The sequence below is a fragment of the Triturus cristatus genome, chromosome 12, assembly GCF_964204655.1.
Source record: "Triturus cristatus chromosome 12, aTriCri1.1, whole genome shotgun sequence".
Classification (NCBI taxonomy): domain Eukaryota; kingdom Metazoa; phylum Chordata; class Amphibia; order Caudata; family Salamandridae; genus Triturus; species Triturus cristatus.
In genome coordinates, this window is record NC_140595.1 from 213,092,823 (window position 1) to 213,381,180 (window position 288,358).

General features: G+C 45.0%; 2 protein-coding genes and 1 long non-coding RNA gene across 4 annotated transcripts; 2 read left to right on the forward strand and 1 right to left on the reverse strand.

The window, feature by feature from the left end:
- The first annotated feature begins 7,352 nt into the window (after positions 1-7,352).
- On the forward strand, positions 7,353-42,053 carry LOC146773100 (chymotrypsinogen 2-like). The gene is made up of 7 exons (XM_085637361.1): positions 7,353-7,458; positions 17,696-17,799; positions 20,942-21,021; positions 30,422-30,500; positions 31,451-31,631; positions 34,696-34,829; positions 41,796-42,053. Exons 1-7 carry the CDS (start codon positions 7,407-7,409, stop codon positions 41,955-41,957), a joined length of 792 nt encoding a protein of 263 aa, XP_085493487.1. The 5' UTR covers positions 7,353-7,406; the 3' UTR covers positions 41,958-42,053.
- A 53,629-nt stretch (positions 42,054-95,682) lies between these two features.
- Positions 95,683-227,100, reverse strand: LOC146773101 (uncharacterized). The gene is made up of 3 exons (XR_014972250.1): positions 227,006-227,100; positions 205,511-205,609; positions 95,683-95,833 (listed from the first exon to the last, which is right to left on the reverse strand). It is a non-coding gene; the product is annotated as an uncharacterized LOC146773101 (long non-coding RNA).
- On the forward strand, positions 121,738-194,511 carry AGRP (agouti related neuropeptide). Of its 2 annotated transcripts, none has more exons than XM_085636785.1 (5): positions 121,738-121,779; positions 133,629-133,748; positions 159,260-159,464; positions 189,181-189,266; positions 191,893-194,511. In XM_085636785.1, exons 3-5 carry the CDS (start codon positions 159,296-159,298, stop codon positions 192,079-192,081), a joined length of 444 nt encoding a protein of 147 aa, XP_085492911.1. In that variant the 5' UTR covers positions 121,738-121,779; positions 133,629-133,748; positions 159,260-159,295; the 3' UTR covers positions 192,082-194,511. The 2 variants fall into 2 exon arrangements, with proteins under 2 accessions (XP_085492911.1, XP_085492912.1); XM_085636786.1 differs by lacking the exon at positions 121,738-121,779 and adding an exon at positions 121,848-121,916.
- Positions 227,101-288,358: the final 61,258 nt, after the last annotated feature.

A 288,358-nucleotide genomic window follows, 5' to 3' on the forward strand; every position in this document is an offset into this window, starting at 1 on the left:
AGCAGAATTGATTATTTTATAGTAGCTTTGCTTACTTGGTTTGATCTTAAGGACATGAGAGTGGTAGATAGATCCAGTAGCGATCACAATGCCCTCCATTACTCCTTAACGATGGGAGGAGAATAAAGTGGCCCAAAGTAGTATTACAACAAGAACACAGGGACCACATAATTACAGAGTTGATGAAGTCTATTCAGGTCCTCAAAAATTGCTGTCCAGCACCTATGGCCTAAAGGCTGTTGCTGAGGCACACCATACACTTTTTGAAATATTGGGTGAGTGTTTTGTGTCAAGACCCAGTACAAGAGCGAATTCCCTTAAATCATCTTGCACCTGGTATAATAAAGAGTGGGGCAGGGTCAATGAAGAGCTCAGGAAGGCCTTGAAAAAAGGTGATATTCAATCTATTAGAGATTTTAGGAATTCCTATAAATCCCCTATGGAAAAGGCATAGAGGGAGTGGGAATATAGTTTTGGGAAGGATTTTTATGAGGCCTCGGAGAAGAGGGATTGTAAGAGGTTCTGGAAACTAAAAGCAAATTGTTTTCATCAAAGTGGAAACATGGCATACCCACTTTGTAGATCTGTATGACTGCCCTATAGCTGGAAATAAAATCGAGAGTAATGCGTTAAATTTGGTCAATCCACATAACCTTGGCAGATCCTAGGAGGACAATTAAATTAATAGCCCCTGGGTAAACAGCAGGCCCGGATGGGGTACCTGGCGGCGTGTTCCTTTCGGATATTGAAAGTGTGACCAAGTATATGAACATCTTAGCAAATGCAATAGTAGATGGAATGGATATCTGGAAAAGCTGCAAAGGAGCTGAAATAGTCCTGGTATAAAAGAAGGGCCAAAAGGTCATACCATCTAACTATAGACCAATGAGTTTGATAGACGAATCCCAAAAAGGTTTTAGCAGACAAATTTTATTCAAATTGGAGGAGTGGGTAGAGCGCAATTTGATGCTACCTAATCTTCAGGCAGGCTTCAGACAGCAAACTAGCACTATCAACCAGGTTTTTAGGCTGAAAGCGGTTTATTGGAAAACAGTGGTATTGGGAAAGGCCCACCTATACCTGGCCTTTATTGATCTGAAAACTGCTTTTCATCTGTACTCTGTCCTAAAATGTGTGATGTGTTGTGAGATATGGGTTTACCCTTTGATCTTTTAGAAGTTATTATCTGCCTCCATTATGAAACTTGTGCACAAGTTCGATGGGGTCCAAAGGGAGAACTCACAGAAAAACATGATATTCCATGTGTGAGATGGCCCCCATCTTGTTATTGTTGTACCTGAATGCAGTTGCATTATATCTTAAAGGTTGTGTTACTGATGCATCTAAATTGGCGGACAGGAGTATTTCTGTTCGCCGATGATACACGCCGAATTTCTAAGATGTCTCAAGAGCTGCAGACGATGGTGGATAGATTTGCTGAGTCCTGCAAACAAAGAGGCCTAATGATCAATCTTGAGAAATCTAAGTTCATGACGATCAACCCGTCCAGATCATTTACTGGATCTGTTTAATTAGAAGGTGTACCCTTAGAAACAGTCTCCGATTTTAATTATTTCGGTATTCTGCTGACGAAAAACATGTTTTGGGTGAACCAGCTCGGAAAGAGTACTCTTAGCTTTTCTCACCATGCAGCAGCCATTCTTAGACCCTTAAAATCCTCCAGAACTAAATGGATCTCACCGGTCCTAAAGGTCTATAGGGCTAAGCTGAGGCTAACGCCTTCTATGGGTCAGAGATCTGTGGCTCCTCAAAAATAACAGATCTTATTAGAGCTGAAAATAATTTTTGAGTTCTCCGATCAGTCTTCCAAATAGCACCCCCCTTATACCACTGACCTATGATATGGGGATGCAACTAGTGGATAAAAAGGCAAAACTACACCCTAATTGGATACTTCCACTATATAGGCTGTTGGGGTGCAGACAGTATAGTGTGTCTCTTAGGCTGTTGAGCACTGGAACCAATTAAGCTATAGTGTGTGCAGTGGCCAAATATTTGAGATGGAGGTGGGCTAAACAGGCAAAAGCTACATGCCACTCATGGGTATAATATGATGAGCAAGGGTGAGCGAGGCCAAATTATAGCGGACTTTAAGGTTTTCTTGCCCAATAACATTGGAGATGTATGAAATAGTGTGCAATACAGGTGAGGTTTTTGGCAACCATTTCAGAAAGATGAAGTTATGTGCGATAGTGATGATGGGTTACATGACAAATTGCTAAGGACCAGTTAGTTGTGGCAACACCGTGTAGGAGTCTTACTGTCTTGGTTTTATACTATATATTTTACTTAGGCTGGAAATAATGATGCTCTGATACATTTTAAATTGTTTAAAAAATATATATATTTTTTACTTATTTAAAGATGTATGTGTACTTTTAAAGTCATTTTATATGTACCTAATAAAGGAAGTGAAATGTATTTGTGATGTTTTCTCCTTTGAAATTTTGAGTCGTCACCACCATTCTTTCGCCTCTTATTCTCCCTGTGTGTGTGCCCATATACAAATGAGAATAATTTCACCAAACTCCGGTGCGTATATGGGAATTGCAACTACAAATTACTTTGATTGTGGCATCAAGGTCACACACTGCCTCGTACAAGTATGCTGACAAGGGTTTCTCTGTCAGGATGCACCTCTCCATTGCAGTCCCACTAAATACCAACACATTACAGTTGCTCTGTCTCACCTCCTCTGAGCATCTGAGTCCCACCTACAATGTGAACACTAGCTCTCTTCAATACTGTTCTACAGCACATTTGCTCCAGTCAATCATGGCCCTTCTACATTAGCTCCTATAGTCTCCCCAAACCTCAATGTATCCCCTCTGTGCCTTATTCCTCTTGCAAGGTATAACTCACCTCACCAGAAACCATGATCCCATTCAGGGTCTTGAGGGGACTTTGGCTGCACCACAGGAATACAATGTAGTAAAGATAGTAGCAGAGGACGGAAGCTTCCCAGGAGACCAAATAATTTTCTTAGACAAGTACTCCCAAGTGAACACCACAGCTCTCACTTCAAAACAAGGATGTTGTGTGCAGTGGCGGCCGGCATGACTTGCGGGTGGCGAGTCATGCCAGCCACACCTCTAGGGTTGGCAATCTGGACTGTACAAAGATGGATACTGCCGTGTGGAAAAGTCCCAAAAGTGGTGGATTCTGGGTTGAAGGGGCTGAACTGCACAGAGAGGAGTATAGGGGGCTCAGAAAAACACCTATCTCGCTGAGCTGGTATGCAATGCTGGAGGAATATGCTGTGATAGATATATTCTCCTGTTAGGGTGTACCGTTGTTGTGGTTTGAGGGGCTGGACCACTATTGTGTGCCGCCGGGGCTCCTTACATTATCCATGGGTAGTCACACTGGATGATTCACAAGACGGCGCAATGTACCTTAGTCAGATGTGGGACCGGAATGCGCACGAGTCCAACTGTGGACATGTGTAAATGCTACTGTCGATACTTGTGCCGGACATGCGGGGAGGGGAGGGCAGGGTGGGTACAGTTTTTTCTTTTTGTTTTTAGTTGGGTTGTTGGCAATGTATTGTGCACTGATAGATTTGAGTACTCAGGGTAGGCTGTAATTGGACTCCAGATGAGGGACCAAAAGCTGGAAGCATCCGCACTGGTTTGCAATAGGAAATTCAATTGCAAAGGTTAAATCACTACACAATGTCTAGCGAGGAATCACATAATGCTTCGACACTGTAACTGTGTATTCTACTGTGCTGTTTGAGACTGTATGTCATTATGCCATGTACAACTATGATATTGTACCACGTTTTGTTGCCTACTTGGATGGTTGTGTAAAATTAATAAAAAACAGATTTAAACAAAAAAAAAAGTGGTGGATTCTGGGTAGAAAAGTGTCTGACACCCACCAGATATAGTCACTTCAGGAGTGGATTAGCCACAGGACTTGTAGCCCATTGGCACACAGCCCTCACATCCCTAAACACCCCTAAATCCCGGATTTAAGGGGCACCCCTGACACCAGGACTCCAGATCTGGTCTGTAGAAGAAAAGGACAAAGAAGAGACCAGTGTCAGCACAAGGCAGGACTCCACAAACAAGAGGCACGGAGTACTGCACCCGATGCAGACCCCTGCACCTGCTAGACTATGACTTGTCCTGGACCAGAGACCGGTTCCCAAAGGAAGGCGAACCCCTCTGTGACCCAAAGACTTCAACAGGACTCCGTAGGAGAAGCGGTAAAGTCGCCTGCAGTCGGCAGACACAAACCGCACTTCCAAGACCCAAAGAAAGACAGTCTACCGAGCTCTGTCGAGAACCAGCGCAAAAATAACTGGCCCGGTGCCTCCTGGGAAACGCCGTCTTGAACCTCAGTGAGTCACAGTCTCCTTCTGTGTCGCAGTTGCCAATTACTTGCATTCCAAACCTCTCTGCGTTGGCATGCCTGGTAAAGTTAACTCCTGCAGTCCCGTTCAGCACCCGAGATGCTCGAGCTAGACCGAGCTACTCAGCCTGGTGACATCTGGTCCAGGGGCCCCTCCAAGCTTCACCTCCAAGAGGCTCTCGTGAATTCGGCCTGCAAGTACTGTTTTTTCTAAGCACTCCTTTTTCAGCAACTGCGGCTCCCATTCAGCACCAAGGACAGCCAAATAACTTCTTCACCCAGACTCCCTGGGCAAGGTAAAATAGTTCTGACTGTCGAAGCTTGGTCTGGGACCCGCAAGACCTTAACTCCAAGTGGGTTCCATGGAACTCATCCCACAAGTGACCAAGTGTCATCTAATGTTTATCCCATTGACTGTAATAATAAAGTTTGACAGCTCTGCAAAGTATTGATTTTATTATCACTGTAAATTCCATAACTCTGGTTATACGAACTGTACATACTTCATTCTGGTGTCTAAAAGTATATAAAAATAATCTCTAATTTTATAAATTGGTGTCGGATTTCCTTTGTCGTGTCAATTACTTATCGCCAATATTGGTACTGTAACATTCTTTACATGTGCTTCTCTAAGTAAGCCTGTCTGCTCTTTGCCACTCTATCAGGAGTGAGAGAAGGATTACTAGTGTAAATCCGAGGTCCACTTTTGAGTATTGTGTTAATATTACATGGTAAGGCCCCCCAGTCATATCACATAAGATTGCCACTTTGCTACTAAGAGCAACACAAAACCTTGATAAATCCGGACCTCTGTTTCGTGTCACACTTGGGTTACCTTCCGTGGCGCAAGGGTGAAGGAAAACTTTGATAAATATGCCCCTACATTCAGAAGTATAACTGGGAAAATAATTCCTGTTGTTTGGTAACACCCAGGTGTTTCCAGCATTTGGAATGGCAGCTACCGTGTTTCTTTAAACCAAATTACAATTTTGCCAGGTGGGCAACATGCAGATTGTGTGCTTTTTATACAACATTTCTGAAATGTCGTAAGATGTATAAAAATGGCAAATTTACCATTTTGTTAGCAGCGCCAAATCACTGTAAGGTGGAGGGTCCAATTTATAGATCAACCTGTGCTGAAGCTTTAAGTTATGCCTCTTTGGCTGCCTGTTTGGTCACTCTCTGACCACCAGTGTCTTTTAACTTCTCAGTCACAAGGTGGGCTTTTTCATTCTCATGACAGATGCATCATATTTATTCACATAAAGCCACGGCCAGAGTGCAGTTATGGTTACCAAACAAAACCTAACATCCATTGACATTTCCAAGACATTGTTAGCTTTGTAGTCCATAACTAGCCCAGCAGCCATCCGAACCATAGCTTGAACACCCTGTACAGTTATGGCTCCTTCATTTTTATATTTAGGAAGTGGGGACCAAGCCCTGTGTCATTAATGGCAGCTACAACAGATTTTTCTCTGTTGCAGCCAGACAATCAGAGGCTTTGGGCCGGTGAACTCAGTTTTATCAGTGGCGTAACAATAGCACCGGTGGTGCGGGGGGGGCCTCCGGCACTGTGCACGGTCGGTGAGGCCACTGGCTTGAAAGCTCCCGAGTGGGTCCAGAGTGTGGGAGGCCCCCGTCGTGAACTTTGCAGGGAGTCCCCCTCAAGTTTTGTTATGCCACTGAGTTTTATATTAGTGGATCTGATATTAACGACAGACCAAAAAGCACCTGTGTCCAATCAAATCCAATTATCTTTTGAATTTGAGTCTGCAAATGGTCTGGATAGCTCTAACTTTATAATACTTTGGGGCATATGTACAATGAAATGATGGAGCACAGCGCTGCACCAAATTTGGTAGTGCTGCGCTCCATCATTTCCAAAATGCAGGGGTGCGCCTTATTTACAACAATATGGCGCACCCCTGTGTTTTCCCTTGCGTTGTCGCTAAAATTAGCTGCCTAGCGCCAACGTAGGCACCCTTGCACCATAGATCAAGGGTGCCTGCATTGCAAAGAATGATTGTTTGTTTATGTGCAGGAAGTTGTCCCTTCCTGCACATAAACAACCAATAATGGCAATTTGTTACTTATATGTGTGCTGCAGAATGCAACAAAGATAGAAAAGCAAAAACGAGGAAAAATAAAAGGATTTCTGCCTCAGATTTACACATCCTCGTAAATTTGGGGTAGTGCCAAAAAGTAATGGGTGTTGTAGTGTAACGCCCACAGAAACACCCATTGCACGTCCCTTTCACGCAGATATCTGCATTAAAGGGTTCCATATTTACAAAGTTTAACACCACTTTGTAAATATGGGGCAGGGCATTGCCCCACAGGAACGTTGTTAAAAGTGATGTAACTGTTGCGCAATGCCCTTGTAAATATGCCGCTTTAAGCCCACCTCATGCATTTTTGTAATGCTAATTTCTGAAAAACTACTAAATGGATTTAGACCAAACCAAGCAAAGGCATTTTCGTGAGTACAGTTATTGACAAATTTGGTGTAATTCCAGTCAGTCAATTGAATGTAGCGACATTTCCTATGGGAGAACAATGAGAAAGTGCGTCTTATGACGTCCTTCCCCTTTTCATCTCCACCCCTCCCACTTGACGGAAGTGCACGAAACTTGCATGCTGAACCCAAATTGGATTAACTTTTTAAAAGAAAGTTTCATGCAGATTTGTTGAATGGCACCAAAGTTATTAAGAAAACATAAACTGGTTTTCAATGGAGTCTCTGACCTAACCGTAGCTACATACTAGCATCGTCTGTGTAACGAATCTTTACTAACATTGCTGTTAAACATTTTTCTGGAAATGCGCGTTCTTTAAACAAGCTCTTGTTATCTGCCCAAGGTTTCCCGATAAGAGCCTGCAGGCCCCCTTCCCACACCTTTTTCACAACCTTTATCTGTTAAGATAGCTAAAAATGGAGCTCGTCTTTGATTGGTCAATTGAAGGTATAAAAGGAACTGAGGATTCCTTCATCAATGCCCAATTGAAACTGACCCCAAAGAAACATGGCATTCCTGTGGCTCCTGTCCTGTGTCGCCCTCTTTGGGGCTGCATATGGTAAGTTCCAATGGCTTTCCTTTAAAGGGAAAGCTCCACCTAGAAGATATGGGTATTCTTCTAGTGGCTGGGCTTTCACAAGCAGGGCCTGCCAGGACAGAGAGTGCATTGCTTGTACCATTCTGATCAGACAGTGCTTGTTAGCATGTAGCACCATCGGTGAGATGTTCTTCACCATCAGGCTAGTAGGAGGTGTCTGAAGGAGGGATAAGGGTTCCGCTCATAGACAGACATGCTGCTTTCAGCCCTTGTAGAGGTTCTTCTCTGACACTAGCGTGGTCTGGCTTGTGAGATCATCCAATCCATGTACTGCTTCCTGCTCATATATTCCATCAAGCGCTAGCTGTGGATTGAATACCGTGCCTTTTGTGACTCGACGTATATTGATGATGGGAGCCCTCGAAGATCCATGAAGGCAAATGATATTGCGTGAGGTAGGAGCATTAAAACTAGACTTCAGTCATTCCCTTCATGGTTGCATGGTTATTAACGGAGTGTGAAATTTGCGTCATTTCTTTTTGTGTAATTCCACTAAATTTCTGACAAAGGATGCAACATTATGCAAAATGGCATTTTTGTCCTTTTTTTTTTTAAACAAGAAGTGCATCCTCCTATCCAAAACTGACGTGAGGACCACTTTGCGCTACAAACAACCACTTTGCGCTACAAACAAATTTAAAAAACAAAAGTGTAGTGAACATGAGTCACGAACATGAGCCGTGAGGTTCTGTCAATTTGTGTGGTTCACGAGATCCCACAATAGGATATTTTTAATCCAAGCAAACCTCAATTATGCCATGTTGTATAATGGCAGAATTTCATGCAAAAAGTGTGACGTGGAATGGTGGAAATTACATACATAATGGTAGCGTAATGGAAATATCGCCCAGGCCTGTAGTTATCTTGTCAAGTGGTGTCGCGAATGGTGACTATGTAGACATACTGGGGCATAGTTATCAAAACTTCACGCAAAGCAGTGCAGCGTCACACCTTTATGCGCTGCATTGCTTGACAGGGAGAGGGCAGGAATTTGCCATATTTAATGTTAATTTTAAGGCTACTTTTAAAGCACACGATTACGAGGTTTCTTGGCGCTGGCTCTGCTGAACAGGATAGGAAAAATTCCTGATTGCAGAAAAACCAGGGTCCTCATTTATGAGAAGTGAAGCATCGCGGCATGAAAGCAGAGATGCGTCACTTTTCAGTGCACCCTCCTTGCGACACCAATGATGCATCATATTTATAATGTGAAGCATCAAGTCGCAAGGAAGGACAGATACGTCAGTATAACTGACGGATCTGTCGGCACAAACAGTGGCGCATTGCTGGAGTTGTGTCGGAAGCCTGACGCAACTCCAGCAATGTTCCTTTCACATGGGGCAAGCCCCATGTGAAAGGGCCTGCGTCACCTTTACGCCTGCCATGAGGCAGGCGTAAGGTTTTGACTCATTGGCGTCCTAGTAGTGGCACAGCGAAATCTCATAGATTTCGCTGCACCACTCCTACGACTCTTTCTTGCGGGGGTACGCCCACCCTGCATACATTATACCTGGCGCAGGTGTAATGTAGCGCAGGGGTTTACGAAGTGACGCATATAGCTAGATGCGTCACTTCGTAAATATGGCGCAACATGGCGCATGTTTTCCGCCACTGGTGCGTCACAAAAAGTGATGCCCCGGTGGCGCAAAAGTGACGCAGGGGCTCATAAATGAGCCCCCAGGTTTGTAACGCTTTCCTGAAAGATAACAGGCTGGGCAGGGATTTAATGTGAATGGACAGGAGGTTCCAAGCATTCGATGTACATGTGGCAAAGCTTCTTCTGCCCCAAGTACACGTTTGAACCTTGGGACTGTAGGATTCTTACTCCCCCATGAGTGCACATTCCTTTTTGGCTCATACCATTTGCAACTATGTTTAAAAAAATCCAGGCCAGAATCGTGCCGTGCTTTATAAGCAGTGCACAGGGCCTTAAACCTGATCCGCTGTCTGATTGGGAGCCAGTGTAATTTATGAATGACTCGAGAAGTAGATAGAAATGTGGGGATCCCTGACAACAGATGTGTGGCTTCATTTTGCATGGTTTGAAGTTTGTTCAGATGTTGTTGCTGCATGTTTACATAAAGACCATTGCAATAATCTATTTTTGAATGCACTACAGATGTTACAACAATTTTATGCGCACCTGGAGGTATGAAAGGGAGGAATTTGTTTTTTAAACCTGAAGGTGTAAAAGGCGGACGTGATAACAGCATTAACTTGATCACCAAAAGTGAGCTAGTTATCCATTAGAACTCCTACATTTCTTGCCTTCCTAGCTGGGGTAGGGACTAGGGAGAGTTTCTAACTCCTCCGACTACCAGGATAAGGACCAAAAAGAAGCCTGGTTGCTGAAGAGGATGACTCTTTCTACCCGGAATTTAATTTCAGGCAGCGAAAACACATAAACGTTAATCAGCATTGGGCTTCGCAAAACCCCTAAGGAACGCCGTATGGCTGTGAAAAGGGTTCAGAAACAAAGAGGGAAATTTAGCAAGATTTTACACCCGGTTTGTGCCGATTTGCGTCACTTTTGTGTTGCAAAGTCTTTTTTTCCTATTTACTTTCCATTGCTAAACTTTTTTAGTGCTGGAATTAATGTGAAAGTAACGCAAAACAGCGCCATGGGGGCGTACCATGGGTGAAGCATAGGCATTCCCGTGCAATCAGCCAAGGTTTCTGAAGCTAAACCCAATTTACTAAATAAAGTAGACAGGGTTTAGCCTCAGAAAACTGTGCCCTTTTAAAGTAGGGCAAAGAAGAAATGCTTTATTTCTCCTTCTTTTCCGACTTTGAACGTGTGCTGCATGGAAAATGGTTTGTCAGTCTATGCATAATATTTTGTACAGGAAGGGTATCCTTCCCGTACAAAACCTAAGCTAGACTCACAGAGACACCCTTGCACCATGGCGCAAAGCTGTCTCCATGGCGCACTGCAGCGGATTTCAGCGTTAGGTAAAGGGGAGGAGAGTGCCATATTTTAGTAAATTTGGTGCTCTCCTCCTCTCTCCTTTTCACCCAGCGCAGCGCAGCACAGAATTTGGGGCTGCTGCACTGCGCTGCGTGAAAAAGTGGTAGATCTGCCTCAAATTCTTTTAATGCCACCATCTGCTCTCTCCCAGAAAGAAAAGACCTCAATAGGGTCCGTGCAGCCCCCTTGATCCCCTTGTAATGGAGACTGTCAATCAACAAGTTGTGATGGACCGTATCGAACACTGCCAATAAATTGAGTAAAACAAGGGCTGCCCTCCCTCCTTGATCAAGAGCAGCCCTTATCTCCTCTGTTGCCTTGATTCGGGCATTTTCGGTACTGTGGCCACTTCTGAATTCGACCTGTGTGGGATCCAGAAGATTATAATCCTGGATAAAGTATGCCAATTGTTTAATCATGGCCTTCTCCACAATCTTCGCTGCTAACGGAAGATTGGACGGTAGCTATTCGGATCTATCGGGTTCAGACTAGGTTTTCTTATTAGTGGAGGTACAGAGACTACTTTCCATTGTTTAGGAAAATAGCCTGTCTTGAACATTTTGTTGAAGATATTTGTTAGGTTAGTGGCAATGATCTCAGGTCCTTGTTTGGCCACTGCAGATGGAGCACGGGTCAAGTGGAGAGCAGGATTTGGCAGATTTAATTTGCATCATTACCTGTTAAATTGTAATGGCAGAAAATTCAGTGAAGGTAGTCTTTCCAGATCCAGAAGGGTAAGGCTTATTCCCAACTGGGATAGATCCCTTATTTAAAGTGAACTTGTTATAGATTTGTTCCACTTTGTCTAAAAAAACTGCAAGGGTGTTGCAAAAATACAGGCTGCTACCTGCCAGATTATTACAGGGGAGAGCGTTTAATTTCATCAGTGACTGAAACAATTCTTTAGTAGAATTTTTGGAAGATTCAGTTTTTTGTGCGAAGTAAGCAGATTTTTCCTTTTTCAATAAAGACTTATACTCCCCATACATTGTTTAGATTTTTCTTTTTCTTCCCTACTATAATCCCTTCTCCACTTAGCTCTGCATTCTAAGATTATCCATATACCACAGAGCAGACGGTTTGTTTCTACGATGATGAGATATCTTAACGGGAGCTAAGGTGGTTATGGCATAATTTAAACAGTTGGACTAGTTTAGAGTGTCTTGATCTATAACCTCTGATTGTTCAGGCTGAGTATGGGCCAAAACCTGGTTAACTTTATCAGTTTGAATTTTATTCCAAGCACGTGACCTTTTAGGGCTAAGAGATTTTGTTGGAGAGCGCTCTATGAGATAGGATTATGTCAAACTTCACTGTGTGATGATATGACCACGTCAGGGGTCCCGAGCTTATTTCATTTAATAGGGCGTTGTTTGTAAAGATCCCATCCAGGGTGTGGCCAGCAAGATGTGAAGTACACATGGTATGGGGCACCTTCCTGCACAAAAACAATCCTTTGAGGCGTTTCCCCGCTTTCTGTGTGTGCTGCTGAATCAGCACACATAGAAAGAACTTGGAGAAATAAAGACGTTTCTCCATGTTATGCCTCCCCACGATAGGAATAGCATTTTGACGCATTCCCAGGACTACCAGTAATGGTAAATCTGTAAACGTCCTAAAGTCCATGGGTGGATGCATGGAAACACTCATGCTCCACTCATGGAACGCCTCCCTGGGGCATAGTAATGTAACGCAGCGGTTTGTGCTGCGAGCGTTACGCTAGCTTTATGAAGCATTTTCCGGGCCACATAAGTTGGCCTTGCATGGCTTGATAAACTTAGGAGTTGTGTCGCTCTTGTGTCCCATTGCATGATCCAAGGATGACGCAACTCTTTGACAAATATGGCTGTTAGTCTTTTGATATTCGAAGCTAGGTTCTAACTCAAAGGACAAGTGACGAGATGAAGTTAGAGTTTAGCACATTCCACACGGTGTAAGACTGACATGCAAGGAGCAAAAGGGAAGTCTTGGGGACAAAAATTGATAGTGATTACCTACTGTGAGTCAATTGTCACAGCAATGCAAGTGCTTAATAGTGACAATTGGCACCTCAGTACCAGTGACACAGGCTGCCTTGCAGAGGCGTAGCAAGAATGTTTTGTGCCCTAATGCAAGCAAGGAGTTTGGGCCGCTCGACCCTTGGTTTTGCAGTAAACTGGTAATGAGGAGAGCCCCTAACACCCAGGGACTCTCGTGCAACCAAACCTGTTGCCATATTGAGAGCTACGGCTCTTTCCCTTAATACCAGTGGGTAGGCTGGTCTAGTGCAAATAAATACATTCGTCTCAGTACTAGGGGTATGGACTGTCCCATTTGACAGGGCTGATTTAATGTTCCTGAGCAAGGCTATCCTGATAACAATGGGGAGTATAGATAGATAGATCTTTATTGCATGATTAATTAAAAACATTACAATCAAAGTCAACGGAACAGGGGGAGGGATGCACAGATTGAATAAGACATTATAAAATATCAAAGCTATGATAAAAGGCATGCAAATAAGAGCAACTGGATAAAATCAACATCTTAAAAAAGATTATAAATAATGAGGGGCCCATTCCTCCACAGTCTAAAAGGCTCTCCTTTCCCCCCCTTCTGTCGCTGATCGCAATCCAGATGAGGGCAGGATTGGGTGACAAGCTTTTCCAACCCTGACAGATCAAACGCTATAAAAGTGTGCGATTCAGCATGGAGAAGGATCGAAGGCCTGGGGGCAGTAAACAAAGCGGCTACAGGTTTAATAAATTTCACAAAACAGGCTGTTAGCTGAGCTGAATCCCCTCTCAAACAGACTTCTACGACACCTCGACAGGACCTAACACTTAAAATGTGCCATATGAGTTGAAGGCAAAACTTCCTTAGCAGGTGCAACTTATCACAGATACAAAGTATGTGTCAACGATTCCTCTCCCGTTGCACAGAGGCACAATGTCTGTCAAAGTTATCTAGATTCCTTTTTCCGTACCAATAGGATTTTAAAGGGATGAGTCCAAATTGCAAGCCAGTGAGCTGAGGTTTCATGCTCAAGCTAAGTGGCAGAGAGAGGTAGGATGGGAGGATCCCAGGCTCATTGAGAGTAGAGGCCTACTCTCCAGGTACCAATTTCTTCATGGCTAGTGAGTCATGTTCGGTTGATAATAGCCTCGCTTGTTTGATCAGCAGTTTGGCAGTCAGGGACACCGCCCCGTGTCACATGACTCAGTGCCTCTATGGCATGATTTAGGTACTTCTGCCAGTTTGTTGTCGGTTTGCTTATCACTTCCTGGATTATGTTTTTTAACGTGTTATTCTTCGCCTGCTTGGCTTTAAGGCTGTAGGCGACAAACTTTGCTTTTAGTATCCAGTGCTACGAGGCTAACCCAAACTATTGTCGAATTTGGGAGTGTGATGTACAATTTGAAAGCGAGAAAACTCTTCGACAGCATGAGGACTGTGCCCTGTCCAGTTGGACATTTTGTCTCTGAATGTCATTGCCCCGAAGGCGATGGTAGGGAGGATTTTGCATCCCATTAACTTCAAGAGAGGGGAAAGATCCGGGTTCTTCAGTGATTTTTGAAGCTTGCAAAATGCCCATTCTAGGGAGTTTTCTGCCCCCTGTTGGGCGTAGATGTGTAGTGTTAAATGACCTCTGACCTCTGTGCTCCAACCATACCCCCAGATACTTATGAGAATCAACCACTTCAATGGCCTTCCCTAAATAAATCGTGTCCCCCTTTTTTCAGTGTGTGGGAGATTATCATTACCTTCGTTTTCGTTATGTGTATGTTCAGGTTATTGATCCTGCAGTATCTGGTGAGCAAATTAAAGAGCCTCTGGAGGCCAATCGGCGTTAGGTCCTAGAGGATCGTGTCGTCTGCATACTGAAGTGATTGAACTTTGAGGCCATCCACTTTTGGTGGGAATGCCCTCACCATCGCCAGGTGACCTGACAGGTCAGCCAGGTACAGGTTGAATAATAGTGTTGCCACTATGCACCCTTGCTTCAGGCCTTGATTTGTCCAGATTATGTCTGAGGTGGGCCATCCGGTGCTAACTCTTATCTTTACCCAGGTGTCAGAATATAATGCAATTATGGCATTTAATACATTTTGAGGAATGCTCCAGATGTTCAGTTTAACCAGAGTTTTGATCTTGATATGCTGTCAAATTCTGTTTGAAAATCATTAAACCCTGCGTAGAGGGTCCTGTCTTTTGCAGCCACAGTAGATTCACTCAAGTGGGAGATGTAGATAAGGTTATCTTTGATGTGACAACCCTTTTGAAAACCGGTTTGTGTCAGGGGAATCCACTCCTTTTCCTCCTTCCAGGCTTGGAGCTCCCAGTTTAAAATGCTAGTGAAGCACTTCCCTTCTGTGTCGAGAAGTGCGACCAGCTGGTTATTTCCAGGGCATAATTGAGGGCCTTTCTTGTGGGCAGGGGCCAAGAGAGAGCCTCTTCATGACTCCGGGATCATTGCCCCCCGTAGGTATTCCTGGAATAAGAGAACCATACTGCAGCCCATCGGGTAGAGGCCCATTTATATACCACAGCTGTGATGCTACTTGGTCCTTGGGCACCCCTACTCGCATCAACTTGATGGCTGACACTACTTGGGCCGGGCTTGGTGATGCCTTTTGTCTATTGGATCCCTTTTCAGAAGCCTTATGAGTGCAGCAGTCGGCCGGGTGGTCTACATATAGGCCTTTGAAATAAGAATTTCCCAATTCCGCGGGGGCAGTGTTGGCAACAGACACCAGGCAATTGGAGTTGGAGCATTTATTAATCCATAGCCAGAATTTCTTCTGATCCTTTCATTATCTTGTACAATTTTGGCCATCCTTTGCCCTCCTCTTCTCTCCTTTGAGCGTAGATAGCTTTCCTGTATACTAGTAGTATTGCCACCACCTGAGTTTGCAGCCATTTATTCTCCCCTCTGTCACAGCGAAGCTTTTTCAAGAATTTATTCAAGCTTCGTTTTATGGCTGCTATTTGTTTTTCACTATTTGCTGCCGTTCTGGTGTCCCCATTAATCTTGCCTTTTTCAAGCTACCCAAGTTTCCAAGGTGTTTCCGTAGGCGGTCATCCAGGAGACCGAGAGGTTTGGATTGGTGATTTTGCAGCTTTTGTTCCCTAAATTATCTTAAAAGGGCAACACTACATTAAGAAGCATTCCATAAGGGTGATATCAGAAATGTGTCAGCTGTCCGAGTCTTCAGTAGAAAGCACTCCAACCATGGGTCAAGCAGCATAAAGCCACACAAGCAGAGGAATAGGTCTGCTAACTGTAAAATCCTGAAATGACTCCCGTTTCCCTCACTACGTTCAGCATAAAATATCAGTTGCAGTCAGAGTAGACAATCCAACATGATCTTTGCTGGGGAATTTCCATAGCTCTGGTACAACTGGATACTTTCACCACCTTTCCCACAACGATAAGTTGCAACTTCGCTCATCCTTGGTCATTCCTCTCCCATAAGAACTTGCTACAATGCTTGTAACTGCTCTTCTCCTTGCCAACTTCTTTTTCTCACACCTCGCTAGCAATACAACAGTGTGTGCCTTGAGTGGTATTATTCAGGTAAGAGCTTGCGTACCAGCGAAGTGTTTATTTTGCCAAGTCACACTTTACTTCTGCATGATTGCTTTTCATAATGAGCATTTTTTTTTCTTTAGGGGGTTTCTGCTGCAACATATGGCGTGCTTTTCTAGTGTGCGCAAGTTTATTTTTGCTCAAAAGTGGTGCTACTGTGGTGATGCAGTGACATATATGTGGTTTGTTTCGTAAAATTCTTCATGGTTGGTCAGGATGAACTTCAAGATTTTTACAGGAGAAACTATTTCTTGGTGGTTTAGCTATATTTGTATGGCTGCATGTTCTCTTTTACGCTTGGTTGTGAAACTGACATCTTACATGACCTTCTATGGTACGCTGCTACATTGGACCATACATATCCCTTACTCTTGGGATTGTGTTATGGGCCGGGGAGTGGCCCATTTTCTTTGGTTACTCTAGGTACCCTTACATGAGGGTGGTCTTAATGTTTAAGTGGGTGGTGGTCACCCATCTCTAGGTTTGTAGTTATACACCTTTCCTGGAGGGATTGTGATATGGGTGGAATTGGCCTGTATTTGAATCGCACGTTACATTCCCTTACATGAGGGACGGGAATGGGTTTTAGTCCTATTTTTATGGGCCACATGACATACCCTTACATGAGGGATGTCAATATGGGTTGAAGTCCATTTCTATTATTTTCTGACCTTTAGAAGAGGGGTGACCAAATCGGTTTCAGTCCCATTTACACAAGTGACATTAAACACCCTTACACGAGGGATGTCTTTATGGGTTACTGTCCCATTTCTGCAATGAATTGACCCTTACATGAAGGGTGTCAAGATGGGTTTTGGTCCCATTTTTACTGTTACCTTGGCTCCTAGCTGCTCAGCCAGTGTGAGTGTTCTGAGTGGAATGTTGGTGTGATGGACATGAGTGGAATGCTTGGGTGCCTGTGTGGATGAGTGGTGACAGTTGAAGATGGGCTGAGCAGCAGGCAGGCTGCTCCTGTAGGGGCTGATGTACATGATTACCATCCTGTACCTAAGACCAATAAAGAAAATACAAAGACACTCTTCGGCAACTAGTCATTATTCACAACAAAATATTAGCGTCATAAGAAGCTGACCGACTTGTATTAGATTTGATAAATAGGAAACGTGATGAAGCAAAATCTTGTTGTCCTACTAAAGGCTGTTTGGCAGGGCTCGTCTAGTAGGGTCTCCTACTGCTAGCCAGTAGGCAAGTCCTAGCACCAGGAAGTAGGGTTGATTCATGCGGCAGATTAGCATCACACAAGCTTTTCCAGCACAGGTGGTTAGAGGAGACCCTGTAGGAGTGAGTCTCGAGGGGTGAGTCGGGCAGCACCTCTGCCAGTTGGACTGGTTGGCCTCTTCCCAGTGGGCATGTCTGCATCAGCACCATTCCTGAGGGGTGCTCCAGGAGGCATGATAGGGGTGTTTAGCATCATTGAACAAGGCTGCCCCAGGGCAAAATGCACGTTTGTCCAGTGTCACTGGGCAGACCTTTCAGTACAGTAAGCAGTGTCCATTAAACGCATTGTGGAGTTCGGGCAGCCACTGCATCCCGTTTGGGCCCACAGATGGTTTCTTTCCTACTGCATGTACCGCTGCAAGTGTTTGTCATGCATGAATGCTGCAGCGGATGTCACAGATGTCTTGCCTTGCTTTTCTCAGGCTGCGGTGTTCCCGCCATCAAGCCTGTGCTCTCCGGCTATGCCAGGATTGTGAACGGTGAGGAGGCCGTGCCCGGATCCTGGCCCTGGCAGGTGTCACTGCAGGTGAGAAGCCACATTTTTGTCCAATTCAGTGATGCACTAAAATTCTGTGATGGCCCCCTAGTAACCAGGGGATAGCTTGGTCAAAAAGAGCTTCAGATTTTAGAACAATCATATAATGTGAAGATAAATTATACGACAAGCAGGGCGCATGAGAGGGGCTGAACGGGAAGTGGAAAGGAAGAGAAATGCAGATTGGGAGTGAGTCCAAAGTAATGGAAACCACAATATTTTGTAAAATAAACATTTTTTAAGGCTTTCAAAACAGAGAGAGGGAGAGCGTGTGTGCATTTTTCCCTGTTTATATTCCTGATGAAATCCAACAGACATCTCACCATACCCGACTGAAAGCACCCATACCCGAATATTTACCAGAAAATACATTTTATTAGGGGGTGCAACATCCCAACCCCAACCCCTTCCCCCCAAGCTATGCCCCTGCTTGGATCAGCCATCTGATAGGTATACATAGGCATTAGTCAAATTGTGCCACCTGAGGGTGTGAAATATACCTTCTGAGAGGAGCGCGAGAAAAACTCATTCAGTGTGCTTCAACTGATGAAAGCAAACGGACATTTGGCTAATTATTATTACCTTGTTCACACATGTTGCTAGCAGAGGGGCTGCCTTGCAGGGAACCAGTTGTTAGTAAACTTGGGGCAAATGTATCATAGTGTTGTACTGCCCTAGCGCCACACAACGGGGTGCAAGGGCCACGCAACTACTTAGTAAGATTTATCAAACCATGCAAGGCCACCTTGCATGGCCCTGAGTGGCTTGATAATTTTAGAGTAATGCAACGTAGCGCAAATCAGTGTGTTACTCTTCCCCAGGAGGCTTTCCATGGGTGGAGCGTGGGGCTTCCTACACATCCGCTCATGGATTTTGGAGCATTCTCAGATTTACCATTAATGCTAGACCTGGGAAAGTGCCAAAAAGCTGTGCCTCCCCAAGTGAGGTGTAATAAGGAGAAATATCTTTATTTCTCCTCTTTGTTTTCTGTGTTGGCACAAGTCAGCACATTGTGCACCAGCACAAGAAAAGGACAGAAATGCATAGTATAATGTTAAATACGGCGCATTCCTGCCCTTTAACACATCACAGCAAGGTGACTTGCTGCGCTGTGTGAAATATTGATAAATGTGCCCTTAAGTGTCATGTACGAGAAATCAGAGTAAACTTGATGAAATAGTCTAAGACAGATGAGACAAAAAGAAAGTCTTTAATTGTCCCCCATGAAAAAACTCCCAGATGGATAATTATTTCAGGTTTTGCGTCACCCTGAGCCACTCAGGGTGTGGAAAAACCTACAATGTGATTAAACCATGCAAGGCCACCCTGCATGGCTTGGTAAATCAAGTGTAACGCAAGGCAGCGCAAGTCACAGCCTTGCGTTAAACTGCGTGGTGGGAGAATTACATGGGTGGAGCGTGGATGTTCCCAAGCATCCACCAATGTAATCTGGCGAATTCCCAGATTTACTAAGAGTGGTAGGCCTGGGAATGCGTCAGAACTGTAGACCTTACCCCAAGAGACACAACTGGGATAAATATCCTTATTTCTCTTTGTTGTTTCCTCTTCGTATTCTGCAGCACATTTAGAAAGAGGAAAATGCCTCTGAGGATTATTTTTGTTCAGGAAGGGGCACCTTCCTGCACAAAAGCAATCATGCCTACACCGGAGGTACCCTTGCACCATGGTGCAAGGGTGCCTGTGTTGGCGCTAGGCAGCACATTGTGTGAGCTAGCGCAGTGAAAAGTATTGAATGTTCCATACAATGTTAAGTACAGCACATTTCTGCTCTTTCCCTATCATGAAGTGCAGCAAGGTGAGTTGCTGCGTTGCGTGATTTGTTAAGAAATATGACCCCGAGTGTGTGGATGATATTAGACATGTTATTCCCAAAGATGAAACCCTGCTTTGACGTCTGTCTTTAGAAGTAATATAAGAGCAGACCGCAGAACTCACAACTCAGTTTTCCCTGAAAACCTTTTAATGAGGTAACACTGCTCCGGTCCTAGTGGTGATAGAGCGATGTGGCAGAGGTGTATCTTCGGACACTCGGCAGATTCACCAAAATCTCACACAACGCAGCACAGCAGGTTAAAAAGTTGTGCTGGGTTGCGCGGGAAGAAGAGAGCAGGAGAGTACCATATGTACAGAAATATGGCACCCTCCTACCCTCTCCCTAGCGCCGGTGCAGAAATTAGCTGCTGTGCACCACGCACACACCTTTGCACCATAGTGCAAGTGTGTCTGCGTGAGTCTAGCACAGGTTTTGTACCTGAAGGATAGCCTTCCAGTACGAAATACTGTGCCCAGACTAACTTTAAACTATTCCCCACTTTGTATGTGTGCTTTACAGTGCAGCACACATGCGAAGTCGCAAAGGAAAGGAGAAATTAAAGCATTGCTCCTTCATAGTGCCTCCTTGAAATAGGTGCTATTTTTTTATGCTAAACACTGTCCGCTTTTTTAAGAAAATAGGGCTTAGCGTCGTAAAGCTTGAGTGGTTGCATGGGAACGCCCATGCACCACCCGTGGAATGCCCCCTTGGTGCTAAGTAATGCAAAGCAGCGCAAAGTTCAGCTTTGCGTAACTTTCAAGTGATTTTCCAGCAATAAACAAGTTTATGAGTGGAAAGTAAATAGGTTAAAAAAATGTTTCTCTAATTTGTGTCCTTTTTGTGATGCAAACATTGCTTAAAATCTTATCAAACAGACCCCTCAGACTCTAAGAATGCTGAACCACCTTTCACTCAATGAGGCCTTATGTGCACACAGAAAATAGAGAAGTGTTGAGAGTAGATACAGAGCTTAACATGGGAGAGTGAAGAGTACAGAAAACTGGAAACTTCTGGTTTCTCTCTTCTCCATAACTAACAAAGTCCCACTAACACTCAGATTTATAAGAGGGCAGTTTGCCTGTTGTAGGTGAGTCTGTCCCAATATTCTGCTATGACCCTCAGAAGGTGTAATATTCAGTGTAGAAATGTGGGGGTTTGCACTGATATACAAAAAATGCACGCACTCTGCAAGTTCTCCAAGACACCCTAGACTGTGGCAACAACACCACTGAGTTGAGGTGAGCAAAAGGCATTGTCAGTCATTGACATCTGTAGCTAACAGTCCCTTCTATGTTTCAGGACAGCACTGGATTCCACTTCTGCGGTGGCTCACTCGTTAGCGAGAATTGGGTGGTGACTGCAGCCCACTGCAACGTCAGGTATTGTATCATGTGATTTTAAGGTTTCACCAAAATGGCACTTGTGCCAATCTTCGTGGCACCTACTGCATTCTATACTTACTTTAAGGGGCTTCGGTCAGCCACCTTCAACCATTGGGTATTTTTTGCCTTGAGACCTTAGACACTTGCTATGCAACATAGTCAATCACATCTTGGCTCAGCCACCAAAGTATATTGGTGTGGTCATTTTAATATTGGCTGGTCCGTCCTTCAGCTGCACTGGAAATTATGAGAGAATATTCTACAGTCTGTTAGCGGCCCAGTAGTATGGGGTAGTAAAAGGTGATAAGAGTCTGAAAATAGATGCTACAGAAAAGCAGCATGGCAATGCCAATGGGTCTGGCTTAAGAATGGAAGTGCTTTTTGTGTCACTGACAGGTTTAAGCGCTCAATAAGTCATCATAGATAGATTATGTCAGTCACCTTTTCACTCATGCTCATTAATGAATTCAACCTCTGAAGCAATCATTATAAAGCACATACAAACTTAAAATTAAAAGATAATCATGCTGTCATTAAAAAATGTGGGCATATGCTTGGAATACCTCTGAATGTGGTGGCCATGCTGGCACTTTAAAACAAACATGTTGGCCATCTTGGAATGGTAAAGCAATGATACCCTGCGGACAGCAGTATTCCATAATGGCTGCCTGGTTTAGAGGAAGTAGCAACATGGATGAAATGAATGACAAACAAACAGGTCATTAACACTGCCCAGGGAGCTGTAGCATCCACTTAAGAAAATGTTAAATGAAAAGAGAGATGAAAAGAAATTTGAGGGGAACTATAAAAGGAAAAAAAATAATAATAAATGACTGGCCAACCAGCCCTCGCACTGAAACAGATAGATTTTCATGAAAATTTGCACATGTGATCCGAAAATGCCATCATTCACAGGGTAAGAAAGCAAACGACTAATATGGACTGAAACATTAGCACATGCGTGTTAGAAATGGCCCTTTCTGCAGGGTCACCCCCAAACTTTTTACCTCCCTCCTCCACCTTTTGCTGAATTTGCTTTTGCTGGACTTAAGACTCTGAGCACTTTACACTGCTAACTAGAGCTAATATGCATGTGCTCTCTCTCTTAAACGTAGTAATTTTGGCTTATACCCAATTGACATATTTAATTTACATATAAGTGCATAGTAAAGGGGCAATACATGTGCCAGGGGCCTGTAATGCTAATAGTGAGACTGTGACACTGATTGTGGCACCCACTTAAGTAGCCCTTTAAACATGCATCAGACCTGCCATTGCAGAGCCTGTGTGTGCAGTTTAAATTGCCATTTTGACCTGCCAAAATAAACCTTTTGCCAGGTCAAAACGTTCCTTTTTAATACAAACAAGTCACCCCTCGGGTAGGCCTGAACAGGATGCAATGTATTTAAAAAGCAGGACATGTACTTTTAAGTTGTACATGTCCTGGTAGTGAAAAACTCTTGAATTCATTTTTCATTATTGCAAGACCTCTCTCTATCACAAGATAACATTGGGATTACCTTATTATATTTTAAAAGTGTGATTCCCAATTGGAAAGAGATGCACCCTTCCAGTCTGGTGTCTTTGGAATCACAATTTAAAATCCAAACTAATGTTGATTCAGATTTTAAATTGCAATTCTGGAAATGCCACATTTAGAAGGTTTTATAAAAGAAAGGGGTTGGGCCCTTAATGTCAACTAGATTAGGCCTCTTAACAATATAATGTAAGCAAAAGATCTAGCTCCCTGATTCTTGTACTGACTCAACAAAAAAGGACCAATAACTTAATTTTCATTAGCCCTTCTGATTTATTCACATATTCTTCATAATTCACTCAAGTTAATTGTAATATTTTTTTAGACAAGTCATCTGAAGGGCAAACTTTTTTTGAATTTAATAACTTGCACACAAATTCTGTTAGACAAATTTCATAAACAGAACATGCTTTTGTTTTTTCTGTTCATGAAATTTGAACATGAAACTTTCGTTCTGCATTTGATACAGTACAGCGAAACATCTTGTGGTCTAAGTTGCAAAGCTGGGGAATTTCTCCTCTCCTCCTAAGAGCTATTCAGTTGTTGTACACTGATACATGGACATGGGTGAGGTTGGGAAAAGGTACATCGCTTTAAAAAGAAATAAAAACTAGAAATGGCCTTAAGCGAGGATGTGTACTGGCACGGTCTCTCTTCAACTTGTATTTAGCAGAGCTGAAAACAGCTTTAAACAGTGTCAATTCTCATTCCCCCAGGGTGGCTGGATTTAGTACTTCACATATGCTACATGCCAACAACATTGTCCTGATTAGTAACACTAAGGTCGGCCTACAGCAACTAATCAATGTTACCGCCCAGTATGCTGCAAAGCATGGATGTTAGTAACAACAAGAAGATCATCGCCACCCACAATCCAATTAGATGAATCAGCTTTGGAAACCATGTTGTAATATAAATATCAGGGTGCCATTTTTGATTCAAGAGGTGCTTTTACGGAACAGTGCAGTGCGATACAAAGGAGGAATACCATGACAACTGCTGCTTTCTGTTCATTACAAAACTATCTAAAAGGCCTGTCTTTCCAGCCACCCCTGCAAGTTATGGCTGCCAAACACGTTCCCTCTCTTGTGTATGGAGCTGAGGCTTTGAGAGGAAGATTCAATAAAATAATTGATAATGTTATAGTAGGGACATACCTATGTGTGTTTAATCTTCCTCGCGTTGCCTCTCCTGCTCAAATTCGTCTTATGTTTGGACTTAGGAAGCAGAGCATAAGCAGCTTGGGTGCTTATTTGAAATTTTGCTATAAGCTAAAAATTGATCCAAGTTCTAGCCTAAGTTCTACTGTGTGGAATGCCGTACATGACCTAAGAAACACTGTTGGATATGATTATCTAAAGCTGGCTTTAACTACCTTTAATTATTATAAAGGAACAGTGGTCCCATTCAATTCGAGTAAATTAAAGTGCCACAATTAGTTCAATGAAAAATTGGGTTTTATGTTTAAAGACAATGCAAAAATAACTAAAAAATTACTGTAAATAGTGAGAAAATTAATAAAACAGTGAGTGAGTTGGTGGCAGGGTAATAGGAAATCAGCCGATTTCCGGTACCCAGGCAAGTGATTTTAAAAGGTGACTTTTTGGTGCTCAAAGGTAATTGTTATCAAAAAGTCAATAAAACATTTCATACTCCGACATTTCAATTTTGTAATACACTGGAGTTTAGAAATGATTGTCGACGACGTTTCGATCCCTTAACACGTAGTGGGATCTCTTCAGGACAAGAAAATGATAAATAATTGCCTGGGAGAAAGCAGTGAGAGGATGACCCAATCAAATAGTAACTGTTGCGCAGCCGCGCCAGCCAAAACTAGACGATCCTAGTGTTGTAGTCCGGAATGAGGTATAGGCAAGAAATAGAGCCAGCGATAAAAAGCGGGAAACAATTAGGATGAAGCGCCCCGTCAAAAACCGTCACAATCTGGGCTCGACGGATGTCAAAATTCCGTGTGGGCTGATAGGTGAGCCAGGGGAGCGGCGAAAAATAGGGAGGGTTGGTCCAAAAGGGCGAGTCAGGTCTGTGTTGTACACGATAGGAATTCCGAGGCAGCCCGGTCGGGCTTGTCGATGGGTTCGAAAACCTACATTCGTGGGGCGGTAGTCCGGGAAATAAGCGAAGGAATTGGTTAAATAGTTACGATGCAAGCCGCATAACCCACGAGGACCTGGGGAGCTCGCGAGGATCAAGCTAAGCGTCAGGGTGCGGGCTGTGTGAATGGAGCCATTCACACAGCCCGCACCCTGACGCTTAGCTTGATCCTAAGATTGTGACGGTTTTTGACGGGGCGCTTCATCCTAATTGTTTCCCGCTTTTTATCGCTGGCTCTATTTCTTGCCTATACCTCATTCCGGACTACAACACTAGGATCGTCTAGTTTTGGCTGGCGCGGCTGCGCAACAGTTACTATTTGATTGGGTCATCCTCTCACTGCTTTCTCCCAGGCAATTATTTATCATTTTCTTGTCCTGAAGAGATCCCACTACGTGTTAAGGGATCGAAACGTCGTCGACAATCATTTCTAAACTCCAGTGTATTACAAAATTGAAATGTCGGAGTATGAAATGTTTTATTGACTTTTTGATAACAATTACCTTTGAGCACCAAAAAGTCACCTTTTAAAATCACTTGCCTGGGTACCGGAAATCGGCTGATTTCCTATACCCTGCCACCAACTCACTCACTGTTTTATTAATTTTCTCACTATTTACAGTAATTTTTTAGTTATTTTTGCATTGTCTTTAAACATAAAACCCAATTTTTCATTGAACTAATTGTGGCACTTTAATTTACTCGAATTGAATGGGACCACTGTTCCTTTATAATAATATTTACACCCTTGGTCCCTTCTGACTCCTAGGGTCTCCTTGTTCCTTATAAACATTTAACTACCTTTAAGGCAGGGGATCTTTGGGTCTAACCCTTATACAACCAGCTTTCAACAGATTCTAAATTTCAACCGGGAAAAATATCTCATCCCTCATGGACAAAGCTGTGCTGTCCAAGAGATGTCACGCATGGATGGTAGTAGGTTCATACAGCCTCCTCAAATCTCAATTATACTTAGGGGCCCTGTTTGCCCTAAAGTCCAAGCTTAAGTTGTTAAATCTTTGGCTAGGCGATTTTCAAATTTGCTTTAAAGCCCCTGTTTGGAGGATATTGTCTACTGGGATCTCATGTCGGCTTATCCCAAGGAAGACATTTGCCATATTTTCTGTACCTGCCCAGCTCTAATGATGGAACAAGAAAGGTCTGTTGAAACAGTTCTTCATAAGGAACAGTATACGCCCTTGCCGGCAAGTGATTATCACCTGCCTTCAAGGAGAGGCGATGTTCTGTGAGAAATTCCTCAAGTTTATGTGCATTGCAGATTCAAAATTAGCAAAGACAGAGTTAAAAAGGAGTACGCTGCATTAAGTTCCTGGTTGCTTTGTCTTTTTACAAATAGATATCTTCTTTTTTGGTCCCCATGATGGAGGACCCAAAGTCAAAACACTAAGAACTTTCTGCCAGAAGTATTACATAAGGACAGCCATTACGCTTTAGTCTTAGCAGGTTTTATCTTTAGTGTTTTTAGTATGAGGCCTTGCTAACCAATGTATGCCCTAAGCACCTTTCCTTCAGCATTGGCATATCCATACTACAACCATATGCAACCCATAAACATCGGTTGAGACGTGCAATATGGGTGATCTCTGGCCTGCTTCGTCCTGAAGAGGCCACAATGTTGAGGCCGAAACGCGTCGACCCTTACAATCAAGGACCAGAACCATTCATTACTTAATTAGTTGTGGGAGAAAGACAGTTACCCAGACTGGGCGAAGACCACATAATCTTTGTTGCAACGAATTATCTTTAGAAATGCACTAGACGGTCTTACAAGAAATAGATGCTGATACCTAAAGACGGTGTTTTCTTTTGTGCCCTCAAATAAGTACTACCTGTCCGTCTTTTGTGGACACCTTTTTCACCTTGTACAGTCTATGTTTTGTCAATAGTTTGTGTGTATATATTTTTTATTGATTGTGAGCCACAATGTTGCATGTTTTTGGAGTTCATATGAAATTAATACATTTTGAAGAAGAGTGTTAGTCTAAATTCTGTACATCCCTGGATTTGGCTCAGCAATTCTTGTTAGTGCCTAATTCAAATTAGATTCCCCTTTTCATTTTTGCTGAAAGAAATTAAACATTTACAGTAGGCGAGTTACCACGCCATCAGCCACAAAGATAAAGTGGGCTGAGATAATTACTGTATATATCTGTACCGCTAGAACCACCCCCTCTCTTTTTATTTTTTTCACAGTATGTAGGTCAGGGCTACTGACTTTCTCATAATGATTCCCAATAATATGGTCAAATCAATAGAATCTGGCATATCTTTTCACAGTGAATCTATAAAGCCTGCAGCCTTTACCATTGGCATGACACCATAACCAACAGAGGCCTATCCAAGTGCACATAAACTGGCAACCATTGTGCGTACAGTTATCAAATTACAAATATGTCGAAAAATACAGTTTTCCATGCAAAATACATCCCCTTTCAATAGGGCCTAGCAAGAATCATGACAGTGAAAAACCTCAAGGTTCATCCGAATGGGTGGTCAACACAAAAAACCCTTGACTATTGCGGTAATCTGGGATATTACAATTAACAATACAAGCACTCTTTTCAGCGGAAGCACACAATTTCGAGCCAATCAAATCCTGTACTCATAGTAGCCAAAATATGGGGGAAGCCTAAGCCCTTCTCTCAGTTCATCTCAAAGATATTTTTTGTTGATAACATGAGGTACCCGTCAGATGTGCTGTCAAGCCAGACCTAAAAATGTTGCTTTCTTTCCTGCTGCCATTTTGCAGGTGTTTTTTGCCATCGCTTGCTCCCAAGCGTTACAGTATGTCACCGATGGTTGTAGAAATTGTGCCCATCTTTCAACAGAATACCACATACTCATCGATATATTGTTACAAAATGGCCACCATAAGTATGACCAGTCAGCAAGCAGCCCAGCAACCCAGACGAAGTGAGCACTGACAAAAAGCATCTGAAAATGCATGCAACGGAAACAAAAGAAATCCTTTTTACTGTAGCATCAATTCTTTAGACGCTGTTATGTGCGCGCACTCCCCAGTACACAAACTAACATTGGCTGGGGTACTAGCAGGGTGTACAAACGTCAAACCTAATGATGCTGCTAAGGCTTTGTGGTATGTGAATGCTGTTTACTCAAGCACTGGTCATTCATTTACCCCAGCTGACCAGCTTCAGCCGCTGATCGGGTTCACGAGCACCCATCTCCGTAGGGTGCCTTGCGAGGGTCTCCCAACACCCAGGACGGGCCAGACGCCTCCCAGGGAGCTTCAGTCTCCTGATGATTGTTGAACGTCTTCTGGGTGTCTTAATAGGACTGTGGCTAAGAGTGTATTCAAAATCACCCAGATCAGCTACAATGAATGTTCATAACAATGCAGCCCACTTCAAAGCCAACAAGCCACGGGCACAGTGCAGCAAGTGCAGTGGCACCGTGACCCAAGAGCATGAGAGACCCACTTCGTTTTTATTTCTTTTACTATACAGTCGGGCAACAGCCTTGCAAAAGGGCCCAGAGCCTACTTGCTACACACTCCAATGCCCTCCCGTGTGATCCTCTGTCATTACACGGCAGAGGTGCGTGTTGCATCTTTGGCATGGTCCAGGATTGTATCGACGGAGCGCCCGCACATTGTGTGTATCCTTTTAAAGTGAGATACATTCCAACCAGAAACAGCGGTATGCTGCAGGACCCAGCCAACCATACCACACCAGACATTTGGCTAAATGGTCTCTTCCGAATGTCTGTGACGCTCCCTTAGGGGCAGGACCACGGCATGTATACGATCCTGCGGCAGGTTCCGCATAATGAAAGGATTTGCACCACTTAATCCATCACCAACTGCATAATTTACAGAATGTAATGAAAAATTGTAGTTTTGTTTCCAGCTCAAACGGATCCAAACTTAGTAAAAAAAAAAAAACGCTACCACATGTGTTGCTGAGCGTGGGAAGGCCTTCTGTCGCACAGACGCTGATTGTTGTATTTAGGTGTTAACCTAATTATAATACCGTACTAATGAGTAAAAATAATAAAGTAGTGAACGCTGCTTCAAAACTATGCAGGCACTACACTGCATGATTCGCACTTTCTTGCCACATAATTTAGTCATACCTGCTGCATAATTTGGGCCTCCCCACTCCATAACTCCTGTAGCCCCGCATGAAGGTCTTTGATTGCATTGCTTCAACTCAACGTGCATAGTCCACTATTCTGTATAAGAACGAGGGGCATATTTACAACAAAACGGCGGTGAGGGGGTTAGCTCCGAAATAGCTGATGGCGCGCATCGTCACTTTAGAAACGCAGGGATGCATCGTATGTACAATAATATGGTGCACCCCAGCGTTTCACCCTGCGCTGGTGCTATCAGCTGCCTAGCACAGGCACCCTTGTACCATAGTGCAAGGGTCCCTGCATTGAGGGAATAATTGTTTATGTGCAGGAAGGTGCCCCATATTGTACATAGACAATCCTGAATGGTGATTTGAAACTCCTATGTGCAAATGGTAATTTTTTTTAATGATTGTTTATGTGCAGGAAGAGACACCTTCCTGCACATAAACATGAATTCATGGAGATTTGCTGTTTCTTTGTGTGCTGCACAATGCAGCACACATAGAAACAGCAAAAACAAAGACAAATAATGCATTTCTCCTCGTATTGCCAGGTTAAGATCAGGTTTTCCCTGTTCTTAATTTTAGCGCTGCCTCCTATTTACGCCACTCTTGTAATTAGGGGGCAGCGTCAAAATCAATGGGTGTTGCGGCGGAACGCCCACCGCAACACCCATTACCCACCTCTTTCACACAAAGTATAGAGTGAAAGAGTGCCTTATTTACAAGGCAGAGTTAAGCCACGTTAAGGCGCTTAACGCTCCCTTGAAAGTAAGGCGAAGCCCCTACGTCACTACAACGCCCTGAAAAGTGATGTTATGGTGGCGATAGGGGCTTGTAAATATGCCCCTGGATGATTTGGACCTACACAGCTCAGATCACTGACAGAATATTGTGTTCAAAATATCGAAGACCAAAATATGGAGAAGGTGAGTGCAAATAGGTAAGAATAGATTTGCTATTCTGAACTCCACATCTACGTACTTTGAAGATATATATATATCATCAAGGTACATGTATGGGGAGTTATGTATAGTAACGCTTTGCTTACCTATAGAAACGTATCTTCACAATAGTTTTATCCTCAATATTCTTGATACAGTATTTTGTCCACTCAATATTTTTTCTCCGATAATTTGTCTAAACCCCCTCAGCTGTCCAGTGAAGCCCCTTCCCTCTTTCTGATAGTGATGACTATTGCATTCTTAAGTGGTGCATCGTCTCAGGTGGTATCAGGTCTCTTTGACACAACTGACTCCATGTTGGTGACAGGCAGCGTTAAAAAGACTACTACTACTTATGCCATAAGATGTCCTGAGCCCCCTCACCCGATGCACCGCGGCGTGGCTGAATTCACGCAAGAAGCCCAACTCAATACTCGGTCGACTGGGGTCACTGATTTTACAACCATCCTTTTGCTCCTAAACCACCGCTTCAGCTTCATGGCTGTGTGTTAAAGAAAAGCAGAGGAGTGGCCAGGACCCCAGGAGTAGGGACAGTAGAGCACCTAGGAGCAGGGTAACAATTTACCATACACGAGGTGTTGCCACTGAAGTAAAGAACATGTCTAGCTGCTGCCACTGACCTGTGGCTTGTCTCTAACTCACCTCATCCTCTGTTAATCTTGCAGAACCAGCCATCGAGTGATCTTGGGAGAATTCGACCACGCCTCTCCGAGCGAGGACATCCAGGTCATGACTATTGCCAAGGTAAGGTGTGTGCTGATCGTCCTCGACAGGCCTTCCAGCCTCTCGCTGAACTCCTCTCACCGCCCCTGAGGCAGGTAGAGGCAGGCCTTTAAGTGGGATGGAAAACTGGGGGTTCTCTAAAAAAGGTGTGGTCGATGTAATTGAGGGCGTGGCTTAAAAACACCTAAGGAAAAATATGTGCTTAGCACATGCGACTGGTATTTTGCTGCTTCTGTCATTCCATCCAGATAGATGATACAACAAGTAACATTACACTTACAACAAGCCAGGACTACTGTCTTTTTCAATGGTTATTTGTTGCATAAAGTATGGCTTCTGTATATAACATTAAAAATGCTTCCATTCTGAAATGACGAGACTGTGAAAGAACACTAAGGTGTCTCTGTAGTTAAATCAAAGACAGAGAAGGGCGGTACTGCTGCAGAGTTAACATTTGTTTCTCACCCTGAAGGTGAGCACAAAAACGGAGGGCCCGATAGGAACACGTCTCAGCACCTGTTTTTAGGTCTCGCCTGACCCAGCGCATGCGCTGGTCTGGCGAGACTTATTGAGAGGGCTCCGAAAAGTGCTACCAGGCCAGCCTAGAGCTACAGTGCATGTGTGCGGGCGCGCGCGCCGCGCTTTACCGCGATTACTTTCACTTTCGCGGCCGCAGGGCCGCTTGGCATAGCCAATAGGTCTCGCTTTTGGGACCTTATAAGTATTTAGTTATGCAACTGTTGCATAGCTAAACACTTATAAGGTCCCAAAGGGGAGACCTATTGGCTATGCCATCGCTTGTTTAGAACTGCCAGTGATCAGCACCGGCAAGACCCGGCCCACTTAAAGCCCTGGGTAAAAGAGCTGGTCACTGCTCCTTGAACCCCAGGTGCGATCCTCTATGTCCTCCTCTCTGTACTTTGTATGTTTGATATATTTGTTTCCTCTCACTCTCTCTTCCTCTGTTTTAGGTCTTCAAGCACCCCCAGTTCAGCATGTTCACCATCAAGAATGACATCACTCTCTTGAAGCTGGCATCTCCCGCCCAGCTGAGTGCCCGAGTGTCCCCGGTTTGCCTGGCAGACACAACTGACAGCTTCAGCGGTGGCTTGAGGTGTGTCACCACCGGATGGGGCCTGACGGATTCCAGCGGTACGGTGGAGTATTGTCTCTGTGGACCTGGAGAGGGGGCAGGCCTTAATGCGGTGACATATAGTGCGCTCACAGGTGCAACCCGCCGCCCCCCACTGAAACAGCTCCCAATGAGAGAGCCAATTGCAAGTAATGGGGTGTAACCCAGGGCATAGCCTTTTATTCACATAGTCACATTGCATCAGTTCGGATTGATAACCATAGGTAAACATACATCATTGTTATGAGAATACAGTAAGATCGGCCATACATTGTCATGAGGATACAGGACATAAGCTTTAGCAAAACAGATCAACGATCGTACAGGCATTATAACAGTTGTCTCCACCCATTACAGCGCTACACTTCAGAATGCACTTGTAAAATCAGTTCTAGGCATTATTGTTCTGAGAAAACAGTACATAAGATCAGCAAAACATCTCAAGGATTGTGCAAGCAATAAAACTATTGGCAACACTCTGAAATGCAAAAAGTGCCAGCAGGCCCCTTTTCCATATCCATTGCCCACACCCTCAACCCAGGGCATCCAGGACATAACTTTGCAGCAACTTCCCCTCCATCACTCAGAGGGATGGGCAATACCCGCAGTTCCACATACCTGGGAACCGCATAGCGCTTCGTCCCTGCCGGGGTACCTGTCACCAGGCCAAACCCCCAAAAGTTCCACCCTGGCCATCCCGGGGTAGGGCAGAAAGGTCCAGGACCACCACCAGGTCAGTCCTCCCTACTGCCTGCCCGGTGCCCGCACAAAACCACCCCTCCAAGGGATAAATTCAGTATATCAGTCCAGATTTTGGGTAGCCTCCCTTTTTCTGCTGCAATTCCGCCAATTCCTCCTCCCTCCAGGGGTGGGTGGGTATTTGATGCAGACTTCAGGCTAGTGCGCGGTGGAGAGAAAAAGAGGCCTGTCTCCCCTCTTGCGATGCCTTATAAGCCTCCAGACGCCCCCCGATGACGTCAGCAGCCTGCGACCCTCTTCTCATCCTGAAAATCGACGAGGGACTCCTGCTTTTTAGGCTCCTACACTTGGAGCGACTAAGGGCGCCCCACCGCTATTCACGGGGGGCACCTGGTCAATGTGTGAAGGGATGGTTTCTAGTCTCAAGGGGTAGACGCAGCCTTTAGCAGCCCCTTCACTTCTTTCTTTCCTCCTTCACGCATCAGGGGTAATTTGTACATAGATTGAACGTAGACGTTTTGAAATTGCAAGATACAAGTCTTGGATGCCACGTCCATCTTTGTCGAAAGAAAGCCGAAATCTTTTCCCCATTCCAGGTTATTTACTTACATTTTGGGCCCCACTGTAGAATACCCGCAGGCCTGTCAGGATTATCTGCCCTGTCCTCACCAAAAAGCAACCAGTCACCTGCGGATCCACCTTTAATCAGGCAATAGTTGACAAATGTCCCCCAGTCCCGGGAGGACCTGAGCCTCAGTGTGAGGTTAGTTAAAAGGTGGTTTTCCCTGGAGAGTTCGATTGGGGCACCAGGGCATTTTCAGATCCACTTCCCAGCATGCTCCACAGCCAACGGTTTTACAATGACGTCATGCAGTGCAGCAACAGCTGGAGAAGGGAACATCACCGCTCGGCACTTAGTGTGGCAGGAATGTTGGGCCTTTATTATTTATTTGTTTCCACATGTTCTCTGCATGCCCTATACTGTAAATTCCGCATATAAAATTCCCATTATGAGACTTCTGCATCAGAATTCACAATTGCATCCTGGGCTGTTCTAGGCCCGGCCGATATTTACATCACACTGGCATAATCTCATGCAATTTTGGTCAATTCGTTTACGCTTGTTACAGGAAATACCCGAAAATATGATATTACGAATGTGGCGTAAAGGGGAACACTTTGGCATAGGAGCATGGGCAAAACACATAATACGAGTGGCTGTTGTTTACAGCGCTTGTGTTTTTGCTATTTTTTTATAAAATGTAACGCTGTACGCCAATTTGCACAATTTCTCCGAATTTTGTGGAATTACGGAAAAACAAATTCTACAAATTTCAAACATCCCTAGTTTATTGTTGCTGCTTGACACTTACCTGTGAGTGGACAGATTTGTGATATGTCAAAATATCAAGCTCATGAATGTATACCTACATATACATCCTGTCCACAGTATTGACTATGAACATCGTCAAGGTAATCAAAGATGCAGAATTATAAATGTAATCTTGTAACTCCACATCTCCTGAACTCGATGATGTTAGAAGATGATATTGTAGAATCGATGGGGCTTATTTATAAAAACACACACATTTCTGTGTGAAAACAACGATGCGACAGTTTTCACTGCGCCCACCTTGCGAAACGATGGATGCACCATATTTACTGTATGGTGCTCCATGTCGCAAGGAGTGACAGGTGTGTCAGGAACCTGACGTGTCTGTCTGACCAAAAGTTAGGCATTGCTGGAGTTGTGTCGCAAGCAAGATGCAACTCCAGCAATGCATGAGGCAGGCCCACACGCATAGCACTGCGTCACCCTTACGCCTGCTATGAGGCAGGCGTAAGGTTTTGATGCAGTGGCGTCCTAGAAGTGGTGCAGATAAATCTGATAGATTTCACTACGCCACTCTTACAAGGCTTTTTTGCGTGGGAGCGCCCACCCTGCGTACATTATACCTGTCTAGGGTATAATATGGTGCAGGGCTTTATAAGGTGACACATTGCTTACATGCGCCACCTTGTAAATATGGCGCAATGTGGTGCATTGTTTACACCGTCGCTGCGTCACAAAAAGGGACGCAACAGCGGTGCAAAAGTGCGGCAAGGGGGTCATAAATAAGCCTGATATAGGTGTAGATCGATATAAAAATGTCGGCTATGGTAGGACTCCGACAGAGGCATTGTGGTTAATTGAAGAAAGAGTTCTCTTGGCTTCTTTGATGGGCAACCTCAAGAGACCTGTATTCGTTTAACATGCCTAACAAGCCCGCCTTCATTTAGCGGCCGTCTCATGTTTCTTTGGAGTGTTGGGCACTTTAAAACTGCTGGGGGTTGTTGGATGTATTTATAGATCAATTGCAGCTGTAATTGTCATTTATTTTGCAGCAAGCAAAACCCCCGAGAAGCTGCAGCAAGTAGCCCTGCCACTCCTGACCAACCCTGAATGCAAGCAGTACTGGGGCAACAAGATCGCCGACGTCATGATCTGCGCTGGAGCTGATGGGGCTTCCTCCTGCATGGTAACACATCTAGCACTTTCACTAGCTGTCTATGTACCCAGCCTCCTCTTGTGGCCTGTCCATCAACCCCTGCTTTGTGCACTGTATCTGTTCAGCATCTCTGTCTGTCGTTTTCACCTCTTGGAATTACCGTTCAAACTCTCAGAGGCCCTTAACATCACTATTTTGACGTTCATGTGGCGCAATGTGCCACTGGGATATTTACAAGTGTTAGGTGACTTTTCATGGCCTTATAAATATGTGCCCTTTTCATGCGTGAAAGTGGCCTTCCATGGGTGTTGCTGGGGGCGTTCCCAGCAACATACATTGCTTTTTGACACTTCCCCAGATTTACGAGAATCGTAAGTCTGAGGCAGCACCAAAAACATAAGCCTCCCCAAGGGAGGTGTAAGAGACACATTCTGCAGCACACAGAAAGAGGAAAAAGCCACTTGTGATTGTTTTTGTGCAGGAAGGTTTCACTTCCTGCATAAAAATAATCATCACCGCAACACAAACACCCTTGCACCATGGTGCAAAGGTGGCTGCGTTGGCGCATGGCAGCCCATTGTGCGCCAGCGTAGGGGAAAAGGACAGGAATGCGCCGTATCCAATAGATATGGCACATTCCTGCCTATTTCTTTTGCCGTAGGGCAGCGCAGAAGCAAGGCCTGCTGCACTGCCCTACGGCACAAAATCTATAAATGAGCCCCTCAGTATTTACTTACATGTCAAAGTAAGTGATCCCTCAATCAAAAGACCCATCCATGTCATTCAGAAATGTGCCGATTGCCCAACTCGCAATGCCCCATTCACTCCTATATCCTCTCATTTAATCATCTAACCCTTTGCTCAGTAAGATTTCATAGGACTACCTACACCCCCTGCCTCATGCCCATCCACGTGCCTGCCAGCCAGTATAACCAACTGCATACCTCTATCTGGAATACAGTGTCTTATATCAAATCTCAGTTCCATATACCCGTGGCATCCCTTTTCTCGCTTATTTAGGACTTGGCAGAGAAAAGCTGTGGCCTCCCTCTGGTAAGGTCCTATCACGTGCCACCAAAGGCAGCGTTTAGAGGCAGGGTTCACATGAATTAGGCGGTGTGATCAAAGGCTAATCAGGGGCCTGACAAACTCGCGCCATTTGAAATGTGGACGATGTACTCACCAACCAATTCTCGCATGGCCAGATTGCAAGAGAAAATGGTGGTGGAATGTAATAGAGGTGCTAAGTTAGAGATAGAATGAGAGGCCATTAACACCCTAGGTCTGCCCTGAGTACCAGGAGAGCAACATCAGGTGCTGTCACCCTAACACTCTGGGTCAGCACCCTGTGTTCCTCTCCTTGTGGTCAGGGAGGGGCTTATTTATGAGAGTCCTGCATCACTTTTGCACCATGTAAACTGGTATATGCATGACGCAAGGCTCTCATAAAGATTTATGAAGCCACAGAAAGCCACAGTGCGTGGCTTTGAGTGGCCTCATAAATCATGAGTAAGGTGATGCAGTGCAAATCACTGCCTCGTCTTATTCTTCGCCCGGGAGGCATCCCATGGTCGTTGAGGTGGGTTTTCCCCTGCAATACCCATGGAATTTGACACTTACAAAGTGATGTAAACCAGGCGAAGCTCAACATCCGTATGCCTCCCGCGGAGAGGCGTAAGGAGTTTTCCTGGTTTTTTTCCTCTTTCCATGTGTGCTGCATTCTGCAGCACACATACAGAGAGGAAAACACCTTGTAGCATTGATTTTTGACCGGATGGAGCCCCTTTCTGCACAAAAACAATCCTGCCTGCAATGGAGGCACCCTTACGCCATGGTGCAAGGGTGCCTACTTTGGCGCTAGGCTGCCAAAATGGCACCAGCACAGAGGGAATGGACAGGAATGCACTGTATTACTTAAATACAGTGCATTCCTTCCCTTTCACGTTGGCCTAGATCAATGCAACAAGGTGCCTTGTTGCACTGCTTCACTGCAAAATGCCATAAATGAGGCCTGGAGTGTATTTTTCCTTGCAGGTAGTGTGCAAGTAACCTAGGTAAAATGAGAATTCCGGGGAGTCCCTCACATGAAACATGCATGGATGTGGTACTGCCATGGGATCTACGGAATTCCCCTTAAGATGGAGGGTGCATGCATGCCCCAAAAACAGTCCAAAGGACAAAAATGCCCAGACATTCTGAGTAGTCTCAGGGATTCCCCACCACATCATGTTTTTGCAAAAGGAAACTTGGGGACTCCCTCATGTTCAGGGGTGCAACGGTCCTTATACGGTGTGTTTTGTCTGTGGGTTCTTTGAGGCAGGGCCAGACTGGAAACTGAAACCGGCCCTGGCAAACTGCTCGGGTGGCCCCCGGGGGCGGTAGGCGGTGCGGCTGAGCTGTTTTCAGGGGCAGGTTTCAGCTGATTTTGTTACACGGGTGGCCGATATTGCAGGCCCCTGGTAACAAAAACGGGCTCCAGGGGCCCAAAACCAGCCCCAACCCTGACGGCCCACCGGGGAAACGCCCGGTGCCCGTTACACCCAGTCCGGCCTTGCTTTGAGGCATTCCTACAGTGCTGCTAGATTGAACAGGGACATCAGCAGGGCACATGTAGCATCTTGGCGGATTTCCACCCTGATTTGCTGATATTTCATGTTACCAAGATCATTGCATGATAGGATGAGAGCAAGACTGCAATACATGTACTAAGATAGATGCTGCTACTCTCTCTCCAAGCGCTGGGACACATACAGGCTGGTTAGGGCCATGCACACACCTTTGCACCATAGTCCAAAGGTGTGTTTGTGAGTCTTTCATATGTTTTGTACAGAAAGTTATCCTTCCAGTAGAAAATACTATGCCTAGATAACGTTAAAAAATTCCCACTCTTTATATGTGCTGTACACAGCACATGTGCAAAGTCTGAAAAGTTTCAAGGAGTAATAGCATTCATCCAAGAAGTCATGCTTAGTGCAAAACCCCATATCCCATTGTTAGGGTGTTGTGCCAATAACCAAGGGTGGCAGAGTGGGAATGCCCATGCACTACCCTTGGTACGGCCTTTGATGAAAAGTAATGCAAAAAGTTTTTCACTGGATAGTAAGTTCAAAATCAACAATTTGCACCAGTTTGTATCACTTTCGTTGACTTTGCACCAATGCAAAGTGTTGAAAAGTCTGGCCCCTAAATATGTCAGACAAGGAAGTGACCAGAATTCCATTACTGCTTTGAGAATGCTTTATCCTCATACCCTAGGTTGGGTGTAGAATACTCTAGGGTTTGGCCAAATGCCACCTTTGTTAATATGTATCTGTGGTCAGAGGAACTGTGCCCTGCAAGTCTTCCACCCTAAAAGAGGTCAAACACATTATTCACATAGGTATTAATGCTACATTAATACGTTTGCATGAAATTCAATAAAAGAACAAGGAGAATTTGAATGTCCCATGTCATGGTTTAATGGCATCACAGCCTGCAGGTAGCTTGGAAATCATTGACTATATATTAGAGGAGATGATAGTGCCCTGGGTCTTTTCATACATGTATCCCCAGCAGAGAATTGATACAAGCAGGATTTGTATCAATTGGGTATCCTAGCTGTGATTATGCACAACAGTGCATGGTTGCCAACCCCACTGATTTCGGAGGTAGGCTACCACTTGTTTGGCTGTGAGGACCCTCCATGGAACCTAGAGCTGAACATACCACAAAGCTGGTTCAGCCATTATGCAACCCTTTATCTGAACACAGGTGTAAAACTCCTATTAATAACCAATGGTCAAGTCACACCAAATCAGGATCACCTGAAGGTCAATATCCCTTTCAAATTTATCAAAGAAATTGAAAAACATTTTCAGAAATTTTGATTCAAAGGCAAGCAGGAGTGTATATATGAGCGTGAACTGGGAACTTGTACATCAAAATACAGACCACTTAAGACCCATGGTTAATTAGCCACATTTCTGCGTTCTGTCAGATGATCCATCAGGCGCTCCTTTATATTACTTAAACCAGAGGCAAATCAATGAATTCACTGAATAAGAAGTTGTTCAAGCGATTCCAGCCCAAAAACTGCGTAATACAGCTGGCCCAGAAAAATGCCTAACAGATGTTTTCTGGAACCACTTAAACTTATGGTCAACTGCTCCGACTAGGTCATTTAAAACACTTGGCTTCATGAAGAGATTACATCTTCTTGGAACAAAAATCTATAAATGTCCCATTATATCACAAGGGGCCAAGAGACCAACTGGAAAACTATTGGGCAATCTCACTGCTCGATGGAGTGGGAACAATCTTTGGAAAATTGTTGCTATCCTGCATAGACCAGTGGTTGGGTGAAAAAGATCTACTACCTCCATATCAAGCGGGTTCCAGGATGTGCCAGAGCACAGTGGACCAAGTAATATAATTAAATCTTATTTGCTCAAAATCCATTTCCCATTTAAAATCTTCCTTCTACTTGGTATTTATTGATCTTCAAATGGCATTTGACAGCGTTACCCATTCCATTCTATGGCAAATTCTAAAGCGACAGGCTGTCCCCTATAAGTCACTAAACCTGCTAGTTACAATACATTCTTATACTACCTCTTGGGTGAAATAAAGCACAAGGGGTGAGGGCATCAAGCAAGGTGCTGGGTAGCACCAACTTTATTTAACTGCTATATAAATGATGTTGTGAAAGTGTTGAGGAACCTTGATCTAGACATAACAAAAATAAACAAAGACTGGATACCAAGACTGCTCTTTGCGTACGACGCGGTGCTACTAACCCAAACAGAACTATCGAAGCATCATCTTCTGGCAGATTTTGAGTCATTTTGTGCCTATAGAAGTCACACTAACAATGTCGGAAAAATTAAGGGTCAGCATGACAGGGAAGGGGCAGAAATATGCTGTATTTAAGTAAATTCCTGCCTTTTCCTCTGCGCTGGCGCCCTTTTGCCTGCCTAGCGCCAGAGCAGTCACTCTTGCATCATGGTGCAGAACATTACATTCTCCTGATGACATCAGGTCAGAAGTCCCGTGGCATTTTTCTTTGATGTGGGTCACTCAACACATAATGCTGAATCCTGTGATGTCATCATCTTGCCAAAGGTCATGAGACGTAATTTCCAGTGTCGTCATCATTATACTTATTAATGGTTTTAAAAATTAAAAACGCAACCTCTTTTTCCTCAAAGAATGTTTATAAGTATGCTACTGCCATAATAAAAGCACTGAAGGCACAAAGTGAAATGACGTCACTCTGCCTGCTTGAGAGCTCGTCTTCTGCCTCTTTGGTCCTTCTAGATATATGTCCCTTTCCCTCCCACTGCCCATAAGGGCCAACTGTCCACTGCAGAATAGCGTGTCCACCAACCCCCTTTTATCTATAGGTGATCGACTCCTGCCCGTGGGCGCGTCGCCAATGCCAGGTGCTGGATGCCCTTAGGAAGTTTAAATGTATAGCTCAGTAGCGCCGCAGGTGGAGCTTTTTTGCTAGGGTACTCACATTCGAGTTGATGAGATCCATGTCACACAGACTTCCTATGTTTCATGATTTTGTTTTGATGTGTACATTACATCTATAGGTAAAAGAGCGGCACGACCTAGGACTTCCACTCTGTTACAGTAATGAGTTAAAATGAGAAAGCGTGACAGATTCAAGGTACCATCACAGCACTCCCATCCGCAATCCTTCATTCATTACAGTGCTGCACATGGGCCCTAGCCTTGCCACTCTCTTACCTATAGATGTCCACTGATTGCCCCAATCTCTTCTTTATAAGTCCCCATCAAAACAAAATCATGAAACATAGGAAGTCTGTGTGACATGCATCTCAGTAACTCGAAGGTGGGTGCAGTGGCAAGCAAGCATTGGTAAAGGCATTAGGTTTTGCCTATGTGACTAATAGGCTATTTTTTTTTGTAAGTTGTAGCTTGCTGAGTAGTTGTACAATATAGGTTTCAGAACGTCTATTAAAGTGCTATTCTTGTTTATGTACAAAAAGGCAATATACTGTGCTGTTACTGGTGGTATAGTGCGAGTAAGTAATGGCAACATTTTGAAAAATTAATTGAAATATGGAAATAATAGAATTAATTTATGAATTTATGTAATGGCAATATTATGTGTTTAGAGGAGTTCTGATAACTTTTGGATCCACTGCACCTGACGCACCATTTAAATCATGCCCCTAGTACCTGCAAGATAACTGCATTTGTGACTGCCTGTTTAGTAGTAAAATATAGCAATGTTAGGTGTTTAGTGGGGTGACTGGAACATTTGGTCCTGGTGCTACTGCACCAGCTGCACCATTCAAATCATGACCCTAGTGCCTGAAAGATAACTGCACTTGTGACTGCCTGCAGAGTTGTAAAATATAGTAATATTTGATGTTTAGTTAGATTGCACGTTGTAAGCAAAAAGTACCAAGCAACCATTAAGTCTGAAAGCCCAGCTCTATCACAGAATCCAGTGCAGGCATTTGTGAGGGGAGGTGGCCGATATCTAATAAGGATATGAACACCAAATATAAACTGTTAAGGTTCAAAATGGAGCCGGCCAAGGTGAACATAGCAAATAATGATTTTCAGGCAAGAAGGATAGGCCCAGTTGTGAGAAGTTTACCATAGATGATTGTGAGCCGAATGAAAGCCGACAGTGAGCAGCTGTAAGAGACAGGCTCCAGTAGCAGGAACGTTATATGGCATAGATAGCCCGCTCCATTGGGAAGAAGCTAGAGTCCACTGTTATCATGAGGGTTTGAGCAGGATGACAAGTTTGGGATGAACCTCACACCATTCCTGATGGGGAACCTTCATTGTCTAAGGAAGAAGGCACAAGTGATGCCTCCGGGTGTGCCATCCCTGGCAGGAATAGTTGTTGAGATGGACAGAACATGGACCAAGGGGAGGCGGAAGGTTTCTGGTTTTACAAATGAGTCGCTAGGCTTTGTCAGCATGGAGAGCATAACTTGATAACTCAGTCGTGTTTCTTTCCTCATTCAGGGAGACTCTGGCGGCCCTCTTGTGTGCCAGGAGAACGGTGCATGGACCCTGGTGGGCATCGTCTCTTGGGGCAGCAATAAATGCTCCCCATCCTCTCCTGGCGTCTACGCCCGCGTCACCGAGCTCAGGGCCTGGGCAGACCAGATCATCGCTGCCAACTGAGTCCTGAAACCAAGAACATCAGAAAGAACCTTGAGGGAAGTGACTGTCAATTTCAAGGAAATATGGCAAATTGTTTAATAAAAAGCTTGCCACTGACTGGTGATGTTGTTTACATTCATTGATAACCAAATATAGCAATTTGTATCAGTTCATTGTGACAGAATGAGATGGCGGCTTTACAGAATGAAGCCGGATTGTCCAACGAGGTGTGAAGGCGGGTGGGTGGCGGGGGGTGTAGCAAGACAACAGTTGGAAAGCAACCGTTAAGCATTTGTCATAAAGTGTATAGCAAAGAGACAATTCGACCAGAGAAACTAACCATTTGCAATCATAATTCATAGAAAGTTTTCGTCCAAAATCTTTTATGACTCCTGCATGAAAGTTGTAGTGTGTAACCGTGAAAAGACGATGGATCCAATTGTACACGTTCCATACTAAAGATGTATATTTCCAGGCCGACCCTGTTAGTGAAGTGAATTTGCTGCACAGAATGGAAGAGAACAGAACAGCACCACACCTACTTGGAGATGGTGCTCTTCTGATGTCTCCTGGCCCTGGGACACCTTTGGCTGCCGAGTACCAACGCAGACACCCTTGCACCATAATGTAAAAGCGTCTGCGTTATTGCAAATATAGTTTTTGTTCAGAAAGCTGTTCCTTCCAGTGCAAATTCTATATTTACAATCATTTCCCTCTTCGTATGTGTGCTGTAGAATGCAGAACCCATGCACAGAAGGAATAAGCATTGGCAATGGCAATTAGTCTGGCTTTCAAATAAAAGTGCCTCTTGTGTCACTGATAGGTTTAGGCACTCAGTAGGTCCTCATACACATACTTTGGCACTTATCTTTGAGTCAGTGGATGAATGCATGGATACATGAGTGCAATCAGTCGACATATGCTTGCAATAATGAAACTAAATATAGCAACGGGTGTCTGTCTTGCAGTTATTGTAAAAAGTCTATAATTGTTTTAAAGTTTCAGCTTTGCTGCCACTTTTAGACCTAACGTGTTGGTCATCTCGGAATGATAAAGCAATGATACACTGTGGACAACAGCATTCTATCATGGTGTCCTGATTTAGAAGAAGTGGCCATGTGGGATGCGGCGCACTGCAGATTAAATGAGCGGCAAGCTAATGCCCCATTAGCAATGCCTAGAGAGCTGTTGTATTGAATTAACTAATATTAAAATAAAATGAAAATAAGCAAAGAAACAAAAGATAAACAATTGAAGGAGAAAATTGAAAACCAAAGGACTGGCCCAGCAGCTCTGGCAATGAAGTGTACTCATTTTCAGGTGGGTGCATTCGTCATCATAAAATGGCATCATTCACCATGCAAAAGAACCAATGACTGATGGGGACTGAACCATTATCCCATGCAGTACGCTGTCATGGGTGGAAGCAGAGTGTAAATTACACTCAGACAGACCATTGGCAGAACAGAATTGGTCCAAAGGCCCTCTATACACCCATGTGGATATATAGTCATATATATGGATGTATGTTTTATTTCATGATTTTTTTGTGTGACATAATTCGGGTAGGCAGCTAAGAAGAGATTCTAGCAAGAGTTATTATAGAGTCAAACTTCAACCAACATCAAAACCCTTCCCAATAAGGGTAATTTGTGACATTTCATTTAACAAAATACCTATCAATGGATTTTAATACAGAGAAATGACAATCAACATTTAAATACCAATTGGCTGTAAGTTATGCATTTTGCAATCAATATGTGAGGCCTATGGACTTTATCATGGCATTTCACAATCTAGATCAGATCTACCGCATATGAAATATGTTTTCCTTGTGAACTAAAGAGGACTCTAGCTGTTATCATTGGCTTGCTACTATAGTCATCTCAAGCCTGCTATGTTGGCTGTGAGCTTTCCCACAAGGCAACCACCAGCAATACCATAATATAATTACAAATATGTACAAATTGTCAAAAATATATAAAATCCCTACTAATAGAGCCCAACAAGGATTACCATAGTTCAAATTGTCTATCCCTATGGCTTGTTCGGGTGGGTCACCAACATTAGAACCGTTGCCTACTAAGCTGTCAGAATCACTTTCAAAGGGCCAGGGGCACACAAGTGCTACTGGGCCCAACCGTGGGGGTTGATACCTTTTACTTTTGAAGACCCGGGGCTTGACCTACTATGGATTCTGGGTAACTGGACCAAGTACTCCTTCTGCACTTGACTCTCAGGATATCGTGGTCCGAGCAGTTCAAGATTCCCTTGGAGGGGACGATGTGGATACAAAATAGTGAATACGGGCTCACAACCCAAAATGCCTGCAGAAGCAGCAATAAATCATTGTCCAGTCAAATGCTCACTTTTATGAAAAAAGAGACGTTTTTATTTGTACCGCTAACTACACAAAGGAAAAATACAACATTCACAGACAATTACTCAAAGCCCCTTGAGATTGGAACTCTAGTGTTTCACTGGTGTTTCCCTGTCCCACTCCCTTCTCGCATTAACAATAGTGGTTATACCTCATTCATTATTGGTAACATCCAGGGTATGCCCTACTAGTAGTCTGAGTCTCAAAAGGCCACTTTGACTCTTAGTCAAAGTCAACAGTGTTCTAGCGCCGCAGCACTACTAGCAGCAAGTCTCCCAGGGATGACAGGCTTGGAGCCAGTCTTACCCGCACCAGCAGGTGCAAAGCAGTCAGTGTTTCTCAGTGTGGCTTGTCCCTGGGCGCTCACAGTGGCTGCCGCCTCGTGTAAGTCGGCCGCATGCGTACCAGGTGGCTGCAATTAGCGGTTCAGAATTTCTCACTCACGGTTGTGCTCCTGATGTGACTGGAGGCTTCCTGTGGCACCTCCTGCAAGGCAAGTGTTCTTAAGGTCCTGAAAGGTGTTGGCTAAGACATTCCTGTCTTGGGTCCCTTGCCTGGGTGATGCTCCCTGTGTAGTCCTCTGCCATACAGGGTCACCTCAAATCACATTCCACGAGCTCCGGCCCAATCAGCACGGTGATACTCTCTATGGCGGCCCCTCCTGGCATTCAGAGTCGCAATTTTACTACCACTCAGGGTTATGGCCCCTATCTGCAGGTCAGTCATCCTCTGGCAGCCCTTCTAGCATTCATGGTCGCCGCTCTGCTACAGCACAGGGGTGTGGCCCCTTTTAGTATGGTAAACTTTCTCAGGCAGCCTCTCCTGGCATATGTGGTCCCGGCCTCGCTACCATGCACAGGCTCAGGTCCGATCCTCACAGCATGACACATGGCTAAGTTCACAGCTTCTCTCTGCTGACATATGGGGTTTCCAGCACTGTCCTGCACATGTGCAATGACTCAATTGGGACACTCGACAGGGCTCCACACTGGACCTTGCTCCATCCAACGCTCTCCTCTTCCTCACAGGACACACGGGCCTTGGCAAGCAGGTAGGTGTTGTTACTCCAGGACAGGTGGTTTTGGATTTCCTGGGTGATGCCCTGTCACAAAGCAGGAGGACTAGCAGGCCTTGGCTCCCACTCCTGGCCATAGGAAGAAGTCTTGCAGAGCTTCCCCTCCTTACACAACCTGTTTGGCTGCTTGGGAGAAGACAATTTTTGGTGTGTCAGTCTCCCCTTCTTATCGTCCAAATGTGATTTAGGGTCTGAATCTTTGATGTTTTATGTTGGGGTTCTGCTTCTTTTGAAGTGACCACTCCTCTTCTCCCTCTTCCTCTTGAAAAGCATTCTGCCACAGCAGTTTTCTATTCTGTTTCCGTGAATCAATGATACGATTCACTTTGTACTCTTCCTGATCGTTAACTAACAAGGGAGGTGGAGGAATCAAGGGATGAGTAGAAGGAACAAAGGGTTTGAGAAGGGAGGTGTGAAACACAGGATGGATTAGATATTCATCAGGTAGCTCTAGTTTCATAGCCACTGGATTGATAACTTGAACTATTTTAAATGGTCCAATAAAACGGGGTTGCAATTTCTTTGGACCCTCCAAACGGGATTCTTTTGATGCTAACCAAACCTTATCTCCAGGGGCATAGCAAGGAGTAGGACAATGATGTTTGTATGCTCATACCTTCATCGTTTCTTTAGTTAGGCGTAATTGTGTTTGGGCCTCTTTCCATAACTCTCTCAGATTCATGCAGAGGGAATCCACTACTGGAACCCTGAAAGTGGGTTGTAGGGGGACTGCTCTGGGGTGAAAACCAGTAGCACAAAAGAAAGGCGACATGCCTAAAGCAGAGTGTAAGCGGTTATTGTATGCGAACTCAGCCACAGGTAAGGCTTTAACCCAACTACTTGTTAGAGTGGCTAACAAACAACAAAGGTACTGTTCCATGGTTTGATTAACTCGCTCTGTTTGTCTGTCCATCTGAGGATGATAAGCGGATGATAGTCGTAGATCCATTTTCAGAGCGGAACATACTTCGTGCCAAAATTTGGAAACAAATTGAGGACCCATGTCTGAAACAAGCACTGGGGGAACTCCATGCAAATGTATGACGTGTTGAATGAAGACTGACACCAATTCATTGGCTGTAGGGATCTTAGGAAGAGGCACAAAAGGTGCTACCTTAGAAAAGGAGTATACTACCACAAAAATGGTGGTTAGTCCCTCCTCCTTAGGGAGATCTGTGATAAAATCCATACTCACAGTGTGCCACGGATAAGGGGGTACAGGAAGAGGTTGCAATAACCCAGCAGGCTTTGTATGGGGTACTTTCTGTGTTGCACATATTGGACATGAGGTGACATAGTTTATTACATCAGCTGCCATGGTGTCCCACCAAAACCATCTATTACAGATGTCTTTGGTCTTTTGAACACCTGGGTGACTCACCAAAGAAGAGGAATGGACCCATTGTAATACTTGATCTCTGTGTTTGCTCGGAACGTACAACTGCTCCCCATGATAAAGTAAGCCATTCTTCAAGTGATAATTTCGCATTCAATTCTTTATTTCGGTTATAATAACCATAAAAGAGTTCCGTACAATATAAAAGCAATCATTATGACAAAATGCAGCATTTCTAATGGGTACAAATAATCCATACATAATACAATATACAATATAAAAAGTTTTAAAAAATTAATTTATACACAATATTGGTTTATCAACCATTTAAAATAAGAGTAAAAATTTAAGAACCAGGGATGATGATAATACCATTACATTTTTTGACCATTCCTTTTCCTAATTATCGCAACATTGAATAAAAAACGACTCAGGCTAAATACTATACTCTGTGATGTGTCGCCCTTAAATATTCTTTCCCCATCCTGGACACGCCGAAGACCCAAGTTTAAACAGATAGGTTTGATCCATTTTATCCTTGCCCGCATATATGCAGGGCATATAAATAGGACATGGGTCTCATCCTCCTTTGCCTCCATATTGCACAATTTACACAGGTCAGATTTATTATTGTTATTGTTGGGCGCCCACTTAGATGTTCTAAAATTAAGTTGCAAAATGCCATAGCGATACTTTAAATACAGTGATTTAGCCAAGGGGGGTTCAATTTCATCCATAAAATGTTCAAATTTGCTTCCACATTTAAAATTCAAAAATTTAAGGGTCAATGATCCAAGTTTGGGGTTATGTAATACAGAGTTATAAATATAGTCCCAATATGTGTCCTTCAGCAATTTTTTGGAAGAATTGGTAAGGGAATCAGGATCTGTCCAAAAGTTGCGTAGGCCCAACTTTGTGAACCAGTTTTCAATATACGCTAACCAAACCAGCCGAGTAGCATTCTTTATTTGAATTATTTCCTTCAATGCATCTCTGTAGTCTGCAAGCTCGTCGGTTGACCACAGGCGCACCCAATACAGTAATGGGCGTAAATGGGCTTGGTCGTCCAAACGACGTATATTCAAATCCCAAAATAACGGGACATGAGGGGTGCAGCCCGGGATCTCTAAAAGTTGCCTAAAAAAACTCTTTTCTTGGGCTGAGAAAGAATCTCGTGGTACATGGCCCCATAATTCTGCCCCGTATAGGGTAGCTGATTGAACTTTATATTTAAAAAGTTCAATAGCAGGTGATATTGCTTTAGTAGGGCTACTTTTAAACTTCCTGATTATAGGTACTTTATTTTGTATTAATGTTAACCTCGATTTTTCTATTTGTGGTTTCCAATTCATTTTAGTATCAAGGGTAATACCCAGATATTTAAAATTATTCACTTGTTCAATCTTTTCCTTATTTACATTGAAGACTTTATTAAACCCTCTGTGGGGGTTAATCGTCATAACTTTCGTTTTGGAAGCATTAATTTCAAGGTTTTTATCCAAACAGTAGGCCCGAAATTTATTCAGGAGATTTTGTAGTCCATTAGGCGTCTGGGAGATTAAAATCGTGTCATCCGCAAATAATAAGGCCGGAACGGCTTGACCACACAACTTGGGAGAGTCATGCTCGCAGCCCAAGAGGGTGTCAGGGATGTCATTTACATAAAGAGAGAAAAGGGTTGGTGCCAAAACGCAACCTTGTCGGACACCTCTCTTTATATTTATTCTCTCCGATAGCTCTCCATTAGGGCCCCACCTTACTCTTGCATAATTACCCTCGTGTAGCCTAATCAATTGTTGGCAGATGTCCCCAGGGGCGCCCATATCCCTCAACCTTTTCCATAGCTGCCCCCTGGGAACCAAATCGAAGGCCGCTTTAAGGTCCACGAAGGCTACGTATAGATGGGATTTCCTTATATTAATATATTTCCATGTTAAACATAAAAATCTAAAAACCTGGTCTACTGTACTAATTTTGGCTCTAAAACCTGCCTGGTATTTGGTAAAAATAGAGTGATCCTCAATCCACATGTTCAATTTATTAAGAAGTTGGCGAGCATAAATTTTTTGCAAGACATCTATCAAACTGATAGGTCTGTAGTTTGATGGGTTGGATCTATCCCCCTTCTTAAAAATGGTCACAATTTCTGCACCCTGCCAGGTTTCTGGAATTGGGGCACCTCTTGCAATATCATTGCTAAGTAAATTAATATAGGGGGCCCACAGATTGTTCTCGTGTTTCCAGAGGTCCCCAGGGATTTTGTCTGGTCCTGGGGCTTTACCTTGTTTAACTGAATTAATGGCTAGTATGGTATCTGCCAGGCTAAAAGTTAACGTTGCATCACAAGTGTTTTGCCCTAGGTATTCATTTGTTATTCCTTCCTCCTCCCCTTCACATGAATACAATGTGGAGAAGTGTTTGACCCAGACTTTTTCTTCTAGAAACCTATCTCTGGATTGCACACCTTCTTTGGTGCCCTTTGCTATAAGGTTCCAGAACAACGTTTGGTCTTTTGATTTACAAGCTTGGAGTAAGTCTGCCCAGACTTGTTCATCCCATGATCTTTTTGCGAATAAAATAGTATTTTTATAAAATGTTCTTTTTTCTCTCAGGATATTTATTTGCTTCCCTTTTATAGCCTTTATTAGTTCTAATTTAGCCTGCCGGCAGGCTTTGTTATACCAAAGACCCTCCTTGGGCCGGTTAATCCGACAGGCTTGGCCTTTGTTGATCTCTTTTGAGAGAATTTTTCTAAGTTGCTGCATCAAATTCCTATGTACTAATGATACAGAGTGTTCCTCAGTATTGATGTTAACTAAGGACGACATACGTTTTACATAAAGTACATAGATTTCTCTAATTATACCAACATTACCCATTACAGCAGGCCATTTTAGAGACCTGCAATTATTGGACTCCAAGGGCTCATGAATGGAATTGTAATCACTAGGTGTCAATACCTTAGGGAACATAAACAATGAGCCAGTGATAGTCAAGGAAAGAGGGAAGTGGTCACTTTCAATACGGTTATCCACATTCAGATCTATGAGCATTGGCCATAGATTCAAGGAGACCAATATGTAATCAAGATGGCTAGTAGAACAACCTCTTTCAAAGGTCGGTTTGCTTGGGCAATCAGAAGGGAGTCGACCATTACAAGAGCGTAGGCCATGTTCCATAGTCAATCTTAGCATCTGCAATGAACCATTTGTACAAGGTATTATATAATTTGCGTCAATGCTAGGGATGTTATGGGCCTTGTCTTCTTCTCCATGGATATCATCTAACCCCGTAATGGGTTCAAAACTCCTATTAAGGTCTCCTCCTATAATCAACATAGTTTTATGATCCAAACTACGAATGAAACCGTCTAGTTGGGCTATTGTGTCTGATTCTTTGTTTGACGGATGGGGTCTGTTGTAAATATTAATAATACAGATTGCCCGTCCTTTAGTGTCATTAAATTTTATAGCCAAAATATCAGGGCTATTAGAATCCACTTGTGTAAAGTCAATGCCCAGCGTAATTCTTGCCCAAATTATCAGACCACCACCAGATGGTCTACCTTTGTTTAAATGTGATGCTGCTATATGAAAAGACCTGTAACCTACTTTAAAAAAGTGTTCTACTCCCCATGTTTCTTGGAACAAGATGAGATCCGCATTGCTGATGTAATTATGCCATGCAGGATCAGACATGTTTTTCTTTATACCAGCAATATTCCAAGAAATTAATTTAACCACAACTTCCTTGGTGCTGTCAAGTTGGCTCAAGTCTATATTTGTAACTTCACCAGTTCTTGTTATTGGTGAATTATTATTCCCCACTTCTATTTGCAGGATTGGGTTGTTATCCTGTTTGGCTATGTCCCTAGTAATACATCCATCCATAGTTGCCTTAATGGGTTTGACAATTATATCATCCTCTTTATCATAACTTTCTTCAAGTCAGTTTATTTCGTCCAACCCATATAACTCTGAAAAGCGATTATTTGTGGGTATCTGAAAATAGTTGTCAGGCCCCCACGGCATAGCTTCATATGCCGTGTTTGCCCGGCGTTTGTATGTACGGGTAGCCTTCTCACTATAAAAGTAATTGAGATTTTTAATTCTAATAGAGCCCTTGTCGTTATAATATTCATCATTACAAACTAGTGCCACTACGTTTCTATCCCTGAAATTAACTATAATCGTGTCTCCTTGTATGTCTTTTACCTTGCTACCTATCCAGCCAACCCTTCTGACAAACAGTATCTCTCCATTTAAATGTCTAGGGATCGGCCTGTTCGTGTTCAACCAGAATAACACTTTATTCTTTAACTCTTGGTAGGATTCTGATTTCCCATTCTTCAGTTCAGGAACGCCAATGAGTGCAATTGTATAGGGTAGTGAATCTGGTGGTAGGTCAATTGTTACCAAGGGGGTTTTTATACTTCCTTCGTGCTTATGTGTTATTTTTTCTGTGCTTTGTGGCATGACAGCTCTTTCCTTCATGAGCTTCCCTGCACTAGATGTTGGACTTTTAGCACGTTTTTCTAACTTTTGTTTATTGCAATTCAGACCTTTACAATTTGGTACCTTTGTTGGTTGTACTATCGATACCGCACTTACAGCACTTATGGTGCTTGCAGAATCAGCATTAGATGGTGGTAAGTTCTCTGGTCTCCCTCTGACTTCTACCTTTATCAGGTTTTTTAGGGAAATAAAATTATCCAGAGTTAACTGTTCCAATTTCTCCAGCTTTTCATCTACCAATTTGATCCTTTCAAGGACTGGCAAAATCATTGACCTAACAATGTGCTCTATATGTGCCAGTGACCCATAGACACCCTCAATAGAAGCAGGAGTTATGGTTCCAGTAGGGCTGCCTGTAATGATTTGGGTAGATCGCCCTTGGTTATCATTAGGCCTTACAGGTATCCTTTTTATGGGAGGTCTTTGCTTAGGGATTTCCAAATCTTGGGTTTTAAATAATTTTGGTTCCCTCCCTTTTTGTACCGCTTCTATTATTTTCCTCTTTGAAGCCCCACCAGTTCTTACTCGATTAGCAATACGTCTATTGGTCGTTTTGGGCAGTGGGGTTTTGGTCGTTAAGGGTGACTCTCTATATGGCCTCATGTCATTGTGATTTGGGTGACTGGTTTTCCCATTTACTAGCAAGGGTGGGGACCTATCTAAAGCAGTAAGGCTCCCACTCTTGTTCAATGGCATACAGAGGGAGAGGGCCAGGTCCTCCGTGGCCGCTGATTCAGTTGATAAACCATATGTCTCTACAGATGTATCCTGGTGCTGTGCAATTGATATATGTGGCGCACTAGTTACACTGGTTGCAGAAAGAGACATTACGGGAGAAAGATTTTTTGAGAATGGGATATTGTGGCTTCCCTCAACTCCTGGAAGCCCTACATAAGAGTCCAGAAATGTGGATCCAGGTGAAACTATTGGCTGTTCATTGGAGGAAGGATTTAGCGGAGCAAGGCGCATGTTGGGGGGAAGTGATAAACGTCTCTCTGTACTCTCTATGGCAGTTACGACAAGACCTATGGTTTTCTGCAACATCCTATCGATCGCAGTCAGGCTCGGCAAGGGGACCTTAGTATTTTTGGTGTGTAGTTCCGTAGATCGTTTCTTCGTGATGACTTTTTTCCCCATAATTCAAGTGCCGGGTCAGCCTCCTAGACGGTACAACAGTAATACCTTGCCAATAGGATCCTGGGTGAGCAGGGATGCGCCTCGATAGACTTTAGGGAGTGGGCCCCAGCCCAGCCTCCTCCGGCCCCGGACGGCCACAGGCGGTCCCGCCCTTGTCCCGGGCTTCTCCCGGCGCTACCCGCGCGCGATCCCGCGACGCGGGAGCAGCACCGTGATTTTAAGCGCCTCCTGGCGCGCAACGCTCGGTCACGTGATTCGTGACCGCTAGGGCACCTGGGTCTTGTGGTCCGGTCTCCCCACTGCGGCCGCGCGAGATGGAAATGCGGCGGCGGGAGACCGGAGCGGCAACAGGCAGCAGGGAAGCAATGGCAGACAGCGGGATCCACGGATTTTCCTCAGGCCAGATTCCGGTTTGCCAAGTAGGTGGAGACAGAACAGGGCTAGGATCGTTGGGCTGTGGAGGTTTTGAAAGTGATAATTGACTTGTTCTAACCAAGGGGACATATCTAATTTGGATAATGTATTTTCCAAGTCGGTGTAGAACTGATCGAATGAAATGCACCCAAGTATTTTGTCAGAGGGTATCAGTGACACAAGGTCTAAATTGATTCTTTTATGTGGGAGCGACACACATATTCAGGACAGGGCGTCTGCTTTGACCTGTTGTGGGGCCGGTCGATAGTTGATCACAAAATCGAACTCACTAAAGAAGGACTCACATCGCAATTGTCTGGGTGTCAAAGCTCTTGCTGTGCAAAAGTAGTCCAGATTCTTATGATCAAAATATTTTGTTATGGCGTGCCTAGCTCCCTAGAGATAATGCCTCCACTCCTGAAAAGCTTTCTTGATGGCCAGCAATTCCCTTCCAGCGATTGTGCAGTTTTGTTCCGCTGGTAATAGCTTCATTGAAAAGAATGCAATAGGGTGCATCTGTCCGCTTATGTCTCTTGGGCACAAACCCCCCCCAGGGGCGTATTGGGATGCGTCTGCTTCTACAAAAAAGGTAATGGCTGGGTCAGGATGTATTAATACGGGGGCAGAGGTAAATTTTGCTTTTAACATGTCAAATGCATGTTGTGCTTTCATTGACCAAACAAAAGGTACCCCTTTTCTTACAAGCCTTGTTATGGGCGTCACCACATCCAAAAAATGTATGATAAAATGGCGGTAAAAATTTGCAAAACCCAACATAGACTGTATGTCCTTCACACAAGTGGGTACTGGCCAAGATAGGATGGCCTCCACTTTCTTCTTGTCCATCTGTATCCCAGGAGCTGAAATTACAAACCCAAGAACTCAAATGTGGAACCATGGAAGGTACATTTCTCAAGTTTGGCAAATAGGTTATGTTCTCTTAGTCTTTGTAGTACTTGTTTCACATGACCCACGTGTTCACTGGGATTTCTAGAAAATACCAGAATATCATCTATGTAGACGATTAAGAAGCGATCAAGAAAAATCATGAAATATTTCATTAATGAAAAACTGAAACGCCGCAGGGGCATTGCAAAGGCCGAATGGCATTACACATTATTCAAATAAACTGAACTTTGTTCGGAACGCCATTTTCCACTCATCACTTTTACGTACTCTGATAAGATGATATGCCCCGTGTAAGTCCAACTTGGAAAACATGGTGGCGTTCTTTATTTGATCCAACAATACCAGGATGAGTGGTAAAGGGTATTTGTTTTTTATTTTTACTTTATGAAGAGACCTATAGTCTATGTACGCCTGAAGGCCCCCCTCTTTCTTTGGTATGAAGAAAAGAGGAGATTGGAGAGGAGGAGTGTCTAATGAACCCACAAGCTAACATCTCATCCCGATATTCTTTTAGATGAGCCATTTCCGGTTCTGATAGAGCGTAGATTCTGCGGCATGGAAGCACCCCCCAGGCTCTAGATCTATATGGCAATTGAAACTGCGTTGAGGAGGCAGTGCAGTCGCTTATGTTTTCCCACTATTGCCTCTTGATAACAGTGTTGGACACAGTGACTAGAGTCCAAGGTCACAGTCCGACGCATCCAATCTATCTTGGGGTTATGCAGTTGTAACCATGGTACCCCGAGAATTACTCCAAAAGCAGGAGTGTCTATAAGGTCAAAAGAGATCTCCTCTGAATGACCGTTATCACACACCAAAGTCAGAGGTGATGTATACATCGTTATGATTTGTTTTTGCTGTAAATCTTTTTATTGTATTTCCAACACAAATAGAGGCAGCATAGCTACCTTACATAGCATCTTAAAACAGACAAAAATACCATCCAAAACAAACAACATGTGGTCGATCAATACACAGATTCATTATAGCACATATCAAGTCAGATACTACAGCTAATGCTACAGGGATAACTTGAGGTCAAGCAGTGTGTCCATCATCCGCGTCCGACGGGCCAGCTAGGGCTTGCTGGTGAAGAAATTGACGCAGTGGTTCCCAGAGGACGTTGGAAGCCCCTCTGCGTATAGTTCCAGTCTTTCCTTACAGTATACCAATTCTTTGGACCAGTGTGTAACCTTCGGTGCACAATTGCCCTCCCACGTGACCGCCACCCGACGTTTGGCCATTAGTAATGCAATGCATATAAATTTACCCACAGTTCCCTTCACATGCAGAACATAATACAGTAAACACACCAACGGCGTACACTGCAACTCTATCCCGAACATTGTGTGTATACACTGTACTACTTGCTCCCAGATTCTGGCCACCAGCCTGCACTCCCACGCAAGGTGCCAAAAATCAGCATCCACTTGGTTACATCTTTTACATTTGCTGGACTCATGCAAACCGTATTTGTATAATCTGAGGGGCGTGTGATATATCTGATAGATATATTTAAAATTAATGATACGTAAATTGCCGTTTGGTGTAAGTATACTAGTGAGATTGCAAATATGTTCCCACTCTGAGAGCGACAGGGGGGGAGATAGTTTTCCGTTCCAACGGGCAAGACTCTTATCCGGCTCACTGTTTTTTTCGGCACGGATTGCCCTGTAGAATTTAGTGACTAGTTTTCTCTGTGTAGGAGTTGTTAGTACTAACTGCAAGGATTGTAGCATAGGTGGCTCATCTGGATACATAGTGTAATGTGATTCAACAGCATTTTGTAGTCTATGGATAGTAAACTGGAATAACGGCGTGGGATTAGTGATATACTGAAGATCAATGAAGGTGATGAACTTGCCGCCTGGGTATAGATCATGCATAGTGACTAAGTCTACCTCTCTTCATGCTCTTATCGGGCCATCTTCTTGAGTCACCGATAAAGCAGCATGATGTGCCAGAGGTAGCGTGGGGGCATATAGGGGAAGTTTAGAGGAGAGTTTGCCTATGGATTGCCATGCTGCAATCATTGTGTCCAGTGTGTTGATTACGGTTTTTGGGGTATCTCGCCGCGCATAGGTGATAATACCTGGCAGGGGGGTCGGATGGGCGTCACCGTCTTCCACTGCCACGTGTGGAGTATAGGCATGTGGATGAAAACCAATAGTATGCATATTGTGCTTGGGCACTTCGGTAATAATTATATGGGTCTGGTGCGCTAAATCCCCCCTTGGCATAGTCAAGTGTGAGAATCTCCCAGCTCACGCAAGCTTGTTTGCCTGCCCAGACTAGCCAGAGTAATGCCGTACGCATATTGGTAAAAACATGTTGCGTCAATTTTATCAGGATATTGGAGAAGAGATACAAAATTCTCGGCAATATAGCCATTATGATAATGTCAATGCGATCGGCCAGAGAAAGTGGAAAGCACACCATTTGTCAATTTGTTGATTAAGTGTGACACATGCTCGTCCATAATTTTCTTGCATGACAATTTCTGGATCTCGGTGGATCCAGATCCCTAGGTATTTAACAGGATCTGAGGTCCATACTAGAGGGTATTCCAGAGATGGCGGGGGGTGATAACTGTCAGTGGTATGATCACTGATTTGTCCCAATTAATAGTTAGGCCAGAGAACAATCCAAATCTAATATATTCTCGCAGCACCTGTGTCAGGTGGCGATACGGCTCCCTGACAAACAGAACCATATCGTCGGCATATAAAGATATGCCCACCGGCCGATGTAGAAAATTAAGTGCCGTCTCTCTGTGCCTCTGCCGGATCACAGATGCCAAGGGCTCAATCGCCAAGGCAAACAACAGGGGCGACAAGGAGCAGCCCTGCCTGGTACCTCTCCCAATCGGAAATGGCTCTGGCGTCAAACCTCCTACTCGCACTCTGGCCAAGGGCTGATTATACAGCAGACGCATCCAACCCAAACTAATTGTGGAAACCCCATCCTCTGGAGGATTTTGAACATGTAGTCCCACTCTATAGAGTCGAACGCTTTAGCCGCGTCCAACATTATGGCTGCGGCACGATGGTTCGGATCTAGCACATGCATCATTGCAAAAATGGTTCTAAGATTGTGGGAGGTTGATCTCTCCAGGATAAAGCCTCTAAGATTGTGGGAGGTTGATCTCTCCAGGATAAAGCCAGATTGGTCCGGTAGGACCAAAGAGAACATCAGGGGTTGGAGTTTAGTAGCTAGAATTTTTGTGAGTATTTTGGCGTCTAAATTGATCAGGGATAAGGTCCTATATAATTCACATTTATCAGGTGGTTTATCCTTTTTTAGAAGGGTAAAATGTGGTGTGATTAAGTCAGAGAATTCTTAATAGAATTCGGCCGTGATGCCGTCCGGGCCTGGCGCTTTTTTATTAGGTAGGTCACGGATTGCCGCTTTTATCTTTGTGTCATATATTGGTTGGCTCAGATAGTCACGGTGGCCATCAGCCAGCCACGCACAGGCAATGTCCGCCTGATATTCTGCTTTGTCTAAATCAGGCGCAGTCATTTGTGATTTGTGCATCTCAGCATAGTAGTCACAAAATTGTTCCACTAGTTCAAGAGGTGAGTAGTGTTCCACCCCCCGAGGGTCAGGTATTTTGTCTATGTGATGACATTCGGAGCGAGCTTTGAGTTTTGCAGCTAGATTTCGGCTCGGTCTTCCACCCTCCCCATATGCCCTGGCCACATGTCTGCGTGATAAATAGCGGATTTCGGACTCTGCTAGTGTGTCGTATTCAAGATTCAGGTCATGAATACTAGAGAGTGTCACTTGGCTCGGTTGAACTGTATAGTCCCTCTCCAGGTCTGATAGCGTGGTTTCTATCTTAGTGAGTTGACCTCTGATATCTCGTAATATTCCAGCTGTGGTACTAATGCAAACCCCTCTAATTGTCACCTTAAAGGCCTCCCATTGGGTGGCGGCACTGTCAACTGTGCCAACATTTATCTCGAAATATTGTACTATAGCTTTTCGAACGGTGTCGGCATAAATGAGATCAAGTAAAGCCTCTGACCTAAAGCGCCACGTGAATGATTGGTGCACTGTATTTGGAATGCTGAAAACCATTCGTACCGGATTGTGGTCTGAAAGGGTGCGTGGAAGTGTGGTGATATCCGTAACCCATTTAGTTGCCCCCTCACTCATAAGCCAGTAGTCTAATCTAGACCAGCTGTTACGCTATGGCGTGGCGTGTGTGATTTCTCTCACTGCCCCATTGCGGAGTCTCCAGACATCGACCAGCCTAAATTCCAACATCGCATTATTAACACACTGAGCGACTTTAGTTGTACAAATACCCTGCGGGTTTGATTTATCTAGATTTGGATCAAGGTATGTATTGAGATCACCCCCCCCATACAAATGTTGTTTCCGGCCAATCTCTCAACACCCCATACATTCTCTGAAATACCTCAGGTTCATCTGCTATGGGCCCGTATATGTTTATGAACTTACGCAAGGAGTTACCGAGCTTACCCTGAACCATGGCGCAGCGTCCCCCATCATCTATATAGATGTTGATTGGTGTAAATGGGATACCTATCTTGATCAGAATGAGAACCCCCTGGCGTAAGAGGAGTGTGATGATGCTAGGTTAAACCCAGCCCACTTAAATGCAATGCAAGTTTCAGATTCCTTAGTCAAATGTGACTATTGTAGAAGGGCCACTTGAATGATGTAGTGATCTAAATATGCAAAGACCTGGCAGATTTTTCTGGGAGAATTCAAGCCACGGAAATTCCATGTTAGACACCTGTAACCTTCACTCATTAACTTTTGCATACAATTTCACCAACATATAATTGGTCAACTGACAGTCACTGCCCGTTACATAGGAAAGATAGTCTCCTGTCCATGTATTAACACAACCACATTTAACAAGTCCCCTAAGAACCACATTAGAACCCCCCACCCCCACCCACTTTAGCAACCCCAATCTGCCAAAGCCATACCCATTACTTACAAAACAACCCAACAAATAAAGAACTACAAATAGAGCAAAGCGGGGCACACCCATTTGAGGGGACATCGCGGCACGTCCAACTCCCTGGTGGACATGGGAGGTGGCATCCGATTAGCGAGAGTGTACTCCCTGAGCTTGGAGCTGCATAGCTAATGCATTAAACAGCGCTCATCTCGTCACCCCCTATATATATTGAATATTTACGTTTACCAACAGCAAAGTTAGGTGAGAGCGTCTAGAGCGCATTGTGCAATTTGTTGCTTGTCATCCTGCGTACTACTGGTCTTTTAAAAAACGCCCGTTTTGTATTTTGGTTAAAAGTTGCTTTGTACTATCTCCTGTTTTTAATTGTGAGCCCTTCTATTTGCCCTCTTACCCGCACGATAAAAACGCTTACTTCACCGCTGTTGGGCGGATCCCTTCCCCGGATAAGTTGGAGCCTGTCGGCCACATTGGGTGTACTTTGGGACGCCTGGTGGCGCCATCTTGGACATCTGACGTTCTAGTCGTTGCAAGGACGCTAGACGTCTTCATGAGGGGGGTAAATTAGGCGAACAGCCTTGCTAGGTGAGAGCGTCTAGAGCGCATTGTGCAATTTGTTGCTTGTCATCCTGCGTACTACTGGTCTTTTAAAAAACGCCCGTTTTGTATTTTGGTTAAAAGTTGCTTTGTACTATCCCCTGTTTTTAATTGTGAGCCCTTCTATTTGCCCTCTTACCCGCACGATAAAAACGCTTACTTCACCGCTGTTGGGCGGATCCCTTCCCCGGATAAGTTGGAGCCTGTCGGCCACATTGGGTGTACTTTGGGACGCCTGGCGGCGCCATCTTGGACATCTGACGTTCTAGTCGTCGCAAGGACGCTAGACGTCTTCATAAGCGGGGTAAATTAGGCGGACAGCCTTGCTAGGTGAGAGCGTTTAGAGCGCATTGTGCAATTTGTTGCTTGTCATCCTGCGTACTACTGGTCTTTTAAAAAACGCCCGTTTTGTATTTTGGTTAAAAGTTGCTTTGTACTATCCCCTGTTTTTAATTGTGAGCCCTTCTATTTGCCCTCTTACCCGCACGATAAAAACGCTTACTTCACCGCTGTTGGGCGGATCCCTTCCCCGGATAAGTTGGAGCCTGTCGGCCACATTGGGTGTACTTTGGGACGCCTGGCGGCGCCATCTTGGACATCTGACGTTCTAGTCGTCGCAAGGACGCTAGACGTCGACATAAGGGGGTCATGCTGACGCGCAGCGGACTCGCGCAGCGGGGTCGCCGGATTTCCGCCGGAGTTACGCCTGAGTTCAGCCCGTCTGCGCCCATCTGCGCCCGTCCGCGCTGAGGACGTGCTGCGGGACGGGCTGGCCATTGAGGATGGATATTTGTTGCCTCAGGTACTATGTTCATATTCCTTTCAGGAGCGGACTGCTTTAAAGCCTTCTCCATCAGTATTTCATCATAGGTTTTCGCCTGAGGGCCTCCTACGCTCCGTAGTCTGTCATACATGTAATGGCACTTTATTGCCCGCTCGTCTTATTAATGGGGCGATTCATGCTTCTATCAGCCAAGGGAATGATATTCAACTCAGAAATGGCTTTCTAGTTAATGCCAGGTCTCTTATTAAAAACAATGTGGCTTTTCATGAGTTTGTGACCGCGAGGAAACATTCATGGGTGTTTGTTACTGAAACCTGGGAGTCGGACTCTGCTGGTCACGATTTACGGTTGGCTATCCCTGAAGGCTATGCTTTGCAGAGACTTGATAGAACAAGATGTAGGGGAGGTGGGCTGGCTATTTTCTATGAAACCTCCCTTGCTTGTAGTATTAAAGCCTTGTCCGAGTCTTCGGACTCTTTTGAGGCTTTGTACTTCTGTATCTCTTGCTCCCCCTCGGTATCTTTTACAGGTATTCTCATTTACAGGCCACCTGGACCTAGATCTAATTTTAGCTGTGAACTTTTTAGAATTTTGGAACCCTATTTTGGTAAGCCCCATCTGACCATTCTTGGAGATCTAAATTTTCATTTAGATTGTTTGGGTTCCAATGATACACTCTCCCTGGTTGATTCGCTGGACGCGTGTGGCTTTAGCCAATTGATAAGCAGTCCAACCCATCGAGCGGGACATATTTTGGATGGGGTGTTTTCCAAGGATCCGAGGTTGTCAGTTGGTCCCCCCTTACGTCTGATTTGGTCCGACCATCTGGCAGTGCCCTTAGAACTAGCAGTTCCCCTCGTAGTAGCGTCTACATCGAGCTCCATCAATAGAGTACCTAAAAGGTGCTACAAGAATATTACCAACCAATCTCTTCTCCCTTTCAGAGGGGCTATTTCGCATTCCTCTACCAAGGAAGTAGGTGAGGCTGCACAAGAGCTCGCTAATTCCATCTCTAGAGCGGTTGATGCGTTAGCCCCCACTTCCTTTCGGTATGCAGCAAGACGTAAACCGTCTGCTCCGTGGTTCTCTGAGCCTTTAAGGCTTTTGAGGCAGGGCGTTAGGAGACAGGAAAGAAAATGGCGGAAATTCTGGGACCCTAGGGAAAGAGAGACATATAAACATCTGCTGCGAGATTATAAGGCCAGGGTGATAAAGGAAAAGCAGGAGTTTTTCTCTAATCTTACGTCATCCCTTTCGTCATCTAAGGAACTTTTTAAGATCGTGGACTCCCTCTGTTCTCTTCAAGTGCCCGATCCTGTGGTCGGGTCGCAAGAGCTTTGCAATAAAATCTCGGAGTTCTTCCACAATAAAATCAAGGACATCTACCTTGCCCTGGAATCACAGAGGAGTACTTTGGGAACTCACCCTTCCTCGGCTTTGGAAAAAATGGAGTTGTGGAATAGAGATCCTTCTAAGACCTTTACTCATTTTCCTCCGCTGTCCCTTGAGGAGCTTGAGCTTCTGCTGAACAAGATAAAATCAGCCTCTCCTCTGGACCCTTGTCCCCTGAAAGTGTTGAAATCATGTCAGGATACGCTATTACGTCCTTTGTTGGAGGTGATGAATGATGCCATGGCACAGGGGATCTTTCCAGTAGCCTGGAAAAAAGCGATAGTGAGGCCTTTGCTTAAGAAGCCCACCTTGGACCCAGAAATACTGAAAAATTTCCGTCCGATATCTTTGCTGCCTGCTCCAGCCAAAATGCTCGAATCCCACCTGAATTTTCATCTGACTGCCTTTCTGGACTCCTCTGGTTATCTGGATAATTCCCAGCATGGTTTCAGAAAATTCCATAGTACGGAGTCGGCACTCACTATGGTGGTGAACAACATTCGACTGAAGGTGGACCAAGGTCAGACCACTCTTTTGGTCCTATTGGATCTTACGGCAGCTTTTGATACCCTGTCTCCCTCAACTCTAACATCTCGTTTGAGGGAGTTAGGAGTAGCGGGCCCGGCCCTGAGCCTTCTGTCCTCTTTTCTAGAGCTAAGAGAGCAGAGGGTCAAGCTTGGAGCGTTCCTCTCCCCTGCCAAATCCCTGCTATGGTGGGTTCCACAGGGGTCGGCCTTGAGTCCGACCCTGTTCAACATCTATGTGGCCCCACTTGCTAGGCTTGTGAAATCTCAGGGGATGGAGGTTGTGTCATATGCCGATGACACCCAAATTATGGTGTCCTTAGCTCATTCGGCCTGCACCTCCTCGCTCAACTTCAGGAACTGCATGCAAGCAGTCACAGAAAGGATGATTCAAAATTCCCTGAAGTTGAACGGCGATAAAACAGAGGTGCTGGTTTTCGGTGATAATCAGGACATCTGGTCCAATGAGTGGTGGCCCCCATCTTGGGAACCTGTCCTATGCCATCTTGTTCGGCCAGGAATCTCGGCGTTATATTTGACACCTCACTGAATACGACTCTACAGATAAATAGAACGGTGGCCACCTGTTGGGGGGTTATCAAGATTCTGAGGAGAATTGTTCACTATCTCTCGCCTCAGGCTCGTAAGCAGACGGTAGTTGCTCTAGTGGGTTCAAGATTGGACTACTGTAATGCTTTGTATGCTGATATCAACAAGGGTCTCATCTCTCGTCTCCAGGTGGTACAGAATGCTGCAGCAAGATTTGTTATCGCTGCACCCATTTGGTCCTCGGCTACTTTAGCCAGAAAAAGCCTGCACTGGCTTCCAATCCAGCAGAGGATTTCTTTTAAACTCCTGTGCTTAGTGTTTGGAGCCCTATCTTCCGGATCCTCTAACGCATTAGGCTCTTTGCTAACCCATTATACTCCTAGCAGGAGCCTTCGTTCCTCTGAGAAGAATCTTTCGGTAGTCCCCCGGGTAAAGAAAGTCAGATGGGGCAGTAGAGCTTTCTCCAATGTGGTCCCCCGTTTATGGAATGCCCTTCCTGCAGAAATTAAGGCCCAACCGTCACTAGACCAGTTAAAAAAAGCGCTCAAAACATGGTGTTTTATTAAGGCCTACCAGTAAGCAAGTTTATTTTATCCATCTAGCTTTCGGTTAGGCGCCTTGATGCCCAGTGGGCTGAGTTGCGCTTTATAAATTTGTTTTCATTCATTCAACATTACTCTGAAAAGGATATTAGGGTCACGGCCCTTATTAGTTCAGTGCTGCAGGTCACTGACACATATAGAGAATGTAGTGTTGTATTGTCTCTGAGTTCAAACTTGCAGCATTGTACTGCCATCACAGTCACTATCGGTTCTTTCATAGGAGAGGATCTCGCTTGTAGACTGCTATAGTCCGTCATCCCGCGGCGTCCGAGGCATCAGGAGATGTCTTTTTTTCAGACAAAGAGATTTAGCAAAGTCCATGGTCTGCTTGGGTTTGGTAAAAATCGTAGTTTTATCATTGGAGCCAATTTGCAAACGAGCTGGATAGAGCAATGCATATGGTATGTTTTCGGCAATTAATATCTTTTTTGCTGGTTGGAATTCCTTCCGAGCTGCTTGTACTATTGCGGTAAAGATGCCGGTAACTACCGACAGTCACGCCCTAGCGTGCCGCTTCGTGTGTATGCCGTTCAGTAGACCAGCTCCTTCACCGTAAGCACCTTGTGCAGGGCAGTTAGTGTTATCCAGCTCTTGTTGTAACTGGCGCTACTATTTCTGTGCAATGTGAGGAAGTGCAGGGCGTCAACACCAGACTGGACCTATTCAAGACCCACGTTACCAGTACCAGTGGTATCAGTGTGCATGCGGAGACAAGCAGCCTGAAAATTTAGCAGATCAATATTCCCTTAGCGCATCTGGGTATGGTCTTAGCTCAAAAGCAATTCAGGAACTTTTGCTGTTGTACATGGCACCACTTCTAGCAGCTGTCCGCAGCGCAGAGTCCAGCAGCGCAGTAGTCTCACCTCACAGCCCTCACGTACTGCGCAGTGATTAGGCTCCCGTGTTCCTAGCAGTAATGTACGCACTTGTGGCCGGTCCTGTTCAGTGCAATGCTGGGAGCACAGCAGGCGACGCTCAGCGGCCCACACCTCTGTCTCTGGTTGGGCCGCCGCGCCACATCACAATCGTCAGCACTGCAGCAAGATCGCTCACCCCTTCTTGGTGTCAGGCTGGTCAGCGACCCCGCAATCGTCTTTCAGACTGGGCGCTATCGATGTAGTTCAGTGCGCGGGTATGTTGGTTCCACTCACCGCATCGGCTGCCATCATGATGGTGGGCACCATGTAGCAGCCACCGCTCCTCATGCCAGTCACTGCTCAGTCCTGTGACTTATGCCTCCATGTAGGCAGGGAACTCTGCGGAGCAGCCTCTCCAAAGCGTTGCTTTCGAGGCCGACAGGGCACAGAGATTCCGGGCCAGCGAAGCAGGCAGGGCCCCTCTGTACAGCGTGCCCTGCAATCGCAGGTCTCCCAGGTAATCAATCCAGCCGGATCGCTGCGGGTCCACAAGGAGATCAGGTACGCTATTTTTGGGAATGCCGAGCAGGGTGGGACCAAGGTGTAGTAGATGTGTTGCGGGCCCTTGGATCTCGGCTCGCCTCCCCATAACTTCATGCCGTCGCCATTTTGTCTCGGACGCTGTTCATTCAGGATCACCTCTCTCCCCCTTCTGGGCCAGCAATACGTCTGCGACCGGATCCGGGCTGTAGCGCTGTGCTTAAATGAGGGGCACCATCGTTTTAGCACGAGGGCCCAGTGAGAGCAAGATTGATGCAGGATTATATCGGCGGCCGGCAGATCCACGTTAGGATGCCGCCGTCTTGCCGCACGCCAAGCCACGCCCCCATACATCGTTATGAGTTCTGATGATAATTCAGTCCCATCCACTGCTCTGACAGGTTCAAGCTCTTTCTTTTTCACACATGCAATGCCCAGGGAGTGAGCCAGTTTGTTATCTAGCAAATTGCTAGTAACTCCCGAATCTAATAGCACTGATAGTGTCACACGATTACTATTGGACAAGACCAAAGTCACATTAATGGTAAAGTGCCGAGGTACCCATGCCACGGAGGTACTATGGAGAAGATGATTATTATGTTGGGCGTAAGCAACACTCTTTCTGGGCACAAAAGATTTGGGTTGAACAGGACACTCTTGTGCAAAATGACCCCCTTTCCCACAATAGAGACCTAAGTTAAGAGTACGTCTCTTCTCTTTTTCTTCTCGAGTCAAAAAACCTCTGACCCCTCCAATTTGCATGGGTTCGGCAGGGAGTATTCTATTATCATCCCTCTTATCGCTCTTATACACAAGGACATGAGGGGTTTCGTTTCTTCCTTTCTCACCGCGCCTTTCACGAAGCCTGTGGTCCATCTTAATCACTAGATCGATGAACTCAGAACATTCCTCAGGAGGATCAATGATTTGGGACAAAACATCCTTTAATTCGTCGGTGAGCCTCCGATTGAATAAGGATGTTCTTTTGTCCAGGAGGCCAACGGGTCTCTGCCATTAACCTATTAGATCGGTTATGTAAGAGAGCAAAGGGTTGCTACCCTGTCTAAGGTTTAGCAATTCAGTGTCGCTGGCCTGCATAAACGTAAGTTTGTCAAACAGTCTCTTCATCTGTTCTTTAAAGGCTGGAAAATCGTACAAGAGAGGGTTGTCTGTTTCCACAAATGGTATCGACCAATTGGCAGTGGTACCCATAAGGTAAGATATTATAAATGCTACCTTGGCCAAGTCGTCAGAAAATGTAGATCTACACATGAACTGTAGATTGCATTGGTTCATAAAACTACGATATTTACCGCTTTCCCCACTAAACGTCTCTGGAGCAGCTAATAGGACAGGAACTGGAGTAACTACTGTGATACTAGTAGGTGGAACCCCGCTACCAGGTTGGGGTTTGTCAAATAGGAAGGTGGCAGGTTGTACTATAGGACAGGAAGATTTGGGAATAGTCCCAGGCTGATGACCCCATTACGTTCCTACCTGCCTGCTATGCAACTCGTTTTTCAAAGACTGGATTTCTGGTCTTAGGTTTTGAACCTCTGTTTGCATGACCGTCAAAGCTGCTGCCAACTCCTGTACTGAGGAAACAGGATTAGTGTCAGCAGGGAACAGGGTCTCACCATTCTCCGCTAGATCCATCTCTGTTTGGGCGGTAACATTTTTGTGGGCTTGGCTTCTTGTCACAATTCCACTCAACTGAAAATCAGGAACCGCAGAAACGGAGAAAGGCCCCCCTCTCACCTCCAGACCAACCCTCCACTTTGTCTATAGCAGGATGGGCGAATGATTCCAAGGGGAAAGGGAAGCAAATAAACCCAAGAAGCCGTGGGAGAAGAGGTCAATGCCAGAGGGTGACTGAGATTCCTGTTAGGGATGGATGGGGAGAAAAGACGGGGCCTGCCTCATCTGATTCTTGGGTTCACAGGGGAGGTTCACGGTCTGGAAGACACAAGAGAATCAGATTAGGTAAAGAAAAAAGGGGAATATGTACAACAGTTGGAGAGAACCTGACACTAATGTTTTAGAAGACATATAATGCATTCACTCATAACAGAACAAGCGTTAAGGTTCCCAGGTAGAATCATCTTTAGAAAGTAAATTTTTATGGGAGTAAGAGTAGTCCTAAATGTCCATTAGGACAATGCACTGATCCAGAATAAGAGAATTCTTCCTTCCGTGAGAGGGTAATCCTCAGACTGCCACGAATTGCCCGTGGAGAACACCAAAGGAAAAACAAACAAAATAGATGTAGATTCCACACAGCGTGTCAGGAAAAAAACCGGGTTGGGAGGAAATTTTCGTAAGGGAAGTGTCAAGGAACCTTTCCTGTGGTCCTTAAATTGATGTCGCGGTGCAGGACAGCTGTGACTGTACTATAATGTAACAATAACAAAGAAGAACCGCTCCTGCGGTCCTCGTGCCACCTTGATGGAGTTTGTAAAGTAGAGGCTTTACACAAAAGTACACCAATGAAAAGAATAACAAACCGCTCCTGCGGTCTTTGGACAGTGTGTTGCGGTGCCTTTGGGACCTTGGGAACCCACCTCCTGTGTTGCTGAAATCTTAGGAGTCCTCAGGAGCTTGGGAGAAGCAAACTGGTCAGATGCATTTAGGTGCCTGCTTCTGCAGGGAAGTAACTACTTTACTTCAAGTGTTACCACTTTTCCCCTCTCTAACCCTGTTCCAATCATCAGGTGGTATGGGGGTTGGCTATTTAGGAGCCTCCCATGCCTGACAGGTGTTTAGCTTTAAAGTGTTAAAAGATTCCTGCCCCAAGAGGATGCAGGAGCATGCCTCTCTATTATTCTGACTACCAGACTCATCTCGTGTGAGAGCGTTGGAGCGTGCCTCCCTTCCTTTCCTACCTCCCACCTTTAAGCGGCAGAAACCGCGAATCCATTTTCAAAAGCGGCATGAGCCGCGAGTGGTTGTCCCAAAGCGGCAGGAGTCGCTGATATTTCTTCAATGCGGCAGAAGCCGCAAATTAAATTCCTGAAGCGGCAGGAGCAGCTAACATTTCTTCACGCGGCAGAAGCAGCTAATCACTTTCATCAGCGGCAGGAGCCGTAAAGCCCTTCCTTACGCGGTAAAGCCGTGAATCAATTTCCAAAAGCGGCAGGAGCCGCAAAGCATTTTCTTACGTGGTATAGCCACGAGTCAATGTTCAGAAGCGGCAGGAGCCGCAAAGCATTTTTCTAACCCGGCTGAAGCCCCGAAAGCATTTTCCTTGCAGCAGCAAATGCCGCAGGTACTTTGCCAGACACTGACCGCAAGTGCGGTCGTTTGACCTTTTATTTTACTTTAAAGTGCAGAGACGGCAGCCTCTGTTTGTGTCAAACACTCCGCACATCCATTTTATAAGTATTGGTGTTCTCCAAAAGGCGCACGGCAGGAGCCGGCAGCACCGACTCCAACATGAGGGTGATTTTGTTTTATTTTTGATTTGTGTTTCGTGTTTTACTCCAGAACGAGCGCCAACAGGAGAGGAGTTGCCAGCACTTTTGTTCCACACTGTCTTTAACACATCCCCTGAGGTGGAGCGTTTCTTTGGACCACCAGTGTAGGGTGAGAACAGCACACTTCCCTTCGTCTTTGTTTCCACCACGGTGCAAGAGCCTATTGCACTTCCTTGTATGGAGTTCTTTTCCTTTCCTCCCTCCACAACCATCCCTTCTACACAAGATCATGGAGAACAACTAGGCCCTCTGGACCAACACATCTTTACGTAACTGGATTGTTCTACTACGTTACCACACTGTAACCCCATGGTGAGTGTGTTTTCCTTTTCTTCTATAACCTTCCAGGACAACAATATTGACTAGAGTATATGTGCCACCCTTGTTTATTCTTACTGGTAAAGTCCTTCTATCACTTCTGTCTTGCAGATCTAGGTTATTCCTACCTTCTCTACAGCTGTCCTACTGCTATCCTCCGGACGTTGTCTGTATATCCCTTCAGCTTGTTCACGCCACGACTCGACTACACATTTCGTACCTTCCCTTCATTCCCCAGAACACCAAGGGTGGTGTAATAATTAGTTCCTTTCCCCTTGGGACCAATCGCCCATACTGTGGTATCGGTGTGGAGGATTGGTCCAGAAGTGGCTCTCTTCGTTCCTGCGATACCTGGTATTCAGATGAGTTGGGGTTGTAACACCAAGGGAGATTCTTCCTTCGTCCAGCGTCATGCAGGCAGTCGAAGTACTTGGTTTCTTCTTAGCAGAATCTTGTCCAGTTAAAATCTAAAGTCCTGTAGCCAGGTAACCCACTTTATACCAATGGGAAGGGGTTGGAAAAATTATGTGGACCCTCCTAGGGATGGGGCAGGACAGAGGGGTGGCTACACCTATGTCCTTTATCCTGTTTCGTGCCAGAGCAGAAGCCAATGGCTCCCAGAACTGGTTTGAGCTGGACTATGCACAGGGACACCAAATGTGCTCCCTGTACAGACTTTCTGGCACTCTCAGAGTGCACCCACCCAGCCCCAATAAACTAAACCCTGTCTGGGAGGTGGTCACATCTCCCTGTGACAGGATGCCTATTGTCATGCATTCCTCTGCTCGAGCTTGGCTCAGCAGCAGGAGAGCAGAATCGTGTCTGTGGCTGGCAGCGTCCATTTTGTCCAGCCCGGGTCGAGAAAGCTGGTACCGGGTAGACCGGTGACCCACACATGTCCCTTTGGAAGGGTGGAATCATACCTCCCACACCAGTTACTGGTGTGGAGGTATGATTCCAAGGTGTTTGACACCAAACACAATATGTTTCTAAGCAGCTGTTTTAAAGTTGGCATTTACCGCAAGGTTATAATGCACTTAAACATATATGTCTGGCTGCATCGCAGACAACCCCGGAGAATGGTCTCCGAAGGCTGCAGAGGGGCTCTGCTCATGCAGAGGCACCCTCACCTACCCTACCTTCAGGATTGATAAGGTCTGCCATAGGGGTGACTGATAGGTTTTTAAGTGTAGTAATTTAGATAGATATAGTGATCCTATATCTAAGTAAGTGGTGCAAGCACCAGCTTACACAGGTTGCTGTAGCAGACCTGTGGTGTCATCTTGAATGGCCTCTCACGGGTGGCATAATACATGCTTCAGCCCATTGGAGGCCTCTGGGGTACTTATGCCCTGGGTACATGGTGTACCATATACTAGGGACTGATAAGGGTACCCCAGTATCCAATCTGGAGTGTACCTAGAGTACATACATAGAAATTTAAGGGAGAAAGCAGATAGACTGGGGTCCTGGATAGCAAGATCCCAGTCAGACTAGTCAAAAACCAGCAAAACACCAGGAAAAAATGTTGCCACCTTAAAAAAGTCTATTTAGTCTTTGTTTTTCATCAATTTATTATAGGCCTTCCTGTTAAGATACATTTACTAGGGAATTTTCCCCCAAGGGCAACAAAAGCTCCAGGACTGCCCCTGTATAATTCAGTAATAATGCATTCAGGTTACTAGGGTTGCCATCTGGCCCAGTTTTTTACGGCCTGGTCAGCATTTTTATGTAAAAAAATTGGGAACAGCAGTCTAACTGTTATTTTTGTACCTTTTGAAATCTAAACCTAGAAGAGCAAACCAAACGAATACATCGCTCGAGAACTCAGCTGTCTATATAATATCTAAATGATTAATAAAACAGATAGGGTTAGTTGTCATGGCACAAAAGATTCCTGTGACTTCTATTTTAAAAAAATCAGCTATCCACACTTGGGGGCAGGTTTACAAGAAAGTGACGCATCTGTAGCGATGTGTCACTTTCCCTGCGCCACCCTGGAAAACCCTTGTGCGTCCATGGATGCGCTGTATTTACAATACTGCGCACCATGGCGCAAGGATTGACAGATGCATCAGAAATTCTGGCGCATCTGTTGAGGCAAAAGACACGCATTGCTGGAGTCGTGTTGCAAACATGACGCAAAACCAGCAATGCATTTTGAGGCCTATTCCCACTACACTGCGTCACTCCTTACGTCTGCTTGAAGCAGACGTAAGGTTTTGGGGCAGTGGCGTCCTAGAAGTGACGCAGTGAAATCTTGTAGATTTCACTGCGAGGCTTTCCTGCGTGTGGACAGCCTGCATACAGGCGCAGGTATAATGTGACGCAGGGTTTTACAATGTGATGCATCTCCCTAGATGCGTCACGTTGTAAATTTGCCGCATTTTTTATGCCGCCGCTGCGGTCACAAAAGAGCAAAGGTGGTGCAAGGGGCTTGTAAATCTTCCGGTATAGCAAAATGTAAAGAAATGGCTGTCATGTTTTTTTTCTGAAAAAACTGGCCATCCATGGATGCAAACGTAAAATTAACTAATGTTCTTGGGGAACAGAATCCACCGCTCCAATTCCACCTGCTCGGGAGATGGAGCCTCGCGCAGAGTGGTGACTGAGGTTAAGAACTTCGGGGCATATTATCAAGGTCCGGCGTTAAAATTATCGCCGCTTTATCGGCAGAAAACTGCCGCTAAAGCGGCGATAATGGGCTTGATAATATGCCCCTTCGACCGGTGGGGGGCGAGGGGGGTCAGGGAGGGGGTGGTGGAGTTGTCCTGAGAACCGTCGCTACTCTACCGCTCCCGTAGCTTGTTTACCTCACAGTGGTTCTTGTAAAAGGATTTCATATATTAGGTTTAAGTGGAAATCAGTGCATCATCCCTGTTTACACGAGTTAAGCACAAATAAACTAATAAAGAGCATATAAATAAAGCCGCTGTTTTAAATAGTTCTCGGGCAGGTATCTTTACTCGCGGGACGTAAACAGGCTCGTTGGGAGAGTCTACGGAGCGGCTCCCTTCCGCCCTCACGGCGGACGCAAAGTGCTGCGTGGCCATGACGACACAAAGACCGCGGAGCTTCCTGGCTCCACGTGGGCATTAATCAGGCCGGGTTTGTTCTGTGCTCTCTTCTTCAGAGAAATGTGAATGGCGACATGATAAGGTTAATGGAAAGGAAATGCAGGAATGAGTTGGTGACACAATTAGAGATCATTCAGCGCTTGTTATTTTCCGAGTATGTTTTATTGGGGTGTCCGGGACAGGTTACAAAATGCAGGACGCGAGCCACGTTCACAAACATTTAAGCGACTTGTTATTGCACAGCAGTTGTTGTTTGCGAGCTGCGTCAATGCTGGCTCTTGGCCGCGGCACGTGACCAAGCCATGCAGGCCAAACAAACATACGTCAACACCTGAGAACAAAATGGCAAAACACCCGTGCATAATATATAAAGTGCCATACATACATACAGAAAGGATCAACAGAGTGGAGTAATATTAGAAGCAGAATCTAAGATAAGATGTATTACTAGGCACCCAAGAACTAAGGACAGCGCTAGGAAACGTATTCAAATTAAAACTTAGCAATATTTGAAAAAATAGCTTTACTGGTAGATAGAATCGCCTTTAGTGGGTAGGATCTCCTTTAGCCGGTGGAATCTCCTTTAGCAGGTAGGATCTCTTTTAGAGTGTGGGATCTCCTTTAGCTGGTGGGATCTCCTTTAGCAGGTGGAATCTCCTTTTAGCCGGTAGGATCTCCTTTAGCGGGTGGGATCTCCTTTAGAGTGTGGGATCTCCTTTAGCGGGTGTGATCTATTTTAGAGTGTGGGATCTCTTTTGGCGGGTAGGATCTCCTTTAGCGGGTGGGATCTCCTTGTAGCAGGTAGGATCTCCTTTAGCGGGTAGGATCTATTTTAGAGTGGGATCTCTTTTGGCGGGTAGGATCTCCTTTAGCGGGTGGGATCTCCTTTAGAGTGTGGGATCTCCTTTAGCGGGTGGGATCTCATTTAGCGGGTGGTTGCTACTGTCTGCAATAGTTGTGGCTAGGTGGTGGGTAGGGTGGCCTTGTAGTCTAGAATGAAAATACATCACTTCATACCCAGTTGTGGAGGGATGAAGCACCTAGCAGTGTAATAGAGAAGAAGATGTGAGAGATGGGCACACTGAAAACAATTGTCATTAGCGGGAGGTTATAATTTCTAAGCAGGACCTCCTGTGTTAGGTTCATGGTTTCTATTGTGCTACCTGCTGGGGAGAGAGGGCGAGACTTACCCGAGTAGAGTTTGTTATAGGTAGCCCAGACTGACAGCAGCGTGCTGTGCGCATGTCCACCCAGAAAAGGCTCATAATTAGAGAAGACACATTCATCCATATGAACGTGCACAAGGTGCTGCCAATGAGCACAATAATGCCTAATGGGCAATAGTAGCAGTTGCTTATGTGCAGAGGTGAACAAGTCAGTAAATTTATTGGGAGAGCTGAGCCAGTTGTGAGCCAAGGGCTAGGCAGGCTCTAAGATCACAGGTCTAACCTGAGGTGGCATGGTGTGCAAAATAATGAGGGACTGGGATGAGGCCTGAGAAATTACCAGTGGCTAAGATTAACACTAGCATTCCTTCCATCACTTTTTGGCTACTTCTTTAAGATCACAAGCACATTTCTGGCCACTTAAACGTTGTTTCACGATCAGCATGCCGATCATCTTGTAAAAATGACAACTTAAAAAAAAACGCAAAGTTAATTTCTGTAGCGTGAGGTGGCGTTTCCCTCTAGTACAATAGTTTATGTCACTACTTTGACTGGTATCCATTCAACACAATTGTGAACAGATATAGAAATCATGTTTAGAAATGAATATTCCTATTCTTTTAAGTAAAAACGTCTTTACTGTGCTCAAGTTCTACCTGATAATGCATGCTTGCCATGCCCCACTAGCCAACTTTAAGTGGAAAACTCTAACCCTCTCATGTGCGAAGGGGGGCCTCAGGGTCCTGGATTTTGAAAGGTCTTATCTGGTGGCACAGGTACAGTTTATCAGGCAATGGATTCACCCACTACCTGGTATTTCACCCGAGTTAATACTGGGACACGAATAGCTGTGAATGGGTGAACTGTGCACACAAGTCCCAAAATGGTTGTCGAGACCACATGAAGATGTTGCTACAGTTACAATGACATGCTGGGCATGGCAGAGTGTTGGGATGGAAAAGTTCATCGCGTGACCGACTTGTACCCCAGCCCTGAGTGCCCCAGCTAAGTTGATATCTGGAGCCTTGGTAATGAGTTTTGGTCATATGTAAATACGGATCATGCGTGTGCGCTATGACTTTGGGATGTCTCATAGACTGCGGTCTGCTTAGACTAGGAGGAGTGCCCAAAGTGTTACCCTCAGGAACTGTAAGTCTACTGCTTTCACCTGGGGCTGAGTAGCGCAAGCGCAGTCGTGGCAGCACACCGTGTTTTTAGTAATCAGTAGAGTGAACGGCTCCTACTTACCTGTGTGACTTCAGTGGTGCCTCCTGGCCCACCCTAGCAAAGTTCCGCTTCTGTGTGCTTAGTTTGACCCTAGGCCTACATTGAGTTGTGTGTGCAGCCTGAGGATGTTTGTGTGCCTGAGAGATGGTACAGTGCAGGAGATATAGTGTGAACAGTTGCCTGTGCATGTGAGGCTGTATGTGTGCCTGGGAGAAGGTATGTTGCAGGAGAAACAGTGTAAGGAGCACCATGTGTGCGTTAAGATGTGCCTGTGGAAAGGGACGGCACATAGGAGATGGTGTGTGATGTGGCATGAGTGGACTACAATGTATGCGTGCCTGGGAATAGGTAAAATAACATACAGCACCTTGGCTACGTGGAAATCTCCCTGCTACTTGTCAACTCTGTGGGACTAACAAGGAAGATTTGCTGCATTTAGTTTGTTCCTGCAACACTGTACAGACAGAAAGAAAACCACAACTAATGAGGGCCTTTAACCAAAGGGGAATTCGAACAAGAAGGCAGGCAATTCTAGCCTGTTTTGATCCAGGTGACCCTCAGCTAAATTGCTGTTTTGTCAAATTTTTGTTAAAGATAGAGCAAAGATCACAGATAATGTCATTTGTTTAGTGCAGCTGACATAAATAGCTACTTAACTGTCATATCATCTTTAAGGAACAATATATGAATATTAAGGCATTACAAGGGCAGACCAGTTGACTCTCAAACTAAATCCCCTCAAAGAAAATCAATGAGGTGTAATATGTCTGAGATTAAACTACAATCAGTTTTCCTTTTAAGTGACATTATCCCACTTGAAAAACAACTGTCCTGTATAATAGTACCTCCAGGTTTTAAAGCAGCGATTTTTACTCTACTTTTACCACTTACATTTTTTTTAAAATTGGATTGTAAAGATTTTACCTCAGAATTATTAATTTTACTTATACCATGTAATAGTGTATTTATATCATATAATTCCTATTCCAATGGTTTTAAGTAACTTCGCAATTGTTTAAATAAACTTGAAACTTGGGAATAGGTAGAGTACATTGGAGTCTGTGTGCGCCTGAATGGGTGTGCAAGTAAGGGTATGTGTGCGCTTGTGAAGAGCACGATACAGGGAAAACACTGGGTTCCATTTTGGGAGACCCAGGACATGCTGGAGGAGCCAGGAGAGGTGGAGATTTCCCCAGACAGATGTGTGGATTGCTGCTTTCATAACAGCTGGCTGGGACGCATTGAAGGGAGGAAGAGCCAGGTTCTACAGTGCACTTTAATAGGAGGTCTTTAATTCTGAAAGGAGGTCACTGGTCAAAGGGGCATGGGTACATCTGGATCAAGAGCTGGGACTGATAAGAGAGTCATAAAGAGTGGAGTTGCGGCCTTTCACTGAGACAGACATCCAGGTGTGAACTTCTAGTCACTCCCTTTGCCTATTTTTTAGACTATCAAGATTGGAGACTGTCCTGTGGTGATAGACTGCTCTCTGCGGAAAGAGCAGAACAAAAGAGTTGGCATTAAAAGTGAGCAGACCTCAGAACACAAACTTCAAATGCAGAGACAGAGACAGTAAGGGCCTAATTACAAGTCTGGTGGTCCGAAGCCCACCAGACTTGTGTTGGCAAGGTGGTGGCAGTCTTGTGACCGTCCCCATTATGACCCTAGTGGTCATGCCGGCATGGGACCGCTGACTACTCCAGGGAACTGCCATTCCCTGGCAGTTGTGCAGCAGTCAAGAGGCATCTATATGCTTGGCGGGACCACCGGGGTCCCACCAAGCATATTATGGCTTTCATCTCTGCCACTGACTTCATGTAGGTCTTTCCTATATAAAAACAAAGATGGAGATGAAAGAAAGGGGGCCCTGCAAGGCCTTCTTGTACCTCACACTTTGTGGATGCACATAGGGGGCATTGCCAGAAGTTCCAGTACAGCATGGACTTTCGAGTCCATGCCGTGCAGGAACTTCCTTTGATGTTCCCATTGTGGTGCTTATTTTATAGGCACCGCTGTTGGAACCACCAAGGAATCGCCCGCCAATGACAAATAAAAGTAATTAATTGGCGGACAGTTCTCATGCAGCTTTGAGGGTGCGGGGGCAGTCACGCTGCCGCACTGTTAAACTCGTAATCGGGCCAATAGTCACAAGAATGTCTGGAAATGGTTTATAAAAAGGGGAGCTTGAACCTCCCACATTGTCACACTGACATAGTACATCAGCGTGAAGAAGCTCAGCACGAGTTCTACCTGGCGTGACCAGGACCAGAGACTAAGGGTCTGCCTGTCTTCTTTACTAGGGGAGGGGACATCACACAGGAAGATCAAGAACTCTCACCTGGAGCCTGTAGCACATTACCTGACCCAAGATCAGCCCACCCTGTGAGTTGAAGGAGATCGTTTGGAGGAAGAGAGGTCCAGTGAGGATCCAGTCCCATGGATCCTGGGAGCAGAGTGTGAAATTCTGGTCAGTCAGGACTGCCACACTAGTCTGGATGCCAGCTGTGTGCCAAAGTCTGCGACCTCCTTGCCAGATGGGTGCTGCCCTTTGAGAGACATAGGGTCATTTCCTGATACAGAGCGCCATGACCCGAAGAGCGCATCCTCCTTGTTTGTGCCACCCGCAAACCCTGTATAACTGGTGGGAGCGCGGAGAAGAGAATGGGGCCATCATCCTGTATGTGCTGCTGCAACCCTACCTGTGTGCGGGGAGGAAGGAGCCGTGAAGGAGGAAGAGGGCTGTCACCCTGACCCCACATGCAGTGGAGGAGACACTGCGGGCTGTGACCCATGAAGAGTGAGAGCAACAACTTCAACTCCCCTATCTGCGATCATCGGAAACCTGCCCACAGATTCTAGGACAGACCTACCGAATCGGAGGACTGAAGAGGATTGCGGCTGGAGTGATCGCAGCTTCCCGCTGTCTAGGCACAGCCAGGCTATCTAGGGGCGCCTAAGGATTCTAAATCGTCGCTCTACAAGAGCAGATAAGATTGACAAATGGGCCACCTGGCTATGGGGAACTTACCTTGAACTAATGTTTTCCAGTAAGGGGACTTGGGGATCTTGCTAAAGAGCCCCAAGGACTTCTGAGACTTTAACAACTTACGGTGGCTTAGCTTGGATGTCACCACATGTGAATTGGGAATATCCACCAACAATAAACAAGGAAGTGGGACTGGAAAGCTGACTCTGGTAACACTAGGGGGCTTGCTTTAAGAAGGCTGTGCATATTGTTTGCAGTGTGCTGCATTCAATTTTGTGTTAGTAGATAAATACTCATATTTACATAAAATCAAATATTTGACTGGACAATCATTTATTGGTGTTGCTTGAGGTATTTTGAGTTGTGAGTCTGTTCTATCCTTACACATAATCCTCCTCAAGAAGCTTTGGACTGCTCAACCCGTGCTACCACTGAAAGTCAAGGGATGAAGGGCTACTTGTACCAGTTGCTCAAAGCTCATAGTAGGCGGGCCCCAGGCATCAGAAGTAAAAGACCTTAACCACCGCATTGGGGCCCAGTAATTTGCTTGCCTCATGAAACTCTGAAAGGTGTTTTGACAATTGTCAGCAAGAGGTGGGATGCCTAACAATTTGCAGCCCAGGGTGTTGGTGTGACATTGGACATTTCCAATTTACACCAGTAACACATAAGTCCAGCTGTAAGCACAAAGTCTGCATACTCAAACAATGGAAAACACAATGTTGGGAATAGACCTCAGCACCATGTCTGTAGATCAAATGAAAGATCTATGTAGGGACAGCGGGTAGAAGTTACCCAGGAACAGAGATAAAGAGGTCCTTGTTGATTCACTAGGGACCACTGGGTGAAAGGGAAGAGGGTGTGGCAGACTCAGGGGAGGGAACAATGTTATGAACTGTGAGAAATTGGGTAGATGATTGAGGAGACTGCAAGCCCTTCTCAAGCAATAGCCACAATCCTTGTGAGGGTGAAAGACAAAATGTCACTAAATTATTCTGTGTTTAACCCTCTAGTAGCTTGCAACTAAAGCAGTCGGGCTTAACATAGAGGCGCTGTGTAAAGTGTTTATGCTGCACACAAACAGTAACAAAGTGATAACACAGGAAAAATCCCATAACAAATTGGAATGGTAGAGTAAAATGTAATACATTTTGACACCCAAACGACAAAAATTCAATCAGTAGAACCGAAGATATGCTATGCCAAAGATTTAGGCGAGTATAGAGCCTAAAAGCACAAAGCTTCGCTCGTGGTTATTTAGTCGTGCTCGACCTGAGGAAAGTCACAAGTTCAGGCTGACCGTAATGGAGCACGGGCTGGACAGAGCGACCAGGTTTTTCCCACTGAAAAAGTTACCTTCTCAACAAAGTCAGGGACAAAGCCTCCAGTTCACGGTGGACGAGGCTGCGAGGAGTAGGGATAGCATTGCAGATGGACGTTGCTGTAGCGCAAAGCGCAGGCCAGGCATTGTGGGTGGTCGCCACCTTAGTCATTAATGGTGGTTGCTGGAGCTTCACATTGGCTGTCATCGTTGGCTGTCGATGCTGTAGCACGAAGTGCAGATCTCGTGTTGCCGGTCATCGCTGGCGGTTGCTATAGCGTGAAGAGTCGGGTTCACCAAAATTTTGCATTGGGGATTCGGCGGGTTACAAGATCTTGGTACAAATGGGCCAGTTTGCTGTCGCAAAGAGCCCAAAACTTCAGGATTTCTTCTTTGTGTCCAGAGGAGTGCACTCTGATGCCATCTACAGGCCCAGGACCTGGGCAGGTGCCCCCTGGGGATCATGGACTCCCTCTTGCAGAGACCAGCAGGGATCAGGCAGGACCAGTTGCAGGTCCAGTTGCAGAAGGTCAGCTGGGCAGTTGCAGGGAGGACCCTGGAGTTTTTTGCATTCCGGTTGCTCAGACAGGAGGTCATCCAACTGACTCTTGGAGTCATTCAGGTAGCTTGGGATGATGGGAGCAGGTCCATTCTTCCTTCTTAGACATAATGGCAGGCTTCAAGCAGCAGGGCAGTCCTCTGGTAGCGGGGTATTCCTTCTTCTGTAGTATCCACTGGTCCTGGAGTGTTCCGAAAGAGGGTATTTTATACCTGAAGCCAGCTCTGAAGTGAGAGAAACTTTTTTTTTTTTTTTTTTTTTTTTTTTTAAAACCTTTATTAACAGTTCAATAGAGAACAAGTATGGGCCTACAACCCCCCGGGGCCGGCCGCTAAGCAATCAGAGCAAAAACAGGCAAGTGTAAACACAGGCAGCACATCGGGGAGCAGAATCGTGATGCTAATACTGTGAACAGCGTAGGTAGGGCACCAGGAGAAAAAGGTTTTCGTTTTATAATGAAACGAGGCAGAAGGATCAGGTGCCAGACAATTTTCAAACAGCAATTACAGGTATGCAGAGTAATAGACGTAAACGATTTACAGCAATCTATTAGGTCAATGGCGCAAACACAAGAACATCAGGATGAGGAAGAATATCATAAGCAGTTGCGCCTGCAGTCCCCCGCCAGAACTCCCGGAGAGCACCCCGGAAATTGTGGTACACCTGGAGCGGCAACGAGTCATAGCAAAGGAGGTGTATCATGCTGATCCCAGAAAAAGAAAAACAAAAAGAATCAGAGAAGAAAAAGGAGGCCATGGAAAAAGAGATAAAAGACAAAAGAATCCCCTCCCCCAACCCCCCACCCTGCACCTCTGCAGATGAGTACGGCCCCCCCCCCAGCAGTGTGCCTGTCGCCCTGGAACCAGACCCGAAATATAGGAGAATAGGGAAAAAGAAGTAGGAAAAGAACCCCACCAGACGGGGGGGTAGAGAAAGTATTAATAAACTGGAGGAGGGCCTTCAAAACATACCCCCGGCTTCTCCCTCCCGCACGGTAAGTGTCCCCCAAAGTGAACAATAAACAGCACAAAAGCGATCTTCTCAAAGAAAGATGGGGAGCATTATGCACCTATTATGCTGTTAGCTATGCCAGGAGAGCACGCAACCCCTGAGCCCGCCCGTCCACTAGATGACCACCCCTGAAGGATCAGCCTTATCCCTGACCACTCTTTGGAATTCTGCCCATGCCTACCCCTCGACCCAGCACCATATCCGACGTTCCAAGATAGAGGATTGTCCAAAAACGTCCGAGAAGCGACGCACACAGGTGGGGTGGAAGTCTCTGAGCATCAACACAGTCCGCAGCGTGGAGAAACAGGCTTCCCAGTGCTGCCCCAGGATATGCACTGCACTCAAAGCCCAGGAAGGCAGAAGCAGCCAAAGCAGACAATGGTTGCTGGAGTTGTCCCTGGGTCGCAGGAGGGCACGTACGGGACGAGGCTACCACATCCCACTCAGGTCCAATGCCTCCGGGACAGATCAGGCCCTCAGCTGGACGAACACACTGTAGCATACTGGCCTGAGTGTCCAGCCGTGCACTAACCTCAGGGGTGGCCGCCAAAGTGTCCTCCTGTGCGCAGTGTGGGTAGTCCCTGTGTACGTGCGGACAGGCGGGCCGCCATTGCCCCAACGCCGACGCCACACCGTCGAGCTTACTCCCCAAGACCCCGACACCATGAATCAAGGAGGAGTGAAGAGCACCAAGGGCCTCGAGGAGGTCGCCGTACCCCAGCACAGCTCTCTGCGATCGCGCCGCCACACTCCCAAAAGTCGCACTCTCACAAGCCCGCTGCGACCCAGCGGACAGGATGGTAGGCTTCATCGCAACAAGATGGCCGCCAAGTATGCCCGACCCTCACCGGGGCCGGGACCCTGGGACAAGCGTCTCGATGGCCAGTCGCTGGTGACCGGGTTCCGGGGGCAGGCGAAAAGTTATCCGTTGCGTGGTCACGGGCAACAGTCGTCCCCACTACGGACCCGCTCCCGTAAAAATCTGGGGGCGGCCCGCAATGATCAGGGCAGGATACGGGCGGCGGCCGGGCAGCTCACCATCAAAGGCAGGGGCAGCCACCGGAGGATCTGAGAATTGCACCCACGGGCATGCACTCGGTCCGCTACACTCGACAGTAGAAACGACCACGACGAAATGTAGGCCGAGTTTGGCACCGCTCCGGTGGACCGCCTCCGCCCAGTCACAACAGGCCGCTGTTGTTGAACTGCCACCCGGCCACGGCGTCCACTTGAGGTCCCGGCTCCAGGGCCACACAGGCCGCAAAGGTCAAATGCACGTTTCTCCGGTGATACCGCAGCCAGAAACCTCGGAGTCACACAGTCGGGTGCCACTCTCCTTCAGAAACACGACCGCGTAGCACAGGTTGAGGATCTCGTGCAGGATATCCGTGCGGGATGCGGAGGTTCACGGAGCCGGGAGTCTACACTGCCGTCCCGGTCGCCATCTTGGCTCCTCCCCAAGTGAGAGAAACTTAAAGAGTTTTCACACCATTGATGGTTCTGAAATTTCCTTCTTCCCTGCCCTAGTCCCATGATGTCTAGTGTAACAAAAGACTAGTGTGAAGTCCATTGTAAGTGTGCTGAGGCAGCGCATTTGAAATGTAAATGTGGAAGGTGACAGCTCCCTCCCCCACTCATCTTGTCAGGATGGCTCATTCTGCCAACCCCTAGCCCCCCTTTGTGTCACTGTCTGGGAAGAATGCCCAATGGCCAACGCCATCTAGTCATGAGACTCAGGACAAAGGCTGCAGGCACCAAATAGTTAAGGTAAACATATGCCAACTTTCTAAAAGTGGCATTCTCAGAACTGTGACTCAAATTCAACTTTATCATTAAACAGGAGGGGTGAAGGCAAATGTTTGGAGGTGACCCTGCAGAGAGGTCTAAGCCCAACAGGAACCTAGGAGGAGAGTGCTGTTGAGTCGGGTTCCTGTGTCTCCTTAGGATATATCCCAGACAAACTCAGAGCATGTCCCCTAATGTACGTCTGAGAGCTTCCCCAATGCACTCACCCCCTTTAGTTTCTAGAATACCCCAGGTGTGCACACCACCTCAAATGTCTAGGGTACCATTGTCACCAATTCCAGGAGTAAATATTTTAGGTGGGTTGAGTCTAGCAGAGACTTTGAGCTTGTAGTTGGCTCTCCAGAATGCTAGATCTGAGCAAGATGAGCAGGCCAGGGAGTTTGAGAGGGAAAAGCTAAGACTCTCTCACCCGGAATGAGTGGAGAGAAGGTAGGCCTGGGAAGAAAAGTTGCGAGAGAGGGAAGTTACTGGGAGTGGGAGGAGAAACATAAAGGAAAGGGAGCTGGGGAGGGAAAAGATAGCCAATGAAGCTTAAGATGGGAGTTTGCCCGAGTCAATGCCTGAGCAGTAGAGAAAGTGTAGAGAGGTGTTGGAATGGTTTTCCAACCTCTTCTCACTGGGCCCAATGTTGACACCTGTTTGTGTGCATGAAATATGTTCACTGGCAAAATATCAACCCTCAAAATATCCCCATATCACAATATCGTGACCAAAATATTGATGCAAAAAATATCGCCGTCCTATACTCATAATGGTAAGTACAAAAACATTGGAAAAAATATTGTTTTCATAAATATTGCTGTATTAGATATTGTTTATGACAAAATATATATACATTAAAGTAATAAATATATTAAATAGTAACATAAATTAAAAAAAAATAGATTTAGCATGTCTTAACAAATATAACAAATAAACTCAATAAAAAAGTTAAACACACATATATATAATAATTAATATATCTATTTACATATATCTACTTAAAAAACAATTAGTAAACGAATAATTTTAATTTATATAGTGGAGAAGTAACATGTATATGACCATTCTAATGCCTAGTTGTGTACAATACATGCGATCACACAAGTTGGGGCCTCATTACGATGTCGGTCGGAGTTTCCTCCTCCCGACACCGACTTGGAATCGGGACCGACCAACTCGTGATCGGCGGTTCCGCCCGACCATTTACGATGCTTCTGAACACCGTTCGGAAGGACTCCCATTAACTTCAATGGGAGCCTGTGTTCCAACCGTCAACACAGGCTCCTCTGGGGGAAAAGTGTGTTTGCGATAAGCCTTGCACCATGTCGCGGTCACTTCATGGTGCCTGCCACACTGTACATGGTTTTACAGGGTCCTCTCTTGATTACCCCCACAGACCCCAACCGGAGACCTCAGGATGATGGGGGGCCTACTAGGGGCCCCCAAAGTCAGTTTCTGACAATCTTTTTGTGTCAGAAAGGCTGTCAGAATCCGACACAGTAATCAGTTGGTCGGAAACTCTGTCCATTGAGCTTTACGAATCGGCTCTGACCGACTCGGATTCTCTGAATGCCAGTCGGAACGGATTCAGAATGACCGAACGGTTCCCCTTCCGACCACGAGCATCATAATCGGTTGGTCGGCATTGTTTCCGACCGAGTCGGGCAAATGGGTTCCGACACAGCCTAGGAGAATTTGACTGTTGCTTAGAGGCTTTCCGACCGACATCGTAATGAGGCCCTTGGTTGTATATATAGCACTAGTCATGATTTGAGCAGCACAGAGTATATAGATCACCTGCCACGTCTAATCAGCTGAATTACCTTATTGCTTTACAAATATTTGAGGCACACATTTGGAATGGTGTCACTCAAGCCGTCAATACCTTCAGTTGAGGAGATCAGGACAGCATCAAGCTAAGTAGGCAGAAATGTCTCTGAGCAGAGCATTGTATGTAAATTGCTCAGTCCTTGAGAAATGAACGGCAGATGTAACATGTGAGACAAGTGAAAATGGACAAACTCACTATTGCATCTTGTTTAGAGTTACAGAAACAGGGCCTCATGGTGGTTGTAGTCATTTTAATCTCTACTTGCCAACACTTGACAAATGGTTAAGTCCAGGAGAAGTGGAAATCAGGTGTAACATGTGAGACAAATAAAACTGGGCAAACTCACTATTGCATCTTGTTTAGAGTCACAGAAACAGGGGCTTGTGGTAGTTCTAGTCATTTCAATCTCTATTTGCCAACGCTTGACATATGGTTAGTGTTACATAACTGTTGCCAAAATGTAGTTGGGCTGGACCATACATTTATATATTGACACATATCATGGATCCTGGGATGATAATTTCATAGTAATACTCTTACAAATAGCATTCCAACATGTGGCATGTAATGGAGATTGATACATGTAATCTTATATTCAACAATATACATTGAAACTGACAATCAAACATCTCTGATACTTTTGAATGCTGTGTATTAAGAAAGTAGACAGACAACACAATAGCAAAAGCTGAGATTAGAGCATATAAGACATTGAAGGGTTGTGACAGTTAGTGAGGTGTAACTTTCCTGGCTCTACTCACCCAGCTAATCCTTTCAAGCCATCAGAATGCAGGATGGCCAAGATTTTCTCCTTACAGGGAAAGAGTTGTACTAGGGAACTGGGAGGACCACCACCAGTCTTCTGGGCTGCCAGGTGATTATTGGAGGCCGGGGAACGGACCTTAGCCATCGGTTCGTGCCACCTCTTCCTAATTTCCTCCTTTGTGCATAAGGTGGTACCTACAGCATTCACTTTGTCGACTATTCTGGACCACAATTCCATTTTCCTACTGAGTGGATTTTGTTGCACTTGGGCTCCAAACAATTGTGGCTCTTCTGTTATGATTTTTTCCACCATGACTGACAATTGAGACTCTGAAAAACGTGGATTTTTGGGGTGTAACATAACTAGAAATTAAAGTGGGTGACAATGTCTAACAAAAACACCAAGAGATAATAGTAAAAAATGCATAAAAGTGTGTGCAACGTGTTAAATGGGATACGGAAAAATAGTTATGTGACCAAAATTGCTGCTCTGTTTTTCTGTGCTGCAGTGGAGAGGCAAAGAATCATGGTCTGGGATGGGGTGTGTTTTATAGTGTGATTTGCAGGTGTGTCCACTTGGCCAATGGATATCAGCTGTGTTGTTTTTTAATCCATCCAATGGGCATTGTTCTGGTGCTTTGCTGAGAGCGTACCATGGCGGCCTACTGCTGTTGGAGAAACGGTGCTAGGGGGCTGTGTTTTAGTAAGCGGCTTGGAGAGAGAACGTGGCCCTGGCGGTGTCGGAGTACGCATCGCCAACATTGCAGTCCGCTGCAGCCCAGGCGGGAACCACTCCATCGACAGCAGCCGGGAAGAGGTGTGGCGCCGCGGCCAGGGCGACTGACTCCGGAATCTGGGGATCACGGTTCGATCCCCGGCTCTGGTGGCAGATTAGCTCAGCACCATGTGACTCTGAGCAATAGCTTGCTTAATCTTTGTTAGACCTGGCATCATTGGCATGAGTCTCTCCTCCATTTTTTTCTGTTTGCCTCCTCTGTTTACGATGTTTTTGCTGGTTTATTGCTTTGGGCACTGTGCCACTGCTGATCAGTGCCACAGTGCAAGTGCTCCCTATGTTAAATTGTTACATTGATTGGTGTTACCATGATTGGCTTGGTTGACTTACTGTTCAGACCCTAGTCTAGTGCACTGCGCGTGCCAAGGGCGTGTAAGTTAACTGCTGCTGGTGGGCTTGCAGCACTGGTTGTGCCACCCACAGAAGCAGTGTGCAAAATGTGTCTCAGGCCTGCCACCGCGGCGCCTGCGTGCAGTCCCTGACTGCCATGTCGACTTGGTAAGGAAACCTACTTACCAGTCTCTAAACCTTCCCTTTGCCACATTCCAGACACCTCTATGGTAGGCCCTAGGGCAGGGTGCATTGTTGGTAAAAGGTAGGTCATGCCCTGATGTGTGTGGCATGACCTAATAGTGAATTACAGCCATTTTCGTTTTTCACTATTGAAGGGCTACCTGCCTCCAATAGGCCAGACTGGGCAGACTGATTATTAACTCCATTATAATCTATCTGACTCAGGGAGCATGGTAGCAAGTCGAGTTTAGTATCCCTGAACTCAGAATTTAATAACACACCCTTTAGGATGGATGGTTTTTAAATTCTATGTTTGAAAATAGCACTTTTAGAAAGTGGCTATTTTCTTGTCCAACTATCTACCGGTCTCTGCTGGTTTGGTGTGTGTGTCAGGGGCTGGGTGGCTCCAGAGGTCTGAGTGAGTCAGTGTGGGGTGAATGGGGCGTTTACACGTAGAGTGAGGGAAGAGTAGCCTGCCCTGCCTGACACAATACTGGCCCCGCCTCCTGCTGGGCGACTGATAGCCCTGCTCCTACCAGTGACAATACTGGCTCCGCCTCCTGCTGGGCGGCTGAGGACTCTGCCCTGCCCAGTGAATAGGCCAGGTGCCTCTGCCTGGCAACACCCACAACAAACCTGAGATGGTGGGAATCGCCCTGCTTGGACAAAGGGAACAAAGGGAAAAAGGGGTATAAGAGAAGGACCCCTGAACCAAGAACTCAGATCACTTCTGACAAGGAAACCTGTACCAAGGACAAGAAGCCTGCTGATCTAAGGACTTGCCTCCCCTTTCTGCCAGAGCGCTGTTTTGCTGTGGAGGAACCTGAAAGCTGCTTCTTTATTTTTGCCAAGGAACAAGGAGAGAGGAACTTGGTGTGTACTCTCTGAACACTTGCTAGGAAATCTCCAAGGGCTGGAAGAGTGCCAGTCTCCTGCTGAAGTCACAGGGCCAAAGGACTTCACCATTTGCTGAATTGCTGGAAAGTGTTGTTTCCAGTACACCAGGGAAAATCTGCAGTCTCGACGCCAGCAGCAACGCCAGTGAGCAGTGGGTATCGGCCCCGGCTCCAAGTGACCCCGTCTCGACGCCGGTATCGACGCCAGTGAGGAGTGAGTATCGGCTCTACCTCCAAGCGACCCCGTCCCGACGCCGCTGCTGATCGCATCGACTCGACGCCCTTCTCGACGCCGTGAGCGCTGCTCCGGCCCGACATCCCTCGACGCCGCTGCGGATTGACCCGACTCTGAGGCACGATCGACGCCGACCTCGACGCCGACATCTCGACGCCGTGGATCCTCGTTTTCTTCGTTTCTCAAGGTACTGTACTTGTGGGGTCTGTTGCGACTCCAGGCTCGACGTAGCGCTCCTCGCGGTCAACGCCGAACCTTGGGAATCTTGTAGACTCGACGTCGTGTGACTCCTGTGGGGGTTACATTGTTGCCAAAGAACTGTGCTCAGAAGAATACTTTGCTAAAGAACTATTTGCCAAAAAGAAACCTTACTTGAACTATTATTTTCCTTCCAAAGAGTATTTATTAAGACTGTGGTATATTTTTGTCGTTATTTGGTCTTGTGCTAAGCCTTATATAAAAATACTATTTTTATAATAACTTCTGTGTCGTGTCCATCTGTAGTGTATTCACTTTATTACTGTATGTGGTCATAAATGCTTAACACACTGCCTCTGAGATAAGCCTGTCTGCTCTGCCAAGCTACCAAGGGGGTAGCAGGGGTTATCTGAGTGTGTAATCCCCTTTCCCTGACTAGAGTTGGTAGGTCCCTATTTGTCAGAAGTGTATACCTCTGCCAACTAGAGACCGCCGGTTCTAACATTGGTGGTCAGCGGTGAGGATTTGAACTTTGCATTTATGACTCATGTGCAGTGATTAGTGTACGCTACATAGTGAAAGCAGACCATAACGCAGCCACATTCTGTTTTGGTAGGATTGCCTATTTTTGTTCTCCGCTTTCCTGGAGCTTATTTTCTTAAACACTGCCAGTTTTGACCATGGAGAATGCCGGAGCTGCTACACCTGTGGAGAATGTTGTGGGGGAATTCGATAAGGAGAAGATAGATTCCTACACGCTAAAAGATCTAAAAGGATTTTGCAAGCAGTTTAAAGTTCCTACCACAGGTGTCTCAAAGAAAGAGGGCTTCCTCAGAGCGCTGAAGGCCTGGTTAGAGGCCAGAAATCCCTCTGATCCGGTGGTGGTACCGGAAGAGGAAGAAGAAGAGGAAGAGGAAGAGCCCACAGGTGGGCCAGTGTCATCTCCAGGCAGTAGTGCGTCCTCTAGGAGCCTTTCCCCCGAAGAATTAGAAGACAGGGAGAAGGAGAGGGGGTACAAGTTAGAAATGGCAAAACTTAAATTAGGAGGGCAGTTGGAATTAGAGAATGCAAGAAGCAAGAGAGAAGCTGAAATGGAGAGCAAAAGATTAGATTTTGAGAGAGAGAAATTGGCGTTTGAACGTGAGAAGATGGTGAGGGAGATGGAGCTTAAAACTAAGAGTTTAGAGTTGAATCCCTCTGGTGGCAGCACTCCATCTGTGCCTGCAGAAAGTAGGTTTTATTTTCCTAAAGATGTGATCAAGGATTACAGTAAGAATGAAGATATTAGCCAATGGTTTAAAGCGTATGAGTTAGCATTGTTGGCCCACCGGGTCCCTGAGAAGGATTGGGGAACGGGGTTGTGGAGCCGCTTTACAAACGAGGGGAGAGATACCTTGTTGAGCCTTCCTGCTGAGGATAGGATGTCTTATACTCATATGAAAGATGCTTTAATGCTGAGATATGGCTTAACCCCAGAAAAGTACAGACAAACCTTTAGAGAATGTAAGAAGTTGCCTGGTACTACGTGGGTTGAATATGTGTCTTTTTTCTGCAGAACCATGGATGGTTGGATAAAGGGTAGCAAGGTTGATAGTTATGATGCTCTTTATGATTTGTTTGCTTGGGAGCACTTGTCTAATAACTGTTTTCCAGAGCTACGCCAGCACCTTGTTGATAGCAAGATATCTAACCCTAGAAAACTTGCTGAGGAGGCGGACCGCTGGGTCAGTACCAGGGTCCACAAGGGTCCAGTGGGAGACTCAGCCAAGGGTGGGCAGGGTCCCCAGCAGAAGAGTGGGGGGGACAGGGGTAAACAGAGGGAGTTTCAGAAAGGGCCCCAAAGTAGTCCCCAAGGGAACCAAGGGAAGGGTTCCCAGCCTCCCCCTGTAAAGAAGCCAGAGGCCCCGACAGGTAAACCTGTTCACAGGGGCCCCATGACCTGCTATGCCTGTAAGCAGGTGGGACACCGTTATTATGATCCCCAGTGTCCCATGAAGGATTCGAATGCACCGCCGCGTGCACCCCCTCGTCAGGTAGCGAGTGTAGCCCTGGGAGGGGAGGAGATGGGTGCCCCCGGTGGGTGGGGTCCCGCAGAAATGTCCCTGGTCTCTTTAGGAGACGTGGAAATGGTCCCTCCAACCCCTCTGCCTAGTAACACTAAGAAATATAGGCAGTGGGTGACCATTAATGGCCATAGGGTGGAAGCTCTCAGAGACACCGGAGCGAGTGTGACAGCTGTCAAGTGTCACTTGGTGTCCAGAGAGCAGGTGGTCCCTCATGCATTCTACCCCGTTGTAGCTGCTGACAACTCACAGAGTCAGTGTGAGGTAGCTCAAGTTCCCTTTGAGTGGGGGGAGGTCTCAGGTACTCTTCAGGTTGCTGTGAGGCCCGCCATGCCTGTTGATTGTCTCTTGGGCAATGATTTGGAGGACTCCCCTTGGGCTAAGGTGGAGAGAAAAGCGCATCTGGAAATGTTGGGTCTGCCTGAGTGGGTGTGTGCGACCACCCGGTCCATGTCAGTCAGTAAGGGTGTTGATGGGGGCCCGGAGCCTGAAAGTATGGCCCAGGTCCCAACCGTGAAGAGAAGAGGCAGGGGGCGCGGGAAACCGTCCCCCATCGTTCCCGCGGTCCAGGAGGGAGCAGACCCTGAGGGGGATGCCCTGGAACCGACAGGAGAACAAGTGGCCGAACTGGGAGACCTGCCCGAGCTGACCCATTGGCAGCAGGATGGTGGCCCCTCCAGGGAGGAATTTTGTGCTGAACAGAAAGTGTGCCCTTCTCTTGTGGGTATGAGGCAGCAGGCCTCAGCCCAAACGACAGGTGATCAGTCAGGATCACATTGGGTCTACTGGGAGAACGACCTCCTGTATAGCGAGCCTAAGGCTGCTGAACCTGGGTCAGCCCGTGTGCTGGTGGTACCCCAGCGCTTCAGAGCCTTCCTACTGGGGTTGGCTCATGACGTTCCGTTAGCTGGACATCTGGGGCAGGACAAGACCTATGACAGGCTTGTCACCCATTTTTATTGGCCTCAGATGAGAAGGGATTCAGATATCCATTGTAGGACATGTCAAGCTTGCCAGGCAAGTGGGAAAAGTGGGCGGAAGCAGAAGGCTCCCCTCCAACCTTTTCCCGTCGTCAGTACCCCCTTTGAGCGAGTGGGAATTGACATTGTGGGGCCACTGGACCCCAAGACAGCCATGGGCAACAGGTTTATCCTGGTCTTGGTGGACCATGCCACCCGGTACCCGGAAGCCATCCCTCTCCGAACAGTGACGGCCCCCGTGGTGGGACGGGCACTGATGGGTGTTTTCTCCCGCATGGGGTTCCCCAGAGAGGTGGTGTCAGACCGGGGCACCAACTTCATTTCGAATTATATGAAGTCTCTGTGGAAGGAGTGTGGGGTAACCTACAAGTTTACCACTCCTTACCACCCTCAAGGTAATGGGCTGGTTGAGAGATTCAACCGGACCCTAAAAGGCATGATCATGGGTCTTGAAGAACCAATGAGGCGTAAATGGGACGTCCTCTTGCCATGCCTGCTGTTTGCTTACCGTGAGGTGCCACAGAAGTCTCTAGGGTTCAGCCCCTTTGAGCTCCTGTATGGTCACCCGGTAAGAGGACCTTTGAGTCTGGTCAAAGAAGGCTGGGAGCAATCTCCCAGGAAACCTCCCCAGGATGTATATAGTTACATGCTGGCCTTTAGGAACCAGACTCGGCGCTTCAGAGATCTTGCTCAGGCAAATCTGGAGGCCAGCCAGGAAGAGATGAAGCGGTGGTACGATCAGAATGCCACTCTGGTTGAGCTTCAACCTGGTCAGAAAGTTTGGGTCATGGCCCCTGTGGAACCTTGTGCGCTCAAGGACAGGTGGACTGGACCATTTGAGGTTGTGGAGAAAAAGAGCGATGTCACCTACTTGGTGGACTTGAAGTCTCCCAGGAACCCCTTAAGGGTCCTGCATGTCAACCGGTTAAAGCCCCACTTAGAAAGGTCCGAAGTGGGCATGCTCCTTGCCACAGATGCTGGGATGGAGGAGGAGAGTGAGCCTCTTCCTGACCTCTTGTGTGCAAAAGAAAAAGATGGGTCAGTGGATGGTGTTGTCCTCTCTGACACACTGACCCCTGAGCAGCAGCAAGATTGTCGCCATCTGTTAGTACAATTCCCTGATCTGTTCTCCTTAATCCCTGGTGTCACTCAGTGGTGTGTCCATGATGTGGACACCGGGGACAGCACTCCTGTGAGGCACAAGGCCTACAGGGTGACTGACAAGGTCAGAGCATACATCAAGGAGGAGGTCTCCAAGATGTTTGCCTTAGGGGTGGTTGAGTCCTCTAGCAGTCCTTGGGCCAGCCCAGTGGTCTTGGTCCCAAAGGCTGCAGCGCCTGGTGCTTCACCAGAACTTCGGTTCTGTGTGGATTACCGAGGACTCAATTCGGTCACCAAGACTGACGCGCACCCCATCCCCAGAGCTGATGAGCTCATCGATCGGTTGGGGGCTGCCCGGTACCTTAGTACGTTTGATCTAACGTCTGGGTACTGGCAGATCGCCTTGACTGATGGGGCAAAAGAGAGGTCTGCATTCTCCACACCAGATGGGCACTACCAGTTCCGTGTGATGCCCTTCGGGATGAAGAATGCCCCTGCCACATTCCAGAGGTTGGTTAACCAGGTATTGGCCGGGCTGGAAGATTTCAGCGCCGCCTACCTGGACGATATAGCAGTGTTCAGCGCCAGCTGGGAGGAACACTTGCGCCACCTCCAGGAAGTGTTGTTGGCCCTGCGCAGAGCAGGCCTCACAATCAAGGCTAGTAAGTGCCAGATTGGGCAGGGTTCAGTGGTGTACTTGGGGCACCAAGTAGGGAGCGGCAAGGTGGCCCCCCTGCAACCCAAGATAGATACCATCCTGGCTTGGGAACCGCCCAAAACCCAGACTCAGGTGAGAGCCTTCTTGGGTCTCACGGGTTACTACAGGAGGTTTGTCAAGGGGTATGGCAACATTGTGCACCCCTTGACCTCGCTAACTTCCAGGAAGCAGCCGAGACTTGTGATCTGGACTGACGCCTGTCAGAAAGCCTTTGACACCCTGAAAACTGCAATGTGTACAGCACCGGTCCTCCAGGCACCCGACTTTTCAAAAGAATTCATTGTCCAGACGGACGCTTCAGAGCATGGTGTGGGGGCTGTTCTAGCACAGATGAATGAGGAGGGCCGAGACTTACCTGTAGCCTTCATCAGCCGGAGGTTACTTCCCAGGGAACAAAGGTGGAGTGCGATAGAGCGTGAGGCATTTGCTGTGGTCTGGGCGCTGAAGAAGCTAAGACCCTACTTGTTTGGGTCTCACTTCCGGGTTCAGACGGACCACAGGCCCCTCAGATGGTTAATGCAGATGAGGGGTGAGAACCCAAAGCTGTTGAGGTGGTCCATTTCCCTACAGGGGATGGACTTTACGGTGGAACACCGCCCTGGTACAGATCACGCCAATGCTGATGGTCTGTCCAGATTTTTCCGCCTTAGTGATGAGGACTCCCTGGGTGAAGGGTAGTTCTCCCCACATTTCAGCTGGAGGGGACACGTGTTAGACCTGGCATCATTGGCATGAGTCTCTCCTCCATTTTTTTCTGTTTGCCTCCTCTGTTTACGATGTTTTTGCTGGTTTATTGCTTTGGGCACTGTGCCACTGCTGATCAGTGCCACAGTGCAAGTGCTCCCTATGTTAAATTGTTACATTGATTGGTGTTACCATGATTGGCTTGGTTGACTTACTGTTCAGACCCTAGTCTAGTGCACTGCGCGTGCCAAGGGCGTGTAAGTTAACTGCTGCTGGTGGGCTTGCAGCACTGGTTGTGCCACCCACAGAAGCAGCGTGCAAAATGTGTCTCAGGCCTGCCACCGCGGCGCCTGCGTGCAGTCCCTGACTGCCATGTCGACTTGGTAAGGAAACCTACTTACCAGTCTCTAAACCTTCCCTTTGCCACATTCCAGACACCTCTATGGTAGGCCCTAGGGCAGGGTGCATTGTTGGTAAAAGGTAGGTCATGCCCTGATGTGTGTGGCATGACCTAATAGTGAATTACAGCCATTTTCGTTTTTCACTATTGAAGGGCTACCTGCCTCCAATAGGCCAGACTGGGCAGACTGATTATTAACTCCATTATAATCTATCTGACTCAGGGAGCATGGTAGCAAGTCGAGTTTAGTATCCCTGAACTCAGAATTTAATAACACACCCTTTAGGATGGATGGTTTTTAAATTCTATGTTTGAAAATAGCACTTTTAGAAAGTGGCTATTTTCTTGTCCAACTATCTACCGGTCTCTGCTGGTTTGGTGTGTGTGTCAGGGGCTGGGTGGCTCCAGAGGTCTGAGTGAGTCAGTGTGGGGTGAATGGGGCGTTTACACGTAGAGTGAGGGAAGAGTAGCCTGCCCTGCCTGACACAATACTGGCCCCGCCTCCTGCTGGGCGACTGATAGCCCTGCTCCTACCAGTGACAATACTGGCTCCGCCTCCTGCTGGGCGGCTGAGGACTCTGCCCTGCCCAGTGAATAGGCCAGGTGCCTCTGCCTGGCAACACCCACAACAAACCTGAGATGGTGGGAATCGCCCTGCTTGGACAAAGGGAACAAAGGGAAAAAGGGGTATAAGAGAAGGACCCCTGAACCAAGAACTCAGATCACTTCTGACAAGGAAACCTGTACCAAGGACAAGAAGCCTGCTGATCTAAGGACTTGCCTCCCCTTTCTGCCAGAGCGCTGTTTTGCTGTGGAGGAACCTGAAAGCTGCTTCTTTATTTTTGCCAAGGAACAAGGAGAGAGGAACTTGGTGTGTACTCTCTGAACACTTGCTAGGAAATCTCCAAGGGCTGGAAGAGTGCCAGTCTCCTGCTGAAGTCACAGGGCCAAAGGACTTCACCATTTGCTGAATTGCTGGAAAGTGTTGTTTCCAGTACACCAGGGAAAATCTGCAGTCTCGACGCCAGCAGCAACGCCAGTGAGCAGTGGGTATCGGCCCCGGCTCCAAGTGACCCCGTCTCGACGCCGGTATCGACGCCAGTGAGGAGTGAGTATCGGCTCTACCTCCAAGCGACCCCGTCCCGACGCCGCTGCTGATCGCATCGACTCGACGCCCTTCTCGACGCCGTGAGCGCTGCTCCGGCCCGACATCCCTCGACGCCGCTGCGGATTGACCCGACTCTGAGGCACGATCGACGCCGACCTCGACGCCGACATCTCGACGCCGTGGATCCTCGTTTTCTTCGTTTCTCAAGGTACTGTACTTGTGGGGTCTGTTGCGACTCCAGGCTCGACGTAGCGCTCCTCGCGGTCAACGCCGAACCTTGGGAATCTTGTAGACTCGACGTCGTGTGACTCCTGTGGGGGTTACATTGTTGCCAAAGAACTGTGCTCAGAAGAATACTTTGCTAAAGAACTATTTGCCAAAAAGAAACCTTACTTGAACTATTATTTTCCTTCCAAAGAGTATTTATTAAGACTGTGGTATATTTTTGTCGTTATTTGGTCTTGTGCTAAGCCTTATATAAAAATACTATTTTTATAATAACTTCTGTGTCGTGTCCATCTGTAGTGTATTCACTTTATTACTGTATGTGGTCATAAATGCTTAACACACTGCCTCTGAGATAAGCCTGTCTGCTCTGCCAAGCTACCAAGGGGGTAGCAGGGGTTATCTGAGTGTGTAATCCCCTTTCCCTGACTAGAGTTGGTAGGTCCCTATTTGTCAGAAGTGTATACCTCTGCCAACTAGAGACCGCCGGTTCTAACAATCTTCCCGACGGCCCCCAGCGCCTAGAGACCCTTATGGGTGATTGTTCACGCTTTACAAATGTGGATGCTTACAAATGGGGATGATTGGCTCAGGCTGCATGCATCTTAATATGGTGGGTGGAAGACCGCTGGCTCAGCAGTCTTCTTTGGACCATCGACGCAGTAGTACTACTTGTAATCAGGACCCAAATGCCTCATACACTGGGTTTTGTGTGAATGAGACCTAACTCCGAAGGCCACCAACTGGATGGCCATCCAAAGAATTGTCTTAATTTATCTTTAAAAAGCTGCACAGTAACTGCGGACATACAGGTGGGTAAATGATTCTGCATATCTGCATACTGTCAGGGATGGATAAATATTTTTAACTGGGCAGCCTTGATTAGTTTTTATGGCTGCTGCAGCATATCCTAGGCAGATGACAGAGATGGCTAAGAGCTAGGTCTCTGTACTCTGGAGGGCTCTAAAAACCAGATTGAGTCCCATGAAGCAGGTGATTGACCTTCAGATATGAAGACAAGTGAGCGTTGGACAAGCAACATAGGTGCCACGTGAAAACTTTTCTTTTCATTTATGAAATTAGACACGCATGTGAAGATTCAACGAATAGAAGATTTGACACTTTCAAAATACAATTATTGAAGCAGAGAGGCACATTTACAAGTATCTAACATATTACTGCTATATAAAGTGCTCAGTGCTCATGAGTGTTCACACAATGATAAACGACAAACAAATAAGGTGTGTACGAAAGTGGTCTAAGCAAAGGAACCAGCAGAATAGATAATCAATGCTGCTTCACGTCCTTCAGTGGTGCAATCACATGGGTTCCATTTGTCCTTCATTTCAAAGAAGTTTCTAACCCTAATCGCATCATGGTTCATCATCAGGCTTGTTAAAATTCATATGATATTGTAAGCCATGTACTAACAAAAAACTAAAAGTACATGTTGAAGGGATATCATATCTGGTACAGCAATGAGAATCTAAGAGTAAACTGGAAAATAATATCAATAGGGAATCAGTATAAAAATGTGTTAACCCACCACTGAATTGTGTGATACGGTGAGGGAAGACTACCTCAGAAAAAAAGATTTCCGCTTGTAAGAACTTGCAGGAATGGGGATCAATCACTGTCAAGACAAAAATGGCAACATGGAGTCACAACTGGCTGGATAAAGACGAGTCTAAAACAGACTATCCATTCCGAAGAAACCAGACATCAACATACCTTTGAAGCCTCCAATAGAATATGCGAGGTGCCAGAATTGTGCCTGCCACGTGGTGGCTGAAGAATCAACCAGACATGGGTAAGGAGCGTCGGGAGCAGCTGCAGCAGTCGCTGTCCTGATGTTCAAATAGATTGCATGCAAGAGGCCCGGGTCCATCTATTCAAATACAAAATGTCAGACGCGCACATCTTGGATAAAAAGATAACAGAAAAAAGACTTGGAAAAAAAGAACTTATGAAAAAGGACTTACAAAGGGACTGGACTTCAGAAAAAAAGTTTTCAAAATATATTGGAAATAGTTACAAAAAATATAAGTGAAAAAAATGGGTAAGTCACGACTCATCCGACATAAAAAACAGTTTTATGTGATGACATAGTATTGAATTCAGCTAAACAAACCAGAGTTAGTTCAGTTGACAATAAATATAACACATATAATGATATGGTCATCCATTCCTTATTAAAGACACTTGGGGGACAACATATCTTAAATAATGACAATATATGTTCGTATGTATATAGTTAATGATGCACCTACAGTCACTGCACAGAATAGAAATGTGTAGTCATTTCGCAAAAAGGAAACTAGATATAGGGACATATTTACAAGGGGATTTCATTACTTTTACTGACGTTCCGGTGGTGCAATGCCCTGCACCATATTTACAAAGTGACGTTAAGCTTGTGGCTTAATACCACTTTGTAAATATGTTACCCTTTCATGCGGTATCGGTGTGAAAGGGGGGTGGGTGCTGCTGTGGGCGTTCCACCGCAACACCCATTGCTGCCCCAGATTTACAAGGATGTGTTAATCTGATGCAGAAACAAAATCAAACACTATGCAATAGCAGGCGTTAGAATGGTGCAACGAGGAGAAATACTTTTTATTTTCCCTAGTTTTTGCGTTTTTCTATGTGTGCTGCTTTCTGCAGCAAACATAGAAAGAGTAAAACACAATTAATGATTATTTATGTGCAGGAAAGTGCCCTTTCCTGCACACAGACAGACATCAAATAATGGAGATTTACTACTTCTATGTGTGTTGCAGAATGCACCACAATTAGAAGTAGCAAATCACCATTATTGACTGTTAATGGCCAGGAAAGGACACCTTCCTGCACATAAACAATCATTCCCTGCAACACAAGGCACCCTTGCACTATGGCGCAAGGGCGTCTGTGTTGGCGCTAGGCAGCTATTTTTAGCATCAGCACTAGGGGAAACACATTTTTGTAAATTGTGTGCATCCCTGCGTTTTGGAAATAACGGATAGCGGTGCAGCACTATTTGCCACAGCTCCACGCTCCACTATTTCCTTGTAAATATGTCCCATAGTATCAGATCGTGGTTCAGTCGCACACAATTTAAATGTACAATAACACAATAGTGTTTGTACAAACAGGAAGCCAGACAATGGGGCTGATTAACTAATATTTGGCACAACAAAATGCAGCAAGACACCTCGCTGCGCAGCATCAATTTGAGACGGAAGGAATGTGCTATATCTACTAAGATATGGTGCATTCCTGCTCTCACTCGGTGCTGGCACACTTGCGGCTACCAAGTGCTTGCATTATGACCAGGACTGTTTTTGTGCAGGAAGGGACACCTCCCTGTACAAAAACGATCCTCTGAGGCTTTTTCCCCGTTTTATGTGTGCTGCAGAATGTAGCACACGTAGAAAGAGGAAAAAACAATGAGAAATAAATGTATTTCTCCTCATTACACCTCCCCTGGGAAGGCATATCATTTTAACGCATTACCAGGTTTACTAGTGTTAGTAAATCTGGAAATGCATTAAAAACTATGAGGCGTTTTTACAAGCCCATTGCGCTGCCCTGGCATCACTTTTTTTGATGCACCAGCGGCGGTGTGTGCCTGCCCACATTTACAAGGTCACATAAAGCCACTATGCGTGGCCTTTTATGGCCTTGTAAATATGGCCCTTTTCATGCATTACACTGTGTGAAAGGGGACGTTCCTTGGGTGTTGCTGTGGGTGTTTCCACGCAACATCCATGCAACCTGACGCAATCCCAGATTTACAAGGTTCTGTAAACCTGGCAATGCATCAGATTCCTACAGGCGCAATGAGAATAAATACCTTTATTTCTCCTTTTTTCCCTTTTTCTATGTGTGCTGCATTCTGCAGCATAAATAGAAAGAGGAAAACACCTGTTGTGATTTTTTTTCTGCAGGAAGGTGTCCCTTCCTGCATAAAACAATCACCCTTACAACACCAACACCCTTGCACCATGGCGCAAGGGTGCCTGCGTTGGTGCATGGGAGGTAATTGTGCGCCAGCGCCGGGGAAGCACCATATCTTGTAGGTACAGCGCATTCATTCCCTTTACTTTTGACGCACGGCAGTGCAGCAGGAAGGCTTGCTGCCCTGTGTCAAAATATTGTAAAAGAGGCCCTATGGGTGGATGCATGGAAACACACATGGTTCACCCTTGGAATGCCTTCCCGGGGCATGGTAACGCAAGGCAGCATCTTGCGCTGACTTCTGTTACCCCAGATTTACTATGCCACACAGAGTCATGTAAGGCATGTCACAGTAAATCTCCCTTAAGGACCTGTGTTGCCCTTGCGTCACCTTAAGGCCAACGCAAGCCCTTGTTAAATCAGGCCCATAGTATCTACTGGCGGTTAGGTCACAACCAATATACATGTACACTGTCCGAATGGGCTGTTACAAAGTCCAGATACATATAGTTGCAGTCAGTGCACGTACTACAAGTCTGTAGTCATTGTGGAAAAGGGAATTAAATGTAATATCTACAGACAGTTAGGGCACAATCAGTGTACATGTACAATACCTCAAGAAGTGTAGCTCATCAAACTGAAGCAGTGGGGCTAAATTCTTTCATGGCTTTAAGTCTATTGATAATACTATCACATTTGAAGATCCACCTACATTACGCTCGCTCTATTCTACAAGGCTTGAACATCAACAGCCCATCTTGGTTTTGTCACTATCTCAATCACTTGCCAACGAATGTCATTTTCCATATGGCAGAGTTTTATAAAGTGACTTATAAATGGGGCTATGAAATTCTATATCAGGACCGGAGGCGAAGATTATGCCTTTTTTCTTCACTTTATTTTAACACAGAAGCCATCATCAACAAGAAACAAAACTACTTTTCCCATGAACACTTGGGAAAAAACTGTAGTAAAAAAATGTCCAATAAGGAACAGTCCTGCTAGCACCAATCAGGGGGCACGGAGGTCCAACATAGTCCTTCCTCACTGGCCCTTCTCCCTCTTTCTTTGCTGTTGCGCAGCTGTGCTCAGTCAACCTTTTCACTGTTTAGCAATGTTCTGCTTATCGAATGATATTTGGTGATTACATGGTTTAGCGATTTGGTTTTGTTTTGTTGCACGACTTTGCACGTCTTTTAGGTGCTATTAATCGGCTGCAGCGTTTCCCTGCCTTTGTTACCTACACTGCAGGAGTGCTCGACGCTCTTACGCGGCCAGATTTAGTGCGGCTCCTGTTGTATGGTCCGCTGGAGGCGACACGAGACGGCGGTGCGCAGGATTGAATTTCCTCACGGAGGGGTTCGGCCTCTGCGCCATTGTCTAGAGCCTATATCGACCGGAGGTAGACACTAGCTGTGGTCTGTATTGCCGATCGTGACCAATTATGTTTGTCCAGTGCAGTTTGAATGCTCTGCTGCCAATTTCATAAAAGAAACTCACGCAGCAGCAGAGTCGGAATCTCTTTTCCCTGACGCCCTGACTGGGTCTGTATTATTAGACCTCTGAGGCCTATTGGGACATGATCCCAGGTCGGCCACTCCCTCACCTAAATCATTGCACCAGGGTGAAGTGTCCCAGGGCTTAGACCCCACCTGCGAGTCCCTCACACACAATACTCAGCTGACACCCAGCCCCAAGTTGAAGCTCCTCTAAGAGCCCTTTAATGCTGCAGGCTGAAACCCAGCTCTCTGTTGTACCCTCTCCAGGTGCCAGGGTTCCTTAGCACTCTACCATAATGGAGTATGAGGACGACGTCCAGGGGATGGTGGACCCCCTCGCTGACCTCCTCTGGGAGGATGACTTTTACGATGCCGTGGATGCATCTATCCACAGAGCAGTTTCGGAAGCTATGCCTTCTTTAGAGGAGCAACTGTCACATCAGATAGCACAGCCTGCGCAAAGCTAGCTGCTCATGTTCCCCCTTTGTAGTTCCCGGGGGCTCCTCCTCCGCCAGCTATTCTAGATCAAGAGCCAGTCCCCGCCAAACACTCTTGAGAATCTGGAGTAGACTTGGACACCTTTGTCAGGCTCAAGCAGGCTTTCTAGGCCAGCCAACCTCCCTTATCAGTAGGGGATGAGGGGTTCCCGACCCCTGATGCTGCTGCCACAGATAGCGATGCAGGGGATCCTGATAATAAGCCTTGCCCCTCTAGACCATGGCTCCCCTCCCGCCTCTCCCAGGCCACTCAGTGCTTGCTTGGTACTTCGGACATGCTTGACCCGGATGAGATTATACATCCCCGCTCTTCTGAGTGAGCCCCAGCCGACAAAGTCGCAGTGTATGTGGCAGGGCACATTCGGCAACAGCTGGAGATAGAGACCCGTATTTGCCTCCGTGCCAAGTGTCCTTGCCCCTCTCTCTCTCTCTCGGGGAAAGTGGCTTTTACTCCCAGGATAGACACCCGCATGGCCACCTTCCTCCAGAAGTTCATCAACGATCCCAAAAAGGGGATAGATTGGTCTTGGAGGGCATGCCAGGACAAGCTCCTGGATACCCTGGGTCCCCTCACAAAAATTCTGGACGTGGCCGAGGTCAAACTTGCAGGTCCCCTTAACTCCCCAGACACACTTTCGGGTGCGCTGAAAGGGCTGGTATATTCCTTGGCAATGCAAATTGCACCCTTTCCACAGAGCGCTGTTGCCCTCTCTTAATTAAGGTAGACCCAAAGTTGGGGGATCTCGCAGACTCAGAGGTGGGTGCCATTGCCCAGGGAGGCCTTTTAGGAGAGTCATTTGTTAAAGAGCTTGGCAAATTTGTAAATACATTTACCTCCCTTGATTAAACCCTGAGTTCCATTAAATAAGTCTTCCCCAGTGTTTTCCACGGGGACGGTCGAGGTAGGGACCCCTCGACTTGCTGCCCATCCAATCAGTATCCTCCAAGAGGACAAGGCTCCAGGCAGGCCAGTTCCAAGATCAGTCCCGGTTTGGTAATTTCTACCCCACAAGAGGTCGACGTGGCAGGGGCAAAGGATTCTGAGGAGCTGTGAACTCCGCAAGTCCTAGTGAATGTTCTCCGTTCTTCCCTGTTAAAGGTAGGGGGCCGTCTGGTGAGTTTTTTCCAGATTTAGACTTCCATCACAGGGATGCTTGGGTCCTTCAGACAGTACAAGGTTTTTGCATAGAGTTCTTTGGCGAGCCCACTCAAAGGGTAAGACCCCGTTCAGTTCTCTCAGAAAGAGGCCGCCCTGGTGGACGAGAAAGTCACGTCCCTCCTCACCAAAGGCGCTATTTCCCTCTCAACCCGCATCCCCGGGGATTCGTCAGCAACATATTTCTGGTCGACAAGACCAATGGGGGCCGAAGGCACGGTGATAAACCTCAGCGAATTCAATGAGTGGCTGATCTATCGCCACTTCAAAATGGAGGGTATTCACCTCCTCAGAGATGTCCTGTGCCCCTTAGACTTGATGGTATGGCTAGATCTCAAGGATGCCTATTTGGTCACTCTGATCTTTCCGCCTCACCGCCGGTTCCTTCAGTTCATTTGGTGGCAACAGACCCTCAAGTTTACCTCTCTGTTGATTGGCCTCTCCTCAGCCCCTTGGTGCTTCACCAAGGTTCTCAAAACCGGTGGTGGAATACCTAAGGGCTCGAAGTATACGGATGATAGTGTACCTGGACGATCTGCTCCTGATGGACCAGTGCCCTCGCCAGCTGACCTCCCACCTTCAGATGGCAATGGACCTCCTCCAGAGCCTAGGCTTTGTGGTGAACGAGAAAAAGTCGCTTTTATCGCCTCCCCATTGTTTGAACTTCTTAGGTTTCGTGAAAGGCTCCACCTCATCCACTCTGAGTCTACCCTCCAGGAAGTTGTCGTAGATTCAGCACGAGCTGAGGTGCACCCTCTTCCGACAACCGGTGTCTCTCTGGCAGCTGGCTTGGGTAGTGAACCTCCTCTCCACATCATTCCAGGCCATTTTTCCTGGTGCTCTCCACTATCGGGCCCTTCAGCGCCTGAAGGCAGCATATCTACGCAGAGAGTGTCCCTACTCCGACAAGGTGGTTCTTTCAGAAGAAGCCCGAGAGGAAAATCCAGTGGTGACTAGACCACATGAATGCCTGGAATGTCGTTTTTTGGATTGGCCCTAGACTTGGTCATAGAATCTATGCCAGCAGGGCAGGTTGGGGCGCTAGTTATGGCGCAGTCTCCACAGGAGGTTTATGGTCGCCTGAAGAACGACGGTTACATATCAATTGCTTGGAACTTCTAGCAGGCACCTTTGCAGTTTGTTGTTGGCAAAGGATTCAATCAAGTCATGTGTCCTTCTGAAAATGGACAACGGTTTGGAGGTCCGCTATATCAATCACTTAGGGAGCACCCGCTCCAAAGCTCTCTCAGACTTTGCCGCAAGCTTTTGGCAGTATTGCCTGGAGCATCAGGTTTCTGTCACGGTGGATTACCTTCCCGGCCAGAAGAACCGAGTGGCCAACTTTCGTTCCTGCAACTTCAAAGATTCCAGTCTTTTGAGACTAGACCAGGAGGTATTTGCGAAGTTGCAAGATCGTTGGGGTCCTTTCTCAGTGGACCTGTTCGCCTCTAGATTAGATCACCAGCTTTCCCGGTTCTTTAGTTGGAGGTCAGACCCGCTAGCGGTAGCCTCTGATGCTTTCCTCCAGGACTGGAACCAGAAGAAGGGGTATGCCTCCGCCTCCGCAATGATCACAAGGACTTCAGCGCAGGTCAGGAGGCAACGGGCAGAATTGGAGCGGTCATCCCCCTTTGGAGATTGCAAGTTTGGTTTCCAGTTCTACTGGAACTTTCCTGGGATTCTCGAATCCTACTCCCCCAGTTTTCGACTCTCCTCCTAAATCCCAACAAAAATCGGACTCCTCTGATTCAGGAGGGCTTGTTGTGGCTCATGGCGTGGTGGATTACAGGGGACAATGGGAGGTCCTGGCCCTTTCGGAGACAGATGAAATCTTCATGTCCTAGGAGTGGGCCGACAGTACTATCAAAAGATACAGATCGGCAAGGGGGCAGATAGTCCCGTTGGTGTGTGCAATGGAGTCTTAATCGCTTGGATTAATCCCTTGGATGCAGATGTAGTGCACGTCCTTAATTTCCTAGCACACCTGGCTTCTAGCGGCCTAGCTTACAGACCGATAAATACCTTCCAGTCAACAATTTCTGTGGCGAAACGATGTGCCGATCGGGGAACACCCCCTAGTTTTCAGATTGTTGGGAGGTATTTGACTTTCTTTACCTCCAGAACCACGGCACACAGTTCTTCGGGATGTGAACCAGGTTCTTAACCTTTTCCTCTCCTGGCAGCCTAATACTTTTCTGTCACGGAAGGAACTCTTTGCTAAGCTTGCGATGTTGCTCTGCATCATATCTTGCCGCCGCGTCTCCGACGTGAGGACATTAGACGTCACAGGCAGGATTTGTTCTCCTAACGGGGTGACGTTCACACTCCATAGGTGGACAAATTGCCACACAAGTGTCATCACTTATCCAGAATTCCCAGATTCTCCTAAATTGTGTGTGGTCCAGTGCCTGAAGGCATATGAGGAGATGACAGAAGAGTCTTGTCTACCAGGGCAGTGACAGCTGTTCATTGCACTGCAAAGCCCTTTAAGGCATTTTGTGCGCCCACCATAGCTAGGTGGGTTAGATGGGTAATGCAGGAAGCTGGAATTCAACTGCGGATTTTTGGGGCCCACTCGACTTGAGGTGCAATACCCTCTAAGGCATTTGGCTTGGGTGCCTGTTTGGAGGATATCCTCAACGCGGCCGATTGGTCTTCGGAATCTACCTTTAAAAGGTTTTACTTCAAGCCGGTGCTGGACATCTCGTGGTGAGCAAGCTTTAAACTAGCATAATCCTCGCCTCCGGCCCTGACATAGAATGAAAACTTTCCTAGCTATCATCACAGAAAGTTTAAATTCTATGAAGGACTCGGAGGCGAGGATTATCCCACCCTAGATTTTAGTATGAAGGTCGCCCTCTTAATAAGGGTAAGAGTAAGTAATACTGCTTGAATTGTAAAATTGTCTTGGTTGACGTTTTTTCTGATGGTATTGCTCGATAACTACTTTTCTCTGCTTTGTCTGCAGGTTTTAGTAGTTACGAGGCCAGGGTGGTGACGATGTCTCTTTGTCTTTGTAGGATCTGATGCAAATAAACAGGATTCATGAAAGTGATTCAACGGCTGACTTTGCGCGAAGAAAAAGGAAGAAGGGCCAGTGAGGAAGGACTATGTTGGACCCCTGATTGGTGCTAGCAAGACTGTTCCTTATTAGACATTTTTTACTACAGTTTTTTCCTAAGTGTTCATGGGAAAAATAGTTTTGTTTCTTGTTGATGACGGCTGCTGTGTTAATATAAAGTGAAGAAAGGAGCCATAATCCTCGCCTCCAAGTCCTTAATAGAATTGAAACTTTCCATTTCTATAGGTAGGACAGTTTTCAATCTTACACCAGATGCGACTACGGTACTGGCACAGTCTGATCTTGACTTTCTGAGTGGTCTGGCCTATGAAAATCAGGATACATGGACACCAGATTGCATAATGACATTGTAAGTATTGCAATAAGAGTAGTCACTCAATGTCTGTTTGATGCTACCATGGACAAATTCTTTACAATCAGTAGTATAGTTCCCCATAATACAACACCCACATCTATAATGTCCTACAAAGTGATTGAGTCTTAAGAAGGGACCAATGTCAGAACATGTCAGTTCAGGTTGAATGTCTGCATGAAGCAAATGATCCCTTAATTTCCTGCCCTTCTGAAATAAAAAAATTGGAATCTAGTCAGTGAGGTTTATGGAGGTGATTAAAGGCCAATTCTTTTTGATGATTTTGGTTAGATCATTACTCATATTGCAAAAAGTGGTCACACATTCAGGGGCCGGTTACAATCTCGGTTGGAAAGCCTCCGAACTTAGCTTGGAGGCTTTCCGACCATGATCGTCGGTTTCACTTCGACCGCCTAATTACAATCTAAGCAGTCCAAAAGGGGGTGGTGATGGACGGAGCATCAGAACCAATCAAACACTCACACCCAGTCAACAGATCTGGGTTTGATCCATCACCGTACTTTAGCCCACTCTGCCACCCCAGTTCAGACATGGCCATATGCAAATCAGTCTGACCCTGTGCCTCATGGGAACAGTCCAGCCCGAACTGCCAAGCCATGCCTTCCCTGGGCCGGAAACAAGCTTCCTAGGACCGGTTTCTGGCATTTCAGCCGTCTTCAGCTAGGCTTGCTTGAATCCAGTGGCAAAGTGAGCAAGGGACTCACGTCTGAGCATACCCTGCCAACTTATGGCGAACAAAGCGGTACAAAAGGGGGTGGTGATGGACGGAGCATCAGAACCAATCAAACACTCACACCCAGTCAACAGATCTGGGTTTAATCCATCACCGTTCTTTAGCCCACTCTGCCACCCCAGTTCAGACATGGCCATATGCAAATCAGTCTGACCCTGTGCCTCATGGGAACAGTCCAGCCCGAACTGCCAAGCCATGCCTTCCCTGGACCGGAAACAAGCTTCCTAGAACCGGTTTCTGGCATTTCAGCCGTCTTCAGCCAGGCTTGCTTAAATCCAGTGGCAAAGTGAGCAAGGGACTCACCTCTGAGCATACCCTGCCAACTTATGGCGAACAAAGCGGTACAAAAGGGGGTGGTGATGGACGGAGCATCAGAACCAATCAAACACTCACACCCAGTCAACAGATCTGGGTTTGATCCATCACCGTTCTTAAGCCCACTCTGCCACCCCAGTTCAGACATGGCCATATGCAAATCAGTCTGATCCTGTGCCTCATGGGAACAGTCCAGCCCGAACTGCCAAGCCATGTCTTCCCTGGACCGGAAACAAGCTTCCTAGGACCGGTTTCTGGCATTTCAGCCGTCTTCAGCCAGGCTTGCTTGAATCCAGTGGCAAAGTGAGCAAGGGACTCACGTCTGAGCATACCCTGCCAGCTTATGGCGAACAAAGCGGTACAAAAGGGGGTGGTGATGGACGGAGCATCAGAACCAATCAAACACTCACACCCAGTCAACAGATCTGGGTTTGATCCATCACCGGGCTGGACTGTTCCCATTGGGCACAGGATCAAGACTGATTTGCATATGGCTGGGTCCAAACTGGAATGGCATGGAATGGCATGGTGAGCAAACAAACAATAGATTTAGGCCCAGATCTCTGTACTGGGGTGAATGTATGACATTGTTCTGCATTCTGTCCATCAATTGTTCTTTTTGCATTTGTCACCCCGAGTGGGACGGGTATGCTCAGACGTGAGTCCCGTGCTCTCATGCCACTGGAATCAAGCTATCCTGGCTGAAGAGGGGTGAAACCCCGAAACCGGTTCTAGGATGCTTGTTTCCAGTCCAGGAAGGACCTGGCTTGGCAGTTCGAGCTGGACTGTTCCCATGAGGCACAGGGTCAAGACTGATTTGCATATGGCTGGGTTCAAACTGGAATGGCATGGTGAGCAAAAAAACGATGGATTTAGGCCCAGATCTCTGTACTGGGGTGAATGTATGACATTGTTCTGCATTCTGTCCATCAATTGTTCTTTTTGTAATTACAATCTAGGCAGTTGGAAGTGAAACCGGCCAGTCATTCCGGCTGGATTCCGACAGGCTCAAGGAGCCCGTTGGCCAGTCGGAGACGGCCCGTAATCCATATGGACTGCGATTTACGCTGTCCGGATTACAATGCTCGGTTTCCAGCAGGCTTTCCATGTTGGGCTTTCCGACATGGAAATCCTGTCAGAAAGCAAGTTTGAGGGCCCCTAGCAGGACCCCCTTCTGTTTGCTGCCTCCAGTTGTGGGCCGAGAGGTGCCCCCTTTTTGATCCCTGCACCGTGTGGTAGGCAGCAGGCACCCTGAGGTGACTGCCACGCAGTGCAGGGATGAACACAACCTTCCATTTCCCTATGGGAGCATGTGCTATGGCCAGTTTACGGCTGTAGTGCATGTTCCCATAGGGAAATGTGAGCATGCGACCGCACCATTGGGCCGATTATGATGTCAGGCGGAAAGCCTTCTCCTGACAGTCGGAATCTCTTTGACCGTGTGATTATGTTGTCAGTCGGAAGGTAAACCTCGCGGTCATTCCGAAACAGTTCTGACTGGTTCTCGGAAAATTTGCGTCGGTCGAAACCGCATTGTACACCTCCATGGACAGCGTTTCCGACCTCGCGATTTTGATGTCGGTTTCCAACAGACTTTCCGAGTCGGCCTGTCCGACACAAAAGGCCCCTTTATTCTGCGGCCTCCAGTTGGGGGCCAAGGGGAGTACCTAAGGCACCGTGAGGTGCCTGCCACAGGATTCAGGGTTTCACACACACACGCCCCATTTCCCTATAGGAGCCTGTGATGTCGGGTGGAACACAAGCTCCCTTAGTAAACAAGGACAATCCGAACAAATAATGTTCAGTCACATCATAATCAAGCTGGCGAAACTGCCGACCGTGCGTCTAAGTCGGTGTCGGGCGGAAAGTTTCCCCCGACATTGTAATTGGCCCCCATGTCCAATCGCATTGTAATTAGGCGGTCAGGACCTATGACAGGAGATCGGTCAGACCCGTATCTGTGACGGTTGTCTGCCCGACATCGTAATAAGCCTTTAATGTGTTAATCTGAGACCACCATCTACATTTGATCCACCAAGTTCTAAAATACTGGCTGAGATACTGGCACTTGAACATATAGTACTGAGAGAAATGTCCAAGCTCAAGGAAACCCATGAGTATATCCCTTATAAGCTAAGCCTCGATGAATGAAAAGCTCTTGGTGATCTCAAAAGAAATAATCACATTGGGATAACTCCCGAAGAAACAGGTAGTGGCACTGTAATCCAATATTTGCACAAAATAAATAAGAGATCTACAGGCAATTAGATAATAGATATCATTATGTCCCACAGTTACCCAATTGGCTTCAAAAGCTCCAAAGAACTATAAGGGAGATTACTGCCATGACTACGGGAGAGGGCTTCCTCAGCAAGAACAAATTTGATTTCCTGAATACCAAATATCCACGTACCCCAATACTCTATACGCTACCTAAAATTCATAAGGATCCTGACAATCCACCAGGCATACCAGTCATTTTCTACGAGTGGTTCTGTCTTGGAAGACACTGGCAAATACATAGATTTTTTCCTGAATGATATCATCACCAGCACACAGAGCTATCTAAAGGAAAGTAGTGAATGTCATCACCAGCACACATAGCTATCTAAAGGAAAGTAGTGAATGTATTACTAAAATTGAAGACTGCAGTTTTGATGGGATCGAGGACATTTTGGTATTTATGGATATAGAATCCCTGTATACAAACATACTTCAAAAGGAAGGGATAAAAATAATTTTGATTCTTCTAGATACTCGCTCTGAACCTATTGAAGTTCCCACAAAGATCATCAAACCTCTCCTTGAAGTGGCCCTTAAGAAGAATTACTTTGAGTTTGATGGCACATATTACTTGCAGATGGTATTCAGACAAAATATCAAATCCAAAATATCGTCATACCAAAATATCGTGATATGGAAATATGGTCAGCAAGTATATCGTTGTCAAGAATATTGATTTTAAGGTAAGTAATATCAAAGTCATTATTATAGCTTACAAAAATATAGTTGGTTATAATATTGTTTTTTAATTATTGGAATGTATTTTAGCATGTATTTTAAATGCATATGATGTAAATGTTTTAATACATTATTGTTTATGTTTTTTGATATATTTGTTTTTTGTAATAGTTAATAACTGTAATTTGTGATTTTAGTGTCGTAGCAGGTTGTGGATTTATAGGGGTAAAGAGGGGGGGGGAGTAATTTAATTATAATACATTCATATATTATTTTTTAATTAATATTATTTATTTTATTAATAATTAGTGATGTTAATTGTGCTATTAATTTTTTTAATGCAGATTATATGTGCGGGTTGTGAGTACAGGATGTGAAGTAATTTATGTTTAATTAATAATAAGTTGTTATTAAATAATTGATTATTAATTATGTTAATTGTATATATTTTTAGGCGTATTTTGTGGGGTGTATAGGGTAAAGAGTGGGTAGTTAATTCATTTAAATTAATTAATAATTAGTTGTTAAATAATATCAATTATTTAATTAACAATTAATTATTTTAATTGTGTAATACATGTTTTTTATTTCAGATGTTGGTTGTGGGTTTTGTAAGGGTATAGGGTGGGAAGTAAATTAATTTTAAGTATCTAATCATTAATTGTGAATTTATATTAATTATCAAATTGATAATTATGGTATTTGTGTAATTAATTTTTTGTTACATTTTAGGAGTGTGTTGTGTGTTTTGTGGGTGTGTATGTTGTGGGAAGTAACTCAATTATAATTAATTAATAACTAATATTTCATTAATGATAATTAGTTTGTAAATATTTATATTAATAGTGTAAATAATTTGCTTTTTAAAGTTACATTTTAGGTGCAGGTTGTGAGTTGTGGGGTCATAAGGTGGGAAGTAACTAAATTAAAATTATTTAATAAATATTTTTGCTTTTTAAAGTTACATCTTAGGTGCAGGTTGTGAGCTGTGGGGTCATAAGGTGGGAGGTAACTAAATTAAAATTATTTAATAAATGTTTTTAATAAGAAATAATTTTTAAATAAAAATATTTATTTGTATGAAAATTATTTTTTTATATTATTTCTAATAAAATCTGTAGTTAATTGTGATATGTATTTAACATTGTAATGTTTTTATTGTTTTTGTTTTTAATATTAAATATATTTGAATGTTTCTTCTATATATTTATATTTTTCTTTATTTACTGTGTTTTTTTAAAATCATTTTATTCTTTTGAAGATAATTTGTTTGTTTTTAATGTTGCATTGACTGGAATGGGAATAGTAAATGTTACCCCTCTGCAATCCAACACTTTCCCTACTGTTTCACTGACTGGAGTGGGAATACTACATTTACCCCCCACCCCGCAATCCAACACTTTCTCGACTGTTGTGCTGAATGGAGTGAGAATAGTAAATTTTACCCCTCCACAATCTGACACTTTCCTTACTGTGCCATTGTCTGGAGTGGGAATAGTAAATGTTACCCCTCTGCAAACCCACACTTTCCCTACTGTTGCATTGACTGGAGGGAGAACTGTAAATTTTACCGAGTTTTATTACTTTTGCGCTGTTTGAAGAGGAAGTAGTACATTTTTTACATACTTACTATAATAATTTGTGTACTTTTGTATAAACTGTAGTGGGAATCGTATATTTAGTATTTATAATGTATTTTATATTATTATATTTTGTTTATTTAAAATTATAATATTCATAATCAATAAGGTTTTTAATGTTTTAATTAAATGTATTACATTTTAAGAATTTTATGTTGTTTACTTCTTATTTTCATTAAAATGAGTTGTTTTTTAAAAAATGTTATGCTATTGGTATATGTATATATATGTATTTGTTATATTTATATATTATTTGAACAAATTGAATTTATAATTTAAAATTATTGGTTTTTAAGTAGATATATGTAAATTATATATTAATTATTATATGTGTTTAACTTTTCTTTCAAATAAGTTTATTTGTTATATTTGTCAAAATATGTATCAAATCTATTTTTTTAATTATTGTTACTATTTAATATTTTAATTTATATGTATTTTAAAAAAAAGATATTTAATGCAATGATATTCATTTTCTCTATATTTTTGTTCTTGCCATTATAAGTATACAATGACAATATTTTTTAGAACAATATTTTGGTCACAATATTTTGGTATAGGGATATTTTGGGTGGCAATATTTTTCACTGAACGCTTGCAGATTAAGGAGACTTCTATGGAGGATTCTTTTGCCCCTCAATTTTGCCATATTGTTTATGAACAATTTTCAGTGTGACTACATTTATGACTCAACATCTAATCCTTATCAAACACATATTCGCCAGGGGGCACTTTTTTGATGATATGTTCATGAACTAGCAAGGCAAAGAAAAAACCCTGTCTGAATTAGTTACTTGGATTACCTCCCTCACTCCTGAGATAAGATTTTCTTACATTTATAATAGCAGCTCCATTGATTTTCATGACCTGACATTTTAAACGGTTGATGCCCTGCTAAGTACGAAGCTATTTCTGAAGCCGACCAAACAGAGCACACTACTCATTACATTAGTAATCACCCACGGACACTCAGAGATGGACTTCCCTTTGGCCGGTTCCTACGTATTTGTAGGAACTGTTGGTGAAGAAATTACTATTTTAGAGAAGTAGAAATCCTCAGTAACAAAAAACTGGTGTGAGGTTACTTATTCACATTGATGAAACGATCCATGAAAAGAGCTTGCCATTCCCCTAGAGAACATCGACTTACTCCCACAGCCAAAAAAAGAGATTGACCGCATTGTATGTCTAACCACTTTTTGCAATATGACTAATGCTCTAGCTAAAATCATTAAAAGAATAAGGGGCTGATTAAGATGTCGTAGGAGTTGCCTCCGACCAACACCGTCGTGATCTCGGGACCGACCGACCTCTGGTCGGTTGTTCTGACTGCCTGATTATGATGCGACCGAACACTTTTCTGTCGCATACTCCCATTTCTCTATGGGAGCTTGTGATACGGCCATGAACCAGCCGTAATACAGGCTTACATATAGAAATAGGGGTGTCCTAGGCACCCCCGGCCACCAACTGTGGGCTGTGGAAGCAAGCGGGCCCTGCTAGGGGCCCCAAAAGTCACTTTCTAACAGCCCTTTCATGTCGGAAAGGCCTGCACGGAAAGGCCGTCGGAAACCAACATCGTAATCCCGATTGCGGAAACGCCGTCCATAGAGGATTAAGGTGCGGGTCCGACTGGCCGGATGACTCCAAGAGCCTGTCAGAGCCGCGTCGGAATGACCGGCCGGATTAAGCTCCGACTGCCGGCATCGTAATTCGGTGGTCGGACCGCAAACCAAACGCGTCGGTTGGGAAGCCTCAGACCGTGGTCAGAAAGCTTCCAACTAGCGGTCGTAGGCTTCCCAACCAACACCGTAATGGGCCCCTTGGTCTTTAATTACCTCTATATGATCACCTGTCCAGACCCTTAGGGGTCCATAAGGATGGAGGGCAGATGTCCTCCGCCGGGCGGGTGGTAGCAACCACCGGACCGGCGGCAGACATCCGCCTGCCATTGAAGCCCTGAACACCACTGGTCCGATTAGCATTGCGGTCGCGACCGCAGCGGTTTGATTTTCCGCCCGCCACTTTTCTGCCGGTTGCTGTCCGCCCGCTTGCCTGACGTGTGGAGCTGGACCGCTACAATTGTGGCGGATCAGGGCCAAGCACCGCCGGCCCGATAATGATGCCGGCGGTAGCCAGTTTCCGTGGCGGTGGAACCGCCATGGAAAGGCATGCGGAGAATGTATCCGGGGATCCACTGCGAACCCCCAATGTGTTGGGGGGGGGTGTGGGTGCACTGGGGGGTACCCATGGTACACCCCTATTATATCCCTGTACCAGGTGGCAGGCACTGTGCAGTGCCTGCAACACAGTGCAGGGACATGCAGGACATGCTTGTTTGGACATCGTGGCGGTGCTGCTGGCAGCACCGCCTGCCACAATGTTAACCACCGCTATCCGACCGCCGCAGTCGGATTTCCACTGCGGAGCATAATAATTGGACAGGCGGTTTTCCCGCGGTCCTGACGGGCGGTGTTTTCCCGCTACCATGGTGGTCTTAGTGATTTTCCGACCGTCATGCTAATAGACCCCTTAATGTTTTCCTTTTGCACAAGGGTAGGAACTTAAGGGACATTTGGTTCATGCAAACATTCAACTTGAACTGACACGTTCTGACATCGACCCCTTCTCTGGACTCGATCGCCGTGTAGGACATTATAGATGTAGAAGTTGCATTATTTAAATATACTACAGATTGTAAAAAAAATTGTCCATGGTAGCACGAGGAGGTGAGGAGTACACACCTAGGTGCAGACACGGGAGACGCACCTTGTGGAAAGTTGGACTAAAGGGGTCTTCCAACCTCATCCTCCTATGGGGCCACTTGATCCCTACTCTAGGGCTTGAATACACAAGCCGTATCACAGTGGAGTCTATAGGTCCTGATGAATGCCATGGACCCAACTGGGTCAACCGGCAGAAACATGTCGACCACATTCACTACGGTGGGGGGACAATAGAATCCCCATTACACCGTTCACTTGTTTTTAAATACCAAATAGCTGGCATTCACATTAACATTTATTTGGCAACTATAATGGCTTTTTAACTTCACTTTCGGCTTACAGGGGCCTCCACTTAGCTTAGAAGTGCATCCCTGTGGTGAGGTGTATGCCGGCCCTCTACCAAACTCAGTTTCTAGAGGGCGAGGACTGGTCAATGATGAAGCATGACACCAGGTGGTGTGTGAGATTAGTCCTTCACTTTTTGTGAGATGCCTGCACTCACTAACTAACACTTTAGCACCCTGGTTTTTAAACTGGGAGCGGCCCTATTTGTGCTGAACATTTTAAGTTGGAGGCTGCCGGCTCCTAGCACCCCGTGCCTCTGAGTCCTCCAAGGCATCTCCTGACATCACCGCCACATTGGGGAAAAGGTATTTTTGGTTTTAGTTTTCTGTGCTTCTACAATGTGCTGCTCGTCTTGTTTATGCTAGTCGACCACTGGTGATAGCCACTGTCCAAGCTGCCCTCACCTGGTTCAGGTGCAGTTTGTGGAAGGGGCTGAATCAGCACAAATGAGAGAGGACTAAAGAAAGGTTGTACCTTTCTGAAAAAGGGGGATTTCCTTGCAAGGGCCGGGGGTGACCCCTGACACTGAAGGGCTGCCCCTGGTCTTGAAAGAGAGGGCGAAGACCTGGTGGATGGAGGCTCTGTCCTCCGCACGTCTGATCCTGCGGGCGTCTGCCTGTGTGTGAGGCTGTGTGTCTGAGTCAGTGTGTCTGCAGAGGTCTGCGTGCACCCACCTGCTCAAGCAAGCGGCTCCCTAAACTCTGAAAGGCAGGAGACGTATCTGTCATTACTTGCGTCATGGAGCACTGTCCATTGATTACAGCACACCCATGCTGTTGCAAGAAGGACGTAGTGAGAAGTGTTGCAACGCTGTCTTGTCGCAGCGCAGCAACACTTTTCATGACTGTGGCACAGGAATGCACACTATCTTATTGATTGTGTGCATTTCTGCACTGTAGTTTTGTAGCAGGGCAGCGCTGCAACATTGCTTTTTGGCGTTTTATCACCATTTTTGAGACCAGTTATTTTCTGGTCTTAAGTAACTGTCTCTAACTGCAATTAGAACCAGTTTTTTGGCTCTACAGAATTTCAAGGAGCCCCTTGATAATATGGTGTAGTGGTGTTTTTGTGCATTTTTGCACGGGAATGCCTACTTTGCATATCATTAGCGATAAATATCGCTGACATGCTTGGCGTTAAAAAAACGAGCCGCTATCGCCAAAAAACTCGCGCTAAGGCCGGTTCGCTGCAGCTTGCTAATAATGTGATAATGATATTACCGCGTTAGCGGCAGAAAAGTGCCGATAGCGCAGCGATAATGGGTTTGATAATATGCCCCTTGATTTTATACCACCCTTCGTGGTTAAGTATTTCGTGCATTGAATTGTTTTCTTGTTATTTTGTAGTTTATTCAAAAGCTTGTTTCATTGAAAGGCACTAAAATACTAGGAAAAGCGATGATAATCCTCAACACTCTCTCTCTGCCTCTCCTCTACTCTCAGCCTTCCTGGCTCTCTTATTCTACCCCTCAGTTCTCACTCTGGCTCTCACCTCGCCCTTCCTCTTTTTCTTTCTCTTTCCCTTTTCTTGCATTTTCTTTTTCCCCACTTAATTCTACCACCTTCTTATTCTGTTTTACTGTCTCTCTCGCCCTCCATCTTTTGATATTTCCATCTGTTCCATCCAGACTGTCCCTCGTTTATTTTCTTTCTTTCTCTTTCCTTTCTTTCTTTCCCTATCATCGATGTCATTTTAAATGTAATGTTTTCTTGAGTGATGTCCTCAATGATGCCATCAACAAAGTCTTCAGTGGCACCATGTGTAAAGCGAGGAGCAGTGTGCAGGTGGCGTGGATTATGGTTGGTAACTTAACAACTGCCCAGTTTTTTTTTTGTTCTTTTTTTTACTTTCATTCTCTCTTTCCTATACTTTTTTCTTTTGTTTTATACTGCATAATTCTACCAATTCCTCATTCTTTCTTTTTAGGTGTTTAGGTGTAACCTCTTTTGGACTATTCCATGCAATTCAGCCCTAATAGCTACTTCATTAGTGTCTAAAGCTCGAGCCATTGGAGGCCCTGTACCTACCACAACATTAGATGTGACTTGTTTAGAAACTCATACTTTAGTTCCAAAAATGTGGCATAGAGCTGCCCCCCCTGAACTTGTATTGGGCACCCTTGGTCTACTATTTCACAAATGATGAACAGAAGTGTCCAAGTCAGTGTTTTATCTCTGACTCTAGAGGTGGTGTTTGTATATTCCGTGTTGAGTCTTGTGTAAGGAGTATGTTGTGCAGAACATTGTGAATGAGCCCTTCCTGCTCACTTGTGGCACAGTAGTCCATCATTGGTGTGTTTGAGAGCTTCCACTCATCCATGTTTTACCACAAGTTGCTGCTTCCTGTGAAATTGTGCATCTCCTTCCAACATGCTCAAACTTACTCCAAGGTTTGTCTAATCCAGATGTAGTCCACAATGTCTATGCTTTTATTTGTGATAAATGTAGAAATCTACATGTGTCCCCTATTTCTAAGAATGGAGAAGACTGGACGAGTAGCCTTGCGGTTAGATAGTCTGGTTTGCATTGCGTATGTAATGTAAGTTGATATTCATGCATTTACTTTCTTGTGCAGGGCGCCTCACTTTGTGTTTCAGCACAACACCTGCTTTTATGTTTACAACACGAGCGCCGCGCTTTGTTTTGCAGCACGCCGCCCGCTTTTATATTTACAAAGCTAAACGCTTGTCTCTCTTACTAGAGTTAGAGGTTTTTGTCAAGTGAGTTGTCTGAAGATGTCAGTTATTTTTCTCTAACACATAACATTTAAATAAATAGCCTGTAAATTAATATTTCAAATATTTCAAAATATATCCAGAATTACAAAAACACATTTTTTGTAACTAAGCTGTATGATGCAAACAGAGTTCAATAGGAGCAAAACAAACCAGAACACTTTACTTGGCGATGTGCAAATGACACATATTTGCAGAAACTCTATTTCCAAACATTATTGTTTGTATACTATGTAGTATTCTCTGTAAAGCTTCATGTCAGTGGGAAAGTTTGTGGCCAAGTCGATGTAAAATATACTGATTACAAATGACAGTGTGCTACCACTTTATGCTTTAGTTATGTATTTATTAAACATGATAGTTTTTAAACATGATTTCAGAAACATTCCTGAACCTGTCCTGATGAAAATGCTGTTAATGAACTAAGAGGCAAGTCAGGGGGTCATGTGTATCCTATATGTGGCTAGATTTGTATTAAATATGGAAAGAAACTTTAGTCTATGAAATCAAACAAAAGAGTATTTTGCACAGCAGACATGCTGAAGTCACACATCAGAGTATGCTCTCATATGTGATAATGAAGAAAATGGCAGCTCAATGAATGAAATCATTTGCCCACGATCACACCATTTGAAACCTGTTTATGGGTAAAGAGCATTACAAATAGGTTGAGTAGATTATTTAATTCACTAGACCTGCAGGTTTAGTAAAATTGTTATGATTTTTCGAGGCATGTGACCGACATCAAAATGAGACCCTAAGAAATCACATAAAACTGTTTTGTGTGCTGGTGACTCATGACTGGCCTTTTTTTCCATATAGTTTTTTTACTACTTAGGGCCCTATTATGATGTTTATCGGATTGCATCTGACTGATATCTGCGCCTGCATTCCGCCCACCGCAATAGGATAGAACAGTCAGAGGCAGCATGCGGAGGGGTCGTCTCAGGCACTGCCGCAGGGATTACAATGTCCCTTTTGGCCTGCCTTTGTATGGTGGTCTGCCCACCATAGAAAGGTAGACGGAAACAGACTTTGGGGACCCCTAGCAGGGCCCCTGTTCCTCCTCCGCCTCTGCTATGGGGGTAGGGGGGTCCTATGGTGCTCCCTAAACATTCCTGCACTATGCCATAGGCACCGCATAGTGCGGGCCACACGGCGCATGGATGTTTTAAATGTATATATTTTCTATTTATGCTGGTGCTGCAATCCGCAGCGCACACATCAATAGAAATATACACTTTGCGACCACCATGGATGCAGTTGCATCATAATAGTGGAAGCGTGACCACCGACTCCTTGTCCGGCGGTCCCTTTCCCGCTATAATGACGATCGAACGATTGTCCGACCGACATCATAATTAGGACCTTAGTTATTTTGCAAACCTACTTTTTAAATCCAGTACCTTTTCCATTTTTGTAAATATTTTTTCGCAAGTTCGTCTTCCCAAGTCTTTTTTCTAAGACACATGGGTTGGCCATTTTGTATTCGAATAAGGGCCTGGGCCACCCGCATCATATCTATTTGAACGTCGGGGGGGGGGGGGGGGGGAGTCTTGATTATGACCCATGACTTGATTGGGGTTTAAAAGTAGTTGATATGAAGGGCAAATGGAACCCGTGTGGTTGTATCCATAGATGGACGGATAATTGAAAGGACATTAAGCAGCATCGATTATCAATTCTTTTGGTTCCTTTGCTTGTTTTACTTTTGTACACACCTTTTTATTTGTTCATCATTTATTACTGTGTGAACACTCACAAGCACTTTGCGTTTTATAAAGTAGTAAAATGTTGGATACTTGTTTATGTATCTCTCTACTCCATTAATTGCATTTGAAATGTTCAAACCTTCCATTCATTGAATCTTCTCTTATGTCTCATTTCATAAAAGAACAAAACTTTTTTCATGTGGAATCTATGTTGCTTGTCCAGTAAATGCCCCACATTCTAGGTGTTCTCTTTTTAAGGGCAGCCCCTGTTTCTTAAGCAGAAAACTTAGTTGGCAAGTTTTTCCATTAACTCGGCTTGAAGGGACAGAAGAGAAATGGATCTCAAGTTGGAAAAAGCACTAAAATCTATCAAGGATTTCTTAGGAAGAGGGACATTAAACACTTGATTTCAGAAAGCCAGAACCTCAGCATTAGTAATGTACCTATTACAGGTGTCCACAAAGAAAGGGTCCTCAAGGTCCATAGCCATTGCCAGTAACTGGGGAATCATGGGTCAGACGACAAAACAGATTTAAGGGCAGACAGCAGAGTGCTCAAACCTTCCTTAGTCATGGCATCAAACTCTGACATGCAGGGATCCCTCTCCAACGTTAATAGTACAAAAACTATACTTAAAGGCATTCCGCTCATTGTTCGTGTCCAGAAAATGCAGACCACATGCAAAGAGGGAAAACTAGGAGAAATTAAAACATTTCTCCTCATTTTACCTGCCTTAGGAGGCCAAAGATTTTGGCACAAAAACATGTTTGCAAACCTTTGTAGTCAGGGATTTGCGTCAAAACCCTAGGAACACCCATGCAACACCAATGGAATACCCATTGATGCAAAGTAACGCATGGCAGTGCACTGTGCTGCATTGGTTCACAATCCAACACTAATTTCAATTTGAGCAGGATTGTAAATCTCACCCCTAGACTTTGCGACGGGTTTGCGTTAAAAAAGTAACACAAACCTGATGTAAACTCTTGGTAAATCTGTGCCTATGTCTCTATTTTGCAGTTTGGATTCCTCCAGTGGCGCAATGCTGCAGGATGTGTCCAATGACGAGTTCTACAAGGCCGGATACCTTCTTGACAAGGATCCATTGAAATGGAATAGCTGCTGCAGAGAAGTTCTGAGTGGGACCAACTTGATTTCCTAGCCCTCAAGGCAAAACATTGGGTGGATTGACTTAGGTGATTGGTCCTGGTCCTTCAGAGGTCTGGAAGTCCAAACAATTCTTAAGTTCCAGCTTTTCAGAGATTGTTGTGGAAGTCCGGGTAGACACAGCCAATGGTCCTTACATCTGTTTATACACCTGTTTTTAAAGTGGCCCAGATCTCTGCACATGCTCAGAGGGCTGGAAAACTAGACAGCCAAGTAATGCAACTCTGTGCAGAGAGCGAATGCCACGTTAGAGGTCCTCACTGTAAATGAACAAAATACAATGCCACAAATGAATGGGAACAGCTAAAAAAAACTCTAGAACCGAGCATTGCCCCAATCAACAATCCCACCAATTAAGAAAAAATATGAAAATGAATGCTAAAAGGTGAAGTAAGATATTTTATTGGAAGGGTGTTTTTGTTATTTTAACTGGAAAATTGGATGGGGTAGAAATGGTGCTGGCAAATATCTATGTTCCCAGCTTTGACCAGGGTGTGGTCTTTGATACAGTTTCAGCACACCTAGAACCACTGGCTCGGTCAACTATACTAGTAAGGAGAGGCTTAAACACCAAAATTGTCTCCATCCCACTAAGAGCTCCCAAGGAATTAAATGGTGGTAGGGAGAAGATACCCAATGGTGAAACTTTCTACTGATACTGAATGAGAGTAACAGTCCTTTTATGGTAATACTTTTCAAGGATTTTAATAGGACTATGCTATTTTCTTCCCTTTCATCTCCCCAAACAGAGCTTATTTGAACTTTGATTTACCCTATACTGGCAAATTTAAAGCGGCATCGAGTTAGTGCATTCTTGGCGAGTAGTATACCGAAATACTAAAGAAAACGTATTCTATTTATTCACCTTTGCGTGATGTGCATTTAAGAATGAACAAAATACAGTGTACTTCTCAATCACATACATCTGTAATACTGCCTGATTGTCTGTGTGGGAAATTCTCTTACCGTGACCCCATTTTTAAAGGCCTTTCTATGGGGAAGCCAATAGAAGCAAACCCCACTTGCAGACAGTGCCATAGAAGTGATATCTGAAATACGATTACAAAAATTGAAAGAGAACAGTTGCACTGCATGATTGTGTTGAGTGGAAGCTTTTCAACCAGTGCCCCCGTGGTCACTGTAAAAAAAGAGTCAGAGCGGCAACCAGGTACTAATTCAAGATGCGGTTCAGCAGGGACAGGAGTTGAGAGACCTAGAGAAGATGAGACGTAGAGACCCAACAACACAGGTTAGGCTAGTAGAGGAGATGGAGCAATTGGCTCACTTACTGTAGCAGTTAAAGTGCTTTGGTTTACTCTACTGGTTCGGCTGGGGATCTAGGGCTGCTAGTGGGGCAGTGAGCATAAAATAATCTCATTTAGTCCCCATTTTTCAAGTAAACCTGGTAAATGAATCTTCTACCCTTCTTACCGTCACTTCCTCCCTCCAAAAAATGTGCGCTCGTTCAGTAAATGATGAGGTGGGGAAAGTGCTTTTTGAATCATGGTGTGAAGTTAATTTATTTGTATATAGTCTTGGACACCATTTTAATTGGCATGCTTTTTATCCGAGAATGTTTTTATCTGTACCTTTCTCGTGTTCTTTTATGGTTTTTGTGAAAGAAACCGAATAAAGATTGTGGATTGATTGACTTTCACAACCCTTATATTTAGTGGAATAGTGGCAACGCAATTTCCTGCTCTATGGCTCAGGGTTTAATCTCTAATTCGGTACAGAATGGCCTGAATGCAGAAACTCACGGAGGAATCTATGTGTTTTTAATAGAAGTTAACAATCACAAACTCGTATTAAAACATAATAAACACGAGGTGGTTTTCATCTGGATGTTGTCCCTTAGTCAGGCAAATCTCAACCATTATGAGAAAACACCGGAAAAATATAGAAAACAAAATGTATTAAAACAATAAGGGGTCTATTCATGAAGCCATTTACATCACTCTTGCTCCATGCAATATGGAACAAGAGCGACGCAAACCTTAAAGCAGATTTATGAAGCCACTTTGGATGGCTCTGAGGGGCTCCAAAAATCTGGAGTAACGCAACGTTGGTTGCTGGGTTGTGTTACTCTGCCCTGGAAAGGCGATGAGTGGGTATTCCCACACAACTCTCATGGATTTTGATGAATCTCCAGATTCACATGAACTAGTAAACTAGGGGATGTACCAAAATCTTACACCTTCCCAGGGGATGCGTAACGAGGAGAAAAAATCTCTATTTCTCCTTGTTTCTTCCTCTTGCTATGCAAGCTGCATTCTGCAGCACACACAGAAAGAGGAATATGCCTCCCAGTATTGTTTTTTTGCAGGAAGGTGTGTCTACCTGCAAAAAAAACCAATCCTCAATGCAGCGCAGGCACTCTTGCACCCAAAAGGGAAAAGACAGGAATGCGCCGTATTGCCTTAATGCACCGTATTGTCTTAAATACGGCGTATTCCTGTGCTTTCCCTGTCAGGTAGTGCAGCACAGCAAGGTGACTTGCTGTGCTGCGCGACTTCCCCATAAATGAGCCCCTAAATGACTTCTCATCCTTTGAGTGCAGGAATTTACCATCTGAACACTGATCGAACATGTCAAACCACAAACAAGAAACAAAGAATAAAGGGCCGCTTGCGCCTCAAAAACCGCGCATCCGGTTCCCCTGCGATTGATTGTTTGTATAGCAGAACGGTACCCTTTTCAAGAGGTTCGCGTGCGGGGTCAGGGATTTGCAGGTGTACGCAGAAGATCGAGATGCGCGCAATTAAGGCAGGAAATGAAGTGTGATGGCTTACAGAAGGTCCTCGGTGACCCGAGCCTCATCTCCCCTATTACCGGTACCCCACCACGCGTCACAGCGGCCGCTCTGTATAAATGCAAGGCCGTTCCTGGAGCTCAGGAGCACGGCATCTGAGCTGTTCGCGACGCCGAGACGCACGCCACGCTCCGCGCGCATCGGTAAGTGGAACAGGCTGCGTAAACTCGGGGCGCGAGAGTTTGTAAATCTCGCTTGGTATTGGCGTTGAGGGGGCCAAACGTTGGTGGTGCTTGAATAGACCGGATGTAGATAGCACCATACCAAACCCTGCTCTTCGGTATTTCCATTTTATAAATTATTTTTGACAGTTTAGCAAACTCTTTGGATTTGTTCTGCTTCCAATTCTTAATTTAAGTTTTTATATTAAAAAAGGTGAACCTTCAACTGTACTCGGGAGGTTACACGCGGGTAGATGGTTTTCTCAGGGTGGACGCCTTCTCCCTAGCCTTGAGGTTGGGCCCCACATAAATATACTGAACTTGTCCCGGTGTAATGTTCAGACACCGGGACACCTTCAGAAGTCCCTGCTCATCTTCTGCTTTCATTCCGAGCATCAAGTGCAGGCGAGGGGACTTAGTTAAATTAACTTCCAGCTGAGCCAAAACAAGGACCGAAGTTAAGGAGCCATCAGGCCTCCTTTTCATAGAGTATCCTGGTTGGAACATATCGGGAACCTCACACCTAACTGCAAATGCAATGGCGGGGAAACAAAGGCTCACAGCTTGTTATTACTTAACGAATATTGAGGAGAGGCATGCTTTTGACCCTGTTCAGGCCCTATGTAGAAAACATGCGCATGCACTGTAAGAAAGTCAGATGTGTGAGTCTGTCCCGGTATTTACACAAATAACTGTTTAAACACTACTATTTAGTTGTATTTATTTTATACTACTACTCATCCCATTTTTGCGTGTCAGGGCGTTTTACATCACATGTACACATTATTATACATTGACACTAAGTCATATATGTGTAAATCAATGTACAGGATGTGTTACATAAAACAGGGAGGATTACAGGGTGCAGGAGTCACGTAGTTCAGAGCTCACTGCGATATATTAGAAGGATTACAATTTAAGAACTGCAGGTAACCAAAGGATCTGTGTGTTAAAAGCAGTAATCCAATTACCCATCTTCATAAAATAAAAATATGTAATCTGCCTGTTACATGATGTGCTTTGCAGGAGACTTATTAACCCTCTATCTACTTTGATTCAAAACTGGGCACAGACAAAAGACAGATCTCTCCAGCAAGCACATTAACCTCCAGAGTTATCTTACCATTATTATTGTTCCTTGCTTTTTACTGGGCACACAAAGATCTCTGCAGCAGGTGCCTTAACCCCAAAAGATATTTTAAAATGCAGACTTTGCAACCAATTAGCAGAACAGATTTACTACCACGTTTCTCTTTTTTGCTAATTTGTTTTTGACAGATTTTTAAAAAATAAATGTATACGTTGAGGTCCAGATTTTGTGTTGGGCATGCGTCACATTTTTTGGCACAACCCTGACACAAAATCAAATTTGTTAGATATTATAATGCACTCAAATGTGCTCATGATAGACCTGATAAACAAATGTGTGAGGTCTTAGGATCTGATGTCACTTCTTGTTATGTTAGAGGTGATGGGTTGTGATGCCACATACTATGTGATGTCACGCGCTATGATGTCACCTGCATACTGCCTAACTTGGCTAGTCCCCCACTTCTCTTTTTTAGGACTTTTACCATGACCGTACTCTTTGTTGATTTTTTACAACGCTTTTTCTTCCTTTACGTTTAAATATGGGTCATTTTGATAATATACATATCATGCGAGCACCATTCGTCATACCTTTCATACATACATGCCACTATTTTCAAACTAGCATGTGTGACATTGAAAATTTAACTGTAAGAATGTATTTTCCCCATTGGCTTATATTGATACAGAGGCGATTTTAGGCAGGAAGCACCTAAAATAAAGCCTTTTGTTGCTTGAAAAACTGCGAGTCTCCTGCCTGGACCGGTTCTATTGGCAGGTACGCGTTCATCTCATTCTCATTTGAGCGCATCACTGCCAGTGGCTTAACAATTCTGACATGAGCCTCAGTGCAAGCAAGGAAAATGTGCCCCACAAGCCCTGGTAGCTTTATTAAAGACAGCTATCATTGGGATGCAGTGGGCTCTCACACTCTTGGACCATGGTGCCATTGTGCCTGATCGCCAGCAAACAATTTATGCTCCAGGACAGACAGTGGTTCCAATACTTTCCTTGGCAGTTAAGAAGTCTTTGGCTTTCAAGACATGTCACCAGTTTCAGCTTTGCTTTGATGTACCGTGCAGTACACTTCTGAGCAAACACAATGACGGCTAATAGAGCTATGCTTGCTACTTACTGAACCAACACCGTCTTTTAATACACCAATAACTACTCAACCAAGCTCTGCCCATCTGTCACAACTCTATCCATCTTCACATCCAGAATTTGTCACAATAATACAATTTGCTAATACCTCCACTTCTCCATCTGATCGTTTCAGTCCACAGAGTATCAAACCCCTCAATCTTTCATCCCAAAGTTGTTCTCACATTAACAACTCTTCTTATTCACTCCCTAGTTGTTGGTACCTATCCTAAATGTTTCAAATGAGATGTAAACCTACCCTTGCTAAAAAAATGTGTTTTTTTTTAAAAAGGACCAAGGACCAATAACGACATCTGTTATCCAGTATCTCTTTTTACCTTTCTTTCTAAAAATCTGGAGTGACTGGTCTTCAATCGCCTTACACAGTACCCTTCAGAAAATAAGCTATTTAATCCCCTCTAATCTGGATTTCAACGACCATCCTCTACTGAAACTGCCCTTTCACTTGTAGCTAAGTTCAGTACATCAGCTCCTTTACCTAATGGCTGCATTTAACACTGGGATCATCCTACCTTACTTACCTCCTGCATAACACTAGGAGTTTCTAACTCCACTCTAGAGTGGCTCTCCTTCTACCATCTAACATTCTGTGTACTGTAGGTTGAGGCTGCAGACTATCCACACCCACATCCTTGTGGATCCGTCTTGGTAACTCTTCTTTTATCGCTCTACACCATCTCCCCTTCAGATCATTCCCCGTTTGATCCTTGTATCATCTTCCCACAGATGAAACCCAAATATTTGTTCCATTCCCACCTCTCTCTCTCCACTTAACGCATATCTTACTGTGTTACGGCTCTTCGTCACTGGATGGTACTCCAGTCCCTAATGCTGAACCTCTAAAAGCCTGAGGTACTGTACTTTATTGTTTGTAACACACCTCATGTGCAATTAGACCCGGCTATGCATGTAGAATCTTTGGTCACCCGCACAGCCACCTCAGCATGCTGCCGAGTCTTAAATATACATAAGACAGTGCTGCATTTTGCTTTAGAGTTAGAGGAAAGGAAGGAGTGGGATGAGGGCAACAAAGATGGGAAATCCTTAGGGACACCAACACTGAGCCTGATCTACGCCTTTTGACGGTGGTGCTACCAAGGAACATGGATGAGGATGTCAGGAAAGGATAGCCTATATAAAGATGCTGATTGCATAGCATGGAGTATTTCAGCTCAAGCAAACTAAACATTTGCGTGCATTACACATATTGATGGAGAACACCTGTCACATTTGTGTTTGATTCTGTGAAGATTCTGAGCTGTGCAACTCATGTCTGTATTGGCTTTGTCTGGGTTTGGAGTGAGCAGGCTCAGCACAGCATGATATTGTGAGGTGCATAATTGTATTGCATTCGGCAACCCTATTGTTAAATCCAGACTGTAATTTTATAAAAATATATTTATTCATTCAACACAGGACTGAAAGCGATACCGTCCTCTGGTAACTGCCTCTGTGAGTCCCAGAACAGATCCCAGAATTCCCACACCACTTGAAGATAAACACTTCGCATTTATAGCACATGCATATGGTAACAACAATTTAAAAAAACATATATACTTTACACAATTTCACCCTTTACAAACTGTACAGAATAACCAATAACTCATTAAATGATCCTAGCTAGAGGTAAAACAACCCTACCATTTCTTTTGACCCTAGAAGGTACAGAATTATCTTTTAAAGAACCTTCCACAGCAATGTCATCAGCAGATGTCCCCACCCTATCCTCGTAGTCATTGGTAAATCCAGACTGTAGTTTTGTGAGAAAAGAAATATTTGTATTCTTTCAGCACAATACAAACAGGACTGAAAGCGATGACGTCCTCAGGTAACTGCCTCTCTCAGAGTTCCAGAATGAAACAGACCCCAGAACTCCCCCCACACTTCAACATAAACACTTCACATTTATAGTGCATGCATAGGTAACAACAATAAAGAAAATACATATGTTTGTGTAACACCGGTGCTTACACTTAAAAATGATGGGCATGGGAGTAGAGCGTCTACATAAAATGTGAGAGCATTTTTAAATACAGTCAAATATTCAGTTTTATAATTCTGCTCTCTGACAGAAGGAAGGCAGGAGTGGGAAAAGGTTTGTAATGACAAATTCGATAGATTGTTTAAATATTGCCACAGTTTTTGTGGACCCAAGACGCAATAGCAAGTGTTCACAGGTCTGACGGGAAATGGCTTACGGGACTATGGCTTGGTGGAGTGAGTGACGCCAGAATTGGTAATTAGGGTTTGCAGATTGCAGGAAGCATGTAGCAAGAACCCATCAGCCAGCAGGAGGAAAGCTTCTTTTTATAGGAGAATGTGACTTTGCTACACAACACTTTAAAAGGAGTGAATGGCTTCAAACCTCTGACTTTGCAAAGAGGTAAAAACATGTAGGAATCAGTTTGAGACGTCAATAGTAAATAACAATGGATAGCAAAAGAATAGCTGTTGTGCTTCAATGGCTACATAATGTGTGAGAAGGGAGTGGTGTGTGGGGTAACTGTGACAGGTAAGCCTTGAAGAGTACAAGAGGATGGCTGTATGACTCAATCGCATCTGTGGGATCTTCTTACTGGAGGTTTAGAGTAGGTAGGGATCTTGTTTGGCTACTTACATTTTCCTTGGTTTTCCAGTTGCCACTACAGACTACCAGAAGAGTAGATCTGATCCTCTGCTAACAGGGTGGCCAGTGGCTGGAGGGTCACTTTGAGGCTCTTGGACATTGCTCCTAGGGCCTTGAGAACCTTTATTTCTGTCATCTTTGATGTGTGTGATACACAAACTTCTCCACAACAAGATGATGTGTCTGTGTTAGTGTAGCGTTGTTCTGTGGCACTAAATGTCTAGACATACATTACCCTTGCGGAGGCAATGCTGGAGGGAGCAAAGGGATGAATAAGGATGGTAAACTAAGATGGCATCCACAGACCGGGCCACTGCTACCTGTGTACTGTTTACTGTCAGCTCGCCATCATTCCTAGTGGGTAGAAAACCAGCACTGGAATCTAGGACACGCAAGTTAATCCAGTTCATATGCGACAAAATAATGTTTAGGGTTGTCACTTTTCATTTAGTAGAGCAGGAAAAATGTCATGACTAGCTAGATTGTTAAAAGGGCAACCGGAACTAAGGAATTTAAAAGCAAAAGTAGCAGGAATAATGGTTAACACTAGGCATTGCTGATTTCTGCTCAAGATATTCAGTGCACGCTCTGGAGTACAGATCCGAACTGCTCTGCTGGTTGGCTGCCCATCAGTTGGGCGGCATTCAGAAACGCACTCAAGATTATTAGCAGCACACTGGAATTCATTAACTTTTTCTGGTAAGGGACCCACTTGAATTAATGGTGAGGATCAGGGTAATGATAAGGATACATAGATATGAATAAGATTAAGAGGGACACTGCGTGAAGTCATAGAGGCGTGGGATTGTGTCTGAACTTGCGTGATAAGATGATTTTGGCTAAAAGTGAAAATGGACATAGATTAAAGCGGGTTGTTGGAACTGAAAGCTGAAGTCTGACAATGTTAGGAATCCATCAGCTTGTTATGGGGGTTTTGACGTCCATCCTCTAACATACATCTGTATGGGTACTGCAGATAGTACCTTTTTCTAGAAACGATTTAAGAGTGTGACTATAATGATTTTGTCTTGGCTGTACGTATCGTGTGTTTGGTGTTATATTCCACTCTGGGAATAGCACATTGGATTTCGGAAGTTCTAGAGATTTCCAGTTAGTTAATATTCTTTGTGAGGCAATTACTAGTATAGCAGCCTAGTGTTTAGTTTTCTTATCGATGGGTCTTTGCGCATTATTTTACCTAAGAATTGGGGTAGAGTCATATTACTTCCTCTGGACATAATATTCATTATCGTCTTGCAGATGTCAGACCAGTATTTTTGGATGTTAGGGCTTAAGAAAAATATGTGTTCCAATCGGTCATTCCTTCACATCATCAGCAGAAGACAATTTCATATAGGCCAGAGGACGCCCTCCTTCTCAGGATTCCTTGTTTAGCAAGAGGAATAAGGGAACCAACTAAAAGGAGGAGAAGAGCAACAGTTAGGAAGGGGGTTACAATAAGTATATGGCTATATGGCTACATTTAACTTGTCTTCTGATTGTAACCCCCTATTCCTCAGTAGTTAAGGAAGGCTTACCCCTTTCTCTTGTGGATGGTGCGATGAGGGAGCCTTTGACAGACCGGGTACCAGGCAAAGACCCCTGGACTCCAGGACAAATAAAGGTAATCACTGAGAAATAAAGTACAATTAGAGGTAGAACAAAAAGACAAGTTACAAAAATCAAGGGCAGAGAGGAGTCAAAGCCTAAAGTGAGGAAAACCGGGAAGGGAGGAAAATAGCAAAGGCATGGGAACGTATATGTGTGCAAATTCAAGTGAAAGTGGAAGTGGGAGAACCTCAGCAATAACTCAACACGTTGATAGGCATCTGCTTTCTGCAGAATGTGTCTTAAATACTGGTCCTACTACTCATACCCTGGAAGTGCTCATTGCTAACCAGGAAGTGGGGAACTAAAACATATTCATGCAGTCTAGTTACTATAGACATGCTATTTCCAACACCCTGTCCTTCAAACATTCCACGCCATTCCCACCTTGAGGTGTACTAGCTGTCTTCCTAATCCTGACATGGAGGGACTCAAACAACGCTTCGCAGGTCGATGGTGAGAAGTGGAATTTTCTATTGCATCTCTGTACATCTGTACAAGGTGAGATGCTAATATGTCGATGGACGTCTGCTAAAATTCGATAGGTAACCCATCACTATCCTGACGTTTTTTTTATGGCCATTTTTTTTATGGCTTCTTTAATTATTTGCTCAATGATGGGGAGGCCACGTGCCTCGTTTTGGTCTTGAGTCAGTTTCATCAGGTTCAGTGGTGCTATGTAGTCTTCAAGGTCTGTGTGTTCTATGTTTTAATGACCCATAAAGTTGAGGTATAGTATGAAGTACCTCTCAACTCTGACTTCTTGAGCCAGGCCAATAATCTGCTTTGCCCCTTTTTGTGCTTGCTCTCTCCAGATACTCTCACTAATCTAGGCTTCCAAGCTTCTCTACTAGTGTAGCACATTCTTCTTAGTCAGTGATTATTCTCTCCTTTCAGCTGTATTGTACTTATTAACTTTTAGGAATGTAACTTAATAAGTGATGTTAAACATCAAGTTTAATATTTTTCTTTTCCAGCTACTTATCCAATACAATGCCTCATGTGACTATTTTAAATGCTCCTCAGCTGACCTCCTGCTTAGGCCGTAATTGCATTCTTTTGGAGTAAAAGCTCTTGCAGTGTCTCACAAAATTCCTGGTCTCCTATCATTTGACTTTGCACACTCCATTCAGGGATCACCTTTCATATTGTATCCTGTCTGATGCTGAGCATTAGTTGGTTGTGGTTAAATATGGTCTTATCAGCATAGTGTGGTTGTGTGGGATGTTGTTCTATTTTGCTTGACCATACTATATTATCTAACCTTGCATGCTGATTATGCACCTGAGAATAAAATGAATATTCTCTAGTCTGTGGGTGTATTCTTCTGTAGGCGTTCGTTAACTCCCATTGACCTGTCCATTTACTGAGTGATTTTGATGCCACTACCAACTGTATGCCAGGGAGAGGTGTGTGTGAAAGGCTATATATACCTCTATGTTCATCACATAGTTAAAGGATGCAGTGCGAAACACATACTAATGCATCTCTCGCGTATGAGGAATACTCATCGCAACTCCTGTACCCGAAGGGAGTATTGTTCAAAACTCACCCCACCCAGTAACAAAATATTTAATTACCTAAGTATTTCACCTCATTTCAAGCTACTGCACGTTCTGGAGCAATATGTCCCTCGTGTTCTTACGGTACTACTTCTTTTGACTTTTATTTGTAGTACGATTCCACTGTGTGACTCGTGGATTCTCAAAGGGAACGAATATGGGTGCAAATTCAAGTAAAAGTGAGAGAACCTCAGTAACAACTCATGTTGCCAGGCACCTGCTTTCTGTAGAATGGGTCTTAAATACTGGCACTACTACTCATACCCTGGAAGTGTTCATTGCTAACCAGGAAGTGGGAAACTAAACTAAAACTTATTCATGCACTTTTAGTTGCTACACACATGCTATTTTCAACACCCTATCCTCCAAACATATAGGAAGACAGGAGACAAGGGTGTCTTTGAAGTTCAAGGGTGTTCCCTGAACATGTCCTGCCTTTTGTTCCCCCAGAGTTGCTACAAATGCTAGCTGACTGTCAAGAGTGGATGCTATCCCCTATTTTGTTTGCCAGTGTTTTGGGTAAACACTTCCCAGACCCACCCTTCTCCCTGCTATCCCCCGAAGAATAAAAACTATATGTGACTTCGCTGTAGTGAATTCAACAAATGGCGGGACTCTCTAGAAATCGTTTTTGGGCAGATACCCAGAATCTACAAAGAGTGCCTGGAATAACTCTGTAGAGAGAGGATAGAGGGTTCACTCAGTGTTCCAGGATTTCTCAAGGCCAAGGGAGGCTACACCCTCCAGAGTGTGGAGGATGACTGTGATCCACAGCTGAAGTGTCTACCTGCCAGCTTCCTAAGGGATGAGGTACCATCACCCCCAAAAGACTGCAACGTTCTGCCGAGTATCTTTCTTGGAAATGGTACAGGTCTGAGCCAAGAGAGGGCACAATGTTCTGCCCAGAGGAGAATGTGGGGCATACCTGTGAGCTGAGTGCTGGAGGCTCCTCGTCAGAAGGGAACTACCCGGAAGAGCTGAGGTGTGCAGTAGCTGTGCCAGAGTGGAGGTCGACCATGAAAGATCAGTGCCAGTGAGTGCACTGCTTCATAGGGTAAGCCTTCTTGGCATGGCATCTCCATCTTCAGAATTCAGTCTGTCAACACCAGCATGAGTGCCAGTTCGACTTGTGACCTCCACTGCTTGCCTGGAATGACTGCTCCAGTATCAGCTCTTGCAAAGGTCAATGGGAAGAGAGACGGGGCCATTTTCCAGTTTCGCAATGACTGTAAGAAACACTGTTGGAGATTGAACTGTGTAGTTGCCAAGATAAACATAACTGCTCTGGCCGTGAAGCCATCCGAACAAGGCAAGGGGAGGACAGAACTTTCTGAGCATTGATACTATAGGCTGACCCGACAGTCACTGACTTGAGGAGGCGGGGGGTAGCCTAAGAATCTACCATATTCGTTTGAAGCTGGAATTCGGTATTATTCCCCATTAGTGGACTCATGAGGGATTATAGCGCTTTACCATAGCGATGTCACTGTAGGGTTGCTTTTGTACTGTGTTGTGCTTGTACTCAGTGGACCATCCCTTAGCACATTCTCTTTAGGTGTAAAGTTGAAATCTGAATTCTGCCTTTTGTGTACTTTATATTCTAGCGTTAGTAATTATATTTTCATGGAGACAAATCAGAGCAGAAAGTAAACAAGCTTTTGCAATGCAATAGGTCTCGTATTTGCGAGAGTTAGAGCTATTGGTGTTGTAAATGACAATGATTTTTACCCATGTGTTTTGGTTTGGAGTGGACGTATAAACAAGCATTTGCAATGCAATTGGTTTCGCATTTTTTCAAATTTAGAACTCTTGGCGTTGAAAATGACAATGTTTTATACTTTTGTTTTTTTATATGCAGTGGAGTGATGATATTTGAATAGCACTATTACCATTCGTATGACCTCACAGCACCGTAAAATCAGAAAATTGAAATAGGTTTTGAGGGTGGGGAGACAAGAATAATATGCTGGCTAAAAAAAAAAAAGTAACAACATCCTGGAAGTAGCATGTGAAATGTAAGCGGGAACAACACAGTTACCTTAACGCTTTTACACTTATTATTCAGAAATCATTGAGGGTTTTTAGCTGAAAAGTTAAGAATATCACTATAGGGCCGGAAGGGACCTGTTTCAATGTCCATTCCTTATATCAGTGCAAAATGTAAGCAGTATGGTTTAAAAACCCAGAACAGCGGTACTCATTTTATAATCTAAAATAAGGAAAACCGCTGATAAGGATCAAATTAAACGTTTTCCACTTTACACATCAACAAGGTATTGCTGCACCTCCAGGAATGTGCATTTCCCAACCCAGGAAAAACAATGGGGCATATTCTCAAGCCCCTATCGCCACAGGAACGTCACTTTTTCTGACTTTCCCATGGCGATAGGGTTAGCGCCTTATTCTCAAGGCAGCGTTAACCCACTTAACGTGACTTTAAGCCACGTTAAGTGACTTAACGCTGCCTTGAGAATAAGGCCCCTTTCACGCTAAATTTAGCGTGAAAGGGGCGTGCAGTGGGTGTTGCGGTGGGCGTTCCACCGCAAAACCCATTGTGATTGACGCTGCCACCTATTATCAAGGGCGGCGATAATAGGTAGCAGCGCCGAACTTAAGACCAGAAAAATCCTGGTCTTAATTTGGGGAAATGAGGAGAAATGCTTCATTTCTCCTCGTTGGCAGCACACATGGAAAATGCAAAATGCCATGGTTTGTTCATGTACGGGAAGGTGTCCCTTCCTGTACATAAACAAACCTTTTTTTAAGATGCCGTTTTGTAACTTTCATGTGTGCTGCACGAAGCAGCACACATTTAAGTTACAAACTGGCATTTTCGGTTTGTTTATGTGCAGGAAGGGACACCTTCCTGTATATAAACAAACCTCCCTGCTTGCAGACACCCTTGCACTCTAGTGCAAGGCTGCCTGTGTTGGCGCTAAGTCGTGAAACTTAGCGCCATCACAGGGGGAAATGCCAGGCTGTACCACATTCTTGAGAAGAGGGTTCAGCCTCGCGTTTCCGAAGTGGCTAGGAGAGGCGTTAACCCCTTCCATGCGGGGCGGATTCCCCCGCTGTGCTGAGCGCTGCTTGCGCGGGCGTGGTCATGACGGAACGGTTCCGTCATGAGCACAGCTCAACCGACGCTCATGACGGAACCGTTCCGTCATGAGCGCCGAAGGGGTTAAGCCATGAAGGCTAACGCCTCTCACCGCCACTTCATTGAGAATATCCCCCAATGTTGTTAAAAGCAAAAGAAGAAAATAGCACTTCACTGGCAAACTCTGTAAAGTGGCGCTAATGTGTGTGGTTGTGAATAAAACCAAACTTTGTGACCACTCTGTATTGCTTTATTTCGTTTTTTGTTTCGTATTTTGAACCTTTTTTCACACTCCATCCCGAGGCTGCTGTTTGGATTAGAAAAATGTCAGAAAAAGACGACATTTGCAGCCAAAGTGTTTCTTTTTTTAAAATTCATCGCACAATGGAACAAATAAAGGAAAGGAGAGGAAAGAGGGGTAAGAGCCATTTGTTGAAGTCATAGTTTTCAGCATGAGAGGAGCATTAAGACAGAGACAGAAAGAGAGGGAATAAGACAAAGAAAGAGAGAGGAGAGGGGCAACATTAGAGCAGGAGAAGTGAACACTTGTGTTCAAAGAAAGAAGAGAAAACAAAAGTAGCGTTTCACTGGCAAACTCTGTAAAGTGGCGCAATGTGTTTGGTTGTGAATAAAACCAATCTGGCCACTTTGTGCGTTTTGAACCTTTTTTTTTCTCTCCACACAGAGGCTGCAGTTTGGAATAGAAACTTGTCAGAAAAAGACGACATTTGCAGCCAAATTGTTTCTTTCTTTTTTGGATCCATTTCACAGAGGAACAAATCAAGGAAAGGAGAGGAAAGAGAGGGTAAGAGCTGTTTGTTGAGGACCTGGTTTTCAGAAAGTGAGCCGAGGAGCAAAACTAATGCCATCAGAAGTCTTCAGTGGAAAATGTTAACGCGCCAGCTGCCACTTTAGAACTGGAGAACTGGTGCTCACGTAAAGGCCTCCCATACCTTCTAGTCGGGTTCGCGCTACAACTGCAAAAAAACCATGGGGCATATTATCAAGTAAGGCGATAAAATTATCGCCGCTTTGGCGGCAGAAAACTGCAGCTAAAGCGGCGATAATGGGCTTGATAATATGCTCTGTGGAATTCCACTTGAAGCCCATGTTAGATGTCCTTCACATCTAACATGGGCTTAAATTGGAATTCCATAGAGCATATTATCAAGCCCATAATCGCCGTTTTAGCAGCAGTTTTCTGCGGCTAAAGCGGCGATAATTTTATCGCCTGGCTTGTTAATATGCCCCCAAGCATTTGCAATGCAATAGGTCTCGCCCTTGTGAGAGTTTGAGCTATTGGCGTTGTAAATGACAATGCCTTTTATTTATGTTTTAAAAACCAAAACATAAATAAAAGGTATTGTTATTTAGAATGTCAATAGCTTAAAGTCGCGTAAATGTGAGACCAATTGCATTGCAAATGCTTGTTATTGTTCCAGCATTTTCTGAACCCCGAACCTTATTTTTGAGGTGCTGCAGCCCCCCTACTTCCTTTGCCCATACCTAGTGTACGTAGCTTAAGCCTGCTCTGGAGGTGCCCCCTTCTTCACAGTAACACGCAGCAGGCACCTCTCTTTGCTGTCACGTTAGAGTGTTATAAGGGTCCTCCACTCTCTCTTCCTTGAGGCTTCTTCCCGCTGTCTCCCGCTCCGATACATACTGACTTTGCTTTCCTGCCTCACAGTAACATTTTGGTCAGAAGACATAGAAATGACTTTTATAAAGGGGAAAGTGCAAGTTAAAAAAAATGCCGGTCTGTCGCAGGGCAATAGTCCCTTAGTGCTTGAAATTGGAAAATAGAAGCGCAGGTATATTTTACCAGAGTACCTGCTTCTGACAAGTGCCGGTACTCGCCAATTAAAAGTACTGCACCTCTGCTGAAAAGTGTGGGTACTCTACCTCTCAAAATAAATAGGTGCAGGTACTCCGTACCTGACAGTACCAGCCCATTTAATGCACTGTCCTTAGATAGGGACAACACAGCTAGGTGGAAAACGAGCATGGATTCTGCCGGTGGAGAAGCTGTTGTATCTTGTGTGTGTTGTGAATGTCTATCTGACGTGTGTCTTTAGTAGTCCATGCCTTAGAGTTGTGTACTCGGCTGTGTATTGACCTAGCGCCACTAGTGTGCTTAAGCTAATGTCCCCGTTGCAATGCATAGTCTGAGGGTGTAAGTTCTTGCTGTGAGTTTGAGCAGTCTGTTGTGTTGAGGACCAAAGGCGGGGAGGTCGATGCACACTGAATATATATGTATCATGCATGCTTTACTTGGAGTGCTTATGTTTGTGTTCACCACTGCCGCTCTGCTCACCAGCGGCTGCACGTCATCAGGTGCTGCTAGCTACACACGTATCTCACTTCTGTGCAGAATGGCGCACTTTCTTCACTTATCCATTTTACGTCTTAATTAGTCAAAGCTCCTTGATGGACAACCTGAAAAAATGTAATTCAATATCTCAGGTCCACAGCTGGTTAAACTTGCGTTATGCACATGCAACGCTCGCACTTCTGAGTTACTCTGCAACACTTAAATATTTTGCGTGCACAACGGCCATAAAAAAATACAATTCGACTGTGAAACCTTTAGGACGACGGCAACAATTATACATGATTCTGTTTATTTTGGAGCAGCCCGAGTTGCCATTGCGGCGTGTGAGGTCAGAGGGTGAAGGGGGGCTGCACGTCCCCTTCTGCAGAAGTCTTACCACGTAAAGCTGTTACACACACCCGGAGGTTTCAGAGAGGCCAAGTTACGGGGGACCAGGGAGCTGAGAAAAGGTCACCAACAAGCCCCTTACGAACAATTAAAGCTTTTTTCCCATACAGCAGCAACCGAAGAGTTGCTAGAAAAAAAAAACTGAAAAGGTATTAATCAGAAGTGGCCGTAAACCCTCTGCAGCCCTGTTCTTATAAAACTCCTCAGAGGAAGTCTCGAAGGAAATGCAGGTCAGAGCCCCGGAAGGCCTGTCTGCAGGGAAAAACAAGCGCTGGCCATTGCGGAAAGGCAGCGCTGTTTATTTTTGTATCGCGCTTTCACTTTAAAGTGAAAGAGCAATGCAAAAATAAACATGCCGCGCCCTTTTGGAAACTGCTTCATGACAGCCGTGAAGCAGGTGATTCAGTTCGAATGGGCCGGACAAAAAAGCGAAAAGGAGGCCACCATTTACCATAAACGGTAATGCAAGCTAATGGAAATAAGGGGCGGGCTTCACGCCCTTTTCTCAAACTCCTCATTAACAATAAAACTCGCCGAGCAAGCTGCGCATGTGCGCAGCAACGCTAGGCGAGACCTAAAAACAGGAATGCGGTGCCTCCTTTAGTGTGCGCAGACACCAAAGCACTCCCAAATGTGCCTGCCTAATTGCAAAGTGCAATTAAATTGCGCGTAATTTAGTGCACAGAGCAGTCACACTGATTATAACACAAATGTCCTTGTTGAAAAATGGTAGCGCGGCAAGCTGCCACTTTGGAACTGAGGAACTGGTGCTTATGTAAAGCACTCCAATACCTTCCGGTCGGGTTTGCGCTACAACTTTGTCTTTATTATAATCTAATACTAAATACAAAATACTTTAGAACAGGCCATATAAATTAATGCAGAAGGAGCACATGTTCGAGGGAAAGAGATTGTTAACTGGTGCCGTATGTGGAAATAGTTTAGATTTGTGTTCTATTGTTGAAAGATAAACTTCAAGGAAAGTTGTGCAGCATTGAACTTTCCTGCAGGGGAACGTAAAGTTACAACCCAATGATTTTTTTCCAAATCACGCTTTCCTTTCAAGTTGAAGATGAAAGAGGTGAAGGAGTGGGAACTGCACTGTCAGAGACGCAAGTCTTGACTTGCTTCTCTCAGGAAGAGTCAGGATGTGGGGATGACAATATTTGCTTCCCTCATCTCTGACAGCTTTAAGCTAATTTACATGCAGCACCAGGAAGCCTTGCTTAAACTTTAGACACATTAGACATGGTTGCGCGGTTGTTTAAAGACCAGTAACTACATCTACAGTACCTCTGCAGCGCCAGAGCTACAGCTACATGCTCTTAGTGAATGCCCAAGAAATATTATAACGTAAACAATAAAAGTCATTACAAAGTTCAGTATTGCCATGCCACAAAAATATAGAGCCCCCCCCCCCTACAGTGCCGCAGCTGCGGCTATAGGCGCATAGTAAATGTGCCCAAAATATCATAAATCAGTCAAAAGAACCATTTGGATGTGTCATGAAAATGAAGAATGACATAAACACATACCAACGCACACTTTGAAAATAAGTAAGCATTTTGTCATCGCGGTTGTTTTCCTTTTGAAAGGTCAACAGCATTTGTCTGCATTTCGCCGCCATCTTCCTATCACCCCTGACGCTCCATTTCCCATAATGATATAAATGCACAGAAGCTCGTGCACCCGCTGGTGGCTGTGACTTGCTTGCGGAACTACAGTCAGTGTCAGGACACCAGCCATATAACCGCACAGTGAGTGCAGCGCGCAGCTGCGGGCAGGTCGATAGGCCACGGTAATGGTCGTCACGAACTCCAGTCCCAGCGAGGGATCCCCGGCGCCCTCTTGGTCTGCGCTGGCATTGCCAGGACTACCTGTGGCTTCTCCAGTGTAGTTTGCAAATGTCGACAGAGTTTGATTGAACGAAGAAAAGTCTTCTAATGGCATTCCGTCCGAAGCGCCTACAACGGTCATCTGCCCCCGGCAGTCCAGCAGAGATTAGTTTAGCACCTTGACCGCCACATGTCAGCTGACCTCAAAGTTCCTGTATCCGTTCACCCCTGACACATGAGGCACCATCGCGTGCATTCTCTCTTCCAACTCCTGAAGTGTCCTCGTATACATTACTTCATACAATCTGAGCACTGAACTGGGTGCAGTAGAGATATATTTCTTTACTTCCTCGTTTGCAGTTCATTAGCATCCTTCCGAATAATTTACATTTTTTTTAGCACATGCACTTTTTCAGGTATGCCTTAAAATGATTACTAACAGGCTGGTTCACACAGATTTCTGGATATAATTGTAATAATGAGACGCATTTGACAATGAAAGAACACATTTACAGTCGCATTCATATTTTAAACTCCAAGAAAAGTGAATAATAAAACTACTCAGAACCTTCGCTTAGAACCCGTTACTTGCTGATGTTATCACTGATCCAAACTTCATCCTACACGTCGCTGGTGCAGCCAAAGATATATCCTGAAAGTGTAAGGAAACTGAACTTGGCGGTGCGCTTTGGCGTTCAACGGAAGTGACCTATCGGCTTTAGGATCCAGTTAGGAGGCAGCAAAGAAGATGGGCACTGGAGTCAGTGTATTGTGTGTAGCAGGCGGGAAAAAAGTCATTCTATTGATTACAGCAGGTCTTGCAGACAGGGCATGTGCGCTGCCAAGGCTCAACCTAAGAAACATTGCTTTGTTTAAAAAGCAAACACAGACATGGTGGTCTGCTGTCCCCAGCAGGCCACCATCCTTGTGAATGTAGCCCATTCCCAGAGGATTGCAAATTGCAAACTGCCTTATGAATATTGATGAAGCAGGTCATTTGCGATCCCAATGGGAATCGATAAATGTGTCCAAGACACGTTAGTACATTCTGCTTTGCGAGTTGCTAAAAAATCACAATTTGCGACCCGCAAAATGGAATGGTCGTACATCGGGCCCTAAATGCACCCTGTTTTCCTTTAACGAAAACGGACTGCATTTAAAAAAAAAAACTGCTTTATTGAAAAAGCAGTCACAGGCATGGTGGTCTGCTGACCCCAGCAGGCCATCATCCTTGTGAGTTCCAGACGTTCCCAATGGGTCACCTCACCCCAGTTACACACCTGTTCATTCCTACTGATCCCTACACGGTATGCTGCTTTGACCATGCTAGTGCTGCTTAACTCCTGGTGAAGGTAGTAAACTTGCATGTAGAAAGGTTGAGTATTATGTGGTGGGGCTTTTTAGGCTTCACCATGCAATACTGTCACAAACTCCAAAACACTAATAAATCCTTATCTCATTTCTGGGAGTGTGGCAAAGAGCAGTCAGGCTTTACTAGAGAAACATGTTAAGCATTTCTGAGTACCAACATGGACAATAAGTAATTGACACGACTCGAGAGAAATTCGACACAAATGTATAAAAATAGAGTGTATTTTTATCTTAATTTAGACACTAAAATGAACGCTATAGCATACATATAAGCAGTGTTATTGATTATAGAAGCAAAATAAAACCAGTGCAAAATAATACAGTGAAAATTTAACATTGCGGTCAATAGAGAAAACCACTAGTGACACTCGGTCACTTGCAGGTGGAGTTGCGTTGTACCCTTGCAGGGTGAAGGAGGTGCTTGTCCCTGGAGCAGGCCATGACAGTCAGTTCAATTTTACCTGTCCAGTGGAGATCGGGCACAGAGTTTTCCTGGCTTGTCCCTGGTGCTAAATGGGTGCAGCAGTAAAGCTCTTAACACTGCTTACATGGTGCTGCAGGGGAAAAGATGCAAAAACACAACATCGGAATGGCTGCTGAGGAGGGTCGAAGGTTGGATGGCGCTCCCTGTAGATGCAGTGTTGGGTGCAGATGTCGGTTGCAAGACTGGCAACCAACAAGCCTTGGCAGTTCTAAGCACAGCAGATGGATACTTCGACGTCCGGTGGTCCTGGAGAACATGGTAGCTTCCTGGAACTTTGTGGAAGGCAGGAATACAATTCCTACAATCCACTAGACTGGATTTGGGTGATCCCTCGTAGGGTCTGATAGCCAGCGAGTCTTCAGATCCAGAGCATTGTTTTACCTGCAGTTTGCAGGTGACTAGTGTCACTAGTCCACTGGAGTCTAAGAGAGATTCAGGCTCTTTCAGGGGTCCCTCTGTGTGAGGGAACCAAGCTTTAGTCAAGGATGAGTCTCGATCACACAGTTTCTAGATTGTTGCAATAAAGGCAGAGTATCCCTCTTTTGGTTTGCTGTGGGCAAAGTACTGTTGCAGGTGTCAAAGGTCTCTTCTTTGTCCTCTTCAATGCAGGATGTTTCAGAAATGAGGTTCTGGTGTCAGGGTGGTCCCTTAAATCCTAGATTTAGGGAAGTTAGGTGTGTGGGAGCAAGTAGCAAATAGGCTGCTAGTCCCTACAGCTAGTCTGCCTCTGAGATGATCACATCCTGGGGTGTGGGTCCCCTTTTCTACCCAGAACCCTCTATTCTGCCACTTCTAAAAATGGCAGAACCCTTCTTTCAGTTTACAGACTGGGCTGTCCACCCTGGAGGTGTAGCCTTCTGGGGGTGTGCACCTCCTTAACTATCTAATTTCCAGCCTCTCCGGGTGCAAATGTGCCTGTGGAAGCGGGAGGGCTGTTGCCTCCACTGGGAGTCAGCCCTGATGCATTTCAGAGGCAGTGTAGTCTTAAAGCTCACCACCTTGATGTGCCACTTCTCTAGCCTTCCAAGCAGGGAGAGGGTGTGACCTTCCTGCCCAGGCCTTTGTTCCTGACTCCATGGAGGGATCACACTGCCTGGTCAGAATCCTTTCTTGCCAGCAGCAAGCACGGGCTGCCAGCCAGAGCACAGGTTAAGCTGGAGAAACCAGGTGGGCAACCTCAAAGGTAGGTACCTGGGTGCATGCCACATCGCCCTTGACACAAGATTTGTGTCAGGGGCGAGAAGGCACATTGTTTGTTACCAAACCGAATAGGTTTGGGAGGTACCATAATGGAACTACCAACCTTGGGTTTGCCCGGGTGCCAGCCCATATTATCCTATGGACCGCCTATCACTTATAGTGTACTTTAATGGTGGAGGCCTCTGTAGGGATATATAAGCATGCACTTGTATACCCACACCTTTAATATTTGGTACTCTAGCTCCTGGGCTCAGTAGTAGGGCAAAGTCGAAATGGAGCAGTTTACATTGTTCCTGAAGTCTGCAATGGCAAGCTTGCTGTCAGAAGTTTACTTAAGTCCCTCATAGATAATGTCACAGAGTGCTTCTTTAGCTTTGAATTCTCTGTCTGGCTGTTCAAACATTATTTTAAGAGAGAGGAAAAAGTTACCATAGGTTTTCCATGAAGAATGCAGTGGTTTAGGAAATGGTACAACCACCCCCTGATGCAGAACTGTCGGACAATTGAATGATGTGGACTAGTTGAAGGTTAGATGCTGGCCTCATGGCCTCCTCCACCTTGATATCTGGGGGGAGATGTTTAAGTGTTGGAAATTACTGCTTATCCCTATGAAACAATGGTGTCTGTGAAGGTAATGTCGGGCTTCATTTGGGACCCGGTGATCTCTGTTTAATGCACACTGGGGTAAACTAAAAGCCAGGGGTCGGGGAACATCTCTGGAGGTGAGATCACAAAGTCTACTCCCTCTCCATAAGGAGAGTGCATTGCTAGCTCTTAGGAGATTAGGCGTGATCGCCATCAGGTTGGTGTCTGACCTCCTCTTCTTGATGAGGGAAATGGGCTGCGCACTGCGGCGGTTACCTTTCAAGTAAACTTAGTATAGTGAAAGGAGGTTGTCAGTAGGCACAGTAGACCTCATTAATCTGTATTTTTATACCCCTTCCCTCTCTTTTTCCTTTTTACATCTTTCTCCTTTTTTGCTGCATGTAACATATCTATAGTTCAGGGTTGAACGAGGTGAGTAAAAACATAGTTAGAGTTCTAGTTGCAAGTTTACCCAGTGGGGAGGGCCGTGGGAGAAGCTTCGGGTGTTTGGTAAAATGTTACTTGTTTATGACATGTTTAGGCGACTTGTGCTCTTTTTGAATCTGCATGGGAGCTGTGGTATGGGCGATTGCACCCTAAAAGCTGGTGTCCAGCACAGATGTCCTGGGATATAGGTAAGACTCACAATGCACTGCATCACCCCATACTATAATGTGGCTAGTATGCATAAATCCCTAAAAATACCCTCTTGGAATATGTGTGCGCTAATGATCACCCCAAGCATTATAGGGTACTTACATACATCAAGAGTTCAGCTAAGGTGGTCTTCATACAAGAGACGCATCTTAGAGATGCTGTAGCAGATAAGCAGCGTAAAAAAAAATCCAAAGGTCAGATGTATTCCTCTACCTACTCTATCTATTCAAGGGTCGTAACAATATGGTAGGCTCCTGGGGTCCCCTTCCAACTTAGATGTACTGATACGGATGTTAAGGGCAGTTGTATTCTGGTGTATGGTCTACTGGACGGACTGGAGACTGCCAGTTTGACTGGAGGGTTATGGAGGTCTTAACGGTGAACATGACCATGCTGGTTATGTGGCAGGAGACTTTAACTGCGCGTTGGACAGGGACAAGGACCGCCATCCACCTAGGACGCATACTAAGCCATCCATGATGAAATGTCAGCACGAGGTGATGGCCAGATTGACATGGGTTGACATATGGAGGGAACTTCATCTAGACATGAGACAGTATTCCTGTCATTCACAGATCCACAACACTTATAGTAGATTGTACCGTTTTCTGGTAATAGATACATTAGCACACTAGATTAACACGGCTCAGTAATACTGTAGGTATCTGTCCGATCACTCTTCATTGATCATTGACTATTAGGTGCTTGGTGGAGACCCCAGGTAGCGCTGTGGAAATTGATGCCTGAGATGCTGACACACGCTATATTCTGAGACCATATACAGGTAGCACAAACATCTTATTTTGAGACTAACAGGAACACAATGGGCACCAAGGCAAATGAGTGGGAGGCATTTAAATGTGTTAAAAGGGGAGAGTGCATAGGCAAAATAATCAGGATCATCTTAGTAGCAACTCCGACATGACCTCAGTTAGCACGAGAACACAGTGGTGGAGCTGCAGAGCCAGGAACCGCTAGAGACTGCGGCCAAACTGAAGTTATTGGAGCACACAAACTTCTGAAGCATACTTTGGGTGAGCTAGAGCAACCTACATTCCATGAGCACAGACAGTGACTCCATAGGGATGGGGATAAATCAGGTAGACTGCTTGCTTGACTACTGCACAGAGAATTGCTGCGGTCGTAGATTTTAACCCTAGTGCGGCTGGATGGAACCTTGGTCTCCACATAGGCAGGTATAACTGATCCCTTAGACAATTATTTGACTCAAATGTATAAACTGGGAAATGTGGTGACAGAGACCTAGGACATAAATAGGGCAACCAGGGAGGGATGCCCTCAGTTGCCCCTGCTTTTTGTTTTATCTCTGGAGCAACTATCAATCAGACTTTGCGAAAGCTTAGGGAATTGGGGGAAAACCCTTGGGCTTACGAAGCATGTTGTGTCCATGTATGCAGATGATGCATTAGTGTACCTCCAGTACCTGCAGATCACACTCCCAATCCTGCAGACGATGTTAGAGGCCTTTGGAGAGGCATGTAGTTTGAGCGAAGACCCTGGCTTTCCCACTGGGGTGACTAGCGACTTTAGGAGTGGAATCTCTTCCATGTGTAGGGATACCATGGGAGGTGCAACAGTTTAGGTATCCAGGAGTTTAGGTGTTGCACAATGCAGTGATACGTTATGATGGTAACATGGGAAGAGTCCTGTAAGAACTTTGCAACTCAATAGCTTTTCGGGATATGCTTCCCCTGTCATGTGCAAGCCGCATTGCGCTGGCGATGATGGTCCTTTTGCCTAGATGCCTCTATCACTTATAAAACACCCTCTGTTTTTTCCCTAGATCTACTTTTAGACAAATTGACTCCTTTTTATTATTATTGATATGGGCTGGTAAGCACGGCAGAGGGTGTCTGACAATCCTGAAACTGAACAGATCTGAGGGAGGCCTTGGACTGCTATACTTAGATTTTTATTACAGTGCGGCGCAGCTGCAACATGCGGCAGTGTGGTGTGATGAGGAGGATAATAGGGAAAAGAGACTCTTGAGGTTCTGCTGGGGTGAGGATGCTCTCCCGGTGTTATTGATGAAAGGTGGAGGGCTCCCCTGATGCTGTCCATATATAGTCAAGCAGACTGCGGCAGCCTGGGAGGCAGTGGTATAAAACATTCTCCATTCTCTAGGTCTCTGGAGATGTAGTGGCTATAGCCATTCAGAGAACCAGCCTGGTAATTAGCGATGACAGTGGAGGGAGGGAAGGTGCCTCGTTCTTGGAGAATTGTACACAGGGGACAGATTATTGTCCTTTACGGAGGCTCAGCAATGTTTTCAGGGGCAGCCCAGGACAATGGTTGAAGTATGCGTGATTGATGACAACATTGAAGGGCATCTGGCCGAAGTTCCCTACGATACTCTCTATCTCGGGGTCGCTAACGTGCCATACTGCAGCCATGCAGCGCACGCAGTATCTAGACTGTATAAAGCCTTAAAGGTTGACAAACAGGAAATGCAGATGTCAGTCAGATAGCGTTGGGACGATAGCCTGGATATGCCATTGACGGCTGTCTAGGAGAAACAGACGTGCAAGCATGTCCGGTCGATATACAGTAATGGCAGATTTCAGCTCACACACTTCCATTTTCTCGACCAAATTTACCTGAGTTCACAGAAATGAGCCAAAATCTACCCGACTAGAGTGCCCAACTGCCCTAGAATCAGCCAGACTGACTTTCTACACATGATATGGAATTGTGTACACATAGAAGGGTATTGGAGAGACATTGCTGATACATTGCGTGTGGTTAATGCAATGCCTTCAGAAATGATGGTCAGGCAATGCTTATTAAATGTTAATCCTGTACCTAAATTAAAGAAGAATAGAAAAAAAATTCTTCTGTTGGGATTGTTTTTGGCAAAATGGCAAATAGCCATATTATGGCTCGGGCCTCGTGGTCCGATATAGGCACCATAGAAGAAAGACTTGCTGGAGTGGGCTGTTACTGAGGAAGTTAGAATGAGAATGGTCCGCACTGATGATCTCGAAGGCTGGTCAGAAATGCTTACAAATTTGATGGTGAGCCCGAACAGGGGAGGAGTGATGGGTAGCTGCTGCAAACACTAAGGGGTATATGTAACAAATAAATCACACAGCGCAACAATAGGGAAAGGGCTGGAATGTGTCATATCTAACATTATGCTGTGCATTCCTATCTATACCCTGCGTTGGTGCACAATGTGCTGCCTACCACCAACGCAGGCACCCTTGTACCATGGTGCTAGGGTGTCTGCGTAGCAAGCAGGTTTGTTTTTGTGTGTGCCGGAAGGGACACCTTCCTGCGCAAAAACAATTCTCTGAGGCATTTTCCTTTTTCTATGTGTGCTGCATTGTACAAGACACATAGAAAGATGAAGTAATGAGGAGAATTAAAGATATTTCTCCTCGTTGAGCCTCACCTGGGGAGGTGTAGCATTTTAACACATTTCCAGGTCTACCAGTAATGATAAATCTGTGAATGTACCAAAATCTATGGGTGGATGCATGGGAACACCCACGATCCACTCAGGGAATGGCTTCCTGCTGCAGAGTACCACAAGGCAGCAATCTACTCTGCGCCATATTACTTTAGATTTGTCAAGCCATGCAGGGACACGCTAGGTGGCTTTGCATGGCTTGATAAATCTTGTTTAGTAGCTGCGTCGTCCTTGCACCCCATTGCATGTTGCAAGTGCAACTCAACTACTTGATAAATATGCCCCTGAATAATGTAGTGTGATTGATGTGTGTTGCATCTCTCCAGGCCCTAGATTGGAGGAGGCAAAGTCACCATGTTTTTTCTGTATTGTTTTATTGTTCACTGAAATGCATAAATAAAATACAACGAAAAATAGCTATAGCACTGGCCAGACAAAGAAATATTTGCTGGTGTTATATGTGTAATTGAGTTGTGAGTCTCTATGCCACACCACTTCTCCGACTTCACTACCCTGAGGGTCAAGTCCTACAGGAGTGAAATTGATGCTTAGTTTTGGGTCCAATAGTAAGGTAAAGTCCAGGGCAGTGTTAAAAGGCTTGTTGCTCGAATATGAATTTACCTTGAAAAAACAAAGACAAGAGGCGTTTGACAAAACAGGAACAGTTGGTTTAATCAAACACTTCGGTCTGGAGAACAGTTACAAAGTTGGGGTCTGGGGACTGTCTCAAAGTACAATCATTTTGAGTGCCTTTATATACATTTCTTGGAGCATCATAAAAGAATTCATAGATCCTGTTTAAGGTAAGGAATGTGGGCCTAGTCATGGAGCCATAAATTACTCCCACCTGATGACAAATCACCTTGCGTGGGCACAATGAGGGCCAGTGGGTAACTTGTCCGGATGTACGGCATGGGGCGTTCGTGATCACTTTGTGTGTTGTGTCCTGATTGGCAGAGTATTCCTAACGGCATGTGGCATCTAACTTTGTGATGTTTTGGGAACAAGTGCCCCTCCGGCCATGTGCGTTTTATTGCAACCAAATCAGCCCAGACCATTGTGGTGTCGCTGCCTATCTGTGAAACTAATCTGGGTTTGTTCTGCTGGTTACGTGCCACCCCAACTGTGATCTTTCAATCAGTTGCCTCAAGCCTGGGTCGCAGGGCCTGCCTGACCTGTATTTCTGACTCTGGGTTGACGGAGAGGTCATCTCGGGTGATTTCGACAACAGTGATTCGATTTTGTTTTTATGCACACATGTATCATTGCGTGAATCAATTTTAACGGGCTCTAATTTGTACAATCATGGTCCAGTAACGCCTGGTCCTGAAAACGTTTGCCCAGGACCAGATTTAGAGTTTCGTAGTAACAAAAAACAATTATTTCAGGAGAAAGGCAAAACCAAAAGGAAAATCTACCAGGGCAATTTCCATCACTGTAGTATTAATTTGGTGGATGAAATGGTTATTATGTTTTTCCCTGGGTTTTGTTAGAAATAATAGATTTTTTTTTAACTTGCATCCCAACTCGAACTAGCTCATTTGTACTCTCTATACCTACCGACAAGATGCCAATCAAAAGACAGTGTATAATCGGTATTAATGCATTTTTTATAAGGTGCCTTATACCACTCTTCTGCCCTTTCAAAGTGCTGTCAGGATCCAGTGTTATCATCTTGCAGTCTAATGGTACTCAGCCTTTTAAGGGTGTGCGGCTGAATGAGCGTTGCAAAGATTCGAACTCATGACATGTAGATCACTGTTTATCAGATTCTACTGAGCCATCCTTCCATTTGAAATTAAAATTCCATCCGAATCCCCAGCTGGCTACAGAAATAATAAGAAGTGATTGTCTCAAACTCTGAGATAGTAGAAGTATGACGCGATACAAACATTTTTTCAGGTTGAGCCAAGTACAAGGGTACCGTTCATGTCATGAATTATAATAATATATATATATTTTTTTCATTTTTTTTTTTTTCATTCAAGATCGCGTAACATACCTTTCAACCTTCGGACGTCGGTTTTAGTAAGCTCGGGAGCTTTTTCACTAATCGCAGGTGATTTCTGTGGCAGGGCGAATGATCGCTTGCACTATTACCAGCGGCATGGCTTGGAAATGAGATGTTTGAAAAGAGGTCTGGTGTAACATCACAATGGCTTACGGGTATGCCATAAGCACAATATTTTGCAGTATTCACCACAATTTGAGCACTTTGGAGAGAACTGGGGTTGTGCACACTGCCTTGTGTACGTTTTGAGCATCTGTTGTTGTTAATTTTCTAGTGTCTTTAATGGCTTTGGTGATGTGACAAATCTCTATGTATATCTTTGAAACATGAGGACTGGATTGAGTAGTCGCTCATTTCATTTTTGTTTTCTGACTGTTATGTTGAGACCACTGAGGAAGGGTTGCCAATGACCTGAAATGGATTGGGTTTAAAGATAATTTGTAGTCTAAATTGCAACCACTACCAAGAAGTAATTGGTATATAAGAATTTTCCTAATCAACAAATAAAAAGGAAAATAATGAACCTTTGATGACTTGGAATTAATTGGAAAATAGTCTTAATAAACTTCCTAAACTTAGCGAAGAAAACGGAACAGTTTTCGAGATAAGTGCTCCTGTCAGCGAGGCAGCGGATTTCCAAACCTGCTATTCCTGCAGTCATTATTCGTTCAGCGCCTTCAGACACAGGGACGACAGGGACGCACACAGATAAAACCAAGACAAATATTGTTTAAGCATCTGAAAATAGAGTGCACTGCGGTATCATTGTAAAATGAGTTATAATGACTCAATTTAAGAATGCACATGACACATTTAGATGTGCAGAACTGCTGTCTTACTAACTTCAACTTCTCTCTTGCCATAGCTAAAAGCAAACGTGTACAGCGCATGTGCAAACTGCAATAATCATCTTTCAAGCTGTGGGCATTGACAGATCATAACTGTAATGCGAAGTAACAACAAAATACAGATTGCTTAAATTCTCAGAGAAATAATGCTATGCTTCTGAGCTGTGTATTATGACAGTCTCAAGCATTAGCATAAGTAACCCCACTTTTCTCACACAGCAGCGTGAACCTGAAGTGCAGAGTTCATTTGGGTCTTTCAGATCCCCACCGTTTTGGTATCAAGTCTGGATCTGTTTATTTTAGGTGTTTGTAAAGCAGCATTCACACCTGATAGCCGTCTAAGCACTTTACATGGGACTACATGGTGGTACCCTGCAACTACAAGGGTGGTTGAATGTGTTGTGATTTCATGTATCCTATCGGTAGCCAGGTGTTGTGGGATTGGATCAGTCTGGGGATGTACCAGGTGTAAAGGTACGCCAGATGGTCAGGATGTGTCCGGGTAGAGTTGATGATATCCTGAAGTAATCCCCACAACAATGGAAGCAACATGGGAAAACCCTGCTGTAGAGAATCGTGAAGACTGCAACATGTGTTCAAAAGGCACAAGTCAGTCCTGAGCATCTACGTGGGTATCAGTGAATCACATTGAGGGGGTGTAGCTATGTGGCATGAAAATGGTTGCTAGTGATGGCTTAGTTTGAAGAAGTGGGTAATTGTACCCAAGATATACACCTTTTTTTATTGGTTTTGGTGAAAGCCATACACAGATGTGTCATGACGGAAGAAGTAGTGAGGGGTCCACATGACTGACCCAAAAACAGCATCTCCGTTGTCTGACCATTAAAACAAAACTAAACTTCATCTAATACCGCACTCCCTTCAGGCAGTTCTTTAGCCAGTAATGGGCATCAGAGTTCTCTTTCAGCTTTAGGTTTATATGGCCCTTGTCTGCCTTTAGGCGATGGCTGATTTGAAGGCCATTGAGCCTACTTACATCTCTCAAATGGTTGACCCTTTGCACGCCTGCAATCCTGGGCCTGAATCTGAAACAACAGAGTAGGTAATCATGTATACACATGAATCACAGCTTTCAGAAAGTGCAGGGAGCTCTTGTGCACTCTTCATTCTGATGGAGACATCTGCCTGTGGATTCCGCACCTTATGAATATCCCCTGCGCCAGCATTCCTCAGCAACTTTTTTACTAGCTCTCCATGCCGACGAGGTCGTCACAATGCATTGGCTCCGCACGCGGCTCCGAGTGACGTCACTGGAGCCATAAGAGGGCCACGTCGGCGTGATGACGTCAGTTCCCTTTTTTCCGCGCTGTCGACGCTAACCGTTTTTCTACGGACTCTCCAATACTTTCTCCTGGATACTTTGTATTTTTCTGGTTTCCTTCTGTGGTTTTGACATGTCTGCTCCAAAGAGGTCAGGCTTCAAGCCCTGTAAGGAGTGTGGGGGGCATATGTCGATCACCTACCCCAATGAGGACTGCCTGTGTTGTCTATCATCTGATCACGACGTCGAGGGCTGTCCTTGCTGTAGGAAGATGAACCCGAAGGCCCTGAAGGAACGAGAAGTCAAGCTGTACATGGCTAAAGTGAGAAAAGAAAAAAGGGGTCGAAAACGTTCGAAGTCGAGGTCGTCGACTTCACATGATTCAAGGAGGAAACACAAGAAGAAGAGGCATGGATCTCGACGCCGTTCGTCGAAGCCTGTGACTTCGAGGTCACCTTCTCCAGCTCCTCGACGTCGTGTTAAGCACTTCATCCTACAGCAAGGACAGCCCTCGACGTCGTGATCAGATGATAGACAACACAGGCAGTCCCTCCTTCTCCTTCAGTGTCTCCTCAGGTGACTCCAGCCCATTCTCCTTTGTATAAGGGGACTCCAGTGCAGTCTCCGACGCCGAGATTCTCTCCGGCTCCGGATGGTTCATCGAATCCGGCTGATGCTGAGATGCCTTCGGCTCCTGTGGCTCCGACTCCTGAGGCTCCTCGATCGGATCTCGAACCGGCACAGTATCCTTCATTCCCCGCGCCGGGTTTGGATCCCTCGCATTTTTTAAATGCGATGTATGGTGTGTTTAACAGGGCACACCTTCGGGTCCCATGGGTCCTCTGGTATTTAATTTGGGTGTGCCTCACCATTATCCTCAGGCCCCCCTTCGTGCCATTCCTGCCGATGACGCCATCATGGCAAATTCCAGCTCCGAGGATGTCAACGCCGTATGGGCAGTCCCCGGCTCCATCTGGCGAACCATCTTCCCGGATTCGTTTGACACAGGTTGCTGCTACGGATCCGCCGGGTGTGGGGCTGCCGACGCGCAACCGAAGATGCGCTCGAGGAGAGAAGCGCAGAAGTTGCTAGAGGAAGAACAGTACCAGGCTGAAGATATGGAAGAAGGTGAAATTTATGAGCCTGAAGATATGTTCGTGGGTCTGTGTGAGGCAAGTGGACTTGACACCTCCTCAGAGTGGGACTTTGCTTCTCAGAAAGCTTCTCCTTCGAAGGAAGTTGCACCTTGCCATACTGTAATAAGGAAGGCTGCAGAGCTCTTGGATCTGCAGCTCCCTTTGGCTGAGTATAAGCCTAATTTGCTTACAGAGGTGCTTCATTCTCCGTCCTCTGTGGTTGAACCACTCTTTCCTTTCAATGATGCCCTTACGGAGCCGATCCTTGTGATTTAGCGCAATCCTCTTTCTGCTCCTGCAGTTTCAAGATCTGTGTCCAGAAGGTACAGGCCTTCTCCAGGAGGTCCTGTGTTCCTTTCTTCCCATCCTTCGCCTGAGAGTTTGGTGGTGCAGGCTTCATGTTCAAAGCAATCTACGGGTGCATTTCCACAAGCTCCTGCTGACCGGGATTCCAAGAAGCTTGAACAATCTGCAAAGAAGGTTTTCTCATCAGCGAGGATGGCTTTGAAATCCACCAACGTTACCAGTTTGTTGGGTAGATACATTCATGCCCTTATGGACTCGGCCAAGCAGCTTCTTCCAAAATTATCTGAGGAAGACCGGGGTAATTTGAGTGAGGTTCTGGCAGACTCTCAGGCTGCTGCTCGCCAAGTTATCCAGTCTGGCCTGGACACAGCAGGTTCAGTGGCCAGGGTGATGGGCTCATCCATTGCTACTAGAAGACAAGCATGGCTGAGGTCTTCTGGGTTCTCACCTGATGTACAGGCTGCCCTTCTAGATCTTCCCTTTGACGGATCTAGGCTTTTTGGGGAAAAAGCTGACTCTGCTTTGCAAAGGTTCAAGGACAGTAAGGCCACAGGGAAATCCTTGGGCCTACAGTCTCAGGCAAGGGGTTATGGCTTTAGAAGATACAGTGGCTTTGGGAAATCTTCCTTTCGTGGTTCCCGTCAGCCGCAGCAGCAGCAGCAGCAACAGCAACAAAACCCTATGTACAAGTCCTACAAGGGTAAGGGCAGAGGTCGCCTTCGTGGAGCGGGTCGTCAGCCTTCCTCCTCCTCCTCCTCCTCCACCTCCCCTACCCCTCCTGGTAATGCAGGACAGCAGCCCTAGATCTGCCATCCTGGATCATGCAGGTCCTATGGGGGGGTCGGCTTACCCATTTTCTACTGGATTGGAAATTGGTATGCCTTTCACTTCAGGGAATTCCCTCCTCCTTACCCTCCTTGCCAGGGGTTTTGCACGGAGGATCATTTGCTTCTTCAGAAGGAGGTTCTTGTCCTGTTACAAAAAGGTGTAATAGAGGTGGTTCTGGAGCAGGAAAGGGGTCAGGGATGCTACTCCCGGTATTTCCTGATTCCCAAAAAGGATAGCAGGTTACGACCCATTCTGGATCTCAGAATTTTGAATCTGTTTCTCAAGCAGGAGAGGATCGAGATGCTCACCCTAGCGTAGGTTCTTCAGGCGCTGCAACATGAGGACTGGATGGTGTCCATCGACTTGCAGGATGCGTATTTTCACATCCCAATCCTGAAGTCGCACAGGAAGTATCTCCGGTTTACGGTTGGTGCGCAGCATTACCAGTTGGCGGTCCTTCCGTTTGGTCTTACTACTTCACCTCGAGTCTTCACCAAGGTGATGGCGGTGGTGGCTGCCCATCTCAGAAGGTCGGGGATCCCGGTTTTCCCCTACCTGGACGACTGGCTTCTGAAGGCAGAGTTGCCAGAGATGGTGCCTCGACATCTACAGGTAACAACTCAGCTGTTGTTCAGATTGGGTTTTTCGATAAATGTGCCCAAGTCTCACCTGGTGCCCTCTCAGCGCAACCTGTTCATAGGGGCAGTACTGGATACCACTGTGTGTCCAGCTTTTCCTCCTCTGCAAAGGATTCTCGACATTCAGGAAATGATTCCTTTGTTTCACAATGGAGCGGTTGTTCCAGTTCTGAAGGTCCTACGCCTGCTCGGTCTGTTCGCCTCCTGCATTCTGTTGGTCAACCATGCTCGCTGACACATGAGGGCGCTCCAGTGGTGCCTCCGCAGGCAGTGGTATCAGCACAACGGAGATCTCAGGGAGTCTGTCAGGATCTCCAGAGAAGCTGCAGCGGATCTGTCTTGGTGGAGTGTGGAGGGCAATCTGTCTCAAGGAAAGCCTTTTCATCTTCATCCATCGGTGGCCACAGTGATAACGGATGATCCTACCCTAGGGTGGGGTGCTCCTCTGGGGGATCTGGAGGTCAAGGGTCTTTGGTCTCCAGAGGAAAGGTTGTCTCATATCAATCTTCTGGAATTGCGGGCGATACGTTTGGCGCTCAAGGCCTTTCTCCCTTCCCTTCGCGGTCAGTCGGTTCAAGTCCTGATGGATAACACTACTGCAATGTGGAATGTCAACAAGCAGGGAGGAGTAGGGTCGTACCGCCTCTGCAGGGAGGCGTTGCGGCTTTGGTCCTGGGCTCAGGACCATTGGATTTGCTTGATGGCGAATCATCTGGCCGGGGTGCTAAATGTTCGTGCGGACAGTCTCAGTCGGCAGTTCTCCGCCGACCACGAGTGGAAGCTTCATCCGGAGGTAGTTTGACACATCTTCCGGACATGGGGGGACTCCTCGGGTAGACCTGTTTGCCACTCTCGAGAACGCACATTGCCAGTCATTCTGCAGTCTCCAGTTTCCGTTGCAGGGGGCGCTGGGGGACACGTTTCAGTTGAGTTGGAGCTCACATCGCCTTTACGCCTTTCCTCCCATACCCTTGATTCCTCGGGTTCTGAGGAAGATTTGCCAAGACCGGGCCCAAGTCATATTGATTGCCCCGGATTGGCGAAGAAGGATGTGGTACACAGATCTACATCACCTCTCATCGCACCCTCCGCTCCGTCTCCCTCTCAGGGTAGACCTCCTCTCACAGTCGCAGGGGCAGGTTCTTCACCCCTACCTCCAGAGCTTGCACCTTCATGCCTGGAGATTGAACGGGGCAACCTGAGTTCCTTCTCTCTCCCTCCTGACGTGGTGGACCGTTATCTTATCGATCAGGCGACATTCCACTAAGTCCATTTACTCCTACAGGTGGTCAAGATTTGTTAAATTGTGCGGAGAGAGGTCTATTGATCCCTTAAAGGGTCATCTTTCTGATGTTCTTTGTTTTTCGCTACATGTGGCCCAGCAGGGTTGTGCTGTGGCTACTGTTAAAGGTTATTAGTCTGCTTTATCGGCATTTCTTTGTTGGCCTGATCAGCCGTCTCTTTTCAAATCTCTGGTTGTTTTAAGGTTTATTAAGGGCCTTTCTAATATGTTTCCGCCTGCTCCCTTCATTATGCCCCAGTGGGATTTGAATCTAGTTTTAACTTTCTTAATGGGTTCCCCATTCGAACCTATGCATAGTTGTCCCTTGAGACTGCTGTCATTCAAAACGGTCTTCCTTGTGGCTATCACCTCAGCCAGGAGGGTGAGTGAGCTTCAGGCTTTGAGTTCTAAGCCTCCGTTTCTGTCTATTCATGCTGAAAGGATGGTTCTCAGGACCAGGGCTGCTTTTCTGCCTAAGGTGGTAACTCCCTTCCATCTAGGGCAGTCCATTACCCTCCCTACTTTCTATCCTCCCCCTCACCCTTCCAAGGAGGAGGAGAGGGTGCACCGCTTGGATCCTAAGAGGGCAGTTTGTTTCTATCTGGATAGATTGAAGGACCTGCGATTGGATGATCAGCTCTTTGTGGGCTACGTTGGACGCATGAAGGTCAAGGTGGTGCCCAAGCATACTCTATCCAGGTGGATCACCTTGTGCATCAAGATCTGCTACGCTCTGGCTGGTAAGGAGCCTACTGAAGGCATTGGAGCTCATTCCACCAGGGCTAAGTCATCTACCTCTGCCTTGTCCATGGGTGTTCCTGTGCTGGACATCTGTAAGGCCGCAACTTGGGCCTCCCTCCACACTTTCTCAAAGCATTACTGCTTAGATTCCAAAGTGAGGAAGGACGGCCATTTTGCACTCTCTGTTTTGCAGGACTTTTTGGTATAGAAGGGTGGACACCCTCCTCCGGGAGTGGGACTGCTGTGGGATTCTATTCATAAGGTGTGGAATCCACAGGCAGATGTATCCATCAGAAGAACAAGTTACTTACCTTCAGTAACGCTTTTTCTGGTGGATACAGTATCTGCCTGTGGATTCCTCACTGACCCACCCGCCTCCCCGTTGTCCACCTTTTTATACCTTAAAAGAGGTATTCGTTAATATGTTGTTTCATATTGTCATTCTGTATTGCCTCTGTTTGCCTTTGTGTAGGCTTATAGGAAATGCTTGCTTTCCCTTTTCACTTTACAATGTGTGTATTTGTGTGAATACTGTGTTCTCTGTATGCATTGTCTATATGGTCTGTCCGCCCATTTCGCCTTGGTGGCACGGAAAAAATGGGAGGAACTGACGTCATCACGTCGACGTGGCCTTCTTATGGCTCCAGTGACATCACGCAGAGCCGCATGCGGAGCCATGGCATTGTGACGACCTCGTCGGCGTGGAGAGCTAGGCAAAATGTTTCTGAGGAATGCTTGCGCAGGGGATATTCATAAGGTGAGGAATCCACAGGCAGATACTGTATCCACCAGAAAAAGCGTTACGAAAGGGAAGTAACTTGTTCAACTCACCTTGGAGGAATTATGTCTTACCTCCCTCTTTCCAGCACTCTGCTTGTAGGCACCATCTGTGGCAAGTTCATGACACATTCTAAAAGATTGCACGAAAATAGCCACAGCATACGCAAGCCGGTTAGTGCTGGTGGACTGGCCAACAAGACATTGTCTGTTTTGAACACCACCAAGGCCAGAATGGCTGTACCCGGCATCCAACGATGGGCAGGCGTTTCCCCGGGAGACTGGAAGGGTCGGGGCAGGTTTTGTTAGTGAGGGCCAATTTTGTTGCAGTGCAGCAGTTTTAAAAGCACTGCAAAGATCCTTGCATATTCAGTAGTTTTCGTGCAACAATAAAAGTGTCAAGTTAACTCAGGTTATTTATTAATGTACCTTCTGTAGATAGGTGAGTTTTTTGTCTAGGGGCAGTTTTCCCTTATCTAAGGTAGCGCAGAGGGTTAATATGCCTGTTGCAAAGAACGTGTACCATGTATATCAAAGAACAATATTTAAGTGGATAGCTCAGTGGCTTACTGCTTTTATCACAGAGATTCTGTTGTTACTGTGCAGTTCATAAGTTATATTTGTAATCTAGCATAGTGGCCTATTAACTGCCATCTAAGAGCTGCATGCCAGCTGCATGTTTTGTTCCAGTCTTTCTATCATGATTTTGCGAAGTAAGGTTTGTTTGGGTAAAAATAAATTATTAATATTAAAGTCAATCCTAACCACTGTGTTATGTTCTGAATCCTGAGTTTGTGCTTCTCCACACCAAGCACTCTTGAAAAGTGCCTACCAGTATGGATGACATGTGAATCCTACACCTTGTAGTCTTCTTTGCCTTATGTAACATTTTTAATACACTGATTTGCACACATATGATTTGTTGTCTCTGTATTTGTATGTGATGGACTTTGAAAATGTGGAAAGTTTTGCTTTAGGAGCAGTGATTAATGGAGTCATTTTTAAATGCAGACTGTAACATCTGCATTTGTAAAGCAAGCATCCATGCCTTTGGGCATTCTTGCTGCTAGAAAAGATGTTTGTTGCTGGTAATGTATGCTAATGCAGAAGAAGCATATTATGGATCAACACAAGTACTGACCAGTGATGTGCATGTTTTCTATAGAAGAAATCAATTCTAGTAAACCTTGAAAGGTTCAATGGCTCAACAGGCTTAGAAGTATGTATACCATGTCATGGAAAAGAAGGTTGTTGGGAGAACTTGACCTGCATTAAATAGCGCTGTTATCTATGTTCCAAGACTGAGATTCAATTACATGGTACTCTTAGGGGCAGATTTACAAGAAACTGACGCATCTGTAGAGATGCTTCAGTCTTCCTGCGACAGCCTGCGATGCCCTTGCGCCACCATGGATGCGCCGTATTTACAATACCCTGCACCATGGCGCAAGGATTGACAGATGAGTCGGAAATTCTGACGCATCTGTTGGCCCAAAAGTCACGCATTGCTGGAGTCGTGTCACAAGCACTATGCAACTCCAGCAATGCATGTTGAGGCCTATACTTATTGTACTGCATCACTCCTTGCAACTGTGGCACAAAAGTGTTGCAAGGGGCTTGTAAATCTGCCCCTTAGTTTCGAAAACAAATAATCAAGTGAACTTGTTTTGAGTGGGAAACAGCGTTTACAACGCTGTCTTCAAAACGCATGCCATTACAACGCGGTTGTTACAACGACCGCGTTGTTAGTACGCATACCATTACATTGCAGGTCATCAGTACGACTTGCTGTAGGGGGCGCAATGGTGTTGGATTTAGAATCGAACACCTTCCCTGCTGTTGCGCAAACTGGAGTTGGAATAGTAAATAATACTATTCCCAAGTCCAGCATGCCCCCTACAGCAAGTGGTAGTAATGACTTGCGATGTAATGGTATGCGTTCTAACAACGCAGTCGTTGTAACGAATGCGTTGTAATTGCATGCAATGTATTTGCATGCCTTGTAAGGGTATATATTTGTTTTGAACATTATAGACCCATCAACCTTCCCATTTTATAAGTTATTTGATATTGATAATGGCTGTTTACAACTTGACTAGCGTATTTTCCATTGTTGTACACTATTTGATAGGTTGCTAATCAATGCTACATTATCTTAATTGTATATATGAAGATACTACCTGAAACAAGATATGTAGCTGCATTTTCAGTAGGATTTGAAGTATGTCTGTTTATAGCGTACTACTTTAGTATTTTTAGAGATTTTCCAGCCTGTAGGTGTGATGTAAGTAACCAAAGGTTAGATGCATCACTTCCTGTGATAGCAACAAGGCAAAGGTCATGCAATGACACATCCTTTGATTTCATGGGTTACAAAGGTCATGTGATCTCACTTCTTGTGATGTCGTCAGGTCAAATACCTTGCAATTTCACTTTCTGTGACATCATCAGGATGGGACAAAGGGAAGGTGATGTAACTTCCTGTGATGTTACAGGTCGAAGTTCATGTGATGTCACTTCCTGTGACATCAGTAGAGGGTCACATGGCATGCGATGTCACTTCCGCTACCCCTGATGCAGCAACAAATGATGAATGGAATGCTGAGTAAAGCATACATTCACTCCCAGTCAAAAGATCTGGGTTAAATCCATCGTTCTTTTGCTCACTATGCCACCCCAATTTGGACCTAGCCATATGCGAATCAGTCATAACTCCACTCCTCATGGGACCAGTCCAGCCTGAACTGCCAAGCCGGATCCTCCCTGGACCGGAAACTAGCATCCTGGGACTGGTTTCGGGGTATCACCCTTCATCAGCCAGGCTAGTTTGAATCCAGTGGCAAGTGAGCAAGGGACCCACGTCTGGGCATACCAATCCCACTTAGGACGCAAAATGCTGCAGCAGCAAATGATGGATGGAATGCTGAATAAATCAAACATTCACCTCCAGTCAAGCGATCTGGGTTAAATCCATTGTTCTTTTGCTCACTACGCCACCCCAGTTTGGACCCAGCCATATGCAAATCAGTCTTGCTCCTGTTCCTCATGGGGACAGTCCAGCCGAACTGCCAAGCCTGAACTGTAAACAATCATCCTGGGGCCAGTTTCGGGATATCGCCCCTCATCAGCCAGGCTAGCTCGAATCCGCTATCCTAGGCATTTTGATAAATTGATGTCCATGTGGTTTTAGGGCAGCTTTTAACGTAAAATCACAACCACTATGCACTATATCATTATTGCTGCTAAACCAAACTTTCATGTCTTTATTTTGTGAGCAGAAGTATTTAAAAGTAAATGCACTTGCTTCGTGAAAGTTGTGTTACTCACTAGACAAAGATTACTCAAGCTTGCCCAAGTGAACGCACCTGCTTTCAGAAAGGTTGTGTGTTCCTTTAAAAAATAAACTAGGCTTACTCAAGCGTGGTTTTCCATTACTGCTGAGTAAAACGACATTAATTAATGAGCCAAAAAAAAAGAAATTATGAATGAATGAATGAATACAATTATTGTTCAGTTAATAAAAAACATCTTGTAACTGGGGACTAATGTTTGTAGGAAGCAAGGAAGAAGGGATTATCTGCCATATCTGTGATCAGACACTTTGCAGAATTTTCCACAAAGTAATAGTCTTAAAAGTAAAATGTACCAGGAACAGGGGCTAGCTTGGCCAGTAAGACTGGGGGGGGGGGGGGGAGGGGGGAGGGGTGCTTCAGATTTTCTGACAATAGCGCTTGCATATGTTAATCATTATATGAGGAGCAGCGCATGAGAGGGTTTAAAGGCCAGTGGAAAGGGAAATGTGTGCGGATTGTGTATGAGAACTTAAAACAGCATTTTATAAAATTACCATATTTAAGACCTTCAAAACAGACCGTGTGTGTATGTAAAATCCCAGGTGAAATTCGACAGACACCTTACCATACCCGATTGAAAACTCCTGTACCCAACTATTTGTTGAATAATACATTTATAAGATGGGTGTAACACCCCCCTGAAGCTGCGTCCCTGACCAGGAATGCACTAGTGATTAGATGTGACTGTAATTGTTAAAGATGTGGAACTTGCTTGCAGGAGATTTAACCCCACAAAATAATGATGCATTCCAGTCCACGTTGAACAAAACAAATCTTGATTTTTACAGTAAATGTGCCATGCGGTAAGAACCTGGTGCTATTTCTTTCAGGTGCCATCTCTAGCTCTTCAGGCCTTCAGTGGAATCATGTTGAACGTGCTGCTCCTTTGTTGGAGCTTGCTTCAAAGTAGTCAAGCCATGCTGACCTCTGACCTTAGCAGTGACTATCTGGACGAGATAAACCCAAATATGGATGACATGGACTCCCTCAACTACCCAACTCGAAGAGTCAAGGTCCCGACTCTGACGCTCACAGGTCAGTGCCATTAAATTCAGATGGTTTATAAAGTCACATCACAAATGCCCCTTTACTTCATTTCTTCATGTTCCCCTCCCTCAATAATTTCCCTATATGTTCATTCTGTCATCTTCATGCATCATTTCTAATTTCATAACAGTTCCATCCTACCTTCATTTTCACCTCTTTGTCATTGTCCCTTTTCTTCCATATTTCTCTCTCTTCTCTCTCAATCTTTCTCCTTTAACACATTCTGACCATGTTTCTGCCTCCTTCATTCTGTCCTCTGTCAGTTTCATGGCGCTTCTTCTCTATTTTCCCCTCTATCACACCATTCTTCAATTTATATTCCTTTTTCCATCATTCCCTTTTCAGCCCATCATTCTAGCCTTTCTATTATTCTTATCTATATAATTTTAATATGCGTTGATATTAACATATTGAGGCTAATGTTAGATAGCCCATTAATTTTTGGATTACCTAGTGAAAATTGGCTGATAAAGTAGCAACACTTCTTGTACTTGATGTATATCATCGCATACTAGCTAACAGACTCTACGAAGACGGACTTCGGAACAAGGCCCTTGACTGGATCCGCTCCTTCCTCTCCCGCAGAACACAACGGGTCAGACTCCTTCCTTTCCTCTCAGAACCCACACCGACCACCTGTGGAGTCCCCCCAAGGCTCCTCTATCAGCCCGACCCTGTTCAACATCTACATGGCCCTGCTCGCCTCCATCATCAGACCACACGGACTCAACATCGTATTGTATGCAGCCGACACCCAACTCATCCTTTCCCTTTCCAATGAACCCAACATCGCCAAATTTAACTTTCAAGACAATATGGAACAGTCGCCAGGTGGATGAAGAACAGCTGCCTACAACTCAACACAGACAAAACAGAGGTGCCCACCATGGTCCCACACCCTGACGCCTGGAACGACACCTAGTGCCCCTCTGCCCTCGGAATCCTCCCCCCCACAGACCACGCACGCAACCTCAGAATCATACTAGACACCGAACTCAAAATGGACCGCCAGATCAACGCTGTCACCTCTTCCTGCTACCACACACTCCGCCTACTCCGTAAGACTTTCAACTGGATTCCTCTTGAACACAGGAAAACAGTCACCCACGCCCTAATCAGCAGCAGACTAAACTACGGCTATGCACTTTACGCCAGGATCAACAAGAACCTCACTTGCAAACTACAGAACGTCCAGAATGCCGCCGCCAGACTAGTCCTTAACCTACCAGGCCACTGCCACATCAGCCAACACTGATGGACCCTACACTGGCTCCCCGTTCAAAAGAGAATCACCTTCAAACTACTTACCCATGCCCACAAAGCCCTCCACAACACCGGACCCGCCTACATGAACCACTGCCTCCCGTTCCACGCATTCCAAACCCAGATCTTTGTGACTGAGGGTGAATGTTTGCATTGTTCAGCATTCCGTCCATTATTTGTTCCTTTTGGTTTTGTCACCCTAAGTGGAAAGGGTATGCCCAGACAGGGGTCGCGTGCTCACTGTGCCACTAGATTTGAGCTAGCTTGGCTGATGAGGGCTGATGCCCCGAAACCGGTCCCAGGATGCCTGTTTCCGCTGCAGGAAGGACCAGGCTTGCCAGTTCGGGCTGGACTGTTGCCATGATTTGCATATGGCTGGGTCCAAACTGGGGTGGCGTGGTGAGCAAAAGAACGATGGATTAAACCCAGATATTTGTGACTGAGGGTGAATGTTTGCATTGTTCAGCATTCCGTCCATCATTTGTTCGTTTCGCTTTTGTCGTACTAAGTGGACAGGCTATGCCCAGGCGTGGGTCCTGTGCTCACTGCGCCACTGGATTCATGCTAGCCTGGCTGATGAGGGGTGATGCCCTGAGACCGATCCCAGGTGCTTATTTCCAGTCCAGGGAGGACCTGGCTTGGCAGTTCGGGCTAGACTGTTCCCATGAGGCACAGGGTTAAGACTGATTTGCATATGGCTGGGTCCAAACTGGAGAGGCGTGTTGAGCAAAAGAACTATGGATTGAGCCCAGATCTTTGTGACTGGGGTGAATGTTTGCATTGTTCACCATTCCGCCCATCATTTCTTTCTTTTACTTTTGTTGCCCTAAGTACAAAGGGTATGCCCAGACGTGGGTCTCTTGCTCACTGCGCCACTGGATTCAAGCTAGCATGGCTGATGAGGGGTGTTGCTCCAAAACCAGTCCCAGGATGCTTGTTTCCGGTCCAGGGAGGGCCTGGCTTGGCAGTTTGGGCTGGACTGTTCCCATGAGGCACAGGGTCCAGACTGATTTGCATATGCCTGCGTCCAAACTAGGTTGGCATGGTGAGCAAAAGAACGATGGATTAAACCCAGATCTTTGTGACTGAGGGTGAATGTTTGCATTGTTCAGCGTTCCGTCCATCATTTGTCCTTTTTGCTTTTGTCACCCTAAGTGGAAAGGGTATGCCCAGACGTGGGCCCTGTGCTCACTGCACCACTGGATTCAAGATAGCCTGGCTGATGAGGGGTGATGCCCCGAAACCGGTCCCAGGATACTTGTTTCCGGTCCAGGGAGGACCTGGCTTGGCAGTTCGGGCGGGACTGCTCCCATGCGGCACAGGGTCAAGACTGATTTGTATATGGCTGGATCCAAACTGGGGTGGCGTGGTGAGCAAAAAAACGATGAATTAAACCCCGAGCTTTGTGATTGGGTCTGAATGTTTGCATTGTTCAGCACTTCGTCCATCATTTGTTCCTTTTGCTTTTGTCGCCCTAAGTGGGAAAGGTATGCCCACTGAATTCAAGCTAGCCTGGCTGATGCGTGGTGATGCCCCGAAACCGGTCTCAGGATGCTTGTTTCCGGTCCAAGGAGGACCTGGCTTGGCATTTCGGGTTGGACTGTTCCCATGAGGCACACGGTCAAGACTGATTTGCATATGGCTAGGTCCAAACTGGAGTGGCGTGGTGAGCAAAATAACAATAGATTAAACCCAGATCTTTGTTACTGGGGGTGAATGTTTGCTTTGTTCAGCATTCCATCCATCATTTGTTCCTTTTGCTTTAATCGCCCTAAGTGGGAAGGGTATGCCCAGATGTGGGTCCCGTGCTCACCGCACCACTGGATTCAAGCTAGTCTGGCTGATGAGGGGTGATGCCCCGAAACCAGTCCCATGATGCTTGTTTCCGGTCCAGGGAGGACCTGGCTTGGCAGTTCGGGCTGGACTGTTCCCATGAGGCACAAGGTCAAGACTGATTTGCATATGGCTGGGTCCAAACTGGGGTGGCATGGTGAGCAAAAGAATGATGGATTAAACCCAGATCTTTGTGACTGGGGTGAATGTTTGCATTGTTCAGCATTCTGTCCATCATTTGTCCCTTTTGCTTTTGTCACCCTAAGTAGGAAGGGTATGCTCAGACGTGGGTCCCATGCTCAGTGCGCCACTGGACTCAAGCTAGCCTGGCTGATGAGGGGTGATGCCCTGAAACCAGTCCCAGGTTGCTTGTTGCATTTCCAAGGAAGGCCTGGCTTGGCAGTTTAGGCTGAACTGTTCCCATGAGGCACAGGGTCAAGACTGATTTGCATATGGCTGGGTCTAAACTGGGGTGGCATGGTGGGCAAAAGAACAATGGATTAAACCCAGATCTTTGTGATTGGGTCTGAATGTGTGCATTGTTCAGCACTCCGTCCATCATTTGTTACTTTTGCTTTTGTCACCCTAAGTAGGAAGAGTATGCTCAGACGTGGGTCCCACGCTCACTGCGCCACTGGATTCAAGCTAGCCCGGCTGATGAGGGGTGATGCTCCCAAAACAGTCCCAGGATGCTTGTTTCCGGTCCAGGGAGGGCCTGACTTGGTAGTGTGGGCTGGACTGTTCCCATGAGACACAGGGTCAAGACTGATTTGCAAAATGGCTGGGTCCAAACTGGGATGTTGTGGTGAGCAAAAGAACAATGGATTAAATCCAGATCTTAGTGACGGGGTGAATGTTTGCATTGTTCAGCTTTCCGTCCATCATTTGTTCCTTTTGCTTTTGTCACCCTAAGTAGGAAGGGTATGCTCAGACGTGGGTCCTACACTCACTGCGCCACTGGATTCAAGCTAGCCCGGCTGATGAGGGATGATGCTCCCAAACCAGTCCCAGGATGCTTGTTTCCGGTCCAGGGAGGGTCTGACTTGGCAGTTTGGGCTGGACTGTTCCCATGAGGCACAGGGTCAAGACAGATTTGCATGTGACTTGGTCCAAACTGGGGTGGCATGGTGAGCAAGAGAACGATGGATTAAACCCAGATCTTTGTGACTGGGGGTAAATGTTTGCATTGTTCAGCATTCTGTTCATCAGTTATTCCTTTTGCTTTTGTCGCCCTAAGTGGGAAGGGTATGCCCAGACGTGGGTTCCGTGCTCACTGCACCACTGGATTCCAGCTAGCCTGGCTGATAAGGGCTGATGCCCCAAAACTGGTCCCAGGATGCTTGTTTCCGGTCCAGGGAGGACCTGGCTTGGCAGTTTGGGCTGGACTTTTACCATGAGGCACAGGGTGAAGACTGATTTGCCTATGGCTGAGTCCAAACTGGGTTGGCGTGATGAGCAAAAGAACGATGGATTAAACCAATGATCTTTGTGACTGGGGGTGAATGTTTGCATTGTTCAGCATTCCATCCATCATTTGTCCTTTTTGCTTTTGTTGCCCCAAGTGGGAAGGGTATGCCTAGACATGGGTCCCGTGCTCACTGCGCCACTGGATTCAAGCTAGCCTGGCTGATGAGGGGTGATGCATTGTTCAGCATTCTGTCCTTGATTTGTTCCTTTTGCCATAGAGTGAAATAGCATACAGTGGAGTGGCATAGAGTACAATACCTTAGAGTGGAGTGTTGTGGAGAGGAATAGGGTACAGTTTATTGGAGTGTACTTTACTGGCAAACAGTGTAAAAGCATACAGTTGAGTTGCATGAGTGGAGTGGACTAGCATACATTGGAGTGGTGTAGAGTGGAATAATGTTGAGTGAAATGAAGTACAGTGGAGTACCATATAATGTAATTGCGTACAGTGGAGTGTCGTGGAGTGGCATACTGAGGAGTGGCGCACAGTGGAATAGTGTACAGTGAAGTGGCATAGAGTGGAATAGCATAGAGTGTAGTGTCATAGAGTGGAGTTGTATACAGTGGAATAGCATAGAGAGGAGGGGCTTACGGTGGAGTGGCATAGACTTGAGTTTTATAGAATGGAGAAATATACAGTGCAATAGCGTAGAGTGGAGTGGCATAGAGTGGAGTTTGTTACTTGAAACAGATGTAGCGTGAAAGTGAACGGATGTAGATGTAATGTGGCAGAAATATGCATTATGAGGTGTAAATGGAATTTTTGCTAGTAGGTGTAAATAGTTTAAGTAGTGTTAAAGTTATAAGTGTTAAACTACTTAGTCACATTTGTGGCACGGTATACCACTGTAACTTTGCGGGTACCACTGTACATGCCAATAACAATGCAATATCTGTTTGGCTTTTGCTGCGTTCTGGGTTAGGGCCCTAGATATAAGTAACTAGTAGGTTTTATTATTTATTGAAGTGGTAATAGAGAAATGTATTTATATGTTTCTATTTATTTTTACAGCACTTTAGAGAGAACCGCGCTTAAAAAAAAAAATATATATATATATATATATATCAGTAATTTGTAGCTCTTACTGTGGTATTCCATAGACTTTTGGGGAAGGCAATAAATACGCAAAAATTGAAAATACACTGAGGTACACTATAGGCAAGATTTATCATTGAGATGCGTTGCCCTTGAACCCCACAAGAGACCCAAGGGCAACAAACTACTAAGTCAGATTTATCAAGCCATGCAAAGCCACTTTGCATGGTTGGAGCATTTATGTTCCCACGCTTCCACCCCTGGTTTTTGCCGCATTCTCAGTTTTGCCATTGTTGGTTGACCTGAGAATGCATTAAAATGTCACTTCTCCTCAACAGGTGAAACTTAACAAGGAGAATTATCTTTACTTGTCCTTTTTTTCCTCTTTTAATGTGTGCTGCATTCTGTAGCACACATAGAAAGAGGAAAATGCCTCAGAGGATTGTTTTTGTTCAGGAAGGCGTCTCTTGTCTTCCTGCTTACAAACAACCCTGTCTGCAACACAGCACTGCACAAGGGTGCTGCGCTGGTGCTAGACACCACATTGTGTGCCAGGGCAAGGAAAGGACCGGAATGCACTGTATCATGTTAAATATGGTGCATTCCTGCCCTTTTCCTTTCATGCTGCAAGGTGGCTTGCTGCACTGCTGGAAATAATGAGAAATCTGCCCCTATATTTGTAAAATAGTACAGAGTGAGGTATAATGTAGTGGCCTGCTGCATAATTCCTATGAATTACAGCTGTATTCCATACATTAAAAAAATATATATATAGAAACTTATAAATCAGTTTCTCTACCTATTACCACTTTAATAAAGTGTTAATAGGTAGGAAAAAATGTAAAACCTAATACTCACCTATATCTAAGGCCAGGACCCAGAACACAGTCAAAGTGCACGTAGTAAAAATGGCTCCCTTTAACTTTTGTAAAGGCAGTCATTAGCCAGTCACATAATGCCTTGTCATTGCTATGTACTGAAGTAGTTTCACGGAATCCTGCAAATCTTTGCAAAACAGATATCAATAAGTTAAAATGCCTTATAACTTTAAAAATACCCTACGTACCTTTACCACCAAAAAGGATCACCTGAACACCACAATCTGTATTCCTGCCAAATTTAACTCAAATGTGTTCAGCAGTTTTTGCACTATGCATGAGTATGAAGTCTATTGAAAATGCACTGATGGCAAAATGCGTTTTGGGACCCCCCTTTTTCCATGAAACTTTGCATCATCCGCCAATATAGAAAAAGTAAGAGGTCTGCAAAGTTTTGTGTAGGTTTGTCAAATGGGCACAAGCACAATAGCTGTGTAATACAGGCTTATGTTACCATCGAGGGGTTCTAGTGATATCAGTCATGACTGTAAAGTTATGGTTCAGCACCATTTTCCATTGAAAGGGCATTTTTAATTTGCCTATAACTTTTGACGCTATGGATGAATCAGCATTAAATTTGGCAAGCACTTGGTGTAGTCAACTAAGGTCCTGCATGCCAGTTTTTGTGAAGAGCAGTGTAGTGGAAAAACGAGAAGAGTGGAAGCGTGGTGCAAAAAAGGTTTAAGGCTCCCATAGGAAATTTTGCTCACACCTACAGCTAATACCACTGAACATATTCACACCAAAACTTGGCATGAAAATATAATTTTACTCCTAAAGTGTGCTTTCTCTGCTTTGGTGTACATAATTTCAGTAGTTTTTGAAAAGTGTTTTAAAAAGTTGATGAGCTGGCTTTAAATGGTTAATACTTTTGTATATCCTGCTGTTTATAATCATGATTCTGCCAATAATATTCAAATTTTGTCTCACATGTGATTGACTGATGAACAAGATGTATTGTTTTCCACCATCTTGAAATTTGTAATTTAAAAAAGAAATCACGATGTTTGTATTGTGTAAAAGAAGTGTTGAACCTTTTATTGCTTTCTGACAACATTATTGTGGTGCTCAATGTGTGGATAATTAGTAAGACTTCAATCCAACTATGGCCTCAGTAACGAGGATCTCTGATAAGTTATCAGAAATGGTGTGATATATTCTTTAATTTGATGTGAGAGTTTGGTGGTTTCATCTCACCTTAATCTTGCGTTTGTGAATGAGAAATCCTTATCAAAGAATGCTCGCAGGTTCTATACCATAGATGGATCTATGACACTCTTCTTAGAAACCAAGTAAGAGAAACACAAGGGAACACCTTTGCAGATGACAAGACTTGGATTGGTCTTGGTAAAATACTTGGTGGTGTTGACTGACTACCCCAAGTCCTGTCGCCATTATCAACAATGTAGTAGCCATTGATTCTTTTTTCATATCATACACAAAGTGCATGGCTTCTACATGTATTGACTACTCAGGGCGTTAAAAAATGTTTTACCATGTTGGGGAAAAAGTGTGTTGCAGCATAAAATGTATGTAAATTGTTTATTATACACTCTGTTTACTTACTACTGTAAACGTACTAGGCCCTTTACAATTAGGCAGTCTAAAGTGCTTTAATTACCACAGAGACAATGATCCTCTGCTGAATCTTTCTCCGCCGATAGGAGGGAAGGAAATTCGGGTGACCAACTCCAGGTTGGCTATCCAATGAGGACCATAAATTGACAACCAACTCGCATATTAGAGATCAAATGTAGGTACACTTCTCTTAGGATCATGCTGTAGAAATAAAAAATAGCAACAGGAAGACCAACCTCCCTGGAGAAGTTAAGTTGAGTCAAAATAACGCAAACCAAAAGCTCTGGAACTTCAACATAAAATAGAAGAAGTGACACTTGATCTGTCAGGGCTCGTTGATTTTCCCTACAATGCATTAAGCCATTAGAACACAGTACGGTCTGAATGGAAGAATCAAACATGACTCAAATATAGACTCAGACAGAGTATTGGTTAATTAAGTTATTGTATTAAAGAATCAGGAAAAATTGAAGTGGTAGACACCTCTCCCTACCTGGGGGTACTTTTTGATAAAAAAGCAAACATGGTCACGGCTGGTCGAAGAAAGGGTTTTAGGAATGGAGAGGAGCCTGACAGTGGTATAATCCTTTTCCAATAAGCTGGGTGCCAGAACACTAATCCCCATAAAACATATCTACCATGGCAAAACAAAGTCAGAGGCAACTTATGGGGCAGGAGTCTGGGGCACAGCATCCACCGATTTGCTCCAAACCATTGAAAAAAGATTCTTTAAGTCCTTGGTGTCTCTCCCACAATCTCACTCAAATTATATATTACATACTGAACTGGGTTTATCCTATATCACATATTCAATCAGACTAGCCCCAATCCTACTGTGGCTCTTCATATGGCGTAGGGACATGGTGACCCTAACGCAAAACATAAAAAGAGATTGCCTAAAATTGGAGAACTCCAGCAGGATTAGATGGTTGAACTACGTGGAACTGGAGTTGACTGCTATTGGGCTGAAAGAACTATTTAAGGACCCAACTGCTTGCATAAAGATGCCAAGGCAGAGGCTGATTGACATATTTATGCTGAGGGATCAATATATCCGAAAGGAGAGGAATTATAGCAAACAGTCGGTCCTCGCATATCGATTAACTTCACTCATGTTAGAGGGAGGGTATTTTTATTTAGCGGATATCCCTATACCACAACACAAAATCATACTACTGAGCTTCTGCTCGAACCTGATACCATTGATGTTAGGGTACCCGGCGAGAAGATTTAAGCACTCAGAACTGACTCCGTGTCCCTGTGATATGCAATCCCTCCAAACTGATTTGCACCTATTATTTTTCTGTGGTTTGTACCAGAAGGAAAGAAATACATTGCACCAATTTTAAAGCGTTCTCATTTTAAACAATGTCGGGTTGCACTTTATTTCTGAAAATCATTATCTGATCCTTTAGTCTGTTTTTCGGTAGCGACATTTCTGTGGGCATGCATAAAAAAAAGGAAGCAGTTGGGTTCATAAATGGCTATAGTGCTTTTATTATTTATTTTGCCGTAATTCAAAAGAAGACAATTTCTACTTTAACTTATATTTTAAGTGGTGACATGTGTATATGTATATATGAATTTTGTATATGGGCCTTTCTTTTTAACCAATATGAATTGCAGTATGCTGTAGTTTCCTTTCTTTTTATATGTACTTTTATCATCTTAATTCAAAAGATTGAATAAAGGTTCTATTGGATTGTATTAAAGATCCAAAGTGCATTGCCACAAATAATTTCTTGAGGAGCTGAATTAAAAATATCACAATTTGCAAGACAATGCCATTTGTTTTAGCAGGCATCTTGGATGGTTATGAATCAAAGTCCTACTACTATTAAGGCAGAAGGATAGTTCATTCTCTAACAGCTCAGGTTCAAAAAGAAGGAAGAAAGAGTTTCAGAATTAAAGTGCATTAAAGGGTGAATCTATTTAGCATAAACAAAGATATGGGGAAAAATGGGAAAATAAAAAAAAAGGTTTGGCAAAGAAGGTTCAGTTCATCAGCTACCAACTGTAGCATGTACCAGGCTGTACAAATAGCAAGAAATAGTTCATCAAAAATCGATCAGCATAGCATCCTCTTGCACGGGGAAAAGAAAAAATATGACATTGCCCCTCCTTTAGAGTTTCTTCCTTTATAAGATGTTTAAGTTCATCCCAGTGAGGTGGCATCACACCACCATCGAAAGACTATCGCATTTCTATGTTCATATAGTGCCACCTAGGACACTTGTAACATCGATATGGTTTCCAATGCTAGTCATAAGAAACAATAAATTGTGGGTTCTCACAAGCCTAGTATCAATTAAAAAGATGCAATGTAGTTTATCCATAGGCATAGCTGAAATTCTATTCCCTCATGAATATTTCACAGTGCACATTGAAGAAACATTCAGGAGTGTCAGGGTGTAGACATGTACAAGAAAAATAAGCAAAATTTCACTTGCAAAGAATGAACCATTGTATTAAATCAGGGAAAAGGTCAGCACTAGAGAAAAAGCATTTCAAGAAAGCCTTTAAGTTAGCATTGCACGTTTAAATGAAATGATCTCTAACATTACTTCAAATATTATGAAATTAAATCAATTCAATTAGAGAATATATATAAACTTTCACAAATTATTAATACATAGAAATGGCTAACATTAGAAATATCCTGCTACCACAGATTTTCATGATGTTCATATAAATGCACGTTTTCCTGAATTCACACTAAAAAAATGTGTTTTAATATTTCATAAACTATAGAGTTTTTAATATCATATTGTAAAATATCAAGCTTGTATTTTTTGCTACACATTTTTGCACCAACTTTTCTACCATGTGCATTCTCAACAAAAAATAATAAAAACACTAAGCCACTTCAATTAATATTACAATTTTCATCATTGTACGTTAATAAGCCACATATGCATTAGACATTTATTAGCGCAACTTGTTTATGTGTATTAGTGTTGTCTTATAAATGTGTTGTCTTCATCTTCACATTTTGAAAGCACGCTTTTACGGTGCTTCTACTAGACTTGTCTCTGTTTCATGTGTCACTCTGTCTCACATGAGCAACATGTATGTAATATCAACCATTCGTGTCGTCTGTGAATAAAAGGTTGTGTAATATGACTTTGAAAATCATGCTGCATCAGTCCCTACTCTGATGGCAAATCAAGCAATCATCTTATCTACTACATCAGATCTCCTCATAGATTTTGGGTGTGTTGTCTTTAACCTCTTTCTTCTACTCTCCTCTAAAGCTTTTAATTCCTCATAGAATTAGCATTCTTCATCCTCTATTTCAAGATCAGCTCTTGCTCTTTTCACTCCACGATTCTAACTCTTTTGGTAGCTGTAAAATTTGATTGACAATATCAGCAGCATTATACACAAAGAGATCACCACTACAGGTCTCAAGATGGAAATCCCTAATCCATTTACTTATGTTTCCCAACCAGCTGGTAACATTAGACATTTCCTTGCTTATGGTTTTCCAGGCACCATCTGCTTTTAAATCTTTCGGGTCTTTGTTCAAGTCAGTAATGTAACCTTGCAAGTCTTTGCTCCAGTCCAGTATGTAGGCACAACATTGTTTAACTTTTAATAATTGGCAGACTTCGCCCTGCTTTGCAAGAAGGATATCAAGGGCAAGTCTATTGTGGATCACCATTGATCTTATCAATATCACCTCTTCATTCACAACAGAAAAAAAAACTGTTGTACTGGTGGCATGTTTATCAACAATAGGAGACATCTTTCTAATTTTTTGAGAGTTTAATGCTACTCCTACTGAAGGTATTAGGACTCCAAATATGTCACTTGCTATTTCATTTGCACTTGCACCTCTCTTTGTTATCTCATTTGTTTCCTTTAACTCTTTTTTATCCTTTTAATATGTTAAGGTTTTGGAAAAACTATCCCCATATTACACTCTCCATATCGAACCTTTCGGCAACTTATAATAGGCACTCTTCCCACTAAAGGATCAGACAATGATATATTCCAGGGAAAATAGGATCTACTCCTTCAAAATATCGTGCCCAATTTTCATAAAATTTAAATGTGTGTTCGCATTCACTAAATCCTACAAAAGCAGTGTTGTTGTTTGATTTATTTCGATATATACAAAGTTTGCCTTTGTGTTGCCAATCTAAAGCTAATGAAACTATTCCATCTATGATTTTGTTTTCTTCTTGTTGTAAATCCCAAGGAGTTAATTTAGGCAATGTACTAATATTGTTCATTTCATGACTTCGTCTACTTTCCACTAAATCTCTGAATTTCTTTTGAGTTCTCACTAATTTACATGTCCGGTTATTTCTAAGTGCATAAGTCATATCCAAAGACTGAGTCGGTCTGAATATGTAATCCGTAGTTTCAATTGTTGAAACTTCAGGATGCGAATTTAAATGTCTAAGTTCAGAAATTTCAGAAAAAATCCGATCTTGATTGAAGTAATACTATAGAAATTGATCAGCACTGTAAAAAGACAAGCTAGCTAACACACTGCAAGAAATCCCATATGTTAGAGGTAAGCTATGGTAGGATACCCCCTCAGCAACTGATGAAGGTTTTTGCATACAAACGTAGTGATCCCCAACATCCATAGTATCTACGTACTCATTGAGTAAAACAGCATAAGCGTTTGAGCTACAATCGATTTTCAAATTATTATTGTGTAAAGTATTGTCATTCCTGTCAACAGAATCAGAAACATTTCTTTTGGTGTCTCCAGAAGGAATAGTAAACTTTTAGTCTTTCAGAGAGGCATAATGTTGCAGATTTAAGATAACAAGCATTGCAATTAGTTTCAGAACAGAAATAGAAAGAATCGCAGCATATACACATTTGTATTTGGAGGAGATTTCAGAGTCTCACTGCATGGTTACTCAAGCTTCAGGTCATTTAACTAAAGAAAAAAAAAATAGCAGCAGCGGTTTGAGCAATTCAGCAACGTCTTGGCACAGTGAAAGAAAAAAATGTATAGGAAAGGTAGAAATCTTCTCATATAAGGAGAAACTCTCATACTTGCTTCATTGATGGGTAAATTCAGGAAACCTGTGTCAGTCCATTAGTTGGTACATCCAGATTAAAATTCAAATCAATAACACAGTGTGCTTCAGGAAGGTTCAGGTAGACCTGTATTGTCAGTACAAAACTCGTAGAAATGCCTTCACACTCATTAGCAGCCAAAGAGGTCCATTCAGGAGATGCATACCTCTGACTTGGTGCTTTTGCTCTTTTATATCTCCTCACAGCTGTTTGCTCATCATCTGTGTCACTTTGATCTGATGGCTCAGAGCTTTCAGGAATAGTCGGTGGTACTCTTCCTGCTGTGAGACAGCTTCTCAGAATGTCACCTCTTTTGGGGCAATGGTCTCTGGGCATGACTGGCTTTCTTACTGCTCTATGCCCTTCGTTGGGGTCTGTACCACTCGTAGTCAGCTTTACTAATCGTGACCCTTCGGTACCTACAGTTGACTCTCTTAAACCCCCCTCAGGCTGAAGAAGTCATGTCCCAGTAGCTTGCTGGTCCCCAACAGCTTAGCTACCCTGATCCCTCTGTCTTACTGTTACCACCGGCACATCTGGAACAGGCGCTGTTGTATCATTCAGGGGACTTGGGACTCTGCAAGTCTGTGCTGTGTGCACCTAGTTCGGGAGGTCCCCACACTTGACAGCGGTGTTGGCGCCTAGGATCACCTGGAATCTCCTTCCAGCGAGGTTCCAAGCAAGTTCTTCGCATGTGCTTCTTCACCATTACCCAGCCCCCCTGATTAAGTTCATGGCAATGCTCCTGTTGGACCACAAGGGCAGATTCTCCATCCTGGTGAGAGACAGAATGTCCAACGTCAGGAATGCCCTAACAGTATCCAATATAAGATCATCTGAAATATTGACTGATGCCTTAGCAGAACAGCTGGCACTCTCATTACACGTTCCATTATCACTTCTTAAGCTGACATTCCTGTTTTCCTATCTGGAGTACTTTGTAACTCATCAACACAAGAGGCAATGTATCTGGCCACTCCAGAGATGTAGAAGCACACACTTTCTCCAATCTGGATTTCAATGTGCCATTGATCTGTTCCACCAACCTAGAAGCCTCTGCACTGAAGCTTCTGCTGGACCTGTAGTGCTGCACATTACATTTTTAGGACTTCATCATTAAAATTAGTTCTACAGTCTGACTCAAGCGATGACGTAAATCCGAATCTCGGAATCTGCATCCTTGACAGCAATTTTGCCACAGTTAAACTATTGTTTATATGAGTAGGATAAGCTTCAACCTATTTTGAGGAAATGCACATAATGACCACAATCTTTGATGCAAAGGGGCATCTCTATGAAGTCTATTTGCATCCGGTTGAAAGGACCACCAGATTTACCAATGTGACTCATGACAACCTGTGTTTTTCTTCCTGGGTTTTGTTGCTGGCATATTACACAGTGATGGCATGGTGACTCTGCAGTTGCTCTAAATCTGGAATTGTAACACACCTGTTGGAAAAGGTGCATCATTGCATCTCTCCCACATGTGCAGGACCATGGTAGTTTCTTGCCATTGAATGAATGAATGAATGTCAGGATTACTAAAGCGCACAGCTACTTGAAGAAGTGCCCCTGTGCTAAAGCATGAAGTTAGAAGCAGAGGCTGAAAGAATTAGAGGGTGAAATGCCATGTCTTGAGTTGTTTTTTGAAGGACCTCTGTTAGACCTGACACCTTGGCGTGGGTCTCCCTTCCACTTTTTCTCGTTGTGCCTCATGTTTTTGCTGTTGTTAGCTGCTCAGAGCACTGTGCCACTGCCAACTAGTGCCACAGTGCAAGTGCTCCCTGTTGTAAATTGCTGTATTGATTGGATTCCATGATTGGCTTATTTGGTTTACTGTCAGACCCTAGTACAGTGCACCAGGAGTGCCCAGGGCTTGTAAATCCAAATGTTGCTGGTGGGCTTGCAGCACTGGTTGTGCCACCCACAGAAGCAGCCTTGTAAAATATGTCTAAGGCCAGCCATTGCAGAGCCTGCGTGCAGTCTGGTACTGTCATGCTGACTGGGCAAGTGCACCCACTTGCCAGTCCCTAAACCTTCCCTTAACTTCATGTTAGTCACCCCTATGGTAGGCCCAAGGGCAGGGTGCATTGAAAGCATAAGGTAGGACAAGCCCTGATGTGTGTGGCATGTCCTAATAGTGAATTACAGCCATTTTCGTTTTTCACTATTGCAAGGCTACCTGTTCTCCTTAGGCCATAATGGGCTGCTGGAATTATTACACACTATAATCCCAGCAGACTCAGAGAACATGGTAGAAATTTGAGTTTAGTATGCCTGAACTCAGAATAAGAAAATACATCTTTTAGTAAGGTTTATTTTAATATTCTGTGTTTGCAAATACCGCTTTTAGACAGGTTGGTCTTTACTTGCCTAACCATTTCAGCCCGCCTCTGCTAGGATGTGTATCTGCTGTCTGGTTTCAATGAGTGACAGGGCTGGGGAATTCCAGGAGGCAGCCAGGTGGTGAATAGAGAGATTACATCCAGATGGGTGGGAGGAGTACACCTGGACTCTGGATAGGGCTGTGCCTTTCCACCACAATGCTGGCTCCACCCCCTGGGGAGCGTCTGATGTCTCTGCCCTGCACACTGAAAAGCAAAGCCAGAATCCTGTAAACAAAGTACTCCAGAACTGGGCTGAACTGGGCAAAGGCCCCCTGGCCTGAAAGTATAAAAGAATTGCAGTATAAGTATTGGGACCCTGAGCCCAAGAGATTAGATCCTGCTTTGACAAGAAGAAACCTTTGCCCGATGAGAAGGAACTGGGAAAGCTGTAAGGAGGAATACTGTCCCTGACCTGGGGGATTGGCCTGCAGTAGTTGCCTTGCTGCTGAAGGAGAGGAGAAATACTACAAAGACTTTATTTCCCAACTTGTGCTTAAAGATCTTCAAGGGCTTGTGAGTGAGCTTGCCCCCTGAACGAAGTCCCAGGACCAGTGGACTTCACCCGCCTTGAGAGGAGCTGCTGAAAAACGCCATTCTCCCTGTAGCGCTGAAGCAGAGAGAAGTGTGCGCCTCATCAAGGTCGACGCGTACACTGGGAAGCCTGTGCCAAGCTGTCCGGTCCGAACAACGCGACTTTGTGGCCCCCACGAGCCGTAGCTCGCAACGTGAGGGAAGGACTTTGCACCTCACCTCGCTTTCCCCCCTCCGAACTGCACAACTCAACGCGCACCCTGCCACTGATTTGGGGAGGCTGCGGCGCGTAGAGCGGCTGGGTACGTCTCGCACCACTGCAGCGTACAGTCCGCTTCGCACCGCGCTCAGAGGATTATACGAGCATCAACTCTCAAGGTACGGCTCGTACGCCACAACGAACAGCACCCGCACCGCACAAAGCACCGTCCCCTCAAGCAACGCGACTCTGGGCCTCCACGAGCCGTTGCTCGCACCGTGAAAGAAGGACATCGCCGCGTGCAACGCTTTTGTTTTCACCGCATCGTCCGTGACGAACTCTTCTATCTAAGGTACTGTGTACGACTCGCACTCCGGGTTTGAGTGCATCGGACAGAAGCGTCCGCTGCGCGCGTCAGATTCTTTGGGTTCATTTCATCACCGTAAGGGCTGAACCAAGGAATACGAATCGCACAGACTTTTTTAAGATACGCTTTACACAAGAATTCTTTTATTGCTCATAGTATTGTGGATACGTCTGTCGTTATATGGTCTTGTGCTAAGCCTGATATAAAATATACTTATTTTTGATAATCCTAGTGTGGAGTCGATTTGTGGTGGGTCACCTGATTACTGTATGAGTTCACAAATGCTTAACCCATAACGCCTCTGAAATAAGTCTTGTCTGCTCGCGGGTGAGGGTGAGCAGGGGTTATTTTAAGAGAGGTAATCCCCTTATCCTGACTAGAGGAGAGGGTCCCTGCTTGTCACAAGTGCCTACCTGTGCCAACCAGAGACCCCCAATTCTAACAGCCTCTCATGTGCAATTTGATGTAGTTCAATGGGAAGTCTACTCCAGGCTTGAGGGCCCATAAGAGAGAAGGACCTGCCTGCTTTTGTTGACAGTCTCACTCTGTGAACATTTGTGATAAGCTGTCAGGCAATACCGGTCTGCCATCGACACAAATCCGCACATCATCTTCTCTCTTGGTACAGCCTGCTCGCACCCAACCCTGCTGTTCTGCTACTGTTACCTCATCCTGTAACTTTCTCACCTCCTCCAATGTGTTTAAGCCTGACAACATCAAAGTACAATCTGTGACGTCAGATGTGTTTGTCAAGATCTTTTAATTATATGTGTGCGTATTCAAAGCAGTATCTCGCCATCTCATCTGCATAACAGTTGCCGACTGTAACATATTCAATACTGCTTGTCGATGCGCAACACATTTCACAACACCAATTTGGGCAGGCAATTGTAGGGACTACAAAAGGTTCATCACGCATTCCCCATTTCAAATGGGTGAACCAGAGGATGTCATGAACCTACGCTGTTACCACAATTTCCCAAAGTCACACACTATTTCAAGCCATACTGACCATCAGTGTAAATTGTAACTCAGAGCTGTTCTGAAATGGTGCATGCTCTTGTCAGAGCTATAAACTCTGAAACTTGCACAGAAAACACTTCTTGCAACCATTCCACTTCCACAACACCTCCAACTGTACACACAGCATACGCAGCTTTCAGATTTCCTTCATTGTTTCTCAAATAGGAATCATCAACAAACACATGATCAGATTCAGGTGGTGGCTCGTCCGAGATATCAGGACATGGCTTCGTACACAGCTCAGTCACATCCACCAATCATGTTCAGCTTCTTCCACCACGTACTCATTTCCAGGCAATGGCATTAGGGTAGCTGGGTTCAATACTGTACATCTTTTCAGAGTCACATTCTCTGCACCTAGTGCGATTTGCTCGTACTTCCTCAAGCAGCTGTTGGTCAGATACTGTGTTCAGGTACGAGTCAACAGTATCTCCACTGAATGGGGCACGAATACTGTCAGTGGACGATCCATGACAATACTTCCACACTGCCCAAAACTCACACACGTAGAAGCAACCGCTTTCAGGATCAAGTGTTGCTGAAAAGTAGGCAATAGGCCTATAGTTGCTTTCATGCATTTGTGTCAACACTGAAAGAGTGCAACCTTCTTTCTCACTGCAGAATAATACAAAAAACTCATTATAATAACACATTCCCAAAGATGGTGCCCTTTTAAGGCATTCTGGCAGCTCTGTGAAGGCAGTCATGCAATTGTCATTCCAGGTCACCGGATCTGACACGTCTTTGTGTGTCAACCTTTGAAGAGGCTTTGCTGTCAAAGAGAAATTTGGAATCCACTGTCTGTAGTAACCCACCAATTCCTAAGAACATACAGACTTCCTTTTTGGTAACTGAAGGATTCATGTTAAGAATTGCTGAGATTCTCCTGCAACACTTTTCTCACTCCTTTCTCAATATGATGTCCTAAGTACAGGACTGCAGTTTTGCAAAATTGCATCTTGGTCGGAGAAACTTTATGTACATTTTCTGCTAGGCATTTTAACAACGGAATAGTGTTAATTTTGCAATCTTCTCTCATAGTTGACACCGCCAATACGTCGTCAATATATTGAACGAACACTGAGTGATTCGCCATTTTCAGAGATTTGAGATTCTTTTTGAGTACCTGATTATAGATTGAAGGGCTTTCCCTAGAGCCTTGTGGGACTAAGCACCATGCCAAAGAACGACTGCAGAAACAGAAAGCGAATAAACCTTTTCATCTTCATGCGATGGAATCCAATAGAAGGGCTGGCACAAGTCAATGATTGAAAACCATTCTGCCTCACATGGAATCTGAAATATAATCACAGCTGGATTCGGGACCACGGAACAGCATGGAACAACAATTGCACTCACACTGTGCAAATCCTGCACAATGCGATACTTGCCATTCGGCTTCTCCCAGCCTATAATAGGAGAGTTCCATGGACTTCCCATTATCTCCTTCAGAATCCCTTGCTCAATCAGTGAGTCCTTCACAGGAGTAGTTACAGCAGTTGTTCCTGGAGACAAATTGCATTGTGGGATTCTTGAGAACTTTGCATTTGGTTTGATTTTGATTCAGACTAGGTCGACACGTTTGATTAGTCCCATATCTTTACCTGTAAAGTCCCAGACTTTAAGTAGAACAGTGTCTGTCAGTTCTTGGGGCAAATCCTCACAGGTGAGGATAGATCCCCACATCCGATTTCTGTTGGGCAAGTTTGAAAACAAAATCCTCATCATTCATATATAATTCAATTCCTTTCTGGCTTAGCAATAAACTGAACAGTTAAGTTTACAAAGTAAATCACGTACAAGCAAGTTCACTTGACTTCTGTCGCACAGCACAAATCAAAGGATCCTATTTTAACAGTCACTGGTTCTGAAATTTGGGTACACAATTTTCGGTTAGTAACTCTGATAGCTTGGATGCCTTCTCCTGAGAGGGGTAGGTGAGGAACCTCTGCTGTTCTTACAGTAAAGCGGGTAGCACCCGTATCAACAAGGAATGAGATAGGATTCCCACCCACTTCTCCTTGTACATAGGGACCACTTTGGTCTACCGCTAGGGCTGCACCAAGCATGCAGTCCTCCTCCCCCTCAGGCAACATCATGCTAACAGGTCTTGGCCACAGTCATCCAATTCAATCAAATATTGCTGGGCTACATTCTGATTTTGATAAGAATTGTGATTCACATTGTACCTGAACATTCTGTTGCGGCATAGGAGCTTGTGGCATTCGAATTTGCTGCAACACATTAGAACTCTGCATTCTCTGTCCTTGCATCTGCGGAGTCTGTCCCATCTTATTCCTTTGAGACTGTGCCTAATCCACATTCAGCATCTGTTTTCCCATATTATTCAAAACAGACTTTCACTTGTATCTCCAATGCCCAAGCTTTCCGCACGCATGACATGGATTTGTTTTTTTCAAAAGCAACACTGTTGATATTTAACAAGTAATGAGACGAGTAAGCTGATGAGGTAAGAAGATGTCCTTATTCTGGTCATCCACTCTCCACAATGACAAGTGTTCCCAACATTCTATCATGAACTCTCCGAACATTCTATTTGGCAGGGAAGGAGGGTAGGGGCGGAGCATACCATGTGGGAAAAGGAATGAAAGGCAGGAAAGGGAACTAGGTTACAACACATCTCCCTTCATAGGGAAGGGTGAACATAAACAAAAGGAGACTGAGAACTGAAAACAAGTACTAACTAATCCGCTTTTATAAGTCTGTCCCCGCTCCGTGTCTGCCCATTCTCAAGGCGTACCACGTTTCTGCTTATATTTTCCAACTGTTGTGAGGGATAGAATTTGCTCTGACCTGCCTGGACATGAGTAGGTTTCTTTACCATAACGGAGTTGTTGATTCCTAGGTTCTGTTCATTTACTCATTGTCTTTGGTCATACCAATTGTTGTACTTGGTTTGATGTTGCTTGATTTTCCTTTGACATTCTCTATGGTTATTTTCCATTTTCTTTCCACCTTCCAGCCATAGTGGGTTCATTTTGGTGCCTGGCTCTCTTCCCCTTAGTGTAACAAAAGGGAAAATTCCAGTGATAAGATTAGCCGCGGTGTGGTAAGCCCATATGCATTCTCTGAGGGAATCATCTAAATTGTGGCCGTTTGTGATGGCTAGTTGTATGTGTTCTTTTATCATGCAGTTTGTTCTTTCCACTAGGCAATTTGCTTTTGGGCAGTAGAGTGCCGTTTTCTCATACTTGATGTTTAGTTCCTCCAGAACTTTCTTCATCTCTTCGATGTAAACTGTACCCCGTTGTCAGTTACGAGGACAGCTGGTATTTCTTCATTTGAAAAGACTGATTTTAAAAACTTGATGAGACTGCTAGTTGTTGTCGTGGATATGAATATGACATTTACCCAGTGGGCGGTGTAATCTACCAAGACAAACAAACTTCTTTTGGGGTCCTAATGTTTCCATTGGGTCAATTATGTCCATGGTAAGTTTCGTCCATGGCACTGAGGGTACCTCCACCAGAGACAAAGGAACTTTACGTAGGATATTTGTTTTGTCGCTTCTCTGGCAGCTGATGCATTCTTTGACTTTTACCTCTACCATTGAGTCCATTTTGGGGAACCAGAAGTTGTTCCTCACTTTTTTTTTGTGATACTTCTTCCTAAATGTCCCTCATGGGCCAGATCTATTATTTTCTTCCTGAGATCAGAAGGCGGCACTATCTTCTTGTTGCAGTACACTTTATTGTCAATAATGGTTAATTCATGTCTTACTTCCCAAAACTCTTTCATCTCTTCATTGACCTCATTACTTCTTTCTGGCTAGCCATTTACTATTAACTTTTTTAGAGAGTTAATTTTTCATCCTTTTTTATTCCCTCCTCCCATTCCTCCTTGGTAAGGGACGGCATTTTGATGGCTAGGATGGGAGCATCCAATATAGCTTCTTTGGTGTATGTGTCTAAGGGGGACCTTGATAGGTAATCTGCTACCACATTTTCCTGTCCTGGCAAATACTCGATTTTGAAACAAAAGTTCTCCTGACCCAGAGCCCACTTAACTATTCTTGGGGAGTCACAATGTACTTGTTGGGGGGAAAACATGTATGTCAATGGTTTGTGGTCAGTGCGGACGGTGAATTTAGTACCCCACAGAAATAATTTGAAATGGTTAATTGCCCAGTAGCATGCTAAGGCTTCCCTCTCAATTACAGAGTAATTACGTTCTGTTTGACTCAAAGTCTGAGATGCGAAGGCTATGATAGTCTCGCCCTTGTCCCCTTTTTGTGATAAGGTTGCCCCAAAACCTTTGTTGGAAGCGTCAGTGCTCAATATGGTTTTTTTTATGGTCGAACAGTCCCAAAGCTGGTGATTCTATGATTTCTTGCTTCAATATGTTTACCATCTCACTGCGCTTGTCCTCCCATTTGAATTCCTGTTTTTTTTTAACAGATCTCTTAATCCATCGCATTTGTCTGAAAAGTGAGGAACAAACTTGGCCATGTACTCAATGAGGCCTAAAAAGGACTTGAGTTCTTCTTTGGTAGTAGGGTACCTGGTACCTTTTCGATCTCAAACTAGGGAACTGATCAAGGGAGTACCCCAGGGCTCATGTTTGAGCCCCACGCTGTTTAATATCTATGTCGCTCCCTTGGCCGATCTCCTGAGGACTTATGTGTTTACGCCAATATCATACGCGGATGACACCCAGCTTACCTTCTCATTTAACAAAACCACCCTCTCCACTCAGTCTACGTTCTCCTCCGGCATGTTAGCAATCTCCCAATGGATGTGTAATAATTTTTTACAACTAAATGCCGGGAAGACTGAAATTATGCTCTTTGGAGAGGTGCAATATTGTCCCTAGTCAGACACAAGCTGACGTGACGCAAAAAATGGTGCAGAAGTTTCCCCCTTTTTATTGTTGCAAGCCGAGTGGAGCTCCTGAAATGAATTATCATGCTTCTGATATGACTGTGCCAAAGGGTGTTTACCGGAATGGTGGCCAGGAGAACTGGGTAGTTACCCCGTGCCTAAGACAGTAGTAAAAAATCTAGGGGTTTGCATCGAGCAGGCTTTGAACATGAAGGAACACGTAACCCAAACTGTCGGCTCCTGCATTAATTTGCTTAGTCTGCTGAGACAAGTCTTCCCTTTCCTTCCAAACTCCACACGTAAAACCCTTACTCAGGCTCTGGTACTGAACAGACTGGACTACTGCTATGCCTTGTTGATCTCACCTACCGAGTCATCGCTGGACCGTCTACAGGTAGTCCAGAATACTGCGGCGCAACTGGTACTAAATGCCCCTTACAGAACGGCCTCCCTTCTGCCTCTTTAACAGCTCCATTGGCTACAGGTGCGGAAACGTATAAGGTTTATGGTTTGCTGCATCGTCAATAAGGCGGTGTATGGTAATGGTCCAGTTTACCTCACGGAGAAATGTAATAGCTACACTCCGTCTAGGGATCTCCGCTCTGGCTCCAAATCTCTTCTGGTGGTTCCTCGGGTCAAGAAGTCAAGGACTGGTGGGAAAGCTTTCTCACATCTTGCTCCCCGCTATTGGAATCAGCTTCCCACCTCGCTGAGGCAATGCCCGGACCACGTCAGTTCAGAAAGTCTCTGAAAACTGCTCTGTTTTAGAATCACGGATGCGCCAGCCTTCTCCTGTATGTCCGCAAGCGCAGAGATACCCCTTTGGAGGTGATTCAGGCGCTCTTCAAACCCATAAAATAAAAAAATTATAAAAGCATTTTCATTACCACAGAGGTAATGATCCTCTAATGAATTTTTCTCTTCCGATAGAAGGGGTGGAAATTAGGGTGACCAACTCCAGTTTGGCTATCCTATGAGGACTATAAATTGACAACCAACTCACGGATTAGAAATCAAATTTAGGTACACTACTCTTAAGACCATGCTATAGAAATAAAGAATAGCAAAATGAAGACCCAAGTCCCCTGAAGAAGGTAATTCAAGTCAAAATAATGCAAACCAAAAGCTCTGCAACTGCAACACAAAATAGAAGAAGTAGCACCTGATGGTCTGTGAAGGGTCGTTGATTTCCCCTACAATGCATTAAGTCATTAGAACACAGTTCAGTCTGAATGGAAGAATCAAACAGGACTCAAAAATAGACTTAGACAGAGTATTGGTTAATTAGGTATTAAAGATCTGAAATTTGATGCCACTAGTAATTTCTTGGGGAGTGCAGTTAAGAATATCACAATTTGCAAGACAATACCAAGCATTTAAGTAGGCATCTTGTATGGTTGTAAATCTAAGTCAGCTAGAGTTATCGAGTCCTACCACCATTAAGGCAGAAGGATAGTTCGTTGTCTAACCACTCAGGTCCTGAAAGATGGAAGAAGGAGTTTCAGAATTAAAGTACATTAAAGGGCGAGTCAATTTAGCATAAACAAAGATATGGGGAAAAATGGCAAAATAAGAAAATGGTTCGGCAAAGAAGGTTCTGTCCATCACCTACCGACTGTAGCATGAACCAGGTAGTCCAAATAGCAAGAGATTGTTCTTCAAAAATCGATCAGCATAGCAACCTCTCTCACGGGAAAAGAATATGGCATTGCCCCTCCTTTGGGGTTTCTTCTTTTATAAGATTTTCAAGTTTGTCCCAATGAGGTGGCATCACACCACCATTGAAAGACTAATGCATGTCCATGTTCACATAGTGCCACCTACGACACTTGTAACATTGAGATGGTTTCCCATGCTAGTCATGAGAAACAACAAATTGTGAGGCCACACAAGCCTAGTATCAAATACAAACATTCAAAGTAGTTTATCCATAGACATAGCTGAAATTCTTTTCCCACAGGAATATTTCAAGTTGCACAATGAAGAAACATTCAGGAATGTCAGGCTGTAGACATATACGGGACAAATAAATAGCATTTCACTTGCAAAGACCGACCCATTGTATTAAACAGGGTTAGGGTCAGCACTAGAGAAAAAGCATTTCAAAAATACCTTTAAGTTGGCATTGCACGTTTAAATGCAATGAGCTCTAACTTTATTTCAGATATAATGAAATTAAACCAATTGAATTAAATATATATATAAACTTTCACAAATTATTATTACATAGAGATGGCTGACGTTAGAAATACCCTACTATCACAAATGTTCATGCTCTTCATATAAATGAACGTTTTCCTAATCTCGCACTACAAAATTCGTTTTTTAAAATTTCATAAAATATAGAGTCTCTAGTATTATATTGTAAACTATCAAGCTTTTACTTTATTCCTACAGATTTTTACACTGACTTTTCTCACTGGTTCATTCTCAGCAAAAAAACATGAAAAACACTTGGCCACTTCACTTGAAATTACAATTTTGATAAACATACATTAATAAGCAACATATGTATTAGAAATTCATTAGCGCAACTCGTTTATATTTATTAATGTCTTATAAATGTGTTCTCTTCATTTTCATATATTAAAGCATGCTTTTACGGTGCTTCTACTACACCTGCCTCTGTTAGATGTGTCACTGGGTCTAACATATGCAACATGTAATTTCAAACTTTTGTGTCTTCTGTGAATAACATGTCGTGTAATAAGATTTTTAAAATCATGCTGCATCAAGCGAAAGGCGTCAAGCGCATCAGGAACTTACCAAGGATGGCGGCAGGAATTTGAGACAGCAATTCTTCATGGTCAATAATGTTTACCCAATTAATATGTGAAGTCCTATGCCAGTCAAAGTAGCATGAGCATGGGAACGGTGTTTTATTACGGTGTCTGTGGAGTAATATTTTCCTCTACTGTGAAGGTGTGAAGGAGTTTTGTTGTTCCATCATCGAAGACATGCATGCACAATTACTGTGTGGCTATTTAACGGAGAGTGTACTATGAACGCTACTTCACAAATGTGTCTCTTGGAAGAAGCTTTTTCCTGCTGTTTTGTCTTCATTTATCGTTTAAGCCACAATGTCCCACAAACAATGCATCCTATTGCTACCATTTTAAGAAGTCCTGATTCCTGTCACTCACCCCTGGCTTCCACCTCAGCTACCTCTTGCTGTTTCTTGTTTACCTGCTTTATCACTTCGGTCCCCTCCTTCATGTTGTGTCCTGCGAGTTAACAATTACATAACACTTTTGGCTCCTGATGATCTCTGCAGAGCTATGACGTAATGAATAGAGTGTATTTCAGTTAAGGCTGCTTTAGAATGTTGAGTTCGCAGTTACGCTCAGACGAATAAAGACGTGTAATACTAAGCTCTGTGTGTGGCTTAGTCGTTGGTGGTTACCCCTGCTGGGAAGACGCTACACTGACCTCACTTTCAGATGGTCTTACATCTAAAGACAGTGGGGTATATGTACAAGGAAATGGCGCAGTGCTGCAGCAAATTTTGCAGCGCCGGACTACGTCATTTAAAAAATGCAGAGAAGCAAGCCATTTACAACAATACGGCGCAACCGTGTGCTTTCTCTTGTGTAGGCGTAAAAATAGCTGCCTAGCACCAACACAGACACCTTTGTGCTATAGTGCAAAGTCGCCTGCATTATGTGCAGGAAGGTGTCCATTTTTACACATAAACAATCAATAATAGTGATTTGCTATTTCTATGTGTGCTGCATTCTGAAGAACACATAGAAGTAGCAAATCACCATTATTTAATGATTGATAGGTGAAGGAAGGAATACATTGCTGCACATAGACAATCATTAAAGTCGGTTTGCTCTTTTTATGTGTGCTGCAGAATACAAAAACAAGGAGAAATAAAAGTATTTCTCCCCATTACGCCGGTCTAACGCCTGCTTTTGCATGGTGTTATTTTTTTGTCGCTGCCTCAGATTTACAGATCTTTGTAAATCTGGGCCATCATCAAAAAGCAATGGGTGTTGAGATGGAACTCCCACAGCAACACCCATTGCATGCCTCTTTCACACAGAAAACTGCATGATCGGGTACCATATTTACAAAGCGGCGTTAAGCCACGCAAAGTGGCTTAACGCCACTTAGTAAATATAGTGCAGGACAGTGCGCCACATTGTAAAAAGTGATGTTTCGGTGCTAAAATCTACTTGTAAATATGCCCTAGTGATTTACTATTGTTCCATCAGGCAAAAAACATTCTATCCGTTTTCTATCCCTTCCCTCCTTTTCCTGCATCTCTTGACCTTCTCTTCATCTCTAATCCCCTGTACCCTTCACCACCTTTGGTTTGAGATGATCTAAGGGTGACATTAAATGCTATACAAAAAACAAACATAAGATAGTTTTTTGGCATCTCTGGTAATTTTTTGCAAGGCTTTAAATATAGGTCTCCATGGAAAGCTCCTGCTACATGAACTGAGGCAACTTGAATGCCTTAACCCTAACACCTTCAGGTTCTTTGATCCTTCAATTTCCTGTAGACATATGTCAACTAGTTCATGTACAGCACTTCTAAACTGCTGGTTAGACTGCGCTCTAAAAAAGCTTTAATCCGTAAGTGATATCCTATCCACTGAAATCAGTTGTGAGTATCTATTATAGATGTGTATTCAAAACTATACTGTAAGAGACAATTACACATTTGTCAAAAAGGGTCTATTCAGTGTTGTGGTGTTTTCATTCACCTTTTATTCACTAAGTGATGTATGAGCATCCCACATCTCACAAAGGTCCTTCAGTCATGGCAGCTCAGGCTAGTAAATGTGCAGGGCACATGTGACTCAGTCCTGATGCCCTGTGTACCTCGTAGTCCATCTGTGGTGCTGACATCTTGAGTAGCTCCACTACTGAAGTACACATTCTGAGGATTTCACCTCTACACTGCCATTGGCGAAGACTGCGGGGCTCCAGGTTACTATCTGTGATGCAGCAACTGGGGAACTAACAAATATGAATAGTGCGCTCACAATATGTAGCTCGCCGACCCCCCACTGAAACGACTCCAATGGAGATAGCCAACTGCAATAATGTGGTTTTACCGAGGGCACAGCCTTTTAGTCACATGGTTACAATGCATCAGTGAGAAAAGATATTCGTAGTTAAGCAGACATTATTGTTATGAGAATACAGTAAGATCACTTAAAGACATTGTTATGAGAAGACAGGACGTAGGATCAGCAAAACAGTTCACGGTTGTACAAGCAACATAACCGTTGTCTCCACCCATTACAGCGCAACACTCAGAGTGCACTTGAAAGATCAGTCCAAACCATTATAGGTCTGAGGATATAGTATGTAAGATCAGCCAAAACAGCTCAAAGATTGGGCAAGCATAAAACCGTTGGCAACACTTCAGAATGCAAAAGTGCCAGCAGGCCCTTTTTCCATATCCATTGCCCACACCCTCAACCCAGGGTAAACGGGGCATAACATTGTGGCAACGTCCCCTCCATCACTCAGGGGGTTGGGCAATACCTGCAGTTCCACATACACCAGGGCACTGCATTGGGCGTAGTCCCTGCCAGGGTACCGGTCACCGGGCAAAACCTCCAAAATGTTCATCTCCAAGCATCGCAGGGTAGGGCAGAAAGGTCCAGGACCACCAGCAGGTTAGTCCCTCTCCTGCCTGCCCAGTGCCTGCACAAAACACCTCTCCAGGGTGTAAGTTCAGTAAATCACGCCAAATTTTGGGTAGCCCCCCTTTTTCTGCTGCAAGAAATTCTGCAATTCCTCCTTCCTCCAGGAGTGAGTGCGTGCGTGGGTGTTTGCTGTGGTAGCGGGGAGGGTGTGATCACCAGTGACCTCTTCGTCCTGTAGTGGGATTTCTATCAGCAGAAAAAAGGGGGCTACCCAAAATGTGGAATGATTTACTGAACTTACACCTTGGATGGGTGTTTTGTGCGGGCAGGGATGGAGCGCTATGCGGTGCCCTGGTATATGTGGAACTGCGGGTATTCCTATCCGTCTGAGTGATGTAGGGGAAGTTGCTGCAAAGGTATGCCCCGGATGCCCTGGGTTGAGGGCATGGGCGATCGATATGGAAAAGGGTTCTGCTGGCACTTTTGCATTCCTAAGTGTTGCCAGCTGGTTTATTGCTTGCACAATCTTTGAGCTGTTTTTGCCGATCTTATGTATTGCATTCTCTGAACTATAATGGCTTGCGCTGATCTTGCAAGTGCACTCTGAAGTGTTGCGCTGTAATGGGTGGAGACAATTGTTTTATTGCTTGCATAATCGTGAGCTGTTTTGCTGATCTTACGTGCTGCCTTCTCATAACAATGTATTTGGCCGAACTTATTGTATTCTTATAACAATAATGAATGCTTAACTATGGTTATCATTCCTCACTGATGCGTTGTAACCATGTGAATAAAAGGCTATGCCCTTGATTAAATCACAATAATTGCAGTTGGCTATCTCCTTGGCAGTCGTTTCAGTGGGGGTCAGTGAGTTGCGCATTGTGAGCACACTATGACCAGTCACCCGCCTCAGATAGCAGTGGGATGCCCTAAGTCGAAGAGTGTGTGTGTCCTGCTCTGTCATATCTTTAATGGGGGTAGCTCTCTCATTTATTCTCTGTGCTCCTCACAGTAGCTATGTACTCTTTGGGAATCATAGACTTGCACAATCCGTGCTTATTTGATGCTGAGATTAGCATAGGTTATTCAGAATACTTTATTTATTTTAAAGTATTTACAGAGTTATGGCCCTACCTCCTGTATGTTGGTGCTGGACCGCAATAACAGAAAAGGTAACTAAAGCCGAGAACAAAATGGGTGTTAACAAGCCCCAGAGTGGGAAGACTTTGGAAGTAAGCAGGTTTTCAGTAGTTTATGGAATACTAGTGGATCTTGCAGTTAGCTAGTATTGAGATGCTCTGCAAGACTGGTAGGGCCTCAGGGTTTCTGACCCAATCTGAACTTAATTAACATAACATAAGTAATATCCGAAGTTGAGACGAGCATCTGTAATGGCACGAGTTCTATATTAACAATATGTGTGTTAAAAATGTTATTGTTACCGTGAATACCCTAAGAATAAGTATGTCTATAAAACTGAAAACCTGTGATCTAAAAAAAAATCCACTGTCATCTACTTACACCTTTGAGGCTCGTGATTTGTTACATTTATGCGCTACCAAAATCCCAATAGTTTGAAACTGAACCGAGTCAAGCAGGGAGCTACTAATATTGAGTTGTTTGTGCATCTCCGAATATTGCAGGCACTTCAGCGAGACAAGAGTTTGCCAGGACCGCATCTGAACAAGTTCAAGAACCGAAGAGTGATTACAGCCTCCTGAACCCCAGGGTAAGACTGATTTCCATATGTGCTTATTGTTATGCTCCTCCCTATCGTTTGCACTCCGATAAACTTCATCTTGACCTTCCCACCCTCCTGTCCTTAACTTGTGCTGGTGCTTAGTGCATTTTTGTCCTAGTGCACCGGCGTACTGTCCTGTTTGCCAAAACACGTCTCAAAGTGCCTCATCAGTTGTAAGGATTACTGTCAATCACAGACTCACTTTAGGACCTGCCCTCCTTACCTCCCCATGCAAAAAGAACAATTGATGGACAGAATGCAGAACAGCGTCATACTTTCACCCCAGTACAGAGATCTGGGCCTAAATCCATCATTGTTTTCCTCTCCTTGCCATTCCAGGTTGAACCCACCCATATGTAAATCAGTCTTGACCCTGCGCCCAATGGGACAGTCCAGCCCGAACTGCCAGGCCAGGCGGGGAGAACCTGGCTTGGCAGTTTGGGCTGGACTTTTCCCATGAGGCACAGGGTCAAGACTGATTTGCATAAGTCTGGTTCTAAACTGGGCTGGCATGGTGGGCAAAAAATGATGGATTTAACCCAGATCTCTTGATGGGAATGAATGTTTGATTTGCTCTGCATTCCGTCCATCATCTGTGTGTCTTTTGCATTCTCGCCCTTTGTGCGCTGGGTCTGCCCAGACGTGGGTCCCTGGCTTACTGTGCAACTGGATTCAAACTAGCCTGGCTGATGAGGGGTGATACCCTGAAACCGGTCTCAGGATGCTTCTTTCCGGTCCAGGAAGGACCTGGCTTGGCAGTTTGGGCTGGACTGTTCCCATGAGGCACAGGGTCAAGGATGATTTGCATATGGCTGGGTCTAAACTGGGGTGGCATGGTGAGCAAAAGAACAATGGATTTAACCCAGATCTTTTGACTGGGGGTGAATTTCTGAAATTGCTCTGCATTCCGTCGATTATCTGTGTGTTTTTTGCTGTTTACCTCCCCCGCAGACTCGTCTACCAGAAACCCCCAATTTGTCACCCAAAGTGCAATATGGATTGTATGGATCATATTAATGCATGTCCTGTCACATTTACCAGTGTTCACTCAACTTCTACACTGTTCACCTACATGACTGTAATCACTCAGCAGTCACTGGCCGTATTTACTCCTTATTTTCTATGCTGATCACTTCTCTTTGGAGTTATTTGTATGGTTGCAAAGTCATGCAATGTTGGTTTTAAAGTAGGATTGGCTAAAGTTGTCACATGATCTGAGGTTAATATTAGAGCCAGCGAAATGTAAAGTGCAGAGCAACTTGTGCCTGACGCTCAGGAGTCACTGGTTTTGGGGAGGGCTATGAGTCCTCGTTTCTGTAAGTAGCCTCTGACTCTCTCTCATACCTTCCTGCCAGATAGGCTCAGTTCAAAGCTCCACCTTGTGTTGAAGTCAAAGAAGAGCGTCCCTTGCACAAGAGCAATCACGGGTGTGCTAAACCTTCGACCTGTTCACATTGCTATATAGATAATGCGTCACATTTAATGTTCGGGTGACTGCTGTAAATTGAGTTCCAGTCTCCACTTGTGATGCTGACACATTTGCAAATGTAACAGTGTATGGCTACTGCTAATCCTCAGTCACTGAATATCTGTAGATGCAAGTAGTGCTTTTGGAGATACAAGAGCAAGTTCCTTCATCCCAATTCAGGCCCTAAAAAAATCAGTTGCCTTCGCCTTCCTTTTTGTAGTTTTGTAGAAAGGCAAACTGAGCCAATGCTGAGATTAAAACAGGCTTCGAGAGGTGAAAACAGACACTTGGCTTTCTGCTGCGTCTTTAAATAGCAAAATATACTTAAAATCAGCTGTTGATGTTGATGAGCAGACTGTGCTGATGCAGAAATCAGTTTCTCCAAAACACTACAGCTTTGCTAATGCCAGGAATGGCACATCTGGCTAAGAGGTGTCCAAGAGTTCTCTGAAAGCCTGAAGTATCAGTTTACAAAGAGCACACCTCCCCTTGGGCAGTACATTTAAAGGAATGCATCCAAGATTAGGTATTGAGTGATTTCAATAAAACATTTATCCAAAATATATTGGCAGTTTGAAAAGATCAGAGACCAGGCAGTGACCCATGGTGGCTGTGAAGAAACGCAGATGCAGCTCCTGGGACAGAGTTGGACATTATTACTCAGTAATTTTGCTTCATGCCGGGCTCGGGCTGGGGGAGGGATGGAGGTGGACTGGTTTAAAAAAACGGTGAAGCATTGTTTGTTGGGAAATCTCAAACTTACATCCCCCTCATATTAACGACTAAATACATCCCTATTTACTGTTCTAAATGCAATACACAAAAGAGGCTGCCGTAATTTGTGGTGAGTAAGTATTGAATGTATCCCATCTAACACTTTTGTTTCAACGTCCTGCTCACAAGACTTGAAATGGACCCAAAGGTGTGCATTTTGTAATTTAGAGTGTTACTGGCCACATTTGCACGCCCCGGCTACCCCCGTGCTCCCGATCTTTGCCAGGAGACACAGGCAGGTGATGTGGCGCAGTCTCCCCTTGAACTCTCGAGCAATGTGGACTTCCGCTTGAAATGTATTTAGCTCCATTTCAGGGCTTGCCTCAACTTGGTGATGACAGCACTAATACTTTTTCTTCTACTCTTCTGCAGGTGATATCGTATAGCCTTGAAGCAGCAGACAGGGAGGAACGGTCCCCTAAAAGGTGTGCACAACTTCTGGACTTATGCATGGGGGACGTGCCCTGCTGCAACCCCTGTGCTACCTGCCACTGCCGGTTCTACAAGGTCTACTGCTACTGCCGCAGAATCAGCCATAGCTGCCACCTGGGCAAAAACTGACTAACCAGAAGGGCGGCCATTTGTAAACAAGTGATATATTTGTAATGTTGCCATCTTTGAGGTAGAAGGAAAAAATGAGTTAGGAGTGAAGGTCATTAGTGACTAGGATGTGAATCTTTTGGCAATGGAGACTGCCAACCTGTCCATCCCAGTCACTAAATCTAAACTCAAATAAAGGGTGCATGAGGCCATTGCCACCACTGTAAAGTGAAGGAAAAATTAGCACAGATGCAGCATCAGTTTATTTTATATTGTATTATCAGTAAATTCAAAGATCCTTTTGACTATACAAAAACAATTCTATCAGTCGAAGGTACAGCAAATGATCTAATTGACGCTTTTGACAGGAACACTATCTCCCATTGCAAGTACCAACCAATGCCTAAAACAGAGGTCTGTATGACATAGAGACACTTCGATGTAGGGGTTGTTAAGGGGCGCATGAACACCAGCTGTGAATATCTTCTAGTGTCAATGGTTGGATCCAGTGAGTGATAACTATCATTCTTTTTCTCAGATGGCATTTGGAATCCCATGTCAGTGAAATAAAATAGTAGTGCCTTAGCTGTCCACCATTTTCCTTTCTAGCTTTTGTTTATTCTGTATATTATACGTTAATCAGGGCAACAGTGTTTCACTGCTTCTTAGGCAAATACAGAATATGCTTGTTGAAAGCATGCAGTTGGTAGGCCAAACCAATGGGTCCAAGGTCTGGAATTCAAAGCTCTGAAATACACTATTCTCCATTTCCCTCTCTGATTTCACCTGGAATTAGTGTCTCTCCTTTCACATTCTCTGCAGATTCTAATTACAACTACTAGTGGTAATTAGGCGAGAGGACAAAGGGCTTCCTCCTTCCACCAGTCAGTCATTCTTCTCAAGGAAGGAGACTGAGGCACCATTAGGCCCTCCATGAAGTCTACCTCCTGATTGGGACACTGTGCCATTAAAGTGGGTTTCAAAATATTTTATTTCGAACATCTGCAATACAAGAAATACCCCTTAGGAAGTAGTGCTTTGTGTACTGCATTTATAAGTTGCATTCAGGTGTCTGGAAAGATGGAAAATTTCGAAAAATTTGTTAAAATGTATGCTGTAAATTCAAACTATTTGTGGGTTCTGATATATCATTTTTGTGTTTTATAACATAAGATCTTCAATCCAGAGCCTGGTAGATCTGGCGGTGTGTACGTTACGATGAATATGTTGTGCATTGTCTTGCTCAAGGATTCTTCTCTGACCACAAGTCTTAGCTTGTCTGCGGTTGGTAATGAATATGGCTGGTGTCGAAAGTTCTCGACACCAGAGTTCCTTGATGCACATAGCCCTGTAAAGCTGGATTTATAGATGCATATGAAATTTTACTGTTTTTTTCTTTATTCAATATTAGAATTCTAACTCTGCACTAACCAATAGTGTCTCTATTGTTCCCAACCAAACAGAAAAATATATTTAGCCTGCATGGTTAGTCCATTTTCTGTGATCTTACATTGAATATTTCAATTTCCTAATTTTCGCCTCAATTCTGTGTCATACTTCGCCCTCTATGCACATCTCAGACATTCATATGTTTGAATGTGTTTACCTGCTTCACTTGTACAATGGATCATTTCACTCTAAATATCTAGTCATTCACTTTTCCCCACAGATCACCTCACAAGTGACTATGGCTACTGGCTATCTCATTTGTAACTTCTAACTGTGACCAGCTTAGTCTTGATCATCTATTAAATGATCTCCCCACTGACAATCTCACTGAAAAATCATCAAAACATTTACTTTTGTTCTCACTGACTAACTCACTGCTAACCTTTAATTGACCATCTCAGCAAAAACTACATTATTCTAAGATCTCGTCCTCACCATCTCACTCTGACCAGCACTTTCACATATCACATCTCAATGGTGGTGTACCCACAATCTCAGTTCTAATCATTCAACTGCTAGTCATCATACACTGGCCATGTGACTATTGCTCATCTCATTGCTTACAGTTAATGGGTTATCTTTTTCTGACCACTCTCATTTTACGGTCTCCCAGCTGACCATCTGATTAGGTCATCTCAATATTAATCATCTTGTTTCAGAACTTCTCTCTTTTAGAAATGGTTTACGTCTAGCTGTTCAGTTAAGCCATTTCAATTCATTCCACCTTTTCACCCCACCTTTATTCTCTGGCAAGCAAGCTCACTCCAAATAGAAAACGTAAGCTTCCTTCCCACTTGGCACAATTCAGTTTGGTTACAAAAGTGCTCAGCTATCACTTTCTTGTAAGTTTTGATGCCGAATTTTGTGTTTTGATTTATGCAAATTATCACCCTGAATACTGTGTTTTACTTGCTGTAAATATTTACCATTCTGTCATATGTATTTGCTTTTGTTATACATTAGTGGTGTATATCTGTGTTGATGAAGGCTACTGCACTTACTCCAATCAATAAAATACATTTCTGTCATTAATTTTGAGTGAGTAGCATTCTTATAAGACACATTGCCATTTTGTGATCACTTACTGATCCAATGGTGAAATGTTTTCTTCCAACCTGCCTTCAAAGAGAAAAGAAAGGACCTCAAATCCTCTACATTTAGAATTGTGGGTTCACTGTACCTCTAAAATCTTACACCTCAGAAGCAGGCCCAGTAGACAGTTTTAAACTTAATTTTATGAGGCAATGTGTCCCTAAGATAAGGTACAAAACAGCAAAAGCTACAGTCAAATAAGAAAGGACTGACTCTATAAGTGAGTTCTAGGGCACAATTAGAAATTTATGAAGATTTATGAAAAAAATCAAAATGGTACAATACAAAGATAACGAAGTGCTAGTCAGCAAATCTCAGTTAAATGCATACAATTATTGCCATTGTGAGTGAGGACGTACAACTAAAATCTTACACCACAGAAATTAGCCTCAATAGTACGGGGGGGGGGGGGGGATTTCAGTTTGTTTTTGATGTAAACCTCAATTTCATGAGGCAACGTGTCCCAAGAGAAGGTACAACCCAAAAGCAAAATTTACAGTCATTTTGGAAAGGACAGATGCAGGTGAGTAAATCATTGCCATAAAGGCCATCACTACAGAAAAATTGCAAAAACGGGAAAATACAATGGGGGTCATTATAATGGCGGAAGGACCGCCACTGCCGGGCCGGCAGTGGCGGTCCTTCCGCCATCACCAAGCCTATTACCCACCGCCAAATTAGGATGGCGGTGGGTACCGCGGCAGACGCAAAGTACGTCCGCCGCTTCACCACCACAGGCAATCGCATCGATTGCCTGGTGGATGGTTCAGGGCCCCTGAAAAGGTGTCGGTGCCTAGCAGGCACCGTCCTCCAAATCAGGATGTGGGTGTCAGAAAGGCCTTGGAAAGGCTGGCGGGGAATGGGTGGGTATCGCTGCACTGGGGGGTACCGCAATGTTAAAAGCCCAGGATGCGCCCGCCAGTATGGCGAGCGCATCCTAATATGTGTGGTGGGACCACCGCACTTCTGGCGGGCGGTCCCAGCAGCACAACGATGGCGGGCGGACTGTTGTCCGCCGGCCATCGAATTAGCCCCTCAGTCTCAAATTTACAGCAAAAACAGTAAGAAAACGGATAGCATCCCCAGTAGAGCCCAAAAGATTCTGTCTCCACCCTAAATGACAGGGTTTATATAGGGAATATTCTGATAGGAATACATTTCAAAGTGCAGATATATCATGATGTGAGCAAAAGAATACATTTTAGTAATTCAAATCACAAAATTATTGAGCAGCATACAGTGTTACATAGCCTTACCACCTAAGCACTATTCCAATATTAAATATTAGTTCAGCCCCTATCTGACCTAAAATCAATCGGAGATGTCAGAACAAAATAGTGACAAAAAAAACGTAACTATTATGATTGAATGCAATTCTGCATGCAAGCAGAAGAAACCTTAAGAAGGATACAATAATGAGCTCATTTTAGAGAGTTTCCTTCGTGAACAGTGTCAATATGAAATAAACATGATTCTGCTTGACTGTGTGTAGCAGGAATAATGAACAGTGAATGTGACATCCAGTTTAAGCAAGATGGCGTTGAGGCCTACCTGAGACCTAGTTGGCATAAGCGAAGAAAATGCACTTTAAGAAGTCATAATAAAATTGTTTCAAAGGCAACAGTATCATGTGCGTGTACACATATAAATTCAAGCATAAAACCTCATTATGCACATTGTTAATTATGCACAAAATATACTGTTTCATGAGGGGAAGAAACCCTACACGAACAACAACCATAATCTCTGTCAGGGAGAAACACCTGCAAATCCCAAATTAACCTGTGCTAAACCATGTGGTAGCTAGGCACAAAATCAGTCAGGCGTAACTTAGAGGCAATGTGTAAAGTATTTATACAGTACCTCAAACAGTAATAAAGGGAAACACAATACAAGAAAAATAGAGTAAAATGTACAAAATTATTTGAAACCAAATCGACAAAAATCTAATCAGTAGAACTGGTGATGTGCAATTTTAAAGATGTAAGTAAAAATAGTGCCTAGAAGCACAAAGTGCCAACTGTGGTAATCTGGTCACACAGGACCGGGACAAAGTTCAGGTCGATCTGGATGGAGCGAGGGCCGGATCCAGGGACCAAGTAAGGTCCGCTTAACCAAGTACTTTATATTCTGTTGCGAGATTCTGGGTTAATGATGCATCGCACAGTGGCTGTTTCAAAGGGCTGCAAGGCTGCGATGCAATGTCCTACGTCATTTTTCAAGGATCTTGTTGACGAGGGGCTTGCGATACAAAGTCCTGCATCAAAGATGCATTGCACACCAGTGGTGCCTAAGAAGCTGAGGAGCTGCAATGCGGAGTCCTACCTTGTCGTCGAGGATGCAGTCGACAATGAGCTTGCGATGCGAAGTCCTTCTTTGAGGATGTGTCACGCAGTGACGGTTCTGAGGAGACAGGGGGCTGTGATGAGAAGTCCTGTGTCTGGGATGCATCGTGCAGCAGCAGTACAGAAGATGAGCTGCAGGAAGATATGTCGCAATGCGTTGGTTCCGCCCACTGGACAGCATCTGGGCTGGCAGGGCACCTTCAGGCCCTCTTCCAAGGGTTCCAGGAGTGGGGTAGTACCACTTGGGGGCAGGACTCACATCAAACTGGTTTCAGGTGCTGGCTTCAAGATGGTTGGAATCTTTTCTGTCGCTGAGGCTCTGATCAGGAGGCCAGCCAACTAGCCCTTGGAGTCACTCTGGTGGTCCTGGATTCGAGCTACAGGTCCAGCCCGTTTACTCAGGCAGCAGTTCACCCGGGCAACAGAGTAGCAGTCCTTCTGAGTCTTCCACAGGTCCAGGGGGGGAACCATCCATAACAATGGAGTCATTACCTTGCACTGCTTTTACAATGCAACTGTTACAATGCAACTACCTTTACATCGCAACTGCCTTTACATCACATGCCATTACAATGAAAGCCATTACAACGTATGTCACTACAACGCATACCATTGCAACGAATACCATTACAATGCGTGCCATTATAATGCATTATAAGGTAAGTAATGGAGATTTTTGTTAGTTTTAGGGTGGGTATGGGTTTGGGGTAGATGGGAATAGTAATTTTTACCCCTACGCTATCCAAAACTTTTCCTACTGTTGCACTCACTGTGTTTGGAATAGTAATTTTTACCCCTACGCTATCCAACACTTTCCCTACTTTTGCACTCCCTGGAGTGGGAATAGTAATTTTTACCTCTACACTATCCAACACTTTCCCTACTATTACACTCACTGGAGTGGGAATAGTAATTTCTACCCCTACACTATCCAACACTTACCCTACTGTTGCCTATAAGTATTATGCGTTGTAATGGTATGCGTTGTAATGGCATGAGTTGTAATAGAATGTGTTGTAATGGTCGTTTTAAAAAATGCGTTGTAATGGCATGGGTTGTAAAATCATGCGATGTAATGGTAGTTGCGATGTAATAACCGCGTTGCAAAAGCATGCATTGTAATTGTTTGTATTGTAATGTCATATATTTGTCCAGGGGTATACTTAGGAGTTAGGGTTGAGGGCCCAATATTTATACCTGGTGCTCACTTTGAAGAAGAAGGTTCTGAAGCTTTCTGCCTCCAGAGGTGTTTGAAATTTCCTGCCTCCCTGCCCTAGTCCCAGATTGTCAGGGATCACAATAAATTATAAGTGTGCTCAGGCAGAGCCTTTATGGTGCAACGAGTGTGGTAGGTAACAGCTCCTCCCCGTCATCTAGTCAGAAATGACCTGTAATGCCAACACGCATGGCCCTATGTTTCACCGTGAGGGAGCAATACACAAAGGCCAACTGCCAGATACACCTAGACATGTTACCCAGGACATAGGCAGGCGACGCCAAATGGTTTGAAGAAGAAAATGCCTACTTTCTAAAAGTTTAATCAAACAAGAAATGCAACACTGACAAATCATTTGCAATTTTGCTTCACTCATGACTGCTTGAATCAATAATAGCAGTTACCTTTTATTACTTTGTTTTTTTGTTCTGTATATGAATGTAATGCGACCATTTGTTGACGCAAACAGAAAATCACATACAAAGTTTGTCCACATAAATCAACACATAAACGCAAATTAAACAAGCCACAATAGACAATGATACTGCAACAAATGCAATTAAGAAATTCGTTGAATTGCTCTCATGATAAATGGGTCAAGCACCTCTGCAAATTACACAATTATAACACCCATGATGAGATCTTAAGCATTTAACATTTGATAATGCCCTGGATTACAATGTTATTTTTTCAAATCATGTAATTAATGTTTCACAGTAGGTGCTGGAATAGTAGTCAACGCTTTTTGAACCCTCTGAAGTTTCCTTATCAGGGTTCTCCTCAGGACAAAGAACTGATGTCTGTTTCTAAAAAAACATATATAAACAAAATATTTAATACACTCATCTGTGTATTCTAACTTTAAGACCTCTAGAAACCTGTAAAATTACCTCAAGGAGACTTTATATCACCGAAGGATTGTTATGTTCACCTGCAATATAACAAAAGACAGAACTTTGTCGAAATAGCGCTGTTTAATAGGGCAATGTTAAGCCCACAATGGGAACTGGTAAGTTCAATATCCCAATAAACAAACCTGTCAGACAAGCTATTCACTTGGAACATCAGTAATGTCCGGCGCGGCATCTAACGCAAAGAAATTGTATGGTGGAACAATCTACAATGTAAATGACAAAACTTTACTCAACCGGCATGTGCGGGACTTATAAACCAATTACATCAACAAAACTGGCATATTTATTAACTGTAAAACAAAGCAAGCATATCGCAAGGCTCAAAACTGCCCAAAGATCACAATCGAACAGCGCTCGAAACTGCTGAGAAAGTACAGTCTCAGTATGTGCTTACGAGAGACAATGTACTCAAATATCAACCTCTTGCTTGCCCAACTGTGCTACTAGTGAACTGCCCAGCATGCCAGCCGCTCGGATCTCGTTAATACCATGATTGAAATGCTTACTTGGCAAATAAAGGACTTCATTCTGGACGTGGCACGGCTTGGAGGTTTCAGTTTCTCCACGATTCAGCATTCAACCGCAACCCCATGCTGAAAAGTGCCATTTTCAGAATTGTGACTTAAAATCTGACTTTACCATTGAACTACATTTCTTTAGACACTAAATTCAACATTCGTACCTGCTCCCAATTGAAAGTTACTACATTTTAAATGTAAAAAGCTCACTAAGGGGCCGATTCCGATCCAGGTCGGAAGGGCACCGAACACGATCCGGCCGGAAAAACTAGAAGCCGTACGCGTGTTTTCCGGCTGACTCGTACAACTATACGAGTGAGCCAGTACGAAGCGAGCGACATGAAAATCAATGACCGAGTTGTTTCCTGGTCCAAACTGCTCTGTACGTCTCGGTCGTAAGCTAACCGTGGCGTGCAATGGATGCGATTCACGACCGAGCCAGTATGATGCACGCGTTGGACAGCCTGTGCGAGCCGGAGTGTCCGGCTCGCAAAAGCTCCCGGAATCGGACACCCACAGCTGTACGACTCGCACACAGGGGGAGACCTATGGATCTCCCCAACACAGGCATGTACGGTACGGATGGCACCGACGCGTACCCACTGTAGGGGGCGCACTTGTTCGAGACGTGCCCATTCAGTCAATGGGAGCGCATGTACGCGTCGTACGACTGGCTCCCATTGACTTCTATGGGAGTCCGACCGAACCGAGTCCGACAGCATACGTGCGCATCGTACTCGCTCGGTCGGACTGTAGGGGTCCGGCTCGGTCGGAAAACACTCCGAATCCGACTCGGTCGGAGTGCTTTCCGACCCGGATCGGAATCGGCCCCTTAATGTTATCCTATGGTATGGTAGGCCTTGCAGTAGTAAAAAAATGAATTTAAGAGTTTTTCTCTGCCAGTACATGAAAAAGTACATGTCTAACTTTGTAAGTACATCATTGCACCCAGCCCTCTGGGATGTTTAGTGCCTACCGTAGAGGTGAGTTATGTGTATTTAAACTGCCATCAACTTGGCAAACTGACCTTCTGCTAGGCCAAAACCTTCATTTTTAACTGTGCACACCAACTGCAATGGCAGACCTGAGACATCTTTAAAAAGACTACTTAAGTGGATGGCACTATAGGTGCTGTAGGCCAACTGGTAGCATTTAATTTACAGGTCCAGGGTACATGTGGTACTACTTTACCAGACTTATAAGTAAATTAAATGTGCCAATTAGGTGTATGCCAATGTTACCATGTCTAAAGGAGAAGGCACAAGCACTTCAGCACTGTCGAGCAGTGGTAAAGTGCACAGAGTTCTGAGGCCAACAAAATCGAGATCAGGAAAAACATGGCGGAGGAAGGCAAAACTTTTAGGGGAAGACCACCCAAAGGCTGTCAGGTCTAACATCCAATATGAAATATTAGGCAAACACTGACAGTCCCAATTATGAAGCAGAATTGGTAAGAGATGAGACAGCATCCCTAGTCGAACCCAAAAGATTCTGGCTCACCCTCAAAATCAAGGGTTCATATACGAAATCTCCTCATAGAAATACATGGAAAATGCACAATTGTCACAGTGTGAGCAAAGAAATAGATTTTCAACAGATCAGAATAGGTTATTTAAGACCATCATACTGCTTTTCCATCTAAGCACTAACTCACTACATGACTATTGATTCTTCCTTCTTGGACCTAATGTCTTCTGGAGAAGTCATAACTAACTAGTTACGAAAACAATAGTCAACCATTGTTGATGATTGCAATACTGCGTACAAGTGGAAATCTGCTGGGGAAAAGATACAATACTGACCCCATCCTAGAGAGTCTTCTTAGAGAACAGTGTCTTGCTTGGCTACGTGCAGCAGAAATAATAAACAGTGAACATGACATCCATTTTTAACAAGATGGCGTTGAGGCCTAGTTTACCTACCTTTAACTAAAAGGTATAATCAAGATTTACATATTCAAGGTGGTAGTGAGCACCTGCAGAGTAGCTGAAAAATACACATAAAAAATATAGCATAAAGCCTCCAGATGATATTATATGCCCCTGATATGTATTCTTGTTTTTTCATGCTCTTTAATTAGACTGAAAAGTTTCTGTTACGTTAAGGTCTTGAGAGACATAACTGCCATTCCGAGCACAGTAGAAGGGTCAGAGTTAGATAGTTATGAATCTTTTTAAATTCGATAACCAAAAATGAAATTATTTGTTTCTATGAATTTTAGAGATAGTTAAAAAGATTCAAATTCCAGGTGAAGGTGAAAAGGATAAGAGGAAATGTTCCACGAAAGTCACTTTAAAATGGTCAACCCCATATTCTAGGAATATCTAGCTAAGAAGGAGTGTTCTCATATTATCTCTAGTTTAATATAAATTTTTAAATAGTTTTGGCGCTTAATGAAAACTCTGCTCACATTTCATGCTTGAGACACTTTTGGTGATAGCCCAATCATTTTTAGGGGCAGGTTGCCATGCAAAAAGGGGTAGTAAACCACACACATAGTTGAATACAGCGAAAAAAAGAACTCTTACACTTTGGACATCTACGAGCTGAAGGCAGAACCCTCTCTAAAGACTTGGCATCTCTTGGGTAAAGAACATATTTATTTCAACAGACAGCCTGTTTCATGCAGCCCTGAAAGAACCACACTATCAACCAAAGCAACAAAAGTTGCTGCCCTGTGTTGCACCAAATAATGTGAGAAAAAACAGCACCATATCTACTAAAATATGATGCCTTAGCTTCTTCTCCCTGCTCTGGGGTACTTTAGGCTGCCATTCACTAATACACCATGGTGCAAGAGTGTGTGCTTTCGGCTAAGCATAGGTTTTGTACTAGAGGATCCTTCCAGTACAAAAATGAGGCTTCAATACTTTTCACATGTTGTATGTGTAGCGTCCTCCCCAGCCTGGGTGCCCTGTAATGATTACACCACACATGGAGCTTAGTATAAAACATATTTATTTGTCTGCATGTAACTATGAACTCAACATTATAAACCGGCATTCACTTCACTATGCTCTAACACTTACATCACAGTTCTACAGAGTCCATCAGAATCCAAAAGGGTTCTGTCATTCCTAACTCATACGAAAATACACCTTCCCCTCCGTTAAATAAAAAATTACAATTGTTTTCACAAATATATACATACAATCATAGTTCTTCGATGAGTCTTTATGGCGCTCTGATCACACGTCCCAACTGCGTGTTTGGAAACTGGGGACAGGCAGTGTCCCCAGTGAAGTATCCTGATCTGCGTTGGCGATGTAGGAACAACAACAGTCAAGGGGACTTCAATTGTCCTTTCAGACCCAGTCTCTACATTGACATCAGTGCCTGATGAGCGATGAGCCACATGCTGGTAATGCGAGGAATCTCGCCTAATGGGCTTCCCAGGATATTGGGCAGTCACCATACGTCCTTTGCTGGTCGCGACATAAAATGGCTCAGCGTCGAAGGGAGCATCAGATTTTCATTTTCTAGACTGACGAACAAGCACTCGATCTCCTCTAGTAAAAGTAAAATCTTTTGCATGTTGATGCTTTTCTGCATAGGCCTTCATTTTCTTTTTACGATCACAGTCTCTTATACAGGTTTCTTCCTTAGTACTTGATCTTCTGTTGGTGCATTGAGGTAACTTGGTCAACATGTCTCTCCCGAACATCAAGTTTGCTGGGCTTTCACTGGTGGTCGAGTGAGGGGTTGAACTGTAAGTTTGAAGAGTAGTTTTCAAGACAGTTTTAAGGTCAAGCTTTTCCAATACAGCATGCTGAACAGCTTTCTTGAGAGTACTCATGAAACATGCAACAGGCCATTTGCCTGTGGTCAGAGAGTTGTGCTATTCTGTTGCTTCACATTAAGGTGACTGAGAAAGTCTCTGAATTTTCAACTGTCAAAAGGTGGGTCGTTGTCTGATTTTAAGATTGCAGGAACACCCCATGTCGTAAAGATGCAATCTAATCTCTCGATGACTTTCTCTTGAGTAGTGAATGAGAGATCTTCTATCAGTGGAAAATGGGAGTATTCATCAACAATCACCATCAGGTGATGTCCCATGTCAAGGGGACTTAAGAAGTCAATGGCAATTCTTTCCCATACATGCTGTGGTAACTCTGAAATGTTTAAGGTGTGTTGAGTGATTTTCGATGAAACACAGTTACATAGATGACAGGCCTACAATTCTCTTTCAACTCTTTCATCAAGATGGGAGAGCTTATTTTGTGGCAACGATTCCACAATTTCCTTCATGGGCTACTTCAATTATCTACTGTCATACACTCCCTGGAATAAAAATGTTGGAACCTCTTAAGATAACGCCTTCTTGAGTACCGGACAGTTAATCGTTGATGTTTTTAAACTTCTGGTATTCCCTGTCACTGGTAAGAGGTCGAGTGTGCCTGTTCCAAGACTGATGTGTAGTAATGTCTTTTAGTTTTAACATGTCACTATCTTGACTCATGGCATTGACTATTTGTTCCAACGAAATGGCAGCTAATGTGCTTGATTTCACAAAGAAATTTATGTAGGCTTCAGCCGTCTTGGAAGGGGTATGATGGCACTGTGGAGGCATGAGAAATAGTCGGCAGGGTTTTTCTCTTTCCCTGGACAGTGCACAATTGTTTGTTGTATTCTTGTAATCGTAGACCGCAACGTTCAATGCGAGGAGGCATTGTGGCCTTTGGATTGCCAACTAAGGTCAACAAAGCTTGATGTGCCATGACAAGCGTGTAAGGCTTTCCGTATAAGAATACGTGGAAATGTTCACAAGCCCACACCACTGCTAAACTTTCTTTCTCAGGTTGTGAATAAGCATGTTCAGCAAGTGCACTGCTTCAGGTTTGGACAATAGGACACACTAAACTCAACACTCAAAATGAGGCAAATGTATTTACCACTGCACCTCTAAATAACATATGTAGAAAAGGAACTCAGCATTCTAAAAATGAGTCAAATAAACTAATTAAGGTACTTTCAAAAGGAAACACGTGTATTTATTAATACAGCACTTTTAAAAGGAGATTTCTAGAAACCTTTCCACCTTCCTTTTATTGCAAAAGCAAAGCTGGCCGTACCGGTCTGTGTCGAGGACAATCACAGAAGCTGGTCAGGCCCCCGTGTTTGCTTCGAGGCAGAGCTGTATATTCCACACGTTTCGCTAGCAAAAACACTGTTAACGGGATCAAGTGTGCATCCCACACGATATGTTCCAGCTTACTCTGCGCAGTGAAGAGCGAAAACAGGTGAAGAGAAAAACATCCCTTAACCACTTTCCAACTGTATGAGAGCACAGAAAATAGAGTCATTTAAAACAACATGGAGTCCATGGGCCCACATGATCTCACAATGTATTTAAATGCATGTAGCACTACACTACACTCCTTGACCACTGACTAATAATTACCACAACCTATAGGAGTAAAAGCCATCGTTTTAGGATAAAACAAAATTAGGCACACATTGCATACAGCAACAAATAGAAATCAAAATACGGTTATATTGAAAATGCTAAATGAGTACAGTCATGGTTATGTTTTAAAAGCAAAAGTGGCTTTTCTTGTTCCCTGACGATTTAATAGCAATTCAGCAAAAGCAGTAGAAGTTACATTTATATATTTTTTCTTTCATCATGAAACATGGAAACTTGTTTATTACTTTAGTATTATATGTAGTTAACCCAGGAACACCTACTAAAGTTATAGCTAGACTCATATATTCAGTTCTGGATAACAAGGAAATTAGGCAAGTGCAATGCATCTCTAGCATAGCAAGAACGTAAAGCTGAGTGCAAAGTAAACATTATGTCTTAATCGTGTTATGGCACGTGGTCCACCAGTCAGGTTCACTGGAATGTAGGTGTATGATGTATTGCCATCTCTTCGGTAATTTAACATGCATTTAATACTGGTGTTTGAGTACCTTGGCTGTGGGCATTCCTGGACCCACCCGGTCCTCTCCGGATACGCCTGAACACACTCCACATGGAGCAATCAGGATATAAACACGCCATGCTGTGATCTAGAAGAACAGAGAACAAACAAGCATTACTCACTCTCGCAAATAGCACTTATCAGCAGACACATGTTTCCATTTCTACTCTCCAGGTTTCACCACAACTAGGATGTTGTCTTTTCCTGTAGCTATTATCTCAGTAGGTGAAGGGGGTGTTGGGGGATTCAATCCATACTTTGGCTCCTGTGTTCCTATCAGTGGAGCCAAACCCACTCTTTCCTCCTACAGTAAAAAGGGCTGGGGCAGTCCCCTTCTTATCAATTCCTCCATAAACTGGCATGATGACAATCTGAGCATAACCAGCGGTCCAATGAGTCAGTGGGACTGTGGGCATCTACTTGATACACAGTACCTTGCAGTAACATTTCTCAAATCTCTTGCCACAACTCCTTGCACATCCTGTAAAACCTCCTTATCTTCCACTGGGGCCTGCGACACCTGCTCATACAGCACTGCAGTACCTTGGGACCTGTTCGGGTTCTGTCTTGTATGTACCATTTCCACTTAATAATGCTGGCTTCCTGTGCATGCCCTATTCTATGAGTCTTGGGGGGGACTCATCACCCATTACATTATAGGAAACTCAGGTCTCAAAATCATATTGTGCCCCAGGGTCAACTGCTCGGTGTCAACCAGGGCCCAATAGTTGCAAGCAACTGCTCTTCAAAGTGAGTGTACCACTCTCATGCAACTGGTAACTTCTTTGCCCAAAATACTAAAGGCACCCTCTTCTTTTCTTGTTTCTGCCACAAACTCCAATTGGCATACTGCCCCTTGACTGTGACATTTAGCTCAACATCCCTCTCTCATACTGGCCATAAATGCAAGGCATGCTGTGTAGCTTCCCTTGTTGACTCACATTTATTCTGTTGCTGCTCTTCCCACTCAAACTCATGTTTCCTTTGCGTGACCTTGTACAAAGGGGCCAAAATCTCACTCAAATAAGGGATATGCTGTCTCAAAAAACGAAACAATCCAATGAATCTCTGAGCTTATTTCCTATTTCGTGACACAGCAAATTCTTTAATCTATTTTCCCACTTGTGGCACCACCTCTCTGTGTCCCTAATGTCATTGGATACCCAAAAATCTCACATTTTGAGATGGTCCCTGTACCTTGGTGGTATTTATCTCCCACCCTTTACTCTGCAAATATTCCACAATCCTGTCCAGTTGGATCTGCACTTGTTCTTGTGTCTCTCCTTTCACCTCTGACTCCACCTGTTTCTGATTCACCTGTCTATTATCCTTCTTATTCACCTTCCTACTTCCTTCCTTTCTATTCAGCCCTCACCTCCAATACATCTCTCACATGCTTTTGGTATCAGTGCCATCAATTTCCTCCCACGACACTCCATCTTTCAATAATGCCATAAACATGTCTCTTGTGAACACATTATTATTATGAGTACGAGTTTCAGACGGAGGAACTCTGGGGCATATTTACAAGAACTTAACACCACCGTAGCATCAATGTTTTGACGTTGCGGCAGGTTTTTTTGTATCGCCGTATTTACAAGTTGCCGCTAACTACATTTACTGGCAGTTTTTTAAGGCCAGAAAATAGCTGGTCTTAAAATTGGTGCAAATACTTGGGCCCACATATAAGATGTTTGGGTGCTGGACAGCGCTGCAAGGAATACTGCTGCGCTGCCCTGCGCCAAAACAAAGGTTCAGGAATGTGCCCTATCAATAAGATAGGGCACATCCCTGGGCCCCATTCATGAAAAGTGTTGCATCGCTGCGATAAAACTGCGAACGGGCACTTTTCACTGCACCCTACTTGCGACACCATGGCTGCGCCGCATTTACTGTATGGTGCTCCATGTCGCAATCCATGACAGATACGTCTGGAATCCTGATATATCTGTCAGCGCTAAAGTCACGCATTGCTGCAGTTGTGTCGCAAGCATGAGGCAACTCAAGCAATGCTTGGGGCTAGCCTATCCCTTTGGCACTGCATCACCCTTACGCCTGCCATGAGGCAGGCATAAGGTTTTGACGCAGATGATAGATTTAACTGTGCCACTCCTACGAGGCTTTGTTGCTTGGGAACGCCCACCCTGCATACATCATACTTGACACAGGTATAATGTGGCACAGGGCTTTACAAAGTCACGCATATGCCTAGATGCATCCCTTTGTAAATACGGCGCAAAACGCGGTGCAAAATTCATGCTGCAATTACGTCAAGAAAATGACGCACCAGCGGTATCTAAAAGGAATAATAACAGCATCTTGTCTGATCCATATCGCTAATGGTTCAATGTACATATTAAATAAAAGTGGAGACAGGGAACATCCCTGTCTAGTTCCACGTAATATATTGACCCAATCGGTTAGCTCCCCATTTACCAGCACCTATGCTCTTGGTGAATGATACAAAAGTTGAACGGCCTTTCTTAAGTTGGTAGAAATCCGAATCTCTTTAAAACTTCCCACAAGTATCGCCAGTGTACCTGGTCAAAAGCCTTTGTGGCGTCTACTGCCACCAACGTTACAGGAAGATTATAGGTTTCCGCTAGATCTATTACTCCCAATATTTGAAAGGTTAGCTCATTAAGCTGCCTTCCAGGAATACAACCTTTCTGGTCTTTGTGTAATATGCCCTTAATGATCTTCGCAATTCTAGTGGCCAAGATCCCCGCAAACACCTTAAAATCCGTGTTTAACAAAGATATGGCCCTATATGAGTCAACCAAAAGGGGATCCTTATTAGGTTTCAATATCAATGTTACTGTTGCCTCGGCCCAACTTAAAGGAGGATCTTTCCCATCTCTTACTATTAGATTAAAAAGTTCCTTAAGCTCTAATACCACCTTGTCTAAGAGGTTAAGATAGATCTCGGTGGGAAGACCATCTGGCCCTGCAGCTTTCCCTCTAGCCATTTTCCTAAACTGCTGTCGGATCTCCTCTTCTGTTATATCAACTTATATAGTCGCCCTCTGGTCTTCGCTCAAATTTGGGAGTTCGATTTCCTTAAAGAAACCTTTGATGTTATCCCACCCAGGGGAAGTATCTTCCTTATACAATTTACACATATGTCTAGAGACCTCCAGCTCAATTTTGACATTAGTGTTTAGTATGTCTCCTGTCATATGATCTCTAAGGCATTTTATTTGATTACGCACTCTATCAGTCTTTGCTTTCCATGCCAGCAGAGCACCACTTTTCTCACCATAGGTGAAATGCTGCAGTTTACTAACCTTCCATTTATCTGTTAATGTCTTATCCAGGGTTCCTTGATATTCTGATTGCAACAGTTCTAATTGTTTCGTAAGACAAGCCACATTACTGGAGCTCTCAAGGGAAGCTTTTTGTACCTATTGCTCTTTATTCTTAATGGTTTCCAAAAGCCTTTCTTCTTGGCGCCTCATATTACGTTTTTTGCCCACCATGATACCCATACCTATAGATCTCAAAAAGGCCTTAAAAGAATCAATCCCATATAGTTTGGGGTTTAGCTGACCCCCTATTAGCTTAAAAAAATATCACAGCCTCTTCTTTCATTTTATGAATTACCCCTTCATCCAACAAAATTGTCCTATCCAAAGTCCACCTGGTTATACCTCTCCTAGTGGGAGTTTTTAGTGATAGGAGAACAGCTGAGTGATCTGAAAGTATAGCAGGTACATGCTTGATCATTTCAACCCCAGATACCAGCTCATGATTCAATAGAAAATAATCAATCCGGGAATGATGACCATACTTTTTGCTAAAAAAAAGTGAAATCTCTCTCATCCCCCTTCTTATGTCTCCAAATATCAATTAAATTAAGCTCTCTAATCATATTTTTAAGTACTAACATGGTTTTTGGTGGCGCAACATATTTAACTTTGGAGGTTCTATCCAGACTTTTATTTAACACTAAATTAAAATCCCCTCCAATCACCACTGGGGTATTAGATAACATTAAGCAAGATTCCAATTTCATTAGTGCATCAGGGTTGTCCTCATTGGGCCCGTAATAACTAACAACAATTACAGATGTTCCTTTTACTTTTATTTTGGCTAAGGCCCACCTCCCAGAAGAATCTGTCTGATGACTTTCTACTATAATACCCGCATTATTTCTTATAAGAATGGCCACCCCCTCGTGTTACTACTTTGGTCAGAACAGATATTATCTTGCACCCAGGACCATTTTTTAAGGGCATTTACACATTCATGTTTTATTAAATGCGTCTCTTGCAATAATATAACTAACGTTAGCCTCAGATCTCTTAAAAAATTCCATTACTCGAGCTAACTTTTTTGCAGACCTCAGACCAGTTACATTCCAGGATACAAAGTGCACCAAATTCTTCATCATCTGTCTATCCTTAGAACCCTACCAGTCCCTTCTAAATCAATCTTGTATTGACCGACCCTTTGTATACACACACAAATCCACAGATCAGCATAAACTAATATGGACCACCAATCAAATAGCAGAGAGAGGACAATATTTTTGATTTTTCTCCCAAATGCTCCCAACCACCCGTGACCCACCCACCAACTCTCCTCGGGAACCCCCCACCCTATCTCTAAGGCAAAAAGGTCTTCGAGGTCTCGCCGTGCAGAAAAGAGAGGGAATCAGTAGAAAGAAAATATAAAGAAGGAAAAAATATCTTGTGCGTTATACGTTCCTATACATTTGATATCCAATATGTATCTCTTATGTGTATAGTGTCATGCTATTTAACTATGTAGACTCTCTATATACATCTATATACATATTCTATTCCTATTTTGGGTCTCCCATCTGTTTTAACAAGCCATCAACCTCCATTGGTTCTCTAATAACGTGCATTTTGTTATGCCACATTATCTTTAGCGTGGCAGGAAATTTCATTTGGACTTGGGCACCCCTGGAGCATAACTCATTCATTTTGGAGCCAAGCTCCCACTGTCTCTGAGAGGTCCTTTTACCCAAGTCCAAACGCATTTGGTAAGTGACATCCCCATATTTTAGCTCTCGTTCCTTTAATGCTCGCCCCAGCACCAACTCCTTGATAGAAAAGGTTAAGGAATTTACAAAAATTCTCCTCGGGGCCTTTTTCCCTGGGTGAAATCTCTAGGGGTCTCTATGAACCCTTTGAAGTTCTTTACTCCAATCAATATCGCTCCTATCCTGAAACAGATCTGCCAGAAGTTTACATAAGAAACCTTTGATATCCGAGCCTTCTGCATTTTCGTAAACCCCCAAGATACGAACAGTTCCAGTCTTTCCAGATCCTCTTGTAAGGTCTTATTCCCTTCTCTAAGAACTGCAATTTCCTTGGTATTTCCTGCAGTGGCCTCGCACAGCACCTTCACATCCTCCTCCAATGCAGTTGTGCGCAAGGCAATCCCGTCAACCTTTTGCTCAAGAATGTCACATTTTTCCTGTATAACCTTCTGATTTTGCAGGTAGTGCAACCATGGGGATTGCAAAAGCACATGCATGTCTGACATGTTAACAATCCTGGATAGTTTACGCTTGCAATAATGCACTTTAGCAGCAGGAAAACTGTTCATTGCATGTACCTACACACTTTGGGGGATGAAAGTAGTCATTGAGAATGCTTGCCACTGGTGTACATACTGCTAGTCAGACAACATTCATAATTAGGAAGGCAGTGGACTGCACACTCACCTGCTCCCCTGGTTTCCCATAGAGCTTTCTGTACTCTTGAAGGAGCCCGTCCAGCAGGGCCTGGTTCTCCTCCTCAGTGAAGGCTGGGGCCCTCTCCAGAGTACGTGCCATAGCAGGAGCCAGAGGATGGATAGACAGCAGCAGTGGTAGCAGGGATGTGGTCCAGTAGCATGTAGTGCAGGCAAGTGAGCTCCCTGGGGGCCAGCCAGCCTTATATCGGTGCTGCAGAGGCAGAATCTGTGCCATGTGTCCCAAGTGATAGGTCCAACACGTTTGCATTCTATGAATCTGGCCAATCCATTTAAAAGTACGACTCGTACATGCCTTCTGCATCGTTCAAATCTTCACCTTCATGGAACACTTGAAATTGCAACATTGTTGTAGGCATCCAACTGAATTTCCAGTGCACAACTCGTACAAGTTTTGAATCCGCATCCGTCTCCATGACAGTCCAGAGCCAATGGGTGCGCCCGGCTCGTTCAACTGACTGTACAACGCGTATTTTGAATATACACATGCACCCGTCTACATACGATTCAATGGCCAAGGCGTACGCCTGTCTCAGACCATGCCTGTCCGACGCGTATGCATGATAGTCACCCGCGTCGGACCTCATTGCATTCAATGACAAAGCGTACGCACGGCTCGGACATGACCCGTGCAATGCGTACGCATTGTCACCCGCGTCGGACCTCATTGCATTCAATGACAAAGCGTACGCACGGCTCGGACATGACCCGTGCAATGCGTCCGCATTGTCACCCGCGTCGGACCTCATTAGTGTGACTATTATACGGATGCAACACACATATACTGGCCATGAACACCTGTGCACACCTGCCACACTACAGCATTGGCTACACAGTGTCCCATGGCATGTAAGGCTGCATTCCCTGGGTGTTAGGGGGGGCCACAGCTGTTTTTTTGTCTGGCACTTTGTGCAGCCACTCCCAGGCTGTGCACGTGTACATGGGGGCAGAATCCTTTGTGTGTTGTGCACATTACCACTGTGATTTGCAATTGGACAGTAATGGGCATGAGTCACGGCCACAGTGTCAGGTTGGATATGTTTAGGACATGTCACATACACCCTGAGTCCTGGGGATGATGGCATCTACGTCACAGTGAGACCTGTAGCCACAATACTGATGTGCACCCACAGTCTGTGTGCATGTTGTGTCTCAGATGTGTCTGATCAAATGTTACCAATGAGTGACAGTCTCCACATCCATGTGGTATATGCATCAACCTTGATGGGGTGTGTGTCTAAGAGACGTACATGTAGGGCCGGCAGGAACAACAGTGGCCACTACCTGTGGGACTTACACTTGCCTTGTGGTGTGTACGTGCTACGCCATGTCCATTGCTGTGTTGCAATACAGGGAGCCTGGGTTTCTGCATGGCAAAGATCTGTGATGCCTGGGAGACATGAGGCCTCAATTGTCACTGTGGTGTGTTTTTTTAACGTTGCAGCAGCACATAGGTTGGGTGACACAGCCAGATGATTGGCCATTGCACTAAATGGGACTCATGTGGACATGTGGAATTGAGATGTGAGGTGGTGGTCTTGTAGGTGACATATGTGTCCATGCCCAACAGCACACACCTCAGTACATTGTGTAATGTCATGAACTAGCATGTTATAGTGATCGTGGTCTTGGCCACATGGGTGGATGAACTGACAATCTTCCTTTGTGCATCTCTGTACTGCAGATTTAATTAACAACAAGAGCACCCATGTAAGGTCGGCCTGGGACCATGGGAAACATGTAGTTATAGACAACAGAAAGGTCCCTAGGGGCAAGTTAAATAAAGAAGGGAATCAATAAGGACCCAATCAGTGCTTATTTTTAAAGACTTGTCCAGCCGGACAGTGGTCATAAATTTTACTGATATAGTAATTAAGCAACAGTTACAAGAAAAATTCTCAAAGTTGGACACAAGCCTGTGTCCCGTACAGTTTTTTAGGGAGAAAACATAAACAACAAAAAAGGTTCAGGCAAAAAATGTTTGTTACAATTGGCAGAGGATGAAGAGTGAACTTAACAAACATTACAAGGAACACCCTTATGTATAAAACATAGTATCGTTAGGAACATATAGGGTGTGTACAAGTGTCGACGGCGTTTCGATCCTACAACCGAAATGTTTGGATCATCATCAGGACAACATTAGTAAAGCCTGTACAATTTAACCTGAGTAGCTTAATTGAAGAAGGGGGGAAAAAAAGGGGGGAAGGGGTGGGGGAAAAAAAGAAAAACAAGATAAAAAGATAGAGAGTAGCAATTCCATATACATGATTAAAACCAATAATCAATTGAATTACAGAAAGGTCTGACCAAACACACTGTAAGTCTCCTTGTGCCAGGGGACAGAATTGTGAGCCAACATAGTCCTCCTGTCGAGGAGCAAGAGATAAAAAGAAGAAGAAGTGAGTGAGAATGAAAGGTGAGGTGGAGATATTAACATAATAAGGATGGTGCCGGAAGTCAATTTTCCGTATTGTCAACAGAGGAGGGTCATAATAAGACCTTAAAATGGGTTCTATAGCTTGGCGAGAAGCGGATCAGTGCGAATTATAACCGCAGGTGAAAGAAGCGACGTAATTAAGCATGCCAGGTGGGTAGAAGGCAGAAGGAATAGTGACGCACAAATTACCTGAGGCTCCCCCAGCCTCCAACCTGACCACGTACTCCGTGTCCCTTCATTCCTTGGTGAGTCAGCCGCCTTATTCCTTCTGCCTTCTCACAGCGAACACATCTGTACCGTTGTTCGTTTTCGTCGGTTTCACTTTGAACTGTATCACTTTTCACCTCCGTTCACCGCCTATGAATTTCATCTCGCTAGATGCATCACCGATCGCACGTCTTAGCTAATTCTCTGTCTCCAAGGTCTTCCTCAGCAATTTTTTCGCACTCTACCCACCTGGCATGCTTAATTACGTTGCTTCTTTCACCTGCGGTTATAGTTCGCACTGATCCCCTTCCCCCCTTTTTTTCCCCCCTTCTTCAATTAAGCTACTCAGGTTAAATTGTACAGGCTTTACTAATGTTGTCCTGATGATGATCCTAATATTTCGGTTGTAGGATCGAAACGCCATCGACACTTGTACACACCCTATATGTTCCTAACGATACTATGTTTTATACATAAGGGTGTCCCTTGTAATGTTTGTTAAGTTCACTCTTCATCCTCTGCCAATTGTAACAAACATTTTTTGCCTGAACCTTTTTTGTTGTTTATGTTTTCTCCCTAAAAAACTGTACGGGACACAGGCTTGTGTCCAACTTTGAGAATCTTTCTTGTAACTGTTGCTTAATTACTATATCAGTAAAATTTATGACCACTGTCCGGCTGGACATGTCTTTAAAAATAAGCACTGATTGGGTCCTTATTGATTCCCTTCTTTATTTAACTTGCCCCTAGGGACCTTTCTGCTGTCTATAACTCTCTGTACTGCAGGGCACCAGCTGTCCATCGTCCGTTCCCAGACTTTGCAACCATGCAGAAACGCGACTGCATCAGACGGTACCGCTTCACCAGGCCACTGATGCGGAGTTGGCAGAGCAGTTGGCGCCACATCTGCTACCTGGTCGGACATACCCCACAGCACTGACCCCAGAGGTGAAGGCGATGGCAGCCCTGCACTTCTTTGCCACCGGTACCTTCCAGTACACTGTGGCTTCTGCTGGTGGTATGTCGCAAACGATGTTTAGTCGGGTGCTACGCGATGTCTTGGAGGGGATGTTGCAATTCCTCTACCTGTATATCAAGTTCCCGAGCCCAGCTGAACTTCCTGAAATAAAGGATGCCTTTTATACACTGGGGAGGATGCCGAACGTCATCGGATCTATTGATGGGACACATGTTGCCCTGATACCACCACAGGCACATGAGCAGGCATACCGGAACAGGAAGCACTACCATTCGGTCAATGCTCTGGTGGTCTGTCTTGCTGACATGTCGATCACACATGTGTGTACACGGTTCCCTAGTTCGGCGCACGATGCCTACATTATGAGGAGTAGTCGCATTGCAACGCTGATGTCACAGATGCCAGCTCAGCATGCCTGGCTTGTCGGTGTGTACTGACTGTTTCTCATTGTGTGTGTTTGTCACTGTTGTATTCCGCACTCCTACAAATCTCAGCTACTTGTTCATTTTTGTGTGTGTAGGTGACTCCGGATACCCCAACATGCCGTGGTTGCTGACACCCCTCAGGAACCCTGTGACTCCAGCCGAGCTGCGAGTTTACAGCGTTGTTATGTGAATGTATGGAGGCAGCCTGGAATGTGTTGAGCCAGCTCTGTTGCTGTCTGAGTGTGTCTGTGCGCTACGTGACTGGATGCGTGCTGTGATGTGTCCATTCAGGTGGTGTGTACTTCACAATAGGGTAGTACTGCTAACTACTGTTTGTGTAGGTGTTTTGCAACATGTTTTGTGCATGTGTATTGCATTTCTCTCCTGTTCTTCTGTGCTTTTGACTGTATCTTGTCTGTCCTTCCCAGGGTACTTTGCCTGCTGTGTGGTCAACACTGACCCCCAACACCCAGAAGCCAACACCAGTGTGGAAGTTGACAATTCCCATCAACTGATGTACCACACATCCCTGGACTTCCATTCTCCAACACATTGGGAGCGTGTGTCCACTGTTACGTAGAATGACCGTGCAACTAGTGTGGAATAAACGTGTTGCTGATGTGTAATGAACCTGTGCTATGCTTTGTTATGTGCGTTGTCTGTCTTCCCAAATCTGAGTGACATCTGCTTACCTCACCTGTGGACTTGTTACCACTGACTGGGTTTGGTGTTGTGTCTGTGCATGCCAATGTGTTTCAGGTCAACATCATTGTGTGTGATGAGTAACATGGCCATGGTGAGTATGTTTTGTGTTTCCATAGTGGTGTGTGTCCCTCACATGTGTCACATCCCCATGACTTACCTTACGTTGGTCACATTGTTGCAGTATTTGGCATGCACTGTGTTGTGTGGCAGATCAACATCTCCCTGAACATGACAAGTTGGAATCACAACAGAGGCAAGTATGGTGTACTGGTGAGTTTATTTACAAACATGTGTGAGGGAAGTGCACAGGATGGTGGGTGCTGTACAGTGGTTTGGGAATCCAAAGTTTACATTGGAGTTGGAAGTGCTGGTAGATGAAATGTCCAGAGTAAAGTGCACAGTCATCTGATACATTAGCCCAACATGAACCCTCTATGTCATGTGGGCGAGTTGTGTGCGATTGGACAAGGTGAACGGTTTGCGCACAAAGGACATTGACCAGAACAGATTTGGAGGCCCTGGGGGATGTGCTGGGACATCTGCCTCTCACATGTCCTTCTTCGGACGACCCCTCTTCTTCCGGGGGGGGGGGGGGGGGATCCTCATGTGCAGGCCTCTGCGGTGCAGTGGACTCTCCGCCAGAGTCCTCCTCCCTCCCTGTGGCGCTGGCAGATGGTGTTGTGACAGATGTTGTGGGCACACAGGGGGGTGTGGACAGGTTGGTGTTGATCTGGCGGAGGCATTGGAGTATGCCCCAATGCACCGCAGTGATGTCATCCCACTTGGCCTCTATGCGGGCATGGTGGGCGACCTGCTCGTGTTGCATGTCCTGAGGATCCCCACTACCTGGCCAAATCCTCCGGTGCTATCCTGGTACGCATCTAAGATGCGTGCCAGTTGGGGGTCATCATGCAGTCCAGACCCCTCTGCAAGGCGTGCCCTGTGCCTCCCACCCCTCCCAGCACCCCTCTCCACACGGGCAGGACCAGCGGCGGTACGCACAGGTGGCACTGGGACCCCTTGGGTGGTGTTGCTAGTAGTGTTGGCTGTAGCTTCTGGGGGGTCCTGTGTCCCTGTGCTGTGGGTGTTGATTGTCTTTGGTCTGTCCGTGTTGGCGAGGGTGCCCTCTCGGTGTCCAGATGCTGGAGGCGTGGGTACAGGGGGGGGCAGATGTTGATGCTGCTGGTGCTGCATGATGGCTCACACCAGAGGGGCCAGGCTGGTCGTCGTCATCCGAAGAGGAAAGTGAGAGAGTCAGACCAGAGAGCTCAGTGTCCACCAGAGTCTGGGCCTGGGTATCTTTGTCATTTTGTGCTGGGTGCCCAGCACCACCTGTGTTTGGAAGAGACACACAATGTGATTTATGTTTCTACATGCATCGTTGGTTCCAAAACATGACATTTTTTACTTTTCAAACATGCCTGCCTGTACACTGCTTTTTCCCAGCTTATCACAGACAGAGTTTGATATTGACCTTGGCCATTTCCCAGCATGGCCTTGTGTTCCGCACAACAGAGCCCAGGGTCAGACATCTTGTCAGTCCCTTGCCACTCCCTGTGAGGCGAGTATGGTTCAGTTTGATCTTGCTGTGCCATGTGGGTGGGTGTAGGTTGTCTGTGACTGCGACTCCCATCATACTCTTGGCTACACCCCCCTTCCCAGCATGCCCATACTTCCTCCCTCTTGACTCTGCTTCCCTGTGAGGGGGTGTGACAGCAATGGCAAGATGGCTGACTGTGTAGTCCTGATATTTGTTGTTGGCCATTTCCCAGCATGGCCTTGTGCTCCCCACAACAGAGCCCAGGGTCAGACATCTTGTCAGTCCCTTCCCACTCCCTGTGAGGCGAGTATGGTTCAGTTTGATCTTGCTGGGCCATGTGGGTGGGTGTAGGTTGTCTGTGACTGCGACTCCCATCATACTCTTGGCTACACCCCCCTTCCCAGCATGCCCATACTTCCTCCCTCTTGACTCTGCTTCCCTGTGAGGGGGTGTGACAGCAATGGCAAGATGGCTGACTGTGTAGTCCTGATGTTTATTGTTGGCCATTTCCCAGCATGGCCTTGTGCTCCCCACAACAGAGCCCAGGGTCAAACATCTTGTCAGTCCCTTCCCACTCCCTGTGAGGCGAGTATGGTTCAGTTTGATCTTGCTGGGCAATGTGGGTGGGTGTAGGTTGTCTGTGACTGCGACTCCCATCATGCTCTTGGCTACACCCCCCTTCCCAGCATGCCCATACTTCCACCCTCTTGACTCTGCTTCCCTGTGAGGGGGTGTGACAGCAATGGCAAGATGGCTGACTGTGAAATCCTGGTGTTTGTTTGGCTACAAGTCTCAAGTGAGCCCCTGTGCTTCACACAGCAGCACCCAGTACAGGGTATCTTTTGCTGATATTTCAATGAGGTGTGTGTCAATGCATTGTACCCGGTGAGTTGTGTGGAGTTTGTGTTGAGGGGGGGTGTCTCCCCATGCTGATTAGTATGGTCAGGGCTGTCAGTCCTCCTTCCCATCATGAAACGTGCTTCCATTGTAGGGCGCGCAAGTTGTCTTTCAGGATGTCAGTCAGTGGTGTCCTGCTTCTGATTTGCACACAACCCCTAGCAGGCCCTTGTGCTCCCCACAGCAGGACCCAGTGTCAGCCATCTTGTCAGTCATTTTCCACTCCCTGTGATGTGGGCATGTTTCTGAGAGGTCTTGATGGGCCAATCAGGAGTGTGTGTATTATCTGTGACTACAGGCCCCATCATGCTTTTGGATACACTCACTTCACCTGCATCCCCACTATTCCTTCATGACAGTCAGCTGCACTGTGAGGTGGTGTGTTTGTGGTGGCAAACTGTCTGGCAGGGTGTATTTGGCTTAGTGCCACTGGCTTGCTCTATTTGTTTGTAGGTTGGTGCATGTCATGACACAGTTCCCAGTCACTCTGAGATGGCAGGTATTGTGTTTGTGTGACTGGCATACACATCTTGGGCTGATTATCTATTGGTTAGTGTAGCTTTGCTTGCGGTGCATGGTTTCACTGTTCCCTTGCCACACAATCTTGGGTATGTTGTTTGTGTACTCACCAGGCTCTGGGATGTGTGTTAGGCCATGGACGCTCTCTGGTGGTAGGATGTCCCGCACCTTCTCCTCCCAGGTCCTGAAGTAGACTGGTTTGGCAGGAGGGCCACCGCCGGTGCGCTGACTTAGGGCGTGATCTTTTTCGATGAGTTTCTTGACCCTCCTGCGCACGTCATACCACCTGTTCTGGATGTCGTCCTTTGTGCGCCTTGCTGGTGCTTGGGCGTTCACCTTGTCCACAATCCTTGCCCACATCTTGGTTTTCTTTGAGATGGGGGTCCTTTGAACCAATGTACCAAACAAATGTGGCTCTACTCTGATGATCTCGTCTACCAGCACTTCTAACTCACTATCTGTGAACTTTGGATTCTTCTTTGGAGGCATGGTGATGGGTGGTGGTGGTGGTGAGGGATGTGTGTGTGAGGGTGCAAGTGATGGTGGGTTGGTGTTGGTTTTGCTGTGTGTATGTGTGTGTGCTTTTGTATGAGGTGTTGATGGTGTGTTAGTTGTGTGATGGGTGAGTTGTGAGTGTGTCTGTGGTTGCTGTGTACTGGTGTTTGCTGCTGGCTGTGTCTCCTGTTTGCAAGGGATGATGGTAGTGATTGTAGTCCTTTATATAGTTGGAGTTGTGGGTGTGTCTTTGTCCCATGTTTTTTTCTTTGGTATTTATTGGCTTTGTCATTGCTTGTTTGGTCCTTTTTTGTCTTTTTTCCTTTGTGTTTTGTAGGCATGAAGGAGACGTTCATGTGACGGAAACGGATGCTGCTGTTGTCTCGTGTGGGCTTCTCTGCCTCGTTCACGCTGCCTGTCTTCTGTGTTTGGTACGTGTCGGTCGCGGCGGTCTCTATTTCTTGTGTGCCCGGTTGTCTGTGCGTGTCGGTCGTGCGACTTTTAACATCACGGCAGGTGCTGCTGTCAGCAGCCCCCGCCGCAATGTTAAAATGCAAGATTTGGTGTGCGGAACCTCCGCATGTATTGCGGACGGTCCCGGTCACCACCACGATGGCGGACGGACTCCAGTCCATCCGCCATCGTAATCGGCCCCTAAAATAGGTTATCTGCCATCTGAGGAGTCACATCGGGGGCTGGATGGATCCTGCACCGAATGACCACGTTGCTGTGAAGCCCAGGATTCTGGGGGAGCGTTCAGGGGAAGTCTCTGAGTATGATTGCACATTGTTGCCGAAAGTTCACTGATAGAATATCAATGGTAAAAACATAGATGGAAAAAATATTGAAAAAAAGATAATAAACATTAATTGAGTACACATACTTTAACACTATAATATCCACAACACACACCTAAAATGAATTACACAATTATGACTATTAATTGCTAGTTAATTAATTTAAATTAATTAACAAATAATTCATAATTCATCAATAAAAAATGAATTACTTCCCACCCTTCACACCATTTATACCTATAAACACAACACACACATAAAATTAATTACACGATTACCATAATTAATTACTAATTAACTAAATTAAATTAATTAATAGCTTATTAATAATTCATAAAAAAAAATACTTCCCACCCTTCCCACCATTTACACCTATAAACACCACAACCCACACCTAAAATTAATTGCACAATTACCATAATTAATTACTAATTAATTAATTTTAATTAATTAACAACTAATTAATAATTCATCAATAAAAAATAAATTACTTCCCACCCTTCACACCATTTACACCTATAAATTAATTAACAACTTATTATTAAACAATTAATTTACACATTTACCACTATAACATCACAATTAAACAAATATTAATAAATAAAAATTATTTAATGCATTTTATGTAAATAAAATACTTACCACCCTACTCCGCTACAAACCCACAACCCGCTACGGAACTAAAAACGCAAATGTCAAATGAAAAAAAATTAATAACTACTATAAAAAATCTATCAAATTTATATCATTAAATTACTTCCCACCCTATTCCCCTAAAAACCCACAACCCGCTACGGAACTAAAAACGGAAAATTCTAAAATAAGTACTACAATTTTAACACATATAATAAAAATACAAACAATTCTTATACAAAAAAAAAACATTACACACATATAAATTATATACAAAAATAAATAACGTTACTAAAAAATCGATATTTTTAACAACTATATTTTTACAAACGTCATTAAACACTTCGATATTTTTTAAATCGATATTACTTACCAGAAATCAATATTCTTGACCACGAGCAAATAATAACAACCACTCAGAAGATACGTCCAGTGTATCTCCAGACCCCCCTTATATCTTGGCAGGATTTTCTAAATGCAACATCGAGGTAGTGGTAAAAGCTATGCAGAAAATAAAATCGGGTTCGCCTACTGATCCTGTGCCACAAAAATGTCTTCCAACCATCACACCGGTACTGTTGGATAGTCGAACTGACTTATTTAACAGGTCACTATCGCAGGCTGAGTTCCCAAAATTATGGAAAGCTGCCAGGGTCAGGCCGTTTAAAAAATCCACAGCCGATCCCAAACTCATCTTGAACTATTGTCCCATCTCGTTGCTCCCTTATTTCGGGAAGATGCTGGAATCATTAGTAAACAAACAGCTCGTCACTCATCTTGAGAGCCATGGACTACTGGATCCCTCTCAGTCGGGCTTCAGGGCTGCCCATAGCACAGAGACAACACTGGTAGAGGTTACAGACAACATTAGGCTAGCTCTGGACAGATGTCAGTCATTAATCCTTGTCCTGCTTGACCTATCCGCCGCCTTTGACACCATCTCCCACAGCATTCTAGAACATCGGCTCTGGAAGATTGGTGTCAGGGGGAACACCCTAAAATGGCTCAAGAGTTACCTAACAGACTGAATTACAACGGTACAGGTGGGCAACACCGTCTCATGTAACAGACCAGTTAAGATGGGAGCGCCACAGGGCTCCATCCTAAGCCCAACTCTTTTTAATCTTTACATGACACCATTGGCCAAGGTGATCAGATCTTACGGCTTCAATGTCATATCATACGCTGATGATACGCAGATCTTGGTCACTCTTAGCCCAGATCCAGCAGAAACAAAGCTGCATTTCAAAGAATGCATGTCCCAAGTTGATAGGCGGGTGAGCACAAATCACCTTCAATTAAATTCCGGTTCGGAATTTAGGATTCCACATGGACAACAAACTATCAATGGAAAGTCAGATTAACTATATAATTGGCTCCTGTTTTGGAGTGATGCATAGTTTACGAAAGGTTTTTAAATGGATTCCGATCGAGGCCAGGAAACCACTAGTCCAAGGACTGATAATAAACCGCATGGACTACGGCAATGCCTTGTGGTCCTCAATCAATGAAGGCCTTCTAACAAGGCTTCAGATTTTGCAGAACACAGCGGCTAGGCTGGTTCTTAACCTCCCGCTCAGATCCCCTTCGGCCCCTAGTCTGAAATCTCTACACTGGCTTCCAGTCAGAAAGCGAATCCAATTTACGATTCTCTGTCTAATACACAAAAATATGTACGGAATTGGCCCGGGATATTGGTCCAAAAAACTAAGTTGCTACCAGCCTTGTGTGACCCTGAGATCCAGCAATGAATCATTACTCACACCTCTCAGAATCCACACCGCTAGAAATGGAGGAAGGCCCCTTTCTTTTCTTGCCCCCACGTGTTGGAACAAACTACCCCATAATCTACGCACTATCACAGATCACAATTGCTTTCACAAGAAGTTAAAGTCATGGCTGTTTGACAACTAATCAAGCAATCTTTCAGAGCTGTCTGCAAGCACCATGAGACTTCTGAGTGATATGTGCGCTGAACAAATGTCCCTGATTTAATTTGATTTCACGAGGATTTTACTGTCGATATTCCTGACCCAAGATATTTTAACCACTATATTTGTACAATATGATATTTTTACCTTGATATTCTTTCTCTGCACCATTGCCGCTGCATGCAGTGCCTTCTCCACTTCTCTCCCAGAGTACCTTCTCTTCTATAAGCTGCTGCAGATTGGGGGTGGCTTGTAGTTGTGGTGGGACGCCTGCTCCTCCTATGCCTCCCAGTACGACTGGCTCCACGAATGACAGCTTGTTCAGCAGACCCTTCACCCCCTGTGAGCAGCACCTGGCAACCTGTAGATTGCAACAAGATCCAGACCTGTTTGGCAGCGTCAATGATTTGTGTGTCAACATCTGAGATCACTCGCACCCTTTACGGATAGAGGAGAGAGTATTTGATGCCCAACTCTCGGAGGCATAGCTTAACGAATAGAGACAAGCCCCTCTGCCTCTGCACCCCCGTGGCATTGTCAGGGAAGAAAATATCAGTGTGGCATTATCCTCTTTCACCTCCCCCAGCTTGCCTACCTCCCCAGGACCGCGTCCCGATCACCTGTAGGAGATGGAAGAGAAAGTGTCTAGTACCTGTCCCCGGCAGTGGGCGGCTAACCGGCACTCGATGGGCCTGCACCACAAAAAAGAATGGGGAGATTGCACATGCTGGCAGTAGGTCACGCAATCATGTCTTAGTATATGCCACTGTATCAGCCCCTTCTGCAGCCTCAGGCAGACCGAACACCCTCACGCTGTTACACTGCGAGCGGCCCTCCGTGCCCTCCGCTGTTCTTGCCAGAGATTTCACATGTGCCATTAGCTGCTACACTCCAACGCCGCGCTCAGAGTACCCTGGGGGACTTTGGCCAGTTCATGCTCAATGTTGTCTACCTTGTAAGTCAGCTTGTGATGATCTGCACTCCAGGATGAAGTCAACTGTGATTTTGTCTATGCTGCCCTCAAAGGGAGGGCCCGTTTGTTCGAGGACGGCACCCACTGCGAGTACAGAGTCTTGTTTGGGGTCCAGGCTGTCCACTATCACCTGTTCCGGCTGCCAGCGATCCCCAGCCACACGGTTCACTGATACGGAGGAGCTGCCAAATGTCAACCAAGCCCCCGTCTGCAGGTGGGCCTTCAGTGTGCCAGATGCCCAGGCACTATGTATGACATGCAGTGCAGTGAAGTGTGGCCAGCTGGCCCCTCTCCTCCAGTCAGGTGAATCCTAGCCAGGAATCTTTGTTCGGGTGGCACAGATGGAAATCCCCCATACACCCAAGAGCTCACTGCCATGGGGTGAGCAAAGGCAGCACCACACGGTCACCTCCTCCCAACTAACAGTGCTGACCAGATTCCGTGCTCCCCAGTGATTGATAGCAGATCAAGCTGCACTCCCAAGGGCCTGGGCCTGAACAGACCATGTGCTCCTCGCACCCGCCACCACCAGCGGCCGATATCAGCAACTAGAGCCAGTTAGTGGAGTCCCACACCAGTCTTGTGCAGTGCCCCCGGTTATGTAGGTCAGCAGCAGCACAGGGATTGCTCAGTGTGCAGGATGTACCACCCACAGGCGCTAGGCCTGGGCCCGAATTGACCCCCGGGCCTCCTCCGCTCCGCATCCCATGTTCTCCTCACCTGAGCATCGATACCGGGACTTAATCCGCCACGCTCTCTCCGAATCTGTGACTCAGCCTGCAGGAGCCTCAACCAGGTGGGATTTCACAAGCCTGGGTACAGCAGTCACTACCAAGTCTGCTGAGAAACCTCCCAATGCAGTTGATGCAACAAGCCCCCCTTAGGCGTGAAGTTGCAGCACTCCCACCAAACAAGTTCAGCGCAGCTCAGGGGCCTCACCCTCCACTGCGTATGGGCAGTGCCACATTCCCAGGCCTGTGATGCAGAGAGACGCGGCCTACCATTGGCAAACTCCTCCGTGCACCCAGGTGTTGTGGTGCTGCGTGTTATACAATGCAGACCTCCCTACGTCGTTGCGCAGGAGTACCTCTACCAATCACAGCTCCAAGGGGTGCCAGGCGGTCTTCTCACAAAGGTCAACAACGTGTCTCGATGCAACCTGCCAGACTTCGCCACCAGGTAACGGCGATTGCCGGCGCATCAATGTCTATCGCCTCAGCCCACAGGCTTAGGCCCGGCACAGTCCACCTCCACCGTCAGGCCGCAGCGCCTCCATAGCACTGCCGCATTCCCATCCGGGTCGCAGACACAGGCCCAGTGACGCCTCTGGACCCTGGAGACTGTAAGCGCTTCCAGGCTTCGGCTGCCATGGTGTCACAAGGATGGCGCTATGAAAAGTGCTGCATCACTGGTTTTCCCCAGCGATGCGCCTCTTATCATGAATGAGGCCCTGATTTTGCATTTTCTCTTCCCCTTGGACTCTGGCTGGTCATCCTGGTTGTTACAGGGATTGAGGGGATTGTTGGCCTGTGCTAAACTTGGCCCCGGCTGCTCCATTCTGCATTCCATTGTTTTTATTTTATTTTTTCCATTAGATGTGGATTTGTAGACTATGTTTGCCTCTAGAGGCTGAAAAGTGACGTTGGGCTGACTAGCGTGACATTTTTTGGCCACTAATTGGCCTTTTGTCACTTTTCTCTCACTAGTGTCAAATTTGTTATCACTTTGACGCTAGTGTTAGCTGCAGTTTTCACCGCGGCTAGCTGATACATACTATCGCCATGTAGCGATGTATTGTAAATACGTTGCTAACAGGGCGATAGTTTTCGACGATAGACAGGGTTAAGAAAATTGCCTCTAACGAAAGCAAAAACTGGTTAGCGACATTTCTTGTAAATATACCACACTTAGTCTTGTTCCACCCCACCAAATCACTTAATTCATGTACTGCCTCAAGCACCAGAGACAAGGGATTGCCTATTTGATTAATCAACAACATCATTATAACATGTTTGTAGGCTGGGGAAGCTAAACAAATGATGCTATTTAGCACTGATTTATTTAGCAATCCATTAATCAAATCATGAGGAACACCTATGAAAATTGCAATCTTCATTACATCTTCTTTCATTCTCTGTATTGCATTCCTTAGTGTAAACCATGGCTTCTCAGTTGGCGGACAATCTAACTCAGTTGGGTATTTGTGTAAACATCCATTTGCCACTAACTGCGCTAAAGTGGTCTGCACACTTTTCAGAAAATTTCTAAACTCATCTTGCACAACAGGGTCATTGTTTAATAAATAAAACTTCGCCACATCTCCATGATGTAAATGCACTCTCTGTGCCCCAGCCAAATGCACCTTTTTCTTGTTAACCCTTCCTCTTTGCTTTTTCCACTTATATTGTGCTACTCGCACTGTAGCTCTCTCAGCAAACAGACTGATAAGTTTTCAATTTATCTTGCAACAACGTATTCTGACAGGTTAGCATCATGGAAGTATTCTTGGCTTCCACCAGCTGCTTTTCTATTTGGTCATTTTCCTGTTGTAACTGAACACATTTTTTCATGTATTTTATGATAAGCACATAAGAGGATCCAGCCTCTTCGCCATAACGTGCTAAGCTCTTTCCCTTTCTCTACTGGCACTTTATGCAGACATGCCACCACTTGTGCTGGCTCAGCATCAGCGATACATGCATTCATGTTTTCAACTCAACACAATGAGACAACTCATGTGCAAGCATACCGTAGGGGGCTACTTCCCACTAAGGTATCTCATGTGGCATCTGGGAATCTGCCTTTGTCTTTTTGGAAAAATTTTCCCCTTTAATTTCGAATCCTATTCCTGATGCCAATATGTACTACTTTAGACTTGAAACAATAGGACACACTTAAACTCCACTGTCAAAATGAGGCAAATGTATTTACCACTGCACCTTTAAATGACACACACAGAAAAGAAACTCAGCTCTCTCAAAATGAAGCAAATAAAATAATTAAGGTGCTGTCAAAATGAAACACATGTATTTATTAATACAGCACTTTTAAAAGGAAGACAAAATATATTTGTTAATGCACTTTCCCAGATGTCAAATGAAAGACGTCAAATATAGAGAGCATGTATACAAAGTAGAAAAACATATGAAATATACACACGGAGCCATGAAACATATAGTAGATATATATACAAAGTAAGTAATTAAAGTACATCACCGAAAGAGTGTCTTTCTACATTCTGGCCAGCACGACTGGGAAGCCCTCACAGTCAGGCAGAGCCTCGATCGGGAACACAATGCGCCAGCTTTACAGGCTCCTGTCTGAGAGCTAAGATTCCCCGTCTTTAATACCTTTTACACAAGCCAAGGAGAGATTTCTAGAAACCTCTCCCCCTTCCCTCTGTTGTGAAAGCAAGGCAGGCCGTACCAGTCTACGTCAAGGTCACTCACAGAAGTTGGCCAGGCCCCCATGTTTGCTTTGAAGCAGAGCTGTACATTCCTCACATTTCACTGGCAAAAACAATCTCAACCCTGTGAACGATACCAAGTGTGCATCCCACACGATATGTTCCAGCTTACTCTGCACGGTGAAGAGCGAAAACAGGTAAAGAGCAAAAACATCCCCTCCCCACACTGCAACTGCCTGAGAGCACAGAAAATGGAGTCAATGTATATAAATGCATGCAGCACTGTAGCAAGTTTCTTGCATATGCCACAATACATCTTTGAGCATTTGGGTGTCTGCTGTGCTGTGCAGGGTTTGTGCCAAACCTGACTGGGCTAACCGCAACAACAACCTCTGAATGAAGCTTTGAAACAAAGTATGCCATTTGAGTAGCATTCTTAATAGCCTGTTTGATTCTCTTGAAACTTTGCTCGCATTCATGTGACCAATTAAATTAAACATTCTTTTTTGTCAAGTCTCTTTACAGACCTCTTACAGTAGCAAAGTCTTGTATGTATTTAGAACAGTAGTGGCCATGCCAAGGAATGAACGTAACATGAAAATATATTGTAGAGGACTGGCAATTGACAGTGCTTGTCCCTTAGCTGGATCGGTTGTCATAACCCCATTTGAGAAGTTATGGCCAAAGAATTTTAGATTTGTCGTTTGGAACTCACACTTATCGGCATTCAAAGTTAAACCTGCATCTGCAAGTTAATGACACACTTGCATGAGAGCTTTATTGTGCTCCTTCTGTGTAGTTCCTAAAACCAATATGTCATCACTTTATTTAAACGCATTCATGACAGGCTGTATGTTACATTGAATTAAACAGCTCTGAAGCTGATGACACACCCAAACATAGGGGCTTAAATTACAAGCCCCTTGCGCCGCTGGTATGTCACTTTTTGTGACGCACCAGCGGCGCAATACAAGAACACGTAAAGCGTGGGTTTTCTTTTTTTTAGTCCTCATATGCGACAATCCAATGAAAGGCATTAGTTATGGTGTGGTCAGGGTCTGGAGTCGGAGCGTGTACCCACATCCTGCTGGATGTTTCCTGCCCCTGATGCACCTACATTCAACCTTTATTTAGAGGTGGTGAGGTTACCCCCACTTTACCTCCCCTTGGATTTGAGTGTCTTAATCCTTGGACCATTGACCTTCTGTTACCTAATTGGATTTGAATTGTGGAGTACAAGGGGTTCCCAAGTACTAACTCTCTTTTCTGAACCATTTACGCAGTCCAATCTACCAAATTGCCAAGCCCCCCTTTAACCAGGCTGTTCAAGAAGGTAAGTTGCTAGAAAACCAATTAATGCATATTTCCCTACGGGCACTGCTCTGATAGATTCCTATTCTTCCCAATAAAACCAGCATTATCCAGGATACCAAAAATAATCAGAGATAGGCTTACCTCTATTTTAATTTTCAAGATAGCCGTCAATATGATAGTTTCCTATTCTTCCCAATAAAACCAGCATTATCCAGGATACCAAAAATAATCAGAGATAGGCTTACCTCTATTTTAATTTTCAAGATAGCCGTCAATATCTTATCCACTTCTAGCCAGTAAGCATAAACTCCTGGGTATTGCCAAAACATGTGCACATCATCTGCTTTGGCCAATCTGCATTTTGGGCAGCACCTGATTTCCCCTCCTATTCTGGATAATTTCTTGGGAAACCAATATACCCTATGTAAAGTAAACAAATTATTCTTCCTTAATGGAGCATATTTGACAAATGACCAGAGTTTGTTCATAGATACTTGCCAAAGAAATGTTAAGTCAGCATCTGGTAGAACATCCTTCCACTTCCCCTTCAAAGGTGTCTTATAGCAATCTTCCTCCTGAACCAACATCCAGTACCATTTAGAGACCTCTTTTTTTGTAAGGGGTTACCACACAATGCTGTCTCCCAATTACTCGAACCACCCACGAGTACTTGACTTTGCGTGTGGCTTTTCTTGTCCTTGTAAATATGGCCACTTTACACGCAACACATTGTGTGAAACGGGCATGCCACGGGTGTTGCTGTGGGTGTTCCCACGCAACACCCATGGCTTCTGCCACATTTCCACATTTCCAGATTTATGAGAAATCGTAAACCTGGAAATGCGTCAGAATGCTACGGCTTCCCAGGGGAGGCGTAGGGATGCACAACGTGGTGAAATGTTTTCATTTCTCCTCATTTATTTCCGCTTTCTATGTGTGCTGCATTCTGCAGCACACAAAGAACCAGGATATAACCTCTTGTGATTGATTATGTGCAGGGTGCTCTCCCTTCCTGCATATAAACAATCATTTTAAAAAAATGATAATTTCAACTTCTATGTGTGCTGCATTAAGCTTCCTCATTATTGTGTAATTGCACTTTCATAGTCTTGATTTTTCTTAACCCATGAAACAATGAAGGGAACTGACTTACTATTGTGTGATGAATGTGAGAAATCAGGACCTGTTTGCAGTGTCGCCCCCACTTTTTGCCCCCATTTTTACTACTTGGTGCTGGATTTTTAACTCTGACTGTGCCCTGGGCTCTCATAACAAGACCCATGGCCTGTGGTCTGTTTCAAAGTATAATTACAATTGGTACTGACAGCCTAGCTGTAAGTCCCTAGTATTTAATAGGGCATGGACTTCGCAGAGGGACTTCTTCCCCTTCACGTGAAGAAAGATGCTGTCAGGGTAGTATACAGCTCGTCACTAACTTAAGCCTGTAAATTTGGTGACAACCTGTACAGTGCCAGGAGCCTTCCCGCTGGTTTCCTATAGGCAAAAGAAGACAACGCAGCGTCCAGCACCGGGACCAGCTGAGCAGAGCAGGGCGGCGGGTTGAAGCAGCGCGAGAGGCACCAGCGCTACCCGGCCCTGCCCCCTCCCACCGGGCACTTGAAAAATACCTCGCGCCTCCCGCTTTGCGGGAGACGCAGCGTCCAGCACCGGGACCAGCTGAGCAGAGCAGGGCGGCGGGTTGAAGCAGCGCAAGAGGCACCAGCGCTACCCGGCCCCGCCCCCTCCTACCGGATATTGCCAGCAGCCCTCTCCGGCCCGTGGGACGCGCTCGGGCAGCGCCGGGCAAAGCCCGGGCAAAGGGCGGGCCGTCTACGGCCGAAAGAGGTCGGGCCGGGCCTCCCCCCCAAGGCGTTGCTATGGGTAAGCGCAAACAAGCAGTTAATGGGGATGAGGAGGGGAAGAAAAAGAAAGCGAAGGTTGCCAGAAGATCGGAAAGTATAATCTCCTATCTGTCCACCACAGTAGGGGTTCTAACTAAAGAAATTGCAAATGCAGAGCAGGAACTAGGTCTGGTACTTCCCTCTGTACCTCACGAATCTACTGACTGTGTGGTAGTCCCCAGTATACCCCTGGAGCCCGTGGTGGTTGTGTCGAACCCACCCATCGTGAGCGACTCTGTTAACTTCACCCAGGATGGCGCTGATCAATTGGGGCCACACATCCATGGTAATGTGGGGCCTGTAAGGGTCTGTAAGAAGAAGATCGCCAAAAGGACCAAATCCCCAAAAGCTCCGCAGTCTACTGAGGGTCAAATAGGTAACTTCTCGGTGGAATTACTGGATGAATTATTTACCTCACGTATAGAACCGCTACTTGTGGGCATTGCTAAAGATATTGTCGAGACTTTGAACGCTTGTGTTGCTGACCTGCTTAAAAAATGCTCCAAAATTATTGCCGCCATCAATGACTTTAGCTCACAACAAAAGGGGGATAGTCAGGCTAAGCATAGCTCACAAAGACCAGAGGGGGGCATGGGAGTGCCTTTTGGACCAATGAACCATCGAAGTCCCCGGGTGAATTGTAGTACCCTAGGTGGGTTGCAGAGCGTGGGCCAATCTCTTTCTGTTGTGCAGCCGCCATTAGGCAGGCATACCTCTGGTAACATGCCGCGTGCGGCTAGCCATGATGTAGCCCAGCCCCCGGGTCGCAGTGTGAGGCAGGCAAGGGGTTGTTCGGTTACCCTTGACCTTCCCCCGGAAGCGGCCCCGCTGGTGGCTGTATTTGTAGGGGTCTCACCGCTCCGTGTGGGAGTGATGGAATCAACCTATGATTTGTTGAGGGAGTCCAAATCATGGTGCACTGCCTCCAGTTGTGGGGTGTTGGCCATATCTTCTAATATCATCATGGCGAGAAGGGTGGGGTGGGTTGGGCGGAGGCCCAAGCGGCACGCGGGTGACTGCGTAATAGTTAACTTCAACAGCCCTGATATAGCAGACAGACTGTTTTGGGATGGGTCAGAGGTAGCGCAAATAGGACTTAGACCAGTCCCCCTAGGGTATTTTTATCCTCCACCAGCTCAATTGTCATGTGGTATACATAGCCATTTTGAAGCTGCTCCCGTCGTAAAAATATTCCTCCCCTACCCCCTGGCCACAATCTATTTGCCAACAGCAAACCACAGTGGGGAGTCAAAGTTCTGGGGAGATTTTAAGGTCTGGTGACTGGCAGCTACCCATCAATGTTCCTCAGCCCCACCCCACTAACCCGATTTTGAATAATCGCTATACCCCACTGTCTAATTTGGAGACAAATAATTGACTGACAGTGTCGGACCAGCCACTCGTACCCAGTTACGCTAACCCTGTTGTAGGGGCTATCTGTAAATTAATTAGCTGGAATGTTGCTGGGATTAGATCTAAGAGAGCGGATGCAATTTGGCTTGATTTTTTAGGTAAACACGATATTATTGCCATGCAGGAATCATGGGACCCCTTAAGCAACTTCTGTATGGATGGCTATTCTAGCTTTGCGGTACCGCCTGTTACGGGTGGGGCGGGATGAGCGAAAGGAGGTCTAATACATCTTTTTGCATTACACTTGAAGGGCACATTTACTCGACTGGTCTCTGGTTCGAATAATTTTCTCTGTGTTGAATGGTCCGTCTCCCACTCTCTGAAAATCCTACTGATCAATTTTTATAATTCTAGAGACTGTGTCGATTTTAATCAACATGTGGCCGCTCTGCAATGTTTTATTTTAGATTATAGTCAAAATCAAAACACTGGTTTCGAGATTGTCCTCATGGGCGATTTTAATGTTCATCCCTGTGATGATGAGTGTCATGCTAGGGCCCAGGAGGATCATGAAGGGCCAATAGGTGCTGCAGCCTCCCATTTTGAGCACTCCAAGCATGGGGAGGCTCTAGAGGAATTCCTTGCCATTATCAATATCTATGAGTCCAATCTTATAGAGGTTGGGGGCAGGGTTGTCACATATAAAGGCTCTATTTCAGGGACAGTGATTGATTATATTTTTATGTCCACTGGCGCCCTAGCGAGGGCCAGAGCTTACAAAGCCGTCCCGTCTGCTCTTAGTGATCACAATCCGGTGTACTTGGAGCTGGATATGGCCGAGATCACGGGCGACGTTTGTCATGTTTACCATAGTGATCCTCCCCTGATCACGAAAGATCAGGGACGTAGGATCAAATGGGCTAAGGTGGTCCCCGCAACCTTTTTGGAAGATCTCTGTGCAAAAATTGATGGGGGCCTTGGACCACTTGCCTTAATGATAATTCACCCGCAGCGGAGGTAATCAGCGCCTTCTAGGCAATCTGTTTACAGATCTCTAGGGACCTGACTTCCACCAATACCCGTAGATGTAGCAATTCTTTAAAATGGTTTGATGGAAGTTGCTCTAGGGCCCATAGGGTCTTGTTCCAGATGCTGAAAAGTAGCCCCAGGGACAAGGCGGCAATTGCCGTAGCTAGAGGGGCTTACAAAGAGGCTATTGCCTTACGGAAAAAGGTGATAAAATCGGAGGCCTGGGATAATCTCCTATCAATCGACGTCCTACGGGACAGCGGAATGTTTTGGGCAACAATTAATCACCCATTCTTTTCGGGTATTGAGGGCACAGAGCAGGATTGTGTGATCCCGGACGACCAATGGTTTGACCATTTTAGTAATATGCATGGTGCGGGTGGTTTAAGTCCCCCAAGCAGTAGTATTTCCCTCGAACCCCACTCTCCGCCTCGCCTATCCTTTGACATTTTGGATGTGGAGAGAGCCATAAAGGAATCCTCTAGAAACAAGGCACCTGGCCCCGACAGCGTACCGGTGGATTTATACGGCTCATCCCCCAAACTGTGGGCAAGGATCTTAACAAATGTTTTTAATGCCGTCCCAGGTAACAGGTTTCCTGCATCATGGGCTACTGCTGTCATTATACCAATTTTTAAAAAGGGTCAGCGTCGAGACCCCTCTTGCTACAGACCCATTTCCCTGTTAGACTCGGCAGTGAAGATCTTGGGCAGGGTCTTACTCCATAAACTTAGGGTTGTTTTAGACAGTCGGGGTGTTTTGTCTAATTTGCAATATGGTTTTAGAGAGAATAGGGGGACTCTGGATCAATGCTTAAATCTTCAGCTTTTAATTAGTAAATACACAGTGGCGAAGGACGGGTCCCTTTTTATGGCTTTCATGGACCTGTCCTCAGCTTTTGATTTAGTTAATCGGTCGAAGTTATGGCATATCTTGCTGGAAATAGGCATTGACCCCCCCCCTAGTGAGTTTTTTGGCAGCACTTCATCAGGATCTTTCCGCCTCTGTAAGGGTCACCCAGGATGGAAAATGCACGAAGCATTTTAGGTCAGAGAGGGGGGTGAGACAAGGGTGTATCCTGGCCCCACTCCTCTTTACCATCTATATTAATGGCCTGGAAAAGTCCCTGGGGAACCTGAGGGCGGACGTGCCGCGTGTAGGAGACTCAGTTATACCGGTTCTTCTATACGCGGACGATGCTGTTCTGTTGGCTCACACTGGCGTGGGGCTTCAGAGACTGCTGGATGCGTTTGGCACCTTTATGGTCGCCTTAGACCTTAAGGTGAATATAAAGAAATCCCATTTTATGGTAGTGGGGAAACAGTGCAAAAAACCTAAATCTAGGTCCTTTTTCTGTAATGGGGAAGAGATCTCGAGAGTAAAGGCCTTTTGCTATCTGGGGGTCCTCTTTGATGAGAGAGGCACCTGGGGCCCGCAATTCAGCTTAAAAGTAACTTGGCAGCTAGGTCCACTTCAGCGCTGATGAGCTTTGCCAAAAGAATAGGGGCACGGCCGATGGAGGCCCTGCTGAAAGTTTATACCTCGAAATGCCTGGCTATTGCCATATATGGCGCCGCACTGTGGGGCTATGTCGCCCAGGACAAGCTCCAAGTGGTAGAAAACAGATTTCTGAGACATTTGCTCTCAGTTCCTCAATCTACCCCTACTTTTTGTATTCACTCGGAGTTTGGCCTGGGATATGATACTGACAAACTGAAGATGGCCCCTTTACTGTGCTGGGTGAAAACCTGGTTAAATCAGGAAATCACTCTCAATCATATGATCCTTAATGACATCCTAGCTATGGACAATGTTAAAAGAATACCCTGGCTGGAGTACGTTAGAGCGGCGTTCTCCCGTCTTGGGCGTCCTGAGCTTTTCTCATCCCCATTACATATTGTAAAGGCAGACGTAGCGTGGATCAAGCAGTCCTTTACAGACAGGGCAAAATTGGATCGGGAAGAGAGGGAACTCACAAAACCGAGTGTTAGAGCGCATTACATGCTTCTCTTATCTCCCTCACTGGAACCCTATTTAAGTATTGTCTCTAATCCACACCATAGATTTCTACTGCTGAGATTTAGATTTAACCTGATCCATTACTCATTAGGCTTTTATCCGTCCTGGGGTTAAGCTGAATGCAGCAGGCCGTGCCAATGTGATAATTTTTCATATCAAGATACATTGCACTTCATCATGTTTTGCGAGTTTTATTCTGCTAGCCGAAAAAAATATTTGTTCCCAATTCTGAAGGAAGCTGGTTTTTTACAAGTTAGACCTGCTTTGTTATTTCATCAGCAGCTGAGCAGTACCCGCATTGTGTTTAGTGTGGCAAATTTCTTGGTGGCAGCCGTGCGCTGCAAACCAATAATTCTACACCAGTTTGTGTAATCCTGACTGACTTTTTAACGATTGTTCTTCGGCATGGTATTTTTAACTTTGAAGATATGTTTTTAATAGTGATGGTATACATTATGATTTTTTGATTGCATTATCTATTGTATGAAATCTGTCCTTTTATGATTTTAATTAATTGAATAAAGTGTTTAAAAAAAAAAAAATAGGGCATGGAGGTTTGAGGCCCAGTAGACTTGATGAACTTATCTGTGCACTACTGTAATGCCTGCTGTAATTTTAAAGGCAGCACTGCTTTTCAGGCTGCCTTTACAGTAAATGTATAAGGAAATTCAACATTGGATATAAAGGAAAGTCTCAAACTAACTTATATTTATATATAAGTCACCCCCAAGGTCTCCCCTTGGTGCTTCAAGGGTGGGGTGCCTAGTAACTATACGTAGGGACATTATAAACTATGTTTTAATAAGCCTGGCGAGGGAAAAGCTGCCAATTTCGTTTTCCTCATTGTAGAACACTAATTCCATACGCTCACGTGGGAATATTTTATCTACGTATCAATATTGACAGGAACAAACTAGCATTTAATTCAAGGACTCAAAATAATGTTTATGATAAATGCAACAACTTGCCAATGTTAGATTTATAATATCTATTACTAAAAAGAATTATTCCAGGTTAAACTTTATTTCGGCCGCTAGGGCCATAAAAGTACAGAAATATAAAATCACAAAGAGATAAAATTCACTAAAAAGAGTAAACACTTTCAGTTATAAATCCACTTATTACAAATACCTTACAATAGCAAAGTTCTCCCACTATTACCAAATAGCACAATTGGGCCACAGCTATCTTCATACACTGCTAATATCAGTTAAAAACTTAAGATATAAAATGATTAAAAGTATGCTTAAAAATTACAAATACAGGGAGGTATTGGCGGGACATAAGGCCACTGCCATATAACCAGAAAAAACCTTTAAACCTCCTACAACCCTGTCTGCCCAGATTGAGTCTTAATCACTCCCCGGCGTATGTGCCACATATGGTTCAGAAAACGAGCCACAGCAAACACGATTGGGGGGTGCGTGTCGTATTTTAAGACTCAGTACGCCTGGGCATGTCTCACAAAACCCAAATTTCTGCAAATTTGGATTAACCAGCGTTTGCGAGGCAATTGATATGCAGGGCAGAAAAACAAGACATGTGCCTCTGGCTCAAGCTTGTAATTACAGACGGGACACTCAGCCTTGGACTCTTTAGCCCATTTGCTTGTGTGTGTGGCAAGTGGGAGATTCCCTAATCTAAACTGGACATACAGTTTTCTGGCCACAGGGCAATGGATCAGTTCCAGAAAGGGTTCGCCTCTGTATACATCTTTTATCTGGAGGAACTCAGCAGTCATCCGGCCAACTCCCCGTGAGCTTCCCTGGATGACCATAATGTTAGCGTACCTATAGAGCCTCACTAGTTCAGTCCTGGCTAGAGTTGGGCAGGCAGCATCAGGAGATTTCCACAAATCAGACCTGCCCATCCTCAGCGCAAGATCCCTGATATGGCGAAGTCAGGGTATTTTCTTGGAGGCGGTGAGTGACAAAATCTCCTTGAGCTCGGCTTTGAAGGAAGACAACTCCGGAGTCACCCAAACCCGTCGCCAGAATATAAGAGGTCTAATCGCTATCTCCTCCTTGATAGGCCTCATACCCAAATCCAAGTGAAGAGATATTAGAGGCGTGCTGCGGGGGAGACCAATAAGCTGCCTCATAAAATTATTCTCAACTTTCATTAGATCAGGAGTTGGGCAAAAAACCCACAGTTCTGCCCCATAAAGCGTGGCCCCCCTCGCCTGAGCTTTATAGATTTCCATAACTGGGGCTGCTGGCTTAAACACTGAGGCTCTATGCATTTTCAAAATACCGCCCATGGTCTGTGTAAGCTTAAGGCTTGCCTTGGCCAGCTGAAACCCCCACTTAAAGTTCTCAGAAAGAGTGACTCCCAAATACTCAAAAGTCCTCACCCTTTCAAGGGGTATGCCATTTAGGGCACGATTAGGGCGTGTAGTCCGGGGTGGGTTGAAGATCATAAATGTAGGCTTGGTTAGGTTGATTTCCAAGCCCCGCAATTTACAAAAGTTCACGAAACCATCAAGTATACGCTGTATACCCATTGGCGATTTTGACAGCAAAAGGGTATCGTCCGCGAACATAAGTGCGGGTACCTTCCCCATGACTAACTTAGGGGCATCGTTATCCTTTATATTTAGTAAGTGTTCAATTAGCCCGTTTATGAAGAGGCAGAATAGTGTAGGGGCAAGGACACATTCCTGGCGTACCCCCTTTTTGACAGGGAAGCGTGCGGACAATTCCCCATGTTTCCCACACCTTACTTGGGCATAGTTTTCCGAATGGAGCCTTGCTATCACATTGAGTAAGTAGGGTGGAATCCCCATCTCCTTTAATACTTCCAAAGTTTCTCTCTGGGAACCAAATCAAAGGCCGACTTCAGATCCATAAAAATTAGATAGAGGCTGCCACCCTCCACTAACACTGTTTTCCAAAAAAGCAACTGCAACCTAAATATTTGGTCTACAGTTGACATCTTTGCTCTGAAGCCGGCCTGAAATGGGGTTAGTATCCCCTCCTCTTCTATCCAACCCTGTAATTGATCTAGAAGGATCCGACCCATCAGTTTCTGAGGGGTGTCGATCAAACTGATGGGTCTATAATTCGAGGGAAGTAGGGGCAACCTTTTTTAAATATGGGGACTAACTCGGCCCCTAACCATGTATCCGGGGGGTCCATACCATTCAGAATTGCGTTGAACAGGGCGCACAGATATGGAGCCCAAATAGCGCATTCCTCCCGGAAAAGATCGCCTGCGAGTTTATCTAAACCCGGTTCTTTGTTACACTGGAGATTATTAATAGCGTTTGCTACTTCAGTTATAGTGATCTCCCAATCCCCAGCCCACTGACAAGCCCTAGGTTGACTAGGTGAGCTGATGTTATCACTTATACCATCCTTGATGTCATACAGGGCCCCGTAGTGAGACTCCCATGCCTCGGGAGCAATGTTGGGCTTTAGGGCCGAACTCCCTTCCCTGTCCCCTGTACTCACTATAGCCCAGAAGGTTTTTAGGTCCTTATCACTCAGGGCCAGCCTTAGGGCCTCCCACCTCTCTTCTTCCCAGTTTTTCCTTTCCTGAAGGGAGGTCTCTTTATACCTTGCCCTTGCAAGAATGATTAGCGGCCTATCGTTGTCCTTCAGCGCCGCCAACAAATCACGTTTAGCCCTACAACACTTATCATTATACCATGGACAGGTAAGGCGCTTCCGCTCTCTCTGCTTGGATAATGGATGGAACATGTCAGACAATTTAGTGACAAGCTCCGTGTGTATTTTGCCTGCTAGATCTCGTTCCTGTGCTAATGGATCCTGTACTACCCCCCACATACTAGAAATCAATGGTGTAACTATTTGGGAAACTTTCGCCAGTTTTGTAGGAGAGTGTTTAAAATAAGGCCATTTTACCCTCCTTCTATTGTTAGTCAGCCTTGGAGCACTAGGCTCATTAGTGGGAGGGAGTAGTGGCTTGGTCATGCTGAGCTCTCCAGCATTTAAGATCACAATCAAAGCGTTGTGGTCACTGTCTTGTCTAGGCTCAACATAAAAGTCAAGAACTTTACCCCAGAGTCTAGTTTCCACCATGATATAATCCAGTAAGGAGGCCTGTCCTGGCCGGTTAAAAGTAAACTGGCCTGGCTGGTCCGATTTGGTCCTCCCGTTACATGCCCTAAGTGAGAAGGCCAGGGTGAGTGAATAAAGTTGTAGGGCCAGAGGTGACCACACCTTAATAGGATTAATCAAGGGATCAGGAATCAACCAAAGTAGGTCTTCCTCTGAGGGTGCTGCATGATTGAAATCAATGAGGGGCTCAAATTGGCAATTAAAATCACCCCCACTATCAGCCACGTTGCTGGATCTAAAGTGGGTATAAAGTGCGCAAGATAGTCCAAGGTGGCAGATTCGTGCCTACTATTCCCAGGTCTAGAGTAAACATTAATAATGGCTATTTTGTATCTTGGTAGGGAACACCAACAAAACATATTGGATGTCATTTGAGGGTGAAGATAACTGCTCAGCTCTACAACCTAGGTGTGTACCTACCCATATAGCTAATCCACCAAATGGTCTCCCTCTCCCTCCCATAGTTGCCAAGATGTTAAAAGATGCAAAGCCAACCCGGTGGACAGTTTCCCTTGTCCAAGTCTCCTGGTATATGCAGATGTCCTGTTTATCTACTAAGTGCCCCCAGTCTGGACAGGGGAGTTTGTTATTTAGACCAGCCAGGTTCCAGGACAATATCTGCAATCCACTGTCCTGTGCTTTAGGCTCACTTGTGGCCTCAGGTGCAGTAGCATGAGGAGGGGACAGTTCACCCAGGGTGGCCCCTTGCGTGTTGGCAGAGACAGCTTCAAATCTATTCTCCCTATTTTTGCCTGCCAATGGGGTTTTAGGTGTAGCATCGGGGGCCCTTCTCCCCTGCATCTTCTCGCTGCAAGGTCTTTGATGCAAGGTGGTATCTGTATTACTGTCCCTAACTTGTTGCCTCCCACCGTAACCTATTTCTCCCTTTGGGTCCTGCCACTGCATTGGTGTCATATCTCCTATAGGTGGACCACTCCCCAGTCAATCCACCCCCTCAAGACTTTCATATCTATTGCTTACCGAGATGTCAAATAAGGAGCGCCTAAAGGAAGCTCCCCTACTGGCTTTACCGGATATAGATGGGACAGCACCCTCTCTGCTAGTCATTTGGTGTTGGGGATAAAAATAGTTCAGAGGTCGCATGGTAATTCCGGTTAAAACACTATGGCAGTGGGTGGTGGTATTTATAAGATTTTCAACAATAAGTGTATTTTTAAAATTAATAATTATACACTCCCCTTTGTCTGTTTTTGGGCTGGGACCTAGCCACCCTACTCTTCGAACCATTAAAATCTCTCCAGCTCTAGCATATTCAAAGTGCTTATACCTCGCCAACCAGAATAGGCATTTATTTCTGAGCTCGAGTTGGGTTTCCTTTGTATTGGGTGCGATTGGAGGGGCTCCAGTCAAAATGGCTACATAAGGTGCACAGGCCGGGGGTAAGTTGATATTGGGCAGATCGCTGTTTGCACTCTTGTTCCCTTCTACAAGATGGACTTCTGCAAAGAATTATAGAAATTTCTTTTCTGTAAGCCAAAATCCAGACTTCCAGCTGCCCTCTCCTGATTGGCCAGCCTCTGCCAGACTAGGCCAAGCTGTCTTTATGAGGTGTGAAGTGGCCTGCTAGAGAGACAACGGATTTTCTGAGGGTGGAGAACTGCATCTGCAGAAGCACAGTGCAGGATGGGGTGGAGTAACCAGACTGGTCCTCAAAGGGAGAATCGCACTTTAGGACAGCACAGGCTCACCGTTGCATCCTGCACCCCCAGCCACACAGGAGCCCCTGTAAATAGATTAGTGAAGGGGCTGGAAGGGTTGTGCTAAAGAATCATAGCCACACCTGTGGGTTGGCATAGCCAAATCTAACCCTCCAGGAGTAAGTTTCTCCATCTTGGATTTTGGGAGAATAATTATTTCTGGGGCAAGAATATTCCACACTTTGGAGGAAGTGGTCATACCTGAGGGTGGTACCCTGCTTCCCATTGGTTGGGTGTGCTCCCCTGCTTGACGCCCAAGACCAGTGCATAAACGTGGAAGAGTTGCCAAACAACTCCTATCTACTACCTGAAACAACAAGGAAAGAAGAACTGCCATGCTGGAACCCTGATCTGCACCCAAAGGACTGCACTCTGAAGGACTGTAGCTGCTGCACAATAGGGTACTATAGCCCTAAGGACTTTGACTCGCTTCACAGGGATTAAGTAGTGGACTTCCTGCAAGCTACAGTTTCACAGAGCCCACCTGCACCATCTCCACCAAGAAGACCCCACTCTGGAGTGCGTCCAGTGGACTTTTAAGGATTTGGCCAGGTGCATTATGGGAATCGTAGTCCCAACATCCCAAGGACAATGTCAGAGCTTCTAACCCTTGGATTAGTGTTTTGGACACTCTCAACTCAAAAGAGAAACTTCAGGAAGAAGTTACAGACTTTTGGAGAAGTTTGGTTAACTTTTTGGAAAAGTTCCATAAGGTGACCGACTCGATGTCGAGAGTCAAGCTGACTACATAAAACCGTGACCCGGCCATGATTTCAGGTTTGTCCTGCTGAAAGCGCCGTAGCTCAAGACCGCCAGGAGTTGACTGAGGGCTAGCGCTAGATCAATCTGACAAACCTGCAGCGAATGTAGCCTGAAGAGGAGCCTCTCTTGACTTTCAGAGAACATCCTCCCGAAAAGTTTAAGTGTGCAAAAAGTAAAAGTTTTACTGAGGCCTCCCACTTAGTGTATCCGGCCGGTGCTCTATCGCGGTCGGCCTCAAATTTTGACTTTGTTCCAGTCAAGCTCGATCAGATGTTCCAATTCGGCACTTATTGGTAGTTCTGGCACTTTGATATACCTCCGTAAAAAAAATGTTGTCCAGAGATTTTCATTTTTGATTTGTGTGAATTTTTTGGGACGACATTTTTTAAAATGACGGATGTGTTGCAGTGATGATGTAAAATTTCAGGAACCATGAGACTTATATACTTTATTTTGGTGTCAAAACATAGGTTTTGGGGGTCAAGTAGTCTTATAGAGACAGAAAAAAAAAGCTCCTCAGAGCAATCATTTTGCAAAATGACGGCTATAATAAAGGAAGAAGAGACGTATATAGAAATGAAACAAATAATAATGGTTTTAATCCTTTTATTATACACCATACAATATTTATGATTTGAATATGAAAAAAATAATGTTTATCACTCCTGTTTTAGACACATTTTCATATTTCACTTTATTTATTTGTTTCGACAATCGCTCGTGGTACATTTGCAGAATGTTGAACATTGGAGAAGAGCATATCTACAGGGACATCTTTTTATAACACAGGCTTTGCAAGTACATGTATGTGTAAGTTCTGTGGGTAGAGGCTTTAGAATTTTTTTAGGTTTTAGCAGCCCATCAATATCTTCCCAACCAAATTCACACAGATCTTTCTCTATATATACATGATCCAAATATTTACACATCTTCTTAAAATGTCCACGCACATGTCAGCGGGACTGATCTCTTGCACTCACTATACCGAAGATCGTCAAATATAAGACAGTCAGAACTTGTTTTCCGCACATACACAAGGTTTTTTTCTTCCAGAAAAATTCAGTCCAGATCAGCAAGGTCTATCCAAGCGAAATTACTTCTCTAATAATCCAAAACCACAAATCAAAAATGAAAATCTCTGGACAACATTTGTTTTATGGAGGTATGTCTGGGGGACCAGGATTATGATTTTTAAGCACTAGAAATGATTTCTTTTTTTAAAATGCATATGTCCATTCCCTACATTGGATTTTTGTCATTTTAGTGTCTAGTTTTTCATTAAAAATATAACCTATTTTTATAAATTGGTGTTGGATTTTTATTGTGTATTGTGTATTACTCTTTTTAATGTATTGTTGTTTTTAAATGCTTTACACACTATCTCCTAAATTAAGCCTGCCTGCTCGTAGCCAGCTACCAACGTTTGAGCAAGGGAATAATTTATTGAGACTTTGAATGGAACTTTTATGGTTATTGTGGCCTTATTACTACTGGTAAGTCCCTACTTTTCCCTACTAATAATAGACTTTCCAACAATGAGCATTCATGTTATAGTTCACTGATATCAGTCCCATATCAGCAGCTGTACTAAAACTGAGTAAACAGGCATTTAACACTGTACCTTGACAGACCCTCCAGCCTTTCACGAAATAAAAGCAAAATCGGCTGAGGAGCGCAATGACCACAGTATTGGTGTTTTTGGCTGCAAAACACATACAGCTGTGATAGTTGCCTGCTTCCTGCTGCCTCATTAGGAATTAAAGAAGAAAATGTATGATCCGGTCTGTGGGCCCTGTGGGACATCATGTTCAGAGCTTGCATTCTCTAGCGTGTGGATCCAGAGCGGCGGCGCCTCACAGAAGAAAGGGGAAAACAATGTGACGAGACAATGAAAGTAGAGCTATACTGGCAAATTCCATCCAGTGGCGGAAATGTGTTTGGGTGTGAATGTAACCAATGTGACCACTTTGTCTTGTTTTATTTATTTTGATGGATTTTGAAGAAACATTTTTTTCGTTTTCTTTTCTCTGTCCCAAGACTACACTTTGAAGGGAAAAATGTCTGAGAAAGATGACATTTTCATCAATGTATTTTCTTCTCGTGTGGATCCATTTCACAGGGAAACGAATGAAGGAAAGGAGAGGAAAAAGAGGGTAAGAGCCGTTTCTTGAAGTTATGGTTTTTCAACCGGTGATGAGAAGCAAGATAGAGACAGAGGGCCCCATTAGGATGAAGTCCGCCCGCCATCCTAGCGGTGCTGGGACCGGCCGCCAGGGGTGCGGCGGTCCCGCACCGCCAATTAGGATGGGACCGCCACCCTGGCGGTTGCATTCCGCATCTTCAACATTGTGGCGGGTGCTGCTTTAAGCAGCATCCGCCGCAATGCCAAAGAGGCATGCTGTGCATTGCCATGCACAATGTGACAGGCACCGCTCGGTGCCTGCCACCTTGAGCATGGCAATGTAGGGGTGTACCATAGGTACCCCCCAAGTGCAGCCCCCCCGGGGGCCTGCAACGGGCCCCCAAAGCAATTCCCACCAGCCCTTTCATGGCGGCATCGCCGCCATGGAAAGGCCTGAACCGCCAGGCATCATTTTATGGATGGCGATGCCTTCTAGGCACCGCCACCATATTATGCCCGAGTTCCACCTGGCCGGCAATCGTGATGATTGCCGACCGGCAGAAAAGCGGCGGACGGACTTTCCGTCTGCCGCGGTACCCCCCGCCATGGTAATATGGCGGGGGTAAATGTGGTTGTGATGGCGGGTGGATCGCCACCGCCGGCCGGGCAGTGGTGATCCACCCGCCATCATAACCAACCCCAGAATGAGGGCACAGAGAGAGGGAGAGAGCTACCAGTGGCCTTAGTGACAAATTGACAAATTTAAGCTGCAAGAGCCTAGTATCACAATAAGATGAAGGCCTGGTTTTATGTCCGTGCGAAGCATACTTTTAGGGTACTTGTGGACATTGTGGGGCTGGGGCTCATTTAAGAGTTATTTGCATAAACCGGCCTCAGTCTGCCCCTAAAATACACAGGTGATACACCATTTTACTGAGACATCTGACTACTCTGTTTCCTAACCACTCTGTGTGCAGGTCTGTCGTCTCTTCCCCTGAGAGCCCTGACTTTGAATAGTGGTACAAAGTTAGAAATATGCATTTAGATGGAGCTGTTGTCTATTGCATCTTTTTGTTTCAATATCAGTTTATCATTTAAAGCCTGTGGCAAAGCATTTGATGAACTAGACACACAACAGAGAAACAACCTTTGTTTGTTCTCGAAATCATCACAGTTGACAATTTGGATAAAAACACAGGCAGCAAGCCTTTGCTGTGACTTGCATATTCGTTGCATATTCCTTTAATATTATCTATGTTTTCTGAGGTCACACAGCGACAAGCTCCCAACAAAAGACCCCTCGACTGCAGAAGGAGAGCAATACCTGCAGAAGATATTCTAAAACATTTCACACACTTCAGAAAATGTATCTAACCGCTCGACCTAAATAGAAAAAGGTGTGGTGAAGGACCCTGAAATGTCCTACTGTTGAAATCATCCTGCCTTTGCCACATCATCAGAAGGTTACTGAATGGCAGACTCCAGAATTAGTCTGGGAATCAGATGGGATATTATTGGAGCAGCATAATTTAGGCTCCACTCTCCATCATGGCCCTTTTCAACTTTTTGAGGTCTGCCATGTATTTTCACCATCAGAGAGTCCATTAAGAGTGCTTCATGTTTTCCTTGACACACATTTCCCATCAGAGCAACAGGTTCTGCTTTCGAGGAGGTGGGTCCAAACTGAATCAGTTACCACAGATGATGGTGAGTACTGCACTCTCCAATCACATTTTCTAGGGTCATCCTGGGATAGAAAATAGGCCAGGGCACCAAAATAAAAGTGGCCCCCATTCGTACTTCAGCCAGCAAAACCATGGCCCTCATCAGCGAATAAGGCCGTTTTTAACTTTTTGGAGACACGTTGAATAGGTGTTTGTAACTTATGCATGCATTTTTGTCTGCTACAAGCAAAGTTTGTGGTAATATCAGTAGAATCAATAGTAAATACCTGCTCACCAGATAATTTAGGGGCATATCAGCAACAGACAGCGATAAATATCGCAAAGCGCGCTTAGCGCTTTTATATTAATCGCCTCCTATCGCTGTAATTTATCGCCCGGATAACGCGTTATTAACAACGCGTTACTCCAGGGCGATAAACTTTACATCAAAAGTGGCGTTATGTGGGAATATCACTGTTAAACCAGCGATATTCCCACAGCGATAGAAGAAACATTGATGATAGGGAGATGTGGATTCAGCCACTGAATCCACCTCCCATGCCATAGATAGGGTAGTCATGAAAAATAGCAGACTTAAAATACTGGCGATAACAGCGGTAAACACTGTATTTTACATCGCTATGGGTGTCCTGGGTCGTATTGTAAATACGGAGTAGGGCAGTAAGACATCATTTTCCCTTAGTTTTTGCAGGGAACGCCTCCTTTGGATCTCATTAGAGATGCAAAGCGAGGCGTGAACTAAACAGGAGCTGAATCAAGGAAACACGCGATAGCGTGTCCTTGTAAATAATAATTATCGCCGCTTTTCGCCCAAAAACGGACGCTAAAGCGGCGATAATTACATCGCCAGCCCTTGTTGATATGCCCCAAAACAGGTCGACAAACCACCCAAAAAACCGGTCCACACACTATCTTATTGAAGCACCCACTCGCGCACTGCCTGATTGCCCTATGGGCCAGTCTGACCCTAATGGATACTGATATTCAGCCGAACTTAACTTTTTAGTTTAGGAGCACAAACCATTTTTCCTGTGCCACTAGTAAGAAAAAAAAGTCTATAGCCTCCTAAAGTGCTAAGCACCTCGTAAATGGGTTCCTTTATGTAATATCTTTATGTCTTGTGTGTTTGGATCCATGTCTGTTGTAACTGGGTGTTAAATGCATTTATGTTCTTCAAGGTTTTTGCATACAGCGCACAATGGTGGTCCCATGCCAGTTATGCGGACCCTGGAGCAGCTCCTGGGGTGCACCTTAGATACCCTGTTGCAATTTCACCTTTTCTGGTATTTTTATTTTATTTTATTTTATTTAATTTTGTGTGACCCCTGCCGAATATTTCATGGAGAGCTAATCAAGAATTCCTATACAAAAATAAACATAAACAATACAGCAAAGACCTTCCCGCTACTATAGTACCAACCCATAATGATCACTCCGAATTAAGATGGTTTCCCCAGCTACTATGGCAAAAAAGCAGTAGTGGAGCAGACTTGAATATCTTAAGTTGGAACGTAGCAGGGTTGCAGTCTAAGCTTGGTGACCAGGATTGGTTGCGCCTAGTTAAGGAACAGGATGTAGTTATGTTCCAGGAAACTTGGGCCACACATGACTTGCATATTGAGGGGTTCCATTGCATTAGCGTAGCGGCATCCCATCACAAACCAGGCCGCCCATCAGGGGGACTTTTCATTGGGCTTAACGTAGCAGCTGGAGGGAGCTTTAAGGTCTTATCAACTAATAGTTCCAATTATCAAGTTGTATTTTATAAAATAAGAGTTTCTTTTTATTTGGTGTATTTTTATAATAATGATTTCCAATCTGTTCCTAATAGAAATTTTATTATGCTTTTTGATTTTATCTCTAATTTAGATTGTCAGCAACACTTGGCCGATACTATCGGGATTATTCTAGAGGGAGATTTTAATGTAAAACTCAGAGATACACCTCATGGTGCAGAGACACTTAACCAAGGTTCCTCCTCTCGTAGGGGCGCAGAGTTGTCCGCATTCCTAAGTTCACATGATTTGGTTAACGTTATGGACCAGATGGGTCCAGCACACGCCATTAAGTATCAACCTCCGACATTCAGAGGTAGGGGCCATTGCTCTACAATATGTTTTGTTTTTATTTCTTCTGTGTTTGTGGATTACTTAACGGGCGCAGAGGTTATCGCCACGATCCATGGGATCACAACCCCATCAAATTAGCATTGAAATTGGCACCTCGACCCGTGTTTCCAGCTGAATGTGAGGCTAAAGACCTAACGCCATCCACCGATAATTTAAGATTAATATGGAGGGGCGTTGATAGTGATGAACTGTTTAAGTTACTAGTGAAGGATAATCTGCCCCTCATTAACTCATGTCTGTTATTCAAAACTCTGCACCTAGAGGTAGTCAATGATTTCTCTAAACTTTGCACGGTCATCAAAACCTTACTGTCGAAGCCCGCTTCTTTGAGGAATCAGGGCCCCAGATGGTTTGATGACAAATGTTCATTGACGAATAGGAACCTACGTAGGGCCCTTTCAGCCAAACCCAGGTGTGCCCCAGATGTGAAATTGGCAAGGCAGAATTATAATGCAGCGGTTAGCATTAGGAAGGGAGTACTCTTAAACGATCGTTGGGAAACCCTATCTCAGGCAGCCACAAATTAAAGGGGCAAAATGTTTTGGTCTGCTGTAAGGGATCTCCAATCCACAGAACAGTTACTAACCCCCATCTGCTGCACCATATCCAGTGAATCTTGGGTAAACCACTTTTCTAATATTTATGCCACTTCTTCATCAGAGACGGACCTGTACGAATTTGGCCCATCCGCCGGCATCCAGATAACACTCCCCGAAGTAGAGGAAGCTATTCATCACAGCATCGGAAATAAGGCCCCCGGCCCAGATGGGTTACCAATAGATTTAATCAAATGGAACCCGGATTTCTGGGCCCCGCTCCTTTTGAACGTTTTTAACAATTTAATGCATGCCCTGCTACCTAGCACCTGGGCAAAGAGCATTATTGTCCCAATATTTAAAAAGGGGGATTGGTCACAGCCTAGCAATTATAGGCCGATCTCATTGATTGATAATACCCTTAAAATCTTGGCCAGTTAGGTTTCCATAGCAAGGTTGGCACTAACGAACAATGCCTTAACCTCAACATTGTAATTGGGAAGTACACTATCGCTCGGAATTCCCCGGTCTATTTGGCCTTTATGGATCTGTCATCAGCATTTGACCTTGTGAACAGGTCAAGGCTGTGGGCTATCCTACTGGCCTACGGGCTGCATGAGCCATTGGTTCATTTTCTGGCATATCTCCATAAAGACCTTGAGGCTCAGGTGAGGATAGGTAGTGGGTGAGAGGTATCGGGAGCCATTAAGGTCGGAAGGGGGGTCAGGCAGGGATGCGTCCTGGCCCCCTTCCTCTTTATTATTTATATTAATGGACTAAATAAGTCACTAGTACCTATGACCCAAGATGTCCCTATGATTCTTGGGAAACCCCTTCCTGTACTACTTTACGCAGATGATGCGGTTCTTATAGGCCGCACTCCTAATTCTCTACGTATCCTAGTACAGTCCTTTGTTAAATTCATGGATAGTTTGGACTTGTGTGTAAATTTAAAAAAATCATTTTTAATGTCCTGTGGCCCTAGAAAACGCCAGCTTAGTTCTATTGTTGCTGGCAATCAAAAAGTACCTGTAAATTCCCTTATCTCGGAGTAGTCTTTGCTGCGAACGGCTCCTGGACTGAGCAGCTTACTCACTCCAGGAGCAAGTTCTCAAAGGCTATTAATTCTATTTTTAGTTTTCCACGCCCAAAGAACACAGGTGCTATTTTAGCTATTTTAAAGATTTTTAAATTACAATGTGTCCCTGTGGCTACGTACGGAGCTGAGATTTGGGGCACTGCAGATAGCTCCTGCATTCAGCAGGAAGAAAACCGGTTTTGTAGAAAGCTGTTGAGTATCCCAATCTTGACCCCACAATACATTTGCCACCAGGAATTGAATTTAAATTATATATCTGATTTTATACGCGCCCGCCCAGCTCTCTTTTGGCTATCAGTCTGGAAGAATCAGGCAGCTACCTTAACTAAAAACATTATAACAGACTGTTTGAAGTGGGAGAAGGGAATGGACATTCCTTGGTTATCTGGAGTGTATCAAAGCTTATGCAGCGTCAATAAGGGCTGCATTTTCTTAAATCCTAGCGAAGCAGAAACTGTAAATAAAAGAGAACTTAGAAGCGCTCTTTATTTGTTATATAGCACCATAAGAACTGTGTCGGAATCAAATAAACCTACTGTTTCCAGTTATATGGCTTACGAACGGCACTGCTACCCCCTACCAAATTATCTCACCCTACCCATGAGTCGGTGGGAAAGGAGCCTCTTATTCCGCCTGAGGGCTTGGACAGTTAAATTTGCTTTGTGTTTCCCATTGGATTATCACCCGAAACTTGATTCACTACCCTGCCCATGTGACGGGGTGAGTGGCCAATCAATTCAACACTTCTTGTTTTTCTGCAAATATTACATGAAATATATCAAGTGGCTTCTTCTCCTATTTTTTAATAAGAGCAGGCCTATTAGTTTGGTTTCTGCTTATTCATGTATGCTTGCCTTGGCTGATGAAGAGCTGGTTTTTCGTCTAAGCACATATTTGAGAATTGCCACCAGGGCGCGTAAGACAATTTGGGGCTTTTGGGGATTTGGGTGTCATTCCCCGTGTTTGATAGCACCGCAGGTGATTGTTAATAATATCAATAAATTCTGTGGATTCTTGTTGGAGCGCTAGATTGCCTTTTACACCCATCTAATATTTAATCATGGTAGGGTGGGCAGCATCACAAGCACATTATATTCAAATAGGTAGAATGAGTGATAATCTTGATAGAGACAGATTAGCGGCAGAACTGTTTGACAACCTGTGCAGAGGGAGTACAGTCACAGAGGCAGTTAAAAATACCAATCAGCCGAAAAATTAAGGATTGCGAGATAAATTGATCAAACTTGAAAGACTTAAACGATCGGAGATGTCGAAGTGGTGGGATGGCGCCACACTAAAACAGTACATGAAATTTAACAGAATCCCAAGGGGTCTTAGTTCCCAGATCATCCCGACATATGATGACCTGGACGAAGACCTCCTTGTGATTTGGGAAAAAGAACTGACCTCTAGCTCTATGAAATTAATGGAAATTCTAACTGAAAACGCAGAAAGGAAAGTGAAGAAATTGCAGGCTGAAATTGCACAGTTAGAAGGGGAGATTGTATCTCTTAATCTGCCAGAAGTGGCAGCTAAGAATTCTGAAATCCTTAAAGGAGTACTTTCAAATCATCAAAATGACGACAAACAACGTAAGGCACGTAAGCTGAAGAGGGATGAGATAGATTATAATAGTGGGAGAATTTTCACTTTCTCTAAAAAATATGATTATCTCATCCCTTTGGACAAGAGCAAACAGATACCTGAACCACAGTCTACCAGTTCAAGTAATACCTCCTTAAATAAAGTACCGACCAGTGGTAGAGATGTGGAAGGGGGGTCGGGAATAGAGGGGAGACAGGCGAGGTAAGAGGCAACGAAATTCGGTTTGTTTTTCTAAAATGTCAAACGTATGGATTAGCTTTTGCCTCATGTGTGACGCAGTTAATAATTATTCACGATTTGTACTATTACAGGTTTTTGAAAATATCAGGAAGTAAGGTACAGATTCAATCACGTTTTGGTTAGATGCACTGAGCATGATACTCACTAGGGTTGGTGAGATAATTAATATTAGGCAACAAGCTATAATGTTATGAATTCATATTGGATCAATTAAAGAATGATATTTGGAATATATTAAGGAAAATGTTGTCAGGAATTAATTTTAGTTATACAAATTATTTTTAGAACAAAAGTTAATACATGTATACTAACGAAGCACATGTATAATGATGGTTTGTTTCATTGAGCACAATTGATTTCTCTGCACAAGGTTGCAATTGGGGCTTGTATTTCTTTCAAATTGGTTATATGAAAAGAATTATTATTATTATATATTCCAATTGTGATATTTGTATTGCTTCCAGCCCTGAGGAAGTCGTATGGGTTAATCCCTTTAAACGACGAAACGCGTTGGGAGTGGAACACTTTTTTGAGAATAAAAAAAGAAGAACAGAAGTCTACATGGAATATTCTTTCTTCCTTACTGTTACATTGTGAATTGATATATTGTGTGTGCATCAACAATAGTAATTGCGCGAAAGACAATGTCTAATCACTGAGTTTTATTCACGCACGGACAGTTCATAACCATCGAATGGATTGGTTTTATATATTAGTGATTTATATATTATTGATGATTTTTGTTTTATTCTGTCATCCAAATTTTATGATACTGTGTTTATAAAACTGTAATTCTTACTATTATGTATTGCTACTTTTTTAACCATTGTCACACTATTATGAATACTATGTTTACCCGAATAAAGTTTTGTGAACTGAACTGAACTACAGCAAAGATGCAAATTTAAAAAACAAATAACATCACATAACTGTCCTCGGAGCCCCAAAGCCTTGGCAGACCACAAGTCAAATACAGGAATGGGTTTATTTGTGAAATATAACAAGTAGGAGGCCAGGTGAAGAAGAAGTGGAATTGTAATCTAGGGTAATCGCAGGGCAGCTGCTGGAAATTCTTGAGTTTGGCTTTTGCTCATAGTGGGAATATCAAAATGTGGTGTCCTACAAGAGACGGCTCTGGGGTTTGGAATTGCTAGCATCAAGTCAGCACAATGCCACAGAACACAGGATGACTAGCAACCCTGTGCTATTTTGCTTGGCTTAACCCATGACCCAGACTCAGACTTTCAAGTGATCCTGTGCTTTAAGCTAATTTATTTGTTTAACTATATATGGGAGAGGCATATAAACAACTGAATAATAGGTCATGCTATGGCAAAATTCAAGAGAAAGAAATGATGCTGAGCCATTGGGTTACAATGCGGAATTGAAGCAGTGGTATGACCAATGCTTAATTAGCCACGAGTATATGTTTTTGAAGATAGAGAACCACGTCACACCAGTGCTCTATTTAATTCCAAAAGTCCACAAGGACTTAGTTAACCCCTCATTATTTCAGCGATAGGGAGTGCTTTTGAACACACTTCCAAGTATGTTGATTCTTTTCTGTGTAATCTGGTCAAATCACTGCCTTCATATATACAGGACACGGGAGATTTCCTTCGAAGGATCTATGATCTTCCTTGGGAAGATGATTTCTTATTGATTACCATTGACGTGTCCATGCGGTATACCAGCATCAGACATAAGGAAGGCCTTAGAGCAATAGAATACTTCTTGGGAGCAAGACACTTAAGGTTATAGTCACATACTCAAATGCTTCTACGGATGGTTGAGAAGTGTCTCACAAGCAACTTCTTGTTGTTTAATGGAGAGCTCTTCCATCAAGAGTGCGGGACTGCGATGGTCACCTGCTTCGCACCCAGCTATGCGAATTTGCATATGGGCTGGTGGGAGGAGCAGGTGATCCGTATGCAGTTCCAGGAGGAATGGGAGAATCACATTATGCACTGGAGTCGGTTCATTGATGAATTGTTTTTGGTGTGGAGGAGCTCGGTAGATGATGCAGAGAACTTCCTGAACAAAATTCAAGAGAATGATTTAAATTTAAAATTTACAAGCAATATCAGTGCCACGAGTGGGAATTTCTTAGACCTCACAATATACATCAAAGAAGGAAAACTGGAAACGAGATTACATAGGAAGCCAACATCAGGAAACACGTTGCTTCATGCAACTAGTTTCCATCCGATTAATTTAATCAGGAGTATTCCTTATGGTGAGTGTCTAAGAATGAGACGAAATTGTAGAGAAGAAGCAAATACCAAAAAAGAGCTCAACCATCTAAAACGTAGATTGAAGTCCAGAGGGTACTCGGAGGAATGTATTGAGACTGCAGTTTTTTAGAGCCTCAAGAAAGAGAAGAGAAAAAAATATTTTCAAAAAGGATGAAAAACACGTCAAACAGGAGAAGGCTACTAAAGAACAGTGTAGATTAATAACTACATTTAGCAAGCAACAGAGCAGGGTGAGGAGCATTCTTAATAAATATTGGCATATTATTAAAAATTATCCAATTTTGGGAAAAGTAGTGCCTTGTAGACCACAAGTCACTTTTAGACGAGCCAGATCTTTCAAACAAGCACTAGTTAGGAACAATTTTTAAAAATCCCAACCTAAAACAACATGGTTGAGCAGAAGGCAGGGATTTTTAAAATGCTCTAAGTGCAAGGCATGTTTGTACAGAATTAACACAGAGTAATACAAACCAGGCCTAACTAGTAAAATGAGAAAGATCAAAGGAAAATACAACTTCTACGTGCTGCAGTGCCCTTGTGGCCTGCGGTACGTGGGTAGAACAATTCTGGAAGTCCATAAATGGATATTACAGCATCTTAGAGCAATCAAGAATGGCGATAGAACGTATCCAGTTGCTCTCCATTTTGAGGTGTTCCATAATAAAGATACTAAAGGCTTGACATACTTTGTGGTGGATGCAGTGGCACCAGATATCCGAGGTTGGACAGAGAGAAGAAATTAAGAAGACTAGAGTCTTGATATATCATTGAGTTGAATTCTAAAACCCCAGAGGGGTTGAATATAGAAGAAGATTTTCACACACACTTGTAATAAGATGAGTCGACTGAGATATCCTTCCAAGATCGCAAGTAATGATTTTAATTATATCACAAGTATGATTTTAACTCTGTGCACTTCATATAAGACAGACAAGCAGGATGGAGAATATTTGCAGTACCTAAATATGCCCACTTTGGCTTAATTACAGAAAGGCTTGATAGGATACGATGCATTTCCACTGAGTTTCTATAATTGGAAACAAAATGATTTATAATATCATAAAAACAAACCAAAAATGAATTTATATCAATGAAAAAATGGGGTATATGCAAACTACGAGTCTGTCTTCACTATTATCTTCACTATTGTTTATATATATATATATATATATATATATATATATATATATATATATATATATATATATAAAATCTTATGTAAACCTTTCTTCATAGATGTCAAATTAGAACCGATGTTGTCCGTTCACCCATGCTTCTTCTTGGCCCATTCATGATTCTTCATGGCCCTCCCTTATCCAGAATCCTCTGGTGCCAAGTCTGCTATTTCCATTCTCTTTTTAACTAGAAAGAATCCTTCAAAGGGCAGAATAAAGAAATGTTTCTACATATGCGAAGGGCCAGCCTTTAAAAAGATAGCGCGTTCTTCCAGGTCCGCCTCCTCTCTCTTCTATCTCCCCAATGATTTACGCTGTAACAATTTCTAAACACAATGGACCTTGGCCCACTGGGAAGGCGATAAATATCGCACCTTTTAAAACCAATAGCACGGGGACCAGAATTTAAAAGGTGCAATAATTATGGCAGAATGCAAGTTGTGCCCTTTAAAATGAGGCTAAACATGTGGAATTGTTTTTTAATTCACCAAATTCAGAGCTTCATTTATGAGGCCCCTTGTGGCACTTTTGCCCCACCAGAACGTCACTTGTTAGATGTTCCGGTGGCGCAATGTGCCGCAGCATAATTACAAAGCCATGTAAAGCGACTTTATGCGGCTTTTCATAACCTTGTAAAAATGTGCCCCTTTCATGCAGAACACTGTGTGAAAGGGGCTTTCCATGGGTGTTGCAGTCCCCATGCAACACCCATGGTATCTGAAACATTCCCAGATTTACAAGAAATTGTAAACCTTGGAATGCGTCCGAATCTAACTCCACTCCAGGGGTGGCGTTAAGGAGGTGCAAAAAAGAGAAATGTTTTCAATTCTCCATGTTTTTCCCTTTTTCTATGTGTGCTGCATTCTTCAGCACACTTAGAAAGAGGAAATCGCCTCAATTGATTGATATTATGCAAGAAGGTGTTCCTTCCTGCACAAAATCAATCAGCCCCGAAAAGCAGGACCCCTTGCACTATAGTGCAAGGGTGCCTGCGTTGGGGCATGTCAGCCCAATGTACACCGGCGCAGGGGAAAATAACAGTAATGTGCCATATCAGATAGATACAGCGCATTCCTGCCCTTTTTTTGACACAGGGCAGCGCTGCAAGATTCCTTGTGAAGCTGTCCTGCGCCATAACCTCATAAACGAGGCCCTCAGCATGTTTTGCCTTTTTACGAGTCTTTTCTTTGATAAATTTTGGCAGGTTTGACTCGTCGGAGGTTATCACCGGAAACGTCGGAGATGTGATAATTATCACACCCCTCGATCCAAATGTAGCCCTGGACTTGTAATTAGGGCCTAAGTATAGCAGGAGTTGCTTTTACATATCATAATACTAGTGCTGCGCTATATGTTTCTCTGTTAATTAATAAAGCTTAGTCTCGTGCCTGACAGGGTGGGACCCATGATGTCTGCATAAGAAAAATAGCCACTGCTGCCATTCTAGCAGTAGATGACCTTACCATTTGCTTGAGAAGATACACCACTTGCATTGCTGTCAAAGAAGGATGCCATGGATGGGGTGGCACACATTGCATACAGCAACAAATAGAAATCAAAACCTGCACATGCTCCCGGCAATAGACTGTTTGTGTCAAGGACTTGAGAGGTAGGATCAATATTAGTATTCTTCTCATTACTAACATCGGGAGGATTATCCACCTGTAACGATACCTGCCTTGGTGGGCAGTTGCTATAGGCCATTGAGTGGTTCCCCCTATCCCGGGAATGTGGTTGTATTGGGAGCAGATGTGCCAACATGCCTTTCTTACAAGTTCTTACACCCCAAGACATACAACGTGAGGCCTTGGTCTCCAGTCAGGAAAGAGCCCTATTAATTTCACTGTTCCCTTCTCCAACCCCTCTGTCTACTCTAGCATACTGTGAACCCAAAGACTCAAACGGGTCTCGGAATTTAAGCTGTTTATCAGTACTTGCATTGGAGATTGTTCGAGTATCAATGGCCATTAAACCCTCAACTTAGTCTCTACTCACAAAAAAGGACCTGCACCTTATCTTGCAAACCATCAAGAGCTGTGAACCTCTCTGCTTTAATAAGATCACTCCTAATAATTGAATAACAGTGTCTGACCTCATGAAACCAGTAGATAACTTTATTTACTAAAGAATCATTATCTTCTCTAGAACCAAAGATAGCTTGGGGACATGGACAAAGTAAACAACTGTAATAGCTTCCCCTCTCTTCCTAGTGGTGTAAATAACCAATGTGGTCGTCCCTCTAGGACTAGACCACCAAGGTCTATCAGAGGTGTTTACACATGGCCCCTGTGTCTCTCACCCCTGCCTAAAATGTACAACCATGTCCTTTTAATTTCTCTCCCTCTGCATAAAGAGTATAGTGAACACGCCCTTTCCACACTTGGACCTAAACAATGGTAAACCATAGGTGCCTCAGAGGGAGGCTGGGCAAAAGTGTTTGTTAATGGGTGATGTGGAACAGCTGAATTAGATAAATTGCTGGTGCGCCATGCCTGGGACAGGGCCCCACCTTTCCCCCACCCTCCCCTGCAAGGCAGCAGCACACCTGTCCATTGCTGTTGCCATCTCAAAGATTCTCCACTGCCCTGAGGAGTATCTTAACCTGATCTCTCAACTTTTCAATAACCTCCATCAAGCTCTGTAACATTGAAATAGTCCCCGGGTTTATTGAGTTCAGCCTTTCATCTTGGTGCCTTTCGATTTCATTTTTGTCTGTACATAAAATTGAATATTGATTACTGCACTTCACTCCAGGTATACCCTGCGTTGCTGGTGGGTTTACAGGCTAACAGCGAGGGGTGAGACCTGGGTTTCTCTGGGCACGGTCAGATGAGGGTTAGTATATGCTTTTTCAAACATTTTATGGATCTGCTTTGCGGGCTCACTGGAAGGTGCTTTTCAGCTGGACTTGGTCGGCATAGGGTTAGAATTGAAAATATCAGCACATTCTAGTAATAAAGTATCTATCCTATCTATTACAACATTTTCCCCTGTTGAAATGTGAGAATTCTTACCTTTTGGAGTCCTGGAAGCACTATCCGTAGCCTTGCATTTTACCCATTTCACCCAAAAGGCTATTGACACTAACAAGGACTTCCTACCGTCGGGCAAAAATTGATAACGCAAGCAGATACCATCCCAGCCTTTGCGATAAAAATACCTGGTTGAGCTGGTTGAGCTGACCTGAGCTAAAGAGCAAAAGCTGAAGAGCAAAAGTCTATTGGAAATCAATAGCAGCAAGGCAGAACAAAATGGGGGTAGGCCCTGCCCTGCCTCTTCCTGCTGCTGACGGAGTTTGAGGCAGTGCTATAAGCACGTTCTCCACACCTCCCCTTGAGCAGCTGCAGCTAGGTTGCTGGCCAATGCACCCTGGGACAGGGAGTCCCACCAGGGTGTGATGGAGACAAAGAATACAGCACCCGGTAGAATGGCATCCCCTCTTACTGTCTGTCGGGCTCCCAGTCCCAGGCGGCAGCTCAGCGCCTGGTGCCACTTCTCCTCACAGCATGTTTATATTGTTTTTTTTCTTGTATGAATTGGTCTGATTCCGCTGAGCAGCTTGTGTATGCGGTCTTTTTTTTTGGGTGGAGCCTCAACAGTGATTGCGCTGTCTGCAACACCTGTTGTATCTCTTCTGTGGGCTTTTGGCACACCCACCGATTGCCATTGGTTGTTATCTGTGACATTCAGAAATGCTGGCTTGTTATTGGTGCCTTTTTGTTTGATGTCCCTCCTTTGGGTGCTTGGTTCCCTCCCGGGCAATTTCACTCAGTGAATATTTGTGTTGGCCATCACATCGTCCGTGACGCTTCCTTCCCTTACAGCATACAGCATGTGATGGCCCCTCCTCCCTCCTGGGACTGCCCAAAGCTAGTGACAGCAAACAAACCCCTCAAGAGGCTCCATGGTATGTGCTTTGCCTTGCAGTAGAACAAAGCTGACACAAGGAGATGATGAACGGAGCGCTGAAACTTTTCAGACACTCACTCTCAGTCGCAGATCTCGGTTGAATCCATAATCATTCTTTAGCTCACTTCAGCACTCCAGTTCAGACACAGCTATATGGAAATCAGTCTTGACCCTGTGCCTCATGGGAACAGTCAAGACTGAACTGCCAAGCCACTTCTTCCCTGGACCGGAAACAAGCATCCTGGGACTGGTTTCGGGGTAACACCCCTCATCAGCCAGGCTAACTTGAATCCAGTGGCAAAGTGAGCAAGGGACCCAATGTCAGAGCAACTATGCACTCTTACCTTGTATTGTGTGTAGTTGAGTTTCGCAGAGACGCTATGGACCAACTTCCCAATACCCTATCCGATAACCAGTGCTTTTATGGCCACTAGAGTTATGTAATAGGGTTCAGGGAGGAGGGCCGGATACTGGACGCTGGTGGGCTCTTGTTGTTGACCTGCGAGGCAACAAGATGGGATTAATTTATATGTATAGATCGTATTGTGTAGTACAACTAATTCTTACTTTCCTCTAATCCTGTCTAATAATTAGTTAGGCTTCCTACCTGCGAACTTGAGCTGGTAAGGATAGCATCCTAGTATTCCTTGTGATGACTTAATTTTCATAATGAAGATCCGTTGAGGAGGAGCAGGCGTAGGCACTGAAGAATATTCTAGATCTTCTTCTTCTGAAGAAAGAGATCACATTTACTTTAATTACCTTGATACAACTGTGAATTTCTTTTTTATATATCTTCCTATTCAAACTTACTTTTCTAGTTGCCCCTCGATGTGTTCCATCACCAAGAGAAATTAGAAATAAGAGCAAAAGAAAAAAAATTCTACAATATCATACTGAACTCTCATAATAGTCAAAGTCTCAATTGCTACTTTTCTGTAAATGATTGATCTTGTTCTTCTTTGAATTTGCTAAATAGTGTTCTACTATGCTTTTTCTGGTGCGAAAAAACTGTCCAAAAATTTGCTTGAGAATTCACTATGACGTCTCACAATACAGTGCTGTCTTGCAATTGGTGCCGTAAATAATTATAGGTGCTTAGCTTTCTTCTTGTCTTTTTTCTCATAGGTGTTGTAGCTGAAAGGAACTCAAGATACCTCCTGAAGCCACAAAGATGCTGGAAAAGAAACCAGACGACCGAAGAACTGCCGTGTCGATTCCGGGTAAGGCGTCCCTGGACACAGGTCAATCAATCAATCAATCAAAGACATTTCTAGAGCGCGCTACATACCCGTAGGGTCTCAAGGCGCTGGGGGGGGGGGTGCCGCTACTGCTCGAACAGCCAGGTCTTCAGCTTCTTCCTGAAGGAGAGGTGGTCTTGGGTCAGGCGCAGGTCGGTCGGGAGGGAGTTCCAGGTCTTGGCGGCCAGGTAGGAGAAGGACCTTCCTCCTGTAGTCGCTCTTCGGATGCGGGGGACGGCGGCGAGGGCGTGGCTGGCAGATCGGAGGTGGCGTTTGGGAGCGTAGAAGTTGACTCGGCTGTTGAGGTAGCTCGGGCCTTGGTCGTGTAGGGCTTTGTGTGCGTGGGTGAGGAGGCGGAAGGTGACTCTCTTGCTGACGGGGAGCCAGTGGAGGTCTCTCAGATGTCCGGAGATGTGGCTGGTTCGTGGGATGTCGAGGATGAGTCTGGCTGAGGCGTTTTGGATCCGCTGGAGTCTCTTCTGGAGCTTGGCGGTGGTGCCGGCGTAGAGGGCGTTGCCGTAGTCCAGTCGGCTGGTGACGAGGGCCTGGGTGACGGTCTTCCTGGTCTCTGTGGGGATCCACCAGAAGATCTTCCGTAGCATGCGTAGGATGTTGAAGCATGCCGAGGAGACGGCGTTGACTTGCCTGGTCATGGAGAGGGAGGAGTCCAGGATGAAGCCCAGGTTGCGTGCATGGTCTGTCGGTTTGGGTGCGGTGCCCAGGGCGGGAGGCCACCAGGAGTCGTCCCAGGCGGAGGGTGAGGAGCCCAGGATGAGGACCTCCGTCTTGTCTGAGTTCAGCTTCAGGCGGCTGGTCGTCATCCACTCGGCTACCTCTTTCATCCCTTCTTGTAGGTTGGCTTTGGCGGCGGCGGGGTCGTTGGTCAGGGAGAGGATCAGCTGGGTGTCGTCGGCGTAGGAGATTATGCTGAGGTTGTGTTTGCGTACGATGGCCACGAGGGGGCTCATGTAGACGTTGAAGAGGGTGGGGCTCAGAGAAGATCCTTGGGGGACGCCGCAGATGACTTCGGAGGCTTCTGACTTGTATGGTGGTAGGCGGACTCTCTGTGTTCTACCGCCGAGGAAGGAGATGATCCATTCTAGCGCCTTGTCCTGGATTCCGACGTTGCTGAGGCGCCGTACTAGGGTGCGGTGGCAGACCGTGTCGAAAGCCGCGGAGAGGTCTAGGAGGATGAGGGCCGCTGTTTCTCCATTGTCCATCAGGGCTCGGATGTCATCGGTGGCGGCGATGAGGGCGGTCTCGGTGCTGTGATTGGCTCGGAAGCCGGACTGAGAGGGGTCGAGGGATCCGTTTGTCTCGAGGAAGGCGGCCATCTGCTTGTTGACGGTCTTCTCGATGACTTTGGCTGGAAACGGGAGAAGCGAGATGGGGCGGTAATTCTTGAGGTCGGTGGGGTCCGCTGTTGGTTTCTTGAGTAGGGCGCTGAGTTCGGCGTGCTTCCAGCTCTCCGGGAAGGTGGCGGTGTTGAAGGATATGTTGATGATGTCTCGCAGGTGGGGTGCGATGACAGCGTCGGCCTTGTTGAAGACGTGGTGAGGGCAGGGGTCAGTCGGTGATCCGGAGTGGATGGAGTTCATCGTGCGGATGGTGTCTTCGGTACTGATCGGGGTCCAGGCGTGGAGGGTGGTGGTGGGGGGTGGTTGTTCGGTCATGCTGTGCGTTGGTTGGTTGTCGAAGCTGCTGTGTATGTCTGTGATCTTGTTGTGGAAGTATGAGGCGAGGGAGTTGCAGAGGTCTTGCGATGGGGTGATGTCGTTGTTTCCTGCGCTGGGGTTGGAAAGCTCTTTCACGATGTTGAAGAGTTCCTTGCAGTTGTGTGCGTTGTTGTCCAACCGGTCCTTGAATGCTGTTTTCTTGGCGGCGCGGATCAGCTGGTGGTGCTTCCGGGTAGCAAGCTTGAAGGAGGTCCTGTTGTCCGGTGTCGGTTCCCTTTTCCAGACTCTCTCGAGGGCTCGGCAGTTCTTCTTGGAGCTCTTGAGTTCGTCGGTGAACCATGGGGCCTTCTTGCTGCCGGGTCTGCTGGGCGCGGTCCTCAGTGGGGCGAGTTCGTCCGCGCAGTTGCTGATCCACTTCGTGAGGTTGTCGGCGGCCTGGCTGGGGTTCGCTGAGCTGGCAGGAGGGTGCTGGCTCAGGGAGGTGGCGAGCTGGTCTGCTGTGATCTTGTTCCAGCTTCTGCGGGCGGCCTGTTGTTGGTGATGGTGGGTCGGCGTTCTCTTGAAGGTGAAGTGGACGCAGCTGTGGTCCGTCCAGTGAAGCTCTGTGGCGTGGCTGAAGTCGATGTCTGTGCTGGATGAGAAGACGGCGTCGAGAGTGTGTCCGGCAAGGTGGGTGGGGGTGGACACCAGTTGCTTGAGTCCCAGGTTGGCGAGGTTGGCGAGCAGGGTGCTGGTGTTGTGGTCGTTGTTGTTCTCCAGGTGGAAGTTGAGGTCTCCCAGGAGGATGTAGTCAGCGGAGGGGAGGGCAAGCGGGCTGACGAAGTCGGCGATGTCCTCGCTGAATTGGGTGCGTGGACCAGGGGGTCGGTAGATCAGGGTGCCTCTGAGGGTGGTGGTCGGGTTGGTGTGGATCTGGAAGTGCAGGTGTTCGGCGCTGGTCAGGGTGTTGTCGGTGCTGGTCGTGAGACGGATGGTGTTCTTGTGGATGATGGCGATGCCCCCTCCCATCTGGTTGGCGTTTCGGTCCCTCCGGACGATCTTGTAGCCCTCTGGGATGGCGATGGCGATGTCGGGAGCTGAAGAGGCGTTCATCCAGGTCTCCGTGAGGAAGGCAACGTCAGGGGCTGTGGCGTCGAGGAGGTTCCAGAGTTCGATGGCGTGTCTGTGGACGGAGCGGGTGTTGAGCAGGATGCACTTGAGGTGGGTACTGCTGGTGTTCGGCTTGGTGGGTGCGGGGCAGGATCGGATGCATGAGAACTTGCAGGCGTGGCAGCTGAAAGGTCCGTTGGTACGTCCAGGAGTGGCTTGATGGCATTCTGGGTGTCGGCCGGTGTTGAGAGCGCTGAGGGTGGCGGCTGAGTACGTCAGGCGTGTAGGTCGGGGTCTTCGAGGTCCAGGGGTCCTTGCTTGGAGACGAGCGGAAGGCTAAGTGCTTTCTATAAGTCGGGTGTGGCATTAAATAGTATTGCCACACCCAAGATGGCCGCTATGCTAACTCACGCTCAGCGTGACGTGGCGTACTGCGTTGTTAAGCTCCATACCGTTACAAAAGACGCGAAGTTGGTTTCTTTGCCGGTAACACAGACTCGAGGCTGGTTTTGGTTTTGCAATCCAAGTCAGAGCCTCCTTGTATCTTGTTGCGCTATATTTCCTGCTAAAAGACTTGCAAATATGTATAATACAGTTTGCAATGAAAGTCTAAATTAACACAATGAAGTGACAAACATTCGTAGTCGATATCAAAACAATATGCACACAGTACTTTAAACATAGATAACAGACAATGACAACATAACATAATACATAAACCACATATGTGGTGGTGCTGGTTGCACGGGAAAGGGGTGTTTTTTTTGTTATATATTGATAACTCTGCACCTTGCCGAGTTATCATGAGACCCACGTCTGGGCATATCCTGCCAACCTAGGACCAACAACGCAAACACAAAGAGATGATGGACGGAGCGCTGAAACATTTCAGACACTCACCCCCAGTCGGAGATCAGGGTTGAATCTATCATCATTCTTTAGCTACCTTCGTCACCCCAGTTCAGACATAGCTATATGCAAATCAGTCCTGACCCTGTGCCTCAATGGAACAGTCCAGCCCGAACTGCCAAGACAGGTCTTCCCTGGACAGCTCAGTCCTATCGCTTGTTTAAATATTGTATGTCTTTCATCTGCAGGTCATCCGTGGGGACTACTTGCATTTCTATTTAATTTGAAATGCCGCCCCATGTGCGAGGCTGCCTACGCTTCCACAACTAACACCCCTCCATTTCAGGAGCCAAGCCCCCGTGCACAGCTCACCAACGGCCAGAACAGTAGATCCCATCTCATGTACTGTGCCACAGTCTATATTTCTCTTCCCTTTCGACATTGTTTCCTTTTGTATTTAGTTTGTTATTTTTTTTTTTTTCTTATTTTTTACTAAGCATGGAGGAACCAACACCGAGACTCGAACCCGGTTTCTCAGTGCCAAAGTCATCAGCTCTGCGTGTTACGCCACGTCCTTGCTGCAAATATTGCTAGGCATAGGTTGTGTTTGGGTGGGAGAGACCGAGTGTGCTGCAGCTCATGATTGTGGTGCATTAGATGCGCTGTGGCTTGGAGACGGGTGAGGTGCTTCTAGTAGTAATGAGTTAGAAGATTACTTACTTACCCCTGGCCCTGTACCAATGGCACTGAAGCCTTACCCTGCACCATAACTGCACCCACACCCTGGCACACTCCATGGGTGGCATGGGATGCCAATCTGCACATGGCCGAAGGGAGATCCCAGCACAGACTCTTGGGTGAGAAAGGAGCAATTGAAAGCGAGCCCAGAGACTCAGCGGCTGCTGTACCTGTTCTGTACTCTCCGCTATGTGTGCCATCTGTGTGGTGCCTCTGCTACTTTTGCCCACTATGATGTAACTGTTATTTCCCTCAGCTGTACCTGCTATCAGAGCTATACCTGCACCCTCTACTCTGCTCAGTTTTGGACCCGTGTTTTCTGTGTACTGTGCTCTGCCGCCAATCCTCAGTGAGGTACGCTCCCTGTGCTGCAGTTATTCACCCCTGTGCTCTATCTGCCCTGAATGCTATCATTCGCTCAATGTTTTACATCTATCTTCCATCACCTAGCTAAGGGGCATATCATCAAGGCACCGCGATAAAATTGCCGCTTTAGCGTCCGTTTTCAGGCGAAAAGCGGCGATAACTTTATCGCATGATCAGAAAGGTCACGCTATCGCGTGAATCCATTCCTCAGCGCCTGTTTCCTTAACGTCCAGCATCTCACAGCTAATGAGATGCATAGTAGGCGTTCCGCAGTAAAATAACCTGAGAAGTGTCGCTAACATGAGCTACTCCTATCAGCAAGCAGGGCACAAACCCGCGTAGCGCGGATAATAATAACGCTAACCACGCTTATCGCAGCTTTGTTTACGCCTGCTTCAGAACTGACTTACCCATTGCATCCAATGGGAGGTGGATTGTAGGGATGAGTCCGCCCTGCACTATCAACAAGGTTCTGATTATCGCCGTCATGTTATCGCTAGGTTTCCAGTGATAGTTACACACTTTCACCGCTATCGCTGGATTTCCTGTCGCATAGGGGATAGGCGTTGCTGATAGTGCGCTATCTCTGCGATAGAATCCAGCGATAGCCGGTGATGTTTATTGCTTCTTTTTGCTGATATTCCCCTATGTGCTTTACAGAAACAGTGTTCCATGCAGGTCTTTAGTGCTGAAGCTTTGCTCTACGCTGTACATGCGCCATGTGCCCTCCCTGTGACCTGAGGGCTTCAAACAGTGGTGATAACCAGCAGACTGCTGGGCGCACAGGGCAAGTCTCAGCCCACAGGAAACAGACTGGTGTGCTGTGTTATCACAGAGATTTCTACCTTCCCAGGTCCATGATTGAGTGGCTCATCCAGTGCAAGTTTTCCGCTGCATTCTGGGACTTGTAGTGCTGATTTTATAATGGTGTGAAAAATGGGTACAAATCCCAGAATGCAGAGAAAAAAAACGGGCTGGAAAATTACTTTAGATCTGGCACTCTTGAGGCTGTTTCAACTATAAATATCACCGTTGGGGCATCGTTCGGAATATTGTGTTCTTGTGGCTCCTGCTGCGTCCTCTCCATTAGTGAAATAAAGATTCTGTTTCCGAATCTGAAATATTGCTCTGTAGTGGTGGCCTAATCCCTAGTCGTGGATCTTGGCATGGTGCCCTCATCTGCAGTACTATGCCTAGTTCTTGGTGACATCAGCAGTATTGTGTCATGGTATGGGGTATGGCACCTTACGTGGTGCCTATTTCTAAAGGATATGGGAGGAATATGGTGCAAGTTTAATGGTCATATCTGGAGTATTGGGTAAAGCTATGGATATTTCAATTGGGTACAGAGCCAATTCTAGAGGCCGCATCTGGAGCATGATGCTTACTTCAGAAGGAAACATTCTATGTTCAGTTCAAGAGGCCTGCATATTTTTAATGTGTCCAGATGTTCTCCTTTTGGTATTGATGGCCACATCTGGAGTTTTGTGGCTAGTTCTAAAGGCCGGACCTGGAGGTTTGTTTTGCCCGTTCTGCGTATTACTTCTAGTGTTATGTGTCTAGTTAGGAGTACCTTATCTGAAGTTTTGGGTCCAGTCTTGAAGGACACACCAGGATTTTTGTGTCTAATTCTAGGCCACTTTTGGAGTTATGTAAAACTATAGTGTCACATCTGGTGCTTTCTTTACAATACAAATGACCACATCTGGAGTGATTTGTCCAGTTCTGGGCACCGCATCCTTAGCCTTTCATTATGAGGGCTGCACCAACACTTATCTCAAAAGTGATAAAAATCCTAGCGCTAACTGCCTAACGTGAGATTATCGCTGGAAAACCAGCGATAATCCCACGAAGTTTGGCGATAGCTTGCTGATAGGGCCTCAGATACTTAGCCATGATATCCACCTTCCATAGAATATCATGGCTAAGTCAGTTTCAAAGCAGGCGTAAGGAAAGTAGCGATAACAGAGGTTATCGCTACTTTTCTCGTCGCTATGCTGCTTTGCGTGAGGCTTGATAATAGGAGAAATGTCGCTTAGCGACATTTCTCCCGTTATCCTGGGGAGGAACGCCCACTATGCATCGCATTAGGGATGCCAAGATGGGCGTTCGGAATTCAGGCGCTAAGGCAAAGTTTCACGTGATAGCGTGACTTTGCTGATATAGCGATAAAATTATCGCCGCTTTTCGGCCGAAAACGGCTACAAAAGCAGCGATATTTTTTTATCGCCGCCTTGTAGATATGCCCCTCTGTTCGCCCTCTCTCGACAATAGGAGGTGAGGTTTGGTGAGTGCTGAGCGCGCGCGCAGGTGCAGACTAGGGTACCGGTTCCATCTTTTGGGCAGGGGGGACGGCGTCCACCCGGTAAAAACCCGGTAAAATAAGTGGGGGGACGCCGTACACCCGCCTGGTACCCCGACTCGAGCCCTGGCTCTAACTCTAAAAACTCTGAGACCGCTTGCATTGCAAATGCTTGTTGTTTTTATTGTAATGTGGCGATCGTTGCGCTTATCTCGTCTCGGCGCCTCTGTTGTGGCCTCCTCTTTTGAGCGGGATCACCGGGCTGCTTCTCATCGCGGGGTGTCTGAGCTCATTTCACCCCTTGCTTCCTGCTTCGGTTCATCTTTATCCAACCCTGTGCCATATGCCTGCGGCCTAGTTCAGTTCGGTCTCCAAATTGGAAACTTCCTTTACATTTACTTTATTCTTTAGCCCTTTGCAGTACATTGTTGCATGTCTCCGTTCAATGATAGTGGACAGGTTTGCACACATTGCTTAGGCTTTGGCTCCCTCTAGTGCTTTGTTTCTGAATGCACGTGAATATTTTTACTTTTTTCAAACAATTCATATGGTTTTAAGTAAAGTTCTTAATTCTATTATGTTCGCCACAGAAGTTTTTTTTTTTGTGCACGACGAGGATGGACACCTATTTAGAAATACTTAAATTGCTTTGGGATAAAACTATGCTGCCTCTTCTGTCTAGAATGTTGTTTCCCACAGTGAGAATTTTGTCAAAAGAATTTTAAGCCGCAGTGTCAGAGGCTTTATCTAGTTTGCTAAGCCTTCAAACCCTCAGGCTGAGAGGCAGGTCCATCAACACAAATGATTCCGCCACCATGGGAAATGCTAATGAATAACAGATTGGCTCCATTTCAAAACGAGACAGTTTTATTCAATTTGTTCAACAACAGAAAAAAAATCATTGACATTTTCTAATCAAGCCAATTTAAAGGTAAAAGGGTGATCCCAATGGTGCAGAGACACATGTCAAGTGAGGTTGGTGAGTGTAAAAGTGCCCTGGTGCTATAAGTCTATGGGGCTTATTTACGAGGGTCCGGAGGGACCATTGTTTTTTTTTTTAATCACTTAATGACCCAGGTCCCAGGGTTACTATGTTGCCCCTTGTTCTTTTGTATCCAGCCGCGGTCGGTAGTAGGAGTAACTGCAGGGTGGTGACGTGGGGAGGGGGAGGGGTAGGGTGGGGGGTAGTAAACTATGGATTACGGAGGTTTACAGGTAAATTGACATATAAATTAATAAAACGAATTTCGTTGCGTGCACTGCATAGTGAACGCAACGAAATTAGTTTTATTAATTAATATGTTAACTTACCTGTAAACCTCCGTAATCCATAGTTTACTACCCCCACCCTGCCCCTCCCCCTCCCCACGTCACCGCCCTGGAGTTACTCCTACTACCGACCGCGGCTGTTTGTATCCATGGGAAATGCAGCACATAATGTTAACTGATGATGATTTCTCCCTGATGGACAAGGCAAGCACCACCAGAGCCAACTTCACCAACTGCATGACCATGGTAGCAGACTTTATACGAACTAGGGGCCAGATCTATCAAGGTTTTGCGTCGCTCTTGCACCACGCAATGGGGAGTAAGGGCAGCACAAAACCTTCGTGAGATTTATCAAGCCATGCAAGGCCACCTGGAGTGGTCCTGCATGGCTTAATAAATCCAGAGAAATGCAAGGCAGCACAAATCGCTGCCTTGCGTTACTCTGTCCGAGGGAGGAGTTCATGGGTGGAGCATGGATGTTCCCACACACCCATGGATTTTGATGCACTCCCAGATTTACCATCAATGGTAGACCTGGGAATACCTCAAAATGCTACGCCTTTAAGTGTATCAGGGGCAAGATGGCGAACGAGTAGCACCGTGGTGAGTCAGCTTCTGTCTGAGCTCCCAAACCAAGTGATGGTTGCAGGGACGGGGCTGAACTGAGCGGTGGAGCCAGGAGCATTGGAATACAGTCCAGCTGACTGCAGACTGTCGGTTTCAAGAACTCCAGCTTGGGGGGGCTTGTTTCAAGTCTTTAAACAGAATCAACAGTCGGAGTGGCTTATTTAGTTTTTGTTGGTCGATACAGCCCCAGCATCGGAAGAACCCTTTATTTTGCCAGAGTGGTGGCCGGGCTAAAGAGCATCTTCTGTGGAGTAATGGCACAGAAGAATGTCCGAATGGCCCAAGATAAGGCAGAGAGCGGAGGCTCTAGCACCCATATAACAGTGGTCTCAGCAGGTGTTCCTGGCCGTCCGAAGCAAGATTGAAGTGGCAGCAGATCCGGAAGGAAGACGAAAGACTGGAGCTGCCAAAAAAGCTGATGAAGCTGCAACTGCTAGAGGGATGAATGATAGCGCCCCTGTCACAAGGGCCGAGCAAAAGTAGCGAGGAATTCCACAACCGGTAATAACAGATTTCTTTCATCTGCCCCACTGGCTAGTCCTGGTTCACTTAGAGTGGCTGAGCTCAGCATTGTGAGCATGCAGAACAACAATGAGAGTGGGCAAGTCCCCCCAGTGTGCAGAGGTAAGCCCTCTTCAGGGGACACTACAAGCATGAAATAAGCACAAGAGATACTGGGAGCAGTGTATGGGACAAAGGAACTGACTTCACTGAAGGAGAAAAAGCCATATGAGACTTAACGTGAAGGTGAGATTGCTTTAAGATTGAGTGATATGAATATTGATGATGTTGAAGGGGCCAGGGACTGCATTAGCTCTGGCTCAGAGAGTAATTCGGAACACGCTGAATTAGAGACTAAGGAAATGGCTACTGTACAAAGGAAGGCGGGGCATGTTGTGTCCGATGGGGTAGGGGATAACCAAAACCTCGATTTATCCTGGCAGTAACCAGAAAAAAAATATTCCCTCGTAGATGAGTCTGAACCTACCGATGTGTCTCGAAACAAGCGCTGAGGAGCTCAGTTATCCCCCATTAGGTGTGAGTGCTGGTTGTCCTTGTCTCCGTCTCCTGCGGGATGATGCTAATAGTGGTCCACCTCTCAAAAGCTTCAAGTCTGACTTGCTATGTCGGCACAGACTCTTGAAGTGATTAAGCAGGGGAAGGAAGGGTAGGGATCAGCAGGGAAAGAGATCTTTAGGAAGAAAGAACATACTTTAATACACAAACCCCAAGCTATCTCTTTGGAACTTATTACATGACATGTATGCACGAAAGTACCTGTAAAATAAAACAAGATTCCACCTTCTAAGCAAAAACTGCAATGAGGATCATATCAGTTTGGATGTCGTACTAGGCTAAGCTGTAAGGAGGAAAAGAACAATCACCATATCAGTAGTGTATGAGAGTAGGATCTGCTTCACATGTTTACCCCCACTTTTTCTGGTGTTTCACTGTTTTTCGACTTTAGTCTGGCTGGGACCCTGCTATTCAGGGCCCCAGCCTAGCTGCTTCCTCTCTAAAATGATTCCATGTACTTTAGGTACAGTTCAGATTGGATCTGAGGTGCCCTTGTAAGCCCCTAGTATATGGTATACTATGTACCCAGGGCATAGGTACTCCAGAGGCCTACCAGGGGCTGAAGCATGTATTATGCCACCCCTGCAAAGCCACCCAAAATGACACCACAGGTTTGCTACGGCAGCCTGGGTAAGGTGGTGCATGCACCCCTTACTGAGATAAAGGTTCACTATATCTCACCATATACCCACATATAAACCTATAAGTCACTCCTATGGCAGGCCTTATCAATCCTGAAGGCAGAGTGCTTGGTTCCTATGTGAGAGGGTGCCCCTGCATGAGCAGAGCCCCTCTGCAGCGTTCGGAGACCCTTCTCTGATGCTGTTGGTAGTGCAGCCTGACCATATACTCTTAAGTGCATTATAACCAAACGGTAAATGCTAACTTTGGACTGGCTGCACGGAAACAGGTCGTGTTTGGTGGCAAACACCTTGGAATCATACCCCCACACCATTAACTGGTGTGGGAGTATGATCCCACCCTTCTAGAGGAAGAGACATGATAGCACTGGTATACCCGGTAGAAACTTAATAGAGCCCTGGCATCACAAAATGGATGCTGCAGCCACAGACACGGGTCTGGCCTCCTGCTGCTGACCGAAACTCTGGCAGGGGAGTCCTGGACAATAGATTTCCTGTCACAGGGAGGTGTAACCACCTCCCAGAGAGGCTTGTGTATTGGGGCTGGGTGGGAGCACTCTGAGTGCTTTGAAGTCGTGCACTGGGGGCACATTTGGTGTCCCTGTGCATAGTCCAGCTCAAACCAGTTCAGGGGCTTCCAGCCCCTGCTCTGGCGTGAAACTGGACAAAGGAAATGGGTGTAGCCACCCCTCTTTCCAAACCCTCCCATAGGTGGGTCCCCAGAGTATGTCCAACCCCCTACCTTAGTAAAAGTATGGGACCCCTGTCCTTAGGACTTTAGATTACCCTGGACAAAACTCTGAAGCTGAATCCTAGACCTTGGATGCTCTGCTCAAGATCAGAGGACTGAAGAAATCTCCCTTGGGGTCAAGGAGTGACTCCCCTGCTTGGCAGGCATCAACGAAGCAATTTGCCGGTCTGCATCATCGAAGCTCCCGCCGGACTCCAAAGTATTTGCAGCCCAGGAAGAGGATTTCCAGACATCTCAGAGGCCGACCCGAATCTCCAGCAAAGCTGACACCCGCAGCCCTTGTGAGTAGCGTGGAACCGGAACTACTGGTCACCGTGCATTTCTGCAAGTGCATTGACTTCCTGATGTCTTTTGAAGTCGTGCTTGGGCTGACTTGTAGCCCCCACCTCGAGCACTGAATCAATTGAAGATTGTTGGCCTGGTCATTGCGAGTGACCCGTGGGCCACCATTTTGTGTTTCGTCTTGAGGTCCCTTCGCGATACCTGGTCCGTTGACTGGTGGGTCCCTGAGGGGGTAACTTTGTATTTGCTTGGGCTTTCCTGGTTGCTCAAGACGTGCCCTAACTCCCATCCAAGTGGTGAGTCCCACAGACCTTGCTGGCCTGCACCGAAGCATCTTTCTTGTTTCTGCGTGGGTTGCTGTTGTCAAGGCTTGTTGTGTCCAATCCGGGCACCGATGCTGCAGCACTCGACATCCTTTGTGGGATAGCTCGAATCCAGCTCCTGGTTGTCCTTGGCGCCTCCTGGACCTCGTGGCTGAAGAGTCAAGCTTCACCTCCTTCACCTGAAATCACCAAACATCGGTGGGCATCTGCTAATCGCCTTCCTGGTCACTGGCAAGTGACCCAGACTCTGTCCCCTCTGCTTTCAGGTTCTTCTCATCTTCGATCCAGGCTTGGATCTCTTCAGACACTTCGCATCTTCACGGCAGCAGCACTTCTTCGCCAGCTCCCATTGAAATCGATGACGTGACCCGACACCAAAAGACACCTATGCACCCGGCTTCCCTGGGAGAGGTAACGAGTACTCCGGTGCTCCCATGGGTGCTAGCCCTAGAACTTCCTAAGTCCAAAGGGGTTTGGTCCTGACTCATTTCTAAGTGTCCCTAATCTTTAAAAATCTAACCGCGACTGTCCCCATAGAAGCTAACGGGAGCTCGCGGCTGTGTTCACACACTGCACCTGTGTCACTACCCTGGGTGGTTCCTTGTTGTCCCAGCAATTCTACAGGCTCTAGGCCTTGTGTCTAGTTAAGTCGTGGTTCTTATACCACTATTTTAGTATATGGTTTGGCTCGCCCCTAGGGCCTGACGTGTGTTTGTGCTATTTTACTGTGATTATTGAAGTGTAACTTATGTGTTTTGACCTCTAGTCTCATAAAGAGACTAGGAGGGTGTGTTTAGTAATAAATACATATATTTTATATTTTATATATATACCTGGTGTGGATATCTTTCATTTAGTGACTCAAGAGATTATAGACTAGTAAAACAAGCTGCTTTACATTCCTTCAAGACTTAGCCTGAAGGCTGCTCTCCATAGTTACCACTAGGATAGCTTTCAATAAAGGTTGTCTTTACCCTATAACCAATAAGGGGTTGTTTGGACTGATACAAGGTGCCCACTATAACTAGTGGACAGCATATATTAGGCTAACTTCTCACAAGTAGTAACTCATGTCTCTATTCAGCTCTATTCTTTCCTGTCCTTCCTACCTACCCTTAATCCTGATTAGCCAGAGGTCACAGGGGAGGTGGAGCAATGCTCAGCAATAGTTCCATACACAATCCCCTGTTAATAGGCAAAAATGCTTATTCTGAGTACTATCAAAGAAAATCAAACCGAGACTAGAGCCAAGAGTCAGATAGTCAGATTAGCCTCTAAACAACTTCAAGATACAATAAAAAAAAGTGGCAAAATCTTGTGTCAAGATTGGAGAAAAACTCAGCGCCATAGAAGAAACAAAAGAAACTGAAATAGAACTGGGGATGCTGAAGGGTCAGGTTGAGATGTAGGATGATCAACTGTAGGATATCTTATGGAACATTGAGGACTTTGAGAATTGCCAAATGCAAAATAATCTTCGGTTTCTCAGAATAAAGGAAGGGGTGGAGGGCAGCGATATTAGATCCTTTATGCTTGAGTTACTAAAGACTGTCTTCCCATAACTTGGGTCTTGGAACTGGGAGACGGAAGTACACAGGGTGCATACATAGCCACTCATGCGCAGGAATCTGAATTCTTCTGGAGGAGCAATAGAAAGCTGGCCCCGGGCAGTTTTGGTGTATTTTGGGAATTTTCTCCTCCAACAAATCGTCTTTGAGAAGTCTCAACCAGATGCTCAGTGAAACTTTAAAGATTTTTCATTATTTGTGTGCCTTGATTTCGGCCATGCCACAGTGGAACAGAAGTAGTGGCTAAGACAGCTTATAAAGCCTTTTCAAGAAGCTGCAGGAGAAGTGTTTCAGCTTGCTCCTGCTCAACTGAAAACTATTGTTAAGGGTAAAACTAGAACATTTACCTCACAAATGCAGGCCAAAGAATATTTAATCATCTTGGGCCCGCAACGCTAGGTTCATCAGCAGCTTATACATGTGATTAAGGCCTGAGAAATTGAACATTATTAATATTGAATACAACAGGGGCACAGTAGAGACTTTGTTCTTGTGGAGGGTGTTTGTGCTGCTCCTTTGTGTCTTTGTTCTCTAAATAAGATTTCAAGGACAACTTTGGGCTGATCCATGGTCTGGTAGCTGGAGGGGGAGCTGGTAGAAGCATACCTGGGAGCCAATCGACAGGTCTAGGGTGGCCTGTTTGCCTCGAGTGGTAGGTGGGGTAGAGAGCGATCAAGGCAAGGGTGGTTGGGGTTAGAGAGAGCAGATGGGAGGGTAGGGGGGCAGGGATCTAGTGGTGAGGTTCACCAGAGGGTCTTTTAGTGGGAAAGTGGAGAAGCCGGAAAGCTGTCAGACAATGAGGAAGGGCATCAAGCAATATTGCTTAACAGGTGCAAGAATAGAGAGTAGATTACAGAAATGGTGGGAGCCAAGTAGATTCTCCCAAAAACAACTAGGAGGCTTAATGGAATTTCTGGCTAGCTGGTCGAAACTAAGACAAGCTAATGGCTAAGATCCATATTGCAACTATAAATATATATGTGGTCTCAATGACAGTGGCAAGCGACAGAGGGTAACGCAGAATCTAAAAACTCTTAAAGCGGCTCTTTATTGTTCAAAAGAAACACATATAGAAAGGTCAAATGTGAAGGTGTTGGAGACACTGGCTTAGATTTGATCATGAGCACCATGCAAGACACCAAAAACAAAGAGGGGGGGAGAATGTATTCGAAGTAAAGCAGATGGATATAGACACTGGCCAATCATTGAGTGGCGATATGGCAAGGGGTCTTTTACTCTATACAGTATATATGGAGCGGTTCTTGATGACCCTAGTCTGCTGAATTTTTTAGCAGTAGATTTACCAATTTGGCCTGCCCCCTATATCATCTGTGGGGATTTTAATTTTAACTGGTCTGGATGTGTGCAATCAGACATTTTGGGCAATTACTTAGGACAAAACCACAGATGTTTAATGCTCTTAGAAGCTTGAAAAGAGGGAGAGGTCTGTCAGACGTATGAGAGGAGTTAAGGACACCTAATTTAGGCTATATGTATTACTCAGCTCCCCATCGAACTTTTGCTCGGTTGGATTATTTTTTTCTGTCAGACTAATAAGGGACGCCCAGATCGAATTATATCCCAGAGTAATTGGGAGATGGAATTGGTATACTTTAATACAAAGGAATCCCTCACACCCAAAAATATTTCAGGATGCCTGTGAGGCCAGATGGAAGAAATTGGGTCTATGTAAACTGGGGGATCTCTTCCACGATCAGAGGTTTACGTAATTTGAGGAATTGAGGGTCAAGTTCAAGCTAAAGCACAAGGATTTTTTAAAATATCTACAAATTATCAGCTTTTTAAACAAAATAACTGGTGGACCAGTGTGTCTCGGGAGGAAACCATTCTTGGATTTCTTGCTTTGAGGGAGAAAAACTATTAGTATAATATATGGTAAATTATGCAATTTGGTACCAGAGGATCTTGAGAAGCATAACCCTAAATGGCTATCAAAGCTTAGATTAGATAATTTTACTTTTATGATACTTTGGAGCTAATTCATACAGTATTGTGCTCTTCGGGGCTGCGAGCACAGCACTTCAAGACAATTTGTGACTTATATTTTACCTCAGCAAAAATTGTAAGGTTGGGGGCGGAGGGTGTAAGCCGTCAACGCTGTCAATCCTGCATAGCAAACTGGATTCATATTTGGTACATGTCCGGTTTTAGACACACTGAGATCACAGATTTCTAACTTCTTAGGTGACATTCATAATGTTAATCTGGATTTGACCCCTCGAATAATACTACTGGTGGTCGATACGGATTTTGATTTAACCACTTCGGTGCGTCGGAAGGCCGGGAGCTGTTCAACGCACCAGTGCTCATGTGCGTCAGATGGCTCCCGGCCGTCCGCGCCCATAGCACAGGAAATCCATCTGGTGCGTGCACCAGCAGGATTTCTTTAAGCCCTAAACAGCCTGCAGAGAGCACACTAGGCAACAGGGATTTTATATATACATACATATATATACATACATATATTATCTACTGGCGGTCGCCAGTAGATAGTAATAGTTAGGACCTATTTTCCATAGGAAATCCGCAACATTCTATTCCTAATAAGTCTGGTGCCGGTTGACGAATCTTCGCGAAATTTTCCAAACTTTTGGCCAGCTCCGCTCTGCTCCTACCCTGAAAGTTTCGTGGTGATTCGTCAAGCGGGGGCCGAGAAAAAAGGGGGGTCCCAAAACGCATTTTCCCCATGCAATTTCCCATAGGATCTGTTGTCGCAGCTACAGCCCGAACCGCTGAACGGAATTACACCAAATTTGGCAAAGAGGTAGTCCTCAGTTCAGACTCGTGCCTTTTGCATAAATGGTGTGAATCCGTTCAGTAGTTCCTGAGAAAATTAGAGTTAAAAGCTACGTTCCCTTTAAGGCGCGCGCGCGCACCTTCCCCGACGACAGCGCGCACTCTCTTATGTGGAGCGCGCACGTCCCGGCGGAGAGAGGCGCCGGCCGCGCCGCCGCTTTAAGAAGTGGGCGGTGCGAAAACCAGGCACTTTTTTCAGCGGTGCCGGCGAGGAGTCGTGGAGAGTGCAGGTAAGGGGGCTTGGGGGCTTGTGGGGGCTTGAGGGCTTGTGGGCTTGTGGCGGCTTGGGGGGGGCTTGTGGCGGCTTGGGACGGCTAGTGGCGGCTTGGGGGGGCTCGGGGGCATGTGGCTGCAGAGCGCGGGGCTGATTGTGGCCTTTTGTTTATGTATTGATGGTAATCACAGCCCGTGAAGGGACTCTGATTACCATCAATACTTAAAGAAAAGGCCACAATCGTCCCCGCGCTTTACTAACAAAACAGTAGAGTCGGTTTAAAATCACAGCGTGTACCAAAGTACACGCTGTGTTTTTAAACTGGCTCTACTCTTTTGTTAGTAAAGCGCGGTGCGGGGACGATTGTGGCCTCTTGTTTAAGTATTGATGGTAATCGGAGCCCCTTCACGGGCTGTGATTACCATCAATACTTAAACAAGGGGCCACAATCGTCCCGCACCGCGCTTTACTAACAAAAGAGTAGAGCCAGTTTAAAAACACAGCGTGTACTTTCAGAAAGTACACGCTATATTTTGAAACTGGCTCTACTCTTTTTGTTAGTAAAGCGCGGTGCGGGGACTATTTCAGGCAGCAACTTTGGGGCCAGAGGCCAGAGTTCGAGCCTCGAGGTCGTGCCCACATCCTGTGATTGTGGGCAAATCACTTAATCTCCCTGTGCCTGAATATGTAATGTAAAGACAGTGTTTATTTAAAGCGCTCCAATACCTGCAAGATGTCGCACACAGGTACTCCTACCATGTACCAGTGTTTGCGTGTTGCTTTTTTACAGCAAGTTAGATGTTGCCTCCCGTGGCAGATTTCTTGGTAGACTCTGCTGTCTACCAATAAAACTGTTTGTTTGTTTTCCTGGCAGCTCTTGCCTGGTGTTAACTTGTATGTCCGGTGACTTCATCTGTACACTGACCCATTTTCAGGTCACGCTCTGTGGCTGAAAAGCACTTTTTGCCATCTTTTGGGAGAGTGTGCCAGCCTGCTGCCAGCGCCATGTCTGTTCCAAAAAATGTACGTCTCATTGACGTGTCATGTTTTATACATGGGAGTCAACGAAGGAACAGCAGTGATGCAGCAGGAAAAAAAAAAGCAGTGGGACAGTAGTAAGTGGGGGTGGAGGGGTAGACGGACAAGTGGGGAGGTATAGGGCAGGTTTCAATTATCTCATGTAGCACAGAGTGTTAATATACCTGCTGCAAAGAACGCATACCATGTATTTTATGTGCATAGGTCAGTTGGTTACTGCTTTGGTCACATAGATTTTTTTGTTACTCTGCAGCTCATAAGAGACAATCATAATCTAGCACAGTGACCTATAAACTGTCATCAAAGATCTGCTTACACATTGCATGGTACAAATTAGTAATTTATGTTTTTCCCTGTCTTTCATTATCCTGATGCTGCTAAAGGTGTTTGTTTGGGTGGAAATACATATTTATTGAGAAAGTCAATGCTAACCACTGTGTTATGTTCCGAATCCTGAATTTGTACTTTTCCAGACAAGCACTCTTTAAAAATGCCTTCCAGTATGAATGACATGTGACTCCTACACCTTGTAGTCCCCTTTGTATGTAGCATTTTCTCTACAATGATTTACACACATGATTAATTGTCTCTGTGTGTGTGATGTAAAGTGCTCTGACATCCTACAATGGTATGAGACAGTGGTTCCCAAACTGGGGTCCATGGACCCCCAGGGGTCCGTGACACATACCCAGGGGGGTCCGCAGGCAGCAGTTTTAAAAGCAATGCAAAGTTCCTTGTATAAACAGCAGTTTTTGGGCAGCAATAAAAGGGTCAAGATAACTCCAGTGATTAATGTACCTGCTACAGAGAGATAGGAGGTTTGTCCAGTGGCAGCTTTGAGTCATCTCAGGAAGCCCAGATTGTTAATATGCCTGCTGCAAAAAATGTCTACCACGCATTTTAAAAAAAACAGTCTATTGTTTTGTGCATAGCTCAGTCAGTTCCTACTTTTGCTACAGAGACTCTTTTGTTATTATGCAGTTCACAAGTTCCAATCGCATTTAGCACAGTGAGCTATGAACTAACATCAAAGAGCAGCAAGCAAACGCGTGGTACAAGTTAGTAAGTTATGCTTTTTCACAGTCTTTCATTAACCCGATGCTGCTAAAAAGGTTTGTTTGGTTAGAAATAAATCCTTATTAGTAAAGTCAATGCGAACCCCTGTGTTATGTTCTGAATCCTGAGTTTGTGCTCTCCAGACCAAGCACTCTTACAAAATGCCTACCAGTATAGATGACTTGTGAATCCTACACCTTGTAGTTCCCTTTGCCTTATGTAACATTTTCTAGTCACTGATTTACAGACGTATGATTCTTTCTCTCTGTATGTGTGTGATGTAAAGTGCTCTGACACCCTACAGTGGTATGAAAGGTGCTATAAAACAAATTAAAGACATGTGACAGTGGGGCTTTGGAGAGATGAGAGGCACTGTTGGAGGGTAGTAGTGAGGGAATCGATGAAGATTGACAAGAGATTGTTGTATGCTGGTGCATAGTAATGTCATCATTTCAATTCAATATATAATAACAAATTTGTTGTAAAATGCGCAATTTCCCCAAATATTTTCTTGGGGGAGAGGCCTCCAATGCCCCCTTTGTAGTGGTCAGACTCACTTGGTGTGCACTGTATAGGGACTAGTCTGCCAACATTTGCCAGAGCAGCTTTAAGTTTCCAGTCCAGCCTTGGCAGGAGCAGGAGCCCCAGGCTGTGAAATAAAACCAAACAATGGAAAGTTAGTCGCGATATGCAGCACCAACCTTCCCATTAGGATTTTTCTATTTTTGCAAATATTTTAATATAAAAGTACTAAAATCTTTAGTAATTTAAGTCTAGTCTTTGTTTGATGCACACACGTGTGTGTTTTTTTCTTTAGTTTTAATGTTTGACATTTAAATCTTACAAATTCCCCACCCAATTAACAGTGCTCAAGTTAAGAATATTTATTAAAATCTTATGATGGTACCACCTTTTAAGTCTTGTGTTTTTCTAAACTTGAAGTGTACTTGCCTGTGTAACCAATTCATGTCATGGCGTGTTTATCCAATTTGGAAACTGCCCTTAAGACACTTATTGTGGCACTGTATGTGTGAAAATGCACCATCTTTTCACTTTTTAAAGTAAACGTTCTGAGTGACATTTGGCGCAGCGCACACGCGCGGTCTGGTTCCTGGTGCACATAGCCATGGTTGTAGCGCACAGAGACCCTCCACTGCCGCACACAGAGGAAAGAAATTAGAGGGAACATTGGTTAAAAGTACATATATATCTATGGCCGGGGAGGATCCGCGGACCCTACCCGCACCGTAAGCTCACCCTCCCCGAACCGAGCGTGCACCCTCCCGATCGCGCGCTGAATGCTAATTGGCTGTCGAGTGTCTGTCTACATTCGAAACCAGGAACTGTTGGCGGCCATTTTCTGTCTCGGTAGAAGCGAGGCTGAAGAAGCAAGGGGAATAAGTGTGTAAAACATATAAAGGGGGCAGAGTGGAAATACTGTCACCCTCTAGAGGTGCTTGGGGGGTCCCAGAAGGACCCCCTGGGGCCCCCTTTTTAAAATAAAATAAAACGGCGAAATGCGCGCACATTGCGCACATCCTATCGCGTTGGGTGCACGGATTCTCTCACGTTGGGTGCGCGGATCCAAGGGAAAAAAAATGTAAATTGTTGGGAGATAAAGATCAAGCTTAAGTGTTTTGTTCTTGAGTGGCTCTAAAAAGAGCCGTTGTGTTCATTGAGAGTTTTTGGTACTTATAAGTAAGTACCTATACAGAGTCTAAAGTTGTTGAGGAAGACTCTGTTTCCTTCATCAGTAAAGTGTACTCCATCTCTCCTATACATCTCTTGCATATGAAAGCGCAGATTGTTATTGTAAATGGACCCCATTCTATAGTCTCGGAGAAAAGCATTTATTCACATGTTTCCTAGCTTTCTCAATCTGTGGACAAAAATGATCGAACCAGTTCCATTTCTGCCTTTGGCATATGTTACAATACACAAAGGCAGTTTTGGGGAAAAGTGAAATCAGTTCTGCAAAGGTGTCCTTCATAAGCATTTCCAGACCTACCCCAGTCAAAGTGCCTAGGTCATTGCCACCACAGTGCACTATTATGAGGTCAGGGTGTTGGATTTGCATGAAAGATTTCACCAATGGCATCAATTGGTGCCACTTTAACCCTCTCTGTCCAAACCATTTAATGTCTACATTTGGCAAACCTAGGTCTTTGTGAATGCCTTTGTTTTCTGCATACCTTTGGCTCCAGAAAATATAGTTGTGTCCCACAATTCACACTCTAAGCATCTTGAAAGGAGGTCTGGATGCACTCAGATGGTCTCTGTAAATGAAATGGCAGTTTGGAAAGTAAGATGTTTCTAAAATGGTGGCTAAGATGCAATTTTGAAAAAAGACAAGAAATCATTGGTTGTTTGACAATCTTCTACACTGAAAGGTAGGGTGTATATTTCTGTTTTTTAAACGCATGATTCTTATTGGTTAACAAAAACAGATTGTAAGGAACATTATATATGATAAGCTGATATGTTGGAAAGTCAAGCACACTTGCTGTCTTGATTAGCAACATTGTGTGCTGAACTTGTAACCTGTGTGCTCAGTACAGTGTTCCATGACCTGTTTCTATGGTAACGGGCAGAAGGCAGATTGGGGGAAGGGTTCAAATTTATGTCATTTGGAAAGGGTTGAAATGTTGAACCAATAGAAATGTGTGTGTACTTTTGAATTCATGTGGGAAGGAATGTGATTTGATGTTTACATGTATATGTGTGGAAAATGAGAGGGAAACTTTGCCATTCTTTGGATCTGCTGACAGGTGCACAGTGCAGAGATTCTGTATAAGAAAATCTGGTGTGTGACTGATATCTGGTGTGTGACTGATATACTTCTTAATCTACAAAACAACTTGAAAGGTGAGTTATTTAATTGTGAGGGGATGTATGTAGACTATTTTGATTTTAATCAGACTAATGTATTTCTCCTGCTAAAGTGTAGGGAGTACTTTTTTTCTCTACAATTTTATTGACAGTGTGTGTGCATGTAGAAAGCATTCTGTGATAAGCATTTGTGTTTTTCATGTGTTTGTAGACAGATAACTGTGCTGTTTTTATATTTTGGTAGAATTAGAAACCAGTCATTGTTTATGAATTTGTGAAATGAGTTATGTTTCTACACTAAAATGTAGTACTCCTTCTAGATGAAGAAATGTGTTTTGGTATAGTGCAAGGGATAGTGTTGTTTGTCTAGAATCACACAGTGAGTCTGTGTGCATTTGGGAACCAATTTGAGAGAAGCATTTGGTAATATCGTGTATTTGCTGACAAATAACTGTTTTAAAACCTGTCATGTTGTCAAGTTTTAGTAGCATTAGAAGCCAGTCTTTGCTTATGCATTGATAAAATGAGTCATGCTTTGACACGAATGTGTTGTACTTTAATATGTAGATTGTGTGTAGTCTCCTTATCCCTTGCACAGTAGTGAATGAGTGTTGGTAAGCTGCTAGGGATAGTGTTGTTTGTCTAGAATCACGCTGTGAGTCTGTGTGCATTTGGGAACCACTGTGAGAGAAGCATTTGGTAACATCGTGTATTTGCTGACAGATAACTGTTTTAAAACCTGTCTTGTTGTCAAGTTTTAGTAGCATTAGAAGGCAGTTTTTGCTTATGCTTTGATTAAATGAGTCAGGCTTTGACACAAAAGTGCAGTCCTGAAATGTGTAAATTGTGTGCAGTTTCCTTACCACTTCCACTGTAGTGAATGAGTTTTGGTAAACTCTTAGGGATAGTGGTGCTTGTCTAGAATCACACTGTGAGTGTGTGTGCATTTGGGAACCACTGTGAGAGAAGCATTTGGTAACATCATGTATTTTCTGACAGATAACTCTTTTAACCCCTTCGATGCTCATGACGGAGCGGTTCCGTCATGAGCATCGGTTGGGCTGTGCTCATGACGGAACCGCTCCGTCATGAGCACAGCCCCTGGGGGAAGCGCTGGCGCTCCCCCCCCCTGGGGCATCGATCGTGCCCCCACAGAGGGGGATGGCAGCGGAAGAGTTTCCGCTGCCACCCCCGAGCCCCCCACGCTTCCTGATGACGTCAGCGCTCACAGCGCGCGCCGACGTCATCAGGAAGCGTTGGACGCGCTGGAATTCATTTCTTCCAGCGCGTCCAACGGAGAGGGTAAGTGTTTGGCTCCGGTGTGGCGGAGGGGGGCGGAATTCGGAGGCCTTGAGGCATCGGGGGAGAGGAAAGAGTATTTCCTCTCCCCTGATGTCTCAATGCTGGGCATTCCTGTCCCACGATCGCGCACAGCGTCGCGATCGTGGAGCAGGGATGCCCCACTAGACACCAGGGATGTCTATTTATTCAGTTGGGAAGCGACCCCTTGGGTAAGGGTCGCTTCCTAGGGGGAATAATTTATGCTCAGACTTTTCTGCCCCCCCCCGGGGGCAGATCGGTCAACTTTCGGTCCGTTTCTGCCCCCAGGGGGGGGGGCAGAAAAGCCCACTAGACACCAGGGATGTCTTGTTATTCAGTTCGGAAGCGACCCCTTGGGCAAGGGTCGCTTCCTAGGGGGCATAATTTATGGTAAGATTTTTCTGCCCCCCCTGGGGGCAGATCGGTCGACTTTTAGTCCGTTTCTTCCCCCAGGGGGGGGCAGAAAAGCCCACTAGACACCAGGGATGTCTTGTTATTCATTTAGGGAGCGACTCCTTGGGCAAGTGTCGCTTCCTTGGGGCATAATTTTCTGGAAGACTTTTCTGGATCGGTCGACTTTCGGTCCGTTTCTGACCCCAGGGGGGGCTGAAAAGCCCACTAGACACCAGGGATGTCTTTATCTTCAGTTAGGAAGCGACCCCTTGGGCAAGGGTCGCTTGCTTGGGGGGCATAAATTAGTGGAAGACTTTTCTGCCCCCCCCCCCGGAGGGCAGATCGGTCGACTTTCGGTCCGTTTCTGGCCCCAGGGGGGGCAGAAAAGCCCACTAGACACCAGGGAATTAGTGTAAATAAAAATGGAAGTGACCCCTTTGGCAAGTGTCGCTTCCAGGGTGCAATTTTTATAATATGTATTTGGCCCACCCGCCCCGGGACAGAGTAGCCTTTTTTTTTCCTGCTGTTTTCTGCCCCACCTGGCACACAACCCGATTGACCATTTGGGTAGTAACATAGCATGTTATAATGTTTATTGTTATATTTTTTGTGAATTGCAATAGTAATGTTTTTTTTTTACTTTTTTTGTTCTAGGTGAAGGCTTTTGCTCTTTTCAGTTTGCCGTGTTGTTACTGGTGGTTCTGCTGTTTGTGTAGTTTGGTAAGAGACTTTTTTTGTACAATGTAAATGTGTTTTATTTCTCTGCATGAATTTTTTTTGCAAATGGTGTAATAATAGCAGTATGTTTGTTTTTTGAGTGTCAAAAACTTTTTGCATTGGTGCTCGATGTGTATTTTGTTGTCTTGTGAGTAATTTGTTTTTTTTCCTTCTTTCTAGTTGGATATCGTTGGTTTTTGCTGTGTCACTGCAGAGTTGGTTTCTGGTGAGTGCAGCTGTCTCTTGTAATTGAATTGTATAGTTTTTGAGTACATTGATCTTTGTGATAAAGGTACACATTTCTTTACTTACTTGGTTTGCACATTGTTGGTTGTTGTTGACTTGTTTGTGCAGTCTTCTATCTTAGTAAGTTTAATGGCTAGCCGCAGGATTACTGCTCAGCAGGTTGTTGGTTTGCTATTTGAGTCTTCCTCTGACCATGGTTCAGAGACTGACTCTGCATCTGAGGGAGAGGAGGCAGGGGACGATTCTGGCAGTGAGTTTTCTCTCCGTATGGAGTCATCGGATGATGAAGATACTCTTAGTGCGGATGAAGTGCCTGTGTTAGAGGAGGAGACTGATGTGCCGGCAAGAGGCATCTGGACTGCAGCCTGGGGCTGCAAGGCTTCCCGTTGGTGTAGTGCGGCAAGAGGCATCTGGGCTGCAGGCTGGGGCTGCAAGGCTTCCCTTTGAAAGTGATGACCTCTGGGTTGCCCCTGGCATGGTGCAGCCGGCATTGCCAGAGTTTACTGGTGTTCCAGGGTCTAGAGTGAATACTGAAAACTTTTTGCCGGTAAATTTTTTTCAAATCCAAAGTGACCCCCCTTGCAAAACCAGGTGGTTTTGCGATAGGCCATTTTGATGTCGCCTCACTACGTTTTGGGCCCTTGCCTGCCGCGGGTACTTGGGCCTCCCACACAAGTGAGGCACCATTTTTACCGGGAGACCTGGGGGAACGCTGGGTGGTGGTAAATTTGTGTGAGCCCGGTGATGCCACAACTTTCCCACCCCAAAATGTGTGAAAAAAGTGTTTTTTTCAGCTAAAATTGAGGTTTGCAGGGGATTCTGGGTAAGGAAACGTTGGGGGATCCACGCAAGCCATACCTCCCTGGAAGCCGACGGATGTCTAGTTTTCAGAAATGCGTGGGTTTGGTAGGTTTCCCTATTTGGCCGCCGAGCACCGGGCCAAAAACCCAAGTGACCCCCCTTGCAAAACCAGGTGGTTTTGCGATAGGCCATTTTGATGTCGCCTCACTACGTTTTGGGCCCTTGCCTGCTGCGGGTACTTGGGCCTCCCACACAAGTGAGGCACCATTTTTACCGGGAGACCTGGGGGAATGCTGGGTGGTGGTAAATTTGTGTGAGCCCGGTGATGCCACAACTTTCCCACCCCAAAATGTGTGAAAAAAGTGTTTTTTTCAGCTAAAATTGAGGTTTGCAGGGGATTCTGGGTAAGGAAATGTTGGGGGATCCACGCAAGCCATACCTCCCTGGAAGCCGGCGGGTGTCTAGTTTTCAGAAATGTGTGGGTTTGTAGGTTTCCCTAGATGGCCGCCGAGCACCGGGTCAAAATCCAAAGTGACCCCCCTTGCAAAACCAGGTGGTTTTGCGATAGGCCATTTTGATGTCGCCTCACTACGTTTTGGGCCCTTGCCTGCCGCGGGTACTTGGGCCTCCCACCCAAGTGAGGCACCATTTTTACCGGGAGACCTGGGGGAACGCTGGGTGGTGGTAAATTTGTGTGAGCCCGGTGATGCCACAACTTTCCCACCCCAAAATGTGTGAAAAAAGTGATTTTTTCAGCAAAAATTGAGGTTTGCAGGGGATTCTGGGTAAGGAAACGTTGGGGGATCCACGCAAGCCATACCTCCCTGGAAGCCGCCGGGTGTCTAGTTTTCAGAAATGCATGGGTTTGGTAGGTTTCCCTAGGTGCCGGCAGAGCTAGGGTTCAAAAACTACAGCTCGTCACTTTGCCAAAAAAGGGTCATTTTTCACTGCAAAATTGAGGTGTGACCATGTTGCGTTTTGCGCCGTTTCCTGTCGCGGGCACTAGGCCGACCCGCACAAGTGAGGTACCATTTTGCTCATAGGACTTTGGGGAACGTGGGGTGGGTGGAAATTTGTGGATCCACGCAGATTCCAGAACTTTCCATCACAGAAATATGGGGAAAATATGTTTTTTTTGTCAATTTCTTACGTTTGCAAGGGATTCTGGGTAACAGACCATGGTGGGAGGCAGTCAAGTAACCCCATCCTGGATTCCTCTGGGTGTCTAGTTTTCAAAAATGTATAGGTTTGCTAGGTTTCCCTAGGTGCCGGCAGGGCTAGGGTTAAAAAACTACAGCTAGTCACTTTGCCAAAAAAGGGTCATTTTTCACTGCAAAATTGAGGTGTGACCACGTTGCGTTTTGCGCCGTTTGCTGTCGCGGCCACTATGCCGACCCGCACAAGTGAGGTACCAGTTTTTCTCGCAGGACTTTGGGGAACGCGGGGTGGGTGGAAATTTGTGGATCCACGCAGATTCCAGAACTTTCCATCACAGAAATGTGGGGAAAATATGTTTTTTTTGTCAATTGTTTGCGTTTGCAAGGGATTCTGGGTAACAGACCATGGTGGGAGGCAGTTAAGTCACCCCATCCTGAATTCCCCTGGGTGTCTAGTGTTCAAAAATGTATAGGTTTGCTAGGTTTCCCTAGGTGCCGGCAGGGCTAGGGTTAAAAAACTACAGCTAGTCACTTTGCCAAAAAAGGGTCATTTTTCACTGCAAAATTGAGGTGTGACCACGTTGCGTTTTGCGCCGTTTCCTGTCGCGGCCACTATGCCGACCCGCACAAGTGAGGTACCATTTTTCTCGTAGGACTTTGGGGAACGCGGGGTGGGTGGAAATTTGTGGATCCACGCAGATTCCAGAACTTTCCATCACAGAAATGTGGGGAAAATGTGTTTTTTTTGTCAATTTTTTACGTTTGCCAGGGATTCTGGGTAACAGACCATGGTGGGAGGCAGTCAAGTCACCCCATCCTGGATTCCCCTGGGTATCTAGTTTTCAAAAATGTATAGGTTTGCTAGATTTCCCTAGGTGCCGGCAGGGCTAGGGTTCAAAAACTACAGCTCGTCACTTTGCCAAAAAAGGGTCATTTTTCACTGCAAAATTGAGGTGTGACCACGTTGCGTTTTGCTCCATTTCCTGTCGCGGGCACTAGGCCGACCCACACATGTGAGGTACCATTTTTCTCGTAGGACTTTGGGGAAGGCGGGGTGGGTGGAAATTTGTGGATCCACGCAGATTCCAGAACTTTCCATCACAGAAATGTGGGGAAAATGTGGGGTTTTTTTTCAATTTTTTACGTTTGCAAGGGATTCTGGGTAACAGACCATGGTGGGAGGCAGTCAAGTCACCCCATCCTCGATTCCCCTCGGTGTCTAGTTTTCAAACATGTATAGGTTTGCTAGGTTTCCCTAGGTGCCGGCAGGGCTAGGGTTCAAAAACTACAGCTAGTCACTTTGCCAAAAAAGGGTCATTTTTCACTGCAAAATTGAGGTGTGACCACGTTGCGTTTTGCGCCGTTTCCTGTCGCGGGCACTATGCTGACCCGCACAAGTGAGGTACCATTTTTCTTGTAGGACTTTGGGGAATGCGGGGTGGGTGGAAATTTGTGGATCCACGCAGATTCCAGAACTTTCCATCACAGAAATGTGGGGAAAATGTGTTTTCTTTGTCAATTTTTTACGTTTGCAAGGGATTCTGGGTAACAGACCATGGTGGGACGCAGTCAAGTCACCCTATCCTGGATTCCCCTGGGTGTCTAGTTTTCAAAAATGTATAGGTTTGCTAGGTTTCCCTAGGTGCCGGCAGGGCTAGGGTTCAAAAACTACAGCTAGTCACTTTGCCAAAAAGGGGTCATTTTACACTGCAAAATTGAGGTGTGACCACGTTGCGTTTTGCGCCGTTTCCTGTCGCGGGCACTATGCCGACCCGCACAAGTGAGGTACCATTTTTCTCGTAGGACTTTGGGGAACGCGGGGTGGGTGGAAATTTGTGGATCCACGCAGAGTCCAGAACTTTCCATAACAGAAATGTGGGGAAAATGTGTTTTTTTGTCAATTTTTTACGTTTGCAAGGGATTCTGGGTAACAGACCATGGTAGCAGGCAGTCAAGTCACCCCATCCTGGATTCCCCTGGGTGTCTAGTTTTCAAAAATGTATAGGTTTGCTAGGTTTCCCTAGGTGCCGGCAGGGCTAGGGTTAAAAAACTACAGCTAGTCACTTTGCCAAAAAGGGGTCATTTTTCACTGCAAAATTGAGGTGTTACCACGTTGCGTTTTGCGCCGTTTCCTGTCGCGGGCACTATGCCGACCCGCACAAGTGAGGTACCATTTTTCTCGTAGGACTTTGGGGAACGCGGGGTGGGTGGAAATTTGTGGATCCACGCAGATTCCAGAACTTTTCATCACAGAAATATGGGGAAAATGTGTTTTTTTTGACAATGTTTTACGTTTGCAAGGGATTTTGGGTAACAGACCATGGTGGGAGGCAGTCGAGTCACCCCATCCTGGATTCCCCTGGGTGTCTAGTTTTCAAAAATGTATAGGTTTGCTAGGTTTCCCTAGGTGCCGGCAGGGCTAGGGTTCAAAAACTACAGCTAGTCACTTTGCGAAAAAGGGGTCATTTTTCACTGCAAAATTGAGGTGTGACCACGTTGCGTTTTGCGCCGTTTCCTGTCGCGGGCACTATGCCGACCCGCACAAGTGAGGTACCATTTTTCTTGTAGGACTTTGGGGAATGCGGCGTGGGTGGAAATTTTTGGATCCACGCAGATTCCAGAACTTTCCATCACAGAAATGTGGGGAAAATGTGTTTTTTTTGCCAATTCTTTACGTTTGCAAGGGATTCTGGGTAACAGACCAATGGTGGGAGGCAGTCAAGTCACCCCATCCTGGATTCCCCTGGGTGTCTAGTTTTCAAAAATGTATAGGTTTGCTAGGTTTCCCTAGGTGCCGGCAGGGCTAGGGTTCAAAAACTACAGCTAGACTCTTCTCAAAAAAA

Bases quoted from the DNA above. Each gene is read 5' to 3' on its own strand.
- LOC146773100 (XM_085637361.1), top strand. From the start codon at position 7,407: ATGGCATTCCTGTGGCTCCTGTCCTGTGTCGCCCTCTTTGGGGCTGCA. The intron at 7,459-17,695 runs GTAAGTTCCAAT...TGCTTTTCTCAG, and splicing joins CCTCTTTGGGGCTGCATATG to GCTGCGGTGTTCCCGCCATC. The intron at 21,022-30,421 runs GTATTGTATCAT...TTAATCTTGCAG, and splicing joins GCAGCCCACTGCAACGTCAG to AACCAGCCATCGAGTGATCT.
- AGRP (XM_085636785.1), top strand. From the start codon at position 159,296: ATGTTGAACGTGCTGCTCCTTTGTTGGAGCTTGCTTCAAAGTAGTCAA. The intron at 159,465-189,180 runs GTCAGTGCCATT...CGAATATTGCAG, and splicing joins CCCGACTCTGACGCTCACAG to GCACTTCAGCGAGACAAGAG. The intron at 189,267-191,892 runs GTAAGACTGATT...ACTCTTCTGCAG, and splicing joins ACAGCCTCCTGAACCCCAGG to GTGATATCGTATAGCCTTGA.